Source organism: Aotus nancymaae, unplaced genomic scaffold (assembly GCF_030222135.1).
Source record: "Aotus nancymaae isolate 86718 unplaced genomic scaffold, 86718_ANA_hifiasm-v0.15.2.pri h1tg000007l, whole genome shotgun sequence".
In the NCBI taxonomy this organism is placed as follows: Eukaryota; Metazoa; Chordata; class Mammalia; order Primates; family Aotidae; genus Aotus; species Aotus nancymaae.
In genome coordinates, this window is record NW_026988418.1 from 51,617,277 (window position 1) to 51,867,010 (window position 249,734).

The 249,734-nt window shown below is 39.7% G+C and overlaps 5 protein-coding genes and 1 pseudogene across 12 annotated transcripts; 2 read left to right on the forward strand and 4 right to left on the reverse strand.

The window, feature by feature from the left end:
- Positions 1 to 2,254: 2,254 nt before the first annotated feature.
- GTF2B (general transcription factor IIB) lies at positions 2,255 to 58,078 on the reverse strand. Of its 3 annotated transcripts, none has more exons than XM_021666428.1 (7): positions 57,942 to 58,078; positions 34,125 to 34,231; positions 11,966 to 12,099; positions 7,861 to 8,007; positions 7,603 to 7,732; positions 5,809 to 6,090; positions 2,255 to 2,666 (listed from the first exon to the last, which is right to left on the reverse strand). In XM_021666428.1, the coding sequence occupies exons 1-7, from the start codon at positions 58,061 to 58,063 to the stop codon at positions 2,533 to 2,535; spliced, it is 1,056 nt and encodes a 351-aa protein (XP_021522103.1). In that variant the 5' UTR covers positions 58,064 to 58,078; the 3' UTR covers positions 2,255 to 2,532. The 3 variants fall into 3 exon arrangements, with proteins under 3 accessions (XP_021522103.1, XP_021522104.1, XP_021522105.1); XM_021666429.2 differs by lacking the exon at positions 57,942 to 58,078 and adding an exon at positions 38,576 to 38,649; XM_021666430.2 differs by lacking the exon at positions 57,942 to 58,078 and adding an exon at positions 38,024 to 38,222.
- On the forward strand, positions 41,856 to 46,379 carry LOC135273223 (uncharacterized; annotated as a pseudogene).
- Positions 58,079 to 75,697: 17,619 nt separating the features above from the next.
- Positions 75,698 to 143,506, reverse strand: KYAT3 (kynurenine aminotransferase 3). Of its 5 annotated transcripts, XM_012464808.2 has the most exons (16): positions 143,388 to 143,438; positions 135,865 to 135,942; positions 135,229 to 135,328; positions 127,086 to 127,205; positions 118,616 to 118,674; positions 117,895 to 118,039; positions 114,872 to 115,021; positions 112,057 to 112,143; positions 111,389 to 111,514; positions 111,173 to 111,293; positions 103,817 to 103,893; positions 101,496 to 101,585; positions 96,605 to 96,791; positions 88,912 to 88,985; positions 88,570 to 88,656; positions 75,698 to 76,159 (listed from the first exon to the last, which is right to left on the reverse strand). In XM_012464808.2, exons 4-16 carry the CDS (start codon positions 127,089 to 127,091, stop codon positions 76,097 to 76,099), a joined length of 1,272 nt encoding a protein of 423 aa, XP_012320231.2. In that variant the 5' UTR covers positions 127,092 to 127,205; positions 135,229 to 135,328; positions 135,865 to 135,942; positions 143,388 to 143,438; the 3' UTR covers positions 75,698 to 76,096. The 5 variants fall into 5 exon arrangements, with proteins under 5 accessions (XP_012320231.2, XP_012320228.2, XP_012320229.2 ...); XM_012464805.3 differs by lacking the exon at positions 127,086 to 127,205 and having other exon boundaries at positions 143,388 to 143,439; XM_064372597.1 differs by lacking the exons at positions 75,698 to 76,159; positions 127,086 to 127,205 and adding an exon at positions 78,313 to 78,603 and having other exon boundaries at positions 143,388 to 143,440.
- Positions 143,507 to 156,866: 13,360 nt separating this feature from the next.
- LOC105725672 (guanylate-binding protein 3) lies at positions 156,867 to 177,127 on the reverse strand. 2 transcript variants are annotated; one of them, XM_012464809.3, is made up of 11 exons: positions 176,918 to 177,127; positions 174,833 to 175,041; positions 172,302 to 172,429; positions 171,468 to 171,577; positions 171,005 to 171,207; positions 170,110 to 170,352; positions 168,664 to 168,944; positions 167,820 to 168,032; positions 166,607 to 166,709; positions 166,186 to 166,379; positions 156,867 to 165,091 (listed from the first exon to the last, which is right to left on the reverse strand). In XM_012464809.3, the coding sequence occupies exons 2-11, from the start codon at positions 175,020 to 175,022 to the stop codon at positions 164,963 to 164,965; spliced, it is 1,794 nt and encodes a 597-aa protein (XP_012320232.2). In that variant the 5' UTR covers positions 175,023 to 175,041; positions 176,918 to 177,127; the 3' UTR covers positions 156,867 to 164,962. The 2 variants fall into 2 exon arrangements, with proteins under 2 accessions (XP_012320232.2, XP_021522106.2); XM_021666431.2 differs by lacking the exons at positions 171,468 to 171,577; positions 172,302 to 172,429; positions 174,833 to 175,041; positions 176,918 to 177,127 and adding an exon at positions 171,329 to 171,450.
- Positions 177,016 to 178,373, forward strand: LOC105725675 (heterogeneous nuclear ribonucleoprotein A1-like). Its single transcript, XM_064372598.1, has one exon. The coding sequence runs from the start codon at positions 177,397 to 177,399 to the stop codon at positions 177,955 to 177,957; it is 561 nt and encodes a 186-aa protein (XP_064228668.1). The 5' UTR covers positions 177,016 to 177,396; the 3' UTR covers positions 177,958 to 178,373.
- Positions 178,374 to 199,507: 21,134 nt separating this feature from the next.
- LOC105725674 (guanylate-binding protein 1) lies at positions 199,508 to 226,865 on the reverse strand. The gene is made up of 11 exons (XM_012464810.2): positions 226,662 to 226,865; positions 218,341 to 218,549; positions 207,843 to 207,970; positions 206,964 to 207,073; positions 206,492 to 206,694; positions 205,624 to 205,866; positions 204,474 to 204,754; positions 203,634 to 203,846; positions 202,767 to 202,869; positions 202,336 to 202,529; positions 199,508 to 200,659 (listed from the first exon to the last, which is right to left on the reverse strand). Exons 2-11 carry the CDS (start codon positions 218,528 to 218,530, stop codon positions 200,543 to 200,545), a joined length of 1,782 nt encoding a protein of 593 aa, XP_012320233.2. The 5' UTR covers positions 218,531 to 218,549; positions 226,662 to 226,865; the 3' UTR covers positions 199,508 to 200,542.
- Positions 226,866 to 249,734: the final 22,869 nt, after the last annotated feature.

The following is a 249,734-nucleotide window of genomic DNA, read 5'->3' on the forward strand; positions in this document are numbered from 1 at the left end:
AAAGAAAAGAAAAGTAGCTGGGTGTGGTGTTGTGAACCTGTAGTCTTGGCTACTTGGGAAGCTGAGGAGGGAAAATAAGTTCAGCCTAAGTTTGAGGTTACGGTGAACTATGATCGTGCCACTGCACTCCAGCCTGGGTGACAAAGTGAGATGCTTTCTCTTGTAAGCACAGCAAGAAGCTGAAATGGAAAAAAAAAAAAAAAACTGAGAGGCTGACGCAGGAGAATCACTTGAAGCCAGGAGGCGGAGGTTGCAGTGAGCAGAGATGGTGCACTGCACTCCTGCCTGGGCGACAGAGTGAGACCTGGTCTCAAAAACATAACAAAAAAAACCCACCAAAATAATGGTTATTTCCGGGCAACTTATGGGTATCTTCATTATGTATTTTCCTAATTTTCTATAATGTGTAGGTACTGACCTTTGATAAGTGCAAAAATAACCTTTGATAACTGCAGCGTGGTCACTGAACCGGGACCTCTGTGGCTAGTCACTAGAACCTGGGGAGCGCTAGAAGGCAGCACTGTTCCTCTTAGTCCATACATGGAGATGTGTGGTGCTAGGGCTCAAAGACGGTGTCCAGAGGGAGATACAGACTGAAACTTCCTTCTTCCTAGATCTCACGCTGGGTGGGACAGGTTCTACCTGACTGGATGATGGTATTTTTTTCTGGTGTTCTCCCGCAGCTCTGAGCAATACTGGGTGAGTGCCCTGTGTTTTTTGCAAGGGAGAAATACCACTTGTTTTCATGGTACCAACACCCATTCCCGTTCCATGGTCAGCAGAATGGCAGTGGAGGTCTGCTCTTCTAAAGGAAAGTCCCTCTATGAGCCAGAGTCTGACCTTGCTCACCAGGCCACAACAGGAGACTGTCTTTCTAATCTGGTGCTAACCTCCTTTCAGATGTTTCAGAACCATGACATGTTTCCAGAGCAGTGAACTGTGGCAATGTCTAAATGGATTCAAGTCCCCTGTAAAAACTACCTATCAAAGAGCAAAATGTTGTTGGTCTTCTCTTACAATGAGTAGAAGTCAAACGGCCCTAAATCATCGTTTCTCAAAGAGTGAAACACAAAACATCTAACACATCACAATCATGTAAAGGGTGCTGGTTAAAAACAACTCCTGGACAATCCCAGGCCCATTTAAATCTTATTTAAAATGCTCTTTAAGCTAGGTGTGGTGGCTCACGCCTGTAATCTAAGCACTGTGGGAGACTGAGGAGGACGGACTTGAGGTCAGGAGTTCTAAACCAGCCTGGCCAACATGGTGAAACAGTCTCTACTAAAAATAGAAAAAAAAATTAGCTGGGTGTGGTAGTGCGTGCCTGTCTGTAATCCCAGCTACTCGTGAGGCTGAGGCAGGAGAATCCCTTGAACCCAGGAGGCGGAGGCTGAAGTGAGCGAGATCGTGCCACTGCACTCCAGCCTGGGCAAAAGAGTGAGACTATGTCTCAAAAACTAAGTAAATAAATAATAAATGAAATGCCCTTTAGCCTCTGAGCATACTAGTAAGCATAACAAAGAATAAAAAAAGAACCAGAGATATGCAGATTCTACAACATTAGATTTTAACATCCAGAAATTAGAATCTGTTGATCTGCTGCTACTATTAACTTACCAGCATCATCATCTCTGCTCAATAAGCTGAGAAAATCACATATTTAGAACATTTTAATCTCTCTCAATCTGGTACCTTTCAAGGTCCAAGATCATCACTTTTTGTTTAATAATATACATATTAATAAATCTCACATACACATCCTTTCAAACTGGAAACTAAATATGATGTTGATGTTAACAATGGTTCTCAAAAACTTTTGCTCTTTCCATGGATTTATTTAAAAAACTGTATATATTCACGCCTGTAATCCCAGCACTTTGGGAGGCCGAGGCGGGTGGATCACGAGGTCAAGATTGAGACCATCCTGGTCAACGTGGTGAAACCCCGTCTCTACTAAAAATACAAAAAAAATAGCTGGGCATGGTGGTGCGCGCCTGTAGTCCCAGCTACTCAGGAGGCTGAGGCAGAAAAATTGCTTGAATCCAGGAGGTGGAGGTTGCGGTGAGCCGAGATCGCGCCATTGCACTCCAACCTGGGTAACAAGAGCGAAACTCCGTCTCAAAAAAAAACAAACAAAAAAACTATATATAAGAAAAATAATGAAAATCGAGAACCTCTATTTTATTAGCTGCAATGATTTGCATTATTTGTAATTATGTATAAGTTACACGTAACATGTAATTATAACAAAAACTTTAGTTTGAAAAATGTTTTATTCAAGAATTACATAATTTCAAATATCTTCCAAAATACAGTTTCCTAGATTGCTACAAAAGAAATCTGATAAGAAATTTAAATCATTAAATATGTTTCACTACTATATACATACAGAATGCCAAGCAATAGTAGTCAGCCCTGGAATGCGTACCATGTCTTGTTCTTCCTCACGAAAGGCTCGACCAAGCATTTTGTATAGGCTATGTACAATAGGCAAAGTTCTGTATTCATGAATTTGACTTTAGCTGCCTCAATTTATAGCTGTGGTAGTTTGTCGACTGGGGTGTCAAATTTGAAGTCTGTAGGAAACAGATCTGGGGCTCGAGGATAGATAAGTCTGTAGGACTGTCTGATTGTAACATCAGCAACACCAGCAATATCTCCAATTTCTAAAAGACAAAAATCAAAACATTGTCATTTCCATCCTACCTCTTTTTACTACCCGATTGGTAATTTGTGAGATATGATAGTATACAGTGCCAAACTTAAAGACAAAACCAGAAGTGCTAATTTCTAAAAACTAATAATGGAAATACATACTAAAAGGTGGAAAGTGGGAGCTAAAGTTAGTAACAATAAAAATGATACTAGTAGTTACTACTTTACAGGACTGTCAGTGTTTTAAGGGTTTAACTAATATAAAACCTGAATAGTCTTCAGATCTTAGCACTAGGAGTGTTATATTATACTGGATATCATATTTAGAACTGCTCCTTTTTCTTTATAAATCTTTCTGAGGATTACAAAAGTACTCCACAAATACATCTTGTAAAGAAATTCACTTTGTATTTCTGTGTTTGAAAGCTCCCATGTAAAATCTCCCCTAGCTAACTTCTGTTAAGAGGTCCTTATTAAAAACAAAATGTGACACTATAAATATTGTTCTACAATCTTTTTTCTATGTAATACATCAGAGATCAACAGCTATTAAAGCATATGTAGATTTTTAGATTTTTTTCACTGATACAAGCACACACTTAAGCAAGTATTTCGAGCTCATATGAACATTTCTAGTCTGTTACAGAATCCTAACAGATCCACTTTCACCCTGTAAAGTCATTATCCCTTTTTTCCTTTCAAAGTCGTTAAAAGAAATAACAAAGGACTGCCACTACAATATCTGGTTAAGTATTATGAATGCTTTATTAAAATGGGTTTTTAAACATCATTTATTTATTTAGAGATGGAATCTCACTCTGTCACCCAGGCTGGAGTGTGATGGCAAGATCTTGGCTCACTACAACCTCTGCCTCCCGGGTTCAAGAAATTCTCCTGCCTCAGCCTCCTGAGTAGCTGGGATTATAGGCACCTGCCACTACACCCAGCAAATTTTTGTATTTTTAGTAGAGATGAGGTTTCACCGTGTTGCCCAGGCTGGTCTCAAACCCCTGACCTCAGGTGATCCACCCGCCTTGGCCTCCCAAAGTGCTGGGATTACAGATGTGAGCCACCCTGCCCAACTAAACATATTTTAATACAAACTCATTTTACCACCTTTGTTGATTCAAATCAGTGAGATTCTAGTGATTTTCACTGTGAATGCTTCCCATCACTGTGCAATTAGCTAATTTTAAATTTCCTTATCTCACTGCATTATTCTAGATCTAAATACCAATAAATGCCAACAATTTGACTGTCAATTGCCTGCTGTGCAGGGAAGAAAAGGACCTTAAATTTGAAGACATTTCATATAAAGCTAAAAAGCAGAAAGCACCAAGATTAATGTTTTCGTGTTGCTCATTAGAATAAACTTTACAACTAGGAATGTGCCTCAAGAACAAACTGCCTAGCTCCAACTTCTCAATTTTACTAAAGATTCAAAATTTCCTTAAAACACGAGTGAAGGCCAAAGAGAATGGATAATGGCTCATATAAATAACTAATGATTGGCTTCCTTTCTCTAATTATTCCTCTGTATCATTTATGACTTTTATCAACATATAGCCTAAGCTGAAGGCTGTTGTGAACAGGGTATTACAAAGTTATTGAGGCCAGCAATTCACTAACTCACTTTTTTGTTTTGAGACAAGAGTCTCTCTGTCTCCCAGGCTGAAGTACAGTGGTGGGATCTAGACTCACTGCAACCTCTGCCTCCCAGGTTCAAGAGATTCTGGTGTCTCAGCCTCCTACAGGTGTGCACCACTGTGCTTGGTTGATTTTTGTTTTTTAAGAGAGACGAGATTTTGCCATGTTGGCTAGGCTGGTCACTACACCTAGCTTGTGAATTTCTTTACATGCATTCACTCATGAATAATTTCTATAATCCTCCAAGATTTAGAAAGGAGTAGTCACTTCTAAATTTAAAAGGGAGTCATTGGGCCAGGCGTGGTGGCTTGTGCCTAAAATCCCAGCACATTGTGGGGGGGGGGGGGCGGGCAGGCGAATCACGAGGCCAGGAGTTTGAAACCAGCCTGGCCAACATGGTGAAACCCCATCTCTATTTTAAAAATCCCAAAATTAGCTGAGCATGGTGACACGTGCCTGCAGTCCCAGTTACTCAGGAAGTTGAGGCATGAGAACCAGAAAACTGAGGCACGAGAACAGCTTAAACCCAAGAGGTGAAGGTTGCAGTCAGCTGAGACTGTACTACTGCACTCCAGCCTGGGCAACAGAGCGAGACTGTTTAAAAAGAAAAAAAAAAAGGAAAAACAAAAAGAAATCCACTTAATACTTCTGGTGAAAGTTTTCCTACAACACTAAATTCAAACATGGTTTTAGAAGGCCGAACTACTTACATCTATTTATTTCAGAATTTGTATTAGGAAACTGTAAAATACTGTACAAGATGGAAAAAAAAAACCAGGCTTCACAGAATGTTAAAGGTTGATGGCCAACACATACTTTACAGTGTGTCTACCTGTAGGATTCCATGCCAAGCAGTGAGAAACAAAGCATGCCTCCCTGACCCCTAAGGTTTAAAAAGGTAAGTTTGGGGAGGAAATGAGTATTCAAAATGATCAGGAGTAATACATTTAGGGGACAAAAAAGAACTTGTAAAAATAAAAGATACACAAACTAAAGTTTTTTTTTTTTTACAGGTTTCTCTCTCTGAACATTTTATTTATGAGCTAGTTAAAAGCAAAACATATTTTCTTAACGTTTTGAGGCTGAGGAATGATGTCTTAAATGTGGGTTGTTTTTTTTTTGTTTGTTTGTTTTTTTGATACAGAGTCTTGCTGTCACCTAGACTGGAGTGCAATGGCACCATCTCGGCTCACTGAAACCTCTGCCTCTCAAGTTCAAGCAATTCTCCTGCCTCAGCCTCCCGAGTAGCTGGGCCTACAGGCTCATTTTGTAAGTTTAGTAGAGACGGGGGTTTCACCATATTGGTTGGTCAGGCTGGTCTCGAACTCCTGACCTCAGGTGATCCACCCACCGTGGCCTCACAAAGTGCTGGGATTACAGGTATGAGCTACCGTGCCCGGCCATTTGTGGGTTATTGATATTTACCTGCTTCACAGTTGAAATGGAAAAACAATCACATGCTGCAAAATTCAGTTTACTGCCACACTTCCTGATGACAAACCCTACCTTTCTGGGTCCTCTTTTCAGCTGATGCCTGTGAGGCCATGTAAATAGCTGCTGCTGCCACAGAGATGGGGCTCCTCCCGGGAACCAAGTCCAGTTCCACAGCTTTACGGGCTATATGTGTAGCTGCCATCTGCACTTGTTTAGGAAGACAAAGGTTGGAACAGAACCTGGACATAAAGTCCCCAGTTGTAATCAAATCCACGCTGGTTTCTAGCGCTTTCAAAATAAGTTTAAAACACCGACCAATTTCTTTCTTAGAAATTCGTGATACAGCACATATTTCTAAAAGAAAAAAAGTTTAAATATGTCAATTATTTAAGCCATATAGTTCATTTTAAAATCTACCATTTCTTATTATAAACATAATCTACATTCTAATTGTAAAACATTCAATCATGCCTTAAAGATGAAACCCTAATCCTCTCAGTGATACTTCCCACAGAGGTAACTGCAAATTTCTCAGTTAACTTTAATGTTCATCACACTTTGTTTTTGAGACAGTCTGTCGCCCAGGCTGGAGGGCAGTGGCATGATCTCGGCTCACTGCAACCTCCACCTCCCGGGCTCAAGTGATTCTTCTGCCTCAGCCTCCTGAGTAGCTGGGACTATAGGTGTGCACCACCACGCATGGCTGATTTTTGTATTTTTAGTAGAGATGAGGTTTCACCATTTTGGCCAGGCTTGCCTTGAACTCCTAACCTAAGGTGATCCACCTGCCTTGGCCTCCCAAAGTGCAGGGATTACAGATGCGAGCCACTGCGCCCAGCCTAATATTCTTCACTCTTTAAATTTAGGTCTTAATCTTTCAAAATATTAACGTCTCTAAAGATTAATTCACGCAAGTAAATTTCTTTAAAGAAAAATTCTTTGATATTTATATATTAATCTGTTGTAAGCAGTGTGTTATCAAGATGAAAGAAGCTAAAGAGTGTCTCTTAGGCAATACAATGTCATGTGTGCATGAAATCCCTGCGATTATGAGCTATGGCTCGATGAGAAAAAATATCTGACCATGTTATTCCCAGATGCAACCACCATACACTTTCTGAAAAAATTTAACAAAAGCCCTGTTGTATTTATAACAACAACAAAAAAGATGATCAAGGCCATCACCTCTTCACTTTTACATAAGAAAAGGTAAAAAATACTGACTGGATGAATGAAGGGTAAGTACAGTCTTCAGCTAAACTGAGCTTTGGGAGTGAAAGTCAGTGTGCAACACTGTGAACAACTGGTCACATGTTCACATGTAACTGCAAACTAGATGAAAAATACCAGTTCTTCCTAAGCCTCCAACTGAAGTGTAAAAGTGCAAACAATATATCTCAAGAGAAAAAACTTCACTGACATTTTTTTTTTTTTTTCCTGAGACGGATTGTTGCTCTGTCACCCAGGCTGCAGTGCAGTGGCACGATATCAGCTCACTGCAACCTCCGCCTTCCGGGTTCAAGCGATTCTTCTGCCTCAGCCTCCCAAGTAGCTGAGAGTAAAGGTATACACTACCACGCCTGTTAATTCCAGCACTTTGGGAGGCCAAGGCGGGCAGATCACCTGGTGTCAGGAGTTCGAGACCAATTATGGCCAACACGGCAAAACCCCGTCTCTACAAAAATTAGCTGGGCGTGATGGCAAGTGCCTGTAATCCGAGCTACTCAGGAGGCTGAGGCAGGAGAATTGCTTGAACCTGGGAGGCAGAGGTTGCAGTGAGCCAAGATTGCACCACTGCACTCCAGCCTGGGTGACAAAGCAAGACTCCATCTCAAAAAAAAAAAAAGAAAAAAGCTAAAAACTTACCTTTAAATGTCCTAGGAACCCCTTCTTGTCTACAGGCAATATAGAGACAAGCAGAAGCTATAGCATCGTTAGCTCTTCCCTTCAGGCTCTTCTGTTCATACACTTGCTTGAATAAATTATTCGTTCGATCCTTCAAAGCAGAGAAACTAAGTTTAACTCTATGCTATTTAATTAGTTGCAATATCAAAATTTCATGTGTTCGTTAAATTCTGCTAAGTCAATGCCAGAATGGCTTAAAGGAGGTAGACAAGAACTTACAACTATATTTCGAGGTAGATTGATTCTGTCTGCCATGGTAGTGATTTCTTTGAATGCATTCATCATTGCCCGATCAGAACTGCTCATTGTTCTCCGATTCTGGTATTTAGAATTCCCAAATTCATCAAAACTTGCAGCTCCTGTACCCTATAAAACAGTTTTGTAACTATGAAAAAAAATTTTGCGGAGCATGAATAATGGACAATTTCTATGAAAATAAAACTTACACGATCTGATTCTATATAGATTAGAAATCTGCACTGTGCATCCTGCCCATCCCTCAAGTAAAAAACGCATCAGGTTAGGGTATTTGAAAGAGGGTTTCTATCAAATACTTAAAGAACATGTAATTCTAAACAACTGTTAAAGAACATAGAATATGAGAAGCTTAAAGCATATAAATAAAAATATGACATGAAAACTTGGCAAAACAATGGAAAAACAGCCAATTTCACTTAAAAATATGATAAAAATATTAAATATTAGAAAACAGAATCTAATAGCATATTAAAAGGTAGTATATCATGATGAAGTGGAGACTGTTCCACAAGCTATTATCAGAAAATCAAATAACATAAAACATTATATTAATAGATCTAAGGAGAAAAATCATGATCATCTCCAAAGGTGCTAAAAAGGTAAGTGAACAAAATTCAAGTGCATCTTTGATAACTCATAGTACACCACAAATGAGTAATTCTTTACATTAGAAAACCCCTCTCCTCTGCCCAAAGCCAGTAATATAATTAATGGAGAAACATTACCAGCATCATCACCAAAATCACAAGACAAAGGCACCTCCTACTCCTACCATTTTGTAACACTGATTGGAAAAACTAGCCAATATTGTTAAGCAAGAGAAAAATCGAAGTACAAAACTGGAAAGGAGGTGATAAATTATTTGCAGATACTATCTTTATATATCTGGAATATGCAAGAAAATCACTAAAAAACAGCTGATGCTATAAATAATTCATTAGAGCAGCAAGGTCAAGATAAATAGAAATCAATACCCTTCAATATGTATAATCAACCAGTTAAAAGACAATGAAAGCAAGTATTTCAATTACAACAACAACAAAAATCTAGGAATAAACTTGAGAAACACGTTGAGATGTTCATGAAGAAAACTTTCAAACATCTCCTGAAGGCTACATAAGATATGTAAGGAAATGAAAAGGCATTATGATATGAGTTTTTGGACACAAGATTTCTCATGAAGAAGTCAATTTTCCCTATGTCAATCTGCAAATTAATCTGACCAAAAGCCTAGTGAAAATATTAAATATTAAAAAACAGGCCAAGTGTGGTAGTGCACGCCTGTGGTCTCAGCTACTCGGGAGGCTGAGGCAGGAGGGTCACTTAAGCCTGGGAGTTTGAGGCTGCAGTTAGCTATACCACTGCACTCTAGACGGGGTGACAAAAAGAAACCCTGCATCTAGACTGGGTGACAGAAAGAAACCCTGTCTCAAAAGAACAAAACAAATGGGCTGGGTACGGTGGCTCACGCCTGTAATCCCAACACTTTGGGAGGCTGGGGTGAGTGGATCACCTGTGGCCAGGAGTTCGAGACCAGCCTGATCAGCATGACAAAATCTCATCTCTACTAAAAATACAAAAATTAGCTGGGCATGGGGGCAGGCTCCTGTAATCCCAGCTGCTCGGGAGACTGAGGCAGGAGAATCACTTGAACCCGGGAGTGGACACTGCAGTGAACTGAGATCACGCCACTGCACTCCAGTCTGGGTGATAGAGCAAGACTTCATCTCAAAAAACAAACAAACAAAAAACCCCACAGAAAACAGAATCCAACAATGCATTGAAAGGTAGTATATATCAACCAAGTGGAAACTATTTCACAAATATATTATTAGAGAACCTAATAACATAAAACATCGTATTAACAGAGCTAAGGAAAATCAGATAAACTCCAAAGATACAAATAATGCAAGTGAACAAACCTAAACTTTTTGTTTTAAGAAATGAAACAAACTTAACTTTTAAATGGAAAAGACTAGTGAAGAAATGCTGAAAAAGAAGAGCAATGAGGGAAAACTAGAGTTAATAAATATTAAAACAGTGTGGTATGGCATTTGACTAACTGGACCAGGAAAAGACAAGACAGAAATCCAGAAATATTCCCAAGTACACATGGAAATGTATTATACAAACAATGTAGCAGCTTAAAAATATTTTTATCTTGGCCAGGTACGATGGCTCACGCCTGTAATCCCAGTACCTTGGGAGGCCGCAGTGGGCAGATCACTTGAGCCTAAGAATTTGGGACCAGCCTGGGCAACATGGCAAAACTCTGTCTCTAAAAAAACAACAAAAACTTAGCCAGATGACATGGCCCACGCCTATGATCCCAGCTACTCAGGAGGCTGACGTGGAAGGATTACCTAAGCCTGGGAGGCAGAGGTTGCAGTGAGCTGAGATCATGCTACTGCACTCCCACCTGGGCGACAGTGTTAGACCCTGTCTCAAAAACAAAATATGCAGGGTTCGGCATGGTAATTCCTGCCTGTAATCCCAGTGCTTCGGGAGCCTGAGGCGGGAGGATTGCTTAAGACCAACCTGGATGACAGAGAGAGATTCTGTCTTTACAAAAAAAATTTTTTTTTTGAGATGGAGTCTTGCTTTGTCACCCAGGCTGGAGTATAGTGGCATTATTTCGGTTCACTGCAACCTCTGCCTCCTGGGTTCAAGCGATTCTCCTGTCTTAGCCACCAGAGTAGCTGGAATTACAGGCGCCCACCACCACGCCCAGATATTTTTTTTTTTTGTATTTTTAGTGGTGATGGGGTTTCACCATATTGGCCAGGCTGGTCTTGAACTCCTGACCTCAAGTGATCTGCCAGCCTTGGCCTCCCAAAGCACTGGGATTACAATCATGAGCCACTGCACTCGGCCAAAAAAATTTAAAAAATCGAAACTAACCAAGTGTGGTGGTATGTGCGTGTAGTGCTAAGCTACTTGGGAGGCCAGGGCAGGAGGATCACTGGAGCCCAGTTGTTTGTGCCTGCAGTGAGCTTTGATTATGCCATTGTACTTACTCCAGCCTGCTGCCCAGACAAGTTTTCTTTTTCTTTTTTTAGATGGAGTCTCTCTCTGTCACCCAGGCTGGAGTGCAGTGGTGCGATCTCAGTTCATTGCAACCTCCACCTCTGGGGTTCAAACAATTCTCTGCCTCACCCTCCTGAATAGCCGGGATTACTGGCACCCACAACCACGCCCAGCTAATTTTTAGTAAAGACAGGGTTTCACCATCTTGGCCAGGCTGGTCTTGAACTCCTGACCTCGTGATCTACCCGCCTCAGCCTCCCAACGTGCTGGGATTACAGGAATGAGCCACCGTGCCTGGCCAGACAAGTTTTAAACAAGACTTGTTTGAAAAAGAAAAAAGAAAGGAGACCATGCAATAATACGTATGAAGTTATAAAACAGTATATACATCTTTGATTAGTTCTTAGTAATACTGTCACTACTGCTTCCAACTCGGATACCAGAGCAAGAGAGTCAGGCTGCCAAGGAAATTATGCTGCTGCCTTACATAATAATAGCAGCTACCACTTACTGAGCGCACAGTACATATTATAGAAATACTTCACATACATGCTCATGAAACCCTCAAAATCTCTGTAAGTACTCTTATACTCATTTTACAGATGAGAAATGTAAAAGTTTAGATAAGTCATAAACTCGCTAATATTAGAAAAGAGGCTACACTGACCTCCCATTTATCTTAGGTGGTACAGAGGGAAAAGAGAAGACATTCTTGATAATCAAAGAATATATCAATATTAACTTATGAAGATCACGCTATACTCATGTTTTGTGTGTATACAGAATGTGATTTATGAAAAAAGAGCCCGATACAAAGGCTCTCTAATTTTGATTTAATGATCTTCCCCACTTTAAAATGGAAGAAATACACAAGTTAGCCATCATTCACAATTATATTACTAGCAAATCTTATTAGATAAGTCCAGATTCTCCATTGGTGCAGTGACTGATACTGTTGCAAAGTCCCCAAACTCTCAGGTCACTCTGCAACTCTCAGGTCACTCTGCAATTGGTAATGCCTGCCAAATGGACTTATTACCTTGCCAATCATGGTAGACAAATCTCCATCACTCAGAAGAGGATTCTGAGAATCTCCAACTCGAGATGGATCTTTTGTTGCTTTGTCATTGCTGAAAGTTCTCCATTCAGATCCCACATCGATAACCCGGTCACCTAAGAATATACGCACACATCTGAATCATTTGTCAAGATAAGGTTTACTTTAACTACACTGTCCAATGCCCAACTAAGCCATTTTATTCCCAGGAAATCTCAACATGGACATCTAGACCTCAGCTTAAATTTCACATTTCAGACATTTGTCCTAAAGAAGTCCTTTAACTATTGTGCCGGTCCAATAATAATCCTCTTGAAACATTATGCTATGATATTCTAACTCTTGGAAGAAAAAGAATTAGTCAAAAGGAGCAAAGTATAGCTGTTCATATGTGATGCAAAGGTAGTAATAATGATTAAGAACCAAATTTTGCACAAAATTTGCAACAGGCATGGGAAAAAACATTTTTCAGAATGGTATTAATGCACATAATTTAATATTAAAAAGTCACTACGTTTTCATGGGAAATGCTTCACAGAAAATAAGCCTAAGCTTCTGTTCCAAAGTAACAATTTGATGAAAAATAAATTTGGTCAAATAATTTATAAAGAATAAACTTCAAGCCTAGAATCACTGAAAAGAAAGCCTGGTAGGCAAACTCTTCTCTTTAAGCAAAGAGGCAGCATCTAAGTATATCATGTCAGAAAAAGCAGAAACAAGTAAACCTTATTAATTACTGTTTTGGTGAGAAAGCTCAATGTCTGGCAATACCTTCAGAGAAGACAAAAGTTAACACTGAATACACACATGCTATTCATTGTGCCCTTTTGTAAATGTTCTCATTTAATCTTCACAGCCTTAGAAAGGTAGGTACCACTTTTATCGCCACTTTACAAATAAGATTAACTAGTCTAAGATCACACAGAACAGAAATGCACATCAGTCTGTTCTACACTGCAATTATAAAACGTGAGCTTTTTTAGTTCAGTGTGATGAAGCTGAACATAGGAACCAGACCATTTCATCTTTGTGTATACACAGCAAGCAGAAAGAAACTGCAGAAACCAGTTACTGCAGCAATTAGAAGTTACAGTATTAACAGTCAATTAATGTAATAGTCAAGAGTATAAACTCCGCCATTTGCTGCTGCTTAGCCTTGGAATATTACTTCATTTCTATGTCTTTATTACCTCAGCTTTAAAATTCTCCTTAACCTCATATTTTAAAGATTACAAAGTTTAAATAAGTTATTATAATGCCCATGTATAGTGCATGTAAAGTGCTTCAAAAGTAGTACTAAGTGCTCAATATTTGCTACTTACTGCTATGAGAATTAGAAAGATAGCAAATATTCTGAGTTCCTCCATTTTTGGTGGGGGTGATAAAGGAGAGAGGCATCAGTTTAAAACATTAATCTCCACAGAAGACTTCAAAAGTTTTTAAATGCTCTGTTGCAAGTATTTGATCAGGAGGACAGCAAAGAACAGAGAAAACAGAAGGAATTCCACCTAGACCATGCTAACTTTGTAATTTTCTACATGAAAATTAACATAAACAATTAGAGTATAGTGATCATATAATCTAATCTTAGTGACAGATTTAAGAAAAGGCCAGGCATGGTGGTTCATACCTGTAATTCTAGCACTTTGGGAGGCTGAGGAAGATCACTTGAGCCCAGGAGTTCAAGAACAGCCTGGGCAACATGGTGAAACCCTGTCTCTACAAAAAATATAAAAACAAATAAGCTGGGTGTAGTGTCATGTGCCTGTAGGGAGACTGAGGTGGGAGGACCACCTGAGCCCAGGAGGTTGAGGTTGCAGGGAACCGTGACTGCACCACTGTACTCTAGCATGGGTGAGTGAGACCCTTTCTAAAGTAAACAAATGCTCAACAGAATGATTCATTCCTGAAGGCTCTGACAAAATTTTTTTTTAATTTTTTTTTTTGAGACAGGGTCTCGCTCTGTCACCCAGGCTTGAGTACAGTGGCGCAATTTCAGCTCACTACAGCCTCTGCCTCCTAGGCTCAAGCAAGCAGCTACAGATGTGCACCACTGCCACCTGGCTAATTTTTGTATTTTTTGTAGAGATAGGGTTTTGCTATGCTGCCCAGGCTAGTCTTGAACCTCTAGGCTCAAGCGGATCCATTCACCTTGGCCTCCCCAAGTGCTGGGATTACAGGAGTGAGCCACCACACCCAACAGAAAAATGTTTTTTCTTTAAGCAGCTGCATCACCAGGGGAAAAGCAGATATCACTTGGACTACCATGTGTCCACATTACAAAGGGATTGAGATCAGAGGCAGAGTTCCCATCTGCCATTCCTGTATGCAGTAAGAACAGCCAAGGAAGGCAAAAGCAGGCGGTAAGTTAGAAGACAATTTTCATGTATGTCATTGAGCAGGTGGCCTGAAATAAGTGTTAGATGGACGTCATTACATGGATTTCTGTTTCCTCCTCCTCATAATAAACATCACTAAACTTAGAAAGCAATTCTAATTATACAGATTTTAAAAAGATACTTAAAAGTATAAATTGTCATTGTGCACTGAAACGTTACCATTGTGCAGTGAATATTATTCACCAACAAGCCCATGTCTCAAAGAGATCACACTAAAGAAATCAATTCTTCTTCCTTTTTAGAAGAGAATACTTGCTCACTAAAAAAAGGTATGTTAGAAAAAAATGACCTGCATTCTCAATACCCAGTGACGACCACTATAGTTTCATATATGGTCTGTGTTTTTCATGTGTATACGCCTATTTTGTATGTTTTCCTAAAATTTAAATTAGATATTATGTCTGTTTCATGACAAGCTCTTTTCACTAAATTCATCATAAACACCAACACAGTATTTTTAGACAAAATTTAGTCCCTTTAATAGCATCCAACAATTAAAGTGATACCATGGTGTTCCCATGCACTTATGTTTTCAAGAAGAGAAAAAAGAATCTAACTTTCCTATTTGACAAAATAAAAACACAAACATGCACAGAACAAAAACCACCAAAAATCACTGTGGCCTTCAAACCCAGCTAAAAAAAATCATCACATGTCATCATTAACTTGTAATATTTTTATTAACACAGATGAATGTATTAAGAGAACAGCATAAATGAAAAGACTGGAAGGGATGCTCAGATCTTTTAAGTCTATCTAGAAATCTAAAGATAAACCATTAGTTAGCAAAGATGCTTCATTTCATAGCATTTTCTGAAATACCTTACCATGAGTTACATTTTCTGTCTGCTTTATATTATTTTTAAAAAGACAAGATGGATTTGTTTTAAGGTAGTATAGCATAAATAGAAAACGCAGTACTGGGTGGTGATGTAATTTTTCCACATACGTAAGAATGATCTCAATGACTCAATGACTCATTCAAGAATCTGTGGTTTGTGCTAAGAACTGTTCCCTTTTTTAATATTTAACTACTCAAAAGAGCATTCATAAGGAATAAAGTTTCCAAAATAACTCAATTAGCATACCATGAAACTACAACTAGTCCAGCAGGTTAAGTGCATGAGTAATAAGAAACAGGGCAAGGCCATTCAGAAAAAAAATAGAATACATAAAGGATTTTCATTTGAGGAAAATCTAAATGGAGTAGTATTTTTACAAGCTGCTCTGGAAGAAAGTTGCAAGACAAAATTTTTTCAAGGGCTAGGTGGTACAAGACAGCTATGCCTGGGTATAACCAACCTTTGAAAAGAAAGAAGCGAGCCAATTAGAAAACACACAAGACTTAACATATCCTTTAATGTTCTAGAAACAGAGAAACGTATGAACTTCCACTAGTTTCCTTCTTTACCACACACTGATTTTTGTATAGTTAACACCAGATAGTCTATGTGAAGATTTATAGTATCAAAGAAAACTTAACACTACTATAATACATATATATGCACTATTCCTTCCTCCATCTATAGAGTGTGATCTTTAACATTTTTAATCAAGTTCCCCATCCAAAAAAGTAAATGCACCCAATATGTGTATTTATTTCACACATGTATAGCTCTCAATCCATATATTAAAGTGATGTCTAAAGAGTATTAACTAAAACATTTGACCGTATTCTGAAGAGAATACAAATTCTATCTCTTTATTTTTCAAGAAGAAACCGAGAGTAATTGTCAAAAATCATGCACCAGTTTAAAGTGGTTCAGTCACTTTGGCACCTATCTTATAATCTGGCAATTCCATTCTTAAATTGAGCTGGCCTTCTGTATCTGTGTATTCTGCATCCATGGATTCAACCAGCTGCAGACTGAAAACATTTGGGGAAAAAATGCCCCTGCACTGAACATGTACAGACATTTTTTTCTTGCTATTATTCCCTGACCAAAGGGTAACAACTGTTTACATAGCATTTACACTATGTAAGTAATCCAGAGATTATTTAAAGAATAGGGGAGGATGTGCATAGGTTATAGGCAAACATGATGTCATTTTATATAAGAGACTAGAGCATCGGCAAATTTTGGTATTTAAGGGAGGTCCTGGAACCAGTCCCCCACGGACACTGAGGGATGGAGTGAGTGTATATTTACCCATTAGAAACAACCCATCAACAGAAAAATGTGTGCAATGGAATATTCTTCAGTAAACAAACTACTGATATATGCAATAAATACATTTCAAAACTTTTTGAAAATTTTTTGAAATTATTTCAACCGAAAAATGTCAGTCACAAAAAAGTTCATACTGCATGATTTCATTCATATGAGGCTGAATAAAAGACAAAATAATCTGAGAACAGAAATCAGTTCAGTGGCTATTACTGAGTGGGAGTGATTGGCAAGTGACATAAATTGACTCTTTTTTTTTTTTTTTTGTTCTGAGACGGGGTCTCACTCTTTTCCCCAGGCTGGAGTACAGTGGCATGATACCGGCTCACTGCAATCTGCCTCCCAGGTTCAAGCAATTCTCCTGCCTCAGCCTCCTAAGTAGCTGGGATAACAGGCGCACGCCACCACATCCAGCTAATTTTTGTATTTTTAGTAGTGACAGCGTTTCACCATGTGGGCCAGGCTGGTCTTGAATTCCTGACCTTGTGATCTGGAACCACCTGGGCCTCCCAAAGTGCTGGGATTACAGGCGTGAGCCACTGTGCCTGGCCAAAATGACTTCTAAGGTGAAGGAAATGGTCTCTATATTAAGGTGTGGATTACACCAGTACATGCACCGTCAAAATTCAAACTGTATATTTTATTGTATGCAATTACAGCTCAATAAATTAAAAACTCATTCCCAGCTGAGCGCGATGGGTCATGCCTGTACTCTCAGCACTTTGGAGGCCGAGGCGGGTGGATCACCTGTGGTTAGGTGTTCGAGATCAGCATGACCTACATGGAGAAACCCTGTCTCTACTAAAAATATAAAAATTAGCTGAGTATGGTGGTGCATGCCTGTAATCCCAGCCACTCGGGAGGCTAAGGCAGGAGAATCCCTTGAATCTAGAAGGCAGAGACTGCAGTGAGCCGAGATCACGCCACTGCACTCCAGCCTGGGCAACAAGAGCAAAATTCCACCTCAAAAAAAAAAACTAATTCCCACCAATGTACTACTGATTTTGAATTAAATGACACCAAACCTATATATTATTTTGGGAATGATAGAACAATTCTTATCTTCTTTAACCAGGGAATACTCTTTCCTCAAGGTCTTCTTTTAGATTTCAAAGTAATATGTATGCCGTGCTTAAAACTAGACCTACATTTTTTCTCATGTTAAAAATCTCATTTTCTAACTACTAATTGCTATATTTTATATGCTTACATTCAGCCACTTTTAATAGACTATTAATTATTTTTATTTGACTATTCTAGATATAGAACCACATCAGTGGCAAAAAACATATTCTATTTCCAATGCTTAACTTTCATTTCTATTTTATATCTAAAGCACTAGTCAAAACTTTCAAAACAATGCTCTTGATTTTAAACTGAAACATTTCAACATTATGCATACAACTGAAAGTCTTAACAGCATTCTACTCTTAAGTACCTTAAATAGGAGTTAAGTGTTGAGTTTATTAAATGTCTGTCTTCTTACTAGACCACTGTGTTTCTTACATACTGTCTTCTTCTTTTTTTTTTTTTTTTTTTTTTGAGATGGAGTCTCACTCAGTCACCCAGGCTGGAATGCAATGGTGCGATCTTGGCTCACTGCAACCTCCACCTCCCAGGTTCAAGTGATTCTCCTGCCTTGGCCTCCTGCGTAGCTGGGATTACAGGCATGTGCCACCACGCCCAGCTAATTTTTGTATTTTTAGTAGAGACGGGGTTCCCCTATGTTGACCAGGCTGCTCTTGAACTTCTGGGCTTCATGTGATCTGCCTGCCTTCGCCTCCCAAAGTGCTAGGATTACAGGTGTGAGCCACCACCACGCCTGGCCCATACTGGCTTCTTATGTTGTAAAAAGGTAACCACAGTTGTTTGAGAGTTATTATTCTGTAATCCTTATGTGTTAGGATAAATCAAGTTATCCTGGAATAACAATTTTAAAAGCTCAGTGTCTTAAAATGAAGGTTTATTTCTTATTCACATTACATGTCTACAAAAGGATAGCAGGAAGCTTCTTACACCATCCTTATTCAAGATGACAGAATCTCTAGTGTTAGAGATTCTGAGATACGGTCAGTTACCATGGATAGGGGAATGGAATGTGGGAAATTAGACACAGACCTAATGGATTCTGACCAAAAGTGACACTAACATTTCCACTCACACGCCACTGGCCAAAGCCAGTCAAGTGATCAGTCAAGTGGTCATGTTTCACTTCAAAGGGGAGAAATACAATCATACTATATACCCTAAAGGAGAACCACAAATGCTAAGAGTCATTAGTGCCGTTTCAAGTGACAATTAGCAAAGGTAATTCAGTACTGTATTTTTGGAGATTTATGTATAAATCTATATAAAAGGTTCTTTTTATTTTTATTTTTTTGAGTTGGAGCTTCACTCTTGCTGCTGCCCAGGCTGGAGTGCAATGGCATAATCTCAGCTCACGACAACCTCCACCTCTGGGTTCAAGTGATTCTCCTAACTCAGCCTCCCGAGTAGCTGTGATTACCGGTGTCTGCCACCATGTCCAGCTAACTTTTTGTATTTTTAGTAGAGACGGTGTTTCACCTTGTTGACCAGGATGGTCTCGATCTCTTGACCTCGTGATCCACCCGCCTCGGCCTCCCAAAGTGCTGGGATTACAGGCGTGAGCCACCGCACCCAGCCCTGGTCTCGAACTTCTGATCTCAGGTGATCCACCCGCCTCAGCCTCCCAAAGTGCTGGGATCACAGGCGTGAGACACTGTGTCTGGCACAAAAGATTGTTCTATAACTTCCTTTTTGTACCAAATGACAAACTGAGGAATTAGAGATAATTTCATTGTATTTTGGCATTTGTCACAGAAGAGTAATCTGTCAATATGATTTTAGGTCCTTTAAAAGTAATCTTTTTAGGCCAGGTGTGGTGGTGGCTCACATCTGTAATCCCAGCACTTTGGGAGGCTGAGGTGGGCAGATCATCTGAGGTCGAAAGTTCGAGACCAGCCTGACCAACACAGTGAAACCCCGTTTCTACTAAAAATACAAAATTAGCCAGGCATGGTGGTGCATGCCTGTAAGCCCAGCTATTCGGGAGGCTGAGGCAGGAAAATCGCTTGAACCTGAGAGGTAGAGGTTGCAGTGAGCCAAGATCAGCCATTGTACTCCAGCCTGGACAACAAGAGCAAAACTCTGTCTAAAAAAAAAGAAAGAGAAAAAAAAAAAGTAACCTTTTTACTGGTTGGTTACTAGTCTCTATTAATATAATTTTTAAAATATTAAAAGGATGCAATCCCCAGCAGTGTGCACAATTCTTGATTTGTAGCCCTGAGCTCTTCTGCTAGGATGCAAAGTTATCTTCTATTTTATCTTTAATACTTTACCTTATTCACCTGGACTTCAAGTAGTACCACAATCGGTACTTTGCCTTACTAACTTAATGGATATCTTGTCTTCTTACACACTGTGTGTCTCACATTTGTTCTCTGCTTTACTGCTTCAGTTTTTTTAGAGTGTTAAGTCCGCATATTACTGCTTACCAGTTTTACTGTTTGTCTCCTTATGCTGTGTTACTTCTATCTGACATTTAATAGAAATATTCCATCATATTTCCATAATGGATGCTTTAGTTCATTGATCACATAAATCAAATGGTTTCTATAACTTTCTCTGAGTAAACTATGTTAGGAGCACAAGTTTCTGCTAAGTCCATAGGATCCCTGTTTTTTTTTTAATTATAGTTTACATTCATAAGCCTCATGTTGATTTTTAAGCTTATTCATCCTATAATAAAGAATTGTCAATCGAAGTCCAGAAAATCTTCCAACGTCTCTTCCACCAGTACTCTCCGTCTCTCTGGGCATCAGCACAGTCCCTAGCATACTAATAGATGATCCAAACAAGATAAACTTCCCAGGCTAGTATGACCCAAGCTCCTTCTATCTTTTTATAAGCCATCCTTATTATGGCTTGTATTTTGTAGCATGGGACATCTGTTGGTAACTTCCTTTACCATGTTTGCATTCTAGTCATTGGGAAGGAGAAAAAATTAAGGATACAGTTTTTCTTAGGGCAGGATCCAGAGCTGTACACATCTAATACTTACAAACCCACTGGTCAGAACTCAACCACATGGCATACCTAGCTATAAGGGAAACTGGGAAATATGGTCTAGATAAGCAGCCACATGCTCATGTAAAACTCAGGAACTCTCACTAATGGAAGAATGGGAAAATGGATTTTGGCAAATAACCAGCAGTCTCAGCTATAAGGAGTAACAGGATGGGGAAGAGGAGAAGTGAGAAAGAATGTCCAGAAAAATCAAGGTACTCTGCCTTATATTCTGAAGGAAACCACATACAAAGACAAATTAAACAGACATTTACCCTCTTTACCATGCAAGCAATTGCAAATCCAACCAAAGGTATTTCATAGTACAAAAATGTGAAAACCAGAAGGGCTTCGCATGCAGGGGAAATTGCAACACAACAAAAGCAGCCAGGAAGCGAATACTGAGGAGGGTCTCATTTTCTAGCCTGACCTAGACTCTTGAATGTTTTTGCTTCGTATTTTTTTACTGTAATTTAATAAAGCAATTTTAAATTCCTTTATTTAAATTTTGTTTTGTTTTTTGGAGGTGGAGTTTTGATCTGTCATCTAGGCTACAGTGCAGCGGCACAATCATAGTTCACTGCAGCCTCAAACTCCTGGGCTCAAGCCATTCTCCTAGCTACTTGGGGGAACTCAATCCAGGACTATAGGCTTGCACTACCACACACAGCTTTTTTTTTTTTTTTTTTTTTTTTTAAGAGACAGGGTCTCATCACATCGCCTAGTCTGATCTTGAACTCCTGGCCTCAAGTGATCCTCCTGCCTCAGCCTCCTAAGTTGTCAGGATTACAGCACAAGCTACCACCCCCAGTTCCTCATAAAGGAATTTTTTAAAAAGGGAACATGAAGAGAAATTTCCCAGAATTTCAATTTTTTCTGCTGCGTCCCAGAAACTAATCACTCTGGTATACAACCTGTAGTAGAGAATTCAGAAGTATAAGTATCAGAACAATATCCCCAAATTACTTGTCTTCATAGGCTAGAGCTAACACTCATTTAGTTTAAAACTATGAATGTTGTCAAATGTGCTGGCAAGTCAAAATTCAAGAATCTGAACATATTATTAAAGATGGACTAATTCTAAGAATCAAACATTTTTACATTTAAAGTAAAAAAAAAAAAAAAATCCAAGGTACTTTGGAAAACTATTTAAGTCAACATGCTGTAAACAGTAAGTCTAATTTTGACAATGAAATATATCATTAGCTTCCACACTTTCCTTGGTCATTTAATCCTTTCTACTATTCCTTCTCATGACATTTCAAATATCCTGATTTTTGGTCTAGGGTCACTATACATTCTTATTGAAATCTTGCATTAGACAATTTTGAAGAGAACTCTAACCAAGAGATACTTTACAGAGAAATAATATTAATAATATAGCAAGTCTCTAAATTGCCAGTCTCTAAATCACAGTTTATGTTGCCATAAATTGAGTAGGAATTCAAAATGAATTATCTCCTAGAAACAAAGCATACCAGAGTTTATTTCGCAGACCAGCCCATAACAGCCTACTTTGCCCCTGATGTTCAGATCCTAAAAAAACTGTTCAAGTTGACGGTGTAATTACTATTTGGTAAATAGTGAGGAAAATACATTATAAGTTCCATCTCTGGATATCTTATTACATCTCGATTTTCCTCAAATACACATAGGTCGATAGCAGCAGCAGCGTCTAAGTTGAAGAGCTGATGCACTTGTTGAAGGCATATCCTAAATTTGGTCACTCACATACTGCTACTGTTTAGACCTCTAGCCTATGGCATAGGTTTCTTGTTCCCTCTACTTGGAATAATTTTCTCTCCATAAATCCTTACTCATTCTTAAAAACTGTGCTTCACTCTAAATTCAACAGTACTATCTTCAGGAAGTCACCATACTTGGAAAAGCTGTAACATAGCTTTTACCACAGGATGCTGTATTAAGTTATTACCCTACTCTCTTTCACACTTCATCCAAAGAGTTGCCCCAGGGTTTGCTTACAGCATCTCATCTTTCTATCACTCTCAGTAACCAACCAGCACAGTGCTTAACAGAGACATATGGTAGAAAAGGTTTTTAAGCCCCACAGACCTGGATTTATGTGGCTTTGTCACTTATAAGATGGGAATCTTGAGCTAATTATCTAAGCACTCTGAGTCTCAGTTTCCTCTTCTGTAAAATGGAAACAAAGGAGCTCAAAGAGCAGTCTGCTACTCAAGTAGTTAATGAGTAATTTTCTAATGCTTAAGAGAAAGCTGCACCCAAATTAAAAGCTGTAAATTAGCATGAGGCAAAAAGGCTGTGTCTAAGGGCTTACAAGGGATGCCGAAGAAATAATTTGCAAGTGAATACAAATATGCTTACTTTAAAAACGTAAGTTAGCCATATTAAACTAAACCTGATTTTTCCCTTTAGGAAACATTGCTAATGCTAACCAAATGATGGTAACCCAGTAATCTTTAAAATACTATAATTGGAGCATTAAATATACCAGACCTGCAGCAATCACTCAAACATATGTTGCAACTGACATGCTATGAAGTGTGGCATCTCAGACTTAGAATCACCCTCTTTTTCTATAAGGTTTAAAAAAAAAACAAAAAAACAAGGGGGAGGCCAAATGCAGTGGCTCATGCCTGTAATTCTAGCACTCTGGGGAGTCTGAGGCAGGAGGATTGCTTGAGCCCAGGAGTTTGAGACAAGCCTGGGCAACACAGGGAGATGCCATCTCTACAAATATTAATAATTTTTTAAAAAAATTAGCTGGGCATGGTGATATGAGCTTGTGGCCCCATTTACTTGGGAAACTGAGGCAGGATACCTGAGCCTGGGAGGTCAAGGCTGCAGTGAGCCATAACTGTGCCACTGCACTCCAGCCTGGGCGACATAGCGAGACCCTGTCTCAAAAAAAAAAAAAAAGCGCTTGTATCTCCACAATACACATCAGTGAAATCTTATACTAAAAATGCATTATTTATTTTATACATTATTTCATTTGACTCAACAATTTTGAGATGTACAGTATCTGTCTTTTTTGGAGGAAAAAAATTTATTTTACAGACAAATTAAGGTTGAAGAAATTATGTAATTAGTAAAGCCAACCCTCAATTCTAGAGCCACTGACTTCTAGCTACACTAGGAGCAAAGGAGCCACACAATTATAAAATATATGCCCCACAGGAGTTTGCAGTCTAGGTGTGAAGACATGGAAAATATGAATAAAAAAATCTAAAAGTACAAAAAAATGTGGTAAATTGTAAAGTAAATAGTATAAATTTGTGTTCCTTAATATGTTACCAATGTATGACCTACATTAGACTTTCTGGGAATGGAACCTGGTATCTTTTTAAGCACATTCCCCAGCTGACTCTTAATGCACATTTATACATTCTTATTTCAGATTCGCTGATATAAACAATATCCAGAATGAGTTTAGTATGAGGGAGAGGTCAAAATGAACTCATTTCTCTCTTTCAAATATACCTAAACTATTTTCCAGTATTTTCCTTATATTGCTTTTATATACAATCAAAGAATTTAAATTGTACACAAAAAAGTGACTTTAACTAGAAACGATACTACTAGTTTCAAACAACTCCTCATTGTGAAATCCTAATTTATAGAAGTCATGATATACCAATTTTATGTTTTAGCAGCTATTATAGCAGGTTACTAACCTAACACTTTACTGATTGATGATAAAAAAAAATCAATTTATGGGCAACATGCAAGGTCAAATTTATCAACAAACCGATTATCTAAATATAGTAATACTGCCACCTAGTGTTCAACTTTTAAAACGACACAATTGTACTATTGGAACTTGCGGGAAAAAACCCACAAGAGTTCTATTAGAACAGCTGGACATGGTGGCTCATGCCTGCAATTCCAGCACTCTGGGAGGTGGAAACAGACAGGTCACTTGAGGTCAAGAGTTCGAAAACAGCCTGGCCAACATGGCAAAACCCTATCTCTACCAAAAATACAAAAATTAGCTGGGCATGGTGGTGGTCACTGTAAACCCACTACTCAGAAGGCTAAGCAGCAGGAGAATCGCTGGAAACTGGGAGAAGGCAGAGGTTGCAGTGAGCCAAGATAGCGCCACTGCACTCCAGCCTGGGCAACAAAGTGAGACTCAGTTTCAAACAAACAAACAAACAAAAAAAAATTGGCCCAGGTTGGGTGTGGACATTTTGGGAGGCCAAGGCAATTGTACTGCTTAAGGCCAGAAGCTCAAGACCAGCGTGGGCAACATGGCTAAACTGCGTTTCTACAAAAAATACAAAACTTAGTCAGGTGTGGTGATGTGTGCCTGCAGTCCCAGCTACTCAGGAGGCTACGGTGAGAGGATCACTTGAACCAGGGACATGGAGGTTGCAGTGTGCCAAGATGACACCACTGCACTCCAGCCTGGGCAAGAGAGTGAGACCTTGTCTCTAAAATAAAAAATAAAAATTGACCCTGTTTTAGAGTCACTACGAATATATTGAGGATCACTGCAAATCGTAACACTTCATATGTTTCAAATAAAAGTCTTGTAGTTCAAATAAAAGAGAACCAATTAAACAACTATCACATGTTGAATAAGATTAGAAATAGCATTAACTACAGCTATAAAAATTGGAAACAAGTTGTAGGTCAGACTAAATATTAGACAGCTATTTAAATACTGGAGGAAAATATTATCAAAAGACAGTAAAAGTGTGACAATTTGTATTTTCCAAAGATGGCAACATATATCCCATCCACATGTTCTTCTGCAATATGAACTTGTCAGCCTATTTCTCCATTTCCTTTGACTTAGGTGGGTCCTTTCATAGATACGATGAATAGAATACCGAAGTGATCAATCCTGTACCAGTTCTAGGCATCACCCTTACCTACCCATGTCTAGCTTCCACTTTGTCAGAACACTTGGTCTTGAGGTATTTCTCTTAGAAATCAACTACCATGCAGTATAAAATATGACTACTGTGAGACAACTACGGAGAAGCCCTGGAGGATGACAGATTCATGTGGGGAGGTCAAGAAGCACAGAGGAACCAGAAATGCAAGTAAAGAAGTTATCACAGAAGTAAATCCTACAGGTCCAGCCAAAGTCAACTGCCCAGATAAGTCCTTCCCAAATTACTGACTCAAAATCATGAGCACAAGAAATTGGTTTTTGTAAGCCACTAAGTTCTGAGGTAGTTTGTAATGTAACTGTAAATGAAAAAAAAATTAGTTCCTTAAGTATTATACTGCTTTAAGAAAAATAAAAAACACATACCCCTTATTTTGATATTGATGGTGGGTGGGTCTCAAGAAGATTGAGGTGACTGAGTGACAATGAGATAAATGTTATTAGAGGCAGGAGAAGAGGCAAAAGATATAAACTTGCAAGATAAATATGCTTTTGGTATTATGAATTATTTCATTAAAAAGGGAGACAGTGGCCAGACAAGGTGGCTCGTGCCTGTAATCCCAGCACTTTGGGAGGCCAAGGTGGGCAGATCACCTGAGGTTAGGAGTTTGACAGCAGCCCAGCCAACATGGTTAAACACCATGTCTACTAAAAACACAAAAAATTAGCCGGGTGTGGTGGCACATGCCTGTAGTTCCAGTTACTCAGGACGCTGAGGCACAAGAATTGCTTGAGCCCAGGAGTCAGAGGTTGCAGTGAGCCGAGATTGCGCTACTGCACTCCAGCCTGGGCAACAAAGTGAGGCTCCATCTCAACCAAAAAAAAAAAAGGTGACAGCAGTGATAGTAATTGGCTCTCTTAGTTGCTAACTCAGGTGAGGGGGTGACATATGGCTCTGAATATGAAAGTTGGGCTGTATCTATGCTTGAGTTTGCTACTAAGATGAATTAGTGATAATGGGCTGTCTGAATTGTCAAGCACAAATTAAACATTAATTAAATATAGGATTGTCTGGCTGGGCACAGTGACTCACCCCTGTAATCCCAGCACTTTGGGAAGTCAAGGCAAGTGGATCACCTGAGGTCAGGAGTCTGAGACCAGCTTGGTCAACATGGTGAAACCCCGTCTCTAATAAAAATACAAAAACTTAGCTGGGCGTGGTGGCATATGCCTATAAATCCCAACTACTCGGGAGGCTGAAGCAGGACAAACACTTGAACCCAGGAGGCGGAAGCTGCAGTGAGCCAAGATCATGCCACTGCACTCCAGCCTGGGCGACAGAAGCGAGACTCTGTCTCAAGAACAAACACAAAAACAAAAACAAAAAAAAAGGGAGGGGGGAGTTTCCAAAAACAATTCTGAAATGCTTATTGAATTAATACAGTTTAATCTACAAAGTTTCAGACAATGTAAAAAATTTTATATCAAGTATAATCAAATCATGTACACCAAGATCATTTATTAGGAAACACATGTCTGGATTAAAATTCTAATGAAAAACAATATTTTAAATTAAAAAAAGTCACAAGTGTTATCCCTTAGTGGGTTGTAGAATATTTGCCCAGCTTGATTTCTTCCCGCTTTTCTTAGTGTAAGAGGTAAAGGCTGAACTGAGCTGGCAATAAAGAGCAGATGCCTTTAAACCAGTGAGCTGATGCAAATTCAATTACATATACAGTCCATGTTACATAACATTTTGGCTTAAAATGGACCATACACACCATGGTGGTCCCTTAATATTATAATACCGTCTTTTTATTGTACCTTTGTATTTTACAACCCACTAAGAGATAACATTTTTGACTTTTATTTAAAATACTGTTTTTCATGAGAATTTGAATATGATGTTAAAAACAACATATCCTATTGTATCTTTTCTATGTTTAGATATTAAACACTGGAGACACTGCCTCTAGAGAGAGCTGAACACGTTCGCATATATGGCAGAATCTATGCACCCTCACAGAATCTGTATGACAACTCACAGAACAGGGATGAAAGGATACTACTAGCTTTCTTCCACTTTTCATAGGTAAACTGGGTAAGTTAATGCACCTGAGTACCTGTGGTAAGTGGGGCCTGGCACAGTGGCTCACATCTGTTATCCCAGTACTTTGAGAGGCTGAGGTGGGGAGCATCTCTTTGAAGCTGTAAGTTTGAGACCAGCCTGGCCAACATGGGGAAACTCCGTCTTTACTAAAATAACAAAATTTAACTGGGTGTGGTGGTACACAGCTTTAATCCTAGCTACTTGAGTGGCTGAGGCATGAGAGAATCACTTGAACCTGGGAGGTGAAAGTAGCAGTGAGCCAAGGCTGTGCCACTGCACTCCAGCCTGGGCAACAAAGTAAGATACTGTCTCAAAAAAAAAAACAGTAGTAGTAAGTGAAGGTACGATTGGTCAGACATGCCCTACGAAGCCTATGTTGAACAGGATGTTAAAAACAACACATACTAGAATATAAGTTTGGCCAGAAGCTCCAAAAGCCAGAATAAATACCAGGTATGCATATTTTTTTAAAGATACATACTAACCTCTGAGTTAAAATTGCCTACAGTATTCAGTACAATAACACTGTACAGGTTTGTAGCCTAGAAGCAATAGGCCATACTATGTAGCCTAGGTGTGTTGTATACTATACCGCCTAGGTTTTGTTAAGTACCATCTATGATGTTCATATGATGAAATCACCTAATCAAGTGACACATGATAATTCAATCTCAATTTACTATTGATACATGACAATAATATATACAAGTGTATATGTCATATATTAATTTATACTCAAGCAGTATCATGCTCAATTAAGGTTTTTCCAACTTAATTTGCTTGATGACAGTCTCAGCAAAACAGAACTTTGCTACTAGATTCTTCTACACCTGCCCCTGTTTGGTAATGGAATGGATTCTTCACTTACAGGACATATTACACTTTTAACCACAAACATCTGTGAATGAGCCCACCGTACATTTAAAAATAAGTGTTGCTTATATTTTAAATCAGAAGAATCAGTATCAAAAAGAAATACTGTCATTTATTACAGAAAGTTTTATTGGATATTTAAAATTTTTCAGACTTCAAGATTTAACATGGTGTTTGATACTGGTAAGTCAATAAAAGCAAAACAAAATTAACTTTCTTTGGTTTGATACAGCAGAAAAGTATAAGCAAAAATTAGAAATTCCAAGCACAAGAAAGCACACAATCCTTGTGAATTCTATCGTCCTTTTTTGATTGATTAATCTCACTTAACTGTCTTGCTGGTTAAAGTGGAAGTGAGGCTGGTGGGACTGCTGAAAATAGAACAGGGTATTTTTGCATTATTTAAAAATGAGGCGGGGCGCGGTGGCTCGTGCCTGTGATCCCAGCACTCTGGGAGGCCGAGGCAGGCAGATCACAAGGTCAGGAGATCGAGACCATCCTGGCTAACATGGTGAAACCCCATCTCTACTAAAAATACAAAAAATTAGCCAGGTGTGGTGGCATGTACCTGTAATCCCAGCTATTCAGGAGGCTAAGGCAGGAGAATCACTTGAACCTGGGAGGCAGAGGTTGCAGTGAGCCGAGATCATGCCACCACACTCCAGCCTGGGCTACAGAGTGAGACTCTGTCTCAAAAAAAAAAAAAAAAAAAGCAAGGTGCCATGGCTCACGCCTGTAAACCCAGAACTTTGGGAAGTTGAGGCAGGTGGATAACTAGAGGCCAGGAGTTTAAAACTAGCCTGGACAACATGGTGAAACCCTGTCTCTACTAAAAATACAAAAATTAGCTGGGCATGGTGGTGCATGCCTGTAATCCCAGCTACTCAGTAGGCTGAGGCACAAGAATCGCTTGAATAAGAGGCTGCAGTGAGTCAAGTGGTTGGATGCCACTGCACTCCAACCTGGGACAGAGCAAGACTGTCACTCCAAAAAAAAAAAAAAAAAGGCTACAGAGGGTAGGAGAGCTAAGAAGCTGAAATTATCTTCAATCTTATGTCTGTCTTACTTGTACACATTATCAGTTATCATTGTGGAAGAATTAGAAGGCTCTCATTTAACTAAAGCGTTAGCAAACATTTTCTGTGAAGAGTGACACAGCAAATATTTTAGGCTTTGTGAGTCAAGAGGTAAAATTAAGGATATTAAGTAGGTACTTATATAAAAGAAGAAAATATCCACTGTTTATTGTTGAAATGTAAACTATAATAATTAGGTTATTTACTGTAATACATGTCTACTGTTGAGAAGGATAAAATTCTCTTTTTTTGGAGATAACATTTCACTTAATTGGAGTTCAAAGTTACAAGTTCCCTATCATCAAAATGAATGACAAATGTTCACGTCAATGATGTGTTAACAAGATTGTATGTATTCCACTTTCTTTTCACATAAATAAGTACTGCCAAATACCGGTATTAGTCCATGAGTATATGATTTTAATTGAGCATATTTATTGCTTGGAAGGCATTTATAGAACTGTATTACATTCTTTTCCTGATAATTGCCTTTTACCATAATATTGTTACACTGCAGATTATTCACTACCAATTGAAGGTAAGATGCCAAGCCCCTTAACTGTACGGTGAAAACAAATTTTGAAATATGAAAATTTCCTTTGCATTTGCATCAAGTCTGAAAAACACTGCTGAAAATATAGCTTGAACCTGAAAAATATATCTGCTGCAAATCTATGTGGTAATGAATATCCTATCTTAACATCTGACAGCACTGGAAGTATATAAAGTATATAAAAGCAATCTGACATTATTTATGATTCAAATGTTAACTTGTTAAATTGACTTTACTGCAGTTTATGTTTCACAGAAAAGCAGTATTTTGCCTTGTAACTCTAAGATGAATTCATTAAGAAATATCAGCAAGTTTGCAGCAAAAGCTAATTTTCAAAACCATCCAGTATTCAACAGTAGTGGCTGAAGGCAGTACTGATTCAGAAAAATCTTACTCTTGGACCCTAAGTTCAGAAAATATCACAACAAAACTTTGCTCCTGCTAAGTCACCAAATTAGTGTTTCATAAGGCAAGTCACCCTAACAATATTTTGTTAGATATATTCAGCTTCTATTTCTTCTTATTATTTTTGAGATGGAGTCTTGCTCTGTCACCCAGGCTGGAGTGCAATGGTGTGATCTCAGCTCACTCCACCTCCCAGGTTCAAGCAATTCTCCTGCTTCAGCCTCCCACGTAGCTGGGATTACAGGTGCTCGTCACCATGCCCAGCTAATTTTTGTATTTTTAGTAGAGACAGGGTTTTGCCATGTTGGTCAGTCTGGTCTTGAACTCCTGACCTTAGGTGATCCACCTGCCTCGGCCCCTCAAAGTGCTGGGATTACAGACGTAAGCCACCGCGCCTGGCCTCAGCTTCTATTTCTAACAAAAAATGTCACAAAACTGGCCGAGCATGATAGCTCACACCTATAATCCCAGCATTTTGGAAGTCCAAGGCAAGAGGATCACTTGAGGCCAGACGAGCCTGGGCAACACTGTGAGAACCTATCTCTCCAAAAAAAAAAAAAAATCAGCCAGGGTCCTGCTTGAGCACAGGAGTTGAGGCTGCAGTGAGCCATGATCACACCATTGTACTCCAGCATGAGAAACAGAATGAAACTCTGTCTCAAAAAAAAAAAAAAAAAAGTCACAGAACTGATATTGATAGTTACATCCACAAGAGTGAATGAAGTTAACTGTCCACAATGACTAGTTCCCTAACACAAGGTAAAATTAAAATCTTCTCTAACAAAGTACTGCTGATGAATAATGTAATAAATATGATTTTTATACCTTCCATTTTCACAATCTGGGCAAATCTGTCCCACTAAGTCTTCTGCTCCACATACATTTTTATCCTTATCAGTTATAATGTATCTTAGCAGATTCTACTTCAGGTTACACTGAATTTGCACTTTTGCAACTGCTTTGAAACTATTTTCTCCTATAGCTGTTCCATGTAGACAACTCATTGAAGCTAGTTCTTCTGTCAAACTCAGCACTGACTTCTCGAATAAACAACTGAAGAGTACCAATAACATCAGTCTAATCATCAAGAGCCAAAGAAAAATACCTAAGATCATTTGCCTTGACTTTGAATTGACTACTGAAGTTGCTCCACTGTCCTCAACTCTTTGAGCAACTGTTCTTGCTGAGATGCTAACAGTCTTAAATAAATTATTTTTCTCTGGACACATTTCTTCAACTGTTGCAATCAAATATGAATTAATCATTGGTAAATGGCTTTCCTTGCTTGACCAAGAAATAAGCCACTTAGAAACTTACTTTAGTTGTGGCCTAATTTTCATTATTTTTGTGAAAAAACTCTGTTAAGATATTCTGTTTTACATTTTTTTCTGACTGTTGTTTTCCTGAGTTAGAAATATTGTGATGAGTGCTCAGTATGGTAATGTCCATGCTTACTGTGTACTCTTTTAACACAGCTATAGCATCATTGTGTAATAAGCACAGTGTTTTGCCATTTAATTCATAGCAAAATAATCCACATTCCACCATGCCTTAAAAGCTGATATTCAAAGTTAATTTTTCTTGTTTTGATGTGATGGATATGTAATGGTAATAAAAACTAATAAAATAGTGCACTATGGCAACATGTGGTGATCAACATGCTGCTGAGTTATAACTGCATCACTGCAATTAGTATGCTGAGCAGCAGAACAAAATGATGAGAGCAACACAGGTGGTTTCTGTTGCAAATACTACACTCTGTTGTAATGTGAAAAGAGCCATATACACTATGTAAACAAGTGAGTGTTGCTATATTCCAATAAAACTTTATAGATACCAGGCCAGGCGTGGTGGCTCACACCTGTAATCCCAGCACTTTGGGAGGCTGAGGCGAGTGGATCACCTGAGGTCAGGAGTTCAAGACCAGCCTGGCCAACATGCTGAAACCCCGTCTCTACTAAAGATACAAAAAGTTAGCCAGGTATGGTGGTGGGCACCTGTAATCCCAGCTACTTGGGAGGCTGAGGCAGGAGAATCACTTGAACCCGGAAGGCAGAGAGGTTGCAGTGAGCCAAGACTATGCCACTGCACTTCAGCCTGGGCAACAAGAGTGAAATTCTGAATCAAAAAATACAAAACAAAAACAACTCTATACATACTGAAATTTGTTTTTCACGTTTCCCAAAATATTATTTTTTTCAACGATTTAAAAGTGTGAAAGTCATAATTAGCACATAGGCCATCTAAAGACAGACGGTGGGTTGTACTTTGATGACCTCAGATTAAAATTTTAATATTATTACGAAAGGCAATAGAAGATAGGAATCTGCCTCCCATGCAGACAACGGAGCCAGACTTCTAGACTATCTCAACGTCAGTTTCCTGATCTGTAAAATGAAGATAATGTTAGTACTCACCTCACAGGTTTGTTATGAGGATAAACTGAGTGAATATGTAAATCATTTAGAATAATGCCTAGTATACAGTAAATGTATTAGCTATTAATATTCCTTACTCAGCAGAATACACTTGAAAGTGATTCTGGACTCCTATTAGCAACTCTATACTTTAAAACTACCACTGTAGGTTTGAGGCAAGCAGCCTTCTTGGATGAACATTACAGACAGCCTCCAAGTAAGACAGTATGCCACTACTAATGATTCTGTTCTACTGCCCACAATCCTTCTAGAATTTTCATTCTTAAGTAATTCAAACCACTAAATATTACCCCTATTCTCAGATGCTGCAAATCACCACAAGAATAGTTTTTGAACAGACCATCTTTATTCTAAAGTTCTGCTGCATCATCTAGATTAGTGAGCAAGCAGAAACAAAGGTGAAATTTTAAGAGGTATTTTTGGCAATAATTTTATATTAGACATTCATCAATAGATGATTTCATATAAAAGTTACAATAAATCTGTTTTGTTGTTGACTAAAAGCCTTTGGGTGAGACTCAAAAATCATGTTTATGTGCTTCCCAAAGTATTAAAAAGCCACAAAAGTTTGATTACATTTATTCATTATTTAATATGCATGAGTGTCAGCCCATCTCCCCAGTCTTCTACCAAATATTTCAGACTAAGGACTTAGGAAATTACTGGAGCCTTTTCATTTCTTCAGGATTAGCTCCCACCCCACATTATACATTTGGATATACAATAAAATATATCTCCAAATAATTTTACTTGTTTCTGTTTCCTAATTTTTTTTTTTTAAATAAACAAATTATTTGTCGGGGAAGAAAGTCAAAATGTGTTCATCAGATGACAGTTTGGAAACTATGCAAAATCGAAGTACCCTAAACAGTTTTTTTTTTTTTGAGGTGGCATCTCGCTCTGTCACCCACGCTGGAGTGCAATGGCGTGATCTTGGCTCACTGCAATCTCCACCTCCCAGGTTCAAGTGATTCTCCTGCCTCAGTCTCCCGAGTAGTTGGGATTACAGGCACCCACCACCATGCCCAGCTAATTTTTGTATTTTTAGTAGAGAAGGGGTTTCACCATGTTGGTCAGGCTGGTCTTGAACTCCTGACCTCAGGTGATTTGCCCGGCTCGGCCTCCCAAAGTGCTGCGATTACAGGCGTGAGCCACCACACTCGGCCTCCTAAACAGTAATTTTAATTAAAACCATAACAACCACTCACCTACAACCAAGCCGCATTCAGGACAGATCATATCACCAGCTCTGTAGTCCTCCACTAAAATTGCATCTGGATGGTTTGGACATGTGACTCTTGGAAGAGCATCCAAACTGAAAGAAAAAAGTTGTAATTTCACATCTTTCCAACCAACATATATCAAATTAATCTCCTGGGACAGGGGATCGGGGAGACAAAAATTTTGAGTACTTTTCCATACATAGGATTATAACACATGTAAGCTATATTTTCAAAGTAAACATCCCAGTTAGGTTACTTTTAATTCTAGCTAGTAATCGGCAAGTAGATTCCATCGGAATTTTTATTTTACAGGGGAAGGCTTTCAAAACATAAATAGAAAATAATTGTTTCTTCTCTTAATAAAAGGGCCACTAAGATTTTTTAACATGTTGATTAGTGTAGTAATGACTAGCTACCATGATAACCTGCAGAATTTACATTACCATCCAGTTTGTGCTCTTTGCCACTTATTTCTCTAGTCAGAGAACAATTTCTCTCTGTATTTTTCTACTTGTTAACTACCTTAGTAACAGATTTAAATAGTACACTGAACCCAATAAGTATATAAATGAAGGATGGTAGATGTTGCTCTGGTGAACTTAAGACTTGATGATTTCCTTTAGTCCAGAATTGAGTATTTTGTCATTCAAGAAATTGTTTCAAAAGGTACTTATTTATCTGTGATATTAATAATTAGCTCAATTTATCTTATCGTGAACAAAGCAGTTTGCAGAAGACACATTCATCTTAAATGATCTGACAGAATCAGCTGTAAAAGCAACAAACATTTGATCATTATTTCAGGGGGTATGACCTCACAATCATAAATGCTTGGCATCACTGCAAATAAGGCCCTTTAAAAATCATTTGAAGGGGCCGGGCACGGTGGCTCATGCCTGTAATCCCAGCACTTTGGGAGGCTGAGGTGGGCAGATCATGAGGTCAAGAGATCAAGACCATCCTGGTCAATATGGTGAAACCCTGTCTCTACTAAAAATACAAAAATTAGCTGGGCGTGGTGGTGCGCGCCTGTAGTCCCAGCTACTCGGGAGGCTGAGGCAGGAGAACTGCTTGAACCCAGGAGGTGGAGACTGTGGTGAGCCGAGGTCGCACCATTGCACTCCAGCCTGGGCAACAAGAGCGAAACTGTCTCAAAAAGAAAAAAAAATCATTTGAAATAATACAATAAATGGTTAAGTTATGGACATCAGATAAATCTAAAAGACAAAATCAACTGTTCTTATAGTATGTTAATAGTATTTGTGGTTTGGGGTAAAGTTTCTCATGCTAGCAAATACAATTCAGAATGTTAACTCTCAACTTAGAACGTGGTATCTATGGGAAAACTGATAAAATGATCCATATTCTCCCCCTAAACTTATCTAGTCAGCTTAACCAGAATATGTCTTGAATCTTTTCACGGGAAAACGAGATGAGTATTACTTTGTGTTTGTGCTTATTCCATAAATTCCTGTTAGGAAGGTATTTTAATAAATTATGACAACTAAAGTTAAAGTTGATATAAATTATGAAAAACTATGTTGAAATAAAGGAAAATGTTAGTAGAGTTAACAGTAATTACAAATTACTAAAAGAGGAAGCCATGAGAAACACAGTACCTAAGAACTGATATAATATCTCTGCACTATTAAAAAGTAGATAGAAAACTCTGTAGTTTATGTTAATGATATAGAAACATCTCAAAGATAAGAATAGTAAAGTAGAAAATCTATAGAAAACTGAAAAAGTATGAACTAGCTATACACAATAACACGGATGAACCTCAAAATGCTGACAGAAACTAGAGAGCAGAATAAAATGCCATTTATGCCAACTTTAAAGCAGCCAAAACAAATTTATGGTGTTAGAAATCAGGATGTGGTTTTCTCTGAGGAGGAGGAATGACTGAGGAGAGAGACTTTGCTAGTGTCTTAGCTACTGCTAGCAGTATCTGATTTCCTTACCTGAGTACTAGCTATATATATGTGCTCACTTTGTAACTGAGCTGCCTACTTTTAAAATCTGTGTGCTAACGTCATTAAAAAAAAAAAAAAAACGGTAAAAGCAAGGCAGTGAAGAGAGTTTAAATTAGGACACTTTTGGGGAGAAGAGCAGTTAGAACTATTTGTGTATGCTTTTTAAAGCATAAGTACTAGGAAAACACCAAGAAACTAGTAACTATGATCAGGGGAGACTTAGATGGCTGGGAGCCAAGAAACGAGGGAGACTGTTTTTCATGGTTTTAGTCTTTTGTGCTTTTGCTTTTGGACCATTTGTATGTGTTACCTATCAAGTAAAAGTATGCTAAATTAGTAAACTTTTAATCCAATTACCCACAATACAAAAGAGGAACCATATAAATCAGGTGGTGGACTTAGAAACAGAGAAAAACAATAGGGGAGGAATAGAGAAACAACCACCACTGAATTAAAATGAGACTACTAAAGTACCAGATAATCCCCAACCCCATTTACAGCTATCATTTATTGGGGATGCACTATATGACTGGTGTTATATATTATTGTCAATCTCCACAACAATCCTGCAAGAAAGGCACTATTTTCCATTTTAAAGATTATGCTCAGAGAATGATTTGCTGAAGTCATATTAAGTGGTGGAGCTTACATTTGAATGCACATTTGTACTCTTTGGTGAGGACACCAGCCAGTTTCATAGCCTAGTCAGTAGATCTTCCCGAGGGAAAAACATGCAAAAGGCAGAAATACATTTAGGCTAGGCACAGTGTCTCATGCCTGTTATTGCAGCACTTTGGTAGGCCAAGGCCAGAGGACTGCTTGAGCCCAGGAGTTTGAGACCAGCCTGGGCAACGTAATGAGGCCTTGTCTCTACAAAAATAAAAATTAATAAAATTTTAAAATAAAAAAATGAGCCAGGCACGGTGGTGTGCGCCTATAGTCCCAGCTACTCAGGAGGTTGAGGTGGGAGGATCACTTGAACTGGGGCAGTCACGGCTCCAGTGAGCCATGATTGTGCCACTTGCACTTCAGTCCAGGTGAAAGAGCAAGAGACTCCTCCAAAAAACGAAAAAGAAAAGAAAAATACATTTAACTTTCTTTGTTGTCACTGGTAGAAAAACTGGAACTGCAACAATACATTAATTGCAGATATCTAGAAAAAATTTCAGACTTAAAAAAAAAGCCATGATAGAATTTAAGTTGTATTTGAGTGATTTGAGGAAGCTAAAGTTTTCCATTTACCTACAAGGGTGCCTTACCTGACAGAACACCACACAGATAGAATGAGTATCCAATCAAAGAATCAAAATCAGCAAACAAGTGTGTCACTGGCTTTAAGGGTTCTAACCGAACAGTACATTAGCTAAAGCTGCCTCCCATCCCAAACTCTTTTTTTCTAACCACAAAAAAAAGTCTTGGCAGTTACCAGAAAAGGTTTAATTATTCTGTAAAAATGGCTTTCACTGTGAAACTAACCAATTCCACAGACGACGGCAGGGTCAGAAAAATAGTGCCAGAGTTCCGGAAGCTGTAGAATTAATTTGATACTTTCAATACAGCATTAGTTAATCAGAGGCCAAGTGCGGATAACAGGAAACAGGTATCTTAGACTCTACATTCTAACACTATCCTTGGAAAAGCCAACTTGGCATGACTCAGTTTACACTTATGCAAAAATACTAATATCTACCTCATAGTGGTAATAAGAGATATAATTAGGGTCTACAAGCATTTTTCAGGTCACAAGATTAAAGGCTGTTTCTGAGGATACTACATGCATTTCCTGTAGATATGAGTACATTGCATTCTTAAATATATACTACAGGGCGACTTCCCAGCACATATAACTAATTTTCTTAGACAAGATTTTCTTCAGAAGTACACAGGCAACGATATTTGTAAACAAACCCTTTAGCAAGGAACTAATCAACTCTTTCGATGGCTCTAGCTTCCACTTCCGAGGCCTGCTGCGATGGTAACCTGGTTCCATCCGGCTTACCAATGCTGACGTTCCCAACTCCCTAGCTGTCAGATCGATAGGGAACTAGAACTGTTTCCCGTCCCTTTGAAAAGGAGAAATTGTGGACCCTTGGATTGTTTGGATCGTAGATAAAAAAAAAAAAAACAGCGTAGGCGGGGAAAAAGAGAAAAGGAGATCGAAATATTCGGAAAAGACACGAAGGCAAGGGCTGGGGACACAGAAGCCCACCAGGACCCACAAAGGGTGGTGCCTACAGGAGAAGACACAGGACGCCGGGGCAATAACGTCGATAGCTGGGTGACCCCTGCGACACCCCGACAGTCCTGCTGTCTGGAAGTGCCTTTGTCCCGGCCGGTCGGTCAGTCCCGCCACTTCTCTCCCATATCCTTAGGCGCTCAGCCCGATGAGGCTGCCCGGAAACCGCCTAAAAGCCCGAGGAGCCGCCCCTTAGTTCGCCGGGCTCGGACAGACACACTAACCGGCTGGTAGACGCCATCTTCAAGGCCACTGCAGTGCCCGGAACAAGCCAAAACAGAACCGCCGAAAACAGGAAGCGAGTGTGGCGGAAAGACGCGCAGAGATGAGTCTTTATAGACAACCCACGCAGTCGTAACAGGGCGGGGCTACGGGTCGGGAGAAAGGCCAAGAACAGTGAGCGTCCTATACGTACGTGCTTCACGATTTCTTACGTTCTTATTCTGTTTCTGTATTTTGCTATGTTGTTAGGAGTGTCGAGGTAAGAAAAGTCTCATGGAAACCCTGCAAAGGGGCTACAACAGAGCTCCTCTCAATCTGACAGAGTTAAAACACGAAGAAAACCCTGGCTTCATAGAGATGCCAAAGCGTGCATCCCTAAAAGTCTAACCACACCTTCCTCTCCCACCTTCTCACCGCTACCACCCACCCCCTCAGCCACCCACCCCGCGTCAAGCGCTCCCATTTGAGCCAGTTCTCTCTCTCTTTTTTTTTTTTTTTCGGTCGCCGTTTTAACTGGCAGTTGGAGCTCTTGAGCCAGTTCTTAACGTGCCCCAAGGGTGATTCTTTCTAAGGAATATGGAATAAAAAAAGAAATTCACTTAGGTCATCCAGAACAGGTGTCTGTTCAGGCTCTGTCATCAGCTAGCATGTTGTCTTCTTAGGCACGTCCTTTACATAGGTTACTTAGGTTTATATAGGTTATAGTATCTTGCCTTGCATACCCTTTTAGAATTGGCAGATGAAACAAAACTATGTGAGAGCAATGTGCGTACGAGAGGCATGAAGCTATGGGCCGTGCTCTGATCATTTTGTTTTTTTCATGGCCTTTGCAAATTTGGCTGATAGCTAAGTATAGTAAACCTGGCAGAACATCTAGATACTGTAAAATATCCCTAGATTAATTAACCAAACTAACGTCAAAACAGTAATACTGCTACTAACAACAATAACACTGTTACTGGTGGAGGGTGTCCAGGTTCTTGGCGTTTTGAACAAAGAATTAGACAAAACGCACAAAGCAGGGAAAGAATGAAGCAATAAAGGCAGAAATTTATTGAAAACGAAAATACACTCCACAGGGTGGGAGTGAACAGAGTATACAGGCTCAAGAGTCCGTTTAGAATGTTTCTGGGGTTTAAATACCCTCTAGAGGTTTCCCATTAAGTTACTTGGTATAGTTAAATGAAGTAGTGGCGCCACAATCAGTCTGATTGGTTGTGGAAAGCAACCAATGAGAGGCTAAAGTGAAATTACAAAGTTACACTCCTATGCAAACTGCTTGAGCCCAGGAGTTGTGGCAGACAGAAAATTGAAAGTATCTCTGATTGGTTGCAGAAAGGAAGGAAGGAAGTATCTCTGATTGGTTGCAGAAGGGGGAAATTGAAACCCTAGAAAAAGGAGGCAGCACTACTGGTTAAATTAACTCCTGCTCCAGCTGAAGAGTCTCTTTCAATTTTCCATCTGCCACACAGAAAAAGTGTGCGTGTGGTGGGGGGAGTTGCAAAGGAAGTAGCCGCTGGTTCTTTTGTTACTCAGGTGTCGAAAGTTAGGGTTTTCCTTTTGATTTAGTTCTAGGAAATCAGTGTGAATCAGCCTTAGTCTCCCTGCCTCCAGACCCTATTCTGCCTCAACACTTTGCTGAAAACTATTCTTGAAAATATGGGGATTGGTAGAGAGAGAGAGTGCTTGGTGGTTTTCATGGGGTTGAGAACTTAGAAGATAGTGACTGCTTCCTTCATTTGGGGATAAGATTTAAATGTCATCGAGCACTCATTGTTTTCTTGAGAAGGTAGGAGATACTAGCTTCCTTAGAAAGAAAAGGGGGTGCTAGAGGCAGGATTTTAGGAACTGAAATGTAGGTGGGAACTAGGGAGCATGATTTCTTTTTCCTTTCCGCAACCCCGCCTTCTATTTTGTAATTCTGTAATTTAAAAAACTTGACTATACTCTTGTGGGTTTTTTTTTCCTCCCTCAATGTTTGGGAAAGTTTGAAAAATGCCAGCCCCTTTCAGCTGTGTCAAGTTGCAACCAGGAAAGAGCTTGGGAGTGCTGCACCTCAATCCAGTATTGGTTTCATGCTAAAGCGTCTTAGCCTGGTAGAAGAGGAGGAGTAAAACAACTGCGCATCTCTTGATGACCCAAACTATGGAACCTGCACCTAGTGGATTCATGGTGGGTATTTAGTAATGTTTGTTGAAGGGAGAGACTGAAACCTTAGAAAAGGGAGGCAGCGCTACTGGGTAAATTAACTCCTGCCTCACCTGAAGGTCTCTTATCTGTCATAAACTTGTAAGGATTTTTTTTTTTTTTGTATTAAAATAGAGTTTTGAGACTTGGATTGGCTCTCCTTGCTCCTCAAGCTTGCAGGCAGCCTATTGTGGGAACTTCTGATTGTGTAAGTTAATACTTAATAAACTCACATATATATATATACACACACACGCATATACATATATATATACATATATATGTATATATATTTAGTTCTGCTTTTAGGCAACCCTAATACAGAATTTGGTACAGGAGTGGTTCTAGAGGGACAGAATATTTAGGATGGAGTTCTTTTGTTGGTTTAGGGTTTCTGGAGTTGGATGCTTAATATGATTACACCAAAAAATGCTAAGGACTCTATTTCTGATATTGTGGAGAACACTGATAGTCCTTGGTGTGAACTGTTTAGAGAGTTACACAAAATAAATGCATTTGACACTCCTGATACACTGCTTGTGAGAGGCAAGGAGTTTAGTGACTTTATACATAATACCTTTGACCATATGTGGAGAACCAAGGAACATTATGAAACTGATTGGTTGTTTCTAAGTTCAGTGGACAACATGAAAAGAAAATGATGAACTCAGGAATTCTGTCTCCTGGCTTCAGAAGCTGATACTGAGCCTCAAATCAGCTAAGATTATCCTGAGTGACAGTCTTTGGTTCCATAGAGAAACAGCTGAAATTGTGGAAAAACAGACACAAGCTCTTATCATGTGAGTGGCTGACCTGCAATGAAAGGTGCATGCACAGCCTTGCCAGGTGTCTACTGTTAAAGTGCGGGCATTGACTGGAAAAGAATGGGACCCTGAAAGTTGGAATGGGGACATGTGGGAGGACCCTGATAAAGCTGGGGACGCTGAGTTTGTAAACGCTAATGAACCTTGTTAGCCAGAGGAAACAGCTTTTCCATCCCCAATAGTGACAACATTCCCTCCCCAACCCACGCTGCCATCAGCCTTTCTACCTTTGTCTGAGGAGATAAACCCTGCACTGCCTGAAGCCACAGTGATGGCCACCCCTGAGGAAGTTGCCAGGCAAAATAATGTTGATTCTCCTCAAGAGCCGCCCCCAACACCCCTGTTTGCTTCTAGAACTATAACTAGACTAAAGTCCTGGCAGGCCCCTAGAGGTGAGGTTCAGAGTGTGACCCCCAAGGAGTGTGACTGCTTGAGTTTTCTAATTTATATAAACAGAAATCTGAAGAACAGGCATGGAAATGGACATTAAGTGTATAAGATAATGGTGGAAGGAACATAGATTTGGATCAGGCTGAATTTATTGATTTGGGCTCACTAAGTAGGGACTCTACATTTAATGTTGCAGCTCAGGGACTTTAAAAAGGTTCTAATAGTTTATTTGCTTGGTTAGCTGAAATATGAATTGAAAGATGTGAGTGAGCTGGGAATGCCTGATCTCGCTTGGTTTAATGTAGAGGAAGGGATCCCAAGGCTTAGGGAGATTGGGATGGTGGAGTGGAATAGTCACTTTAGACCTACTCATCCTGCTGGGAGGGTCCAGAAGATATACCCTTGACCAGTGCTTTGCAAAATAGATTTGTGAGGGCAGCACCTGCATCTTTGAAGAGCCCTGTAATTGCTCTTCTCTGTATGTCAGATCTAACCTTGGGAACCACAGTTACACAACTGCAAAATTTAAATACGATGGAATAATTGGATCCCACGGTGGCAGGGACCAAGTGGTGGTACTCAACTGTCAAAGGCAAGGTGGCCATAGTTACCATAATGATAGCAGAGGCAAAGCAGCAATCACAATAGTCTGACTTGTGTAGAGCTCTGGCATTGGCTAATTAATCAGGGTATTCTTAGAAGTGAAATTGTTAGGAAGCCTACTGCATTCCTATTTAATTTATATAAGCAGAAAACTTCCAGGTAGAATGGACTGAAGACTAATTTGAATTGTAAAAACAGAGAATCATAGCCCCTCAATCAATTTCCAGACTTGAGGCAGTTTACAGACCCAGAACCCCCTGAATGAAGGGGAGTCCGGGTCCTCTTGAGGAAGGACCTCACTACATTACTGACAATTCATACAGTGAATCTTTTTCTCACCCTTCCCCAAGGAGACCTCCAGCCTTTTACCAGTGTAACTGGGTACTGGGGAAAGGGAAATGATCAGGCATTTCAAGGACTACCGGACACTGGCTCTGAGCTGACGTTGATTCCAGAGGGCCCAAAACATCATATGCGGTCCTCTGGTTAAAGTAGGGGCTTATAGAGGTCAGTTAATTAATGGAGTTTTAGCGCATGTCCGACTTATAGTGGGTCACCAGACTCATCCCATGGTCATTTCCCCAGTGCCAGAATGCATAACTGTCATAGTCATACTTAGCAGCTTGCAGAACCTTCGTGTTGGCTCCCTGACTGGTAGGGTGAGGGCTATGATGGTGGGAAAGGCCAAATGGAAGCCATTAGAGTTGCCTCTATATAGAAAAATAGTAAATCAAAAACAATACTGCATCCCTGGAGGGACTGAGGAGATTGGTGCCACCATCAAGAACTTGAAAGATGCAGGAGTGGTGATTCCCACCACATCCCCATTCACTCTCCCATTTGGCCTGTGCAGAAGACAGATGGATCTTGGAGAATGATAGTGGATTATCTTACGCTTAACCAAGTGGTGACTCCAATTGCAGCTGCTGTACCAGATGTGGTTTCATTGCTTGAGCAAATTCACACATCTCCTGGTACCTGGTATGCAGCCATTGACTTGGCAAATGCCTTTTTCTCCATTCCTGTCCGGAAGGTTCACCAGAAGCAATTTGCCTTCAGCTGGCAAGGTCAGGAATATACCTTTACTGTTCTACCTCAGGGGTGTATCAGCTCTCAGGCTTTGTGTCATAATCTTATTCGGAGATAACTTTATCACTTTTTGCTTCTGTGATATATCATACTAGTCCATTACATTGATGACATTATGCTGATTGAATCCAATGAGCAAGAAGTAGCAAACACACAGGACTTACTGGTGAGACATTTCGTGCCAGAAGATGGGAAATAAATCTGACTACAATTCAGGGGCCTTTTACCTCAGTAAAATTTCTGGGAGTCCAGTGGTGTGGGACCTATCGAAATATTCCTTCTAAGTTGAGGGATAATTTGCTGCATTTGGCCCCTCCTGCAACCAAGAAAGAGGCACAATGCTTAGGGAGCCTATTTTGATTTTGGAGGCAACACATTCCTTATTTGGGTGTGTTACTCCAGCCCATTTATTGAGTGACCTGAAAGGCTGCCAGTTTTGAGTGGGGTCCAGAACAGGAGAAGGCTCTGCAACAGGTCCAGGTTGCTGTGTAGGCTGCTCTGCCACTTGGGCCATATGACCCAGCAGATCCAGTGGTACTTGAGGTGTCAGTGGCAGATAGGGATGCTGTTTGGAGCCTTTGGCAGGCCCCCATAGGTCAATCACAGCAGAGGCCTCTAGGATTTTGGAGCAAGGTCCTGCCATCTTCTGCAGATGACTACTCTCCTTTTGAGAGACAGCTCTTGGCCTGTTAGTGGAAACTGAATGTTTGACTATGGGTCATCAAGTGACATGCATCCTGAACTGCCTATCATGAATTGAGTGCTTTCTGATCTATCCAGTTATAAAGTGGGTCATGCATAGCAACATTCTATCATCAAATGGAAGTGATACATATGCGATTGGGCTCGAGCAGGTCCTGAAAGCACAAGTAAGTTACATGAGGAAGTGGCCCAAATGCCCATGGTCTCCACTCTTACCCCCCTGCCTTCTCTTCCCCAGCCTGCACCAATGGTCTCATGGGCAGTTCCCTGTGATCAGTTGACAGAGGAAGAGGAGACTATGGCCTGGTTCACAGATGGTTCTGCATGATATACAGGTACCACCTGAAAGTGGACAGGTGCAGAACTATAGCCCCTTTCTAAGACATCCCTGAAGGACATCAGTGAAGGGAAATCTTCCCAGTGGGCAGAACTTCGAGCAGTGCACCTGGTTATGTACTTTACATGGAAGGAGAAATGGCCAGATGTGTGATTATATACTGATTCATGGGCTGTAGCCAATGGTTTGACTGGATGTCAGGGACTTGGAAAAACATGATTGGAAAATTGGTGACAAAGAAATTTGGGGAAGAGGTATGCAGATGGACTTCTCTAACAGGTCAAAAACTGTGAAGATATTTGTATCCCATGTGAGTGCTCACCATTGGGTGACCTCATCAGAGAAGGATATTAATAATCAGGTGGATAGGATGACCCATTCTGTGGATACCACTCAGCCTCTTTCTGAAGCCACCCCTGTCATTGCCCAATGGGCCCATTAACAAAGTGGCCATGGTGGCAGGGATGGAGGTTACGCATGGACTCAGCAACATGGACTTCAACTTACCAAAGCTGACCTGGCTACGGATACTGCTGAGTGCCCAATTTGCCATCAGCAGAGACCAACACTGAGCCCTTAATATGGCACCATTCCTTGGGGTGATCAGCCAGCTATTTGGTGGCAGGTAGATTATATTAGACCTCTTCCATCATAAAAAGTGCAGAGGTTTGTCCTCACTGGAACAAATACTCCTGATGTGGGTTTGCCTATCCTGCATGCAATGCTGTGCCAAGACTACCATTCGTGGACTCACAGAATATCCACCATTGTGATATTCATGACAGCATTGCCACTGACCAAGGCACTCACTTTATGGCTAAAGAAGTGTGGCAGTGAGCTTATATTCATGGAATTCACTGGCCTTACCTTTTTCCCCATGATCCTGAAGCAGCTGGATTGATAGAATGGGGGAATGGCCTTTTGAAGTCACAATTACAGTGCCAACTAGGTGACAAAACTTTGCAGGGCTGGAGCAAAGTTCTCAAGAAGGCCTTGTATGCTCTGAATCAGTGTCCAATATATGGTACTATTTCTCCTATAGCCACTATTCATGCATCCATGAATCAAGGGGTGGAAGTGGAAGTGGCACCACTCACCATCACCCCTAGTGATCCACTAGCAAAATTTTTGCTTCCTGTTCCCACGACATTGCGTTCTGCCTGCCTAGAGGTCTTAGTTCCAGAGGGAGGAATGCTGCCACCAGGAGACACAACAATTTCATTAAACTGGAAGTTAAAATTGCCACCTGGACACTCTGGGCTCCTCCTACCTTTAAGTCAACAGGCTAAAAAGAAAGTTAAAGTGTTGGCTGCGGTGATTGACCCGGACAATCAAGATTAAATCAATCTACTACAAAATGAAGGTAAGGAAGAGTATGCATGGAATATGGGACATCCATTAGGGCGTCTCTTAGTATTAACATGCCCTGTGATTAAGGTCAATGGGAAACTACAACAGCCCAGTCTAGGCAGGACTACAAATGGTCTAGAACCCTCCGGAATGAAGGTTTGGGTCACTCCACCAGGAAAGAAACCATAACCTGCTGAGGTGCTTGCTGAAGGCAAAGGAAATATTGAATGGGTAGTGGAAGAAGGTAGTCATCAAGACCAGCTACCACCATGTGCAGCAATGAGGACTATAACTGTCCTGAGTATCTCCTCCTTCTTTTGTTAAACAAGTTTGTGCATGTATACACTTGTACCAACAAAATATCCTCATTTTATTTCCTTTTCTTTTATCATGTGACATAAGAGTTATTGACTTCAGATAAGTATTTAAGTATTGTTAACTTTATGTAATAGTATTTGGGTTGGGGATTGGTGCATTTCTGGTTGTACAAAGGATAGGTGGATTATGTTAGGGGTAATTATGACCTTAGTAGTGCCTTTATTTGAAAATTATGTGTGATCTCAGGAGATGTGTATGGGTTCAGGTTGATAAGGGGTGGACTTGTGATGGTTAATACTGAGTGTCAACTTGATTGGATTGAAGGATGCAAATTATTGATCCTGGGTGTGTCTGTGAGAGTGTTGCCAAAGGAAATTAACATTTGAGTCAGTGGGCTGGGGAAGGCAGACCCACCCTTAATCCAGTGGGCACAATCTAATCAGCTGCCAGCAAATATAAAGCAGGCAGAAAAACCTGAAAAGGTGAGACTGGCCTAGCCTCCCAGCCTACATCTTTCTCCTGTGCTGGATGCTTCCTGTCCTAAACATGGGACTCAAAGTTCTTCAGTTTTGAGACTTGGATTGCTCTCCTTGCTCCTCAACCTTGCAGACAGCCTATTGTGGGGCCTTGTGATTGTGTAAGTTAATACTTACTAAGCTCTCCTTCATATGTGTGTGTGTGTGTGTGTGTGTATTTCCATTTCATATCTCCAATTAGTTCTGTCCCTCCAGGGAACCCTGACTAATACATCTGGTTTCCCAGTGTTAGTGGATTCTCTTCCAGGTGAGAATAAATCCAGATTTTCATTGGGAAAAGCCAGCAGTTTCTTCAAGTGCTGGGAAGTAGAATATACTCTTAAAACATTAATAACCTATAAATAGAAAATATTAACTGTTCTCTCTTTACAGATTTGGGGAAAAACATTGCTAGAAATTAATTCACCTCTTAATTCAATTTTCATCAAGCAATGTTTTTCTTTTAGACCTAAACTACTCTGATAAAAACAGCAAAACTCGTAAGTGGAGAGGGAGACCAGAAGGTGGGGATGACAAAAAACAAAGAAAAAACAAAGCAAAAAAACCCTAAAGGGTTCACATTAATAGCTTGTGACTTTCAAAATTAGTATCTTTTCCCAAAAAGATATCATTTTGCATTAAATATGTGACTTCACAAGTTTTACCACACTATTTAGTGGTGTTTTATCATATGTCCTGAAGTTAATATTTTCTACAAAACAACAACTTTCTCATTTTATAATAAAACATGGAAAATTTAGTGATAGATGAAAATATTATTTTCTGAAAATGTTTTCAAGTACACTTATTTTTTAATTTTTAATTTTTATTTTGTTTTTTAGACAGTCTTGCTGTTGCACAGCCTGGAGTGCAATGGTCAGCTCACTGCAACCCCTGCCTATTAGGTTCAAGTGATTCTCCTGCCTCAGCCTCCCCAGTAGCTGGAATTAAAGGCACCCACCACCATGCCCAGCTAATTTTTGTTTTTGTAGTAGAGACAGGGTTTCATAATGTTGGCCAGGCTGGTCTGGAACTCCTGACTTCAAGTGATTCAGCTGCCTTGGTCTCCCAAAGTGCTGGGATTATAGATGTGAGCCACCACACCCAGCCTCAAGTACACTTATTTTAGCCTAGATTAAGGTTTGTCTTTAAAGTCCTATTAGTCAAGTGCCCTGATGAGCTACTGGGGGAAAATGAGAAGGCAGAACATGTTCATATTAATGTGATTTGTTACTTTCTTAAAGACTGAATTTTAGCATTATGTTTTTATTGCTTCCATGAAAATTGCATACTAAAAGCCTTATTGTGTAAAATGAGTACCTCTTTGCAGATTATCTCATATTATTTGAATCTTAAAACTCTGAAAGTATTATAAAGTGTGGTCATGTGATGAGAAATTGCTTCTCTTATTATGGTCTTGCATTGCTCACAACATTATAAATTGATACAATCCTTTTCAGAAAGCAAGTTGGCAATACTCCAAAAATGATTCAGCTGTTAAAGCTTCATGAACCAGTAATTCCACTTCTGAGTACTGAAATAAGGAAATAATCTAAAATATGGAATGCTATGTTCATGAAAATGTCCATTGCAATATTATTTATAATAATATAAAATTGGAAGCAAGAAAAAAAAAGGAAGGTAAATGCTAAAAATAGAAAACTTAAAACTTTAGTTATAATATAAAATAGGAAGCAACTTTTATATTTGAAATAGGGGAATGATATACAGAAGGTTCCTAACATCTCAGTTCAATTTAGATGTTAAAACCAATCCATGTAACAAGGACATTTTTTTCTTTTTTTTTTCGAGATGGAGTGTTACTCTGTCACCCAGGATGGAGTGCAGTGGCATAATCTCTACTCACTGTAACCTCCACTTCTCAGGTTCAAGTGATTCTCCTGCCTCAGCCTCCTGAGCAACTGGGACTACAGGCATGCACCACCACACCTGGCTAATTTTTATATTTTTAGTAGAGATGGGGTTTCACCATATTAGCCAGGTTGGTCTCCTGACCTTGTGATCTGCCTACGTAGGCCTCCCAAAGTGCTGAGATTACAGGGCATGAGCCACTGCGCCCAGACACACACACACACACACACACACACACACACACACACACACACACAGTTTTAGAGGTGGTATTTGGTTCACCATAAAATACACAGGGGACTTTTACTGATTTTTTTCAAGTTAAAAAAAGGTTAACTTGAATGTACATTTGCTATTAAAACACACAATGGTTAGCCATCTTCCACTGAATTAAATGACTTTATTCTATGGTATTTGCATCAAATGCAGTATAAAAGCTGCATGAAAGTTCATGCTACTTTTTGCATACATCTGTTTTGTTTTGTTTTTGAGGTAGAGTCTTATTCACTCTGTTGCCCAGGCTGGAGTACAGTGATGTGTGATTTTGGCTTATTGCAGCCGCCATCTCCTGGGTTCAAGTGATGCTCCTTCCTCAGCCTCCTGAGTACCTGGGACTACACATGTGTGCCACCATGCCTGTTTAATTTTTGTATTTTTAGTAGTGTCAGGGTTTTACCATGTTGGTCAGGCTGGTCTCAAACCCCTGACCTCGAGGTGATCCACCTACCTTGGCCTCCCAAAGTGCTGGTATTACAGGCGTGACCCATTGCACCTGGCTGCATTCATCTGTTTAAATTCAGTATTTTGACTAACCAAACTACTTTCATACCACTCTCATCAACTGTTCACTTAAACATGTCTATGGGTTATTATGTTTATACTTTCAGTTATGTTAAATTGTAGTTGTAGTCTACATTGTTGTCGGTTTTGCAAATGAGGGGTTGGTTATATCTTTCTGCTCTCTTTGCTGTTATGTAGAAACCAATCCTTAAAAAAAAAAAATTTCCTGAAACCCAAGGTCAATAGCAGTTTGATTTTAAAATAGACATCCTGAAAATTCCCCACGAAGGTAGATGGTTCCACATCTAAATATCTAAAATAACTAGATATATTTGGTTCTTTCAAATTTTCATAAAATTTGTTTCAGAGTAATGTGATATGAGCCACACTTCAAGTTAATGAGAATTTAGTTTTGTCTTCTTTTCACATAACTAAATTAGGCCATGATAGCTCATAACTTTGAGTACTTTTATTTGCAACTCAAAAGTACTTGGACTTAATAACATGGAAATATGTTGGTTCACTTAATTTATTATGAGATAAGGAAAGAGAAAGATTATGTATCTTCTTAATATCTTTCATTGAGCATTGTAGACAGCTATTCCCATTTCCTGAAAAAAAAGAGTATGCCAGAAAACAGGACTGGGGCATCAGTGCTGTACCCATACAGCTAGTCCATTCAGTTCCCTGACCTTCCCATGCTCCTTCCCACATCAACACCTTGGCCAGAAGAAAGTGATGTTTACAGCTCTTGTGACACTATCTTGTTGCAATTGTGTAAGCAAGCACAGGGCCTGCCAGTATTTTTTTTTTTTTTTTGAGATGGAGTATCGCTCTGTTGTCAGGTTGGGGTGCAGTGGTGCCATCTTGGCTCACTGCAACCTCCTCCTCCTGGGTTCAAGCAATTCTCCTGCCTCAGCCTCCTGAGTACCTGGGACTACAGGCATGTGCCATCATGCCCAGCTAATTTTTGTATTTTTAGTAGAGATGGGGTTTCATCATGTTGGCCAGGATGGTCTCAATCTCATGACTTCATGACCCACCTGCCTCAGCCTCCCAAAGTTCTGAGATTATAGGTGTGAGCCACTGTGCCTGGCCAGGGACTGCTAGTATTTTTTTAAGCAAATATTTCTTAAACAAATATTTTATTTGGGGATATTTAAATTATTGAAACTTCCAAGCACAGAAAAAATTGTATTATTATTTTCATATGACCTAATATCTAATTTGCATTATTCAAATCTATGTTAAATGCATTCATATTGTACCCATGCATATTAATCTATTTATGCATTTTTGTCTTATTTATAAAAACAGATCACATTCAACAGTTTTTTTTTTTCAGGGAGCAGAGTGGGACCAAATTCTTTGACTAGATGCCATAATCTATTTTGTTACACCCCAATAATGGAGGAATTGGTTGTTTCCAGTGTTTTGGTATTTATTTATTTTTGAGATGGAGTTTCACTCTTGTTGCCCAGGCTGGAGTGCAGTGGTGTGATCTCGGCTCACTACAACCTCTACGTCCCGGGTTCAAGTGATTCTCCTGCCTCAGCCTCCTGACTAGCTGAGATTACAGGCACACGCCACCATGCCCGGCTAATTTTTGTACTTTTAGTAGAGATGGGGTTTCACCATGTTGGTCAGGTTACTCTCAAACTCCTGACCTCAGGGGATCCACCCAGCTCGGCCTCCTAAAGTGCTGTGATTTCAGGCATGAGCCACTGAACCAGGCCCAGTGTTTTGGTATTATAAACAATGCTGTTGTGAACATTCTTGTGAACATTTATATGTTCCAAGGGTAAATACCAGGAAATCAAAGGGCATATGCAGATAACATTTTGTTCAGTATTGTGAAATTGCCTGTCAGAGATGCACTAATTTACACTGTGGCCAGCATCATTCCTAAAAAAGTGCCCATTTTCCCATATTTGGGCAGCAGGGGCTGACTGAGACATCCACTCAATATCACTGTAGACCTAGAACCAAACCCTGATTAGAAATATCTGCTTACCAAACAAAAGGAAGAGGGATGTACCATTCCTGCCTTTTTGACTTTTTATTTATTCAATTAAAAATTTTGAACACTTCATTTATTTATATAAAACACTGTGAGAACATTGCTAAAGTGTATTTCAGTCCTCTCCTGTCATTTTATATGTTCCTTCTGTATTTTATTTTTCTCCTTTGCACTTAGTAACTGCTGTATCTTTAACTTATTTGCTAATAGAAATATAGAATACAGGAATATAGAATAATATTTTGCATTTATTTTTACATTATTAAAGTCATATGCTATGATATTATTTTGTAAGTTTTTCTTCCTCTTAATATTTCTTTGAGGTAGTTTCTTGGCTGTACAGAAAGTTCCTCCTCATTCATTTTAACTTCTACTTCGCCTGACATATTTTAGATGTACCTTCATATGATTACCCCTTCTCATATTAATATACATTTAGGATCATCTTTGGCTATTCCTGACTTTTAAGATAGCAAATTCCAAGCTTTTTTTGGTGTGCGTGTGTGTGCATATGGGTATGTATGTAGGCACAACATGGCTTAAATATGCCTCTATTGAATCTAGTTGTTTTGGAGCCCCATGAGCTAAGTGCAGTGTTGAGTCCTGTATCATAGCACTGGGCTTCAAGAGGTCACACAGAGTCCCATTTTATTGATTAGCTGAAGCCCTAAGCAAAGATGTGTTAGCAACCTGGCTTAAGTGACTCTGAGACATGCTAATTGTATTTGCAGTTTTAGGAGCAATGTTTGGCATTTCAGGAAAGTATTAATAAGTGAAAGACATTGGCCAAAAAGATACCCAAGGTTATAAACAAAACTAAGAAACAATAGCAATGATGGTATTTTAAGGGCCAACCTCAATGGGCAGGAATACATTCATTGAAGAAACATTTATTGAGTGGTCTACTACATGCCAGACTCTGGCCTGGGTACTGGAGATACAGCAGTGAAAAGAACGTAAAAATCCCTATCCTCATGAAATGTATATTAGGAAGGGACATGGACGATAAATTAAATGAGAAAAGCATATTGTGTGTTAGATGGTGATAAGTGCTAAGGAGAAAAATAAGGCAGGAAAAGGAAATGGAGAGAGCAAGGATTTACAGATGAGTTCCCCTGAAGTGATAATTAAGTTAAGATCTGAGGTAGTTAGGTGCATGCTGGTGGGAAAGCATTCCAGGCAGAGGGAACTGCAAGGGCAAAGGACTCAAGCTGGAGCATGCCTGGTATTCAGTGATTGGTTATTGGCCAATAAACATGATGTCATGAGCCTTTGAAATGACCACTTCCCAGCATGGAGCATGACACTACTGTTTCAATGGGATAAAGACATTCCAGAGAGAAGAATTTTTAAAAACTGAACAGTTTTCATGAGTTTTGTATTCTTTCTTGTATGTATGGGTGAGCAGAATACTTAAGAATAATTGTAAAACTGGTTTGATATTAAGTCATTTCTGGAATTTATACAGAAAATGGACTTACGATGTTTAGAAGGTATAGTACTGAGGCTTCAGCTAAAGTAGGATGTTTGTTTATATTTATTTATTTATTTATTTATTTATTTATTTGGAGACTAAGTCTCACTCTTTCACCCAGGCTGGAGTGTAGTGGCGCGATCTTGATTCACTGCAACCTCTGCCTCCTGGGTTCAAGCAATTCTCCTGCCTCAGCCTCCTGAGTAGCTGGGACTTCAGGCGCCTGCTGCCATGCCCAGCTAATGTTTTGTATTTTAGTAGGGAGAGGTTTCACCATGTTGTCCAGGCTGGTCTTGAACTCCTGAACTCAGGCAATCTGCCCGCCTCAGCCTCCCAAAGTGCTAGGATTACAGGCATGAGCTACTGCACCTGGTCGACTTCTTTTAACTTGTGATTTACCTTACCTTGACCTTTCACTCTTGTCATCATACTGTCATACCAGTAACTATAATCCTTTCACAATCTCAACTGTCTGCTGTTAGGAGCCCTCCTTCTTTATAGATACACCCATGCACATGTAAGGTTGCAAATGCATATTTGGAGTCAGTGTATATGTTGGCTCTTTTGTCTTTTGACAGTAATAATGCTCTAATTAAGGCTATTAGTTCTGTCCTTGGGGCTGATGTTTCTGTTGACAAACACTGGGCTTCTGCTACTGAGTTTAAGGTTACTACTGCATACCCAGCTCATCGGTTCCCTCCTGCTATGAAACTGCTCCCATTGGTGAAGTAGTCTACATCTGGGTCCTGGAGGGAGTGATCTGTGAGATCCTTTCGACTTGAGAACACTTCATCTATTGTTTCTATGCAGTCATGGAGTGGGGCTCCTGGTTCTATGGGAAGCAGGTTGGCTGGGTTGAGGGTCTTTATGGTTTCTAAAGTTATGCGAGAGTGCTCAAATAAGAGCCCTAGGTATCGAGTCATTCTTGGGTTTGGCAGCCAATGTTAGGACTGAGTGCGGCACTTGCACAGTTAAATGTTGCCCCAAGGTTAATTTACCTGCCTCCTTTACCAGCATGGCAGTGGCAATCAACGCTTTAAGATGCGGGGGGCATCCTCTTGCCACTACATCTAGCCATTTGGATAGATAGGCCACCAGGCGGTGCCAGGATCCTAGGACTTGCGTTAATACTCTGATGGCCATTCCCTTCCTCTCGTGAATGTACAAGAAGAAAGGTTTAGTCATATCTGGCAGTCCTAGAGCTGGGGCCTCAGTCAAGGCTTGCTTAACTTGTTTAAATGCTTTTCCCTATTCAGTTCTTCATAGGAAAGTTTCCTATTCCCCACCTTTTGTGGCTTCATATAAGGATTTCACTCTAAGTGAGAAGTTTGGAATCCAGTTGTGTCAGGACCCTGCTGCTCCTAAAAACTCTCTTACGTGACGCCTACAGGTTGGGGTTGTAAGGCTGCAGACAGCCTTTATCTGGGGCAACCCTCATCTTCGTTTCCCTTGACTTAGGTGAAATCCCAGGTAGCTGACTCTCCTTAGGCAGACTTGAGCTTTTCTCCTTGATACTTTATATCCTGCCTTCCATAGTAGGTGGAGTAAACTCTGTGTCCTTTGGTGACAGTCCTCTAGGGTTGGGGCTGCTAAAAGAAGATCGTCCACATACTGTAATAGGACTCATTCTTTGTTGAGAGGTGGGTTGTAAGCTTTAAGGTCTGTTGCTAATGCCTCTCCAAAGATTATGGGGGAGTTCTTAAACCCTTGTGGAAGTCTGGTCCAAGTTAGTTGAAAATTTCCCCACTGGAAGGAAAATAATGGTTAGCTAATTGGTGCCAGGTGGAGGCAGAAAAAGGCATCTTTTAAATCTAAGATAGTGAACTGGGCTGTGCTTGCTGGAATAAGGGTTATTAGTGTATAGGGATTTGGCACTACTGGATGAATAGTAACTGTAGCCCCATTCACGGCTCACAAATCTTGCACTGGTCTGTAATCATATACTCGTCCAGTAGGTGTCGGCTTCTGCACCAGTAGGAGTAGAGTGTTCCAGGGTGATTGACATGCCACTAGGATACCGTACTTTTGGAGTCTCTTTCTGTCTTCCTATATACCTCTAATGGCTTCTCGAAGCAAGGAGTATTGGTGAAGCTGGACGGGTGGCAACTGGTTTTAGTTCTACTACAACCAGGGTATGGTTTACAGCCAGCCCAGGCGGGTTATTTTCAGCTCAGACTTCTGGAAATTCATCTGTTAGTCTGACTAATGTGATTTCTTCCTCTGGGGTTAAGGGATGGTCTGGCTTCTGCCTTATCTTCATGTACAGCCTCTACTCTTCTGCCTGTGATACAGTTAGGGCCAGCACCATCGCTTTGGGCTGGGTAAAATCTAACGTCACATTCCCTTCTAGTCTAAAGGAGATTTGTGCCTGCAGTGTTTGGAGCCGGTCTCTTCCTAGCAAGGGGATTGGGCAATTAGGAAGGTATAAGAATTCATGCTGGACTTCCCATCCTCCAATAACACACCTCCTTGTCTGGCAAAAAGGCCTCTTTTCTGCCGTTCTGGTGGCTACAATTATAGTGGCACGTGTTTTTGTTAATGGTCCAATTGGTTAAGTTACTACTGAGTGCTCAGCACCTGTATCTACCATGAAATCTATTTCTTGGCCCCCTACCTCTATCCTGACCATAGGCTCCTGGGTGCCTAAAGAGATGGAACCCGGTCTGTCTCAGTCTTCATAACATTTGGCTTCCGCCAGACTGATTAGGTCGGCATCCTGCTCCTCTGGGGCATGGTGGTCTCCCTTTTGATTCTGTGCCTTTTTCTGGTTCTCATGACTGTCGCCTGCTTCCCTTTCTGGGCACTCAGTTTTCCAGTGTCCCCTCTTTTTGCACCATGCACACTGATCTTTCTCTGGCTTAGGCCGATTGTCAAAATCTTCCCAAGTTGAACTGCTCCCTTGCCCACAACCACGTTCACGCCCTCTCGTTGCATTTGCCCTGTCTGTAAGGGCTGCTGCTAGCAGATTGACCTTCGTTTTAAGCTTCCGATCTGCTTCCCTCCTACCTTCCCTTTTCAACTCCTTCTCTCAGTTAATGAACACTTTGTGGGCCGCTTGTATGAGCTGAGTGGCAGTCATGCCTTCAAACCCTTCTAATTTTTGAAGCTTCCTTCTAATGTCATTCTGTGCTTGACTAACAAATGCTACATTTACTTTGCATTGATTTCCTGCTGCCTCTGGGTCAAATGGGGTGTAGAGTTGGTATGCCTCACATAGCCTCTCAGAACTCACTTGGACTCTCATCTGTCTTTTGGCGAACTTCTGAAATTTTTCCCATATTCAGGGCCTTTTTCCCTCCTGCCTTTATTCCATTTAGGAGTGCCTCCCGAAATGCCAGTAGATGCTGCAACCCTTCTGCCTCACTGGGGTCCCACTGGGGATCTGTCACTGGGTAATGGTCCTCTGCGCATCATTGGGCATCAACTGTGCCTGCTTGGGTATTTCTCTCTAGATACTGGAGGTTTGCCTGGGTTACTCTGTGCTGCACCTCTGTGTTCAGCAGTGTCAATAGAAGTTCCTGGCAGTCTGCCCATGTTGGGTTGTGAGTTAGGAAAATAGACTGCATCAAATCAGTGATGGCTTGGGGTTTCTCTGTATAGAAGGGAGTGTGCTGCTTCCAATTTAGGTCAGTGGTGGAGAAGGGCTGATGGGTAAAGATCCTTTCTCTGCCTCTGACTTGACCCTCAGTGTCCTGGTACATTTGTGACCTAGTCTGTTGGAGGGGCATCTGTAAGGCTTGGGTACAACCAGACTGGAACTGGCTAGGGTAATTGTCCCTCTTCTTTTCCTTGGGCTGCACAAGTATGCCCTTTTGTTCCTCACCAAGGGCGTGCCACTTCTCTCTGAGCCTGATTCTCCTGCTGCTTGACCTTCACCTTGCCTCAGGTTAGCCAAAGATGGATATATTGGTATATAAGGGGGTGGAGATTCTCTATTTTGGAGGGGCTTGCAGGACCAGTTTTTTCCTTTCTTGATCTCCTTTCTCCACTTTCTGCATAGTAGGCATTGTGGTCTCCTTCTTTGCCTTTGGTTCTGCTCGAGCCACTAGTCTTACAATATGTTGCCTGACAAGGCTGTAGCCACTTAGGGCGTGTTTTAACCACATTTGATCGGGAATTAACGTATGGGTATTGATCAGGATGCCCAGGTGGTCCTCTGACCCCAGTTACTACACTATACACGTGGCCAACCACCTGCGATCTATTGTCCCTTCGGCCGGCCACCCAACATTGAAAGAAGGCCACTCTAGCTAGCAGAGTTCTTAATTTTTGAGGAATTAGTTTGACACCATAATCTGCTTCAAAACCTTTCTTAAAGTTATTCAGCATACACTCCAATGGAGTTGGTTTTGACATCTTTCCTCCCATCTCCTCCCTTACAATGCACAATCACTCAGCCTTTCCCTAACCATCTCTCAGATCTGAGTAGGAGGGGGTGTTTGAGGCTTCGCTCTAGCTAGGAGAGTACCTTAATCCGTTACAACTGCTGCAGTTGTAGGGCAGCTCCTGTCAGCCTTATGCAGGATGACCCCTGGCTGTGGCTGGCCCCACACTTTGCTCGAACTTGCAGCTCCCACACGTCACTCCCTGTGTTGGCTTCTCCCAGACCCCTCTCTTTCACACACTTTCACCTCCTCTGCCTCTTCCTCCATATGTTGGTGGGTATGTGAGTTTCCTCTGAGTTGACGAGCCACTCTTGCTTCCCCCAGCCCTGCGGGACTATTCATCACTCCCCAGGAGCTGTGCAGGTTCGGGTGAAGTATGTTTCATCTGGGTCGGTGAGCCGCTCTCGCTTCCCCCAGTCCCACTGGGTAGGACTACTAATCACCTCCCCAGAAGGTGACTGAAGCTCTGGACCTCCTTTTCTTTCTTTCCCTTCCTTTTCTCTTGAGCCCCAGATGTCTTACTGTGGTTCCTGAAGCACGCTGTTCCAAAGTCGTTCTGCAGCCCCTTCCGGGTTCCATGGCGCTGTCCGGGGAGGGCCCGGAACTCGGGAGAGCCGATCTCCTTCTTGGGAGAAGTCTCCCATGGGCACCCAGGGTCTCCAGTTTCCCTTGGCCCCGGGTCCCAGCCCCACAGGCAAATGAGACTGCAAGTCTGTGGTCTCCAATCTCAGATGAGCCCTCAGAAATGTAGTGGGATTCAGAGACTGGAGAGACCAGTGAGTTTGCAAAAAGATTTATTTTAAGTGCACACTGCCCCAGCTCGGATCACGTCCAAAATGGCTGAGCGACAGACAAAGGAGAACGGGCTTCTTTTACGTTCTTAAGGGCGTGAAAATACAAAGCAGGAAGTAGGTTTACACAAGTGGGCACAAAGGCAGTTAATCATTCTTGACACGTCTCATCTCGTGACATGTCTTACATCTTGAAAAACATGTTTGTAACTTAGCTTATCTGTGTGGTGTCCTTGCAGCTGCTCTGCCAGAAAAACAGGAACTTAACTTACCAGGAATGTTGAGAACAGATAAGGTTAATCTTCAGCAGAAGGAAGGAAGAGGAGGTTAATATTGCTCCTAAACTTGGGCCCCCAGGAGGGCCTTCTTACAGACAATTCTTTGCCTGCTTTAATCTCACATTATGTTGTTTTTATTAATTTTCTTTCCCCTCTTTGGTATAAGCGTTCCCCTTTTCCTGCATCCTCACCAACATCTGTTGTTTTCAGACATTTTTAATAATAGCCTTTCTGACTGGTGTAAGGTAGTATCTCATTATGGTTTTAATTTACATTTCTCCGATGATTAGTGACATTAAGCACTTTTTTACATTCCTCTTGGCCATTTGTACATCTTCTTTTGAAAAATGTCTGATCATATTCATTGCCCACTTTTTTTTTTCTTTGAGATGGAGTTTTACTCTTGTTGCCTAGGCTGGAGTGCAACGGCATGATCTTGGCTCACTGTAAACTCTGCCTCCTAGGTTCAAGCGATTCTCCTTCCGCAGCCTTCTAAGTAGCTGGGATTACAGGCACATGCCACCACACCTGGCTAATTTTGCATTTTTAGTAGAGACAGGGTTTCACCATATTGGCCAGGCTGGTCTCGAACTCCTGACCTCAGGTGATCTGCCTGCCTCAGATATTTTGGTTAATATAGCCTCCCAAAGTACTGAGATTACTGGAGTGAGCTACTGCACCTGGCCCAGAAGCACTTAAGTTTAATTAAGTTTCATTTCTCTATCTTTGTTATTGTTGTATTTACTTTTGAGGACTTGGTCATACATTCTTTGCATAGGTCATGTTCAGAAGAGTTTTTCCTTTTTTTTTTTTCAGATAGTGTCTTGTTTTGTTACCCAGGCTGGAGTGCAGTGGTGCAATCTTGGCTCACTGCAACTTCTGCCTCCTGGGTTCAAGTGACTCTCCTGCCTCAGCCTCCCAAGTAGCTGGGGTTACAGGCACCTGCCACCATGCCTGGCTAATTTTTGTATTTTTAATAGAGATGGGGTTTCACCATGTTGGTCAGGCTGGTCTCAAACTCCTGACCTCAGGTGATACGCCCACCTTGGCCTCCCAAAATGCTGGGATTACAGGCGTAAGCCACCGTGCCCAGCCTGAGATTTTCCTTTTTATAAAATTTTTAGTTTCAGGTCTTATGTTTAGGTCTTTAATCCAACTTGAGTTAATTTTTGTGTATGCTGAGAGACAGGGGTACAGTTTCATTCTTATGTGTATGGCTATCCAATTTTCCCCAGCACCATTTACTGAATAGAGTGTCATTTCCCCAGTGTATGTATTTTTTGACTTTGTAAAGGTCAGTTGGTTGTAGGTTTGTAGCTTTATTTCTGACTTCTCTAATCTGTTCCATTCATCTTTGTGTCTATTTTTATACCAACAAAATGCTGTTTTGGTTAATATAGCCTTGTAGTATAATTTGAAGTCAGATAATGTGATGCCTACCGCTTTGTTCTCTTTGCTTAGGATTGCTTTGGCTATTTTGGTAAATATTTTTTGGTTCCATATGAATTTTAGAATTTTTTTTCTAGTTTTGTGAAAAATCATGTTGGTAATTTGATAGGGATTTTATTAATCTATAGATTGCTTTGGGCAATATGGTAATTTTAATATCAATTCTTTCATTCTTTTTTTTTTTTTTAAGATGTAGTTTCACCATGTTGGTCAGGCTGGTCTTGAACTCCTGACCTCAGGTGATCCGCCCGCCTTGGCCTCCAAAGTGCTTGGATTATAGGTGTGAGCCACCACGCCCGGCCCTCAGTTCTTTCATTCTATGAGCATGGGATGCTTTTCTATTTGTACTGTGTGTGTGTGTGTGTGTGTGTGTGTGTGTGTGTGAGAGAGAGAGAGAGAGAGAGAGAGAGAGAGAGAGATGGAGTCTCTCCCTGTCACCCAGGCTGGAGTGCAGTGACACTATCTTGGCTCACTGCAACCTCCACCTCCTGAGTAGCAGGGACTACAGGCGTGCATCACCACACCCAGACAATTTTTCTATTTTTAGTAGAGACAGGGTTTCACCATGTTGGCCAGGCTGGTCTTGAGCTCCTGATCTCAAGTGATCCACCTGCCTTGGCCTCCTAAAGTGCTGGGATTATAGACATGAGCCACTGCGCCCAGCCGTAATATCTATATTTCTTTCATCCATGTTTTGTAGTTCTCCCTATAGAGATCTTCCCCGCCTTGGTAAACTGTATCTCTAGATATTTTATTTATTTATTTTTGTAGCTATTGTAAATAGGATTACCTTCTTGATTTAGTCCTTGGCTAGATTGTTATTGGTGTATAGAAATGCAACTGATTTCTGCATGTAAATTTTGTAGCCTGAAGCTTTACTGAATTTGTTTATCAAGTTAAGGGTTTTTTGGTGGACTCTTTAGGGTTTTCTAAATGTAGGGTCATATCAGGAAACAGGGATAATTTGATTTCCTCAGTCCCATTTTGGATGCCTTTTACTTTTTTATTCCTTTTGCCTGATTGCTCTAGCAAGGACTTCCAGTACTATGTTCAATAAAATTGCTGAAAGTGGGCATCCTTGTCTTGTTGCAGTTCTGAGAGGGAATGCTTTCAACTTTTCCAGATTAAATATAGTGTTGGCTGTGGGTTTGTTGTATATGGCCTTAATTTTGTTAAAGTATGTCTCTTCTATGCCTAGTTTATTTTTTATTATGAAGGGGTGTTGAATTTCACTGAATGGTTTTACTGCATCTTTGAGATAATTATATGGTTTTTGTCCTTAATTCTGTTTATGTTATATGTTTATTGATTTGCATATGTTGAGCCATCCTTGCATCCCTGGGAAAAATACTAGCTGATTATGGAATACTATCTTTTTAATGTGCTGTTCGATTTGGTTTTCTAGTATTTTGTTGAGGATTTGCTGAGGCTTTTCGTGTCCTCAGGAATATTGATCTGTTGTTTTCTTTCTCTATGTCCTTGTCTGGTTTTGGCATCAGGGTAATACTGGCCTTGTAGAATGAACTAGGGAGAATTCCCTTATCCTTAATTTTTTTGGGAATAGTTTCAGGAGGATTGGTGTTAGTTCCCTGTATGTTGGGTGGAATTTGGCTGGAAATCCATCTGGACCTGGACCTTTTTTTTTTTTAATTGGAAGATTTTAAATTACTCAATCTCACTACTCATTACTGACCGGTTCAAGAGTTATATTTCTTTTTGGTTCAGTCTTATGTGATTGTGTGTTTTCAGGAATTTATCCATATCCTCTAGGTCTTCTAGTTTGTGAGCATATGGTTGTCCAAAATAGTCTCTGATGATCTTTCATATTTCTTCGGTTTAAGTTTTGATGTCTCTTTTCTTATTTCTGATTGTGTTTATTTTGATCTTCTCTCTTCTTTTATTGGATAGTCTAGTAATGATTTATGAATTTGTTTATCTTTTCAAAGAAACAACTTTTCATTTTTTTGTCTCTCTTTCATTTAGTTCTTCTCTGATCTTTGTTATTTCTTTTCTTCTGCTAACTTTGGGTTTGGTTTGTTCTTGTTTTTCTAGTCCTTGAGGTGCGACATTAGGTTGTTAATTTATGGTCTTTCTACTTTTTTGGTGTAGGCATTTAATGCTATAAACTTCACTCTTAGCACTGCTTTTGCTGTATTACATAGGTTTTGGGAAGTTGTTATTTATTTTCACTCATAAAAAATTAATTTTTATCTTCAATTCTTTGTTGACCTAGTGATCCTTCAGGAATATGCTATTTAATTTCCGTGTATTTGCATAGTTTCTGAAGTTCTTCTTGGTATTGATTTCTAGCTTTATTCCTTGTGGTCTGAGAAGATATTTGATATACTTTGGACTTTTAAAAATTTGTTAAGATTTATTTTGAGAATGTTTAGTGTGCTGATAAAATATTGTGTGTTCTATAGTTGTTGGGTAGAATGTTCTGCAAATGTCTATTAAGTCCATTTGGTCTTAAGTTCAATTTAACCCCAATGTTTCTTTGTTAATTTTCTGTCTCAATGATCTGTTTGGTGCTGTGAGTGTGGTGTTAGAGTATTTCGCTGTTATTGTATTACTGCCTGTCTCTTTCTTTAGGTCTAGTAATATTTGTTTTGTGAATTTGGGTGCTCTGATATTGGGTGCAAATATACAAAGGATTGTTATGTAATGATGTTCTTTGCATTTTATAATGAAATTATGTTCTTTGCATTTTTTACTAGTTTTTATTAAATGCTTGTTTTATCTGATATAAGTATAGCTACTCCCATTTGCTTCTGGTTTCCATTCATGTAGAATATGTTTTTCCACTCCTTTACTTTCAGTCTGCATGTATCTTTACGGGTAAGTGAGTTGCTTGTAGGGAGCATATAGTTGGATCATGTTTTCAAAATCCTTTCTGTCAACCTATATCTTTTAAGTGTAACATTTGATTCATTTACATCCAAGGTTAATATTGATATGTGAGGCTTTGTTCCTGTCATATTGTTAACTGTTTTCAAGTTCTTTCATAAATGCTTTGTGGTTTTTTTCTTTTTCTCTTTTTGTCTTTGTGGTTTGATGAAATTCTTTTATATTGCCATTTCATTCCTTTTTCTTCCTCCTTTATGTGATTGTTCTATGAAACCTGTGAGTCTGATCTTTCAATGTATTTTCAAGTTCTAAATAACCTTTTGTTTCCATGTTTAAGACTGCTTTGAGCATTTTCTGTAGGGTTGGTGTAGTGGGAACAAAATCCCCCAGAATTTGCTTATCTGAGAATACTTTATTTCTTTATTTCTTCTTTTTTTGGCCTGCTTCTTCTTCTGAGACTTTATTTCTCCTTCATTTATGAAGCATATTTTTTTAGGATAAAAAATTCTTTGCCGATAGTCTTTTTGTTTCAGCACTTTGAAAATGCTATTCCATCCTCTTCAGGCTTATAAGATTTCTGCTGAAAAGTCCACTGTTAGGCTGATGGGATTTCCTATTTATAGATGACTAGGCACTTTTCTCATGCTAATTTTAAAATTATTTCTTTCACTTTTATTTTAGACATTCTGAATATAATATGCTGTGTTGCAGTTCTTTTTACAATATATTTGCCTGGCATTGACTGGCAATGTGAATATATCTGTATATCTGGATGTCTAACTCTTAATAGACTTGGGAAGATTTCATCAATTATTTCCTTAAATAGATTCTCTAAACTTTTAGATCTCTCTTCTCTTTGAGAATACTGACAATTCACAAGTTCAGTCTCCTTATGTAGTCCCACATGTCTTGAAGACTTTATTCATTATTTCTTATATATTTTTTCCCTTAGTTTTGTCTTTCTTTTCTTTTTTTGAAACAGGGTCTTACCTTGTTGCCCAGGCTGGAGTACAGTGGTGTGATCCTAGCTCACTGTAGCCAAGTTCTTAAATCCTTCCTTTTGCTTGGTCTAGTCTATCATTGAAGCTTTTGAATGTATTTTCTATTTCCTTCAATAAATTTTTTATTTCCAGTATTTTTTTTTTTTTTTTTTTTAACGGAGTCTTGCTCTGTCGCCAGGCTGGAGCGCAGTGGCGGAGTCTCAGCTCACTGCAACCTCTGCTTCCCGGGTTCAAGTGATTCTGCCTCAGCCTCCTGGGTAGTTGGGATTACAGGCATGCGCCAAACATCTGGCTAATTTTTGGACTTTTAGTAGAGACAGGGTTTCACCATGTTGGCCAGAATGATCTCCATCTCTTGACCTCATGATCCACCTGCCTCAGCCTCCCAAAGTGCTGGGATTACAGGCTTGAGCCACCGCACCCGGCTTTTTTTTTTTTCTTTGAGACAGGTCTCACTCAAATGCCCAGACTGGAGTGCAGTGGTGTGATCTTGATTCCCAAGACTCAAGTGATTCTCTCACCTCAGTGTCCTGAGTAGCTCGGCTACAGGCACACACTACCACTCCCAGCTAATTTTTGTATTTTTTGTAGGGGCAGGGTTTTATCAGGTTGCCTAGGCTGGTCTTGAACTCCTGGGCTCAAATGATCCATCCATCTCTGTCTCCTGAAGTGCTAGGATTACAGGCATGAGCCACTGTGCCTGGTACTCTGCTGTTTTTATTTAAAGGATATCTATCTCCTTGGTAAATTTCTCATTCATATTCTGAATCGTTTTTCACATTTCTTTGTGTAGTTTTTCAGGTTTCTCTTGCATCTCATTGAAGTTCTTTAAAATAAGTATTTTGAATTCTTTATCTGGCATTTCAAGGAATTCTTTTTGATTAGGATCTGTTGCTGGACAATTGTTGTGGTCCTTCGGTGATGTCATAGTTCTTTGCTTTTTTATGTTTCCTGTGTCCTTCCATTGATATCTGTGCATGTAGTGTAGCAGTTGCTTATTTGATGTTTTTTGAATTTGTTTTGCAGGAGATAATTATTTCCTGAAAGAATATATATGTTGTTGATTGAGTAAAATGCTCTGGCTTTGATTTTGGGTACCTGCAGTAATGTGATGTTTGTGTGACTTTTTAGGCAGTATACAGGGTCAGTGGTATCTGATTTCCTCAGTGACATAGGGTACAGTTATTAGTTTACGTTATAGTGAAGTTTAACTGGGGACTTGGACACCAACTGAACCAGTCTTTAGGCCTTAATGGTGGCAGCTATGGGGTAAGTGTGCCTGTTTTTAGGCCCCAGAACAGCTTACACTGGATTTTGGTGTTAGTGGGTCCTGATTCTTGGACTTCCAGGTGGCTTGCTTAGCAGCCAGTAGTGGGAGCAGTGGGCCAGTGTGTAGATGGGTTCTTAGGTGCCTGATCTGCTAGTTTGATGTGGGTGATGATGGTTGCAATGGTGGAACAATCCACTGGGAGCCAAGCAGTCCACACTGGTGTTGCAGAAAGCTGTGATGGGTTGGGCAGGCAAGTCCCCAGCCCTCATCTGCCTGTAGCAGGGTGGTGGGTATTATCCTAAGTGTGCTTAGGAGAGCTTGCTCTCCCCTGTCTCTTCCATGGCTCAGTGGCAGCTGCAGCTGCATCACCTTGAATTCACTGCAAGGGTAGAGTACACAGCCTGGTGTTAAACTCTCAAAATGGTGCCAGCTGTGGGCTGTGACCAGAGAAGGTGGGGCCCCTCTCAGGTGAGCAGCATGGCAAGAAGCTGTGGGGAGTGTGGTCTGCTTGAGTCTCAGTCCCACAGCAGCCCATAGTAGGGAGGTAGGTATTGTCCTGAGTGTGCATAGGAAAGCCTGGTTTCTTTGGCCTTCCCAGGCTGGGTGACAGTTGCTACGATGTCAACTCAAACTCAGTCTAAGAGCAAGGTGTGGCTTTGTATTAAACTCTCAAAATGGCACCTTGGGCTTGTGACCAGGAAGGGTGAGGTCCCTTCCAGGCAGGCAATGTGGGCAAAAAAAAATGGGGACTGAGGTCTACTTGCCTCACTCAGCCCATTGCAGGGCAGTGGGTATTGTCCTGGATATGTGTAGGTGAGCCTGGTTTCCCTGATTATTCTTGGCTGGATGTTGGCTACAGTCCCGTCGGCCTGAACTCAGCCTAAGTGGAGGGCATAGCCTGGTTTTAAACTCTGAAAATGGCACCTTGGGCCTGGGACCAGAGAGGATGGGGCACCTCTCAGTCAAGCAGCATAGGCAAGAAGCTATAGGGAGTGTGACTTTCTCTTGTTTCAGTCTTAGCAGCCTGCAGCAGGGAGGTAGGGACCCTCGTAGCAGTGTGTGGGAGCGCCTAGTCCCCGCTCTCCTTCCCTGGAGCAATGCAGTGGCAGCAACGGTGTCTGTAGATCCCCAGTATCTAGGCTCTCAAAAGGGCACCTAGCTGAGACTGCTGTAGGCTTGGACACCTGTGGGATTCCTTGTGGGTTTCCTTTCTGGAACAATGTCTCCTTGCAATTTTTAAGCAGCTTCATATATCTGGCCCAAGTCCCTAGTGGGTCAAGGGTTTCTCCCATAGCCAAGATTGTAAAAACCCATTTCAGAGCCCTGGGAGTTTCTTTCTTACCGTTTTCCCATGTCCAGAAGCCTCTTCTGACTCTCAGTCAGTCCCCAAGCTGGGCAAGCTGCCTCAAAGCCTCTCCTTACTTCTGGTGTTTCCAGTCTCCTCTCTGGTGAACCCTAGCATTCTCTCCTAGATGATCCGTTTGTAATGCATCTCCTTGCTGTTCCTCTCTGTGAGAAAGTGGATACTACCAGCATGTAGTCAGCCATCTTGATCTCCCTCTGGATGTTTATACTATTAATGGATAATTAGAGTTTGTAAAAAAAAAAAATGCTCAGATGGGATGAGTGTTTTCATGGTCAAAAGGAAAAAAAATATTTTATCTTCTTTTGGTTTTGAGACAGAGTGTCACTCTGTCACCCAAGCTGGAGTGCAGTGGCATGATCATGGCTCACTACAGCCTCGACCTCTCTGGGCTCAGGTAATCCTACCATTTCAGTCTCTCAAGTAGCTGGGACTACAGGTGTGCAACACCATGCCTGGCTAACTTCTGTATTTTTGTAGAGACAGAGTTTCACCATGTGGCCTAGGCTGGACTTGAACTCATGGACTCAGGTGATCTACCTGCCTCAACCTCCCAAAATGCTGGGATTATGGGCATGAGCCACTGCTCCCAGCCTTTATCTTCTTAACCATGAGATTGTTGTCATGAATGAAAGACTAAACATAAGAAACAAATTTTGTATCTAAATATAAAGGAAAGTAGCAAGTGTGTAATGTGATTAAGTTAATATTGATTAGAAAATCCAATTATTTCTATGGTTTATTCTGATATGTCCCAAGAGAGCTGTTTGTCAGCAGGTGAACTTCCTATTTAATTGGCATGATTGAATAATTAGATGTATTCTCAGAGCGGCAATAAAACAAAATTCTCATGTCTGAGTAACATGGTTGAGGTTTTTGTTTTATTGTTTTACTCTTGAATTTATCCAACTGAGACCAAGTAGACTTTGGTTAATCTGGGAATAATTTTTAATTTAATGTATTTTGTAAGTGTGTGGTTATGGAATTATTTTCATCGTAAGAATTATGGAAAAAATTTACAAACCTGATGAAAATTTGTGATAATGTATCTTTTTCTCATACGAAATCCTTCAAAGCCTCACTGTCTTTTTCCTGGGCTTCTACAGGAACCTTATCTTTGTGTTGCAGGACTTTTTCTTCAGGTCAACTTACCTTCAAGAAGAGAAATTTGATCTTTGTAACTGTATAATCTATATCAGCAATGCATTCATCTGTAAATGACAGAAAACCGTATTATAGTGGCTTAAACAAATAGGGGTTTATTTGTCTCATTCATTACAAGTGTGGGGGTAGGTACAGTGGCTTCAAATTTCTTCCAGGGTTCCAGCCTCTTTACGTCTTTCTGCTCTGCCATCCTTACCCTATAGACCTTCACCATCATGCTAGTTGTGGCATTAATGCAAGACGGCTGCTCTGCCTTCAGCCTTCGCTTCTACATTCCAGGCAGGAAGAGTGTAAAGGGTGAAAAGGACAAAAAGGATTAAAAATTCTCAAGAAGATTTTGCCTTTTTCCATAAAGGGAAGCCTTCCTTGAGCACTTTTGACTAGTTGCAAAGGAAGTGGAGAAATTAGGTACTTTGGTTATTTTAGCCTTAATAGTAGAAGTAGTCAAAGAAGAAGGTACATAATGAATAGTAGAAGTAGTCAAAGAAGAAGGCACATAATGTTGGTTTTTCAATAGCCAAACCATAGATTTTTTATCATATACCCTCTCTTCCATAAAAGATCTTCAAAAGCACTTTGGGAGGCCGAGGTGGGCGGATTGCAAGGTCAGGAGATCGAGACTATCCTGGCCAACATGGTAAAATCTTGTCTCCATTAAAAATATAAAAATTAGCTGGGCGTGGTGGCAGGTGCCTGTACTCCCAGCTACCTGGGAGGCTGCGGCAGGAGAATTGCTTGAACCCGGGAGGTGGAGGTTGCAGTGAACTGAGATGGTGCCACTGCATTCCAGCCTGGAGACAGAGCAGCAAGACTCCATCTCAAAAAAAGACAAGAAAAAAAAAAGATCTTCGAAAGTTCATCGTTGCTTGCAGTGTGAAGTCCATATCTCTTATTACTGAGTAGAATGATGTTGTTGTAGAATGACTTCTTACCTAACCTCAAGAATTTATGGACAACTTAACTTCATTTTTGCTAATGCACCTATATTAGTCAGGGTTCTCCAGAGAAATAGAACCAATAGGATATGTAGATGTATAGAAAAAGGCTTATTTTGGCTGGCCTGACTATGGAGACATGCAAGTCTAAAATCTGCAGAGTGGGCTGTCAGGCTGGAGACTCAAGAAGAGCCAACATTGCAGTTCAAGTCTGAAGGCCATCTGCTGATAGATTCTCTTTAGCTCAGGGGAAGTCAGCCTTTTGTTCTATTTAGACATTCAACTCACCGGGTGAGGCCCATCTAAATTATGAAGGGCAAACTGCCTTACTCAAAATCTACTGATTTAAATATTAATCTCATCTAAAAACATCCCCCTAGAAACATCCAGAATAATGTTTTATCATACAGCTACGCACTGTGGCCCAGCCAAGTTGACACAAAAAATTAACCATCACAGCACCTAAATTAAGCGTGCTTGAGGGCTGGGCATGGTGGCTTCTGCCTATAATCCTAACACTTTGGGAGGCTGAAGTGGGAAGATTACGTGAGCTCAGGAGGTCAAGACTGCAGTGAGCTCTAATTGCACCACTGTACTTTAGCCCGAGTGACAGAATGAGGCCCTCTCTCTCAAAAAAAAAAAAAAAAAAAAAAAAAATCACGCTTGAACACCAGGAAAGAATGACTGGGAAAGATGAGCCCAGAGGGGTAACAATATCATGCAGGGTAGGATAGGTCCTGATGAGGAGAGAGCAGCCCTTATATGAAGAGCGATAGAGATTAATAAAGGGTTTTAAAGCACTGCAGACAAGGGTTCCCAACCTCCAGGTGGCAGACTGGTACCAATTGGTGACCTGTTAGGAACTGGGCTGCACAGCAGGAGGTTAGCAACAGGCGAGTGAGCATTACTACCTGAGCTCTGCCTCCTTTCAGAGCAGTGGTGGCATTTGATTCTCATGAACCCTACTGTGAACTGTGCATGGGAGGGATCTGGGTTTCATGCTCCTTGTGAGACTCTAATGCCTGATGATCTGAGGTAGAACAGGTTCATCCCAAAACCATCCCCTCCATCCACGGAAAAATTGTTTTCCATAAAACCAGTCCCTGGTGCCACAAAGGCTGGGGACTGCTGACTTAAGATGTTTGCTCAGCCATTTCCCCCCATCTTTATTCTGACCCTTCTTCCAACCAATATAGTTTGTATGGAATTGACTTCAAATTGACTTAAGACATTTAGCAAACCTAATCCCATTGGCCACAGTGATTAGTTCAGGGAGGGGCCGATAAGACACAGTATGCCATTTGCTGGAGCTTCTGAGAAAGTGTCCTCTTTTGCTGTGCTTCTAGAGTGACTATGTAATGCTTAGAAACTGCTGCAGCCATGCTGCTATCACTAGGGGGGTAATCTGAAAGTATCACTGACACACAGAGAAGACAGAGCTGTGAGATGGAGCTTGGTGACAGATTCTCAGTCCTGTATCAAGCTGTAACTGAAACTCTTCTCTCCTAAATCTCCAGTCGAGACAGAAAATTACCTTTTACTAGATTTAAACCCATATAACTTAGGCTTTCTGTGCCTTGCAACATGAATATTCTTAATTAATATATGTCACCTAATCACATTTTCATTTTAGAAAGCTCATTTTGGTCTATAGGGATAATAGAATGCAAGGCATGAGGTAGGGAGACAAATCCCAGGGATATTAGGTCACACAAAAAATTTCCTTGGTTTACAAAGATGGCACACCTCCACTTCCAAGTTCTGGGCTCTTGCTGCTACAGGGTGGACTATGGCTGCCAGGAAGCCATCCCAGGCAGCCTGTCAGAGAACAGTATTTTGGACCTGCCAAAAGCCTTTATGTAAAGGATTATGTCCTACAGAGACCTAGCCAAGAGGCCTACAGCGAGGCTTTTAGTTCTGTGAAATTCCATTCTTTTCTTTGCTTTTCTGATGTGGATCCAGACACCAGTAGCCTAAATACTGAACAAAATGACTCTGGGACCACTGAGAACTTCTGATTTCATCTTTCTGTGAAAGGCCAATCAGAGACCAAAGAAGAGGGTAATGGACTTCAGAAATCTCTGGATAAATTCTATGAAATGTTTGGTCATCCAAAGCCAGCCTCTGGGAATCCACTCTCTGCCAGTGCCTGTCTCAGAAAACCCCTCAACTAAGTATACAGGAGTGGCCGGGCCCGGTGGCTCACGCCTGTAATCCCAGCACTTTGGGAGGTTGAGGCGGGTGGATCATCTGAGGTCAGGAGTTCAAGATCATCCTGGTCAACATGGTGAAACCCCATTTCTACTAAAAATACACAAATTAGCCGGGCAAGTTGGTGTGTGCCGGGAGGCTGTGGCAGGAGAGTCACTTGAACCCGGGAGGGGTAGGTTGCACTGAGCCAAGATCACACCATTACGCTCCAGCCTGGAAAACAAGAGCGAAACTTTGTCTCAAAAAAAAAAAAAAAAAAAAAAGAAAAGGCTCTCCTGGACTCTTTTTTTTTTTGAGACGAAGTTTCGCTCTTGTCCAGGCTGGAGCGTAATGGTGTGATCTTAGCTCACTGCAAGCTTCCCGTCCCAGGTTCAAGTGACTCTCCTGCCTCAGCCTCCCAAGTAGCTGGACTACTGGTGCATGCCACATGCCGGGCTAATTTTTTTTGTGTTTTTAGTAGAGATGGGGTTTCTCCATGTTGGCCAGGCTGGACTTGAACTCCCGACCTCAGGTGATCTGCCTGTCTTGGCCTCTCAAAGTTCTGGGATTACAGGTATGAGCCACGATGCCTGGCCTGCCGTCCATAGTTTTCAAATGTCCCAGGTCACATTTAACTTTGATGGCTGCTCGGTCTTGCAGAGGGACACTCACTTCTACACACTGGAGGAAAGAAGTATGTCTGTAGATGATGAAAAGCCAACCCAGAACTTTCAAAAGGTATTATTAATTTTCTCTTATGGCAGCATGCAATGAAAGACCCACAACTGGTGCCTGGTGGTGAGCAGGCGGTATTGGAACCATAGGTTGTGACCAGTACTGTTGACAGCCATCCAGATCCCCTAGAATCTCTTGCCAGCACTCTGTGCTCAATCTTAACTAAGTGATTTGTGGTTAAAGCTGTTACCCGTGACCTGATGTTGGAGCCAGTCTGCCCATATAGAAAGCCAGCAGGCTCTGGGAGTTTTATGTGCCTGTGGCCACTCCACCTCCCACTCCCCTTGGCTGAGGCCACTGACTGACAGGTTTAGGAGTCAAAAGCCCAGCTCCCTTCACAAGGAGGCACACACTCTGAGGCATAATTTATGCTCCATAGGTCCCTCCCCTGGCAGTCAGGCCAACACCAGGACTTCACATGAAATCACACCCTTGCTGAGCTTCATCCCTTTCCCCATCCACCTCCCATTCATTTATGGGTGTGTCTGTGAGCCTTTCCTTAATAAAATTCTTATGTCTGAAGAAAAATTCCTTCATTCAATATTGCACTATTAACCCACAGACCTCATATTTACAATCCATTCCCTCCTCCTCCCCAACTCAGGTCTCCTCATCACAGCTCAGTGAAAAAGATAATGATTTTCTCTTGAATCACCCAGACATGGAGTTTCCCATGGGCTAGTCTTAGGCCTGTTGGACCAAACTGTGGAAACCCTTACCCCAGGGTGCACACAGAAATTCCAGAAGCCCTGAGGTTGGGGTTGACATGTAAAACTTCAATGATCACAGCACTAGATTCTAGTATTGCAGAATACTGTCTACTGAGAGCTCTAGCTGATTATTTGAAGGCACTGTGAAGAAACCCTATGATAAGTGTTGATGAAATTCACTCGGGTTATTGTGTGTAGCTGTACTTCCTTAATTTTCATTGCTATATGATATTCCACTGTATGAATATACTCCCTAAATTAATTAATAGACTGTTGATGGATATTTTGGTTGTTTCCCGTTTCGAGTATTTATATACAATGCCGCAACAGACATTATTACTATTATTGTTTTGAGACAGGGTCTTGCTTTGTTTCCCAGGCTAGAGTGCAGTGGTGTGATTACAGCTCACTGCAGCCACCACCTCCTGGGTACAAGCAATCCTACCACCTCAGTCTCCCAAGTAGCTGGGACTACAGGAGCACACCAACATGACTAGATAATTTAAAATTTTTTTGTGTGGAAATTAGGTCTCACTGTGTTGCCCAGGCTGGTCTTGAACTCCTGGCCTTAAATTATCCTCCCGCCTCAGCATCCCAAAGTGCTGGGATTACAGGTGTGAGCCACGGCACCAGCTGGCATTTTACATATTTTAAAAAAATTGAACAATACCCTGATTCTTTGGATTAAGCCATCATCCTTATAATAGTCCTTGAGGTCCTATGCTACTTCTCTGATGTAATACCTACTACTCTCCCCCTTGGTTATTCCATCCAGTCATACCAGACTTTTAGTACTCATCAAACATGCCAGGCACCCTCCTGTCTTAGAATCACTGCACTGTCTATTCCTCCTGCTGGGGATGTTCTCCCCAGGATCTGCACAAGGCTGTCTCCCTCCCCTCCTTTAAATCTGCTTCCATGTCCCCTTCATGAGGCCTTTTCTGACCACACTATTTTAAATTTCAATTTGCTTCTGTAACAGTCATCCCCTTTCATCTTGCTCTACTTCTTTTCTTCATACAATTATGCACGCATTTATATACAATATATTTTATGATGTTTATGACTTAATCTCCCTCCCCTGGCTAGATGAAAAGCCCTAGAGGACAGGAATTTTTAATTTTTGTTCACTGATGTATACTAAGTGCCTACAAGAGTGCCTGACACATAGTAGGTGTTTGAGTGATACTTGTGAAAGGAAGGAGGAAAAGAGGGGAAAAGAGAAGGGAGGGAAAAAGCAGAGGAAGGAGGGAGGCAGAGAGGGAAGAAATGAAGATAGGAATGAAGAAAAGAAAAGGAATGGAGGGAGAAGGAGAGAAAGGCAAGACAGAAGGAATTTTGCCCTGAATGGGAAGAGATAGCAGGTTAGTACATAGATGCAATCAGTGAAAGAATTTTCTAAGATGGGAGAGATTTGGACATGTCCCACTTCTGAAGGGAGCCAGTAGAGACTGAAGGTCCAAGAGCTTAGACTGAGCCAATTCTGAGAGTGTGCGAGGAAACAAGATCCAGAGCATGGGTGGTAGAATTAGCCTTAGACAAGCTCAGGGAGGCAAAAACCTGCTTTAAACCCTGGTGGAAATTTTATCAAGTTCCTAGCAAGGGTGGACAGGCTAAACAGGTTCCATGGGGTTTCTATTGCTACCGTTATTGTTGGCTCTTTGGGCCCCGAGCTTCCTTCTAGACGGCTGGGCCTGGTAATTTTTAAACCAACAGTTCTCTTTACTTTACCGCCACCACTAACCTGTCAGCCTTGGACAGGTCAAAGATGAACGACCATTATAACTGGAGAGAAGGAAGGAGGACGATGATGCAGACAAGTCACACGATTAGTGGTACAATCCTAGTTGGAAGTGCTGGTTTGGTAGCTTGTTTTTTCATTTTATTTTTGACAGAGTGGGGTTGAAGTCATCTGGTATGATTTAATCATGCTACTGGTGGTGGGCTTTGAGGTGAGAATAGAGGTAACGTATTTTTGTTATTAAAAATAGGAGAATTGGCTGGGTGAGGTGGTTCGTGCCTGTAATTTCAGCACTTTGGGAGGCCGAGGCGGGCAGATCACTTGAGGCTGGGAGTTTGAGACCAGGCTGGTCAACGTGAAAACCTGTTTCTACTAAAAATACAAAAATTAGTCAGTTGTGGTGGCACACACTTGTAATCCCAGCTACTTGGATGGCTGAGGCATGAGAGTTGCTTGAACCTGGGAGGTGGAAGTTGCAGTGAGCTGAGATTGAGCCACTGTACCGCAGCCTTGGCAAGAGTGAGACTCCATCTCCAAACAAAACAAAATAAATATATAGGAGAATGATAGTAATTGCTGCTGTTGTAAAAGGTAGGGGAACATTGAATTATGTCTAGTTTATGTCAGTGACATGAATTCTGGTTGCTGGAGCCTGCCCAACTGTGCAATGTACAGCCCAGGCGCAGGCATGGAGCTCCAACCCCAGGGTTGAGTTCTTTCTTTTTGACAAGCTGAGATAGAACAATGGTGGAAATAATTCAAGGCAACAAAAGCAACTTGGCTGAAGTGATAGACAATGAAGTCAAGGTTAGATGAGGGAGTGAAGATTTAAGGGAACCGATAAAAATAAGATGGAGGATTCTACAAACTACAGCAGTAATGATCAAACTTTCATGTGTGTAAGTATCACCTGGAGGGGTAGATCCTGAAATTATTATTCATTAGGTCTGGGGTGATGACCAGAATCTCTGTCTTTGACAAGGATCCTAGTAGATTCTAAAGTAAGAAGATTGCAGACCAATTTTTTGTGAAATAGCAGATTGAAATGGTAGTAAGTTTAAAGAAGTGATTTTTTTTTTTTTTAAGAGTTTTACTCTGTTGCCAAGGCTGGAGTGCAGTGGCACAATGTTGGTTCACTGCAACCTCTGTCTCCCAGGTTTGAGCGATTCTCCTGCCTCAGCCTCCCAAGTGGCTGGGATTACCCGCATGCACCACCATGGCTGGCTAATTTTTTTGTATTTTTAGTAGAGATGGGGTTTCACCATGTTGGCCAGCCTGGTCTCGAACTCCTGACTTCAAAAAGTGATCCACCAGCCTTGGTCTCCCAAAGTGCTGAGATTACAGGCGTGAGGCACTGCGCCTGGCCAAGAAGTGATATTTGAAAAGAGCTGAGGAGAGGGAGGAGACAGAGGGGCAGACAGAGAGAAAAAAAGGGAGAACATGTGCACAAGACAGCAAGCATAAACTAGAAGAACAGAGATGATGAATTTGTGATCTCAAAAGGTGAAGGAGACTTGAATGATAAAAGCCTCAGGGAGTGACCAAGGCAGTGGGTGGATGAAGTCCAGTGGAGGTGAACATCACCAGAGGTGAGGAGGTCAAAGTACAGAAAGCCTGGCTAGTCCTTGTGGACCTTGAAGCCACTGCAAATAACAGCAGTACTTGGGGTATGAGGCAAAACCGTGAACAGAGTTCCAGGCCATTGGTGAATGAAGGGGAAGGTGGGTACACAAAACAAATACATGTGGTAGAGGCGTGGAACTGGTTAGGAGTTCTTACACAGTGGCAGAAGCATGAAACTGGCTAAAGTCAGATGAGTGTTTATTGTTTGCCAGGCTTTGCATACATTAGTCCATTTAATCCTCACAAACGACCTTCATATGAATCAGGTGCTGTTTTTATTCCCATTTTATAGTGATTGGATTGAGCTACACAGAGGTTAAACATCTCATAGTTCTTACCCACTATGTTATGCTGACTCTTATAAAATGATAGTGGAATATGTGTTAATACATTTCAACTGAAAAAAAAGGTCAGATCTCCTGAATATTGTTAGGAGTTGGGTTAACTGCTTTGGAAAAACAATGGAAATAGTTCAATTCCAGTTTTACTGAAATATCTTATAACATCCAGCAGGTGGCAGCACTAAGTAACAATTCCATCCCAGGTCCTCTAATAGAAACATTAATCCATTCTGCACATATCAAGACTTCTGGACACTCCATGCTTTGATGATTTCTTCAGCAGCATCCAGTGTGCTGTCTTTCTGTAAATTAATAAAATAATCATCATTATTACATATCAACATAAATTCAAGATGATGCAAAGATTTAAATAACATAACAAAGATTTAAGTGAATATCTGATCTCAAGTGAAGAAAAATTTTCAAAATGAAAAAGCAAAAGCAGAACCACAAAGAGGAAAACAGTTAACCAAATGAATTACAGAAACAGGTCAAAGAGTACAGAAGAGTTTACACCGAAAAATAACAGCTGTCTGCTCCACCCCTTCCTATGATTCCCTCCACCTTCCAAGATAACCTTCCTCTTATGGCAATTTCTGGTTTTAGTTCTAATTGCTACCACCAAAATCTAATAATATGTTTATGCTTCTTTTTCCTTATTTGTGAACTTCACATATTATCTCCTACATCTATGCTTTGCTCTGAACAAAAAAAAGTTCATTCACACTACTCTGTCCCTTGTTTTTAAGGTTTCACAGTTATAATTATTGAAAAATAGTTTATTTCTTGAATAGATGACTCACACATAGCATAAAATTAAACAGAAGGGTAAGCAGAGAAAATCCAGCCTCCTGTTCTTGGTCTTCTGTTTCTCTACTTTTTCTTTCTCGTCTCTCCCTACCAGAATGATTCAGTCTGAAAGCCAATAGGTGAGGCTGAGCAAAGTGGCTCTCCATGTATAGGGCTGGGAGCGCCTTGGCAATCCTAGTGCAGGACACTGAAGCCAGAGTGGAGTAAGCAGGGTGGCCAGCACGGGTGTCATGAGGTACTGATGCTGGCTGGAACAGGGTGTCAGCGTTATGAGTGGGGTAAGTGAGGCACCTGTATGGTAGGGTGGCCTCATGCAGGGTCCTGGAGCCTGGATGAGTTGAGGTAGGCATCTGGCATGGTGTCAGTGCCCAAGAGGGGTAAGGAGGGCTTCTGTATAGTAGGTGACAATGGTGGCCTGGTATGGGGTATTGGAGACCCAGATGGGGGCACTTCTCTAGGAGGATGACAGGACAGGTTGGCATGGATGATGAAGCTCAGGTGGGGTGAAGATGTAGTGCAGCACTTGGCACAAAATGTCAAAGCCTGAATGGGGAAAAGGGTATCTTCTCAGGGACTGGGAAGGTGGGGGGTGCACAGTGGCTTTGACAGATTGATCTCATATAGAAGTGCTGATTAAATTAGTAATTACGTGACTACTGGCCAAATCGGGGAAAACCTAAGTATCAAAATAAGTAATAATAATAATAATAAATCATAGCCCACTGTGCTATAAAATAAAAATCCAGAAGTCCACATTGATACATATAAATAAGTTAATAAATACATTGCTTAATGAGATATGGAATATTTTCATAGTACTTTACTACAAAATATTTACTATTTAACAAGAAAAAGTATAACTTTATAGTAGAAAAGACTGGCAAACACCACCTTAATCAAGTGGTTAAAGTTAACATCACCGGTAACAGGCATAATTGAAATCATGTGCCCACCTGATACAATGAAAAGAATAGAGTATCGTCACTTCTGTGGTTTCCAGCCAAAGTGTATAACCTCAATCTAAGCATGAGGAAACATCACACTTAAATTGAGGTACTTTCTTAAAAATAATTGGTCGATAATTTTCAAAAGTATCAGGATCATGAAAGTCAAAGAAAACTGAGAAACCATTCTAGCTTGAAGGAGACATGACAACTAAATGTGATGCATGAATCTAGCCTGAGTCATTTTATTAATGAATTGTTATAAAAAAGGACATTACTGGGACAATGACATTTAAACTGGATCTGAGGATTAGATGGAACATCAAGGTTAACTTCATGACTTTGAGGGCAATGTTGTGGTTTTGTAGGAGAATGTCTTGTTTGTGAAGAACACACAAGGAAGTATATGGGGGTGATAGGAGTAACATTAGTAATTAAGTTAATGACTTACTCTGAAATAGTTCGGAGAAAAGAAATTCTTGAAACTTTTAGTTGAGAGCATTTCCAACTATTTGTTTTAAAGTAAGTCAGCTTCTCACCTATCTACCTCAGCCACCCAGTTTTTCTCCCCAGAGGCAACACTGGGATTTCATTATATATTTTTTTTTCAGAGATATTTATCTATCTTTGTTTTTTAAATTATATATATATATAATAATAATTATTATTATTATTTATTTTTAACTTTTATTTTAGGTTCAGGGATACATGTGAAGGTTTGTTACATAGGTAGACTCATGTCACAGGGGTTTGTTGTACAGATTATTTCATCACCCAGGTATTGAGCACAGCACCCAATAGTTATCTTTTCTGGTCCTTTCCCTCCTCTCACACTCCACCCTCAAGGAAGCTCCAGTGTCTGCTCTTCCCTTCTTTGTATCCATGAGTTCTCATTATTTTTGGCTCACTTATAAGAGAGAACATGTGATATTTGGTTTTCTCTTCCTGTGTTAGTTTGCTAAGGATAATAGGCTCCGGCTCCAGCCATGTTCCTGCAAAAGACATGACTTCATTCTTTTTTTATGGCTGCATGGTATTCCACGGTGTATATATACCACATTTTCTTTATCCAATCTGTCACTGATAGGCTTTTAGATTGATGTGAATATAGCATCATTTATTCAAGCAACCCCCACTGGTGAATAATTTTGTTGTTTACAACATTTTGCTACCACCAAAATCTAATATATCTAATATTACAAACGATGCCTCAGTGAAAATCCTTGAACGCAAGTCATTCAAAATGTGCAAGTAAATCCATAGGAAAACACTTGTAGAATTGTTGGGTCAAAGGGCATGGGAATTCACAGCTGGATAGAAATTTTCAAATTAACTACCACAGCGATTTTACAAATTATCCTCCCACTCTCAATTTGTAAGAGTGTTTTATGAAACATTTTAGTTGTTTTGGTTGTTTCCAATCTAAGTGATAAAATTTTTTTGCAGTTCTGATTTTCATTTCTCTTATTATGAAATAGTAAGTTTGACAACGTTTATAGGTTTACTGAGCATCTTACCCATAATATGATAAAGTGGTATTTTTTGCATGAAATTTATTTACTTTTATCATTTTTATTTTGCTCTGAATTCAAACTGCTTTCTTTTGATTTCCATTTTCTTTTTTTTTTTTTTTTGTCATTCTTTTATTTTTAGCCTTTCTAAGAGGTGGAGTTAGGTGTGTCCACTTCCCCTAGTAACTACCAGCTACTGTTACACTATCTGCCAATATTAAATGTTGACGTAAGAGAGTCTGGGACCACACTGATCCTCTTCTCCTGCCCCACTGGAGGCCTTGATCTTATTGTCTAGCTGCCCAAAGGAATTGTCATTGAAGACCAATGTATCAAATGAGGTATATCTCGGTGTTAGTAATTGTGTGACAGTTTTTCCTGAGACAAGGCATTCCCTTTCCATCTCCAGCTATGTCTTTCTCTCTCTCTCGTAATGAAAGCATTCTCAAAATGAAGCTATAAAATTATTTCCAGGTTCCATTTGTTCTGTTCTTATTTTTTTCTCAGCAACTTTTCATACTTTATTTTTCCTCTGCGTCTATAATTTTCTAACATTTTAAACATTATTTGTTCCTTTTCACTTCCTTTTGCTCACTTATCTCCATCCTTGATGTCCTTACAGAAGTATTCAGTGTTCTTTGTGGTGTTTCTATTAATATTGTCACCATAATTTCTAATAGCCTTATTTTTTTCTTTTCAATTTCCTACCTGAACTCTGATAGCTCCCATTTGATCTTCTTATAGTATCTTACCCTATCTTCCCTGAACTCTTAAAATCTCTGCTTTAATTTCTCATTTTAAAGGTTTTACATTTGAAATAGCGCTAATTTTATTTGCTCTATGGCTACATTTTTTTTGGTGAATATTCTCTAACACTTGTTTTTCCTTGTACATTTCTCTTTTCCTTATAGTGTCTTTGTATAGATTCATAGTTGGCTTCTCTTTGATTATTATTACTATTACTGTTATTAGTTTTTGAGACAGAGTCTCACTCCATCACCCAGGCTGGAGTGCAGTGGAGCGATCTCAGCTCACTGCAACCTCTGTCTCCGAGGTTCAAGTGATTCTTGTGCCTCAGCCTCCTGAGTAACTGAGATTATAGGCATGTGCCACCACACCCAGCTCAATTTTTTGTATTTTTAGTAGAGATGGGGTTTCACCATGTTGGCCAGGCTGGTCTTGAACTGCTGACCTCAAGTGATCTTCCCGCCTCAGCCTCCCAAACTGTTGGGATTACAGGTGTGAGCCACTGTAGCTGGCCCCCCTCTTTGATTATTAATAATTTTTGATTGAATTCTCTTTGTAAGCTCCCACTGTCAAAGCATGTATTATTCCTATTGTTCTGGGTAATAAGCATGCTACCTGCTGGCTTTGTCTGTGATTTGAAGATAGATTTGCTGATTTGTTGTATAAGGGAGAAGCTGGGGCAGCACCAGAAAAGAGTAGAAATTCTGCTCGTCTCACAGTAAAAGTTAATACCGTTCATGTAGGGTTCAGTGAGTGGGAGCTCTTTTAGACCTCACTTTTTACCAAATAATTAAATTGGCTATCCCCAATTTAATACATCTCTTCTGCACTGCTTCAACACAGCTCTTAGCACAATGACAGGAGTAAATGAGGAACTCTATAGCCCAAGTAGTGTCTCCTTTCCACTGTGTCCCACATAGTTTCTGGATGACATGATTCTATGTCTTTGTCCTGTTTCCTCCATGATGCCAAATGGTCTAGAGAAGTTCCTGCTGCCAGTGCATCGACTGCTCCTATTGTTCTCAATAATGAGTATGCTGCCTGCTGGCTTTGTCTGTAATTTGAAGATGCAAAAGCAGGATCCTTAATAGGTATCTTCCCTCTGCCATTACCTTCCCTATTTAGCAACCTTTCCTCATACACTGGGGAATTTGTTTTCTATTCTCTTAGTTGTTTTTAAATAATTTTTAAAAAGAGACTAGGGAGCTGAGCACAGTGGCTCACGCCTGTAATCCCAGCATTTTGAGAGGTCGAGGCAGGTGGATCACCTGAGGTCAGGAGTTCCAGACCAGCTTGGCCAATATGGTGAAACCCTGTCTCTACTAAAAATACAAAAATTAGCCAGCGTGGTGGCACATGCCTGTAGTCCCAGCTACTTGGGAGGTTGAGGCAGGAGAACTGCTTGAACCCGGGAGACAGAGGCTGCAGTGAGCCGAGATCGCACCACTGCACTCCATCCAGCCTGGGTGACAAAAACAAAACTCTGTCTCAAACAAACAAACAAAAAACATTAGGGAAGGGGCTGCGTTTACCATTTTAAAACTGGAAGTCCTATGTTGTTTGTGTCTTCTGTTTTGTTTACAATTTCAAATAATATACCACTATTTCTCAATCCAGTATAAGATTAAAAATAACAGCATTACCCTTCTATAAAATTTCAGTTGAATGTTTACATTGTTAGGTTATTAATATTTATATTCTATTCTGAACAAATCTGGAATGGTCTATTGGTTGTCTCTAAAAATTAAAAACAGTGTTTTTGTTATTCTCACTAGGTTTAAAGATGAGTGAGTTGATAAGAGTGTCTTGATCTTAGTAAGACTATTTTCAGTAGCAACAAAATTTAAAAAACACCAGTAACACACTCAGAACCTTTTAAAAAAAGTAGAAGTTTGATGGTGATAAATCTCTCAGCTTTCATTTGTCAGGGATGTCTAATTCATTTTCACTTTTAAAGGTATTTTCCTAGATAGAGCATTCTAGGCTGGACTTTTTTTTTCATGTCAGTGCTCAGAAGATGTTATTTCATTGTATTCTGGTCTCCATTGTTTCTGATAAGTAGTTAGTTAACATTTCTACCTGTATGTGCTGGACTCTTGAGATCCTTGTGAGGGAAGGTATTCTCTTCTGGGGTCCCCAAGGGGTTGTAGTTTCAAAGGCAAGAACTTTTCAGTGTCATACCCCCACCCACGTCTCCATCCAGGATCTTAGAGGTCTTTGTTTAACTTTCACATGCACGGGGAAAAAATCAAAGGCCAATCACTCCAATAGAAGTTTAAAGGAACTCCTTTCATAAGACAGAAAATTTGAATGGGGTGGGAATTTCTCCCAGGTTAAAAGTCCCCTTCTCCCTCAGCCGAGGGAACTCCATATCTGGATCCCCTTCCATGATATTGTGGAAGCTGCTTTTCGTTCTCCTTTTTCTATCTCTCTGCCTAAATCACTTTCTGCAAAACTCTTTGGGGTCTGATATTTACTTAAATGAGCCACTGCGCCCAGTGGGGTCCTCCCTCCCATTTTCGGGTGAGGGACCAAGAGCTTGGAAGAACACCATCCCATCGGGGAGCAAGCTGAGCCTCCCCTGAACCCCAGAACCAGTCTCATCATTGGCGAGCCAGCCAGGAAGCAAGAAAGCATGTCAGAGTGGTGAGTGTGTTGGACCCCTCTCACTTGCAATCTGTCCTGTCGCTTTAAAGTAACACCGGGAGCCACATGCTGGGCCTTGGGAGCCACATGTTGGGCCTTGGGAGCCACATGTTGGGCCTTGGGAGCCACATGCTGGGCCTTGGGAGCCGCATGCTGGGCCTTGGGAGCAGGGTCCAGCAGGGCCTGGTGGGTGATCCAGGAACCAGCCTGTCTTTAGGTGGTGCGGGCCAGCCAGAGTTAAAGGCACAGCTTTTTTTCCAAACTGGCTTTCTCCTCCCGTCTCCCTCTTTCTCTCCCAGCTGCATCTCCGGGCAAAGTTCCCAGCGTGTGTCCCAGTCGTAAACTGAGCCTGCAGGGGTGGAGCAGGCAAGCACACAAGCACTCTCCTGGGGCCATTTGCTCACTGGCCTCCTGCCCTGGCCATAAACTGGGACCACAGGAACTGCAGTTTGCCCTGGGGGTGGGCCCGGGCTGTTAAAAGCCACAGTCACCGGAGCTCTGGATGGGAGCAAATCAGCGTGGAGGGGGAGAGGTATGGCCAGGCCCTGCATGGGACCAGGGAGTGCAGTGGCCTCGTGCACAGCCGGGCAAGCCTCTCTGTTATCCAACAGTTTGGAGGCAGCAGTGCAAAGAGGTGCCCAAACAGGGATGCATCTGCCTTTCAAACTCAGAGCAGCAAGCAGTTTTTTTTCTTTCGGAGCATTGTAAGGAGCCAGCGGCTGAAGCGAAAAACAGCCGCTGGCTGCAAGTCCTGCCCAGGTTTTCAGGCCCACTCCTGGGTTCAGATTTCAGGAAGGCAAACTTCTCCGTGGCGTCCAGGTGCGGCCAGGCTCCCCCTCCCCGCACTGCACTGCTGCAGGGTGCAGCATTTTCATTCAAGGGAGTCTTAAGGAAGCTCTCTGGTCTGCTTTTGGAAGGAATGACCTGTTAGAACAGTGGGCTAAGGTGTAGGGCTGGCAGCTGCAAGGTTGCTGATTCAAATCCCTGGTGGAAACAGTCTTGAATGGGGGAAGCTTTTGGGGAATCCAGAAGCTGAAGGCTATGGGACTTTGTGTTTTGTGTATAATTTGTCTTGCTTAGGACTGGCTCTCTGTATGGCAGAACTTCTCCATCTAGAAGATCATAGTTAAACTGGGTCCTAGCATTTTTCCATAATGGAAAATGGGGTTGGGGAGAAGGTCGGGGTCCTGAGGACATTGTTCCAGCCTCAGCCACGCGGCCCCACCCTCTTTAAATTGTGTGCTTTGAAGCCCTCCCTAGAAGTTTACCCTCCTAGGGCAGTTTTATCATCTGGGCTATATAAATTGGACTTTTGCCAGGGAATATTAGTACCCATCTCCCTAGCCTCACTGGCCTGGTTCAGGGATGTGCTGGCATGAACCACCCATCCCAGCAGCCCACATGTCTTTATAGTGGTCACTAAAGGCATGCAGACAGCGAGTGTGAGTACCCATGGCGCTGGTATCATGATTAATCCCAGCACATGGGAGGCCCAAAGAAGATCACACATCTTGGGGATATGGAAATTATGAGGTACTGACTGGGGGATGCCCCAGATCCAGCGCCTTGTCTGAGGGATGCCTCAGATTGCGCAACTGCAATTAATAATCAGGGATGCGGGCATCCCTTGTGTTTGATTTCAGATGGGTGCTACTATTCCCAAAATAAAGTCACCATTAAAATGTATCCTGGAGAACTGAGATCAATTTGACATACAATCTTTAAAGAAGCAGCTCATTTTTCTCTGCTGAACAGTGTGGCTGAAATACCCCCAGCCGAGTGGAAAAACCTGGCCTCCTAAGGGAAGTATAGATTATGACACTATTCTACAATTAGATGTGTTTTGTAAAAGCAAGGGTAAATGGTTTGAGGTCCCCTATGTGCAACTTTTCTTTTCTCTAAGGAATAAGCCTCAGCTCTGACAGGCCTGTTCCCATACCCTACTCAGCGCTCCTCAGGACTACCTCCACATTTGGGACTCCCTGTGGCTACTATCTCCACCAATGCCAAACAGGGCTCCTCAGCCCCTGTACCCCAACAGGAGCCAGGGAGGGCCGAGATGGCCAAGGTATCTCAGGCTACTAGGATGTCCAGACTCTGCCCACTATAGGCAGTAGGAAGAGAATTTGGCCTGACCAAGGTGCACACCCTCTTCTGACTTTCTGACTTAAAGCAAATTAAGGTGGACTTAGGAAAGTTTTCAGATGACCCAGACAAGTACATAGATATTCTGCAGGGCCTGGGTCAGTCCTTCGAATTAGACTGGAAACATATCATGCTATTGCTTAATCAAACTCTAACCAGCAATAAGAGAGAGGCTGCTCTAGCAGCAGCTCAAGAGTTTGGGGACACCTGGTACCTTAGTCAAGTATATGACCTAATGATAACCAGAGGAAAAGGATAGATTTCCTATAGGTAGACAGGCAGTCTCTAGCACGGACCCTTGTTGGGATTCTGATTCAGAACAGGGGGAGTGGAGCTGGAGGCATTTCTTAACCTTCATACTTGAGATATTAAGGCGAACTAGGAAGAAGCCCATGAACTATGCAATGTTATCCCCTATAACTCAGGGAAAGGAAGAAAACCCAACAGCTTTCCTTAAGCGATTGTGGGAGGCCTTAAGAAAGTATTCTCCCCGTCACCAGACTTCAATGAAGGTCAGTTAATACTAAAGGACAAGTTTATTACGCAGTCAGCAGCAGATATTAGGATGAAGCTCCAGAAGCTGACCTTGAGGCCAGAACAGAGTCTAGAATCATAACTAAACCTGGGAACCTCGTTGTTTTACAACAGAGACCAGGAGGAACAGGCTGAAAGGAACAGGAGAGACCAGAGAAAAGCCGCAGCCTTAGTCATGGCCTTCAGGCAGGCAGGCAGACCCAAGGGGCTCAAATGAGGGAACGGCTCAGGTTAGCACCAGTCTGGCAGAGCTTGCTACCAGTGTGGTTTGAAGGGATATTTTATAAGAAGTTGTCCCCAGAGGAATGGACCACCTTGTCCTTGTCTGCTGTGCCAAGGGGATCACTGGAAAGCACACTGTCCCTGGGGATGAAGGTTCTCAGGGCCTGAGGTGTCTAACCAGATGACCCAACTGCAGGAGTAAGGGTGCCCGGGGCAAGTGCCAGCATAAGCCATAACCTCACAGAGCCCCAGGCAAAGCTGACCATAGAGGGCCAGAAAGTTAATCTCCTCTTGGACACTGGCATGGCCTTCTCAGTATTACTCCTCTGTCCTGAACAGCTTTCCTCCAAGTCTATAACTGTCCAAGAAGTCCCAGGATGAACAGTCTCCCAATATTTCTCTCAGCTCCTAGGAGATGTTTTACGGACAGCCCTTTCTTACTAATCATCTTGTATTAGATGAGGAAACAGCAGATCTAATAAAAGATATAACCTCCTTGGCTAAGTCCCAACAGGCTCTTAAAACTTTACCTGAAGGACACCCTAGGGAAAAAGGGAAAGAGTTGTTCTGCCCTGGAGACTTGGTGCTTGTTAAATCTCTCCCCTCAGACTCTCCCTCTCTAGGCCCATCTTGGGAAGGATCATTCTTGGTTATTCTGTCTACCCTAACAGCAGTTAAGGTGGTGGGAATTAACTCATGGATTCATCACACTGGGCTGAAGCCTGGACACCTCCTGAAGAAAGTCATAGGCCCTCCACTCCGCAGCCTGATGTTCCAGGAGAGGACCCTTTGTACACCTGCGAGCCGTTAGAGGCTCTACATCTGCTCTTAAGACAAAATCCCCAGGAAAGTAATGACTCAAGAGTCTAATTTACATCCTGGCATTAACAGGACTATAACTCTTAACTTTGCTGTCTCTCAAACTCCAGTTGTTCCTTTCATAGTGGAAAACTTGGTGCTGGCATTAGAAAAGTTACTACCTCTATTCAGTTACTATAAGGTATCTCAAGAGTTAATTAATAACATAAAAATGTTGCTAATTCTCTTTGCAAAGGCAGCTCACTCTGCAAAACAGCTTAACTCTTTGGCTGCCATAGCTCTTCAAAGTAAAAGGGCCCTAAATCTGCTAACAGCAGAGAGAGAGGGAGCCTGTCTCTTTCTAGGAAGAAATGCTGCTACTTTGTAAACCAATTAAGTGTTGCTTTGAACAAAGTTAAAGAACTCAGGAATTAATGGAACACAGGGCTAAAGACCTTCAAGAAATAGTATCATGGATGGCCGTCCTGGCTGAATCCTCTTCTAGTCCTGTTTATAACCATTCTATATTTGTTGGCCTCTGAGTTTTTTATCTTTAACCTTCTTACCACATTCATTTCTTCTAGAACCGTAAGGTCATAAATAATCCTGCAACTGGAACCCTGGATGTCCTTGGCTTATGAGCTCTATTGTGGACCTCAGGATCAACCTGCAGCCCTGAAAGGCTCCCTTCTGGAGGAAACCTCAACTGCAGGGCCCCTTCTATGCCCCATTTCAGCAGGAAGTAGCTAAAGAGCGATCAACCCCCCATGTCCCAACAGCAGTTGGGCTTTCCTGTTCAGAGGGGAGACTGAGGGAATGTATACTCTTCCCGGCTCCCCAAGGGGGCATAGTTTCAAAGGCAGGAACTTCCCAACACCATACCCCCACCCACATCTCCACCCGGGATTTTAGAGGTCTTTAACTTTCACACACGTGGGAAAAAATCAAAGGTCAATCACTCCAGCAGAAGTTTAAAGGAATTCCTTTCATAGAACAGAAAGTTTGAATGAGGCAGGAATTTCTCCTACGTTAAAAGTCCCCTTCTCCCTCATCTGGTGGACTCCAAATCTGGATCCCCTTCCACGACATTGTGGAAGCTGCTTTTCTTTCTCCTTTTTCTCCCACTCTCTGCCTAAATAAATCACTTTCTGCAAAACTCTTTGGGGTCTGATATTTCCTTAAATGAGCCACCGCACCCAGTGGAGTCCTCCCTCCCATTCTTGGGTGAATGAGGGACAAAGAGCCTGGAAGAACACCATCCTATTGGGGAGTGAGCTGAGCCTCCCCCGCATCCTGGAACCTGGTCTCACTTGTACCATAAATTCCTGAGAAGTGAGTACCACAGGCATGTGCCAGCAAGCCTGGCTAATTAAATTTTTTTTTATATAGAGATAGGATCTCATTATATTTCACAGGATGGTCTTGAACTCCTGGACTCAAGCAGTCCTTCTGCCTTAGTTTCTCAATGTGTTAGGATTATAGACATGAGCCACTACACCTGACCTCTGGCTGCTTTTAGTATCTTATATTTGCCTTTTGTTTTTAGCATTTTATGATGTGCCTAGTTGTGCTTTTAAAATATTTATCCTGTTGTATTTCACTGACCTTTTTACACATAAGTTGCTTTTCACCAAATTTGGGAACATTTTGACTATTACTCCTTAAAATATGTTTTCTCTCATAGTGTCTCATTTTTTCTTGGTTCTCCAATGACACATATATTATCACTTGGTATTGTCTCATAAAGCTAAGGCTCTGTTCACTTTTTAAAAATATTTCTCTTTTTTTCAGATTGAATAATTTCTATAGCTCTGTATTCAAGTTAACCTCTTTTTTTTCTGATATCTTCAATACTCTGTTAAGCCCCATAAGTATCTTATAGCAGATATTATACATTTAAGTTTTTGAATTTCCATTTGGTTCCTTTTTAAATAGTTCAAATCTCTCTGTTCACTTATTATAACCATGTTTTCCTCTAATTTTTTAAACATGCTTAAAATGTTTGCTTTAAAGTCCTTGTCTGCTAATTTCTAGATCTGAGTCACCTTTAAGCCTATTTCTATTAACTTCTATTTTTCTTTACTACAGGTCATATTTTCTTGTGTTTTCCTACATCTAGTAATTTTTTACTGTATGCTGGAAATTGTCATATGACATGGTAAGGGGTCTGTATTATGTTGTCTTCCTTCAAAAAGGGTTGCATTTTGTTTTGGTAAGCAGTTAATTTTACAGCTGTAAGCCAAAATTTAAAAACTGCTTATGAAGCATATCATTTTTAGAAATAGAAGAAAATAGTGCTTTAAAAATTGAAATGAGGATACTATAAATGTGTTTTCAATAGAGCAGGGGACTTACTTTAATGAAGCAAAATCGCACAAACTTCTCAAACTGTGATTTAGTCTCTGAGTTACAGAATGCTGAAACAGGGATGGCTGATAGTTTCTGAAAAATAAATAGAAAAATATAATAAGAAAAGTATGTACACTTCAAATATTAATTTTGGGACTATAAATATTAGAGGCAACTAGATACTTTTAAATAGTCACAATAATTTCCAAAAAGAAAAATGCTTTTAAAAGTCACAAGTGGAGTATCATATAACATTACATTTGATCGATTTCAAAGCACACCAGCAGGTTTCCTTCATAAATTAACTATAAAATACAATACAATCTTGCAAAGGACAATAAACATTACCTTATGTTTAGTCATCCATTTCACAAATTTATAGTCATAAGGCTCATTATTCGTCATATCAGAGAGGTCTGGATCTGAAACCACAAAATTAGGTGGCCTGTGAATTTCATCTGATGCAACATGTATTTCACTTAAATTATATCAAGATTCAATATTTTCTCCTATTTTAATTAGCTTGGCTTAGAATTTCCTCAGAACATAGTCACAGAATACGCTGGAGTCTCACACTATATGGTATGGTGGGAAGTGAATTCACAGAGCTTTACTGATAGTATAAGGCAGTGCTCACAAATACATCAGGGTGCTTATACATGCAGCTTTCAGCACAGGAAGAGAGTAGAAAAGGTGAAGGGCAGAGGAGTGCTGTCTTTCCATTTAGAAATAAGATTCTATGATCATTACTAAGGAAATAAAAACTAAATTTATAGAATGTTCATCAGTAATGATTATATTTCCACATAGCCAATCATTAGACTACAAGTTCCACAAAAGTAAAGTGTCTGTTTTGTAACCTATTTTATCCCCGACCCCGAGGTCAGTGTCTAGCACATAAGTAACAAAATGCATATTTGTTGAATGAATAAATTCATATTATTCATTATTTATAAATACAGAATATCTCTTTAGATTTTCCAAATACTACCCTTATTTTTCATTTTTGCTTCCATATATTATATTGTTTTTTAAATTTGTGAAAAGTCAAATATATACTCCTGTTCTCTCTTGCCTCAATCTTGCTTTAAGGTCTGGGCAAGATATATCTCTGGCATTCAGTTTTAGCAATCTACATTTCATATTGTTTCAACATTATTAACTTGTACTCTTCAATATTTTTGAATGTCCTAAAGCAACTAATGTTGGTGGTTATTGTCATCAATGAAATTTTCTAATTTATTGTTCAAAACAAATTGGGATATATCTCTTCTTTCTTTTATTCATTAAATACTAGTGGTTCTTTTCAAATTAATCATGTAAAAGCTTTGACACTGAAAAAGTTTCACCTGTATTTTTAAAACAAAGTCTTAATATCCTTTTACCTGATATTTTAACCTCCATTCCCTCCTGTGTTTTAAGGAGAACATAAAATTTCCAGTAATAATGCTAACAACATACTGCAACTTATTGAACACTTACTATTGGTTAACCATGTTACATGATCATCTCATTTAGTTGTTACCACAATTCTGAGAGGTAATTATAATCCTCTGTTTACAGATAAGGAAGTTAAATTATTATTTTTATATACATTTATTATACTTCAGGTTATGGTGTACATGTGCAAAACATGCAAGATTGATTCATAGGTACATACATGGCAATGTGGTTTGCTACCTCCATCCCCCCATCACCTATATCTGACATTTATCCCCATTATCCCTTCCCTACCTCCCTACCCCCGCTGTCCCTCCCCTATTCACCCTCAACAGACCCCAGTGTGTGATGCTCCCCTCCCTGTGTCCATGTGTTCACATTGTCCAACACCCGCCTATGAGTGAGAACATGCGGTGTGTTTTTCTGTTCTTGTGTCAGTTTGCTGAGAATGATGGTTTCCAGATTCATCCATGTCCCTACATAGGACACGAACTCATCTTTTTTTATGGCTGCATAGTATTTCATGGCATATGTGTGCCACATTTTCCTTGTCCAGTCTATCATTGATGGGTGTTTGGGTTGGTTCCACGTCTTTGCCATTGTAAACAGTGCTGCAATGAACATACAGGTGCATGTGTCTTTATAGCAGAATGATTTATAATCCTTTGGATATATACCCAGTAATGGGACTGATGGGTTAAATGGAATTTATATTTCTAGGTCCTTGAGGAATCGCCACACTGTCTTCCACAATGGTTGAACTAATTTACACTCCCACCAACAGTGTAAAAGTGGTCCCACTTCTCCACATCCTCTCCAGGATCTGTTCTCTCCAGATTTTTAAAGGATTGTCACTCTAACTGGCATGAGATGGTATCTCAATGTGGTTTTGATTTGCATTCCTCTAATGACCAGTGATGATGAGCATTTTTTCATATGTTTGTTGGCCTCATATATGTCTTCTTTTGAAAAGTGTCTGTTCACGTCCTTGGCCCACTTCTGAATGGGTTTTTTTTTTTTTTTTTTTTTTTTTTTCTTGTAAATCTGTTTTACTTCTTTGTGGATTCTGGATGTTAGCCCTTTGTCAGATGCATAGATTGTAAAAATTTTTTCCCATTCTCTTGGTTGCCGGTTCACTCTAATGATTGTTTCTTTTGCTGTACAGAAGCTCTGGAGTTTAATTAGATCCCATTTGTCTATTTTGACTTTTGTTGCCAATGCTTTTGGTGTTTTAGTTATGAAGTCCTTGCCTATGCCTATGTCCTGAATGGTTTTGCCTAGGTTTTCTTCTAGGGTTTTTATGGTGTTAGGTCTTATGTTTAAGTCTTTAATCCATCTGGAGTTAATTTTAGTGTAAGGTGTCAGGAAGGGGTCCAGTTTCTGCTCTCTGCGTGTGGCTAGCCAGTTTTCCCAACACCATTTATTAAACAGGGAATCCTTTCCCCATTGCTTTGTCAGGTTTGTCAAAGATCAGATGGTTGTAGATATGTTGTGTTGCCTCCGACGCCTCTGTTCTGTTCCATTGGTCTTTATCTCTGTTTTGGTACCAGTACCATGCTGTTTTGATTACTGTAGCCTTGTAGTATAGTTTGAATTCAGGTAGTGTGACACCTCTAGCTTTGTTCTTTTTGCTTAGAATTGACTTGGCTATGCGGGCTCTCTTTTGGTTCCATATTTAGTTTAAGGTTTTTTTTCCAGTTCTGTGAAGAGGGACATAGGTAGCTTGATGGGGATAGCATTCCATGTATAAATTACTTTGGGCAGTATGGCCATTTTCATAATATTGATTCTTCCTAACCATGAGCATGGAGTGTTTTCCATCTGTTTGTGTCCTCTTTTATTTCCTTGAGCAGTGGTTTGTAGTTCTCCTTGATGAGGTCCTTTACATCCTTGGTTAGTTGTATTCCTAGGTATTTTATTCTCTTTGTGCAATTGTGAATGGCAGTTCATTCTTCATTGGCTCTCTTTAAGTCTGTTATTGGTGTATAGGAATGCTTGTGATTTCTGCACATTGATTTTACATCCTGAGACTTTGCTGAAGTTGCTTATCAGTTTCAGGAGATTTTGGGCTGAGATGATGGGGTCTTCTAAATATACAATCATGTTATCTGCAAATAGAGACAATTTGACTTCCTCCTTTCCTAATTGAATACCCTTTCTTTTTCTTCCCTGATTGCTCTGGCTAGAACTTCCAAAACTATATTGAATAGGAGTGGTGACAGACGGCATCCTTGTCTAGTGCTGGATTTCAAAGGGAGTGCTTCCAGTTTTTGCCTATTCAGTATGATATTGGCTGTGGGTTTGTCGTAATAGCTTTTATTATTTTGAGATACATTCTGTTGATACCTAGTTTATTGAGAGTTTTTAGCATAAAGGGCTGTTGAATTTTGTCGAGGGCCTTCTCTGCATCTGTTGACATAATCATGTGGTTTTTGTCTTTGGTTCTGTTTATGTGGTGGATTACATTTACAGACTTGTGTATGTTGAACCAGCCTTGCATCCCTGGGATGAAGCCTACTTGATCACGATGGATAAGCTTTTCGATGTGCTGTTGCTATCAGTTTGCCAGTATTTTATTGAAGATTTTTGCATCTATGTTCATCATGGATATTGATCTGAAGTTTTGTTTTTTTGTTGAGTCTCTGCTGGGTTTTGGTATTAGGATGATGTTGGTCTCATAAAATGATTTGGGAAGGAGTCCCTCTTTTGGGATTGTTCGGAATAGTTTCAGAAGGAGTGGTACCAACTCCTCTTTATATGTCTGCTAGAATTCGGCTGTGAACCCATCTGGACCTGGACTTTTTTTGGTTGGTAGGCTATTAATTGCTGCCTCAACTCCAGCCCTTGTAATTGGTCTATTCAGGGTTTCTACTTCTTCCTGGTTTAGGCTTGGGAGGGTGCAAGTGTCTAGGAATTTATCCATTTCTTCCAGGTTTACTGGTGTGTGTACAGAGTTGTTTGTAGTAATCTCTGATGGTAGTTTGTATTTCTGTGGAATTGGTGGTGATATCCCCTTTATTGTTTTTTAATGCATGTATTTGATTCTTTTCTTTTTCTTTTTTATTAATCTGGCTAGTGGTCTATTTTGTTGATCTTTTTAAAAAAGCCAGTTCCTGGATTTATTGATTTTTTGAAGGGATTTTTGTGTCTTTATCTCCTTCAGTTCTGCTCTGATCTTAGTTATTTCTTGTCTTATGCTGGCTTTTCAGTTTTTTTGATCTTGCTCCTCTAGCTCTTTCAATTTTGATGACAGGGTGTCAATTTTAGATCTTCCCTTGGTTCTCATTTGGGCATTTATTGCTATAAATTTTCCTCTAGACACTGCTTTAAATGTGTCCTAGAGATTCTGGTACATTGTGTCTTCATTATTGTTGGTTTTGAAGAACATGTTTATTTCTGCCTTCATTTGATTGTTTATCTAGTCAACATTCAAGGGCCAGTTGTTCAGTTTCCATGAAGTTGTGCAGTTCTGAGTTAGTTTCTTAATCCTGAGTTGTAATTTGATTGCATTGTGGTCTGAGAGACTGTTTGTTATGATTTCTGTTCTTTGCATTTGCTGAGGAGTGATTTACTTCCAATTATGTGGTCAATTTTAGAGTAGGTGTGATGTGGTGCTGAGAAGAATGTATATTCTGTGGATTTGCGGTGGAGAGTTCTGTAGATGTCTATTAGGTTTGCTTGGTCCAGGTCTGAGTTCAAGTCCTGGATATCCTTGTTAATTTTCTGTCTCGTTGATCTGTCTAATATTGACAGTGGAGTGTTAAAGTCTCCCACTATCATTGTGTGGGAGTCTAAGTCTCTTTGTAGGTCAATAAGAAATTGCTTTATGTATCTGGGTGCTCTGTATTGGGTGCATATATATTTAGGATTTGGGATTGTTAGCTCTTCTTGTTGTACTGATCCTTTTACCATTATTTAATGCCCTTCTTTGCCTCTTTTGATCTTTGTTGGTTTAAAGTCTATTTTATCAGAGACTAGGATTGCAACTTCTGCTTTTTTTTGCTCTCCATTTGCTTGGTAAATCTTCCTCCATCCCTTTATTTTAGGCCTATGTGTGTCCTTGCATATGAGATGGATTTTCTGGATACAGCACATGGATGGGTCTCGGTTCTTTATCCAGTTTTCCAGTCTGTGTCTTTTTGTTGGAGCATTTAGCCCATTTACATTTAAGGTTAATATTGTTATGTGTAATTTGATCCTGGCATTTTGATGCTAGCTGGTTGTTTTGCCTATTAGTTGACGCAGTTTCTTCATTTGTCGATGCTTTTTATCATTTGGTATGTTTTTGGAGTGGCTGGTACTGGTTGTTCCTTTCTGTGTTTAGTGTTCCTTTCAGGAGCTCTTGTAAGGCAGGCCTGGTGGTGACGAAATCATCTCCCAGCAATTTCTTGTTCGTAAAGGCTTTTATTTCTCCTTTGCTTATGAAGCTTAGTTTGGCTGGATATGAAATTCTAGGTTGAAAGTTCTTTTCTTTAAGGATGTTGAATATTGGCCCCCACTCTCTTCTGGCTTGTAGGGTTTCTGCTGAGAGATCTGCTGTGAGTCTGATGGGCTTCCCTTTGTGGGTAACCCAACCTTTCTCTCTGGCTGCCCTTAGCATTTTTTCCTTCATTTCAACCCTGGTGAATCTGATGATTATGTGCCTTGGGGTTGCTCTTCTTGAAGAATATCTTTGTGGTATTCTCTGTATTTCCTGGACTTGAATATTGGCCTGCCTTGCTAGGTTGGGGAAGTTCTCTTGGATAATATCCTGAAGTGTTTTCCAGCCTGGATTCATTCTCTCTGTCACATTCAGATACACTTATCAAACGTAGATTAAGTCTTTTCATGTAATCTCATATTTCTTGGAGGCTTTGTTCATTTCTTTTTACTTTTTCCTCTAATCTTGCCTTCTCATTTTATTTCATTGAGTTGATCTTCAATCTCTGATATCCTTTCTTCTGCTTGGTCGATTCAGCTATTGAAACTTGTGTATGCTTTGTGAAGTTCTTGTGTTGTGTTTTTCAGCTCCATTAAGTCATTTATATTCTTCTCTAAGCTTTGTTCCTTTGCTGGTGATCAGTTGTGATCCCTTGGAGGAGGAGAGGCATTCTGGTTTTGGGTGTTTCCATCCTTTTTGCACTGGTTTCTTCTCATCTTTGTGAATTTATCTACCTATGGTCTTTGTAGTTGGTGACTTTGAGTGGGCGTCCTTTTTGTTGATGATGAATTTATTTCTGTTTTTTAGTTTTCCTTCTAACAGTCAGGCCTCTCTGCTGCAGGACTGCTGGAGGTTCACTACAGATGCTGCTTGCCTAGGGATCACCTGTGGTGGCTGCAGAACACTAAGGGTTGCTGCCAGTTTCTTCTTCTGTTATCTTTGTCCCAGAAGGATACCTGCCAGATGTCAGCCTGAGCTCTCCTTTATGAGGTGACTCTTTGGATATATGGGGGCCAGGGAGCTGCTTGAGGAGATAGTCTGTCCCTTATAGGAGCTCAAGTGCTGAGGTATGAGTTTTGTTCTGTTCAGAGCTGCTGGGCAGATATGTTTAAGTCTACTGCAGCAGAACTCATAACTCCCTTTTTTCCCAGATGCTCTGTCCTGGGAAGGTGGGCTTTATTTAGAAGTTCCTGACATGCTGCTGCCTTTTTTCAGAGCTGGCCTGCCCAGCATGGAGGTAGCCTAGTCACAGTCTGCCAGCAGAGGCGTTGCTTAGCTGCCATGGGCTCTGCCCAGCTGTTGTGTGAACTTTGTTGCGGTTTTGTTTAGAGGTATAGTTAGAACTGCCTCAGTAATGGCAGTCTGCCTCAGTAATGGTGGACTGCCTCTGCGATGGCAGACTGCCTCCATAATGGCGGACTGCCATTACTTAGTTTACTTTTATTAATTTTTTTTTTTCAAAGAAATGTTAAGTTATATATGACACACTATCATGCTTCTAACTTTAGATTTGTATGGCATGTTGGAATTACATGTAACAACTTTAGGTAATATAAAAACCATTGCTTTTTGGAAACAGAACTATTTAGAATCTAGCTGTATGACTTCAGGCAAGTTATTCAAAACTTTCTAAATCTTCTTACTTGCAAAAATGGAGCTAATGTTTTCTTCAAAACACGTTTTGAAGGGTGTTCTAAGTACATGGCACAAAGTGAACCCTTAATAAATGTTATTCTCCCTCTATATTATTTCAGTACATTCTAAAATGGCAAATATTCCCTGATAGCTTCAAAATTTCTATATATCTTATTTTTCTAATGAAATAGTACTTTCTGGTTAAGTAAAAAGCAAACTAAAATTTTACTCAAATGAACACTGAGTATATATTATTTCACACACTTGTGTTTTTAAATTACACACCAGAACAGAGTGACAGCAAATCTTATGTTTAATAGATTAACTAGAACAACACTGACTCCATAACCATTTAACAACAGTCACATTTAAGGTAAAAGACCTAAAAGCAAAGATAATTATAGAAAATGTTGACATTGCAAAAATCCATCCTTCTCCACAGACAAGATGCTGCCATGGCTTTGATATCAATCTTTTCTCCATAATTCTGCTATAATTTCACACATAAATTTCCACATAGTTGAAATAATAAAAGCCTTTACAAACCTAGTGAAGACACATCAGTGATGATGAAGTATCCTCCATCAGGGACTATGGGTTTTAGGCCAACACTTTCAAGTAAATGTACCATCCGATCTCTTTTTACTTCTAACTCTTTTGGCAAAGAATTAAAGTAACATTCTGGGTCATCCATGCGCTTGATGTCAATCCAGAAAGCTTGAGCCAAGGCTTCCTGTTAGAATTAAAAAATATGAAAAGGAATATGGGAATGTTATTTATTGCTTAGTTTATTGGTATAATAAATAAAGATGACCTGAGTAAAATTATTGGCAAAGAAGTCACTCAGGAAATAACAGTTGAATTCCTGTGAACCTATATTAAACTCTACAAATTAATGGAGGAATCAGTTATACCTGAATGATTAAATCTCATGTGAAGAACTGAGAATGAGTTATGAAAATTCAAATGGAAAAAGAGCTGTTACATAAAGATGGCTTGCTTGGAAACAAAAAGACATTAAGACATTTTCTTAATGAGGTGAGTTGTAGAATGACTTGCTAAATCTAAGTCAGAAAAACAACCAGAGAGTAGTCAGCCTCTCACCATTACCTTTGGGGACAGAGTGGAAATGAAAGCTAATCCACTGTGTAAAGGAGAAATGTGTCTTTCTTATTCCCCATAGGTGTGCAAATCTTTGCTGGAATCATTCATTTGCCAGGAAGGTGGTCAAAGTGTAACAGGGGATAGAAATGAGTTTCTGGAACATCTACAGTAATTCCTCTACCTTTCTTCAAGAGCCAGGAAAGCAAACTGGGCCAAGGAAAAAGCCAATGTTTTAAGTGCAGTGGACTGAATGTTTGTGTTTGTTCCCATATTCATATATTAAAATCCTAAACCCCAAGGTGATGGTATTAGGAAGTGGGGCCTTTAGGAGGTGATTAGTGCAGAAGGGTAGAGTCCCCAGCAACAGGATTAGTGCCCTTACAAAGGAGGGCTAGCTTGCTCCTTCTGCCATGTAAGGACACAGCAAAAGGTACCATTCATGAAGAAGAAGGTCCTCACCAGACACCAAATCTCCTGGTGCCTTGATCTTGGACTATCAAGGCACCCCACCTCCCGAATGGTGAGAAATAAATTTCTGTTGTTTATAAGCCACCCAGTCCATTTGTTACTGCAGCCCAGACCAACTAAGACATTAAGGATCAGGCAGGTAAGAGAGACAGTGTGGCAAGAGATGAGACTGGAGACAGAGAGGGGCAAGAACACAGAGAAGACTTTATGCCAAAAGAATGCAGTAAAACAGAATTAGTAATAATTCTCCAGTACAACAAAAATCTTGGAAAATAAAGATTGCCTTAGCCTGGAAATCTGTGGTTTCCTGGAACTAAACATGGTTATCCTAGAACAAAACAGAGCACCTAGTTGAAAGGGAGAATCAGATGGTTCAGAAAAAGATGTATTCTTGGTTGTATCTTTTTTTTTTCTCTTGGCAACTTGTTCATTCACTATAGGAGATACTGCCTTGGAAAATTCCATGTGAAAGGAGACATAAACATCCATCCTAACTACAGCATCATCCTGGACTCCTTCCTTTTTCTCATACCCCATATGTAACCTATTGACAAATAATGTTGGCTTTACTTTCAAAATATATTCAGAGTCCAATCACTTTTTACTACTTCTACCATCCCCATCTTGGTTCAATCCAGTGGCCCTTCTCTCTTGGATAATTGCAACAGCTTTCTCACTCAGTGAAGCAGTCAGAGTCTGTAAAACAAGCCAGACCAAGTCACTCCTGAGCTCAAAACTCTCTGGTGACTTCCTATCTCATTCAGTCGTTACAGCGATGTGCATGGCCCAGCTCCATTGGACTCCCAGCTACCTGTCTGATCTTAGCTTTCCTACTCTTCTCCCTTGATCATTCCATTCCAGTCTTGTCGGGTCTGACCTGCAGACCCTGGTCCAGCAACAGATGAACAAATGCACTCAGACATGGATATCCAGTGAAAGTGTGGGCTTAGGGGTCCAGGCCACTCACAGACACCAAGGAGGGTGCTGTAAAGAGTCAGCAGCTGTGTCCTGTACCAGCTGGCACTGCAGGCATTTATTCCATATAGATTTAATGACAGAGGCTTTGAGTCAACACATTTGTGGAATGGTTAAAGGCCAGGTTCTGAGGCCTAAAGCAAACACCATTTGTGGGTAATAACATTGTTGTGGGTAAAATCATTGTCTACCCCCTGAGTAGAGAGCAGTCACGCACCCATGGGTGTTCAAAGGTTGGTCTTAGGACCACATGAGTAAACAAGCTCTTTAGATAAACTCCCTAACATTTCTTTGTACCAACCTCTGCCTAATTGCCTCTGGGTAAGAACTGCCGCCTTAGGCTCATTCCTTCCCGAGGCTTTTGCAAAAACCTCCTGGCCTTCCAAGAAGGTTTGCATCTATTTCTCTATAATTTTTCTCTTATAATTTCTCCCACCACCCTACACAGACTGAACCCCTACACAGTCTCTGTGCTGTTCTCTGATATAAACATGCTGGCAAGGCTGTCTACCACTGGGCCTTTCCACTTGCTGTTCTCTCTAGGTAACCATGTGGCTGCTTAATCTCCTTCAGTTAGTTATTCAAATGTTATCTTCCCAGGGAGGCTTTTAAAGATTACCCTATTTAATACTGTATATTCTCCCACTAGTGCTTTATATCCTTCCTCTTCCCTATTTTATCTTTCTTCTTCATATCTATCAATAGCTGACATATTTTAAAAATATTTATTTATTATTTGTATCCCATCAATTAGGTTGTAAGCTTCATGACGGCAGAAATTTTTGTCTGCTGTATCTCCAGTACTCAGTAAATATTTGTTGAAAATGAATGGATTTATTTTGAGAGGATGAAATTAATTTAACATATAATAAAACCAAATGTTAGAACTTTGCTTTATTGTGAGTTACTTTAGAGAATCACTAAAGAAAGAACTTTTAAATAAGATTTTTTTCTGATTCAGAAGGTATTTTTGACAGGAAGCAAAAAATCAAGTTTACTATAGCCAATACATTTTGCTCTTTTGCCCCCTTTTCCTTTGAGACAGAGTCTCATTCTGTTGCCCAGGCTGGAGTGCAGTGGCATGATCTTGGCTCACTGAAACTTCTACCACCTGAGTTCAAGCGATTCCCCTGCCTTAGCCTCCTGAGTAGCTGGGATTACAGGCACCCACCACCACGCCCAGCTGATTTTTATATTTTTAGTAGAGATGGGGTTTCACCATGTCAGGCAGGCTGGTCTCAAACTCCTGACCTCAGGTGATCTGCCCACCTCAGCCTCCCAAAGTGCTGGATTACAGGCGTGAGCTACCATGCCTGGCTCTTTTGCCCTTTAACTGCCTTCTAGAAAAATAATATTTTTTCGGGATTTTGATTATCCACATAATAATGGTAAATAAATCCCTATTTCCATAACAAATACATAAAATATTAAACAATATTTACATAGTTTTCTTTTTTTACTGTATGATTATTTTGGAAATCTTTTTTATCTCAGTACAGTAATTATAGTATTTCTCCATTTTATTTCTTGTTTCTTTTCTCTTCAGTAATTGGTAGACAGAATAATGGGTCCCAATGACATCTAGATCTTAAAACCCAGAACTTGTAAATATGTTACCTTGCATGGTGAAAGGAACTTTGCAGATGTGATTTGCATTTAGGATCTTCAGATGGAGAGATTATCCAGTGGGCCTAATGTTATCTCAAAGATGCTTATAAAGGAAAAAGGGAGGTAGGAGGGTTGAAGTCACAGGAGGAGTTATGTTGATGGAAGCAGAGGATGGATTAATGTGACTGTGAGCCAAGGAATGTAGGCAACCTCTAGAAGCTGGAAAAGGCATGGAACAGGGTCCCTCCTAGAGCCTTCAGAAGGAACACAGCAATGCCAGCACCTTGATTTTAGCCCTTTAAGACCCATTTCAGATTTCTGAGCTGAAGAACTACAGGCTTAATAAATTTGTGTTGTTTTAAGTCACTAAGTTTGTGGTAATTTGTTACAGCACCAGTAGGAAACCAATATGGTTATATAACATTTCAATGTTTGGATAGATCATGGTTTATGTAACCAATTGTCTGTAGATGATAACGAATTATCCTCAATCATCTGCAATGAATAGCCAGGTAAGTATGTAACTTCTTACATATGCAGAAAATAGCTTGATATGGTTTGTATCTGTGTCTTCATCCAAATCTCTTGTCCAATTGTAATCTTCAATGTTGGAGGTGGGGCCTGGTGGGAGGTGATTGGATCATGGGGGTGGTTTCTCATGAATGGTTTAGTACTGTCCCCTTGGTGCTGTTCTTGTGATACTGAGTTATTGTGAGATCTGGTTGTTTAAAAGTGTGTTGCACTTCCCCACTTCTCTCCCTCCTGCTTTAGCCATGTAAGACATGCCTACTTCCTCTTTGCCTTCTGCCATTGTTTTAAGTTTTCTGAGGCCTCTCCAAAAGCAGAAGCCACTATGCTTTCTGTACAGCCTGTAGAACCATGAACCAAGGAGACCCCTTTATAAATTACTAAGTCTCATGCATTTCTTTACCTGAGTGCAAGAATGGACTAAAACCCAGCTTTAGAGTAAATTCTTAGAAGATGAATTGCTTTCATAGGGCAAGCACATATGTAATTTTGCTTAGTTTTGTCATTGTCCTTCACAGAATCTGTAGCACTTTAGACTCCCGCGAGCAATGTTTAAACAGCTAAACTTGTATTAAGAAAAAAAAAACCCAAACCATCCTGAATATGTATCTGCTCCCCAAATTCCAAATTATATTAGAAGGCCCTGCAACAGAAGGATAGAAAGAGAAGAACCAAGTCAATTCAAATATGCAATATAAAAGTAATATCTTCACCAAAAGAGCATGCTTCTACCCTGTCTTACTATAACACTTACTTGTAAAGGAGTTGCGCAAGTATAAATCGTGTTTTGTTGAACTGTTTGTAAATGTTTTATCAAATGAGTCGGACCAATGGACCAGCCAAGCTGGGAAAGGAAAAGATAAAAGATTTCAAAAAATCGGATTATATATACCAAATCTGAGACAACAGTTTAAAATTAATGCAATTGTTAAATATATACAATCCTAAAATGTTGGCTGGGTGTGGTGGCTCACACCTGTAATCCCAGTACTTTGGGAGGCCAAGGCAGGTGGATCACTTGAGATTAGGAGTTCAAGACCAGCATGGTCAACATGGTGAAACACTGTCTCTACTAAAAATACAAAAAAATTAGCTGAATCCAGTGGTGGTGGGAGCCTGTAATCCCAGCTACTTGGGAAGCTGAGGCAGGAGAATCACTTCGCCCCAGGAGGCGGAGGTTGCAGTGAGCCAAGATGTACCACTGCACTCCAGCCTGGGCGACAGAGTAAGATCCATCCCCCACCCCCAAAAAAGTTTACACTATGAAAGTATTAGTACTTAGAATCATTTCAATGCTGTTCTGTTCATGGAATGGCTTCCAACGGGAGTCACTAAGCTCTGCCTTCATCACTAAGCTCTGCCTTTCAGAAGGTAAGCAGCCTGCAATCATTGTTAGCCTTTTCCTCTCTTCTAGCTTGCTAATTCTGATATTCTGGAAGATTAAAAACTGGTAATAAAGATTGTTTGAATTACAGATTAAAGTAACACTGAATGAGGGCCTAAGGGACGCATAATTAAAACTATATATATAGACTTCTGCAGGCCTAATTTTTGATGCCCTGCTTCTTTTTTTTTTTTTTGAGATGGAATTTTGCCCTTGTTGCCCAGGTGGAGTGCAATGGCCTGATCTCGGCTCACTGCAACCTCTGCCTCCAAGTACAAATGATTCTCCTGTCTCAGCCTCCCAAATAGCTCAGATTACAGGCATGCGCCACCATGCCTGGCTAATTTTTTTTTATTTAGTAGAGATGGGGTTTCACCATGTTAGTCAGGCTGGTCAAGAACTCCTGACCTCAGATGATCCACCTTCCTCGGCCTCCCAAAGTACTGGGATTACAGGTGTGCACCACTGTGCCTGGCTGGTTACCCATGTCCAGGAGAGGTGAGGCTGGAAGAGAATTGGGTTTTTTAACTGGATAAATTATTGTAACAAATAATACAGAGGTTAAGTGCATGAATCCTAGAGCCAGACTTTTTATTCTGGCTTGAATTTATTAGTGGGGTAGTCTCAGGCAAGTCACTTAACTTCTCTGTGCGTAAAATGAGGATACTAATCATACCCACCTTATAGTATGGTTATGAGAATGAAAGAAATTAGTATATGTAAAACATTTAGAACCTGGTATATAGCAAGTGCCAAAATATTAGCTACTATTATTTTTTCTCCTTTTATATTAATATGCAGCAATCTAAACACTTGTTTGCAAAGAAAAAGGTGTCATTAGTTGATTACTTATAATAGAAAAAAATGACCTAATTTTTCTTACTTTTAAAGAAATAATTAGGTCTCAAAAAGGATAAAACTCAACATGAAAGCCAAGTAAGTCAAAAGATAAGCAAAGATCACCAGGTATAAAAATCTATAAACTGAATATGTATACAATTATTCATTTATCTGTTTGCTTATTTATTTTATTATTTTGTTAAAGACAATCTTGCTCTCCCAGTGGCTGGAGTGTAGCTCACTGCAGCCTCAACTTCCTGGGCTCAAGTGATCCTCTCACATCAGCCTCCCAAGCAGCTGGGACTGCAGGCATGCACCACCATCCCTGGCTAATTTTTTAAAAATGTACTTGTAGAGACAGGGTCTCACTACGTAGCCAAGGTTGGTCTTGAACTCCTAGTCTTAAGTGATCCTCCTGCCTTAGTGCCCCAAAATGCTGGGATTATAGGCATGAGCCACCATGCCTGGCCAGCATTTAAAACACAAAGCACTACAAAAAATAATATACAGGCCTATTTTTTTTTTGAGATGGAGTCTTGCTCTGTTGCCCAAGCTGGAGTGCAGTGGTGCCATCTCAGCTCAGTGCAACCTCTACCTCTCAGGTTCAAGCAATCCTCCTGCCTCAGCCTCCTGAGTAGCTGGGATTACAGGCATGCACCACCATGCTTGGCTAATTTTTTTTGTATTTTTAGTAGAGACGGGGTTTCATCACATTGTTTAGGCTGGTCTCGAACTCCTAACCTTGTGATCTGCCCACCTTGGCCTCCCAAAGTGCTGGGATTACAGGCGTGAGCCACTGTGCCCAGCCATACAGGCCTATTTTTAAGCAATGAAATTCTTACACATCTTACCTTCCAGCCGGTTACACTGAAAGTCTTTCCAGCACTTCCTATCGTTATTGTTCTCTCCCACATACCTGGAAGAGTAGCTAAATAGTGGAAGAAAAAAGGTTAAATAATTGCTTTCCAATTAATCTACAGTTAGTATAATCTAAAAACATAACAAAGACACATAAATTCAATGAAAATAAATTTATTATAGTTTAGCCAGTCTAGTTATTTCTAGTTTTTTATTTTTAGATAATGTAACTTTAATGCAAAACACAGATGAAAAGGTTACAACACTGTAATGCTGTACCAAAATAATATGTAAATAGATTTAATAATTTTAAAATTAGTTCTGGTGCTGGAGTGTCAGGGGTGCCAGTAGGCAGTGTTCTGCTTCAAGTGGCAGCTGTCACAGGGGCTGTAGCATTCAGTGTTCAATGTTAGCAGTGGCTGCATGTTCAATATAATAATCCTGTGGCAGGGCTTAAGTTGTGATCCTGATTACTGTTCAGGCCTTTTTATCTTGCCTATTTTCTAAGTGTATTTCTCCAGGCTTCCTAGAGCAATGGCTCTTAAAATGTGATCTCACACCAGCAATATCAGCATCACTGGGCAACTTGTAAGAAAGGCAAATCATTGGACCTCATCCCAGACCTACGGAATCAGAAACTCTGGGGGTAGAACCCAGTAATTGTGTGCGCACCTGTGTGTGTGTTTTGCTAACAACTTTATTGGGTTATAAATCCCATATTATGTAATTCACCAATTTAAAGTATACCATTCAGTGATTTTTAGTATATCTATAGACCTGTGCAACTATCACCATAACCAATTTCAGAACATTTTTTTCACCCTAAAAGAAGCCCTGTACTTTTTAGCTATCACTCTTTAATATCCTCATGGCCACTGCCTGAATGAAGCTTATCAAACATACATTATTTTCTCCATAAGGAACATCACAGCCTTCTTACACTTAGGAATACTACACAGCACTTTAGCACTAGGCTTGGGGGCCATTTTAAACAGCAAAATCACCGTACAGAGAACAATTGCTTATAGTGTGAACTGAAACAGAAGCAAAATGTTTGATCTCAACTGGGAATGTGTGTAGGGTGACTCCAATCTTTAAATGAAGTGCTGTGAGTACTGATTTTGGGGTTACACATGTATTTTAGGGAGTAGGCAAATTTGCAAATGCAGAACTCAAGAATAATGTGAATTATCTATATAATGGTTTTCAAGTTGATTAACATCTTTAATAAAGATATTCATTCATTCATACATCAAATATTCATTAGCAACCACCAGGTGCTAGGGACTAAGCTAGGTCTAGAGGAAACAAAGATGAATAAGATGCAATTCTTCAAAAAATTTAATGTCTAGTGGGGACATGAGACACATAAAATGACAATTATAATTCAGTGTGATAAAAATGCTGTAATAGCAGGAGACATGGAGGGTGATGCAAGAATAGAAGAGGGTGTTGAGGGTGGCTTTCTGCAGCTAGTAATTCTTGAGCTGAGACTTAGAAGACCATATAGGCCATAGCCAGGCAGAGGGTAAGGAAGATAATTTTGGGCTAAGGCATGTAACAAAGGCCTGGAGGCCTGAAATGCAAATTTGTAAATTTTGCTAGACATTGGTTATAACTGGTAAATTACCATGCCATGACGCTTTGAGAGTGCCACCCACATTTTGGATTCCTCAGGTAATTTAGCTGTGAAGTTCTTTCCATGCAACCCACAAGTTTTCCCACTTGTTTTTCAGAAGTACAAGTGGGGGCCTTTTTACTGTTCTTAAGAGTGTTGGTACACACAAAGGGAAAATAAATGCTCATCTCTGGGACTCTAAGCTTGTGCTATCTTGAAGTAATCTGTTCATAAGCAAGTAAAGTACCTACTAAAATGTAAGGCAGCTACAGAAATTTCCAAAACAATGTATAAGTAATTTCAGTCTACCCTGAAATACCTACTAAATTTGTAACAGTAGGAAAAGTATATAATCAGAAAAGTTATAATTTTATTCTCTGTGGAATATAACAAAACCCAAAAAGATAAATGAGGGAAATATTTAGAATGTCCACTTGAAGAAGGAATATTTTAATACTTGATATAAATAGTTATATCCCTTCAAGTTTTGAGACATTTCTGGTCTTCCAAAGTACTCCAAAAGAACACTATGACACATGCCCCACTTTTCTATTTGACCAGAGAAAATCTAAACTTTGTATAATGCAGATTATCACTTCCTTTAAAGTAAAGGAATACCTCATATATTAAAGGACTACTGCTGAACTTCGCAAATTGATGTTATAGCCATTTTGCATCTTTAATGTAACGAAGACCACTGTATTTGATAGAATACCCAAGTTTTAATGCAAACAAATTGCACTTTCATTTTTTTGGTCTTATTTAAACTTTACGGGCTGTTGCAACTAAAAAAAAAAAATCTAAGTTTAAAATATACTTCTTGAATATCTTTAGTAAATACTGTTGCATATCTTTAGTAAATAATGTTATCAGTTACACTTTACCCTGAAGGGCTTACAGTGAGTAGATCTAAACAATAAATTTCAAGGTCATCTGAAGTGATCTTTTGGGATAAATACTGCTACACTGAGTTAATTACAATAAGAAAGTAATTGTTCATGTTAATCTGATTTTCCACTGGGAAACAGTACAATGACTTGAGAAAGAAGTCACTAACAAGATGGGCAATGGTGGACTCTGGTCACTAACAAGATGGGTAGTGGTGGACTCTGGTGCAATTTAACACATGATAACATTTTGCTGTATTAAGGTGCCACATTCTGCAAATCTCTGGCTGCTTTCTCTGTTTATATATATTCTCCTTGAGAAAATTCATTCTCTTCCATGTATTCAGCTACCATCAACATTTTGATGACTGCCAAAAATATATCCCATTATCTGATTCTGATCATCAGGCCTATAATTCTACTTGTCCCCAGATATATTTTATTCCTCTATGTCCCATAGATACCCAAACGCAGGAAGTTTAAAGCATGAGAAGCAGCAAGTCCCTTTGCTCAGCCCTTCCCTACAAATCTGCTTCTCTTCTCCACATTTACTCTGGTTAAAGTCCTCATCACTGCTGAGTAGTTCAGGATAGAGATCTTAGTATCACAGCTGCTTGCTTGCTTCCCACCTTCAAATGCTATACTCTATAGTTTCTAAATAGCCCCCATATTCCATCTCCAGTGCTCGGTCATCTGATTTGCTTAAGACTCTCCTCTGAGGCTGGCTCTTTGTTAAAAAAAAAAAAAATCTAGTAATGGAACCAATTCTCCTGTTTTGTTTCAGCTTTTGCAATAGTTTTCAAAGTAAGTTCACTGGCATTCTGGTTATCAAATTAATGTACAGAATTTTTAAAAATCAATTTTAAGTTTTTCTTCCAGACAATTTTCTTAAGCCTTTAGCAAATGCTACCACTTATCTGATAGTGGACACTCCAACAGTGAAACAAATGAGCATTTAGTAAATGCATGTTAATGGCAAAATCAGAAAACCTCAAATGTGTTTATTTCAACAGCTTTTTGTTATGGACAAGTATGAACAGAATTGTGATTTTTTATATTGGCTTCTAATTGTTGAATTTCTATTAGGAAAATTGCTACTATGTTCAGGATGGAATTCACCATATCACTATTTCATGATATGGAATACTGTGATTTCATGGTGATCTCTCACTAAAGTAAGTTTCAGAACCATTGACCTCCTCAACAAAGTTTATACTCTTTATCTCATATTCAAAGTCCTTTAGAATCACCCTACTTTGCCACTCTGATCTATGCCATTTACTACAATACACCCTCATAAATCAAACTGAGACTTGGTGTGATGGCTTATTCCTGTAATCAGAGCCCTTTGGGAGGCCAGAGTAAGAGTATCGTGTGAGTCCAGGAGTTTGAGAACAGTCCGAGCAACATAGTGAGATGCTATCTCTATAGAAATTAAAAATAAATTAAGAACTACAAACCACTGCTCAATGAAATGAGAGAGGACACAAACAGAGGGAAAAAAATCCCATGCTCATGGTTGGGAAGAATCAACATTGTGAAAATGGCCAAAGTAATTTATAGATTCAATGCTATCCCCATCAAGCTACCAATGACCTTCTTCACAGAACTGGAAACAATGACTTCAAACTTCATATGGAACCAAAAGAGAGCCCACATACCAAAATAATCCTAAGCAAAAAGAACAAAGCTGGAGGCATCATGCTGCCTGACTTCAAACTATACTACAAGGCCACAGTTATCAAAACAGCATGGTACTGGTACCAAAACAGAGACATAGACCAATGGAACAGAACAGAGGCCTCAGAAGCAACACCACACATCTACAATCATCTGATCTTTGACAAACCTGAGAAAAACAAGCAATGGGGAAAGGATTCTCTGTTTAATAAATGGTGTTGGGAAAACTGGCTAGCCATTTGCACAAAGCAGAAACTGGACCCCTTCCTGACACCTTACACTAAAATTAACTCCAGATGGAGTAAAGATCTAAACACAAGACCTAACACCATAAAAACCCTAGAAGAAAACCTAGGCAAAACCATTCAGAACACGGGCATAGGCAAGGACTTCATGGCTACAACACCAAAAGCAATGGCAACAAAAGCCAAAATGGACAAATGGGATCTAATTAAACTCCAGAGCTTCTGTACAGCAAAGGAAACAATCATTAGAGTGAACCAGCAACCAACAGAGTGGGAAAAAAATTTTTGCAATCTACCCATCTGACTAAGGGCTAATATCCAGAATCGACAAAGGGCTAATATCCAGAATCTACAAAGAACTAAAACAGATTTACAAGAAAAACATCAAACCCATTCAAAAGTGGGCAAAGGGTATGAACAGACACTTTACAAAATAAGACATCTATGAGGCCAACAAACATATGAAAAAATGCTCATCATCACTGGTCATTAGAGAAATGCAAATCAAAACCACATTGAGATAACATCTCACACTAGTTAGAATGGCAATCATTAAGAAATCTGGAGATAACAGATGCTGGAGAGGATATGGAGAAATAGGAACACTTTTACACTGTTGGTGGGAATGTAAATTAGTTCAACCATTGTGGAAGACAGTGTGGTGATTCCTCAAGGACCTAAAAATAGAAATACCATTTGACCCAGCAATTCCATTACTGGGTATATACCCAAAGAATTATAAATTATTCTATTACAAAGACACATGCACACATATGTTCATTGCGGCACTGTTTACAATAGCAAAGACCTGGAACCAACCCAAATGTCCATCATCAATAGACTGGATAAAGAAAATGTAGCACATATACACTATGGAATACTATGCAGCCATAAAAAATGATGAGTTCATATCCTTTGCAGGGACATGGATGAATCTGGAAACCATCATTCTCAGCAAACTGACATAAGAACAGAAAACCAAATACCATATGTTATCAGTCATAGGCAGGTGTTGAACAATTAGAACATGTGGACACAGGGAGGGGAGCATCACATACTGTGGTCAGTAGGGGCGGGTGTTGGGGAGAAACAGCTGGGTGGGGAGGGATAATGAGGGGAGAAATACCAGATATATGTGATGGGGGGATGAAGGCAGCAAACCACCTTGCCATGTATGTACCTATGCAACAATCCTGCATGATCTGCACGTGTACCCCAGAATCTAAATTAAAAATAAATAAATAAATAAATAAATAAGCCAGATGAGGTGGTGCACACTTGTAGTCATAGCCACTTGGGAGGCTGAGGCGGAAGGATTGCTTGAACCCAAAAGTTTGAGGTTACAGTGAGCTATGTGCCATTGTACTCCAACCTGGGTGAAAGAGCAAGACCCTGTCTCTTAAAAAAAATTTAAATAACTGAGCTTTCTTCTTTTTTTTTAAATTTTAATAATCATTTACCTTCCTTAAGTGTATCTTGATGTTTCATACCCCCTTGCCTAAGTACATGCTAGTTTAGCTTTTAGGAATTTAGTTTGTGTCTCTGTTTAGCTAATTCTCCATCTTTTGGCCACTCCTTTTTTTTATTTCCCTCAAACAGCTGCTTTCTCTTCCCATCTCTATAGCAATTTGTAATATACTATAGGAATAATTATGACACATGCAACAATGAACAATTTAATATATATAAGCATACTACATTTCTTATTTTAATTTTTCTTAAAAAAATTTAGCCAGGTATGGTGGTCTGTGCCTGTAGTCCCAGTTACTTGGGAGGCTGAGGTGGGAGGATTGCTTGAGTTCAGGAGATGGAGGCTGTAGTGAGCCAGTGGTGCCTGGGCTCAAGTGATCCTCCCACTTCAGTCTCCCAAGTAGCTGTGACCCCTGCATCTGGCAAATTTTTAAAATTTTTGTGTAGACATGGGGTTTCTCTGTTGCCCAGGCTGGTTCAGAACTTCTGGACTCAAGCAATCCACCTGCTTTTAGCCTCTCAAAGTGCTGGGATTATAGGTATGATCCACTGTACCTAGCCTAAATTTTAAAATTTACCTATTCCTGCCACATTTTTAAGTCATTCTTCCTTCAATCTTTTCATCTTTCCTCTTCATTTATTCAATAATTTCTTTCTAATTATCTATCACGTACAAGATTCTATGGAAAATGGGGATGCAGAAGAGACTAACACAAACAAAATCCCTACATTACTGCAGTTCAGAAGTAAGATCGATTCTGATATTTACTATAGAGGAAAAAACAAAACAAAATAGAAAAAGGACAAAGCAAATGCTGGAGGGAGAGGTGTAACTATCTTCAGTGTGATGGTCATGAAAACTGACATTGGGACAAAGGCCTGAAGGAGCTGAAGGACTGAGCCAGGTGGATTATTTGGAAAAGTATTTCCAGGCAAAGGAAAGGGAGGTGCAAAGACCCAAAGGTTGCAGCGCAGTTTGTAATCCTCTAGTTGACATGGTTTGAACTACCTCAGCAGACACTATGGCATTTGTGAGAGTCCAGTAGTAATTGCCGAATCTCAAGCAAGGGCCAAGCAGCATACCTTACTACCTCTCTATTTCTTTCTGTTGACTTGGCATTTTGGTAACTTGTTCAGCACAGACCATCTAGAACCTCTTCAGGTACAAGTAAACTCCCTGTGTCTTATGTACCAAGTAATTGCTGGATTTCTGCTAAGAAGCCAGGGATTTGGGCAAAAGAATGACTTCTCTGGTATTATAGCTTTACAGTATGATCCAAAATCTCTGACTCTTTGTCCTTTGAGTTATTCATCAATTCACTAAAGTATTGCTCATTCAAATACTATTTTTAAGTGTTATTTTAGAGTTGGTCTGGGATCCTTTCCAATCAGTTCTTCCATATGTGCCCAAACACATTTAGATTTGTGACTCTATATTATAGTCAGTACCTATTTTTAAGTGCTTATTTCCAGAATATACAAGCCATTCATAAACCTCATCACTGATGCAGAGTGTGTCATATTTGATGCAAAGGTCAGCAATTACTTGGAGTTCCTCTTTGTTATATACCTACACATAATAAAGGAAAGAACACAGCCAATTATTCAACATGTGAGAAAATGATAGGTCAGAAGACTGTATAAGGAGATAAGAGACTTGCTTACCTTGCCCAGTGGGTTATGTGGAGTATTTAGTATAATAGCTTTTGTTTTGGAATTAAATTTACTTTCCAGTTCTTGAGGATCTAATGTCCAGTCAGAACTAGACCATTTTTTTCCATCAACAGGTTTCTAAGCATGAAGAATGAAGATGTGATTTAATTGTCATGTTTACTGTCTTACAAATGAATAAACTAATAAGGAAAAAAAAATCAAAGAAAGTCATGGGAAAGGTAACTGGATAAATTACCAACAAATGCTTCCTTAGAGTAGGAACAAAAAAAAAGTAGAAAAAGACTAACAAATAAAATAAACAGAAATAACTAGGCTGTGGTTCTGCCTCGAGAGCCCAAAAAGACCTAAGTCTTATGCTCACACCTGTTAAATGGAAAAACAAGCCCTGTCAACATTAACTGCTGTTAATATTCTTTCACGGGAGCTAGCTATAACTATGGTTAACGTGTCTGATACTGTAAGGCTAGCTGAAGATTTTGTGGTTCTTTTTAGTGTATTACTTATTTTGAAAATATTTTAAAAAGACAACTAGACAAAGATATTCAGTAAATCTCTAAATGCAATCAAAGTAGTAACTTTATCAGTGACAAAGTAATTGGTATTTTCTAGACGTCTTAAGTCTTGAAACTTTGCCATATGACCCATACTGGCAAACTTACAGATCTCAAAGGAATAAAAACAGGTGTTGCTCCAGCCATTCTCACCATAGGCTCATAGCAGTCATAGAAAGGCACTATTATTATGACCTGCAATGAAAGCAAATAAGATCACAACCTATTAATTATTTATTCATGTTATTAATACTGTGTACTACTATGGGCTAGGCACTATACTATGTGTTGAGATCCAGGAGTAAAAAAGCCAGGCTTTGCCCTTGTGGAGCCAACATCTGAGGGGAAGAGACCTCGGAGATAAACCTTTCCAGGTAGTCTTGACTGGAGTCCTTGGTATCTTAGGGAGATCTATAAATAAGCATGCAGTGGGAGCATTTGAAATTACATATAAAATTTCTTATGCACACAGGTAGATTTACTGGGAGTGTGGGGCTATCATATTCTCAAAGGGATATTCCAGCCAAAACTATTAAGCATTTTTTCATGTTTCAAATTAGAAAATAAAATCTAGAATATGAGTGATATATAGGCAGTGACAGACAGCAGCCTATGTGGAAAGAGAACACTGTAATGTTCCCTGGTATAAAGTGCTAATTTAAAAGCATTATCCTGAGAGTAAAGATGTTTCTCTCTTCTCAAAAGCTCGGTTAGATTTTGTATTTTTAGTAGAGACGGTCTTGCCATGTTCGCCAGGTTGGTCTCCAACTTCTGACCTCAAGTGATCTGCCTGCCTTGGCCTCCCAAAGTGCTGGGATTACAGGCCTGAGCCACTGTACCCAGCCTCATCTGTGAAGTTCTCAGGGACTAAGATGACCTATCTTTGTAACTCTAGTGGGAAATATAATGCTCAATACAAAGTGAGAGCTCAATAAAGGAAAATAAATTGGAGAGGCAGGGCAGCAGGGTGGGAGGAATATACCTCCTACTCTTCGCCTTGGTTTCTTTACTTTTATGATGTGAACAATTCCTCACTCTCTTTTTTTGAGAGTATTTATTGATTCCTCACTATTTTAGGTGCCGGCAGTAAAGTTATAAAGTTCTCCTGGAACTTACATCCTACTGAGAAAGGCTTATAATGAATGGAGAAACAAATAAGGACATTATATAATTTCAGACAGTAATAAATGCTATAAAGAAACAATAAATAGGTCGGTATGATAGCAAGTGACATGTATGTGATTTCAAAATATTAGATAAGTTGACTAAGGAAGAAAGAATAGAGGAAAGAAGGCTAAGGGCTAAGCTTCAGGATACTCCAACAGAGTGGAGAGAAAGAAGCAACAAGGATTGACAACATCAAAGTATGAGGCAAAACTATGTTATAGGATTAAAGGAGATTATGTATATGAAACTGTGAACTTCCTTGACATGTTTCCTTAAATACCTTGTCCTGGCACGGTAGAGGGAATCAAAGATGTAAAAGAACAACATAACACAAAGCAGATAGCAGCATCTTTCATAAAAGTGGTATGATAAAGGGCTATGACAGTTCAAAGAGAGTTAACAATATAGATCAGGATAAATATTCATTCTTCAGACCCAGCTTAAGCAATGTCTCTCTGGAGCTTTCCAGACTTAGCAGAGATGCCTCTTCCTTTGGTCACTACCATAAATTACACATTCTCCGCTATTGGCTAACACACGATGTTCCTCTTAATCCATTTGCAAGTCTGTGTTTTCTACTAGACAGGGAACTCTTACTGCATAAGACCTATCTTTAAGAAATCTTCTCACAGTGCTTAGCATATACTGGATCCTCAGTATTTTCTGAATAAATGAAAGAGTCAAAAAATATTAAAGCAAGGGTACTGGAATTATAATGGAAAATAGGGGTAGAGATGACTGAGGTAGGTGCAAAAGTTGATCATAAATCACAGTACTAAATAGCAGAAATCATTTAACCTTCCTGTTATATTAACACATCCTTAGCCTGTCGCAGTGACTCATGCCTGTGATCCCAGCACTTTGGGAGGCTGAGGCAGGTGGATCACCTGAGGTCAGGAGTTCGAGACCAGCCTGGCCAACATCGCAAAATCCCTTCTCTACTAAAAATACAAAAATTAGCTGTGAATGGTGGTGGGCGCCTGTAATCCCAGCTACTCAGTAGTAGGCTAAGGCAGGAGAATCACTTGAACCCGTGAGGCAGAGGTTACAGTGAGCCAAGATGACTCCACTGCACTCCAGTCTGGGCAACAGAGGGGGACTCCATCTCAAAAACAAAACAAAACAAAACAAACAAACAAAAACAAAACAACAACAAAAAACCCCACCATCCTCACATGGGATAGCTTATGCAATTACTGGGCATAAAAACACGTCGATCAAAAACTTGTAGAGCAAGTTCAGATTAAAGGTTATTTTAGCAATGAAAACAAAAGATTCTTTTTCCCCAGCAGTGGTAGTCCCTTCCATCTGCCCTTATTTAAAAAGGCTATAAAAATAAGAATAAATTATATGCAACAAAATTGATGAATCTCACAGACACAAAAATAAATGAATGGATCCAGACCCAAGAGTATATACTGCATAATTGTATTCATATCAAGTAAAAGAGCAGTCAAAACAAACCTATGGTAATAGAAGACAGAAGAGTAGTTACCTCTGGGAGAATATAGACTAGGAAGAGGAACAAAGGAGCTTTCTGGGTACTGGAAATGTATTGTATCTTTATCTGGCTGTAGTTACACAGAAATTTATCCAGCTGTACATTTAAGATTTGTGAACTTTATGGTACATGCATTATACTTAAAACATAATTAAAAATAAAAAAAGAAAAGAGTATAATATAAGTAAAAGATTCAAAGGTGGGACAAATGATAGTTGATTGATATAGGTATTATGATAATGTTAATATACTTACTTCATCTCCCTCATCAATTAATGCTTGAATGGCATTAAAAAGAGATCCATATGCTCCTACTGTCACAAGGATTTCTTTATTTGAATCAATTTGCTTTTGATAAAGCTTTTCATACAGGTAGGACAGAGCTTTCACAAGTGATGGATGGCCCTGTTGGATTAAAAATAAGAACAAAACCTTGAATTTAAATATGGGACCTATTGTTTGAGGTAGTATGACTCTAAAATATAATAATTTTTAAAATTTGGATTTGATGTTTATAATTACCCAAAGAAAATTTACATTTTTTAATGGCAATAAATTTTTTAAAATTTCCTACATTTAGAGGATTCCCACACTAATGGTCATGGAGGCTTGCTAATGATTAAACCTTCTTACTAAATAAAGGGTTTGGGACTATATAATTTCAAAGTATTTGCTCTGAATAAAGATGAACTCAGTATTTTTTTACAGCAATTAAATTGTATTGAAAAGAGTTGATTTGTTTCCCAGTTAAAATAAGTAAAAAAACCCATACTAACTGTATACCCTCTCCTTGGCTCTTCCCGATTGCTGGAAAGAAGGTTATGCCAACCAATGGACTCAAGAGAGAGAACAAAAACAAATTCACCAAAGACATAAACTCCAGTGTTGATGTGATAGCAAATGTTAGGTGGAAGTGAGACACCACTCACACGGGTGGTCAAGAGAGCAGTGGTTATCCAAGGTACTACTTTCATAAGAGAAGCGAAGGGATTATGAAGGTACAGTCTGAGGCAAGTAGGGGGTCTGAAGACTCCTGAATTACCTCTCCCTCAGTTCTTCCAGGTTCTCTCCCCTTCCCTCCTTTTCTTTCTTCCTTTCCCTTTTCCCCTCCTTGTTTTATTTGGTATTTAAGTCAATATTTCTTGTTGTTTTCTGTCCAACATCTACCTCCCCCTTTTGCTTTTGCGGTACTACCCTGATTTTGTATCCCTTGAGAGTAAGTGTGCAAGTGCAGGTCATGTGCCTTTGTTTGAAAGCATCTTGGGCTCTGGAGCAATAAACTGAGTCCCTTTGAATTTTACTTTAATAGCAGGTCTAACAAATTCTAGCAAAAGGAGATCTGAAAAGCAATTATAAACACTATACACATTTCTTAGAATGATTGTGCTTTTAAAATTAAAATTTTAAATATGAAAATAATTTATGCTTCATTTAATAAGTAACACTAGGCAAAGATGTGTAAAAAAATTAGAATTATTTCTCAATATTATTTCATTCCCATCCCCCTGAGGTGACTAATGTCCACACTCTGGTGATAGTGCTGAAACTAAATTTATGAGACCATCATTACCCTGATACAAAACCCCCGATTAAAAGGTCAGACAAAACCATTAGGCATTTCTTTACATTTCAAAGTTACAAAAATTGTTGATCAATAAGTAAAAGTTTTTCATCTTGCTCCATTTTCTGGATGAGCGTGTGCAGAATTGGTATTATTAGGCTGGTGCAAAAGTAATAGTGTTTTTTTTTCATTAAAAGTAATGGTAGGCCAGTGCGGTGGCTCAAGCCTGTAATCCCAGCACTTTGGGAGGCCAAGGCAGGTGGATCATGAGGTCAGGAGTTCAAGACTAGTCTGGCCACATAGTGAAACCCCGTCTCTACTAAAAATACAAAAATTAGCCAGGTGTGGTGGCGGGCGCCTGTAGTCCCAGCTACTTCAGAGGCTGAGGCAGGAGAATTGCTTGAACCAGGGAGTCGGAGGTTACAGTAAGCGGAGATTGTGCCACTGAACTCCAGCCTGGGCAACACATAGAGACTCTGTAGCAAAAAAAAAAAAAAAAAAAAGTAGTGGCAAAACCGCAATTACTTTTGCCTAATAGTTCTTCCTTAAATGCATGATAGACTTCACCAGTAATTCACCGAGGTTTGCTTACAAGCAGACTTTAACTACAAATTCATTTTCTTTCACTGACATAGGGCTAGTTGCATTTTTCATTTCTCCTTGTGTCAGTTTTGGTAATTTGTATCTTTTAAATAATCTATTCATTTTATCCAAGTTGTCAATGAACTGACATAAAATTATTCATAACATCATCTTATTATTGCTTTCATGTCTGTATGATCAGTAATGATATTCCTTCTTTCATTTCTCATATGGTATTTTGAGTTTTCTCTTTTTCTTTTGATCAATCTAGCTAAAACTTTTACTTACTGATCTTTTCAAAGAACCAGCTTTTGGTGTCATTAATTTTCTCTATTGTTGGTTTATTTCTAGCCTTTCATTATTGATTTGTATAGGCCTGGGAGTGGGTTATGTTGAGTAGGTATGAAATGGGGGGTCTGTAGGGTGGGCCAGGGAGTGAGAGTCTGGAAGAGCAGGGATTCTCACCAGTGTCAAACCCTGTGACACAGGTAAGTTTCACTGCTTTTTCCCTGTGGGATTCCCAAAGCCAAGCCCTTCTATGGATTTTTGTAGTTAGATCACTATAAAAGACAAAAAACAGGCTTCCTCCTATACCATTCCCCTCTCTATTTCCCACAATATCATAAAAGGAAAAGACAAGTGGTCAGGCATATGATAATCGCATGGCTTTTGACACAACAGATACAAGTCTATAGTTCAAAGGTACATCTGATCTGGAAAACCTTTGGCTGTCATAGGCATTTCATTACAGAAGGATGGGAGTGAGCTGGGACAGGGAGGAAAAAGGTAACTAGTTGGATATAGAGTATATTAAATAAGGGGTTAGTGCTAAGGCTGCATGAATGTTGATGAGATAGAAAAGACATGTCTCAAGAGAATATTGTTCCTTACCTTGTTCACAGGATCCCATCTTGGAGCAACAGAAAAGTTAGGGCCAAAAGAAAGTGTAGAGGGGCTGGAAGTAGGGGAAGGCTCATCTCAGGACATACGGCAAGGGCAGGAGTTCCTGTGGTTGCTAGGATGGGACAGCTGGTCCCAGAAAGTCACTTACATATAAATGTAAAAAAAGCACACACACACACCCCCACCCCCCCAAAATAAAAGCTCATGCCCTATATGGTCCTGATATACTTACAAAGCCTCGTGTATACTGATTCAGGCTATCAATTGCTGCAATCTTTGATAATTCTTCTTTTACATATATAGGAGGGGATATATCTGGAAAGCCTTGGCCAAGATTCACAACAGAAGGGTCTGCAGCCAATTTGGTAAATTCAATCCTAAGATTGAAAAAAAAATCAATATTAATAAGTACTACAACTATAAAGTTTGCTTTTTACATCTTATAGGCTTATCACAAAACTGAAAAATAAGACCTAGTTTAGTCCTATAGGTTTAAAAAAAGTGAGTTTCCAACAAATATTTACCACCCACAAAAATGAGTTTACCAAATAGATTGATAGCTGAATTTATGAACCCTTACAAACTCAATTTCCTGCTAGCCACGTTTAAACCATATATATATTTTTTCTCAACAATGCCAGCTGCTGCTAAGTTCTCTTATCAACTATTAGAGAACAGAACTAATAAGAAAAGTTCCTGGACTGGAAGGTAAGTTCCATGAGGGCATCAACATTTGTCCTTTTCTCTGCCATATGTCCAGTGTCCACCATGTATGCTAAATGAACATTCAGTGTATGGATTGCTAACTTCCTTCCATTTTCATTTAATAGATGAATTAAATAAGCACATTTATTTATAGACTGTGGATGAGGCAAAAAAACCTCTCATCTAAAGATATAAAAATATGTAGGAAAACCTCACTAAATTATTATTGTTTGTTCTGAGATACTCACCACACATTTTTGTCAAGTCCTTCAATTCGTTTTGCGTTTGTGAATTTCAATGACATTTTCTGAAATATATAAATATTGAAAGGAATTCAATTGCTTTAGTCAAAATTTTAAAATGCCACTAAATCATGGGTCACTCTTCCTTTTCCCTACTGTTAACATTGTAAATAGTAGTCCTAAAAGATAAATCTTAGACTCCAACACAAAATTCTGAAGAGAAATTCATCTCCTACCTACTACCGAAGATATGGCTGCCTTGCCCAGGCTGGAATGCAGTGGTGCGATCCTGGGTCACTGCAGCCTCAACTGCCCAGCCTTAAGCAATCCTCCTGCCTCAGTCTCCTGAGTAGCTGGGATATAGGCATATCCCACTGTGCCCAGCTATTTTTGTTGTTGTTGTTGTTGTTTGTAGTATTTTTTATAGAGACAGGGTCTTGTGGTGTTGCCCAGGCTGGTCTCAAACTCTTGGCCTCATGTGATCTTCCTACCGTGGTCTCTCATTGGAATTACAGGTGTGAGCTACCATGCTTGGCTGTAAGAAGTGCTTTTTAAAATGAACTTTAGATGTTCATCTCACCTAAGGACAAAAAGTATCACCCTAGCCTAGAAAGCTAATCAGTCTGAAGGCTTGTAGTAGTAAAGAAAACAATAATAATGCAAAAAAAAAGTCAGTTAAAAAAAATCTTAAGCCACACTCTGAAGATCATTTTAGGTAAGATGTACTAAGAGTTTCACAATTAAGTTCCTTGTATGGCATACAGGAAAGACTCAACAAATGGTTTTAAAGCTACTCAGTAAGGGGTTCCATAATTATTGCTAACATTATTGAGTACTGAGCATGTACTAGGTACTGTTCTAAGTGCTTTACATCATTAACTCATTATTAACATATATTTACAAAAACCCTATGTAGTAGTTCTGTTACATAGTTAGCACTATGAGGTACAGAGGTACAGAGAGGTTAAGATCCCACAACTTTTCACATCTGCTCAAGTTTATAAAAGCTATTAACATTTAAACCCAAACAGGTTCAACTCAGGATCTGAACCCAGACAGTCTGACTCCAGAATCCATACTCAGAACTATTATGTAATTTTACACTGTCTTCTACGTAATAAGAACTTCTAAGCTAAGGCTATGGTAGAAAACTATGAGTTAATAATTAGCACATAGCATACAATTTTTTAGTTCTTCAGATTCTAAAATTAAGTTTTATACTATCTCTCAAAAGTATTGAATTAGCTTTGAGTTCATTGTTAACAAGCTGGTAGAAATAAAAAAATGATTGACAGCATTTTTGCAAAGAATTTTCTAATAGAATATTAATGTAATTTTAATTCAATCTGGGAAGAAGATAATGATAATGGTTATTAAATAGACCATTGTTCTCATTCTATTCTAAATAATGGGACCAAGAAAAATACTCTTTTCAGTCTCATATTTTTAATCTTTGAAACTCCAGTGAAGTAAATCACATGAAAATTCTCCAGAGGTTAAAACGCTTGCTGGAATAGCATTATAATTACCCATCTCAACATGATGCCATTCTAGAGACAACAACTGTAGAACTACCAAGTTCCAGCCCGATAGGTAGAAACATATATCTTAACAAATGCTCTTTTCTATCTCTAAAACAATGTCTAAAGCTTCATTCATTCAGTAGTGACCACAAACACAAAGGATGATTGGTACATGAAAGAGTATGATGTGTTGTAGACAATTTAGACACAAAGTCCAACTTTACTTAAAATTAATTAGATAATTGAGGTTGGAATGTACTTTCAGGTTTAACTTTCTTTAAAATTTGTTTCTAGACTGGCCTCTTCTCTCATTGTTCTTCCTGTTTCCTCTTCCCTCCCAATTCTATGCCACACCTATTCTAATGTTTCAAATAGTCCATGTTCTCTCTCATTTCAGTAGTTTTATGTGTGATCTTTCCTCTGCCCAAACACTCTTTCTATACCAATGTTTCTCAATGTCTTTTTTATCATTGCCTATCTAAGGAGGCTTCTTAGGCATTTTTCCTAGTCATCTCCCTTCCGCTCAATTAAATATTAAGAGGAATACGATTTTGTCATATAGAATTGAGCTTCGTTGGTGACAAAAGTGTGATATAGTTAAGATATATCTTGTCTGCCAAGCACCCATTTTCTTCTCCTGGGGGAGCTCATGTCTTTGCTGAGAATGTATGTTCTCTACTCAGTCCAATCCCTGGTTCCCACCACCCCATCCTTGTACTTGGCTAATTCCTACTCCACCTGGCATATGCACTTCTCAAATTCGACTTCATTCCCTCCCGAAAGCCTTCTTTGGTTCCACTAGTCAGGGTCAGGTGCTTCTCCTATGTGTTTTCATTAAATGCAGTACAGCAAATCATCACTTAAAAGTGTCATATAGGTTCTTGGAAACTGTAGCCTTAAACAAAATGATATAGAGCATGACCAATTTTACCATAGGCTAATTGAGATAAATAAGAGTTCAGTTCCTTCGGCATATTTCTGGTCACAAACACATTACTACACTTCTAAATAAAGACTGAAACACTTCTAATATGAAACATTGAAATAAATGTGAGCTATATATACATTTAAGAAAGACTAACAAAAAGTAAGATAATTATTTGCCCAATTATCCCAGTTCAGGATTGCAGTGGCTGGAACCTATCCTGAGAACCAACCCTGGACAGGATGCCATCCCATTGTGGGGTGCACTTGCACCCACCCATACTCACTCAGACTGGGACCATTTAGACACGCCAATTCACCTCATGGACACAGCTTTGGGATGTGGGAGGAAACTGGAGTGCCCAGAGAACACCCAGGCAGATATGAGAAGAATGTGCAAACTCCACATTGACAGTGGTCCTGGCCTGAAATCAATTGTTTTCCTTACCAACATTATAATGAAATGATGTGGAATGAAACATATTCAAGAATCTACTGTCCGTATCTTCCCTTAGACTGAAGCATAGCTTATTCACTGATGTCTGTCTACGTTAGTCAGGGTTCTCCAGAGAAATGGCACCAATAGAACGGGTGAGAGATTTATTTTAAGGAACTGGCTTATGTGTTTGTGGGGGTTGGCAAATCTGAAATCTGCAGAGCAGACTGGAGACTCAGGGAAGAACTGATGCTGCAGCTGGAGTCAGAAGAAATCCCTCTTCCTTGAGGACCTCAGTCTTTTCCTCTTAAGGTCTTCGACTGAATGAAGCCCACCCATATTATGGATGGTAACTGGCTTTACTGAAAGTCTACTGATTTAAATGTTGATCTCATCTAAAATATACCTTCACAGAAATATCTAGACTGGTGTTTGGCAAATATCTGGGTACGATGGCATAGCCAAGGTGACACCATCACAGTGTCCAATATATAGTTCTATGCCTAGCACACAGCAAGTTTTCAATAACTATCTGATGAATGAATTAAAAAATAAAACACCTCACTCACTTTACAGGGGTGAAGTTATGGTATCAGTTAGCTGTGTCAGTCAGCTAAAGTTAATTTATACTTCAGTGATAAATGACCCCCAAAGTCTTGGTCGCCGAAAATCATAAAGGTTTTCTTGTTCATACTGCATATCCACTAAGGTTCAGCTGCTGCCCTGGTCTGTGCCACTGTCATTCTGAGACATAGGCTGATGAAACAGCCTCCATCTGGAACACTGCCTGTTTGAAGGCAGAGGGAAAAACCTCTTAAAAAGTTCTGTTTGGATCCGCAGACATCACTTCTTTTCATATTTTATTGGGCAGAGCAATTTCATGGCTAAGCGTCATGTCAGTGGGGCAAGGAAATGTAACTGTCTAGCAGGGAAGAGCAGCAAATAATTGTGAAAAACAACGTGGTGGAAATGAAGTCTGGAGGTATAATAAGATACGTGGTTGTTACGGGTTGCACTGTGTCCCCGTTAGTTTCATATGTTGGAGTCCTGACTCCCAGTTCCTCAGAATGTAACCTTATGTGGATGTAGGGTTACTGCAGATAAAATTAGTTAAGATGAGGTCATTAGAGTAAACCCTAATCCAATATGACTGATGTTCTTATAAAAAGGGGAGATCTGGACATAGACACAGACACAGTGAGAACCCTGTGTGAAGATGAAGGCACAGACTAAGGTGATGCTCCTACCAGCCAAGGAATGCAGAGATTTCCAGGCAGTCACCAGAAGATAGTGGGGAGGTAGAGAATAATCTTCACAGCCCCCAGAAGGAACTGGCCCTGCTGACACTTATTTCAGACTTTTAGCCTCCCAAACGGTACGGGAATAAACTGTTGTTATTTAAGCCATCTAGTTTGTAGTACTTTGTTAAGGCAACCCGAAGGAACTAACACATTGGTGGAAGTTTACAAGACACTATACGATGTTCAAAGTCACTAAAATTCAGCAGTAGATCCAAGTGCTCACTGTCTAAGTAAGAACTACTTCCCAGAGCAGATCCAGTATCAGGTAATTAAAATAAACCTGGGGCTGGGCTCTGTGCCTCACGCCTGTAATCCCAGCACTTTAGGAGGCTGAGGCAGGAGGATCACCTGAGGTCAGGAGTTCAAGACCAGCCTGGCCAACATGGCAAAACCCTGTCTCTACCAAAAATACAAAAATTAGCCAAGTGTGATGGTGGGCGCCTATAATACCAGCTACTCAGGAGGCTGAGGCAGGAGAATTGCTTGAATCCGGGAGGTGGAGGTTGCAGTGAGCCAAGATCATGCCATCGCAATCCAGCCTGGGCAACAGAGTGAGACTTTGACTCAAAAAAAAAATAAAAAAAAAAAAAATAAAATAAAATAAATCTGGAATCCTATGGGGAATCCATAGGGCATGAGTCCCAGGCAAGTAAGGGAATGTCTATAAGGCTTGTATAATTCCTGGATCAGCTAACCCTGTGACATGACTTTGGCTACCAGGGTGATTAAAGGCCTGTACTTCTATATTATTAAGGCAAAACTACTAGGGAAATCCTAAGTAGCATCTTTAACCTCACTTTTGTTAACTTGAGGCTAAAACAATGAAGTTCTAGAAATTCACCACCAGGTGGCAATCTAGACAAAGATAAGGAAAAGATTGTCTTTAAAAGTTTGAACAGATGAAAAAATCTAGTACTATGTGTTGAACCCATGATCTTAAGACCCTAGTACAACAAAGTTTCAATTGGATATATTTTTAGGACTCTTTCCATAAGACCTGATGCAGGTGGGATGGAACAGGTACAGAAAAAGTTTTCCTAAATGATGGGCTGAAGCTGGGGGAATCGAGGCTGTGGATATCTGTGTAGTATGGGCTGTGAACCAGGTCTTCATCCAGAGATGCCAAGGTCACAGCCAAAAAATTTATATTAGTAACAATAATAATAAGTGCAAGCAATAATAATAAGTGCAAGAAAAGGCCAGAAATATAAAACACAAAGCTAATGGCTGGAGAGGTGAAAACAGAGAATCAGATTTGGGAAGCAGATGGATACCACACTTAAGGACCAGGAAAAGAGCAGAATTGAGTACCCCTTTCTTGAGGGACCTGGATGCTGGGGGGCCCATACTGTTACTGTCTTTTAGATGTACGAAGTAGGGTTTTATAGTTGCAATCCTGTGTCATTTAAAAAATATTTTTCATTGTCTCTTAACAGAGTACTGTATCTTAAGTATTTTATGAATTTCCTGAGTCACAAAAATTTCACTTTTAATTACAATGTATATTTTTGGTTGTTTTTGTATCATATTTTACTCATTCATTCCCCTATTGCTGGGCATTTGTTATTTCCAGTGTTTTGCAATACATTTTGGTGTTTCTATTGTGTATCTGCTATTTTTCCCTTCATTTTAAAGTTTGATGTAGGTGAATGCTCTATTGTAAAAAACTAATTATCACAAGAAAGACAATATCCTCAATATTTTAGTTATCTGGTTCTATCAAACTAAACTTATGAACTTTTGATTTACATTTATCAAAGCTTTACATTATATATACAGCACAGAGTTATGTGCTGCATAAACATGTTTTGGCCAATGACAGACTGCATATATGATGGTGGTCCCTTAAGACCATATGAAGCAGGCCGAGCATGGTGGCTCACACCTGTAATCCCAGCACTTTGGGAGGCCAAGTAGGGCAGATCACCCGAGGTCAGGAGTTAGAGACCAGACCGGCCAACATGGTGAAACTCCGTCTCTACTAAAAATACAAAAATCAGCCAGGTATGGTGGCAAGCGCCTATAGTCCCAGATACTCAGAAGGCTGAGGCAAGACAATCACTTGAACCCAGGAGGCAGAGGTTGCAGTGAGCCAGGATCATGCCACTGTACTCCAGCCTGGGCGACAGAGCGAGACTCAGTCTCAAAAAAAAAAAAAAAAAGACTATATGGAGCTAAAAATTCCTACTTGCCTAGTGGTGTCTAAACATTGTAGCATTGTGGGGCAATGCATTAGTCATGTGTCTGTGATGCTGGTATAAACAAACCTACTGCAGTGCCAGTCATATAAAAGTCTAGAACATACAATTATGTACAGTACATAGTACTTGATATTGATAACAAGCAACTGTGTTACTGGTTTATGTATTTACTATACCATACCTTTTATTGTTATTTTAGAGTGTACCCTTATTCAAAAACAAGTTGACTATAAAACAGCCACAGGCAGGTCCTTCAGGATATTATAGAAGAGGACATTGTTGTCATAGCAGATGACAGCTCCATGCATGTTATTGCCTGAAGACCTTCCAGTGGGACAAGATATGGGTGTAGAACACAGTGTTACTGATGATCCAGTTCACGGGTAGGCCTAGGCTAATGTATGTGTCTTGGTTTTTAACACAAAAAAAGTAAAAAAATGAAATAAAATTTCTAAAAATAGAAAAAAGCTTATAGAATAAGGACATAAAATACCTTAAAATAGTTTGTGTTAAGCTAAGTGTTATTATAAAAGAGTCAAAAATTAAACATTTAAAAAGTTTATAAGGTTTAAAAACGTTATGTATATTTATATTTATGTATATAATATATACATGTATGTATCATATATATGTTACGTATATTTTGATGTTCCAACCATCACAGTGATGACATTTAGTATTCATTCATTCCTTAGCACTTATCCCACTTCATAAGCATTTTTTTTGTTTAAATACAGATCTATCTTAAAAAGAAACTTCATTATGTTCCTTCCTAGCTTTTTTGCCTTTTTTTCCTGCCATAGAATTGTGTTGACTGCTCATGCTTCCATGAGATTTTGTTACTTCTCTGGGTGGAGTTGTCTTTTTTTTTTTTTGAGATAGGGTCTTGCTCTGTCACCCAGGCTGAAGTGCAGTGCCACCATCATAGCTCATTGCAGCCTCAACCTCCTGGCTAAAGCAATCTCCACTTCAGTCTCCCAAGTAGCTGGGATGACAGGCGTGTGCCAGTATGCCTTTTTTTTTTTTGAGACAGTCTTGCTCTGTTGCTCAGGCTGGAGTGCAGTGGTGCAATCATGGCTCACTGCAGCCTCCGCTGCCCAAGTTCAAGTTATCCTCCCACCTCAGCCTCCTGAGTAGTTGAGACTACAGGTGTGTGACACCACACTTGGCTAATTTTCTTCTTCTTCTTATTTTTTATTTTTTGATAGAGATAGAATCTTGCTATGTTGCCTAGCCTGGTCTCAAACTCCTGGGTTCAAGTGATCCTCCTGCCTTGGCCTTTCAAAGTGTTGGGATTACTGGTGTGAGCCTCCATGCCTGACCTTAATTTTTTTTTTTAAACATTCATTTGTAGAGAGGGTCTTGCTTTGCCCAGAACTCGAACTCCTGGCTTTACACCATCTTCTTGGCTTGGCCTCTCAAAGTTCTGGGATTATAGACATGAGCCACCACATCTGGTGGAGTTGTGATTTTTGCTAAAGGGCAGAGTACATGCTTCAGGTTGGATGGTGGGGAAGAGACCAGTGCATAAGATGCCTTTGAAGCTCCAAAGCTAATAGTAATCAGATCTCTTAGTAGCATGAGGCAAACTCAATCTTAAACAGTTTAGGTGAAAAGGGATAATTCATTAGAAAGCTCATGTTACCAAGGGAAAGGCAGAGGTGCAGCCAGGCTGAATGGTAACAGAAACCTTGACTATCACAGGGCTTTGCTTCATCTCCGTTTGTACCCACTCTCTCAGTTTGCATTTCTTTACTTGAGACTAAACAGAGTCACATCTCCCACCTTCACGACCACAGAAGGACTGAGAGATAAACACTCCAAAAATGTTAATGATTATTATTGCTTGACTTAAAAAAAACTGTAAAATCTATATATTATTCAGGGGGCTCAAATATCTCTTAAAAAGTTGCAGATTCTGAGCCATAGAATGAAAGAAAAGTATTTATGAACATGTATCTTACAAAGGACTTTAATAAAGAATATATAAACAATTTTTACAACTCAATCCAATTAAAAGTGGGAAAAGATTTGACAGCCACTTCACAGAAGATATAAAACTGGCCAAAAGGTACCTTAAAAGATGCTCACCAGCATTAGTCACCTGGGAAATGAACATAAAATCACAATGAGATACCACTAGATTCCCATCCGAATGGCCGAAAACTGAGTGTTGGCAGGAATGTTGGGCAGCTGGAAGTCTATATATCCCTGGTGGGAATATAAAAGGGTATAAATAAACCCTTTGGGAAACAGTTTAGCAGTTACTTAAATATTAAACATAAATCTGCCATGCAAGCCAACCATTCTACTCTTAGGTATTTACCCAAGAGATGTGAAAACCTATGTCTACGCAGTGGCTTGTATACAAATGTTCCTAACAGTTTTATTCACAGTAGTCCCAAACTGGAAACAATCCCAAGGTCCATCAACAGGTGAGCAGAAAAACAAGTAATGGCATAGTCACATAATGGGATACTACTCAGCAATAAGAGGAATGAGCTACTGATATACCACGAGCTGGTGAATTTCACATTCATTATGCGTGTGAAAGAAACCATAAACAAAAAAGTACATGCTACCCAATCCCATTTATATAAAATACTAAACAACAACACAAAGAAAACTAATATATGGCAACAAAGACAAATCAGCGGCATGAGGGATGGACTGCAAAGGAACTTGAGGAATCTTTTCGGGGCGATGGAAGTGTTCTGCATGTGGATGGTGACAGTGGCTTCACGGCATATACATCTGTCAAAATAATCATTGAGTTGTAATTCTAAATGGATACAGTTTACTGTAACTTGATAAAGCCATATTTAAAAACCTGCCGGAGTATTCTGAAATCGTGCCCTCTTTCTCCCTCTGGACCAAGCACCCCCTAAGCAAGCTGACTTTAACAAAATTAACTCATAGATTTTGGATGCCTTTTAATGACTCTCCATTCAAAAAACCAGGAAAATTACTTTCTTTTGCCACCAGATGGCAGAGGAAAACAACAGAATGTTCCTATAATGGTGGAAGAAATGAAAGCAAAACTCAAAAGTGGAAATGTAAAGCAGAGAAAGATGACTTGAAGATACATAGAGAAAAAATGCAATTATATTAGACTCAAAAGTGTGTATATTTAACACGAACCCTTTTCTGTAGCTTTTTCTTTTCTTTTGCAGACAGAGTCCCACACTGTCACCCAGGCTAGAGTGCAGTGGCGCAATCTTGGCTCACTGCAACCTCTGCCTCCCAGGCTCAAGCAATTCTTGTCCCTCAGCTACCTGAGTAGCTTGGGTTACAGGCATGCGCCATTACACCCGGCTAATTTTTGTTTTTTTAGTAGAGATGGGATTTTAGCATGTTGGCCATGCTGGTCTCGAACTCCTAGCCTCAAGTGATCCGCCTGCCTTGGCCTCCCAAAGAATTGGGATTATAAGGGTGAGCCACCATGGCTGGCCTTATCTGGAACTTTGAAGCAACATATATTTTGTTCTTTATTTTATTTTATTGTTTATTTATTTATTTTGAGACGGAGTCTCGCTCTGCCTCAGCCTGCCAAAGTGCTGGGATTACAGGCGTGAGCCACCGTGCCTGGCCTAGTTCTTTATTTTATAAAGAATTATTTGTGCCTGAATATGCTGTATCTATTCAACATCCATTGACTGAACAGATCTGTTGAGTGAAAGAGAAGCAATTTAGACTCCCTCTGAGAGATAATATAGCTGGGGAAAAAATCTGTACTTTGATAGAAAACTATACACTGGAGACTTCCAGATGCATAGTTTTCTATTGAAGTACAGTGCCACTATTTTCATGTGCCGCTGCATCGCTCTCTCCCGGGAAAGAACAGGTCCTGTTTCCTCCTGGCAGTGCATGCCCCGCCTGTGTTTGCCCTTCGAGCAGTGACCTTCCCTCCTAGTCTTTATTTATGGTTGTGCCCTTCCTTCTCCTCAGCCCAGAGTGTTCTGTGTGGGGGGTGTTGGGGGTTCACCTGAACACAGAGTGTATTTTCTTATTGAGTCATTGAACCTTCTGCTGTGTGTGTGTATATATAAAGTGCCAGTCTGCAAAAAAAAAAAAAAGAAAAAATGATAAAGGGGATATCACCATCAATCCCATAGAAATACAAACTATCATCAGAGAATTTTGTAAATACCTCTACACAAATAAACTACAAAATCTAGAAGAAATGGATACATTCCTGCACACATACACCCTCCCAAGTCTAAACCAGGAAGAAGTTGAATCCCTGAATAAACCAATAACAAGTTCTGAAATTAAGGCAGTAATTAATAGCCTACCAACCAAAAAAAGCACAGGACCAGATAGATTCACAGCTGAATTCTACCAGAGGTACAAAGGAGCTGGTACCATTCCTTCTGAATCTATTGCAAACAACAGAAAAAGAGAGACTCCTTCCTAACTCATTTCATGGGGCCAGCATCGTCCTGATACCAAAACATGGCAGAGACACAACAAAAAAAGAAAATTTCAGGCCAACATCCCTGATGAACATCAAAGCGAAAATCTTTAATACAATACTGGCAAACTGAATCCAGCAGCACATCAAAAAGCTTATTGACCACGATCAAGTTGGCTTCATCTGTGGGATGCACAGCTGGCTCAACATATGCAAATCAATAAACATAATCCGTCACATAAACAGAACCAATTACAAAAACCACGATTATCTCAATAGATGCATGCAGAAAAGGCCTTCAATAAAATTCATCAATGCTTCATGCTAAAAACTCTCAGGAAATTAGGTATTGATGGAACCTATCTTAAAATAGTAAGAGCTATTTGTGACAAACCCACAGCTAATATCATACTGAATGGGCAAAAGCTGGAAGTATTCCCTTTGAAAACCAGTGCAAGACAAGAATGCCCTCTCTCACAACTCCTATTCAACATAGTATTGGAAGTTCTGGCCAGGACAATCAGGCAAGAGAAAGAAATAAAGGGTATTCAGATAGAAAGAGAGGAAGTCAAATTGTCTCTGTTTGCAGATGACATGAATGTATATTTAGAAAACCTCATCATCTCAGCCCAAAATCTCCTTAAGCTGATAAGCAACTTCAGCAAAGTCTCAGGATATAAAATCAATATGCCAAAATCATAAGCATGCCTGTATACCAATAATAGACAAAAAGAGAGCCAAATCATGAATGAACTCCCATTCACAATTGCTACAAAGAGAATAAAATACCTAGGAATACAACTTACAAGGGATGTGAAGAACCTCTTAAGGGAGAACTACAAAGCACTGCTCAAGGAAATAAGAGAAGACACAAATGGAAAAACATTCCATGCTCATGGATAGGAAGAATCAATATCGTGAAAATGGCCATACCGCCCAAGGTAATTTATAGATTCAATGCTATCCTCATCAAGCTACCATTGACATTCTTCACAGAATTAGAAAAAAACCACTTTAAATTCATATGGAACCAAAAAGGAGCCCGTATAGCCAAGGCAATCCTAAGCAAAAAGAACAAAGCTGGAGGCATCATGTTACCTGATTTCAAACTATACTACAAGGCTATGGTAACCAAAACAGCATGGTACTGGTATCAAAACAGATATATAGACCAATGGAACAGAACAGATGCCTCAGAAATTACAGCACACATCTACAATCATCTGATCTTTGACAAACTGGACAAAAACAAGTAATGGAGAAAGGATTCCCTATTTAATAAATAGTGTTGGGAACACTGGTTAGCCATATGCAGAAAACTGAAACTGGACCCCTTTCTTACACTTTATGCAAAAATGAACTCAAGATAGATTAAAGACTTAAACGTAAGACCTAAAGTTATAAAAACTCTAGAAGAAAACCTAGGCAATACCATTCAGGACATAGGGATGGGCAAAGACTTCATGACTAAAACACCAAAAGCGATGTCAACAAAAGCCAAAATTGACAAATGGGATCTCATTAAACTAAAGAGCTTCTGCATAGCAAAAGAAACTATTAACAGAGTCAACAGGCAACTTACAGAATGGGAGAAAATTTTTGCAATCTAGCCATCCAACAGAGGACTAATATCCAGGATTTACAAAGAACTTAAATTTACAAAAGAAAAACAACCCCATCAAAAAGTGGGCAAAGGATATGAACAGATACTTCTCAAGAGAAGACATTTATGTGGCCAACAAACATGAAAAAAAGCTCATCATAACTGGTCATTAGAGAAATGCAAATCAAAACCACATGAAGATACCCTCTCACACCAGTTAGAATGGCAATCATTAAAAAGTCAGGAAACAGCAGGTGCTGGAGAGGATGTGAAGAAAAAGGAACATTTTTACACTGTTGGTGAAAGTGTAAATTACTTCAACCATTGTGGAAGACAGTATGGCGATTCCTCAAGGATCTAGAACCAGAAATACTATTTGATCCAACAATTCCATTACTGGGTATATACCCAAAGGATTATAAATCACTCTACTATAAAGACTCATGCACTCGTATATTTATTTGCTATTGTTCACAATAGCAAAGATTTGAAACCAACCCAAATGCCCATCAATGATAGTCTGAATAAAGAAAATGTGGCACATATATGCCATGGAATACTATGCAGCCATAAAAAAGGATGAGTTCATGCCCTTTGCAGGGACATGGATGAAGCTGAAAACCATCATTCTCAGCAAACTAACACAAGGACAGAAAAGCAAACACCACATGTTCTCACTCATAAGTGAGAGTTGAACAATGAGAACACATGGACACAGGGAGGGGAACATCACACACCATGGTCTGTCAGGGAGTGGGAGGCTAGGGGAGGGAAAGCATTAGGAAAAATGCCTAACGTAGATGATGGGTTGATAGGTGCAGCAAACCATCATAGCACATGCATACTTATGTAACAAACCTGCACGTATCCCAGAACTTAAAAGTATAATAAATAAAAATTTAAAAAAACCAAAAAAACAAAAAGAACTATGTACTGGTCACAGCACAGCCTTACAGCTGATATTTACAAGGCTAGAATATGTCCTTCAGTTATTCTATGCTTTTATAAATTGAAGCTAAGTGATAGGCATGCAAACTCCAATTCTAGTTTTGATTATCTTCCCTCTACCCTGTGGAAAAACAGTTTTGCCTTCATTTGCAATCCAGTTCCTTTACTACATATAAATTTGTGCTTATTGACTTTCCCTCTGTACTGGTTATCACTTCTGTCTGTTTCCCTCATAACACATGAGTAAAATAAAAGTCTTTAGCACATACTCTGTTTATATTTGTATGAGTCATGATTTAACCTTTTTCTGAAAATTATCTTTTTTTAACAGTTACTTTAAAGAAACAAGCTTACTGCAAACAAGGATTTCTCTAAATCCAAGAGCTGAGAACATATGTAAATACATGGCTGGAATGCCAGGAAATGGAGTCAGGTCAAGCCAAGAACAAAAAGCCTGATTTGTTCTCATAAAAAAATTGGTTTCAAGCCAAGACCTTGGAGGAGTAAGTGAAGGGAGGGTGTGAGTATTGTCCTCATGCATATCAATAGGCCTGGGCCCCTTCTGCCTGCCTATACTGTGTAATCTCAGCACCCCCAATCACAGCTATAATTAAATCGGAGTTGGACAGAATCAGGCTGAACCAATCAGGACAACTGGAAGTTTGGGTTTGAGACTGAGAAACAGGTTTCTGCTGGGCACTTGCACCAGGAAGATTGGCAAGTTTGAATCTGGACATGTCTGCGCTCAGTCTCTCACACACATGCCATGTTCTGTGCCAAAAATACACTTACATCCTAAGTATATTGATATTGTTCAAGGTTGTTTAATGCGAAGAGTTTTCAAGCCAGATCTTAGTTCAAAATTAAACATCAAAACTCCTACTGTGTGAAGTAGGCAGGTTACCTGACGTCTCTGAAATTCAGTTTCCTCATTTGTTAAGCAGGAAAATGAATACCTGCCCCATATAAGTGCTATGGCAATTAAATGAGGCAAAGCCGTAAGAGGAAAAACATAGTTCATGGCACACAATATATATACACTCCAAAACCAGTGCCCACTCAGAAAATAGAAGAGATCTCTCAGATACAAGTAGGATGAGTAACTTTGCAGTAAAGGAGGCAAAGATGTAGGGTATGGACTAAATATACAAAAGGTAATACTTTCACATCAAAAGAGAGGATTGGGCTGGATGTGGTGACTCATGCCTGTAACCTCAGCACTTTGGGAGGCTAATGAGGGTAGATCACTTGAGCCCAGCAGTTTGAGACTAGCCTGGCCAATACGGCGAAACCCCATCTTTACAAAAATACAAAAACTAGCTGGGAGTGGTGGCGGGTATCTGTAGTCCCAGCTATTCGGGAGGCTGAGGCAGGAGAATCGCTTGAACCCGGGAGGCAGAGGCTGTAGTGAGCCGAGATCACGCCACTCCAGCCTGGGCAACAAGAGGGAGACTGCTGGGGGCGGGGGGAGAGAGTTGATTTCTTTAAGGAAGGACAGACCTAAAGAAAAGGTTTTGTCCAGTGTTGCTTTTGTGCTTCTCTGGTGGACATTTAAATTTTAGAAGCCCTTTTAAAAAAATTAATAGACTATTTTTTACAGCAGTTTTAGGTTCAAGGCAAAATTGAACAGAAAGGGAGTTTCCACATACTCCCTTGACAACCCCTCTATCACATGCCACTCTTTGTTAGACTAATCTTCATTTCAGGTTTAGTCCTTCAGACTGAATTTTTTTTTTTGAGACGGAGTCTCACGCTGTCACTCAGGCTGGAGTGCAGTAGTGCAATCTCAACTCACTGCAACTTCTGCTTCCTATGCTCAAGTGATACTTCTGCCACAGCCTCCCTAGTAGCTGGGATCACAGGCGTCCACTACCACACCTGGCTAATTTTTGTATTTGTAGTAGAGATGGGGTTTCACCATGTTGGCTGGGCTGGTCTTAAACTCCTGACCTCAGGTGATCTGCCTGCCTCAGCCTTGCAAACTGCTGGGATTACAGGATTACAGGCGTGAGCTACCACACCCGGCTGAGATTGCAATTTGTAACCCCTCCCCTCCCCCTTCCCCTTTCCTTCTTCCCCTTCCCTTCTTTCCTTCTTTCCTTCCCTCCCTTCCCATCCCCTCCCTTCCCTTCCTCTTGTTAAACAGCAGTACACTTTTTCCCTCCCTTCCTCTCTCCCTCCCGGGAGACTGGAGAACAGTGGTGCAAACATGGCTCACTACAGCCTTGACTTCCTAGGCTCAGGTGATTCCCCCATCGCAGCCTCACAAGTAGCTGGGACTACAGGTGTGTACCCAGCTAATTTTTTGTATGTTTACTAGAGATGGGGTTTTGCTATATTGCCCAGGCTGGTCTTGAACTCCTGGTCTGAAGCAATCCACTGGCCGCAGCCTCCCAAAGTGTGAGCCACCATGCCCGCCTACATTTTTCTTTTAGCATTCAAAACATTCTTTAAAATTAGAGAAGTAGTAAGTAAAATATTTTTGTAAAAAAGCAAGTAATACAAGAAAGTACAGCACATCCTCCATTCTTATTCCCTTCCTTGAAGGTAACCTTCCCAGCAGGTTTTCAATGACATTAAGGATGATGTAGATGAAATGAACATTCTAAGTAGCTTTACAGGAAATTATATGGCTGGTTCTGACAAGTCTTTCTTGATTTAAACATCACTTTTGCAACACTGGCCGGTCTTTTTTTTCATTTGCCCATCAATAGGAAGAATATTTATCCCTTTATCCCTGTGTGACTATTTTAAATGCAAAGCCTCTGATGATGTGTAGACACTTTTCCAATGTAGTTAAAATGGTACAAACACTTTTGCAGTTACTGAAAAATTAAACATAAAGCTACGATGCAATCCAACCATTCCACTGCTAGGTATGGGGAGGATTTAGTGCTATCGCAAATAGTCCACAAGTTTGAATAATGCATTGCCAGTGGTTCTTGCCTGGTACAGACATCAGAATCACCTGGAAAGATTTTTCAAAATACATTCCAGATATACAGAATCAGAACAGCTCATGATGGGCCTGGCATACGCAGTCTAATAAAAGTTCCACAAAGGATGATTCTGCACACAAACACCCATTTAGTGCCTTGGCTTCATATGGTCACCTTGGGTAAGCACACCCACTCCCTTGGCTTTAGCCAACTTCTATGTTGGGAGAGGGCCTGAAGAAAGGTGGTCATGGTGGCATTAAAGTAGAGAGAGAGAATTCAAGACAGTTATGAATATGTACAATAACTTATCTGTAAGTAAGCAATACCTACAGCAGAAGTAGAGAATCCGAGGATTTTGGAAGAAGAAATTGTCTTCAAGAATTCTGCTCTCCCGCTAAGAAAGCAGAGGCTCCTCTGGGCCAAAAACATCCTACAAAATAAAAGAAAAATTGAGAAGAGGAATAAACATATGATAGGTACATCACTATCAGACACTTACAGCTAGCTGATATATCATAAGCTTACGTAAAATCCAAGTAAACATTTTTGATAAGTGAGCTTGCTTTCTTTCAAGTGTTCTTTCTATGATACAATCTCTCATCACTGGAAGCATTCTAATAAATGTATTCTTCCTTATATAAATTTATATTCACATCATTTTAAACTAGAGAGCTGTAAGAATATTCTTAATTCAAAGAATAAGGCTTTCAGTCAAGAGCATTAAATTTCAGTAAGTGAAAGTTCCATTTCTAAGAGCTATAAAATCCAGAGTATTTTAATCTAGGAACTACTCAAATTTCAGAATTCTCTGGATAACAGTCACTAGTAAAAGCACAATTTGTAACAGTAAATTAAAGTTGTTAGAAACAGGTTATTTAAAAAGTTGTTTGAAAAGATGAATGATAGCAGGTCCTTGATAAATATAAAGAACCTATGAGTGACTCTTAGGTTATGCTGAGGGGGTACCTCCTCCAAAAATTCCAGCAAGCCATTTTAGTAGATTCCAGAGGCATGATAGGCATACATTCTGAATTGCTTCTCTACCTGTAAGGAAATTGATATCCGTCATGGGTAAATGAAAGATCAAGGCAATGAAACTATTAAAATATTGCCACTTAGAAGTGGAAAGAAAACCCAGCTTTCTAAAAACATTTAGGCAAATAGAAATTTCTCTCAAGTCTACAGTATAAGGCTGCTGTATCAGTGGATGGCATTTCAGCTAAGTTATCAAATCTTAGAGAAAAAGACACTTAGTCTGTGGATTTAAAAGGGCCACTGAAGCTAGCTATAATCTAGCTTCAGGTTACCAAAATGTTAAGGTTTTTCACTTCAGCTGTGAAAAACCATATACTAGATGTTTATTAAAAAGTAGAATATAGGCCAGGCATGGTGGCTCATATCTGTAATCCCAGCATTTTGGGAGGCTGAGGTGGGTGGATCACTTAAGGCCAGGTGTTTGAGACCAGCTTGGCCAACATGGCAAAAACCTGTCTCTACAAAAAAAAAAACACAAAAAACAAAAAACAAAAACCCCGAGAAACATTAGCAGGATGTTGTGGCGCACACCTGCGAACCTAGCTACTCTGGGGGCTAAGGCAGGAGAATCGCTTGAACTGGAGGGTGGAGGTTGCAGTGAGCCAAGATGGTGCCACTGCACTCCATCTTGGGTGACAGGGTGAGACTGTCTCAAAAAAAAAAAAAAAAGAAAGAAAGAAAGAAAGAAAGAAAAAATGTAGAATATAGAATCCTGGCCAGTCACGGTGGCTCGGGCCTGTAATTCCAGCAATTTGGGAGGCCAAGGCAGGTGGATCACTTGAGCATAGGAGTTTGAGACCAGCCTGGCCAACATGGCCAAACCCCGTCTCTACAAAAAAATAAAAAGTTAGCCAGGTGTGGTGGTGGGCACCTAAAATTCCAGCTACTCAGGAGGCTGAGACAAGAGAACTCCTTGAACTCAGAAGGCAGAGGTTGCAGTTAGCTGAGATTGCACCACTGCACTCCAGCCTGGGTGACAGAGTGAAACTCTTGTCTCTGAAAAAAAAATCCTGCTCTTGTGTATAAAATCTCAGTTTAGATGACTGCAACTAAAAAGACCTTTCCTTGCCATGTAATCTATAACAGCCTCTCAGCCATTCTACATCACACCAGCCTATTACTTTATTATTAATTCTCTACAAAGTGTTTTCTGATTTGTCTGTTTGGCTGGTCATTTATTTACTGATTAAAGTAAATTATAAGCTCATGAGCAGGGACCTGGTATTTAAGTTCACCACTGTATCCTCTGGCATTACAGCAGGCACTTGATAATAACTGTTGAGTAACAAAATAGAACATAAAATCACATTATAAACTAATGATTTAAGTGGGCTATTTATGAGAAGAACTCTTTTATGAAATATTGATTCCTTTTGTAAAGTAAGTAGCTACCCTTTGTATTTTATGTCTTTTAAGTTTTCTTAAACCAAGACATGCTAACTTTTTAAAATAATTATTAAAGTTCTGGGGTACATGTTTGTTACATAGGTATACACGTGCCATGGTGGTTTGCTGCATCTGTCACTCCATCATCTACATTAAGTATTTCTCCTAATGCTATTCCATCCCTAGCCTGCCACCCCCTGCTATCCCTCCCCTAACCCCCCACTCCCTGACAGGCCCTGGTGTGTGATGTTCCCCTCCCTGTGTCCATGTGTTCTCATTGTTCAACACCCACTTATAAGAACATGCAGTGTTGGATTTTCTGTTCTTGTGCTAGTTTGCTGAGAATGATGGTTTCCAGCTTTATCCATGCCCCTGCAAAGGAAATGAACTCATCCTTTTCTCATGGCTGAAGTATTCCATGGTGTTTATGTGCCACATTTTCTTTAGTCTATCATTGACGGGTATTTGGGTTGGTGTCAAGTCTTTGCTATTGTGAACAGTGCTGCAATAAATATATGTGTGCCTGTGTCTTTGTAACAGAATGATTTATAATCCTTTGGGTATATACCCAGTAACGGGATTGCTGGGTCAAATGGTATTTCTAGTTATAGATCCTTGAGGAATCGCCACACTGTTTTCTACAATGGTTGAACTAATACTCTCAGCAACAGTGTAACAGTGTTCCTATTTCTCCACATCCTCTCCAGCATCTGTTGTCTCCTGATTTTTTAATGATTGCCATTCTAATTGGCATGAGATGGTATCTCAATGTGGTTTTGATTTGCATTTCTCTAATGACCAGTGATGATGAACTTTTTTCATGTTTGTTGGCTGTGTAAATGTCTTCTTTTGAGAAGTGTCTGTTCATATCCTTTGCCCACTTTTTTATGGGGTTGTTTTTTTCTTGCAAATTTGTTTAAGCTCTTTGTAGATTCTAGATATTAGCCCTTTGTCAGATGGGTAGATTGCCAAACATTTTTCCATTCTGTTGATTGCTGGTTCACTCTAATGATAGTTTCTTTTGCTGTGCAGAAGGTCTTTAGTTTAATTAGATCCCATCTGTTTATTTTGGCATTTGTTGCCATTGCTTTTGGTGTTTTAGTCATGAAGTCCTTGCTCAAAGACAGGCTAATTCTCATGGTACTAACTCCTGTGTTCAGGAAAGTAAGTAGTTACCCATTGTATTTTATGTCTTTCAATTTTAAGTTTTCTTAAATCAAGACATGCTTACTCTTGTGGTACTAATTCCTATGTTCTGGAATAAAATACTAACTCAATTAGACAGATGGGATAATTTTCAGGAAAAGTATTACAAAACAACAGGAACTATATTGAAGAATCATCATCACAAAGTTCTTTGACTTAGGACAATATTTTTTTTTCATCAAATAGATGTCCATTTATTTAAGTTCAGCGTGATTCTTCAGGTATTCGAGCAAAGTATAAACAAAATGCTTTCTTGTAAATGGACAAATGAGAGAAGAAACCTCTTTTAACTTCTTGAGATAAACAGGGGTGGGGGGTTGGAGGGGGCAGAATGGAGAGGAGGAGAAATTACTAAAAATCAGGATACCTGGATTCTAGTCCTCGTCTTGATATTTTAAAAAGGTGTGCACAGAGCTAGAGTTGTTTGTTACACTGGAATTGAGGACTTTAGAAATTTAGGATTATTTACAGGTCAAAGAAGAGGTGAGAAGAAAGCATGAAACTCCATGTCAAGGTTAGGTGTTGAAAGTAAACTAGAGCACGCCTGTTCAGAGTGGTGCCTGAGGTGATGCTGAGCCATGCAGTGGGGAGCTGCCTTAGGTGGTACTTAATTTAAAATATGTTTTTCTTCTATATTTTTTCTACTTTCAATCAATTTTTTTCCCTTTTCATCCGAGATCCATAATTCCATCAATTGTCCTCTTTCTGGTTCCCCTGATAGCTGACAACACTGTGATAACATTGTAACAGACAAAACCTCAGAGGCAGCAGGGTGTGGAGAAATGAGTTTACTAGTGTTATGGGTTAAATTGTATTTCCCCCACCCCAAAGAGCCAAAGAGGAAGTGCTAACCCCCACCCACTATTTCAGAATGTGACTTTATTTCAAAGTAGGGTTGTTGCAGATAAAATTAGGGTGAGATCATACTGTTATACTGGGGTGGGGTGGGCTGCTGATCCAATGATTGGGGTCCTTATAAGAAGAGAGCCACGGTAGGGTACGGTGGCTCACGCCTGTAATCTCAGCACCTTGGAGGCTGAGGCCAGTGGATCATGAGGTCAGGAGTTCAAGACCAGCCTGGCCAACATGGTGAAACTCCATCTCTACTGAAAATACACAAATTAGCCAGGCGTGGTGGCATGCACCTGTAGTCCCAGCTGCTTGGGAGGCTGAGGCAGGAGAATCGCTTGAACTCAGGAGGTGGAGGTTGCAACGAGCTGAGATGGCACCACTGCACTCTAGCCTGGGCGACAGAGCGAGACCCTGCCTCAAAAAAAAAAAAAAAAAAAAAAAAAGAGCCACATACAGACAGAGACACAAAGGAAGAACAATGTGTGATGATGAAGGAAGAGATTGGAGTTATGCAGCTGCAAGCCTAAGATGGCCAGCAAACCACCAGAAGCTAAGAAGAGGCAAGGAAGGATTCCCCAATAGATTTCAGAAAGAGTGTGGCCTTGCTGACATCTTGATTGTAAACGTCAAGCCACTAGAACTGTGAGAAAACAGAATTCTGTTGTTTTAAGCCACCCAGTTTGTAGAACGTGTTATAGCAGTCCCAGGAAAATAATATATCTAGTATCATATATTTAATAAATGGGGCCCAGATTTAAATTCAGGTTTCTTTGACTGCATGAAAATAAAATAAAATAAAATAAACCCCAACCCTGTAAGAACAATAGTAAAGAAAAATTAGAGCATGTAGTTAATAAGAAACTCAATAGAACTTCTACATAAAATGCTAACAAATCAAATCCAGTAGTATACAAGGAGGATAATACATCATGACCAAGGGGGGTTGGATTTATATAAGAAACCTATTAATGTGATTCACTACATTAAGAGATTAAAGCAGAATTCAATCTTAAAAAAAAAGTTTCTCTCTGAGGTCAAGTTACGAACTTTTGCTGGACCTTGGTTTCTCTATTTTTCACAATAGATGAATAAATAAGGTTTGAGTTAAAGCAAGCAGGTAGAGGGAACCCTCTAAGGACATAAAGATACAATGGAATTTGCTGATTATGGAGGAGCTGTCCCAAAAGACACAGTTGAAAATTTGTGTATTTTTAATAGAGACAGGGTTTCACCATGTAGGCCAGGCTGGTTTCAAACTCCTGGCCTCAAGCAATCTGCCCGCCTCCACCTCCAAAACTGCTGGGATTATAGGCGTGAGCCACTGCGACCAGCCCTATCCTTTCAATTTGCTTAATTATTCCAACTATCAGTATTCTTAATTATCATCAACATCTACAGGATGCTGCCCCTACTTTTTCCAATCAGTCCCTGTCTTCCTTTATTTCCCAGTGTGGACAGTTCCACCACTTCAATAATGCTCTTGACAATGCCTTAACCATTCTTGCCTGTCTTTTCACTTGTCTGTAAAACCCTATTCCTGGATGAACCCGACTACAGTGCCTGCTTTTCCTATGGCCCCTGCAGCTGTGGACTCCTGGAGAAAGTCCCACGGGATATTGCTTTCAACACAGGTTTGTGGTTATCAATCTCAAATTGACCCCCAAAACTCTGCCATACTTCTGCTTTATTTTGTAGGCAATACTTGTCTCCCATAATCCAAAATGATTATTTAAATTTTTCCCACACTCCTTTAAACTAACTCCCTCTACCTTCCTCCTCAGTCCAAGCAGATTGCACTCTCGACTTTCCCAAAGCTAAAAATTCCTTGTTTCTTCCTTCCCATTATAAAAAGGGAAATTAGCCACCTTCAAAAGCGTAGTCTTTTCTCCACGACTTAGATCTCATTCCCTCTACAGAGACCTTGCTCCACTGATTATTACCTCTTTTCTCCTGCATATTAAACTTGCCTTGTTTAAGTCTCTCCCAGTTAAAAAACATAAAAACAAACAAGCAAACAAAAAACACAAAAAATAAAACTCTTGACTCTACCATCTCCCTGTTGCTCATTTTACTAGCTGTCTCCTATTCCTAAATCTATGCTCCTCAACTCAGTGCAATCTGACTTTTGCACCCATTACTCCATAGTGGAAACTCTTGCTAAAGTCAGTTTTGACCTTTATATTGTTAAATCCAGTGGACATTTTGCAATTCTCACTTTCCTAGAGCTCTCTGCAGCTTTAGATACTGGTGGGCAAGCCCTCTCTCCCCTGAGAAACACCATATCCCTCTCATTTCCCTCCTACCTCTCCCACAATCCACCACTGAATGATGGAATTCCAAGACCTAGACTTAGGCTCTCTTTCCATCTAACCTATGACTCTCTCGCTAGGTAATCTCACTGTGGGAACATAGGTGAAACATAGGTGAAAAAATGGCTCCCAAGAAATCTAAGCAGGTTGACAAATGCAGATTCAGAACCTTTGAATCAAGCTATTTTTTTATCTGCATTTTATTAAGTAAACACATTTTGAGCAGCATTTTCTAATGCAATCAACACTGCATATATATATATATACACACACACACACATACATATTTTCACCAAATAAGTGAGATAAATATATTAAATTTAGATGTCATAGAAAAGTTGGAGAAAATAAATAAAAAGGTATATGGCTCTTAATTCTAAACAATATTTTCATTATATTTTTCTAGTTTCTCCCTAAAAACAATTTCTGTGAAGAAAACCAGGCAACTTATGAATCAAGATGATCTACGTAATCTAATTATAGCATATTATGCATAAAGTCCATATTCAAAAATGTACGATCAATAGAAATTACATTGTTCATTTATTATCAATGAGTTAGACTGTTTAAATGAAAATTCAGAACGTACGCTTGGCAGATTTGGGGTGGCCTGAAGCCGAGAAAGCTGGTGAAATTTTGGGGGCCGAATACAAGGCTAAAAGGCAGACAAGGCAGTCAAAATAAATCTTTAGAAGCTTAAAGCTCTAGACTTAAATCCAAATTATCCAATTTTACTTTACACATGGGGAGGAGAGGAAGAGATTTAATTTGACAAAGCCCAGAACATCTGGGTTAACTGGAAGTTCAAGCAAGATTAACACGAGGCAGAAGGAGCTACAGCTAATAATGCACCGCCCACACTGTTACGAGTCCAACCACGGGAAAGGTGATTTTCCTTTCATAATTCTACCTTGTTAGGTTGCTTCTAGAATGTTTATAAGTTTCACTGATACAACATAGGGCATCTAGGCAGTGAACAAAGTACTGGATGGGGGAGTACAGTGGAAGAATGAGCTTCAAAGCCACGTCTTTAGAACAAGAGCGGAAAGAATTAGCCAAAGTTGTTCAGCACATGATTTAAGGAGACACAAGCCTGAAACTGCTGGAAAGCTGTTCTGTGAAAATGGGATTCGTTTAACTATAAACCTCTCCAGAGGGGAGCATTGCGGCTGCCTGGGTGCATAGTAGGAATTTGGTTTTAGCACCCGAGGTCAGACTTGCTAAGGGCTGACCTGCAGCCCCAGTCCAGGTGGCCGCCGAGGAGCCACGCGCGTGGGAGGAGCGGAGGATTTCTGCGCCACTCGACTCCAAAAGCAACAGACTTGACTACTTTTCTTTTTTACCTACAGATGTTGGATTCCGCTAAGCTTCATTTATGAGGCAACCTGTCAGCCTTGGTTTCCTTTTGGATTTTTAAATTAAGAGTCTGGAAGTCACCCTCCCAGACTGCCTTCTAAAAGCCCAAACAGCGAACTCAAGAGTAAAAGCGGCAAGACGGTGGCCGGGGTCTCGGGGATCCCCCTTGGAGGCCAGCCACCTCGGCGCCTTTCCCTCAAACTGTTAATCCAGGGCCGACTCCCCGCAGTCGCCCCCGCAGGCGGCCCCGGCGGGGCTCCGGAAGAGCAGTCCGGCCTCCGTCCCCGAGCCCCGCACGCCGGGACGACCCTCGTCAGTCCGCACGGAAGCGCCCGCCCTACTCACCTACCAGGCGCGGGAAACTCGCCACTCCAGGCTCAAGTCCCGCCTGGGCTTGAGGGCCCGGCAGGGCGGGGTTCGGACGCGGGGGGCGGAGCCGGGACAGGGATTGACTCTGAGGTTTGCGCTCAGTGCGCGCTTTGGCGAAGGGGTCGGCCGGGATCTCTGGACAGGATGAGACTGGCTGAGGGGTGTTTTTTTTTTTGGGAGGGGAGGGGCGGGATTTCGGGGGTCCCGGGCTGGTGGGAACAAGGGGGCGGGGAGGGGGGCCGAGCCTGATGTGGCACGGGATTGGCTGTGGATTTGTGACTCAGGGCGCGCCTAGGCTGTGGGGCCCGCCGCGGTCGCAGACTGGATGGAAATGGAGCAGGGAGAGAGGTAGGCCGTGGGTTGGGCCTTAGGGAGGAAGGGGACAGGATGGAGGCGGGCCTGGACGTGGCCGGGGATTGGCTGTGGGTACGCATTGGCTGTGGAGTCCGCCGGGATCACGCGCAGGTTCTGGCAGGCGGCGGTGCGGGAATGCAGTTAGGCGGGCGGGACTTGCAAATGGATATGGAATTTAGGCCCAGGGCTCAAATTGGATGCATGCGGCTGATTGGGTTGGGGCAGGTTATAGGACGTGGACTTGTGTGCAAGAATGGGCAAGCTATGGGGCCGCTGGGCTTGTACAAGTGGAGGGGTCGGGTTAGAATAACTTTGCAAGGCGCCTAAGCGAGGGCAAGGCTAGAGAGTGTGAAAAGGGGTTCCTGGATGTATTTGTCATTTGAGATGGGGGTGAGGGGTTGGTTAAAAAGCGGAGAGGAACTTAGTTTCCTGGATATGCGTTTGTTCAGCAAACTAAGAATGAAAAGGACATGTGAGACTGAAGGGGGAAGAAAAATGACGCTTTATAAAGCAGAAAATAAAAATCTCTAGGAAAACAAAGAAGGAAACCACTGGTGACTTATTTGGGGAGGGCAGTGTCAGCGAAAGGAGAGTTTTTGTTAAAAATTGAGTTTTATGTTTGGATTGTCTTCCTCTTCTATTTTAAGAGGATGAGAGGCTAGAGGGAGTGGGAGAGCCGTTAGCATTGTTACTCGGTTCTAAAAAGGAACAAAAGTAATCTTTGATTAAAAGCATATACTCTTCAACTAGGTACAGGGAGGTTCAGAAGACGATTGGGTGCAGGGAGAAATTCTTGTGTACAGGTGAGGGCAAGCCTGGATGTGGCCAGGGATTGGCTATGGAGTGTGACTCAGGGCGCCCATTGGCTGTGGAGTCCGCCACGATTGGGACTCATACTACATCTTACCTAAAAGGAGGGAGGAAAAGTGCTAGGCTAAAGCTGTAATTGGTAAAGAAGCAACAATCATAGCTGGGGGAGGAGGATAGTTTGATATTTTTGTAGTTTGCACAGTGACCTTGTTTTTATCTGTGGTTAGGCAAAAATAGTGATCTTGTTTGTAATCTCACTTCATCATGATCACAGAATGACCTGGTATGATGTTAGTGTGTTGTGAGGTTATGTTTTCACAGGGCAACACCACAGTCAATTCCTAACAACGCTAAGGTTAAGTGTCAGTTCCGTTCCTGACACCAAGGACTATTTTTCTTTTTCTCATATTTACCAAATATTAATTGCAAGCATAGATACTGAGGCAACTGGGAAGAATGAGGTAGAGAAAACATGTGTCTTAAACCTTAAATTCTGGTAGGGAGAGACAAGCAATAGACAAGTAAGTATAAAAAATGATTTTAGAGGGTGATAAGTGCTACGAAAGAAGCAATAATAGGTGGAGATAGCTGCAGATTTAAATAGGAGGATCAGGAAGGCTTTTTTTAGGAGGTGACATTAGAACTTAGAATTGAATGATAAGGAAGCAGCCTGCAAAAATGTTTCTGGAAAGGGAAATAGCCGTTGAAAAGGCCCAGAATGTAGAAAAAAGCCCTGTAAGTGAGTCCTTGAAATTACTAGCTAATAGGTGTATTACACTTATATCTTCTGCTTATTTGTTTTCCGAATAAAAAAAAAATACATAGATTAGGCCTTTTCCCTTGCCTCATCTAAAGAACTAAAAATATTTTGAAATATAGCAGAGAGAAGGTGGTATAAGCCAAATTGCCTGGTTCAAATTCCACCTCTGCAATTTTCTAGCTGTGTTACCTTGAGCAAGTTATTTCATTTTTCTGTGCTTCAATTTCCTCAATTGTGAAATGTGAATAATAGAACCTTACTCAGAGTGTTATTGTAAGGATTAAACTATTTAATGAATCAATCAAACAACCAAGCCAAAACAAACAATACTTAGGACAGTGCTCAGTCCTTAGTAAGTACTATAACACAGGTCCTTACAAAAAAGGGAAAGAGGAACTTCAGGGTGGGCTGCTATTTATCCGTCAGTATTTGATATTCTCTTCTATTTAAAAAAAAAAAAATTTTTTTTTTCAGTCACAATCCCTTTTAAAATCTGTAGTAACAGAGTCCCCAAGTTTCAGCAAAGTACATGTGTGCATGGTATAAAGACTGCATTTCCACCCTCTGTTATGGCTGGGTTGGCTGTATGACCAAATCGTGGCCAATGGCATATAAGCGGAAGGTGTATGTGCAGCTGCCATGAAATGTCTTAAAGGAGTGATAGGCCCTTATTGTTCCCTTGGTTTGCATTTTCCCTGCCAGTTTGGGTGCAGGGTGCAGGTCTAAGATGGCTGCAGCCCTCTTGGACCACCATATGGGATCTACAAGTTCGAGATGATCTAGTGCAATAGAATGAGAGAGGAGGATCCTGAGCCCTGACATCATGGAGCTACCACCCCAGCTTTGGACCAACTATCTACATTTGCGGATAAAGAAATCAACTTCAATTTTGTTCAACTCTTTTACATTTGTTTCCTGAAATGTAGTCACAGTTTGCCTGTGATTGTTTCCTGACTATTCTAGTTTGATTCCCACAGGCGTTCCACTTTATTTTTACAAGGGTCTTCCAGGTAACAATAGAGGAGTGAGGGAGGAAAACAAGGTGGAAAATATCAGCAATGCCTCATTATCTGGAAATGCTGCTGAAGAGGTATCTGTGACTTCTAGGTATTAAGAGACAATGAGGCAAGACTACATTTTCCTTATCTTATAACCCTACAATGGTACTAAGAAGGACCTGCTCTAGGACAACTAACTTGTGGGTTTGTAAGTTCCTAAAGCATTTTCCACCTTATAATCCTGCTATAAAGAATTATGCTCAGTTTTCAGTCTCATGTATCTATTTTAAATGCAATATTTATGTGTGTATATTAGAATATTAATGTAAACTAAAGCTTCCTAACCAGATAATAATAGCTATACAAACATTAGTTCAAATATTTCAGACGGCTGATCAGGGTAAATATGTGTCTATTTATCTGTTTTCTGTCTATCCGCATACACGTTTGGCTGGATTGATAGCAACTTAACTGTTAGAATTTGTGATTTGACTCAGATAGTCTTTACAATCTTTCAAGTTTTAAAAAGGGAAAATGAATTTTGACTTTACAAATAAGTTTGGCAACAGAATATACATTCCTGTCATCTGTACACAGCACATACTCTAAGGTTGGCCATATGCTCAACCATAGTGCAATTCTCAACAAATAGAAAAAAAACTGAAATAATACCAGCCATGCTCTAGGACTACAGTACAATAAAATAGAAATACTGAGAGGATCTCTCAAAACCATATAATTACATGGAAATTAAGCAATCTGCTCCTGGATGACATTTCAGTAAACAATGAAATTAAGGTGGAAATCAAAAAAGTCTTTCAAACTAATGAAAACAAAGATACAACATATCAGAATGTCTGGGAACACAGTTAAAGCAGGGGTAAGAGGAAAGTTTATAGTCCTAAACAAATACATCAAGAAGTTAGAAAGATCTCAAATGAACAACCTACCATCATACTTAGAGGAACTAGAAAAATAAGAGCAAACCAACTCCAAAGCTAACAAAAGATAAATGACCAAAATTGAGCTGAACTGAATGAAATTGAGATGCAAAATCTGTACAAAAGATCAATAAAACCAAAACTTGTTTCTTTGGAAGAATAAATAAGATCGAAAGACTATTAGTTAGATTAATAAGGAAAAAGAAGATCCAAATAAACACAATCAGAAATGTCAAATGTGACATGGCTATTAATCTTACAGAAAAAAAAAACAAAAAGCAGACACTATTATGAACTCCTCTATGTGCACAAACTAGAAAGCCTAGGAGAAATGGGTAAATTCCCAGAAACATAACCTCTCAAGAATGAACCAGGAAGAAATTGAAATCCTGAACAGACCAATAATGGGCTCCAAATTGAATGAGTAATAAAAAGCCTACCAACCAGAAAAACCTGTGGACCAGATGGATTCACAGCTGAATTCTACCAGATGTTAAAGAAGAGCTATCAATAATCCTACTGAAATTATTCCAGAAAAATCAAGGAGGAGGGACTCCTTACTAACTCATGAGGTCAGCATCAATCTGATATCAAAACCTGGCAGAGACACAGCAAAAAAAAGAAAACATCAGGTCAACATCCCTGATGAATATAGACACAAAAATCCTCAGCAAAATTCTAACAAATCAAATCCAGCAGCACAGCAAAAAGCTAATCCAACATAATCAACAGGCTTTCTTTCTGGGATGCAAGGTGGGTTCAAAACATGCAAATTACACATCAAAATTACAATGAGATATTATCTCACCCCAGTTAAAATGGCTTACATCCAAAAGGCAGACAATAACAAATGCTGGCGAGAATGTGGAGAAAAAAGTCTCATACATTGTTGGTAGGAATGTAAATTAGTACAACTACTATGGGAATAGTTTGGAGGTTCCTGAAAAAACAACAACAACCAAAACCTAAAAACAACCACCGTATCATCCAGGAATCCCACTAGTGGGTATATACCCAAAAGAAAGGAAATCAATATATCAAAGGGATGTGTTAACCCCCATATTTATTCCAGCACTGTTCACAATGCTGGTCCAAAGTGAGTGCCACATGCTTCATGCCAGTTAGTTCACTAGAGCAATGTTAGGAATATAAATCAACACCAGCTTCTCTAAGTCTTTAAGGAAGGGATACTGATGAAATCCTTTGTGGGGAGCAGAGGGAGAAGATTCTATTATAAATAGTACAAGAATATAAATAATTATAAAACTCATGAAATAATATGATGTTGAATGACTAAATGGTAAACTTTCAGGGAGAAGCGTTCGGAATGGAGTTGGGATAATAAAGTGTATACAAGATGTTCATTCATTAAAAAAAATTATTTATTGTATGTATATGTGCCTGGCAATCTTTCTAGACTCTATTGATGCTGTAATGAACAAAAAAGACAAAGACCCTGCCCGCTGCACCTTATATTCTAGTAAGGAGGGTAGACAGGCAGTAAGTTTAAACAAACTCATCGGTAACATAAGGTAATGATAAAATATTGTGAGGGAAAATAAAAATTTTGGCCACTAGATGGTGCTCATAGCTTTCTTAATTTCTTTCACTTACCCAGTCCATTCAACTGGGTAGGGATGCTGACTGCATGATACTCTACTTAATTGGAGTCCGGTGCAGTGGCTCTTGACTGTAATCCCAGCACTCCAGGAAGCCAAAGTGGGAGGATCGCTTGTGCCCAGGAGTTCAAAATCAGCCTGGGCAACATAGCCAGGGCTCGTATCTTATTATTATTATTATTTTTTTAAAGTTGTGTTTGAGTCAAAGCGATAGGTTCTCCCTCTTCCTATCTCCTTTATCCTAATTTTGATTTTTTAAATTTGTTTTTTATTTTTTAGAGGCAGGGTCTAATTGCTGTGTTGCCCAGGCTGCAGTGCAGTGGTGGGAGCATAGCTCACAGCAGCCTCGAACTCCTGGGTTCAAGCAATCCTCCTGCCACAGCCTTCCAAAGTGCCGATATTACATGCGTGATCCACCGTGCCAGCTTCCTTAGAGATTTTCAAGGACAATTTTTTTTATAGAGGCAGGTCTTGCTATGTTGCCCAGGCTGGTTTAGACTTCCTGGCCTCATGCAGTCATTCCTCCTTAGCTTCTTGAGTAGCAGGGACTGCAAGCACACATTACCATGTCCGACTAGATTTCTCTTTCCCTTTCTTTTCCTTCCTTCCCTCCCTCCCTCCCTCCCTCTCTCCTTCCTTCCTTCCTTCCTACCTTCCTTCCTTCCTTCCTGCCTGCCTGCCTGCCTGCCTTCCTTATCTCTAATTGACTGGTAAGGTTAAATAGGGCTAAGACATACTAAAGAGCTGTGTGAACTATCTTGGTATAGGGGGATTAGATTACCTCCTTCCTAAATCATAGATATGCTCTCCCCTCAATTTCCTGGGTATTTAATTTTCTTTCATTTGTTTAATATATGTGTTCAGCATAGACTTTAAGCTCCTTAAGAGAGAAACCACAACCATGTTTCCTAATCCTTGGCAGAGTACCTTCTAGATAGCAAGTATCTTGAATGAAGTAATTCCTCTAGCCTAAGCAATTGTTGTTTTCTATGTAGTCTTACCTAACTTCCTAAAAGTTCTGTTTTAGAGTTAGATTGGGGGGAAAATCTATATAACAAGACCTGAGAGAGTGTTAAGGTTAGGCTTTGTTAACGATATTTTTAGAAAGATAGTCTTGAGCCTTCTTTTCTACTGTGGGAAGAAGGAACATTCTAAGAACTACAGGATGGTGGAATCTAAGGAGATACAAGAATTGTGATCCATCCTGACAGTCTCTTGGTCTTAGAGTGGTTTTTAGTATATAGATCCTGTTCATGCTTTGTTAGATTTATATCTATTTATTTCCTTTTTTTGGTATCTATTGTAAATAGTATCATTTAAAAAATTTTGGTCTCAAGTTGTTCTTTGCTTATATACAGAAACTGTTGAAGGTTGGTTTTTATTTTGACCTTGTATCCTTTGACTGTATTAAATTCATTTATTAGTTCTAAGAGTTTTATTGCAGATTACTTGGGATTTTGTACATAGGCAATCATGTTGCCTACAAAATAAGGACAGTTTTATTTTTTATTTTTTTATTTTTTTGAGATGGACTTTTGCTCTTGTTGCCCAGGCTGGAGTGCAATGGTACGATCTCAGCTCATTGCAACCTCTGCCTCCTGGGTTCAAGCAATTCTCCTGTCTCAGCCTCCCAAGTAGCTTGTAAGGTGCATGCCACCATGCCCAACTAATTTTTGTATTATTAGTAAAGATGGGGTTTCCTCACATTGGTCAGGCTGATCTTGAACTGCTGACCTCAGGTGATCCGCCCGCCTCGGCCTCCCAAAATTACAGGTGTGAGCCACTGTGCCCAGCCAGAACAGTTTTATTTTACCCCTTCTGATCTACATGCCTTTTGTATCCTTTTCTTGCCAAATTGTACTAATACTTCCAGTGTAACGTTGAATAGAAGTGGTGAAAGTGAATATTGTTGCATTGTTCCTGGATCTGAGGGGCAGAAGATTCAGTCTTTCATCAAGTATGATGTTAGCTATAGAGTTTTTGCAGATGCCCTTTATTAGTTTGAAGAAATTCATTTCCATTCATATTTGCTGAGTTTTCTTATGAATGACTGTCATATTTTATCAAGCTTTTTCTTTATTTATATAATCATGTGATTTGTTTCTCCTTCTTTAGACTTTTAGTGTGGTGAATTACACTAGTTGATTTTTGAACTGCTTTACATCCCCAGGATGAATCCCACTTGATTGGGGTGCATTTTTTTTTTATATTGCTGGTTTGATTTGCTAGTATTTTATTGAGGATTTTTGCATCTATGTTTATGAGTGATAATGGTCTGTAGTTTTCTTTTGTACTGTCTTTGTTTAATTTTGGTATCAGGATAATGCTGTGCTCATACTATGAATTGGGAAATGTTCCCTTTTATATTTTCTGAAAGAAATTATGAAGAATTGGTATTATTTAAAAACAATGCTTAGTAAGATTTGCCAGTCAAGAGGGGCCATCTGGTGTGGTGATTTGTTTTTCAGATTTTTAACTTTTTTACTGCATTTCAGTTTCTTTAGAAATTATATGACAGTTCAGGTTATCTATTTTATCTTGGGTATTAGTTGCTTGTTTGTGCTTTTTTCAGAAATTAGTCCATTTGTCTGAGTTGTAGAAGTTACACACATAGAGTTGTCAGAATATTGAAATGTTGATGTCTAGTTTTACTATTTAATGCATCAAAGATTAAAAGGATTTCTTAAATTTATGTTTAAAAATTTTTTTTGGTAGAATCGCTTTCTTTGACTTAGTTGATTCTTGAGCCTGGGCATTTGTAAGACTGATCGGACAGGTTTCACTGAGGGATTTCTGGTTTTTTGTCTGGATCTCAGTGTTTGTTGTGCTCCTCCCCTATAGATCAGAGGAGCTTATATTTCCTTTCACTGAACTCAGAGAAGGAAAACAAGCAACTTATTACTTAAACAAGAGAATATATACTTCTATAAACTGAAAATATTTTTGACACAGAAACACATACCACACAAGCCAGCAATTGTAGGCCTTAAGCTGTGGTAGCTTCAGCAAACAGGCAGGCAATGAATATTAAGGGAAACTGGAAGCACTTTGTCATATAGATCGTGAGAAGGCTACCCGGTCATTCCAAAAGGATTCCGGAGCCAACTTGATCAGGCTCCCAATGGCCAGTACTCTTGGTTGTAGATCCAGGAACAATGCAAGAAAAGCATAACATTGCATTGCCATTTTCTTTCATTGTTGCACCCAGTGACACTCTCAGACCTACTATGGCAGAAAGTCAGAGGAAGGGTGGAGCCAGGAATCTTTATACTTAATAAGGTGATTTTAATGCATAGCAGGATTGAGGAGTACTGGTGAAAGCAACATGCCTGCTTGGAGAGAGAGCTTTATTTGATTCCTGGAGATATTAAAGAAAAGCAGTAAATCAAAAGTCAGATGATATAAAATTGGGCCTGGACATTGATGCTACCAAACTAAGAAGGAAGTAACTTAATTTTCCTGAGTTTCAATTTTTTAAACAAATTTTAAATGGTTAATGAAGAAACCATTATTTGGTTTTGAAGACAGAGTGAAGTTTTTCTACTGTGAAGTTTCTTCAACAATAAAAATGTATTTATTTAATTCTTTGTAGCAATGCAACTTGAAAAAGAAAATATAAAGTATGTGTTAGTCCATTTTCATGCTGCTGATAAAGATATACCTGAGATTGGGAAGAAAAAGAGGTTTAATTGGACTTACAGTTCCACATCGCTGGGGAAGCCTCAGAATCATGGCAGGAAGTAAAAGGCACTTCTTACATGGCGGCAGCAAGAAAAAATAAAGACGATGCAAAAGCAAAAACCCCTGATAACAACCATCAGATCTCGTGAGATGTATTCACTATCACGAGAACAGTATGGGGGAAATTGCCCTCATGATTCAAATTGTCTCCCACTGGGCCCCTCCAACAACACATGGGAATTATGGGAGGATAATTAAAGATGAAATTTGGGTGGGGACACAGCCAAACCATATCAAAGCATATCTACAAAAACATACCATCTATATGTTGTAGTCTTTACTGGTCCCCTATGAAGTTTCAGTTCAGATGAAGAAATACTGCTTGGCAGCACCATGCACAACTACGAAAAGAGGCATTCCTATCTGATGGGAGAGGAGGGTGTTCACGATTTAAAAAAAGGCCCCAGAGCAATCAGGAAAGACAGTTATTAATGTGGATTGAATGTCATAACTGCTTTCCTGTTTTTTCTCATCATGTAATATTTATTTATTCATTTTTCCATAAGTTAATGGGGTACAGGTGGTATTTGGTTACACGAATAAGTTTTTTAGTGGTGATTTGTGAGATTTTGGTACACCCATCACCGGACCATTATACACTGCACCATATTTGCAGTCCTTTTCTCTTGTCCCCCTCACACTCTTCCCCCAGAATCCCCAAGGTCCATTATATCATTCTTATGCCTAGTATTCTTTTATAAATTTGGGAGCTCCAGTATTAGATGCATATATGTTTAGGATTGTGATATTTTCCTGTTGGTCAAGGCCTTTTACCATTATATAATGTCCCTCTTTGTCTCTTTTAACTACTGTTGCTTTAAAATTTGTTTTGTCTCATATAAGAATAGCTACCTCTGCTCACTTTGGTGTCCATTTGCATGAAATGCCTTTTTTCTCCCTTTACTTTAAGTTTATGTGAGTCCTTCTGTGTTAGGTGAGTCTCCTGAAGACAGTGGATGGTTGGTGAGTTCTTATCCATTCTGCAGTTCTGTATCTTTTAAGTGGAGCATTTAGGTGCTTTACATTCAATGTTAGTATTGAAATGTGAGGTATTGTTGCATTCATAGTGCTCTTTGTTGCCTGTGTACTTTGTTTTTTTTTTTTTTTTTTTAGCTTGTATTTTTGTTTTGTAGGTTCTATGTGATTTATCCTTTAAAGAGGTTCTGTTTTGATGTTTCCAGGATTCATTTAAAGATTTAGAGCTCCTGGCTGGGCACGGTGGCTCATGCCTATAATCCTAGCACTTTGGGAGGCCGAGGCAGGTGGATCATGAGGCCAAGAGATCGAGACCATCCTGGTCAACATGGTGAAACCCCGTCTCTACTAAAAATACAAAAATTAGCTGGGCATGGTGGTGCACACCTGTAGTCCCAGCTACTCGGGAGGCTGACTCAGGAGAATTGCTTGAATCCAGGAGGCAGAGGTTGCGGTGAGCTGAGATAGTGCCACTGCACTCCAGCCTGGGTAACAAGAGTGAAACTCCGTCTCAAAAAAAAAAAAAAAAAAAAAAAAATTTAGAGCTCCTTTTTAGCAGTTCTTATAGTAGTGGCTTGGTGATGGCAAATTCTCTTAGCATTTGTTTGTCTGAAAATGACTATCTTTCCTTCACATATGATGCTTAGTTTTGCTGGCTACAAAATTCTTGGCTGATAATTGTTTTGCTTGAGGAGGCCAAAGATAGGGCTCCAATCCCTTTTAGCTTATAGGGTTTCTGCTGAGAAATCTGCTGTTAATCTGATAGGTTTTCCTTTATAGGTTACCTGGTGCTTCTCTGTCACAGCTCTTAAGATTTTTTCCTTCGTCTTAACTTTGGATAACCTGATGACAATGTGCTGAGGTGAAGATATTTTTGTGATGAATTTCCCAGGTGTTCTTTGTGGTTTTTGTATTTGCATGTCTAGGTCTCTAGCGAGGTTGGGGACGTTTTCCTCAATTATTCCCCCAAATATGCTTTCTTAGCTTTTAGTATTCTCTTCTTTCCAAGGAACACTGATTATTCTTAGGTTTAGTCATTTAATATAATCCCAGACTTCTTGGAGACTGTTCATATTTTCTTATTTTTTATTCTTTGTTTCTGTTGGATTTGGGTTAATTCAAAGACCTTGTCTTCGAGTTGTGAATTTCTTCTGCTTGTTCAGTTTTATTGCTGAGACTTTTCAAAGCATTTTGTATTTCTAAAAGTGTGTCCAAAATTTCCTGAATTTTTGATTTTCTTTAAGCTACCTATTTTATTGAATATTTTTCCTTTCACTTATTGTATCATTTTTTGGATTTCCTTGCATTAGGCTTTGCCTTTCTCTGGTTGCTCCCCAATTAGCTTAGTAACTAACCTCCTGAAATCTTTTTCAGGTAAATTAGGGATTTCTACTCGGTTTGGATCCATTGCTGGTGAACTAGGGTGATTTTCTGGGGGTGTTGAAGGGCCTTGTTTTGTCATATTACCAGAGTGGTTTTTTCTGGTTTCTTCTCATTTGAATAGGCTCTGTCAGAGGGAAGGTCTAGGGCTGAAGGCTGTTGTTCAGAATTCTTTTGTCCCACAGGGTGTTCCCTTGATGTAGCACTCTCCCCCTTTTCCTATGGATGTGGCTTTCTGTGAGCCAAATTGCAGTGATTGTTGTCTCTCTTCTGAGTCTAGCCAGCCAGTGCATCTACCCAGCTCTGGGCTGGTACTAGGGGTTGTCTGCACAGAGTCCTGTGATGTGGACCATCTCAGCTGTGGATACCAGCACCTGTTCCAGTGCAGGTGGTAGAGGGTATAATGGACTCTGTGAGGGTCCTTGGACTTGGTGGTTTAATATTCTATTTTTGTGTTGGTTGGCCTCCTGCCAGGAGGTGGCACTTTCCAGAAAGCATCAGCTGTAGCAGTGTGAAGAGGAACTGGTGATCGGCAGGGCCCTAGAACTTGCAAGATTAAATGTCCTTTGTCTTCTGCTACCAGGGTGGATAGGGAAGGACCATCAGGTCGGGGCAAGGCTAGGTGTGTCTGAGCTCAGACTCTCCTTGGGTGGTCTTTTTGTGGCTGCTGTGGGCCATTGGAGTGCAATTTCCAGGTCACTGGAATTGTGTACCTAGGAAGATTATGGCTATCTTTGCTGAGTCATGCAGGTTGTTAGGGGTGTCGGGGAAGCTGGCAATCACAGGCATCACCCAGCTCCCACGCAAACTGTGCTGCCCCTCCCCCCACCAACAGCCCTGAGTCTGTTTCCAGGCAGAGGGCAAGAGGGGCTTGAAAATTTGCCTGAGGGTTTCTGCCTCCCAGCTGAGAAAGAAAAGGGCTTTAGTTCTTCACCCGCCTGTGAAGTCTGCATGCTGGATATGTGCCCTCCCCGAATTCTGGCCAGGAGGGTTCTCGCCCTTTTCAAATTGTTACAGAGTTTGGCTAGAGAATTTCTTCTTTCTGTGGAGTTTTACCCATTTCTCCTCTGGCTGACCTCCCAATGGATCCCTGTGGTGCCAGGCAGGAATGGGCTGCTGAGGACCCAGCAAGTTCACAGGGCCTTCCTACTGCTTCCTCTACCCCAGTATTTTACTCAGCTTCAGGTAAAGTTGGAAACTTCCCCAGCACACAGACCTTTAGCTTCTCCAGTGGAGACATGTGTCTGGGAGAGGAGGGTCTCCCTTTCCCACTTTTGTAGTTGGGGCACTTACAGTATTTGGGGGTCTAGTGGGTCCTGCAGGAGCAGTCCGCTTCCTTCAGAGGGTCTATGGGTTCTCTCAGGATTAATCGTGTAATATTTTGAAACACCATATAATTATTTCAAGATTCTAACATATACAGTCTAATCCTTATGATTCTTATAAATGTAAGTAAAATAAGGCAGGTATATAATATAACTTTGACCAATGTTTCTATAAAACAAAGATCTGCCAACTATAGTTTGTGTGGTCACCTGTTTCTGAAAATAAAGTGTTATTAGAATATAGCCCCATCCATTTACATATGTATTGTCTATGGCTGCATTTGGACTATATGCAGAGTTTAGTAGTTGAGACAGAGACTATGACCTGCAAAGCCATAAATAATCAGTATCTGGTATTTACAGAAAAGTTAGCCAACCATTCGTATAAAGACTCAAATCTTATTTTTTGGTGAAAAGCTTAAAAAAAAAAAAGGAAATGAAAAACCTAGTGAAACTTATTTTATTTCTAGTTCAAAACCAATCTTTAATTGCTGTAAGAAATGTCAACCACTTACCTAGGACTTTTGACAATTGGGATGAAGTCTATGTATGCTAAGTAATAACAAGAGAATTATTTTATTAGTCAAAAAAATTCCATATTCCCTTGGCAGGATTTCAAGTATGACCTTTAAGAATTAGGAAAAGACTAGCCTATGCTTTAGGATTAAAACAATCAAATAATTAAACTAGTTCCATTTTTCTAACATATTATCTATCATCAATTAAAGTGAATCATTGCAAATTATACATTACTAAAATTACACAGTGCAAAATTGTTATGTGATTATTTAATTCAGCGTCAATTGCCTAAAGGTCCAAAGTGTTCCATTAAAGTTATAATCTAGATGAATTGAACAAGAAAGAAAAGATTTCTTTGTTAGCCCATTTGTTGATGATTCAATTCCTATTCATGCTAATGATTTCTTCTACCTTCCTATGGAAAACATGAGATTCTAGGGATTGCTGGCAAGATGGACGAATAGGAAGAGCTCCGGTGTGCAGCTCCCAGCAAGAGTGACATAGAAGGCAGGTAATCTCTGAATTTCCAACTGAGGTACCTGGTTCATCTCATTGGGACTGTTGGACAGTGAGTGCAGCCCAAGGAGGGCAAGCCAAAGCAGGGTAGGGCATCGCCTCACCCAGGAAGCACAAGGGGCGGGAGAATTCCTTCTCCTAGCCAAGGGAAGCCATTAGGGACTGTTCCTGGCACTCTGGCCTAGATACTGTACTTTTCCCATGATCTTCACAATGTGCAGACCAGGATATTCCCTCTGGTGCCTACAACACCAGGGCCCTGGGTTTCCAGCACAAAACTGGGTGGCCATTTGGGAAGACACCAAGTTAGCTGCAGCAGTTTTTTTTTTTTTCATACCCCAGTGGTGCCTGGAATGCCAGCAAGACAGAACCATTCACTCCTCTGAAAAAGGGTACTGAAGCCAGGGAGCCAAGTGATCTGGCTTGGCAGGTACCATGCCCATGAAAACCAGCAAGCTAAGTTCCACTTGCTTGAAATTCTCACAGCCACCACAGCAGTCTGAGCTCAACCTGGGACGTTTTGAGCTCAATGTGGGGAGTAGTATGCATCATTGCTGAGGCTGGAGTAGGCAGTTTTAACCTTGCCTGTGTAAACAAAGTCACCAGGAAATTTGAACAGAGTGGAGCCAATGACAGCAGAGCAAGGCCTCTGTAGGCAGACTGTGTCACTAGACTCCCTTTTCACTGGGCAGGGCAACTCTGAAAAAAGGCAGCAACCCGTGAGGGACTTATAAATAAGGCCCTCACCTTCCTGGGACAGAGCACCTGGGAAAAGGGGCGGTTGTGGGTTAAACTTCAGCAGACCAAAATGTCCGTGCCCAGTAGCTCTGAAGAGAGCAGCAGATTTCCCAGTACAGCATTCGGGCTCTGATAAAGGTCAGACTGCCTCCTCAAGTGGCTCCCTGACCCCTGTGTATCCTGACTGGCAGGGGCTGACAGACACCTCATATAGGAGAGTTTTGGCTGGCATCTGGCTGGTACCCTCCTGGGATGAAGCTACCAGAGGAAGCTACCAGAGGAAGGAATAGGAGCAAACTTTGCTGTTATGCAGCCCCAGCTGGTGATTCCTAGGCAAGCAGGGTCTGGACCTCCAGCAAACTCCAGCAGAGCTGCAGCAGAGGGGCCTATTAGAAGGAAAAACTAACAAACAGAAAGAAATAGTTTTGACATCAACAGAAAGGGCATCTACTCAGCGACCCCATCCAAAGGTCACCAACTTCAAAGACCAAAGGTAGATAAATCCATGAAGATGGAAGAAACCAGAGAAAAAAGGCTGAAAATTCGAAAAACCAGAATGCCTCTTCTGATCCAAGGGATCACAACTCCTCACCAGCAAGGGAACAAAACTGAACAGAGAGTGAGTCTGATGAATTGACAGAAGCAGGCTTCAGAAGGTGGGTAATAACAAACTTCTCTGAGCTAAAGGAGCATGTTCTAACCCAATGCAAGGAAGCTAAGGACTTTGAAAAAAGGTTAGACAAAATGATTACTAGAATAACCAGTGTAGAGAAGAACATAAATGACCTGATGGAGCTGAAAAACACAGAACGAGAACTTTGTGAAGCATACACAATTTCAATAGCTGGATCAAGCAAAAGAAAGGATATCAGAGATCGAAGATCAATTCAATGAAGTAAAGCAAGAAGACAAGATTTGAGAAAAAAAGAGTGAAAAGAAATGAACGAAGCCTCCAAGAAATAGGGGATTATGTGAAAAGACTAAATCTACATTTGATCTGTATAGCTGAAAGTGATGGGAAGAATGAAACCAAGTTGGAAAACACTCTTCAGTACATTATCCAGGAGAACTTCCCCAACCTAGATAGGCAAACACTGAAATTCATGAAATACAGAGAACATCACAGAGATACTCCTTGAGAGGAGCAACCCCAAGACATATAATCGTCAGATTCACAAGGGTTGAAATGAAGAAAAAAATACTAAGTGCAGGCAGAGAGAAAGGTTGGGCTACCCACAAAGGGAAGCCCATCAGACTCACAGCAGGTCCCTTGGCAGAAACCCTACAAGACAGAAGAGAGTTGGGGCCAATATTCAACATTCTTAAAGAAAGAATTTTCAACCCAGAATTTCATATCCAGTCAAACTAAGCTTCATAAGGGAAGGAGAAAGAAAATCCTTTACAGACAAGCAACTGCTGAGAGAGTTTGTCACCACCAGGCTTGCCTTACCAGAGCTCCTGAAGGAAGGACTAAACATGGAAAGGAACAATCAGTACCAGCCCCTGCAAAAACATAACAAATTGTAAAGACCATTGACACTATGAAGAAACCGCATCAACTAACGGGCAAAACAACCAGCTAGCATCATAATGGCAAGATCAAATTCACACATAACAATATTTACCTTAAATAATGGGCTAAATGTCCCAATTAAAAGACACAGACTGGCAAATTCGATGAAGCGTCAAGACCCATCAGTGTGCTGTATTCAGGAGACCCATCTCACATGCAAAGACACACATAGGCTCAAAATAAAGGAATGGAGGAAGATTTACCAACAAATGGAAAGCAAAAAACAAACAAACAAACAAAAAACAGCAAGCATTGCATTCCTAGTCTCTCATAAGACAGACTTTAAGCCAACAAAGATCAAAAGAGACAAAGAAGGGCATTACATAATGGTAAAGGGATCAATGAAACAAAAAGATCGAACTATCCTGAATATATATGCACCCAACACAGGAGCACCCAGATTCATAAAGCAAGTTCTTAAGAGACCTACAAAGAGACTTAGACTCCCATATAATAATAATGGGAGACTTTAATATGCCACTGTCAATATTAGAGAGATCAATGAGACAGAAAATTAAAAAAGATAGTCAGGACTTGAACTGAGATCTGGAGCAAGTGGACCTAGTAGACATCTACAAAACTCTCCACCTCAAATCAACAGAATATACATTCTTCTTGGCATCACATCACAGTTATTCTAAAACTGACCACATAATTGGAAGTAAAACACTCCTCAGCAAATGCAAAAGAACAGAAATCATAACAAACAGTCTCTCAGACCACACTGCAATCAAATTAGAACTCAGGATTAAGAAACTCACTCAAAACTGCACAATTACATGGAAACTGAACAACCTGCTCCTGAATGACTACTGGATAAATAATGAAATAAAGGGAGAAATAATGATGTTCTTTGAAACCAATGAGAATGAAGACACAATGTACCAGAATCTCTGGGACACATTTAAAACAGTGAGCAGAGGGAAATTTATAGCACTAAGTGCCCACATGAGAAGCGAGGAAAGATCTAAAATCAATACCCTAATGTCATGAGTAAAAGAACTAGAGGAGCAAGAATCAACAAATTTAAAAGCTAGCAGAAGTCAAGAAATAACTAAGCTCAGAGCAGAACTGAGGGAGACAGAGACAGGAAAAACTCTTCAAAAAAATCAATGAATTCAGGAGCTGGTTTTTTGAAAAGATCAACAAAATATTAGCAAAACTAATAAAAAAGAAAAGAGAGAAGAATCAAATAGATGCAATAAAAAATGATAAAGGGGATATCACTGCTGATCCCACAGAAATACAAACTACCATTAGCGAATACTGTAACCACCTCTATATAAATAAACCAAAAAATCTAGAAGAATGGATAAATTCCTGGACACTTAACACCCTCCCATGACTAAACAAGGAAGAAGTCAAATGACTGAATAGAGCAATAACAAGGTCTGAAATTGAAGCAGCAATTAATAGCCTACCAACCAAAAAAAAAAAATCCAGGACCAGATGGGTTCACAGTCAAATTCTACCAGAGGTACAAAGAGGAGTTGGTACCATTCCTTCTGAAACTATTCCAAACAATACAAAAAGAGGGAATCCTCTTTAACTCATTTTATGAGACCAACATCATCCTGATACCAAAACCTGGCAGAGACACAACTAAAAAAGAAAATTTCAGGCCAACGTCCATGATGAACATCGATGCAAAAATCTTCAATAAAATACTGGCAACCGAATGCAACAGCACATCAAAAAGCTTATCCATTATGATCAAGTTGGCTTTATCCCTGGGATACAAGGCTGGTTCAATATAGGCAAATCTATAAATGTAATTCATCACATAAACAGAACCAAAGACAAAAACCACATGATTATCTCAATAGATGCAGAGAAGGCCTTTGACAAAATTCAACAGTGCTTTATGCTAAAAACTCTCAATAAACTAAGTATTGATGGAATGTATCTCAAAATAATAAGACTTATTTATGACAAATCCACAGCTAATATCATACTGAATGGGTGAAAGCTGGAAGCACTCCCTTTGAAAACCAGCACAAGACAAGGATGCCATCTCTCATCACTCCTATTCAACATAGTATTGGATGTTCTGGCAATCAAGCAAGAAAAAGAAATAAAGGGTATTCAATTAGGAAAAGGGGAAGTCAAATTGCCTCTATTTGCAGATGACATGATTGTGTATTTAGAAGACCCCATCGTCATAGCCCCAAATCTCCTTAAGCTGATAAGCAACTTCAGCAGTCTCAGGATATAAAATCAATGTGCAAAAATCACAAACATTCCTATACACCACTAACAGACAAACAGAGAGCCAAATCATGAGTGAACTCCCATTCGTAATTGCTACAAGGAGAATAAAATATCTGGGAATACAACTAACAAGGGATGTGAAGGACCTCTTCAAGGAGAACTATAAACCACTGCTCAAGGAAATAAGAGAGGACACAAACAGATGGAAAAACATTCCATGCTCATGGTTAGGAAGATTTAATATTGTGAAAATGGCCATACTGTCCAAAGTAATTTATAGATTCGATGCTATCTCCATTTAGTTTGTTCACAGAACTGGAAAAAAAACACCTTAAATTATATATGGAACCAAAAAAGCCCACACAGCCATTACAATTCTAAGTAAAAACAAACAAACAAACAAACAAAAAAACTGGAGGCATCATGCTACCTGACTTCAAACTATACTGCAAATCTACAGTAATCAAAACAGCATGGTACTGGTTCTGAAACAGAGATATAGAACAATGGAACAAAACAGAGGCCTGAGAAATAACACCACACATCTACAACAATCTGATCTTTGACAAACCTGACAAAAACAAGCAATGGGGAAAGGATCCCCTATTTAATAAATGGTGTTGGGAAAGCTGGCTAGACATATGCAGAAAGCTGGAACTGGATCCCTGTCTTACACCTTATGCAAAAATTAACTCCAGATGGATTAAAGATTTAAACATAAGACCTAACACCATAAAAACGCTAGAAGTAAACCTAGGTAATAGCATTCAGGACATAGGCATAGGCAAGGACTGCATGACTAAAATACTAAAAGCAATGGCAACAAAAGCCAAAATAGACAGATGGCATCCAATTAAACTAAAGAGCTTCTGCATAGCAAAAGAAACTCTCATTAAAGTGAACCAGCAACCAAGAGAATGGAAAAAATTTTGGCAATCTACCCATCTGACAAAGGGCTATTATTTAGAATCTACAAACAACTTAAACAAAATTGCAAGAAAAAAACAAACAGCCCCATCAAAAAGTGGGCAAATGATATGAACAGACACTTCTCAAAAGAAGACATTTACACAGCCAACAAACATATGAAAAAAACTCATCATCACTTGTCATTAGAGAAATGCAAATCAAAACCACATTGAGATACCATCTCATGCCAGTTAGAATGGCAATCATTAAAAAATCAGGAAACCTTGCCAGGCGCGGTGTCTCACGCCTGTAATCCCAGCACTTCAGGAGGCCAAGGCGGGCAGATCACAAGATCAGAAGTTTGAGACCAGTCTGGCAGCATGGTGAAACCCCATGTCTACTAAAAATACAAAATTCGCCAGGCATGGTGATGTGTGCCTTTAATCCTAGCTACTTGGTGGGTGGTGGTTGGGGGGGTTGAGGTAGGAGAATCACTGGAACCCAGGAGGCAAAGGTTGCAGTCAGCTGCACTCCAGCCTGGGCAACAGAACGAGACTCCATCTCAAAAAAAAAAAAAAAGAAAAGAAAAAATCAGGAGACAACAGATGCTGGAGAGGATGTGGAGAAATAGGAATGCTTTTACACTGTTGGTAGGAGTGTAAATTAGTTCAACCATTGTGGAAGACAGTGTGGCAATTCCTCAAGGATCTAGAAGTATAAATACCATTTGACCCAGCAATCCCATTACTGGTTATGTATATACCCAGGATTATAAATCATTCTATTACAAGGAAACATGCACACATATGTTTATTGCAGCACTGTTTATAATAGCAAAGACTTGGAACCAATTCAAATGCCCATCAATGATAGACTGGATAAAGAAAATGTGGCACATATACACCATGGAATACTATGCAGCCATAAAAAAGGATGAGTTCATGTCCTTTGCAGGGACATGGATGAAGCTGGAAACCATCATTCTCAGCAAACTGACACAAGAACAGAATACCAAGCACCACATGTTCTTACTCAAAGTGGGTGTTGAACAATGAGAACACATGGACACAGGAGGGGAGCATCACACACTGGGGCCTTTAAGGGGCTGGGGGGCTGGGGAGGGATAGCAGGGGGGTGAGGGGCTTGGGGTGGGATAACATTAGGAGAAATACCTAATGTAGATGATGGGGTGATGGATCCAGCAAACCACCATGGCAAGTGTATACCTATGTAACAAACCTGCACATTCTGCACGTGTACCACAGAACTTAAAGTATAATAATAATAATAAAGAGCAGAAATACAACATGAATATCCACTATCACCCTTTCTCTTTAAGGTTGTTTGGAAAGCTGAGCCCTAACGTGAGAAAAGTTCAAAGAGAGAGAGAGAGAAAGAGACAGACAGAGAGAGAGAGAGAGAGAGAGAGAGAGAGAGAGAGAAGAATTGAATAGAAAGGAACAAAATTCTTATTATTTGCCAAATGATACAACTGTCTACATAGAAAATTAATCTGTAAAACCTATCATAATTAGTAAAATTGTATAGCATGTTTGCTAAATAAGTTCAATTAACAAAAACCAATATTGTAATGTACTTGTAATGCAGTAAAATGTAAAGATGCCATTTACAATCATAATGAAAATATAATACTCAGGATGAAACCTAAACAAAAAAAAATTCTAGATCTCTGTATAAGGTGGTTTGCTTTAGCTTGAGATCCATCAGTGAGAATTATCCATGGACAATGTCCAGAAATCACATTATTTTTCATAGACCTTGTAGCCTTGATATAATGGAGAACTTTACACTGTCTTCCATAGGAAGCTGGGATGGTTGTTTCTGATATTGGGACCCATTGTGCACCTGTGCCCAAATATGTCTTAAGACTTTTACCTAAGACTTTCCTCAGTATCCAGTGGTCATCTGGAAGAATAAACTCCTGAGAGACAACAACTCATGACCTCTCCTCTGTTGATACAGAGGTAAATGCATCTTTGTTGCACAATTTACAATCTTTTTAAGGAAAAAACATGATTTTGATCATTGAACAGCATGTTCTTGTAAACTTTTAGTGTTATGATGCAAGATCTAATTATTATCAAATGTAGTGATACTTGTTCCAGATACTAAAATTGTTTCAGTTACGCCTTGGGTCAGGGTGACAGAAAAGCTCCATTGTTTAGATCTTTAGCTTATGGAACCCATATCTCTTGGTTTTTTTCCTCAGGGTCTTCTGTAGCTTTTGTATCTCATTTTGAAGTTGGGTGCTTTCACCTTGGCATCTCTCCTTCAGTAGTCGAGTCTGTTCCTAAAAAGAAACAAATGGAGGCTAAATAAGTGTACCATTAAGTAAATCTCTGTGAGCTATCTAGTTTCCACATGCATTGATTTATTTACTACTTAATTTTTTCTTGAAATTTTCTCTATCCTTGATTTTCATTATAGTGTTCCTTGGGCATTTGAGCTCCGTGATTGTTTCTCCTGGGGTTTCTACAGCCAAAGGAGTTGCAGCTTATGTCTTCTGCTCTATTGATGAAGGTCTTGCTTTTTTTCTTCTATTAATTATACAAAACCTTTGTGGGCAATCTTAATAATATATTTGACTTCACATCTTCCCTATGCATTATAGACTTTTTAATACACCTACCTACACACATATTATTGTATATACACGTAATACAGAAATAAGGTATTCTCAAAATATGATGTATATGAATCTTAGATCAGGAAATTTGATCTAAGTCTCTACTCTCTGGTGGCAGGGGTAGCAGAAGATGGATAAGGAAATCCCAGTGCCAGACTTACCATATAGAAATTCTGCACATAGCTCCCGACTCAACAGAAACTGTGAGTAGGGCACAGAAAACAGGCAAGTGTTAGACTGTCCTACAAGTGTGAGGGTTAGGGAGTCCTTCTACTCATAAAAGTTCTTTTAGAGCCAAAGTCATACTAGATGGGATAGAAAAAAATACTACTGTGGATTCCACTAAGTGCTGAAGCTGGGTCAGATATTTACTAGCTGTGTGACCCTATAAAAGTTATTTAATATTTTCTGAACATCTGTTTCCTCTCCTAAGTAATAGGGATAAAGTTCTTGCTTCATATGGTATTAAGCAAGAGATACAGATAAGGCATTTTTATGATGCCTAGCATATGACAGTCATGATAAATGGAAGGGCATACTAAAAAAGGACTGAATGTGACACCCTGCAAATAAACTTTTAGTGACCACATGTAGGTAGTGGCCAGTTCAGGTCAGACAGACAGAAATAAGAAAGTACAAGTAAGCAAGTAGAATCCTTCCCCTGGGCTTTATGTTCTCTCTGCCATAGTAAGTTTGTGATCAAGAAGAATAGAGAGAAAACAGAAAAACAGAAACTACAAGGTGATACAATTAGATACCTGAAGTTTACTAGTAAGGGTCCTCTCTTGCTCTTCCATCAACTCGGCCCTCTCCCTCTCCATCTTTTCAGTCAATTGCTTCACATGTTCCTGGTAACCCTTCTCTTTCTCTTCCATCATCTGCTGATGCTTTATTTGCATTTCCTCTACCATATTTGCTGAAACCTGTGCAGATTCAGCTTTCACACGTTCCGCTGTGGAGGAAAAAGAAGAAAAATTTGTGTGAGGTTATCTTGTTGTCTTATTCTTCCTTACACACTTACCCGCCATTGTTGCTGCTGACTGCATATGCTCTTCTCAGAGATGACCTCAGCAGGTAAGACACATCTTGCTTTAGTTTATGGAACTTAGGTTTATCCAGTCAAATTATTTAAAATTTGAAGAGCTTTAGGATAATCTGATCCTTTGACGCGCTCCTTACCTTCAATCTCCTTTTCCTTTTCTGTGAGAGTCTGATCTGTCTGTAGAATCGCATCAGTCATAGACTCCTTGGATTTCAAGTATGTCTGCAGAATCTCTTCAGCCTTAATTAGACCCAGAGAACACAGAGTGAGCAGTGGGAAATGGCTGTAAGCAGGTGTTACTGTTTGTCTGCTCACCATCTTTTCTTCTGGAATTCTTCCTCTTCGCCCCGGTGTATACAGTGGTCAAGATTCCCTATTGCAGGTGCAGATACATGCTCCAAGCTGGCCAATCAGATTACCTTACTTAGCAGAGTCTTATTTAAGAGGATGATATAGATACTGGGAAATAGGATTCCTTGTCCTTTTCAAACTGAGAGCTCTAAATGTGGTTCCATATGGCTGAACTTGCTGGAGAATGAAGTCCTCATTAACAGAGCAAATCAGAGTGACTCAGATAGAGGGAGGAAGAGAGGGAGAGAAGTGTGGGGATGCAGGGAGGACATCAGGCAAAGAGGCAAATCACCACATTATTTGAAATCTTGTATCCAGATGTCCTTTACATCCAGTTTGAAGCCTAAAATGATAAATTACCCTTTTTTTTTTTTTTTTAAAGCAACCATCATTGGGTTTCTGTCTCTTGGAACAGAAAAAATCCAGCTGTAACGATCATGATAACAGCTTGGTGGTTAATCTGATAATTGAGTTTATAACTCAATAGTTAATTAACTGCACTCTCTCTTTAATTAATTAATTAACGAATTTTTAAAAGACAGAGTGTGGCTCTGTTGCCCAGGCTGGAGTGCTGTGCAATCTTGGCTCACTGAACCTCTATCTACTGGGCTCAAGCAATTCTCCTGCCTCAGCCTTCTGAGTAGCTGGGACTACAGGCGTGCACCACAGTGCCTGCCTGAAACTTGTCTTACTAGAGACAGGTTTCACCATGTTGCCCAGGCTGGTCTTACACTCCTGAGCTCAAGTAATCTGCCCACCTCCATCTCCCAAAGTGTTAGGATTACAGGCTTTGAGCCACCATGCCTGCTGACTGCATTCTTTTTAATGAGCACTTGGGACATATCTGGTATAACAGCCTCTTTGCATATGTTATTAAATGAAAGTGTGAATGTTATGCAGACAGAAAAGCACATCTGTGTGCAATGAAGCTTGGTCACCTTGGTGTTTGCAGGAGGCAGGTCAGCAGCCTTCCATAAATGACAGATGAATCTTGGTTACCTGTATCCCCTTCCTTGGTTCCTCATGGTACTTTGTCTTCAGGTCTTGTAGCTTCTGAATAAAGAGACGATAGCCCCCTGGTTTAGAATAAATTCCCGCCTTCACTTCTTCTTCTAGAGGACTGAAAATGTCCTGAAGTAAAGCTGAGCAACGATCCGATGATGCTTTCCGATTCTGTTCACAAAAGACATCCCGCTTTTTGTCTAGCTGGGCCTTTAATGTAAAAACAGGAAGTAAAAAGAGTAACAGGAAAAGGATGCTGGCTTGACCTTAGAATTTCAGGAAAGACTTCTGAAAATAAAAAGTCAGTGACTCTGGAGAAACTGACAGTCTCCCTAGCAGGACCACACTCTTCCTCCTGACCCCACTTTCTACTGAAGTTGCTTTCTCCTTGGAGGTGGGTTTCAGGGTGGAGATTGATAGCTTTATGTCAACTGTTAGAGGAAAACTCTGCTTTTTCATATTGGGGTAATGATGTTACATGAAATAAATGTGGCTGAACAGAAGCCTGCTCAAGATAACTAGGATGAAAATTTTCTTTGCATTTGGCTAGAATATCAAATCAGTCTGAGAAGAGTGGGCAGGTAATTTGATTAGAAGCTTTGATTGTCAGTTACATGCATTTAATAAAGAAAAGAGCATTTATTGATAAGCAATGTTTTTAAACTTTGAATCTGAAGTAATAAAATTGTTTTTTTTCTGATTATCATGATTACCAAGAGCTAGCTGTCACCATTTTAAAATCTAGAATAACTATTTCTCTCAAAATAAATGCCAATTTCATTTCTTAGTAGTACTTTGCCTTCCCAAATCCAAATCCATGTAAATGTGACAGAAAAATTACCTCTAATTTCTTCTGAAACAGATGGTCCACATCCTTGAAAGAGTTCTTCATGAAGACTTCAATAGCCTCTCTCTCACTGGCCCTGTGCAGGTCCAGCAGCTCCTGGAGGGTTTCCGTGGGCAGCTGCACCTTCTGGCCCATCTGCTGGTCGTAGTGGGCAATGGCCTTTTGTACTGCGGCTGAGTTCTCTATCTGGGCCAAGGCCAGGACTGCATTCTCCATGCAGGGCAGATCCCCACTGCTGATGCCATTGACATAGGTCAGCACCAGGCTCTCTAGACCTGCATATGGAGAACAAATGATAATGTTTCTTGTACTAAAGAAAACTCCCTGTTCTGTGTTATTCTGAACATGTCAATCACCACCTATTTTTCTCACAGCATCAATGTCCTCATCATCACCTGGGAGCTTGCTGGAAATGCAGATTGTCAGCCTCTGCCCCAAATCTACTGAACTAGAGTTTTTTATCTGGGTAAGCTCCCCAGATGATATGTATGCATATCAACATTTGAGAATCCTTGTTCTAGATGGCATAGGCCTGTTGTAGTTGAATGTTTGCATCCATTTTAACCCCAAGCACCATCAGGAAAGGAAACTATAGCTATTTCACTTATGACTGTATCCTCAGCCTATTCATAGTAGTATTTGATCAATACTTATGGAACAAATGATACTCTCCTAATCAAAAGAAGTCCTCCATTTGGTTTATTTTATCATAGCATTGTCCAAGAAAACGTTCTGTAATCGTGGAAGTTTTCGGTATGTGCTATTCAGTATGCTAGGCACTAAGTCCATGTAGATATAAGCCTTTCAAATATAGCCATGTGAATTGACTTTAAAATTTTCCTTATTTTAATTAATTTACATTTACATTTAGATAGCCCCACTTGTCTAGTGGCCACTGTATTGTACAGTGCAGGCCCAGTTTACTGTGGCAATTTTAAGTAATAAAACATTTTTCCTTTGCTTTTTCTATCTTTTCCCACCAAGAAATTGACTAACAAAATCTATTAGAAATGTCGGTGCCATCTAGAATTTAACAGATGTAGCAATAGATTCGGATTTTTCAGTACTGAAACTAGGTGGAGTTATTTCATGCTCCTTTTGTTGTCTTCTTTTTTTTTCCTCTGTCACCCAGGCTGGAGTGCTGTGGCACGATCTTGTTTCACTGCAACCTCTGCCTCCTGTGTTCAAGCAATTCTCCTGCCTCAGCCCCTCAAGTAGCTGGGATTACAAGCAAGTGCCACCATGTCCGGCTAATTTTTTTTTTTGTATTTTTAGTGGTGACACAGTTTTGCCATGCTGGCTAGGCTGGTCTCGAACTCCTGGCCTCAAGTGATCCTCCCGCCTCGGCCTCCCAAAGTGCTGGGATTAGAGGCGTGAGCCACCATGACTGGCCATCCTTTAGTTTTAACAATGAGTGGAAGTACTAGGAAGAGGACTTACGAGGCCCGTTGACCTTGATACCTCCTGAAAGAGTTTTAGTTTTGGAATTGGTAAAGATGTAGGAAGAGAAGTCTGCTACTTGTCGCACAAAGTCGGGGTCCAGCTCTTCATCATGCAGTTTCTCGAGCTGGGCAAGCTTCTTGCCATTAACAGGTCGATCAAAGACAAAGCATTTCTTCTTTGGGAAGAACTTCTGGATACAGAGTCGGGGCAGATTAAAATTTTTATCTTTTTCACTGGTACCTAGAAAAACATAATAAAGAAATTTGCCCTGATATAAATTTTTCTGTAAAAGGTCAAGTAGTAAATATTTTAGGCTCTGCAGGCTAAGTGGTCTCTTTTCCAAGTACTCAACTCTGTTATTGGAGTGCATGACAACAGCTTTAGACAATATGTAAATGAATAGTCATAGCATTCTTCCCAAAAAATCTCATTTACAAATACAGCTGGCAGGCAAGATTGGCCATCATTTGTCTTAGGCTGCGGTTTTCCAACACTTGGACTAGTACACTGTTCATATTTAATCCATGTTCTTTAAATAAATATCTATTGTCCTTCATATTTTAGGCTAAATACAGAATCACAAACCCTACATACAGAGATAAAATTTACCTAAATTATAAAATAGGGAGAAATGAAAGAAAGATAAATCTATTTTAGAACATGGGAGAATATAATTAAAAATCTAATCTATTAATTCAGATATGCAGCAAGCATTAATTCCTTTTTTTTAAAAAAAGTCTGTGCTATTGCTAATAGCAAGCATTAATTCTTAAGAACAGCAAGCTAGAGATATAGAAAACTGTAAATGTAAGAAAACAATCAATAGTAAACTAAAAAATGATAATTTCTAGTGTTTTGTCATCCTCATTTATCAATGATACATCCCTGTTACCTTGCTTCAGCTTCAGGGAGTACTCCAGGTACTCATCTGCTGTGATGGGTTGTCCATGTACTTCCAAGTCCAGGGAGAAATCTCTCAGTGTCCACACAAAGTCTGGGAAGAAGCTCACAAAGTCAGCTGAATCCTCAATCTCATAGTCATTCTCACCAGGTGAGGATTTTGACTGGATTTGATCTGTGAGCTCTGTCACATAGCTGAGCAGCTAACTAAGGAAATGTGGCAAAATGAACAGGGACCTCATCCCATATTATTTCAACATATTCCCAAACCTTCCATTTTCCTTTGCTCTTAACCTGTCAAGTCTAAAGTGGATACATGGAATCTCTTCCCTGTACTTGCATTATTCTTTATGTTTTCTCCTTTTGAGCTTGATTGATGAGGATTCACAGGCAGCTTGCTTATGAATACTGGTGTCCCTCTGACCTCGGTGTTGTTCTGAGTCAGAAAAGGATACTGTAGTTGGTCCATGGCCTGCTGGTTGATGGTTCCCATGCTATTGTACACAAAGGTGCTGCTCAGGAGGATGGCCAGGGCGAAGATCCAGGAGTCGTTCTGGTTGTCACCCTAGAAGTCAATACACATTTGGGTCAGGAGCAAGTTTCATTGTCACAGTACTTTTCAGAGTAATAGTAGTAAAAGTATATCATAAGTTAGAGTTTTCTTTGAAGACTAATGACCTATGAAAAGAACCCAAATCCAAACAAAATGATTGTTATTTGGATATGGAATCTGTACAGGTTTTTTGATTAGCATTTTTTTGGCATACACTGATTCTCACTAGGTCCTCTTATGATCATTGGCAGATAATCTCAAAATAAACATTCAAGGTTGTTAGGCATTCTAAGGCTTGAAATACAATTTAAATTTGCTCAGGCTGCTGCATTATAAGTTCTCTGCAGGAGAAGACTCATGACATTGGATTTATTTGTGCTCCCTTATACATTGTGTTAACTCACGTAGCTTACAACCTGTAATTAGTAGAATACTGTCTGTTGACCACCATACTCTGCTAGGATTCTGTCATGAATATTTTTCTCACTTCTGGTTGCTAAATTTGGCCTTATGACATGTACACAGAAATGAAAAGACAAATTAGAGTCAAATACAAACTCTTTAAGAAAAAACAAAATATTCAGAGATAAAAGGTTTAATAAAATATTAAATATTTAAGAGATAAAATAAGAGATAAAAGAAAAAAATAAGAGATAAGAGATAAAAGATAAAATATCAGTACATAAAATATTCAGTGATGAGGGGCTTATTCCAGAATTGAATCATTGACCCTTACCTTCTTTATATCTCCCAGGCCCTCAGTGTCAAGCAGGACTAGGGTATGTCCTGGCTTCTTGGGGTGAGGCACACACCACATCCAGATTCCTTTGGTGTGAGATATCACTGTGGAGCCTAGAGAGAAGCCTGCAAAGGAGAGATGGGGTAAGAAGGGCTGGAGATTTAATAACAGGTGCTTCTGAAATTTGAGGCAAATGTAGCATCATAATTAATGTTGAGAGAGATAACTGAAACCACAATCAGTACTTACCTTACTTATAATCAGAAAAATAGGAAAATTTGAATATCCAATACATAAATGGATTCAGGACCTTGCATAATAAAAACAATCAACAAATTAGAAATAGAAAAAACTGAGGCAGGAGAATCACTTGAACCCAGGAGGTGGAGGTTGCAGTGAGCCGAGATCACACCCTCCAGCCTGCGCAACAAAGTGAGACTCCATCTCAAAAAAAAAAAAAAAGAAAGAAAAAGGAAATAGAAAAAAACAAAAACAAAACAAAAACAAAACTACCTCAACAAAATAAAGGACATATATGAAAAATCCACAGCCCACTTCACACTCAATGGTGAAGACTGAAAATTTTCCTCTAATGTTAGGAACAAGGAAAAGATGCCCACTTTTGCCACTTCTTTTCCACAAAGTACTAGAGGTCCTATACAGAGTAATTAGGTGAGAAAAGGAAACAGAAAGCATCTAAATTGGAAAGGAAGATGTAAGTTAACCTCTATTCATTGATGACGTGATCTATGCAGAAAACCTTAAATATTACACATAACTGTTAGAACTAATGAAAAGAATTCAGCAAAGTTGCAGCATACAAAATCAACATGCGAAAATCAGTTGTATCTCTATACAGTAGCAATGAGCAATCTGAAAAGGAAATTTTGAAAGTAATCCCACTTAACATAGCACCAAAAGGACAAACTACTTAAGAATCAACTTAACCATAGAGGGGAATGACTTGTATAATGAAAATTACAAAACATTTTTTTTTTTTTAGACAAAGTCTTACTCTGTTACCAGGCTGGACTGCAATCACTGCTCACTATAGCCTTAACCTCCCAGGCTCAAGCAATTCTCCCACTTCAGCCTCCCAAGTAGCTGAGGTTACAGGCATCTGCCACCAGGCCCGGCTAATTTTTGTATTTTTTGTAGAGATGGGCTTTCCTCATATTGTCCAGGTTTGTCTCAAATTCTTGAGCTCAAGTGATCTGCTTGCCTCAGCCTCCCAAAGTGCTGGGATTACAGATGTGAACCACTGTGCTTGGCCAAACCTGGCCGACAGAGTGAGACTCTCTCTCAAAAAAAAAAAAAAAAAAGAAAATAACAAATGTTGGTGAGTATGAAGAGAAATCAGAACCCTTGTGCATTTCTGTTGGGAATGTAAAGTGGTACAGTCATTGTGGAAAATGATATAGCAATTCCTTAAAAAATTTAATGGAATGACTGTATGAGCCAGCAATTCCACTTCTGGGTATATACCTGAAAGAAGTGAAAGCAAGGTCTTGAACAGATATTCAGGCACCCATGATCCTATCAGCATTATTTATAATAGCCAAGGTGTGGAAGCAAGCCAAGTGCCAATTGACAGGTGAACAGCTAAATTAGTATATACATACAATTACTCAGCCTTAAAAAGGAAGAATTTTGACACATGCTACCACACTGATGAACCTTAAAGACATTATATGAATTAAAATAAGCCAGTCACCAAAGGACAAATATTGAATTACTCCACTTGCATAACATTCCTAGGTTTATAGAAATGGAATGTAGAATTGTGGTAGGAGATGGGTGTAGGTGGGGCTTTTGTTTAATTGGCACAGAGTTTCTGTTAGGGAAGATTAAGAAGTTCTGGAAATACATGGTGGTGATAGTTGCACAACAATTTGAATTTAATTAATACCACAGAACTACATACTTAATAATGGTTACAAGGGTAAAAATTTATATTTATATATATATTAAAACACTAAAAGAGAATATCCAATACAGACTGAAATGTTTTTTCAATCTTAATGATCAGTGTAAATTTGTTGTTACTATGTGAACATAGGCAGGCGATCTCTTGAGCCCAGGAGTTTGAGACCAGCATGGGCAACATGGTGAAACCGTGTCTCTACAAAAAATACAAAAATTAGGTGGGTGTGCTGGCATGCACCTGCAGTCCTACCTACTCAGGAGGCTGAGGTGAGAGGATTACTTGAGCCCAGGAAGTCAAGGCTGCGGTGAACTGATATCTTGCCACTGCACGCCAGTCTGGGGCTGAGAGCAAGACCTTGTCTCAAGAAAAAAAAGAAAAGACTAGTCAAGTGCAGTCAGTAGTGAGAAGGGTGAGGGGAAAGAGTAGAACAAGGAGTTCAACTGTAACTGATGGTGAACAATCAATTGAAATAACTCACTACCTTCAGAGCAGCCATGAGCTGACTCCTAACCTCTAGAAGAGTGAAGATAAGGAGCCCAACTGGATGCTGACTTTGTGAGGGGAAAGAAGGGCTTGGTAGAGCTTTGCTGGTGTCACTCACCTTTGTTATTCCCAGCCAGCTTGTTCATCAGGTAGGATTTGCCTGTGCGGTAGAGGCCCACAATCGCCACCACCACCACAGGCTGTGTAATGGCAGACAGGATCTTCAGAGCTTCTGGATTCACCACCAGTCGCCCATTAGTGTTCTCAATAAGGCATATTGGACCTGTCTGGTGGATCTCTGATGCCATGTCCAGGGCGTTGTTTTGTCTGCAAAGGAAGAGATGGAATTCATTAGAATTTCCAGTCTTTTGCATTTAAGGGATAGAGTCACAAAACTCCCCAGGATGGCCAAAAGTTTTGTGTTTGTCAGTGAGAGAGATGAGGAGAAATCTGTATCATTTTTAAAAATTATGGAAGTATTGTCATCAACGTAAATATTGGTATGACAGTAACTTATCAACAGTCAACTACTCTTGTGATCTAGTACTTTCATTTAATTTATTGTGGAAAACCTTCCCTTGGATTCTTATTAAAAATTTTATACTAGATAATAAATGAAAGATAAAATAGGACTTAGATAATTTTTTTTACATCCTGGCTATATGTAAGAAATTCAATATTGATGTTTATTCATGAATTCCTATGGTGAATAAAGACCCCCATGAATAAATGTTTCATTGTTTGATATATGCCCTTAGGACAATTTCCAGGGATTTTTAAATGTGTTCCTTCCTCCATCTTCAACTGGTTATGCTTATTTCACTGCAATGAGGATCCACAAAGCTTCTCACAGTGCCATTCTGGAAGTGGAACCAATGTAACATACTTTTGCAAATTTTAGAGGACTACATAACCATGTGAAACACATGGCTAGGGACCTTTCCAAGGGCTTTGAAGGGGCATGTGCAAGAGAAGGGCCTCGAAACTTAAGCTTCATTAGTGTCACGATAAGGTAGCCTCTAACTCAGTGGGAGTATGAATGCAAAACTGTCAATACTGAATGTTGTCAAGAAACACACACACACATACACACACACACACACACACATACACACACACAGAGCAAAACAAAAAACAAACAAAAAAACTCATGAAATAAGAATTAAAAGACCAGGAGGCCCATAAAGAGAACTACATGGGAAGTTGTTAAAAGAAAATATATTTCCAGCAATACAGCTTTAGGTTTTCTGTTTTCTCCATTTTGTAGAGTAGGAGAAAGAGAAATAGGAAGAGAAGAAATAGAAGTGGGGAGGAGGAGAAGAAGGAGAAGGGACTGGAAAGGTGAGAGAGAGAGAGAGAGAGAGCATGCATGAGTGCACTCCAGTAAGTGCCAACAAATGAACTGTCAGACAAGGTGATGAGTGAGGCTAGTGTTTTGTCAAGAAATTCAGGGCAAGAGTTTCCAGAAGGTGGGATCCAAGTTGTCTGAGTGCATGGGAGAGGTTAAGGTAAGCAAAGATACTGGCTTTAATAGTGAAGCACTACAAGAGAATTCCATAGGAAAATTAGTCTACCTCTCTTAAAAAAAAAAAAAAAAAAAAAGGGAGAGGAAGCTCTTTAGTCTGGATTGTTTCTAGAGAAATAACCTGAAACAAAGTTCAAATGTGTAATAAAAAGTATGCTGTTTTCATGAGTCTTCCTCTTTCATGCTTGGTTTCACTTTCTTTCTTTGTCTTAACAGTGGCAGCGGGCTGCTTACTCTGCTTCTCATTTACTGCTCTTTCCTTCTCTTGAAAAGAATCTATTGGCAGCTCTTTCCATTTCCTGGCTGCTGTAGGAGCAGGATTCAGCAAGCTCCATCACTGACAATGGAATTGTAATCGTGTCCCTAGTCAACACAGACAATGTCAACAAAGAGAAAGACCATCCTAGTGCATTTCAAACTCTCAGTTCCTGTCTGCTGGTGCCTAATTCAACACAATCACTGTGGCACTTAGAGCCATGCCGCTCCTGATAGCACCAGAATTTCATCTGACCTGTATCCCATGTCAGGCTCAACTGGGGCCTAATTTGGTCCTGGTCATTTTTAAGGAAACTAACCGACCTTTATAAATTCCTTCCCAACCCTGCCACAATCTTACAGGCTCAATGTCCCTGGGCTGAGGTACTTCAGAACTGGAGAGGAAGCAGTTGGAGTTCTTACCTGTTCTTTTCTCTTCGGTCCAGGTAAAGTTGTTTCTGTCACTTCTTTTTTCTTTCACTGGATGGCTGGACTTTTATTTCACCCCTCCAGTGTTGTGTAGCTTTCTGGATTGTCCTCAGTGATCAAATAATTAGAAGGTAAGCCACCTTTGTAATGGCATCAGAGCCTAATGAAACTGAAAGTACTTCTTTCACAGCACTGACTCAATAACCACAAATACAATTTCTGGTCTCTGCTAGTAGGCGGGGTAATTATGAAGTTTGGAGATATGTTAGTCAGCTTGCTTCTTTCTGCTCTTGGATGCCACCAAAGAAGCATCGTTGAAGTCTCTCTTCTCCCTGTGGTCATATCTAAGTCAGAGTCTCCTTAACAGCCCGAATAGGGGAGAAAGCTCTTCATTGGAGGGTTGAGCTTTGAAACAATGGATGAAAGCCTGAGGTGCCATTTTGAGCAATGGGGAATGCTCATGGACTGTGGCAATGAGAGATCCAAACACCAAGCACTCCAGGGACTTTGGGTTTGTCACATATACCACTGTGGAGGAGGTGGATACAGCCATGAATGCAAAGCCACACAAGGTGGATGGAAGATTTGTGGAACCAAAGAGAGCTGTCTCAAGAGAAGATTCTCAAAGACCAGGTGCCCATGTAACTGTGAAAAAGATATTTATTGGCAGCATTAAAGAAGACATTGAAGAACATCACCTAAGAGATTATTTTGAACAGTATGGAAAAACTGAAGTGATTGAAATCATGACTGACCAAGGCAGTGGCAAGAAAAGGGGCTTTGCCTTTGTAACCTTTGATGACCATGAATCTTTGGATAAGATTGTCATTCAGAAATACTGTACTGTAAATGGCCACAACTGTGAAGTTAGGAAAGCCCTGTCAAAGCAGGAGATGGCTAGTGCTTCATCCAGCCAAAGAGGTCGAAGTGGTTCTGAAAACTTTGATGGTGGTTGTGGAGGTGGTTCAGGTGGGAATGACAACTTGTCATGGAGGAAACTTCAGTGGTCGTGGTGGCTTTGGTGGCAGTCATAGTGGTGGTGGTCTTATGGTGACAGTGGGGATGGCTATAATAGATTTGGTTATGAAGGAAGCAATTTTGGAGGTGGTGGAAGCTACAACAATTTTGGCAACTACAACCATCAGTCTTCAAATTTTGGACCCATGAAGGGAGGAAATTTTGGAGGCTGAAGCTGTGGCCCCTACGGTGGTGAAGGCCATACTTTGCCAAACTAGGAAACCAAGTTGGCTATGGAAGTTCCAGTAGCAGCAGTAGCTATGGCAGTGACAGAAGATTTTAATTAGGCAAAAAAGGTTAGCAGGAGAGGGGAGCCAGAGAATTGATAGGGAAGCTACAAGTAACAACAGATTTGTGAACCCAGCCAAGCACAGTGGTGGCAGGGCCTAGCTCCTACAAAGAAGATGTTTTAGACAAATACTCATGTGTATGGGCAAAAAACTTGAGGACTGTATTTGTGACTAATTGTATAACAGGTTATTTTAATTTCTGTTCTGTGAAAAGTGTAAAGCATTCCAACAAAGGGTTTTTTCTTTTTCTTTTTTTTAATTGCATTTTAGGTTTTGGGGTACATGTGAAAAACATGCAACGTTGTTGCATAGGTGCATACGTGGCAGTGTGATTTGCTGCCTTCCTCCCCTTCACCTATATCTGGCATTTCTCCCCATGCTATCCCTCCACAACTCCCCACCCCCCCACTGTCCCCCCGACTCCCCCCAAATAGACCCCAGTGTATAGTGCTCCCCTCCCTGTGCCCATGTGTTCTCATTGTTTAACACCTGCCTATGAGTGAGAACATGTGGTGTTTGATTTTGTGTTCTTGTGTCAGTTTGCTGAGAATGATGGTTTCCAGGTTCATCCATGTCCCTACAAAGGACGTGAACTCATCGTTTTTTATGGCTGCATAATATTCCATGGTGTGTATGTGCCACATTTTCCCTGTCCAGTCTATCATCGATGGGCATTTGGGTTGGTTCCAGGTCTTTGCTATTGTAAACTGTGCTGCAACGAACATTCGTGTGCATGTGTCCTTATAGTAGAATGATTTATAATCCTTTGGATATATACCCAGTAATGGGATTGGTAGGTCAACTGGAATTTCTATTTCTAGGTCCTTGAGGAATTGCCACACTGTTTTCCACAATGGTTGAACTAATTTACACTCCCACCAACAGTGTAAAAGTGTTCCTATTTCTCCACATCCTCTCCAGCATCTGTTGTCTCCAGATTTTTAAATGATCGCCATTCTAACTGGCGTGAGATGGTATCTCAATGTAGTTTTGGTTTGCATTTCTCTAATGACCAGTGATGATGAGCATTTTTTCTGTGCTTGTTGGCCTCATATATGTCTTCTTTTGTAAAGTACCTGTTCATATCCTTTGCCCATTTTTGAATGGGCTTGTTTGTTTTTTTCTTGTAAATCTGTTTTAGCTTGTTGTAAATTCTGGATATCAGCCCTTTGTTAGACAGGTAGGCTGCAAAAATTTTTTCCCATTCTGTTGGTTGCCGATTAACTCTATTGACTGTTTCTTTCGCTGTGCAGAAGCTGTGGAGTTTGATCAGGTCCCATTTGTCTATTTTGGCTTTTGTTGCCAATGCTTTTGGTGTTTTGGTCATAAAGTCCTTGCCTACGCCTATGTCCTGAATGGTTTTGCCTAGGTTTTCTTCTAGGGTTTTTATGGTGTTAGGTCTTATGTTTAAGTCTTTAATCCATCTGGAGTCAATTTTAGTGTAAGGTGTCAGGAAGGGGTCGAGTTTCTGCTTTCTGTATATGGCTAGCCAGTTTTCCCAACACCACTTATTGAACAGGGACTCCTTTCCCCATTGCTTGTTTTTATCAGGTTTGTCAAAGATCGGGTGGTTGTAGATATGTTGTGTCACCTCCGACGCCTCTGTTCTGTTCCATTGGTCTATATCTCTGTTTTGGTACCAGTACCATGCTGTTTTGATTACTGTAGGCTTGTAGTATAGTTTGATGTCTGGTAGTGTGATGCCTCCTGCTTTGTTCTTTTTGCTTAGAATTGACTTGGCTATGCGGGCTCTCTTTTGGTTCCATATGAAGTTTAAGGTGGTTTTTTCCAGTTCTGTGAAGAAGGTCATTGGCAGCTTGATGGGGATAGCGTTGAATCTGTGAATTACTTTGGGCAGTATGGCCATTTTCACGATATTGATTCTTCCTAACCATGAACATGGAATGTTTCTCCATCTGTTTGTGTCCTCTCTTATTTCATTGAGCAGTGGTTTGTAGTTCTCCTTGAACAGGTCCTTTACGTTCCTTGTTAGTTGTATTCCTAGGTATTTTATTCTCTTTGTAGCAATTGTGAATGGCAGTTCATTCTTGATTTGGCTCTCTTTAAGTCTGTTATTGGTGTATAGGAATGCTTGTTATTTTTGCACATTGATTTTGTATCCTGAGACTTTGCTGAAGTTGCTTATTAGTTTCAGGAGATTTTGGGCTGAGATGATGGGGTCTTCTAGATATACAATCATGTTGTCTGCAAATAGAGACAATTTGACTTCCTCCTTTCCTAATTGAATACCCTTTATTTCCTTTTCTTGCCTGATTGCTCTGGCTAGAACTTCCAGTACTATATTGAATAGGAGTGGTGAGAGAGGGCATCCTTGTCTAGTGCCAGATTTCAAAGGGAATGCTTCCAGTTTTTGCCCATTCAGTATGATATTGGCTGTTGGTTTGTCGTAAATAGCGTTTATTATTTTGAGATACGTTCCGTCGATACCTAGTTTATTGAGAGTTTTTAGCATAAAGATCTGTTGAATTTTGTCGAAGGCCTTCTCTGCGTCAATTGAGATAATCACGTGGTTTTTGTCTTTGGTTCTGTTTATGTGGTGAATTACATTTATAGACTTGCGTATATTGAACCAGCCTTGCATCCCTGGGATGAATCCTACTTGATCATGGTGGATAAGCTTTTTGATGTGCTGTTGCAATCAGCTTGCCAGTATTTTATTGAAGATTTCTGCATCTATGTTCATCATGGATATTGGCCTGTAGTTTTCTTTTCTTGCTGAGTCTCTGCCAGGTTTTGGTATCAGGATGATGTTGGTCTCATAAAATGATTTGGGAAGGATTCCCTCTTTTTGGATTATTTGGAATAGTTTCAGTAGGAATGGTATCAGTTCCTCTTTGTATGTCTGGTAGAATTTGGCTGTGAACCCATCTGGACCTGGGCTTTTTTTGGGTGGTAGGCTCTTAATTGCTGCCTCGACTTCAGACCTTGTTATTGGTCTATTCAGGGTTTCGACTTCTTCCTGGTTTAGGCTTGGGAGGAGGCAACTGTCCAGGAATTTATCCATTTCTTTCTGGTTTTCTAGTTTATGTGCATGGAGTTGCTTGTAATAATCTCTGATGATGGTTTGAATTTCTGTGGAATCTGTGGTGATATCCCCTTTATCATTTTTTATTGCATCTATTTGGTTATTCTCTCTTTTCTTTCTTATTAGTCTGGCTAGTGGTCTGTCTCTTTTGTTGATCTTTTCAAAAAACCAGCTCCTGGATTTATTGATTTTTTGTAGGGTTTTTCGTATCTCTATCTCCTTCAATTCTGCTTTGATCTTAGTTATTTCTTGTCTTCTGCTAGGTTTTGAATTTTTTTGATCTTGCTCCTCTAGCTCTTTCAATTTTGATGATAGGTTGTCAATTTTAGATCGCTCCTTTCTTCTCATGTGGGCACTTATTGCTATATATTTTCCTCTAGAGACTGCTTTAAATGTGTCCCAGAGATTCCGGTATGTGGTGTCTTCATTCTGGTTGGTTTTGAAGAACATCTTTATCTCTGCCTTCATTTCAATGTTTATCCAGTCAACATTCAGGAGAAAGTTGTTCATTTTCCATGAAGCTGTGCAGTTCTGGGTTGGTTTCTGAATTCTGAGTTCTAACTTGATTGCACTGTGGTCTGAGAGACTGTTTGTTATGGTTTCCGTTCTTTTGCATTTGCTGAGGAGTGATTTACTTCCAATTATGTGGTCAATTTTAGAGTAGGTGTGATGTGGTGCTGAGAAGAATGTATATTCTGTGGATTTAGGGTGGAGAGTTCTGTATATGTCTATTAGGTTTGCTTGTTCCAGGTGCGAGTTCAAGTCCTGGATATCCTTGTTAATTTTCTGTCTCATTGATCTGTCTAATATTGACAACGGTGTGTTGAAGTCTCCCACTATTATTGTGTGGGAGTCTAGGTCTCTTTGTAAGTCTTTAAGAACTTGCCTTATGTATCTGGGTGCTCCTGTATTGGGTGCATATATATTTTGGATCGTTAGCTCTTCTTGTTGCATTGATCCTTTTACCATTATGTAATGTCCTTCTTTGTCTCTTTTGATCTTTGTTGCTTTAAAGTCTATTTTATCAGAGATGAGAATTGCAACTCCTGCTTTTTTTTGCTCTCCATTTGCTTGGTAAATCTTCCTCCATCCCTTTATTTTGAGCCTTTGTGTAGCCTTGCATGTGAGGTGGGTTTCCTGGATACAGCACACTGATGGGTTTTGGCTTTTTATCCAATTTGCCAGTCTGTGTCTTTTGATTGGGGCATTTAGTCCGTTTACATTTAGGGTTAATATTGTTATGTGTGAGTTTGATCCTGTCATTTTGATGCTAGCTGGTTGTTTTTCCCATTGGTTGATGCAGATTCTTCATTGTGTTGATGCTCTTTACCATTTCATGTGTTTTTGAAGTGGCTGGTTCTGGTTGTTCTTTTCTATGTGTAGTTCCTCCTTCAGGAGCTCTTGTAAAGCCGGTCTGGTGGTGATGAACTCTCTGAGTACTTGCTTGTTCACAAAGGATTTTATTTATCCTTCACTTATGAAGCTTAGTTTGGCTGGATATGAAATTCTGGTTTGAAAGTTCTTTTCTTTAAGGATCTTGAATATCGGCCCCCTCTCTCTCCTGGCCTGTAGGGTTTCTGCTGAGAGATCTGCTGTGAGTCTGATGGGCTTCCCTTTGTGGGTAACCCAACCTTTCTCTCTGGCTGCCCTTAGTATTTTCTCCTTCATTTCAACCCTGGTGAATCTGATGATTATGTGCCTTGGGGTTGCTCTTCTTGAGGAATATCTTTGTGGTGTTCTCTGTATTTTCTGGACTTGAATATTGGCCTGCCTTGCTAGGTTGGGGAAGTTTTCCTGGATAATATCCTGAAGAGTATTTTCCAGCTTGGATTCATTCTCTTCATCACATTCAGGTACCCGATCAAACGTAGATTAGGTCTTTTCACATAGTCCCATATTTCTTGTTGACTTTGTTCATTCCTTTTTACTCTGTTTTCTCTAATCTTGCCTTCTCATTTTATTTCATTGAGTTGATCTTCTACCTCTTATATCCTTTCGTCTGCTTGGTCAATTCAGCTGTTGAAACTTGTGCATGCTTCGTGAAGTTCTCGTGTTGTGTTTTTCAGCTCCATCAATTCACTCATATTCCTCTCTAAGTTGTCCATTCTCGTTAGCTTTTCGTCAAGTCTTTTTTCAAGGTTCTTAGTTTCTTTGCATTGGGTTAGAACATGTTCTTTTAGCTCATGAAAGTTTCTTATTATCCACTTTCTGAAAGCTGATTCTGTCATTTCATCACCCTCATTCTCCATCCAGTCTTGTTCCCTTGCTGGTGGGGAGTTGTGCTCCCTTGTAGGAGGAGAAATGTTCTGATTTCGGGTGTTTTCATCCTTTTTGCACTGGTTTCTTCCCATCTTTTTCGGTTTATCCACCTATCAGCTTTGTAGTTGCTGTCTTTCTGATTTTGGTAATTTTCAGTCCACAGCAGCAGAACCCATAAACCCCCTTTTCTTCCCCCCAGGTGTTCTGTCCCAGGGAGTTAGGGCTTTATGATTTTCTGCTGTCTTGCTGTTGTTTTCCCTGCCCACAAGGTGGCAGCCTAATCACACTCAGCCTGCAGAGGCTTCATTGAGCTGCTGTGGGCTCCGCCCAGCTTCCTTGTGAACTTCCCTGCAGTCCTGTTTATATGGGTGTAGTTAGAACTGCTTCCACTATGTTGGCCTGCCCCTGTAGTGACGGAGTCTCTGTAGTGGCAGGTTGCCTTGGTTACGGCAAATTGTCCTGGGAACTGCAGAGTGTGTCCTAATGGAGGACGCCCCTCCTCCACAGAGCTGGACTGACCTGGGTTCAGTTGTGTTTCCCGTGGCGCTTTCTTTGCCCAGGAATCTCCTGGCTTGACTCCCTGTTTCAGCTCCCCTTGCTGGCTTACAGGGGACTCAGTCTCACTCACTCTGCAGAAGGAGCCGCTGCCCCCTGCCTCAGGGCGCAGGCCGAGTGGCCACGCCAGTCAAACCAATGGCACTGGTGACCCTTGGGGCTCTTCCGCCTGTGAATCTCCTGGTCTGTGGGCAGTAAAAATCCGCTGCCCTGTGAGCCGTTGCATCAGCTGAAGCTGCGGCTCTGAGATTCGTGGCGCGTTTTTGCCTGGGAATCTCCTGGCTTGACTCCCTGTTTCATCTCCCCTTGCTGGCTTACAGGGGACTCAGTCTCACTCACTCTGCAGAAGGAGCCGCTGCCCCCTGCCTCAGGGCACAGGCCGAGCAGCTGTGCCGGTCAAACCAACGGCCCTGGTGACCCGTGGTGCTCTTCCGCCTGTGAATCTCCTGGTCTGTGGGCAGTAAAAATCCGTCTGGAAATGCGGCATCCACTCACCCTCTGCGCTTTCTCTCGGAGCTGCAATCCCAAGTTCCTCCTAACCGGCCATCTTGGATCCTCCCCGATGACCATATATCCAACAAAGGGTTTTAATGTAATTTGTTTTGCACCCATGCTGTTGATTGCTAAATGTAATAGTCTGAATGTGATGCTGAATCAATGTCTTTTTTTTTTTTTAAATGAAGTTTCAAAGTTTTTTATTGGAAGAGATCTTAGAGACGATTTATTGTTTTAAAAACATGTCCCTTAGGTATTGAAAAAAAATGAAATGTATCTCAAGATTGGAGATCTGTTTGAGAATTGTAGAATGAGGAGGCATCACATTAATTTTTAGGTATAAGTTTCTATAACAAGAGATAATTCACAATGGAGCTGCCTATTCCTTTAGAGGTGCAGCAAGTGAGGAAAGGGCTTGTTTTACCCACTCATGAACACCTAGCCCCTGGCTCTTAATGGCCAGCACACAGTCACGAGGGGGCTCCATGAATTGTACTCGTGTTCCAGGCTCAGTGCTGAGTGCTTTACATGAATTAACTACTTAAATCGCATGACAAATATTTCCCTATGATCTTATAGAAACGAAGGCACAGGAAGACTTTATCAGTTGTCTAAACTCATAACACTATAACTAACCTGAACCCAGGGAGTTCCCAAACCCTCTTCTTGAACCACCTTACTATGCTGCTTGTTTGGTGAGTGAATAATTGTAAAATAATTATAAAAACAGTTAATTTATAGATGTCTGTCTTTTTAAATTTGCTATAACTTGATTTTTCATAAATTATTTTCTAAGAGTGTCATATGTTATGTGTCTATTTCATTCATGACTTCTTACATACAGAATAGGTGGTATTAGCTCTGTTTTATAGTAAAAACAAATTATAGCCCTTGTGAGCATTTATTTGTTAATTTATTTACACACATTAAAATTATATATTAGGTATATATGAAATGCAGATATATTGTTCTTTCTTACTCATATTTTATAAAATAATTTCATTCACACTCTTCCTATTCTTCCTGAACACTTTGGCTTCATCATTATTAAAACTACTTTAAAGTCTTTTTTTTAAATTTATTTTTTTGAGACAAAGTCTCACTCCGTTGCCCAGGATGGAGGCTGGAGTGCAGTGGCACCACCTTGGCTCACTGAAGCCTCCACCTCTCGGGTTTCAGCAATTCTCCTGCCTCAGCCTGTCAGGTAGCTGGGATTACAGGCACACCCCACCACATCCAGCTAGTTTTTGTATTTTTTAGTAGAGATGGGGTTTCACCATGTTGGCCAGGCTGGTCATTGATCTCAAATGATCCACCTAACTCAGCCTCCCAAAGTGCTGGGATTACAGGTGTGAGCCACCACGCCCAGTCAAAGTCTTTTAACTTATTTTTTTCAGAGTATATCATTGTTACTTTTGTCGTAATTGTTTTAACCATTTAAAATCTCTGCAAATTGTCCTAAAAACATGTATCACACAACAGAACATCTATTCAATAAGACCCCTACAACTATGGTAACAATAGCAAGAATCCATGGTATTTGTTCCACAACCTGCTTCTTCCTTATCTTCAATTTAGATTGTCAAATGTTCCACTGCAGGTGGGTATGGTCAAGAAGCCTGTGTTCCCTCTTCTTTCATCTTCCAGGCTGGGATAAAATACCTCATCAGGAGGGGCAGTCCATGAGCACTTCTCATTCCCTCCAACACCAACTTGTAGAAATTAAATTCCTGGTGAGTGTGACCAGAAGTTAAGGGCTCTCAACATCCCCCTAGCCCCACTCATAGAGTGAAAGGTCTAGCCCAGGCTTGTCAGCCTGAGAACACCTCCTCATCCCTTCACTGTGGTTCACTTGTAGGGTGGAGTTTCCATGCTGGGAGAGACAAGCAAAGAAGACCAGAGGCTCCCTGTCCAGTGGTAGGAGCCATGGCTCAGAGGTTTTGTCCAGGAAGAGAGGCAGTCCATAAAATCATAGTGCTTGAAAGTTATTCCCCAAGGTACCCACTTTGTGTGAAACAACATGGAGAAATTCAAGTGTAGAAACTTGAAGAAAAGTTACTGCTAGCTGATCTATTCTATGAGCAATACTAAAAGAAGATTTTCAAGGAGAAAACAAGTGACCTTTTCAAATGGTAATACAAATCCACCTGGACAAACAGTAAGGGAATTATGTAATTATAAAAGACAGCATAATTGTATATATTTACCTTCTCCTTGTAACTTATTTTAAAAACAATAAGTATTTTATTGTTTAAAAGAGTATGTATTTAATTGTATTTCAAGGCCAATAGCATATAGAAATGTATTATACTTAACAAGAATGACACAAAGAGAAAAGGTGGGAGCAAAGTAATATTGGAATAAAGAAACAATAGTAGATGTTAACTTGAACCTCTAGAAATAAAGAGAACTTATAACGAAGAAAGTAAAAATGAAAAGCTCTACAAATTTATACCTTTCCTCCTGCTTCCTTAAAAGGCATAAAATAATATAAGTTGATAATCATAACTTGATAATCAAGTGTATTATTGAGTTTGTAACATATTTAGATTTAATATATATAATAATAATAGCACCAAAAGAGGAAAGAGCCAGTAGTTATGGAGCTATTAGAGTAATAATTCAGTATCTCACAGAAATTAATTTAGCATAAATTTCAGGCGTCCTTTGGTAAATTATGTATATGATAATGTCTAGAACAGTTAATAAGAAAATAATGGGTCTCAAATCAATAACCTAGTCCTTTACCTTGAGACACTGGTGAAAAAACAAACTAAATCTGAAGCAAGCAGAAAGAAGAAAATGAAAAGTTTTGGAAAGTAACAGAGTGGAAACCAATGAAATAGAGAATAGAAGAAAAAAGTGGAAAAAGTCAATTAAATCAAAAGCTGTTTTTAGAAATGATCAACAAAGTTGACAAAGCTTTTAGTTAGACTGGCCAAAACAAAACAAAACAATTAAGAAAAGCAACAGAAGACTCAAATAACTAAAATCATGAATGAAACAGGAGGCATCACTACTGACTTTACAGAAATAAAAAGGATTATAAGGTAATACTATGAACAACAGTATGCCCACAAATTAAATTATACAAAATAGGCAAATTCCTAGAAAGACACAAGCTACCAAAACTATCTCATGAAGCAATAGATCATCTGAGTAAAAGTAACAAGTAAAGAGATTGAATTATGTATTTGTCTGTTTTCATGCTGCTATGAAAAAATACCTGAGACTGGGTAGTTTATAAAGAAAAGAGGTTTAATTGACTCAGAGTTCCACGTGGCTGAGGAGGCCTCAGGAAACTTACAATCATGGCATAAGGCACCTCTTCACAGGGTAGCAGGAGAGAGAATGAGAGCAGAGTGAATGGGGAAGCCCCTTATAAGGCCATCAGATCTCAAGAGAACTCACTATCATGAGAACAGTATGGAGGAAACTGCCCTGTGATTCAATTATCTCTACCTGGTCCTGCCCTTGACACATGGGAATTATTACAATTTAAGGTGAGATTTGGAGGGAGATGCAGAGCCAAACCATATCAATTATTAATCATAAAACTACCACAAGAAAAGCACATCCCCAAATGACTTCACTGGCTACTTCTTCCAAACAGCTAGAGAAGAATTCGTACACGTTTCTTACAAACGTGATCAAAAATAGAAGAGTACAATTTCCCATTCAGTTTGAAGTGGTATTAAAATGCTACCAAACCCAAAGACATCACAATTAAAGTGTATACCAATATGTCTTTTGAAGAAGAATGCAAACATCCTCAAGAAAATACTAGCAAACCAAATCCCAGAAACATATACCAAAACTTACGTTCATATGAAGTGGGATTTTTCCTGTGAAAGAAAGTATGGTTTAACATGTGAAAATCAATTAATGTGAAACACCATGTCCACAGAATGAAGGACAAAAACCATATAATCATCATAATAGACATGAGAAAAGCATTTGATAAAATTTGATACCCCTTCCTGATAAACATAGTCAACACACTGAGAACAGAAGGGAACTTTCTCAGCCTTATAATGTCCTATGAAGTTTTATTTTGATATAATTTTAGACTTACAGAAAAGTGGCAAAATAGTTCAAAGAGTTTTTGTACAATCTTTCCCCAAATGTTATTTTAAATTTATTTTCTTTCGTCTGAGCTATTCAAGAGTTAGTGACAGATATAATGGCTCTTTATTCCTAAATAATTTAGTGTGTATTTCTTAAAAAGAAATTATTTTACAGTGCCACAGTGTATTTGTGTAAAGCCTTTCTTAGGCTATACACTTTTTTTTTCTAGTTTTTTATTTCATTTTTTAAAAAATATTTCAACTCTCATTATAAGCTCAGGGATACATGTGTAGGATGTGTAGTTTTGTTATGTAAGTAAATGTGTGCCATGGTGGTTTGCTGCACAGATCACCCCATCACCTAGGCATTAAGCCCAGCATAACTTAGCTACTCCTCCTGATGCTCTCCCTCCTCCAAACCCCACCCCAACAGGCCTCAGTGTGTGTTGTTCCCCACCATGTGTCCATGTGTTCTCATTATTCAGCTCCCACTTATATGTGAGGACATGTGGTGTTTGTTTTTTGTTTCTGTGTTAGTTTGCTGAGGATAATGGCTTCCAAGTTCCAGTTCCATCCATGACCCTGCAAAGGACATGATCTCGTTCCTTTTTATGGCTGCATAGTTAACAGCTGAAATTCTGTATCGCCTTCTTGGAGGGAAAACATTATGTAACAGACTCTTTAGACCTGTCCTTGCAAGAGTAACATGGATATGTGTCTTTAAGAAGCAAATATTAATGGGTAATATCTGATTTTTCTATGCCTATCTACTTTATTGGGAAATGATAGAAGGTTGATTCAGGACTGGTGGAACCCTTTGATGTCATTCTTGAAGCTCTTTAAGGTGAGGAATTGGAGCACACTGTGTTGGGACTACTTACTTGTGCATTGTCCCTGAGGTAGTAAACATTATTCACAAATTTTAAAATGTTCACACCATTATGAGATCTTGATTAGTATATCCCAGAACTAAAAGTCTGCATATGGTGTTTGTTAGGAAATAATGCTTACAAGGACAGAGTTATTTACAAGCCATCGTTTTCCAACTGAATTAATATAGAAGGAACTCTTAAAATATGTTAAAGGCTCCATGGAGCATATGAAGTCTTGAGTTTCTTTTTAAGTCAATGTAAATATAATAAAAGCACTCACCAAAGTCATGAAGAACATTTGTTATCATTTTGAAAATAAATAGTGGCAATTATTGTATTTTAATTGAGGCTTGCTCTACCTGAGTTCATGATTGAAAGTGAGATTCCTGGAATAATGGATATTTCATAAGAATCATGAAACTACTAAATTTGATTCATTTTTACATGACTACTTGGAAAAAATGTCAAAATCAAAAAAAGACCAATGTGTCATCTGTATCCAGAATAGAGTAAGATGAATGAATCAAAACAAAAAAAATTAAAATATTTAGAAAAAAAAGCCAGACCCTCAAATACTGATTAGTATTGTAAGTTTTTCATGAACTCAGACCAATACTAATCAATTAACGATTACTATGAGTTGAAGGTATCATAGAAAACCCTGAAAGTTCATAAATGTTTTCATTTTTTTGCCATCTGAAAATAATCTTTCCATGAGAAAGTGGAATATGTATGTTCTGGATGTTTGCAACATTCTATTGACCAGTATTTGTGGACAGTAGTATAACTATATCATATGACAATACAGCTATCATGAAAAGTAAAGACAAAGGGTTGCATGCACTATTTATAAGTCATTTATAAGTAAGTAGACTGTGTTGTGTGGTACTCATCCCATTGACCTCTCTTATTTTTCTTTTTTAAATTTCAGTTTGTATCTTGTATTATGGAAATCATTCAGTTTTTCACTGGAGAATAAGCTGAGTTTCTTGAAGTTGTTGGATAATTCAGTTTCTTTCAAGTTAGGTTTCCTTTTTGTGTTAATCTTATAGAAGGAGTGCTTTAACCACACAGCTCAACTTAAAAAAAAAATACTCTAAATGGGATGACTGCTTGTGGCAATGACCAGGAGAGGAAAATCTGGAGTGGATGGTAGAGGAGGGAGATGATAAATATCAATTATGACCTTGAGACAAGTCGCAGAAGTGAAATCTGGGGCTGTTAACTCCTATGTGTTAAGTCCTTTATAGAATTGCAGCTGCTCACTAACATGAAGAATTGACAATGGATTGAGTTTAATGTAGGGCACAGTGATCAGAGTGGTATAGGGGTGAACTATATCAGCTGTGATGCACCGACCCATCCTCTCACACTCTCTTCTCATCCCAGTCGTGGCAGTGCTGGGCAGTTCAAAAGAGGCCAGGACTCATCTGTCTTATAATATGTTACATTGGGTAATATAAAACCCGTATCTGCATAAGAGAGTACAGGGTTTATGGCATTGGTATACTCACTCTGTAACCTGGCCCCCTGGGCCTCTCAAACATGCTGGGCATGTTCATGTCTTAGGCCTATATACCTGCTGTTCCTTTTGTTACTTATGCTGTTTCTCCAGATATCCAGGCGACCTCCCCTTACTACTTGATGTCTTTCCTGAAATGCCACCTAATCGATGCTATTTCTGATCCCCTGTGTCAAATTGCTATATTCTAAATTGCCAGCTCTTTCACTCCCTTGTCTCTGCTTCACTTTTCTGCATGAAAGTTGTGGTTATTTGATGTTCCATATGGTCTACAGTTTTGCTTATTACTTGCTAGGATGTTATATCCCTTGAAAGAGATATTTTTGTCTAACTGCTCAGTCTTCTCTAGCACCTCAAATCAGTGCCTGACACATAATGAGCCTTTAATAAGTATTTGTTAATTGAATAAGTCAAAACTGTGGAAGTGAACATGTTGGTTAAGCGTTATGCTCATTTTCAAGATTTTTGAGATACGTTATAGAATTTTCCTCTGGAAGTATTTGCAGTTCCTCCCACTCCTTCAAGTGTTTATCATGCCTTTCGCCTCCTTCCAACCAGGTGGAGTCGGGATTTTTAATCTTATCTCCACTAACAGGTATAAAATGACATCTTTTCTAAATAAGCAGTTTTAACATTTCAACTGAAAAAGAATATATATTTAGATAATTATTTTCACCACATTTCATCTCGTAGTATGTGGGCTTCCTTGAGCTGATGAAGCCTGAATTAGTGTTACAAGAAGTCAAATGGATTTGGTGTCTACTATGTGGTACTCACTGTGCTACAGTCTTTACAGGTGTTATCAGTTAACTCCATTTTTCAGTACATACTTATGATATAGGTCATATTATTTTCATTTTAAAGACCAGGAAATACAGTTTAAATATGTTGAGTGGCTTTTTTTTTTTTTTTTTTTTTTTGAGACAGAATCTAGCTCTGTCACCCAGGCTGGAGTGCAGTGGCACGATCCTGGTTCACTGCAACCTCCACCTCCCAGGTTCCAGCGATTCTCCTGCCTCAGCCTCCCAAGTAGCTGGGATTACAGACATATGCCACCATGCCTGGCTAATTTTTGTATTTTTAGTAGAGACTGGTTTTTACCACATTGACCAGGCTGGTCTCGAACTCCTGACCTCGTGACCTGCCTGCCTCAGCCTCCCAAAGTGATGGGGATTACAGGCGTGAGCCACCATGCCCGGCTGTTTAATGGCTTTTTAATACCAGTTTATTAGGATACATGGCTCTGACAGTTGATTGATTTGAGGTTTCTTCAAATGATGAATCAGTGTGTTAGGATCAAATTAGGTTCGTAGATGGTTCTATATTCTGCCAACGTGGACTGAAACTTTCTGGTGCTATATGTCTTTCCCTTTACTCTTTCTGACTGTAAGTCTGATTAGTACTCATAAATGAAAAGTCTCAGGCCCTCTTCCACTTTTTGTTGTGAGTGAAAGATTTCTGATATCAATTTAGAACAACTTGAAACTTTTTATTTTGAACACGTTAGATTGAAAGTGGAAGCAGAGACAAGCTCTTCATTTTCGGGAAATAGCCTAGATGTGAAGAAAACTGCTCTTTTCTGTTTATGACAATGAGTAGGGAACAGTTTTTGTGCACTTTGTTTTTACATGAGACTGCTTGAAAAATTTTCTAGGGGCTTTTTCTTTTAAATGGTGGGTAAAAGGAAGCAACATTTCCTCACTTTCCAGTTTACTTGCTTTGCAGTCTATGGAATCCTTATAACCTTTTAATAGATGGTCACAGATCAAATTAATTTATAATTTAGTATTATCATACAATACAATAATGTATTTATGTATGCTTAGTGTTTCAAAGATTGTCCCACATATTATCATCCCATGGACAGATGCTGAATTTCAGGTGTGGTATGATTTTATGATAAGCTGCTTTTTACATAAAGAACTCCAGCAGCATGTTCTAGGGTACACAGCAGCAGAGATGCATTGATGCAGCTTCGGTTACTTAGTCTCATACAGAATGGAGGCATGACCTGCAAGTTAGAAAACAACCATATGCATGTGTGTGAAAAGAGAGCAATGTTCTATGTGCACAGCTCTGGGCTGGATGCTACTAGACACAGCTACTGCCCTCAGTAGAACTTAACTCCAGTGGGTAAGAGTGACTTGCACCCAAATTATAAAATCAGAGGATTAGAGATAGGAAAAGAAGAGCACTGAACACCAAAATATGTACAAATTGGAACATTTAAAACTTTTACCCATGAGGAATTTACCCTGATGTCACTTATGTGAAGTGGATTAAATTTTAGTTTTCTAAAAAATGACCTGACAATAAAAACAGGCACATAGTACAGTAGAATGGAACAGAGAAATCAGAAATAAATCCAAATACTATAACCAAATTATTTTTGACAAGGAGAGAAAAACATACATTGAAGAAAGGAAATCCTCTTCATAAATGGTGCCAGGCAACTATAAAACTATTAATACTAGAGAAAAACATGGAGGAACACTTCAGGACATTGGTTTAGACAAATACTCTATGGGTAAGACTTCAACAGTGCACCCAACAAAAGCAAAAATAGACAAATGGAATTTTGATACTTAAGTGATTCTCCTGCCTTGGCCTCCCAAAGTGTTGGGATTGCAGATGTGAGCCACTGTGCTTGGCCCCATAATAAACTTGTTTCTAAGATCTACTTCTTTTCTGTTCTAGCAGAACGAGAGCCTGATCTTTTTTTTTTTTTTTTTTTTTTTTTTGAGATGGAGTTTCACTCTTGTTGCCCAGGCTGGAGTGCAATTGTGCAATCTCGGCTCACTGCAACCTCTGCCTCCTGGGTTCAAGCAATTCTCCTGCCTCAGCCTCCCTAGTAGCTGGAATTACAGGCATGTGCTGCCATGTCTGGCTAACTTTGTATTTTTAGTAGAGACGAGGTTTCTCCATGTTGTTCAGGCTGGTCTTGAACTCCTGACCTCAGGTGATCTGCCCGCCTCGGCCTCCCAAAGTGCTGGGATTGCAGGCATGAGCCACTGTGCCCAGTTGAGCCTGACTTTTTAAATTTTAAGTTCCAGGGTACATGTGTAGGATATGCAGGTTTGTTACACAAGTAAATGTGTGCCACGGTGGTTTGTTGCATCTATCACCCATCACCTAGGTATTAAACCCAGCATGCATTAGCTATTTTTCCTAATGAAGAGCCTAATTTTTAAAAATATAAACCCATAGTACCTAAACCTCAGATTCCTCAAAATACATAATTCAATTTAAGCTGCATGCCTTTGTTGTGTGTGTGTGTGTGTGTGTGTGTGTGTGTGATTTTGCTGCAGAGTTTCCAAACCAATGGTGTCTGTGCACTATTTGGAACTCTCACGGGTTTTATATACACTTTTTTTTTTTTTTTTTTTTTTTTGTTGTTGAGACAGTCTCATTCTGTCACCCAGGCTGGAGTGCAATGGTGAAATCTTGGCTCACTGCAACCTCCGCCTCCTGGGTTCAAGTGATTCTCCTGCCTCAGCCTCCCGAGTAGCTGGGATTACAAGTGCATGCCACCATGCCCAGCCAATTTTTTTTTTTTTTTTTGTATTTTTAGTAGAGACGCAGTTTCACTGTGTTAGCCAGATAGTCTTGATCTCCTGACCTTGTGATCTGCCCACCTCAGCCTTCTAAATTGCTGGGATTACCAGTGTGAGCCTCTGTGCCCCGCCCAGTTTCCTTTTTACTTGTAGCAGAATGGCTATTGGGGTGGCATATTATAAAAAGGAAAAAAAAAAGTTAAATGTATTAATATCTGATCCCAAAATTTCTGATAGAAGAGGAAATGTGTATGTTTATAAACAGATTTAAAATGCTGTTGAAACATAGCTGGGACTTCAAGAATTTAAGTGTCAGCAAAAACCTAAGCAAGAAAAAATGATCGTTAAATATCTTTGTTAAAGAAATTGTGTTTGTTTTGAAAAAGCAGGTAGTGAGTAGAGGGAAGAGGATAGAACATGGGAGAGGACAGATGGGAACTAGCAAGGTAGAGGTGGGCTGGGCTGCACTATTGTGGAGTGAAGGGCTTGTGGCTCCCTTCCAAGTTATGAGATCAAAGAAATCTTAGGGAACAACCTTTCTACACCCACATCTTTAACAAAATCTCCTGTGCTCAAATGTGCTTTTTCAGTTGTCTTACATTTGGGAGTGAGGGTTAGATGAGGCACTATGTCCAGCTCTATCTCAGATTAAACTGCCAACCCCAAACTGAGAGGCCTTCTTCACCATGATTGGAAAAAGTGTATCAGAAGGGATCAGTCAGTGACACAGCATGTTCTCAGCTCTCCCTGGAAAACCACCCAAATGTCATAGAAATGTAACAGAAATCTCTGCTTAACCTACTTTTTCTTTTGGGAGGGCATGCAGTTTAGCTATTTCAGTATTTTGTTTTGTTTCAATAGTTGATTTTAGCAGAGCAAATGAGTCCATCATGCATTAGCAAATAAAGTCAGCTGCAAAAGTGAATTCTCAGGAAGGGAATGGAGACACATGCTAGAATTCTTGTACTGTTCTAAGTTTGTTATTATGTCTCATGTGGAAGTCAGAATGTCCTGGAGACTCACTCCTGGTTTGGCTTTGAGATAAGCACTGGAAGATGAGCTAGAGATAAGGTGATGGCCAAAAATAGGGATGGTCTTAGAAAAATTGAAACGTTAAAAACAGCCTAAGTATTTTTTTTCTTTCTTTTTTTGAGACACGGTCTTGCTCTGTCGCCTAGGTTGAGTACAGTGGCATGGCATGACCTTGGCTCACTGCAGCCTCTGCCTCCTGGGCTCAATCATCCTACTATCTCAGCCTCCCAGGTTACTGGGACCACAGACACATGGCTAATTTTTGTATCTTTTGTAGAGATGGGGTTTTGGCATGTTGCCAAAGACAGTTTTGAACTTCTGGGCTCTAGTAATCCATCTCCTGTGGCCTCCCAAAGTGCTGGGATTACAGGCTTGAGCCACCATGCCCAGCCATCATCTGGTCCCTAGAAGAGACCAGAGTGCTGAGACCGGCTTGGTTATGGAGACCCCAACCCAGCATTGCTGAAGGAATTAAGAAACAAACACAAAGATACAGTGCAAAGTGGAATCAGTGGGCTAACAGCCTTCTGAGCTGAGATCCTTGAGCAGACGCTGACCCACGTATTTATTCTCTCTGAACAGGTGATTACTATCAACAAGCAAGTGTTCTGTGTTTTCTCGTAGAACAGAGATAAACTAGGCAGGCAGCTGGTGCCTGCTTACCACTGATCAAAAACAAACTAGAAAGTATTCTCCACAAGGGACCAATGGGGGCAGGATCACATGTCCCATGTTTAAAGAATTGGTTTAACTAGTGTATGTTATGCATACACTGTTCACTATTTTAGAATGCCCTGAGCAGTTTTCCGCTTGGGGGCCAGCTCAGTTTTCCTTGCTGTCATTCTCAGTAAACTATATAATCCATCACACACGTTAGGACTTGTCCCAACCCCGGATGAGCCAGAAGCACATAGCCTACCACTTCCATGCCTTGATGGATGCAATGTTGTCTGCCAACAAGTTTGAGCCAATCTTTCAAGATGCATTCTGAGTGGCTAACTGGGCCTACATTTAAAGTTGAGCCAAGGGGCCATTTGCTAATGAGGGGTCACCTACATGTTCTGAGTTCCCCCAAAACACATACCTTATTATTTGGGGGTTTTTCAGCTCACCTGCATCTCCCAGTCAGGGCTTAGCTGTATTGACCAATTAGAATTCAGCTGGGTTGACCAATTATAACTAAGTGAGTTTCAAGTTTCAATTCTCAATTGAATGAACAAACCTGACTGGGAACCTACGTGGGATCTTTGGCTAGAAAGCCTGAGCATTCTTTCTGTTCTCTGGAACAGATAATATTTAAGTTGCTAACATTTTGTGTATTTTCCTAAAACTGAACCAAACAACTCCTTCTGAAACATAACCCTGATATCAGGGAAGTCTCACAGCACAGCGCTAAACAATTTTATTCCTTTAACCAAGGCCTGTGGCCTAATCAGCAGGAAGTGCTAGAGTGCTTATCGCCCATTCTCCCTCAAGATTGAGAAAATGAACAACAACAACAAAAAGGGGATTTGAAACTGCAGAACCAGCCCAATGTGTTTCAAGTTTGTGAAATAAAGTAATGCATTGTTTTACTGTTGTCACGGACTCCTGGTTTCAAGTTATATTACCTGAGCATGCCCAGATTCACTCAGCATGCAACCACGGTGGAACCTAAGTGCTTGGACCAAGGAGCAGGGCTGAATTAAGCAGCAGACACTTTAGGGCTTAATCTGTGATCTGATCAGATCCAGCCCTGACATCACCTCATGGCATGAAGCAGTCAGATCACACCTCATTACCTTCTGTTTATAAAACCTGCCCCAACCCCCAGATCTGAGAGACAAATTTGAACATTTTTCCCATTTCTTTGATAGTTTACTAAAAATAAACCTTTCCCTTTACAAAACCCCTGTGTTTCCTTGTATGACTTTCCATTGCAATCATGCAAATGGCCTCAGTTGGGTTAGGTAGCGAACACTCCCAAGACTCAAAGAGCTGCAGCGCATCACTGTTTTGAGAGCCCAGCCACAACCAGACTGTATCCTGTTCTGGGGCCCGAAGGCCTTGCATCTCCACATCCCAGGACATGCCTGCTGACATGTCCTCATTTCCACCCAGAGGGCTGCAACTTTGTTCCATGTGCTGAATTCAGTGGTGCAGTAAGGAACAGGCAGTGCACCACACCAGGGAGGCTGCCCTCAGGACCAAGGGAGCCAAAACGCACACTCCTCAGTTTCTGAAAACCACTCGCCTGGGGCCACTGCCACTGACAGCAAACCTCTAAACCTTCCACACGAAGCAGGGCCACCAAGCATCTACATGTGCCTCCCTCCAGTGGTCCTGGGGCTGGCCTGTCCGGACACTGTTCTGTGTCCTGAGGACAGGCTCTCATATCACTCATCACCCAAGCATGCTTCCCGGGGCCTGGGGATCATGCTGCCTCAACTGTTACTGCGGCCGTATGCACGCAACATCAGGAAGTCTGACAACAGGCCCAGGTCACCTCCCACTGGCACCCAAGCATGCCATCCAGGGTCCTGGTGATTGTCCTGCCCTACTCACCATAGCCTGCACCCTTGCACACCATTGTAGGGCCTAAGGACAGGAAAACAACATGCCTCCCTAGAGAGAGAGCTTTATGGTACTCTGGCATATATTAGAGAAAAGTACTAAACCAAGTCAGATGGTTTGGAATGTGGTCTAAATATTAATGCTACCAAACTGCGGAGGAAGTAACTTAATTTTGCTGATTTTTCATTTTCTTTTACTTTATTGGTTAACAAAGAAACCATTATTTGCTTCTGTAATGTTTCTGTAAAGCAGAGTTCTGCAAACTATGGCTTATGGGTGCCGCCCTGTTATTGAAAATAAATATTGATGGGAACATAGCCACACCTGTTGGTTTGTGTATTTTCTGTGTCTGTGTTTGTACTACACGCACAGCTGAGTACTTGAGACAGAGACTGTAAAACCTGCGAAGTCATAAATCGTTACTAACTGGTATATTACAGAAAAGATTGCCAAGCATTGCTATAAAGACTAAAACCTTATTTTATGATAAAAAGAACTGCAAAAAATAAAACTTAATCAGAAATAAGAAGCCTAGTAAAATACATTGTATTTTCAGTTCAAAAATAATTAAGCAGAGTTATTCTTTTTTACTGTGAAGTTACTGCAACTCATAAAAATTTATTTTATTTATACCTTTGTAGGAATAGATCTTGGAAAAAAATATAAAGCATATCTATATGAACATTTCACCTAGTATTCTGTAGTCTCACCTGGTCTTTTGTGACGTTTCAGGTCAAGTGAAGCAGCAGTGCTCGGCAGCACCATGCTGTATTGTGAAAGGAGGCATTTGCCATCTGATTGGATCAGAGGTAGTTCAAGGTAATAAGAGGCCTCAAAGCAATTAGGAAAGACAGGATTATTAATGTGGATTTCATGGCATTAGCTGCTTCCCTGCCTTTTCCTTATTGTGTTATTTTGAAAAACCACAGTTTTTTCAAGATTCTAATATATATAATCTAATCCATATGATTTTTTAAGTGTGAGTAACACAAAAGGTATATAAAACTTTGACCGATGTTTTTGTAAAGCAGAGTTCTGCAAACTGTGGCTTATGCGTGCCACTTGTTATTGAAAATAAAAATTGATTGGAACATAGCCACACCTGTTGGTTTATGTATATTCTATGTCTGTGTTTGTACTACATGCAGAGCTGAGTACTTGAGATAGACATTGTATCACCTGCAAAGTCATAAATCGTTACTCTCTGGTATTTTACCACAAAGATTGCCAATCATTGCTATAAAGACTAAAACCTTATTTTCTGAAAAAAGAACTGCAAAAAAAGAAAACTTAATCAGAAATAAGAAGCCTAGTGAAATGCATTGTATTTTCAGTTCAAAAATAATTTTTAATTGCTATAAGAAACATCAACCACTTTCTGAGGACTTTTGGTACACGAGATAAAGTCTACATATACTAAGTTAACACAACAGCATTATTAAACATTCAAAAAAATCAAAAAGCATTCCACATTCTCTTGCGGGGAAACTCAGCAAAATTTCAAGTATGACTACAAAGAACTAGAAAAGAGTACCATAAGCTTTAGCATTCTAAATAATAAGTAATTGAATTAGTTCAGTTTTGTTACATATCATCTTTTAAAGTCAATCTTTGCAAATTATACATTGCTATAAATACAGTGCGTAATTGGCATTAAGTGACTTTGTTTAATCCAGTGTCAATTGTTTGATGGTCTCAAGTGTCCCCTTAAAGTTATAATCGGATGAACTGAACAAGAAGAAAGTTTTCCTCTTTAGACCATTTGTTTATCACTCATTTCCTACTCCTGCTCATGGTTTCTTCCATCTTCCTCTGGAGAACATAAAGAGATTCTAGATCTCTGTATAAGGTGGTTTGCTTTAGCTTGAAGTCATCAGTGAGGGCTATACATGGGCAATATCCAGAAATCACATTATTGCTCATAGACTGTAGCCTTGATATAATGGATAACTGTACATTGTCTTTACTAAGAAGCTAGGGTGGTTGTCCTTGATACTGGGACATTTTAGACTTGGCCAGACCAATGCCCAAATATTTCCCAAGACTTTTACCTATGACTCTGCTTAGTATCCATTTGTCTACTGCTGGTCATCTGGAAGAATAAAATTCTCCTGAATGTTACCAGCTCATGAAATTTCCTGAGTTGGTACAGAGGTAAATGAATCTTTATTGCATAATTTACAGTCATTTTTTTGGAAAAAACATGATTTTGATCATTTGCAAATTGTATATTGTTTTTGAAAACTTTTGGTGTTATGGTGCAAGATCTAATTATCATAAAATATAGTGATACTTGTTCCAAATTCTAAAATTGTTTCAATTGTGCCTTGGGTAGGGTGACAGGAAGGCTCTGGTGTTTAGCTTATGGTACATCTCCTTCTTGGTGGTCTCATTGCATTCTGGAGATTCCGTATCTCATTTTGCATTCTTCTGCTTTCATTTTCAAATCCCTCTTTTAGTAGTCGCTCTTGTTCCTAAAAAGGGACAAACAGAGGCTGAATAAAGTGTAGCATTAGGCAAATTGAAATATTCTAACTGGTTTCCACATTTAATGATTTATTTAATTTTCTCTTAAAATTTTCTCAAGCTTTAATTTTCATCATATTTTGCTTGGGCATCCAGGCTTAGTAATTTCTTCTCCTGGCAATCCTTTAGTTAAGAAATAGTTTCAGCTTATACATTTTGCTCTGTATGATTAACCTAAATTACCAGTCTTGATTTCCCACGCGCTTAATTGTATACAGCCTTGGAGGGTAATCTTGATCATATGTTTGGTTTCAACTCTTCTCTATGCATTATACATTCTTTTATATACCTACCTACACATATACCATTTGTCAGGTTCACGACAAATATTGAGATCAGGAGGGAGTGGGTGAATAAGCAGAAAGAACACTTGGTGGGGAGGGATGTAGGCAGGTGAATATGGTTTTATTCAGCGGCAGCTCTTATCAACAGCTTTCTCACACTAGCTGTCTACACTGTCTGCCCTGTCTCAGCTGCTTAGCCTGGCAGTGCTGCCACCCTTCCTCCACCACACACAGCTGTGCAGCTGGCTCTCCCTTGTCTTCAGGGTCAGCAGCTTAACTCTTCTCTCTCTCTAGGCACAAGTGACCTGAGCTGTGTCCTGGTTCTCCTCTGTCTGCGAAGACGGACAGTTTCGGCTTTCTCTTTGGGCGCCAGCACCTGCATAGTGTCACCAGGGCAATTATACCCTTTATAGACAATAGTGGCCAAGGGATGGCCTTTCCTATGTTATGGTTATGGTGGTGAGCTTCTCTATGTTATGTCTGCATGGCTATGATATCAAGTGGAGTTATACTCGCTGAGTCACTTAAGATGTAAACATCCTACCTCAGCCTATCTTTGACCAAAACACAGCCATGTTCCTTACACTATTATGTATATAACATACACAGAAATAAAGTATCCTCAAAATCCCATAAGGTATATGAATCATGGATTAGGAAATTTGATCTAAGCTGCCACACCTTGGTGTCACGGGTAGTAGAAGGTAGGGAAGAAATGCACATGCCAGACTGACCAGACTGAGTTTCTGCACATAACTCACAACTCAAAACAAACTGGGAGCAGGACATAAAAAATGGCTGGAATTCGTGGAGTATCACACAGGTGTGAGGGTTAGGAGATTTTCTGCTCATAAAAGTTTTCTTAAATCTAATTTCATACCAGGTGTCACAGAAAAAAATAATCATTATGGATTCCACTAAGTGATGAAGACAGCTCAGATATATTTACCGGCTGTGTGACCCCATTTATTTATTTATTTGTTCTTTTTGGAACCTTTGTTTCTTCTCCTAAGTAATAAGGATATAGTTCTTGCTTCATATGTTATTAAGAAAGAGATATGGATAAGATATTTTACTGATGCCTAGCAGATAATAGCTGCATTTAAATGAAGGATATACTGGTAAAGGACTCAATGTGACAGAACTGCAAATAAAAAACTTTTAGTGACCAGACTTGACAGTAGCCAATTCAGGCTGGACAGACAGGAATTGAAAAGTGCAAGTGAGCAAGCAGGGTCCTTCCTCTGGGCTTCATGTTCTCCCTGCCACACTAAGGTTGGGATCAGGGAGAATGGAGAGAAAACAGAAAACAGAAATCTCAAGGTGATGCAATTAGATACCTGAAGTTTAAGAGCAAGGGTCCTCTCTTGCTCTTGCAGCAACTGGGCCCTGTCCCTCTCCATCTTCTCAGTCAGTTGCTTCACGTGTTCCTGATAACTCCTCTCCTTCTGTTCCATCATTTGCTCATTCTTTCTTTGCATTTCCTCCAACATTTTTGCTGAAGCCTGTGCAGACTCAGCTTTCACACGTTCCACTGTGGAGGAAAAGGAAGAAGAAAAATTTGTGTGGGGTTATTTTGTTGCCTCATTCTTCCTTACACACTTACCTGTCATTGTTGTTGACTGCATATGCCCTACTTAGAGATGACCTCCACAAGTAAGACACATCTTTGTGGATCTTGCTCTAGTTAAAGGGTCCCATGTTTATTCAGTCAAGTTATTTAAATTTTTAGAGCTTTGGAGGCCATCTAATCTCTTAACTCTCTCCTCACCTTCAATCTCCTTTTCCTTTGCTGTGAGAGTCTGGTCTGTCTGTAGAATTGCATCAGTCATAGACTCCTTGGATTTCAAGTACATCTGCAGCATCTCTTCAGCCTTAGGATCCAGAGAACACAGAGTGAGTAGTGGGAAATGGCTTTAAGCAGGTGTTCCTGTTTGTCTTCCTGCCATCTTTCCTCTGGGAATTCTTTCTCTTGGCCCTGGTGTGCTTGGTGGTCAAATTCCCTGTCACAGTGACAGGCACATGTTCCTGGCAAGCTGATCAGAGCATCGCACTTAGCAGTCATTTTTAGTAGGCTAATATAGATACTGGGAAAAAGAGATTCTCTGTGCTGTTTAGATTAAGGGCTCTAAGTTTGGAACTGTTAATGCTGTGGTCTCATATGGGCTGAGTCTGCTCAGGAATGAAGCCATCATTAAGAAAGCAAATATCAGAGTGACTCAGAATGAGGGAGGGTAGGAGAGAGAAAACTGTGGAGATGGGGGAACACTGGAGAGAGAGACAGGTCATGATGTTATTGAAACCTTAGATCCACGTGTCCTGTAAAGCCAATTTGCAGCCTAAATCAATGAATTACTATTTTTTTTTAAGCAACCATCATTAGGTTTCTGTCTCTTGCAACAGAAAAAGCCCAGCTGTAATGATAATAACAGCTTGGTGCTTCATCTGACAATTGTATTTATAACTCAATGGTTAATTGACTGCACTCTTTGACAGGCACCTGCATATGTTGTTGAATAAAAGCATGAATGTTATGCAAAGAAAAAAGCATATCTGTGTGCAATGAGTCTTGGTCACCTTGGTGTTTGCAGGAGGCAGGTCATCAGCCTTCCATAAATGACAGATGAATCTTGGTTACCTGTATCCCCTTCCTTGGTTCCTCATGGTACTTTGTCTTCAGGTCTTGTAGCTTCTGAATAAAGAGACGATAGCCCCCTGGTTTAGAATAAATTCCCGCCTTCACTTCTTCTTCTAGAGGACTGAAAATGTCCTGAAGTAAAGCTGAGCAACGATCCGATGATGCTTTCCGATTCTGTTCACAAAAGTCATCCCGCTTTTTGTCTAGCTGGGCCTTTAATGTAAAAACAGGAAGTAAAAAGAGTAACAGGAAAAGGATGCTGGCTTGACCTTAGAATTTCAGGAAAGACTTCTGAAAATAAAAAGTCAGTGACTCTGGAGAAACTGACAGTCTCCCTAGCAGGACCACACTCTTCCTCCCGACCCCACTTTCTACTGAAGTTGCTTTCTCCTTGGAGGTGGGTTTCAGGGTGGAGATTGATAGCTTTATGTCAACTGTTAGAGGAAAACTCTGCTTTTTCATATTGGGGTAATGATGTTACATGAAATAAATGTGGCTGAACAGAAGCCTACTCAAGATAACTAGGATGAAAATTTTCTTTGCGTTTGGCTAGAATATCAAATCATTCTGGGAAGAGTGGGCAGGTAATTTGATTAGAAGCTCTGGTTGTCAGTTATATGAATTTAACTAAATGGAGACTATTCAGGAAAAAATGTTTTAAAACTTCGAGTCTGTAATAATACAATTGGTCCTTCTGATTGAAGTGATTATAAATCTGTTGTTTTTACCATTATGAAAGCTAGGAAGAATTACTTCTATCCAAATAAATACTCATTTTCTTTCCTTGTAGTACTTTGGCTTCCATGACCCTAAACCATATAAATTTGAGACAAAAATTACCGCTAATTCCTTTTGAAATAGATGGTCCACATCTTTGAAGGAACTCCTGATGAAGACTTCAATGGCCTCCCTCTCACTGGCCCTGTGTAGGTCCAGCAGCTCCTGGAGGGTTTCCGTGGGCAGCTGCACCTTCTGGCCCATCTGCTGGTCGTAGTGGGCAATGGCCTTTTGAACTGCGGCTGAGTTCTCTATCTGGGCCAAGGCCAGGACTGCGTTCTCCATGCAGGGCAGATCCCCACTGCTGATGGCACTGACGTAGGTCAGCACCAGGCTCTCTAGACCTGCATATGGAGAACAAATGATAATGTTTCTTGTAGCAAGGAAAATCTATATTCCATGTAATTCTGAGCATGTCAAATACCACCTATTTTCCTTACAGCATTAATGTCCTCAGCATCACCTCAAAGCTTGCTAGAAATACAGACTCTGAGACCCTGTCCAAGATCTATAGAATTAGACTTTTCTCTTTGGCAAGATCCTCAGAACATATATATACACATATGCATATCAACATTTGAGAGGTCTTGTACTAGACTACATAGGCTTGTGTTAATTGGATGTTTGCATCCATTTTTAACCCCAAGCAGCATTAGGACAGGAACCATATCTATTTCATTTATGTCTGTATCTTCACTCTATTCATAGTAAGCCTTTGATCAATATGTATGAAACAAATGATAATATTCCAATAAAAAGGAGTCCTCCCCTTCATTTATTTTATCATAATATTGTCCGAAAAAGCTTTCTGTAATGCTGGAAATGTTCTATTTGTGCTGCGTAGTACCCTAGCCACTAAGAACATGAAGATATGAGTCCTTGAAATACAGCCATGTGAACTGACTTTTAAAATTTCCGTATTTAAATTATTTACATTTATGTTTACATAGACACACTTGTCTAGGTGCTACTGTATTGCATAGTGCAGTTCCAGTTCACTAGGGCAATTTTAAGCAATAGAAATTTTTTTCCTTTGGCCTTTTTCCAGACTGGAAATTTGACTAACGATATATATTAGAAATGTTGGCGCTGTCTAGAATTTAATGCAAATACAGCAGTAGATTAGGATTTTTCAAAGTTGAAACTAGATGGAAGTTATTCTATGCTCCTCTAGTCTTAAACAATGAGTGGAAGTACTAGGAAGGGGACTTACGAGGCCCGTTGACCTTGATACCTCCTGAAAGAGTTTTAGTTTTGGAATTGGTAAAGATGTAGGAACAGAAGTCTGCTACTTGTTGCACAAAGTCGGGGTCCAGGTCTTTATCATGCAGTTTCTCGAGCTGTGTAAGATTTTTACGGTGAACAGGCCGATCAAAGACAAAACATTTCTTCTTTGGGAAGAACTTCCGGATACAGAGTCGGGGCAGATTAAAATTTTTATCTTTTTGACTGGTAACTAGAAAAACATAGAAAATCATAGAATTGTCTAGTATAAGTATTTCTGTAAAGGGCCAAATGGTAAATATTTTAGGCTCTTCAGGCTGGGTGGTCTCTTCCAAGTACTCAACTCGTTATTAGAGCATATGACAACAGCTTTAGACAATATGTAAATGAATGGGCATAGCATCATTCCAAGAAAACCTTATTTACAAAGACAGCTGGCAGGCAGGATTGGTCATGATTTGTCTTGGGCCGTAGTTTGCCAATGCTTGGACTAGCACACGGTTCATGTTTTAGTCTATGCTCTTTAAATAAATATCTATTTTACTCCATATTCTGTGGCTAAATATAACCTCTAAAACCCTAGGCAGGGAGATAAAATTAACCTAATCATAGTGTCATCACTTTACAATCATCTGTTGATGATCATTAGAAAGAACAAGAAACTTGTCCTGGAACAAGGACAAATGTAATTTAAAACAAAATCTATTATTTCAGATATTCAACAAGCATTAATTTCTAGGAATAGCCAGGTGGAGACATAGAAAACTGCTAATGTGGGAAAACTGCAATAGTAAACTCAAAAACGAGAATGTCTTGTGTTTGCTCATCCTCATTTATCAATTGAAGCTCTCCGTTACCTTGCTTCAGCTTTAGGGAGTACTCCAGGTACTCATCTGCTGTGATGGGTTGTCCATTTGCTTCCAAGTCCAGGGAGAAATCTCTCAGTGTCCACACAAAGTCTGGGAAGAAGCTCACAAAGTCAGCTGAATCCTCACCCTCATAGTCATTCTCATCAGGTGAGGATTTTGATCGGATTCGATTTGTGAGCTCTGTCACATAGCTGAGTAGCTAACTAAGGAAATGTTGCAAAATGAACAGGGACCTCATTCCCTATTAGCTCAACATATTCCCAAACCTTCCATTTTCCCTTGTTCTTAACCTAAGTGTCAAGTCTAAAGTGGATACATGGGATCTCTTCCCTGTACTTGCATTATTTTTTATGTTTTCTCCTTTTGAGCTTGATTCATTGGGATTCACAGCTAGGCAGCTGGTTTGTGAATACAAGTGTCCCTTCTGACCCTGGTGCTGTTCTGGTTCACCAAAGGATACTGCAGTTGGTCCATGGCCTGCTGGTTGATGGTTCCCATACTATTGTACACGAAGGTGCTGCTCAGGAGGACGGCCAGGGCAAAGATCCAGGAGTCATTCTGGTTGTCACCCTGGAAATCAAGTCACATTGGAGTCAGGAGCAAGTTTCATTGTCACAGTACTTTCCAGATTAGCAGTAGTAAAACTATGTTCATATGTTAGAGGTTTTTTGTTGTTTGTTTGTTTTTGTTTTTTTAACACTAATGACCTATTAAAGGAAGCCAATTACAAAAATTATTCTCAGTAGGATGTGGCTTTTGGGCAGTTTTTCTATGAGTGTTTTTGGGTTACAATGACTCTTACTAGGTCTTCTAATAATCATCAACAGATAATTGTAAAAATAAAATTCAATGTTTGGTGGGCATTTTAAGGCCTTAAGTACAATTTAAATGTAAACATTTCTCTTCTTTTTTCAATAACAAGATTCACATATAAGATTGATACTATTAGTTGCTATTTTATTGAATAATTAATATATACCTGAACCATATAATTTATCTTATTAAATATTCAAAATAATACTATGTGGCCAACATAGTTTTTTTTCATACAGTTTAAAGATTAGAATGCTGAAACTAAGTATGTCAATTTTCTCAGGCTACTGAACTAGTGACAGAATTTAAATTTATACACAAAATCATGAGGCTTTAGTCACCACATTCTTAACTAAAGTTCTCTCAAGATAAGACTCACGACACTGGGATTATTTGTGCTCCCTTATGCATCTGTGTTAACCCACACATATTACAGCCTGTAGTTAATAGCTAATAAACAATTAAACAGTGCATAAAATAATCAGAGAAGAGGGGCTCACTCCACAATTGAATCCTTGAGTCTTACCTTCTCTACGTCTCCCAGGCCCTCAGTGTCCAGCAGAACTAGGATGTGGTCAGGCTTCTTGGGATGGGACACACACCACATCCAGATTCCTTTAGTGTGAGACTGTACCGTGGAGCCCAGAGAGAAGCCTGCAAGGGAGAGAGATCAGAGATAGAGATTTAGTAACAGGCAGTTCTGGCAATTGAAGGAAAAGGTAGCGTATTCAAGGTCAAGAGAGAACAGAAAGAAGAATCAGTATTCACCTTACTTACAATCAAAGAAATAGGAAATTTGAATATCTAATGCAAGGAAAAATTCAGGAGGCTTTCATGATAAAAACAATCAGCAAAATAGGAATAGAAAGACAGTACCTCGACATAATAAAAGCCATATATTAAAAACCCACAGCTCATTTCCAATTAGTGATGAAGCATCATGGCTTTTCCTATCATATCAGGAACAAGAAAAGGATACCTACTTTTGCCAATTGTGTTCCAGAGAACACTGCAAGTCCTATCCAGAGTAATTAGACAGGAAAAGGATAAAGGAGGCATCCTAATTCTTAATGAAAAAGTAAAATTATCTCTGCTGATGATACTATCTAAATCTAATTTGTAGAAAACATTAAATATTCCACAAAAAACTATTAGAACCACTAAAAGAATTCATCAAAGTTGCAGCATGCAAAGTCAATACTGAGAAATCAGTTGCTAATGTATAAAAATAGAATTAGAACAGAAATTCTAATTTCCTTTCTGAAACAAAACAAAAGGAAATTTCAAAAACGATCTCCTTCAACAGCACTGAAAGAATAAACTACCTAAGAATAAACTTAACCAAGCAGGTGAAAGACTTGTAGAGTGAAAACTTCAAACACCCTTTAAAGAAATTATAGATGACACAAATTATTAGAAAGACATCCTGTGTTTATGGATTGGAAAACTTAATATTCTTAAGATGTCACACTACTACCCAAACTGATGTACAAGTTTGATGTAATTCTTACCATTTTCCAATTACTTTGCATAAATAGAAAAATCCACCAAACTTTCATATGAGATTTTCAGAGATCCCCTAATTATGAAAACAATGTGAAAAAGGAAAAGCAAAGTTGGAGTCTAACAGTTTCTGAGTTCTGAAACCTATTACAATACCATGTGAGTTACTGGTATAAAGACTGACATATAAACCAATGGAATAGAATAGAGAGCCCATAAATAAACTCTGACATATATGGTCAAATGATTTCCAATTCAGGTGTCAAGATCATTTAATGAAGAAAGGAGAATCTCTTTAACAAATGACATTATCTCCTTAAAAAAAGTTGGGCTGTTACCTTATAACTTAAAAATATGAACTCAAAATGGATCAAAAAACTGAATATTAGAGTGAAAACTATAAAAGTTGTAGAAGAAAAACAAGGGTAAAAGTTTTATAATATTGGATTTGGCAATGTTTTTTTTTGAATAAGAATCCAAAAGTATAGAAAACAAAAGAAAAAATAGATTAGTTGGGCTTCATAAAAATTAAACACTTTTGTGTATTAACAGACACTAGCAACAGAGTTAAAAAAGGCAACATATAGAATGTAAGAAAATATTTGCTAAACATGTATATGATAAGGGAGTGATATTTAGAAAATATAGAAAAAGTTTACAAAGCAACATAAATAAACAGTCAGATTAATAAATGAACAAAGGACTTGAATAGACATTTTCCCAAAGAAGATATACAAGTGGTCAATAAGCAAATGAAAAGATGCTCAATATCACTAGTCATTAGGGAAATGAAAACCAAAACCACAATAAGATACTATTTAACATCCATTTGTATGTCTACTATCAAAAAAACAAAACTGAAAATAAAAAAATGTTGGTGAGGATGTAGAGAAATTAGAACCCTTGTGCATTTCTGTTGGGAATGTAAAATGGTGCAGTCACTGTGGCAAATGGTATAGTGATACCTCAAAAAAACTGAACATGGAATGACTGCATGAGCCAGCAATTCCCCTTCTGGGTATCTTCCCAAAAGAAGGGAAAGCAGGGACTTGAACAGATATTCATACACCCATGTTCCTATTAGTATTATTTATAATAGACAAAAGGTGGAAGCAATCCAAGTGTCCATTGACAGATGAGCAGATAAACAAATTATTATACACATACAATTACTCAGCCTTAAAAAGGAAGTTTTGACACATGCTACCACACTGATGAACCTTGAAGACATATGAATTGAAATAATCCATTCATAAAGAACAAATACTGAATGATTCCACTTATGTGGGGCTTTTGTAGTGGTCAAATTCATACAGATAGAATGTAGAATGATGGCAGGCAACAAGTTGATGTGGAGTTTTTGTTTAATTAGTATAGAGTTTCTGTTAGGCAAGATGAAAAAGTTCTGGATATGGATAGAGGTGACAGTTGCATAACAATGTGAATTAGTGTGAATTTAATTAATGCCACAGAGCTGTATACTTAAAAATGGTTATTAGGGTAAATTTTATGTTTTTTTTACAACAATAAAAAAAAAATCCAATAGATACCGAAACATTTTTTTTTTTTTTTTTTTTTATTGCATTTTAGGTTTTGGGGTACATGTGAAGAACATGCAAGGTTGTTGCACAGGTGCACACCTGGCAGTGTGATTTGCTGCCTCCCTCCCCTTCACCTATATCTGGCATTTCTCCCCATGCTATCCCTCCCCAACTCCCCACCCCCCCCACTATCCCCCCTCCCCCCAACAGACCCCCGTGTATAGTGCTCCCCTCCCTGTGTCCATGTGTTCTCCTTGTTCAACACCCGCCTATGAGTGAGAACATGTGGTGTTTGATTTTGTGTTCTTGTGTCAGTTTGCTGAGAATGATGTTTTCCAGGTTCATCCATGTCCCTACGAAGGATGTGAACTCCTCCTTCCGAAACATTTTTTAAGCCTTATAAAGATCAGTGTAAACTTGCTGTTATTGCATAAAAATTATAATAAACAGGAGTTCCAAGATGGCCGGTTAGATGCAGCTCAGGATTGCAGCTCCGAGTGAAAGTGCAGGGGTGAGTGGACGCTGCATTTCCAGACGGATTTTTATTGCCCACAGACCAGGAGATTCCCAGGCGGAGGAGCCCCATGGGTGGCCAGGGTGGCTGTTTTGGCCGGCACGGCTGTTTTGCCTGAGCCCCAGCACAGTGGCTCCTGGTACAGAGTAAACAGGACTGTGTTCCCACTTAGCCAGCAAGGGGAGCTGAAACAGGGAACCAGACCAGGAGATTCCTGGGCAAAAAAGCGCCACGAATCTCAGAGCTGCGGTTTCAACTGGCGCAGTGTGTCGCTGCATGGGAAATCACACAGATCCCAGCACCTATTCAACAGGCGACCAGGACACCTGGGAGAGAGCAGACCGTTCAACTAAAAAACAAAAGGCTCTGAGACAGGGAGCCAGGAGATGAGGCCCGGCTGGTCCCACCCCCACAAAATCAAAAACAAAAACAAAAAAACAGCAATTGGAAACGCTCTGGGTTGAGAGTTTCACAGCAAGCACAGCTGAACCCGGGATGGTCCAGCTCTGTGGGGGAGGGGCATCTGCCATTACTGAGGCACTCCACCATTACAGAGCCAGTCCGCCATTCCTGAGGCAGCCTGCCATTGCTGAGGCAATCCGCTGTTGCCAAGACAACCCGCCACTACAGAGAGAGTCCATCATTACAGAGGTGGGCCAACATTGCGGAGGCAGATCTAACTACACCCATATAAACAGGACTGCAGGGAAGTTCACACGGCAGCTGGGTGGAGCCCACAGCAGCTCAGTGAAGCCTCTGCAGGCTCAGAGTGACTAGGCTGCCTCCTTGTGGGCAGGGCAGCCCTGAAGAAAAAAAAAAAAAAGGCAGCAGCACAGCGGAAACTCATAAAGCCCTAACTCCCTGGGACAGAACACCTGGGGGAAAAAAAGGAGTTTATGTGTAATCCCAGCACTTTGGGAGGCCGAGATGGGTGGATCACAAGGTCAAGAGATCGAGACCATCCTGGTCAACATGGTGAAACCCCGTCTCTACTAAAATACAAAAAATTAGCTGGGCATGGTGGCGCGTGCCTGTAATCCCAGCTACTCGGGAGGCTGAGGCAGGAGAATTCCTGAACCCAGGAGGCAGAGGTTGCGGTGAGCTGAGATCGCGCCATTGCACTCCAGCCTGGATAACAAGAGTGAAACTCCATCTCAAAAAAAAAAAAAAAAAAAAAAAAAGAGGTTTATGAGTTCTGCTGCTGCAGACTTAAATTTACCAGCCCAGCAGCTCTGAATGAACAACAGGGCTCACAGCTGAGCACCTGAGCTAATATAAAGGACAGACTGTCTCCTCAAGCAGCTCACTGACCCCTGTATATCCAGAGAGTCACCTCATAAAGGAGAGCTCAGACTGACATTTGGTAGGTATCCTTCAGGGACAAAGCAGAAGAAGAAACTGGTAGCAACCTTTAATGTTCAGCAGCTGCAGCAAGTGATCCCCAGGCAAGCAGAGCCTGGAGTGGACCTCAGCAGTCCTATAGCAGAGAGGCCAGACAGTTAAAAGGAAAACTAAGAAACAGAAATAACTTCGTCAACAACAAACAGGATGTCCACTCAGAGACCCAATCAGAAAGTCAACAACTACAAAGACGACAGGTGGATAAATCCACAAAGATGGGAAGAAACCAGTGCAAAAAGGATGAAAACACCCGAAACCAGAACACCTCTCCTCCTACAAGGGATCACAACTCCTCACCAGCAAGGGAACAAGACTGGGTGGAGAATGAGTGTGATGAAATGACAGAATCAGGTTTCAGAAGGTGGGTAATAAGAAACTTCCGTGAGCTAAAAGAACATGTTCTAACCCAATGCAAAGAAACTAAGAACCTTGAAACAAGATTTGACGAAATGCTAACGAGAATGGACAACTTAGAGAGGAATATAATTGAATTGACGGAGCTGAAAAACACAACAGGAGAACTTCGCGAAGCATGCACAAGTTTCAACAGCAGAATTGACCAAGCAGAAGAAACGATATCAGAGGTCGAAGATCAACTCAATGAAATAAAACGAGAAGGCAAGATTAGAGAAAACAGGGTAAAAAGGAATGAACAAAGTCAACAAGAAATATGGGACTATGTGAAGAGACCTAATCTATGTTTGATAGGTGTACCTGAATGTGACGAAGAGAATGAATCCAAGCTGGAAAATACTTTTCAGGATATTATCCAGGAAAACTTCCCCAACCTAGCAAGGCAGGCCAATATTCAAGTCCAGGAGAGAACACCACAAAGATATTCCTCAAGAAGAGCAACCCCAAGGCACATAATCATCAGATTCACCAGGGTTGAAATGAAGGAGAAAATACTAAGGGCAGCCAGAGAGAAAGGTCGGGTTACCCACAAAGGGAAGCCCATCAGACTCACAGCAGATCTCTCAGCAGACACCCTACAAGCCAGAAGAGAGTGAGGGCCGATATTCAACATCCTTAAAGAAAAGAACTTTCAACCCAGAATTTCATGTCCAGCCAAACTAAGCTTCATAAGTGAAGGAAAAATAAAATCCTTTGTGAACAAGCAAGTATTCAGAGATTTCATCACCACCAGGCCTGCTTTACAAGAGCTCCTGAAAGAGGGACTACACATAGAAAAGAACAACCAGTACCAGCCACTCCAAAAACACACCAAATGGTAAAGAGCATCAACACAATGAAGAATCTGCATTAACCAACGGGCAAAACAGCTGGCTAGCATCAAAATGGCAGTATCAAATTCACACACAACAATATTAACCCTAAACGTAAATGGACTAAATGCTCCAATCAAAAGACACAGACTGGCAAACTGGATAAAAAGCCAAAACCCATCAGTGTGCTGTATCCAGGAAACCCATCTCACATGCAAGGATACACAAAGGCTCAAAATAAAGGGATGGAGGAAAATTTACCAAGCAAATGGAGAGCAAAAAAAAAGCAGGGGTTGCAATTCTCATCTCTGATAAAATAGACTTTAAGCAACAAAGATCAAAAGAGACAAAGAAGGACATTACATAATAGTAAAAGGATCAATGCAACAAGAAGAGCTAACGATCCTAAATACATATGCACCTAATACAGGAGCACCCAGATACATAAGGCAAGTTCTTAATGACTTACAAAGAGACTTAGACTCCCACACAATAATAGTGGGAGACTTCAACACACCATTGTCAATATTAGACAGATCAACGAGACAGAAAATTAACAAGGATATCCAGGACTTGAACTCAGACCTGGAACAAGCAAACCTGATAGACATTTACAGAACTCTCCACCCCAAATCCACAGAATATACATTCTTCTCAGTACCACATCACACCTACTCTAAAATTGACCACATAATTGGAAGTAAATCACTCCTCAGCAAATGCAAAAGAATGGAAACCATAACAAACAGTCTCTCAGACCACAGTGCAATCAAGTTAGAACTCAGAATTCAGAAACCAACCTAGAACCGCTTCATGGAAACTGAACAACTTTCTCTTGAATGTTGACTGGATAAACAATGAAATGAAAGCAGAAATAAAGATGTTCTTCGAAACCAGTGAGAATGAAGACACCACATACCAGAATCTCTGGGACACATTTAAAGCAGTCTCTAGAGGAAAATATCTAGCAATAAGTGCCCACATGAGAAGCAAGGAGAGATCTAAAATTGACAACCTATCATCAAAATTGAAAGAGCTAGAGGAGCAAGATCAAAAAAACTCAAAACCTAGCAGAAGACAAGAAATAACTAAGATCAGAGCAGAACTGAAGGAGATAGAGACACAAAAAACCCTTCAAAAAATCAATAAATCCAGGAGCTGGTTTTTTGAAAAGATCAACAAAATAGACAGACCACTAGCCAGATTAATAAAAAAGAAAAGAGAGAATAACCAAATAGATGCAATAAAAATGATAAAGGGGATATCACCACAGATTCCACAGAAATTCAAACCATCATCACAGATTATTACAAGCAACTCCATGCACATAAACTAGAAAACCTGGAAGAAATGGATAAATTCCTGGACAGTTGCCTCCTCTCAAGCCTAAACCAGGAAGAAGTCAAAACCCTGAATAGACCAATAACAAGGTCTGAAGTCAAGGCAGCAATTAAGAGCCTACCACCCAAAAAAAGCCAAGGTCCAGATGAGTTCACAGCCGAATTCTACCAGACACACAAAGAGGAGCTGGTACCATTCCTTCTGAAATGATTCCAAATAATCCAAAAAGAGGAAATTCTTCCCAAATCATTTTATGAGACTAACATCATCCTGATACCAAAACCTGGCAGAGACTCAACAAGAAAAGAAAACTACAGACCAATATCTATGATGAGCATAGATGCAAAAATCTTCAATAAAATACTGGCAAGCCGATTGCAACAGCACATCAAAAAGCGTATCCACCATGATCAAGTAGAATTCATCCCGGGGATGCAAGGATGGTTCAACATACGCAAGTCTATAAATGTAATTCACCACATAAACAGAACCAAAGACAAAAACCACATGATTATCTCAATTGATGCAGAGAAGGCCTTCGACAAAATTCAACAGCGCTTTATGCTAAAAACCCTCAATAAACTAGGTATTGACGGAACGTATCTCAAAATAATAAAAGCTATTTATGACAAACCAACAGCCAATATCATACTGAATGGGCAAAAACTGGAAGCCTTCCCTTTGAAATCTGGCACTAGACAATGATGCCCTCTCTCACCACTCCTATTCAATATAGTACTGGAAGTTCTAGCCAGAGCAATCAGGCAAGAAAAAGAAATAAAGGGTATTCAATTAGGAAAGGAGGAAGTCAAATTGTTTCTATTTGCAGACAACATTATTGTATATCTAGAAGACCCCATTGTCTCAGCTCAAAATCTCCTGAAACCGATAAGCAACTTCAGCAAAGTCTCAGGATACAAAATCAATGTGCAAAAATCACAAGCATTCCTATACACCAATAACAGACTTAAAGAGAACCAAATCAAGAATGAACTGCCATTCAGAATTGCTACAAAGAGAATAAAATACCTAGGAATACAACTAACAAGGAACGTAAAGGATCTCTTCAAGGAGAACTACAAACCACTGCTCAACGAAATAAGAGAGGACACAAACAGATGGAGAAACATTCCATGTTCATGGTTAGGAAGAAACAATAACATGAAAATGGCCATACTGCCCAAAGTAATTTACAGATTCAACGCTATCCCCATCAAGCTACCAATGACCTTCTTCACAGAACTGGAAAAAACCACCTTAAACTTCATATGGAACCAAAAGAGAGCCCACATAGCCAAATCAATTCTAAGCAAAAAGAACAAAGCAGGAAGTATCACAATACTGGGCATCAAACTATACTACAAGCCTACAGTAATCAAAACAGCATGGTACTGGTATGAAAACAGAGATATAGACCAACGGAACAGAACAGAGGCCTCGGAGGCAGCACAACATATCTAGAACCATCCGATCTTTGACAAACCTGATAAAAACAAGCAATGGGGAAAGGATTCCTTGTTTAATAAGTGGTGTTGGGAAAACTGGCTAGCCACATGCAGAAAGCAGAAATTGGACCCCTTTGTGACACCTTACATGAAAATTAACTCCAGATGGATTAAAGACTTAAACATAAGACCTAAAACCATAAAAACCCTAGAAGAAAACCTAGGTAAAACCATTCAGGACATAGGCGTAGGCAAGGACTTCATGACCAAAACACCAAAAGCATTGGCAACAAAAGCCAAAATAGACAAATGAGACCTACTCAAACTCCACAGCTTCTGCATAGCAAAAGAAACAGTCATTAGAGTGAATCGGCAACCAACAGAATGGGAAAAAATTTTTGCAGCTTACCCATCTGACAAAGGGCTGATATCCAGAATTTACAATGAACTAAAACAGATTTACAAGAAAAAAAAAAAAAAAAAGCCCATTCAAAAGTAGGTGAAGGATATGAACAGATACTTTACAAAAGAAGACATACATGAGACCAACAAACATATGAGAAAATGCTCATCATCACTGGTCATTAGAGAAATGCAAATCAAAACTACATTGAGATACCATCTCACGCCAGTTAGAACGGCAATCATTAAAAAATCTGGAGACAACAGATGTTGGAGATGATGTGGAGAAATAGGAACACTTTTACACTGTTGGTGGGAGTGTAAATGAGTTCGACCATTGTGGAAGACAGTGTGGCGATTCCTCAAGGACCTAGAAATAGAAATGCCATTTGATCCAGCAATCCCATTACTGGGTATATATCCAAAGGATTATAAATCGTTCTACTATAAGGACACATGCACACGAATGTTCATTGTAGCACAGTTTACAATAGCAAAGACCTGGAACCAACCCAAATGCCCATCGATGATAGACTGGACAGGGAAAATGTGGCACATATACACCATGGAATATTATGCAGCCATCAAAAACGATGAGTCCGCGTCCTTTGTAGGGACATGGATGAACCTGGAAACCATCATTCTCAGCAAACTGACACAAGAACACAAAATCAAACACCGTGTGTTCTCACTCATAGATGGGTGTTGAACAATGAGAACACATGGGCACAGGGAGGGGAGCACTATACACTGGGGTCTGTTGGTGGGGACAGCATGGGGTGGGGAGTTGGGGAGAGATAGCATGGGGAGAAATGCCACATATAGGTGAAGGGGAGGAAGGCAGCAAATCACACTGCCACGTATGCACCTATGCAACAATCTTGCATGTTTTTCACATGTACCCCAAAACCTAAAATGCAATAAAAAAAAAGAAGTCTTTGAGAAAATAAGAATGCAAAATATTTCCTTAATAAGTATTATAAACCATGCGTGGTGGCTCACACCTGTAATCCCAGCACTTTGGAAGGCTGAGGTGGGTGGATCGTGATGTCAGGAGTTCAAGACCAGCCTGACCAACATGGTGAAACCCCAACTCTACAAAAAAAAAAACTGGACGTGGTGGCATGACCCCATAATCCCAGATACTTAGGAGGCTGAACCAAGAGAATTGCTTGAACTTGGGAGGCGGAGGTTGCAGTAGGCTAAGATCGCACCACTACACTCCAGCCTGGGTGACAGAGCAAGACTCCATCTCAAAAAAAAAAAGTGTTATATTGATTATATGTTTGAATAATATTTGAAAATATTGGTTAAATAAAAATATTTAAGGATTAAAACAAACAGAAAAAATTATAATAAATGCTATATTTTATTATAGTTATTATGTACATAAATTATTTTTATTATTGTCTTACTGTTTTTAGGAAAGGCATAATTTGTGCTTTTGAAAGGGAAACTAAGGTATCATGGGAATAATTAATGAATTGAATCTTATCCCCTAGGGCAGCATGAAGATAAGGAGCCTGACTCTGAATGGAAAGTTTGCTTTCAGTATTCATCCTCATCTCTAACTTTCCTCATATCCTTGTAATGGATGCTGACTGTGCAGGGGACAGAAGGGACTTGGCAGAGCTTTGCTGGTGTCACTCACCCTTTTTCTTCCCAGCCAGCTTGTTCATCAGGTAGGATTTGCCTGTGCGGTAGAGGCCCACAATCGCCACCACCACCACAGGCTGTGTAATTGCAGACAGGATCTTCAGAGCTTCTGGATTCGTCATCAGTCGCCCATTAGTGTTCTCAATGAGGCACATTGGGCCTGTCATATGAATCTCTGACTCCATGGCCGAGGTATTCCCTTGTCTGCAAGAAAAGAAGTGAAATAAATGAGAATTTTTAGTGTTTTGCAATTATAAGGGAGAAACATAAAATTCCCCAGGATGGCAAAAATTTTGTGTGTGACAGTGAGAGAGATGAGGCAAAATCTGTATCATTTGAGGAAGTTATGGAAGTATTATCAATGTAGCTCATTATAAAAAATGTTAGCATCACATTGACTTATCAACACTCAACTACTCTCACAACCCAAATATTTTATTCAATTTATTGTGGGAAACTTTCTTTTTGGATCCTTATTAAGTATTTACACTAGTCAATGGAAGATAGAATAGGATTTAGAGGATTTATTTTGCATCCTGGCTATATGTAAGAAATTCAATATAATTTACTTATTAATTCTTACAGTGAATAAATATCCAACACAGTGAATCAGTGTTCATAGTTTGATGTTTACCCTTAGAACAATTTTCAAAGATTTAAAAAATATGTTCTTCCTCCATCTTCAACTGGTTATGCTTATTTCACTGCAATGAGGATCCACAAAACTTCTCACAGTGACATTCTGAAAGTGGAAACATTGTAACATACTTTTTCAAATTTTATAAAACTGTAAATCCATGTGAACCACATGGCTAGGGAGTCACAATAAGGTAGCCTCTAACTCAGTGAGGGTATGAATGCAAAATTGCAAACACTGAATGTTTCCCCATAATTTATGAAATAAGGATTAAAGGATCAAGAGGCAGATAAAGAGATCTACCTAGAAAGTTGTTCAAATAGAATATATTTCCAGAGACACAGCTTTAGGATTTGTTTTGTTTTGTTTTCCATTTGGTAGAAGGAGTAGGAGAAAAAGCAATAGAAAGGGGAGGAATAGGTGGGAGGATTCAAGATGGCCAAATAGAGACAGCTCTGGTGCACAACACCCAGCAAGAGAGACAGAGAAAGTGAGAGATCTCCTAGCTCCAACCGAGGTACCAGGTCTATTTCAATGGGTCTGGTTGGATACCGAGCAAAGCCCAGGCAGAGCAGACCAAGGAAAGTACATCTGACTGGAGAATTGGGGACTCTCCCCTGGCACCCTGGTCCAGATATGATGCTTCCCCCAAAGCCTCAACAGTCCACAGAACAGGGGGTCTTTGCAGGTCAAGCACTGGAAATTACAAGCACAGAGTGCACAGAGTTGAATAATAACCCCCCGGTGCCATGGATTGTTGGCAAATGCATAAGCCCATAAGCTGGCCGGGAGAGCCTGCGGACTGAGATACCACCCCCTCCCCTCAGCCCGGAGAGAGAGGCAGCTGAAAGTGGGGAGACAGATGGTGCAGCTGGGCAGGTCCCTCCTCCACTAACCCCAGCATGCTGAAGCACTAAGGCCTTGGGGTTTTGCAGCCAGTGCCTCAGTCTGAGCTGAACCCTGAATGATCCAGCTTTGTGTAGGAAATGGCACCTGCCATTAAAGAGGCAGGCCTAGCCTTCATGTATAAACAAAAAACACAGGAAGCCTATGTAGCAACTGGACGGAGCCCTTGACAACCCAGCAGGCCTCCAGGTCAGTGGAAGGAGGGGCACCGGGCATTAAAGAGGTAGGCCTAACCTCCCAGTGTAAACAACAAAAAAAGACACAGGAAGTGTACATAGCAACTGGATGGAGTCCCTGGAAATCCAGTAGTGCCTGGTCAGGCAGATAAGTGACCTCATTAAGCAGCTCCCTGAGATCAAAGTTAGATAAATCCATAAAGATGGGAAGAAACCAGAGCAAAAAGGATGAAACCAGCAAAGACCAGAATGCGTCTTCTTCTTCAAGGGATCACAACTCCTCACCAAGAAGGGAACATAACACGACAGAGAACGAGTTTGATGAACTGACAGAAACAGGATCTGGAAGGTGGGTAATAACAAACTTCTCTGAGCTAAAGGAACACATTCTAACCCAATGCAAAGAAACTACAAACCTTGATAAAAGGTTTGACAAAATGCTAACCAGAATAACCAGCCTAGAGAAGAACATAAATGACTTGATGGAGCTGAAAAACACAGCACGAGAACTATGTGAAGCAAAAATAAATTTCAATAACCGAATCGATCATGCAGAAGAAAGGATATCAGACGTTGAAGATCAACTCAATGAAATAAAACGAGACGGCAAGACTAGAGAAAAAAGAGTAAAAAGAAATGAACAAAACCTCCAGGAAATATGGTATTATGTGAAAAGACCTAATCTACGCTTTATCAGTGTACTTGAATGTGACAGGGAGAATAAATCCAAGCTGGAACACATTTTCCAGGATATTATCCAGGAGAACTCCCCCAGCCTAGCAAGGCAGGCCAGCATTCAAATCCAAGAAATACAGAGAACTCCATAAAGATATTCCTCAAGAAGAGCAACCCCAAGGCACATAATCATCAGATTCACCAGGGTTGAAGTGAAGGAAAATGTTAAGGGCAGCCAGAGAGAAAGGTCAGGTCACCCACAAAGGAAAGCCCATCAGACTCACAGGAGGTCTCTCGGCAGAAACCCTACAAGCCAGAAGAGAGTGGAGGCCAATATTCAACATCCTTAAACAAAAGAACTTTCAATCCAGAATCTCATATCCAGCAAAACTAAGCTTAATAAGGGAAGGAGAAATAAAATTCTTTATGGACAAGCAGTTACTGAGAGATTTCATTACCATCAGAACAGCCTTACGAGAGCTCCTGAAAGAAACACTAAACACAGAAAGGAACAACAAGTATCAGCCACTGCAAAAACGTACCAATTGGCAAAGACCAATAATGCAATGAAGAAACCGAGTCAACTAACAGGCAAAAAAAGGGAGCCAGTAACAAAACGACAGGATAAAATTCACACATAACAATATTAATGTTGAATATAAATGGCCTAAATACCCCAGTCAAAAGACACAGACTGGCAAACTGGATAAAAAGTCAAGACCCATTGGTGTGCTGTATTCAGGAAACCCACCTCATGTGCAAAGACAGCATAGACTCAAAATAAAGGGATGGAAGAAGATTTACCAAGCAAATGGAGAGGAAAAAAAAAAAAGCAGGGGTTGCAATCCTAGTCTCTGATAAAATGGACTTCAAAGCAACAAAGATCAAAAGAGACAAAGAAGGGCATTACATAATGGTAAAAGAAACAATCCAACAAGAAGAGCTAACTATCCTAAATATATATGCACCCAACACAGGAGCACCCAGAAACATAAAGCAAGTTCTTAATGACCTACAAAGAGACTTAGACTCCCACATAATAATAGTGGAAGACTTCAACACTCCACTGTCAATATTAGATCAACAAGACAGGAAATTAACAAGGACATCCAGGACCTGAATGCAGATCTGGACCAAGTGGACCTAATAGACATCTACAAACACTTCACCCCAAATCCACAGAATGTACATTCTTCTCAGCACCACATCACACTTACTTTAAAATTGACCACATAATCGGAAGTAAATCACTCCTCAGCAGATGTGAAAGAATGGAAATGATAACGAACAGTCCATCAGATGATAGCACAATCAAATTAGAACTCAGAATTAAGAAACTCACTAAAAACCACACAACTACATGGAAACTGAACAAATTGCTTCTGAGTGTCGACAGGATAAACAATGAAATGAAGGCAGAAATAAAGATGTTCTTCGAAACCAACAAGAACAAAGACACAGTGTACCAGAATCTCTGGGACACATTTAAAGCAGTGTCTAGAGGAAAATTTATAGCCATAAATACCCACATGAGAAACAAGAAAATAACTAAAATTGACACCCTATCATCAAAATTGAAAGAGCTAGAGGAGCAAGATAAAAAAAAAACTCAAAGCTAGCAGAAGACAAGAAATAACTAAGATCAGAGCAGAACTGAAGGAGATAGAGACACAAAAACAACCCTTCAAAAAATCAATAAATCCAGGAGCTGGTTTTTTGAAAATATGGACAAAATAGACAGACTGCTAGCCAGACTATAAAAAAAGAAAAGAGAGAAGAATCATATAGATGCAATAAAAAATGATAAAGAATGGGAAAAAATCGGATATCACCACCGATTCCACAGAAATACAAACTACCATCAGAGATTACTACAAACAACTCTATGCACACAAACCAGTAAATCTGGAAGAAATGGATAATTCCTGGACACTTGCACTCTCCCAAGACTAAACCAGAAAGAAGTTGAATCCCTGAATAGACCAATAACAAGGGCTGAAGTTCAGGCAGCAATTAATAGCCTACCAACCAAAAAAAAGTCCAGGTCCAGATGGGTTCACAGCCGAATTCTACAAGACATACAAGGAGGAGCTGGTACCATTCCTTCTGAAACTATTGCAAACAGTACAAAAAGAGGGAATCCTCCCCAACTCATGTTATGAGACCAACATCATCCTGATATCAAAACCAGGCAGAGACTCAACTAAAAAAGAACACTTCAGGCCATTATCCATGATGAACATCAATGCAAAAATCTTCAATAAAATACTGAAAACCAAATGTAACAGCACATCAAAAATCTTATTTAACATGATCAAGGAGGCTTCATCCCAGGGATGCAAGACTGGTTCAACATATGCAAGTCTATAAATGTAATTCTTCACATAAACAGAACCAAAGACAAACACCACATGATTGTCTCAATAGATGCAGAGAAGACCTTTGACAAAATTCAACAGCCCTTCATGCTAAAAACTCTCAATAAATTAGGCATTGATGGAATGTATCATTAAATAATAAAAGCTATTTATGACAAACTCACAGCCAATATCATACTGAACCAGCAAAAAATGGAAGCATTCTTTTTGATATTAGGCACTGGAATGAGGATGCCCTCTCTCACCACTCCTATTCAATATAGTATTATTACTATATTTTCCAGAGCCATTAGGCAAGAAAGAGAAATAAAGGGTATTCAAATAGGAAAGAGGAAGTCAAATTGTCTCTATTTGCAGATGACACGATTGTCTATTTAGAAGACCCCATTGTCTCAGCCCCAAATCTCCTTAAACTGATAAGCAACTTCAGCAAAGTCTCAGGATACAAAATCAATTTGCAGAAATCACAAGCATTCCTATACACCAATAACAGACAGAGAGCCAAATCAAGAGTGAACTCCCATTCACAACTGCTACAAAGAGAATAAAATACCTAGGAATACAACTAACAAAGGATATAAAGGACCTCTTCGAGGAAAACTACAAACCATTGCTCGATGAAATAAGAGAGGACACAAACATATGGAAAAACATTCCATGCTCACGGTTAGGAAGAATTAACATCGTGAAAGTGGCCATACTGCCCAAAGTAATTTATAGATTCAATGCTATCCCTATCAGGCTACCAATGACCTTCTTCACAGAACTGGAAAAAACCACTTTAAACTTCATATGGAACCAAAGGAGAGGCTGCATAGCAAAAAGAACAAAGCTGGAGGCATCACGCTGCCTGAGTTCAAACTACACTACAAGGCTACAGTAATCAAAACAGCATGGTACTGGTATCAAAATAAAGATGTAGACCGATGGAACAGAACAGAGGCCTTGGAAGCAACACCACACATCTACAACCATCTGATCTTTGTTAAACCTGATGAAAAACAAACAATGGGGAAAGGATTCCCTGTTTAACAAATAGTGTTGGTAAAACTGGCTAGCAATGTGCAGAAAGCAGAAACTGGACCCCTTTCTGTCACCTTACATTAAAATTAACTCCAGATGGATTATAAATTTAAACATAAGACCTAATACCATGAAAACTCTAGAAGAAAACCTAGGCAAGTCCATCCAGGACATAGGCATAGGCAAGGACTTCATGACGAAAACACCAAAAGCAATGGCAACAAAAGCCTTAATAGACAATTGTGATCTAATTAAACTCCAGAGCTTCTGTACAGCAAAAGAAACAATCATTAGAGTGAACCAGTAACCAACAGAATGGGAAAAAATTGTTGCAATGTACCCATCTGACAAAGGGATAATATCAAGAATCTACAAAGAACTAAAGCAGATTTACAAGAAAAAAACAAACTCATTCAAAAGTGGGCAAAGGATATGAACAGACACTTCTCAAAAGAAAACATATATGAGGCCAACAAACATGTGAAAAAATGCTCATCATCACTGGTCATTAGAGAAATGCAAATGAAAACCACACTGAGATACCATCTCATGCCCGTTAGAATGGCACTCATTAAAAAATCTGGAGACAACAGATGCTGGAGAGGATGTGGAGAAATAGGAACACTTTTACACTGTTGGTGTGAGTACAAATTAGTTTAACCATTGTGGAAGACAGTGTGGTGATTCCTCAAGGATCAAGAAATAGAAATTCCATTTGGCCCAGTAATCCCATTACTGGGTATATACCCAAAGAATTATAAATCGTTCTACTAACCCCATCTCTACTAAAAATACAAAAAAAAATTAGCTGGGCATGGTGGTGCGCGCCTGTAATCCCAACTACTCAGGAGGCTGAGGCAGGAGAATTGCCTGAACCCAGGAGGCAGAGGTTGCGGTGAGCCGAGATTGCGCCATTGCACTCCAGCCTGGGTAACAAGAGTGAAACTCCATCTCAAAAAAAAAGACACATGCACACGTATGTTCATTGCGGCAGTGTTTACAGTAGCAAAGACCTGTAACCAACCCAAATGCCCATCAACAATAGACTGGACAAAGAAAATGTGGCACATATACACCATGGAATACAATGCAGCCATAAAAAATGATGAGTTCGTGTCCTTTGTAGGGGACATGGATGAATCTGGAAACCATAATTCTCAGCAAATTGACACAGAACAGGAAATCAAACACCACATGTTCTCACTGATAGGTGGGTGTTGAACAATGAGAACATGTGAACACAGAGCGGGGGCATCACACACTGGGGTCAGTTGGGGGCGCTAGGGGAGGGACAGCAGGGGGTGGGGAGTATGGGGAGGGATAACCTAGGGAGAAATGCCAAATATAGATGATGGAGGAATGGAGGCAGCAAACCACCTTGCCATATATGTATCTATGCAACAACCCTGCAAGATCTGCACATGTGCCCCAGAACCTAAAGTACAATTAAAAAAATAATAATAAAAAATAAAAGAAAGGGGAGGAATAGAAGGAGTGGAGAAGAGGAGGATAAGCAGTTAGGAAGGTTAGAGAGAGAGGTGTCAGACCAGAAGGTGATGAATGAGGCTAGTGTCCTAACAAGGAATTCAGGGGAAGACTTTCCAGAAGGCAGGATCAAAGTAGTCTGAGTGCATGGAGAGGTTATAGTAAGCAAAGATATTTTCTCTAGAGATGCATTACAGGAGAATTAAAGAGGAAACACTTTAGGCCCCACTGTCTACTAAAAGAAAACAAAATTGGAAGTGCTTTAGTGAAGTAGTGGGATTGAATTTCACTTCTAAGGGAGGGGGAATCAGTGGGCACTAAGAAATTAATGAGTCTTGAATATTACTAAAGAAAGTAATCCATTCTGAAACAAAGCTCAAAAGTGTAATAAAAAATATGCTGTTTTCATGAATCTTCCTCTTTCATGCTTGGTTTCAGTTTCTTTCTTTGTCTTTAACAGTGGCAGCGGGCTGCTTACTCTGCTTCTCATTTACTGCTCTTTCCTTCTCATGAAAAGAACCCATTTGTAGCTCTTTCCATTTCTTAGCCGCATAGGAGCAGGATTCAGCAAGCTCCATCACTGACAATGGAAATGTAATCCTGTCCCTAGTCAACACAGACAATGTCAACAAAGAGAAAGATTATTCTAGCACATTTCAAACTCTCAGTTTAACCCGTCTACTGGTGCCTAATTAAACACAAGCACTGTAGTGGCACTCAGAGCCATGCTGCTCCCCATAACACCAGGATTTCATCTGGGCTGTGTCCCACATCAGGCTCATCTGCAGCCTGATTTGTTCTGGTGATGTTCAAGAAAACAAACTGTGCACATACCCCAGAACTTAAAGTATAATAAAAAAAATTAATTAATTAAAAAAGAAAAAAAAAAATACAATTAAAAAAAAAAAAGAAAACAAACTGACCTTTACAAATTTCTTCTCATCCCTGCCACAACCTTATAGGCTCCATATCCCTGAGCTGAGAGCCTTTGGAGCTAGAGAGAAGCTGCTCGATGAAAAATAGTAAAAGTTCTTACCTGTTCTTTTTCTTCTTAGTTCACGAGGAGTGGTTTCTAGCACTTCTGTGTCTCTCACTGGATCCTTGGACTAGTATTTCACTGTTCCAGTGTTGTAAGGCGGGGCTTTCTTCAGGGATGAAAGATTTAGAAGTTAAGCAGCTTTGTAATAGATTTAGAGTAACATGAAACTGAAAGTACTTTGCTCAAGTCACGACTCCACAACCATAATGGAATTACTGGAATGTCCCAGTGGGAGGGTTTAATGATTGCTCAACCAGAAGCTTCAAAGTTTTTTTTTATTATTAGAAATCTTAGAGACCATGTGTTGCTTAACAAAATGTCCATTAGGTTTTGAATACAATGTAACGTGTCTCATGGACTGAGTCAGTTTGAGAATCCTAGAACGAGGAGGCATCATGTTAATTTTCAGATACAATTTCCTAAAATAATAGACACGCTCACAGTGGAGCTGCCTATTTTTTTTAACAGGTGAAGCAAATAAGGACAGGGCATGCTTTACACACTCATAAACACTTAGCTCCTGGCACTTAATGCCCAGCACAGTCAGTAGGGGGCTCCATGTGTTGTACTCATGTTCCAGGCTCAGTACTGACAGCTTTACATGAATCACACAAATGAAATTCATAACGAATATTTCCTCATGGTTTCACAGAAACCGAGCACAGAAAGACTTTATCTGTTGTCTAAAATCATAGCACTGTAACCAATCTGAACCCAAACATTCTTGATCCCATACCCTCTTCTGGAACCACTTCACTATGCAGCTTATTTGCTAAGTGAAAAATTGTGGAAATATTTTATTTATAGGTTTTTTATTTTTAAATTTATTGTAGTGTGATTTTATTTTTATAGATTGTTTTCTAAGAGCTGTTTGTGTTTTGTAACAACTTCTAACATACAGAATAAGTGGTATTATTTCTATTTTGCAGCAAAAACAAAAAAATACCAAAAAGTCTGAGTGAACATTTCATTTAAATATATAGATATATTTATAGTGACATGGTTTCATCTTATTGCTCAGGTTGGTCTTGAACTCTTTGCTTCAAATGATCCTACTGCCTCGGCCTCCCAAACTGCTGGGATTATAGGTGTGAGCCACCAGCCCCAAACTTGTGTGAGCATTTCTTACTTACACATTAAAATTATATATTAGATATATATAAAAATGCAGATATAGTGTATTTCTCATTTATATTTTATAAAATAATTTTATCTAAACTCTATCCTTCCTTAAGAAGATTTCAGCTCTAGTTCAGGAATGGCAGAATGAGAAAACCTGGCCTGTCACCCTCACTGTGGTTCACTCGTAGCATAGTTTTTTCACGTTGGGAGGGGCAAATGGAAAGGAGCAGAAGCTACCACCTCTGCTCAGTTGAAGGAGTCATGGCTCAGAGATACTTTCCAGAGAGAGACAGTTCATAAAATCAGAGCTCCAAAGCTTTTCCCACAGAAACTGACTTTATTTGAAACAGAGTGTGGGTGGTGGGGTGGGGGGACAGGGGGAGGGGAAGTTAAAGCCTAAAAACCTGAAGAAAATTTACTGCTAGATGCTTGACTTTACCAGAAATACTATTAATAAAAGAAGGCTTTCAAGCAGAAAGCAGGCGGCTCCAGATGGTAATACACATCCATATGGACAAAGAGCACCGTAAGATAATTATATAGTTGCAAAAGACAATATAAATGTATATTTCTTCTTATTTATCTTTTAAACTAATTTTTAAAAGACAGTTATATAAAACTGGTCTTGTGGCTCTTACCCAGGAACTGGCTCATGCAAGAGGAACTGCTCTTACCCAGGAACTGACTCATGCAAGAACTGACTCAATCAGTGCTCCCCACTTCCCAACCCCCTTCCCACCAAATTATCCTCAAAAACCCTCATACCCAAATTTTCAGGGAGACTGATTTGAGTAATAACTCAAATGTATATAATTGCATTTTAGTCTCTACTAAAAATACAAAAATTAGTCAGATGTAGTGGCGCATGCCTTTTGCAACTATGTTTCCCCAGATATCCGGGTGACTTCCCCCTTACTGCTTTGGGTGTTCCCTGAACTATCACTTCATTGATGCTAATTCTGATTCCATGAGGCAAATCGCTATACTCTAAATTGCCAGCTTGTTCTCTCCCTCCCTTATTCCTGCTTCACTTTTCTGCATGGAAGTTGTGGTCGTTGGACACTCTGTGTGTTTTATATTTTTGTTATTTCTTGCTAAAATGTAATGTCCCTAAATACAGATATTTTTGTCTCTCCCTAACTGTCCAATCTCTAGAAACTCAAATCAGTGCCTGACACATAATAAGCTTTCAGTAAGTATTTGTTGAGTTAATGAATAAAACTGGAAGTAAACATGTTGGTTAAAGGTTATGCTCTTTTTCAAGACCTTTGAGGCGTGTTTTAGAATTTGTCCCTGGAAGTATTTGCTGTTCCTTCCATACTTCAAAGTGCTTATTCCGCCTTTCACATCATCCCCAACAGGTGGAATCAGATGTTTTAATCATTGGTCAACTGACAGGTGGGAAAAGACATTTTTTTAAAATAGGCAATTTTTGGCCAGGTGCAGAGGCTCACGCCTGTAGCCTATCACCTTGGGAGGTTGAGGCAGGCAGATCGCCTGAGGTCAGGAGTTTGAGACCAGCCTGGTTAACATGGTGAAACCTTGTCTCTACTAAAAATACAAAAATTAGTCAGGTGTAGTGGCACATGCCTGTAGTCCCAGCTACTCGAGGCTGAGGCAGGAGAATCACTTGAACCCAGGAGGCAGAGGTCACAGTGAGCTGAGATCACACCACTGTTCTCCAGCCTGGGATACAGAGTGGAGACTCTGTCTAAAATAGAATAAAAGAAAATGCAAATTTTTGATTTCTATTTAAAAGGAACATATATTTATATGACTATTTTCACCACATTTTCATCTTGTACTATATGGGCTTATTTGAGGTGATGAAGCCTGAGTTAATGTTGTTATAAGAAGTAAAATGTAGCCTAGGCAACACAGCAAGACCTCATCTCTATAAAAAGTCCTCCTTACTTGGGAGGCTAGGTGAAAAGATTGCTTGAGCTCAGCAGTTCAAGGCTGCAGTGAGCTCTGATCATGCCACTGCACTTCAGCCTGGGCACCAGAGTGAGATACTGTCTCTAAGAAAAAGAAAAGCATCTTTAAAGAAGTAAAATGTTTTTGGTGTCTTCTATATGACAGGCTGGCAGGCATGGTGCTGGATTCTTTACAGATGTTATTGAATTTATTCTTCAGCACATATTATGATGCAAGCATTATTTTCTTCATTTCACAGAGCAGTAAATATAGTTTAAAAACATTTAATTGCTTTTTAATAACAGCTTATCAGGCCACAGGACCCTGACAGTTGGTTGATTTGAGGTTTCCTCAAATGATGAAGCATCATGTTAAAAGAATATCAAATTGAGTTTGTCTATGGCTCTTTATTCTGCCGAAGCAGATGGAAACATTCTGGTGCTGTATGTCTCTCCTGTTACTTTCTCTAACTTTGAAGTCTAATCAGTCCTCTGATAAATGGAAAGTCCCAGGCCCTCCATTTTTTGTTTTGAGTGTAGGATTTCTGATGTCAATTCAGGACAACTTGAAACTATTTTTATTTGGACACAATCAAATTGAAAGTGAAAGCAAGGACAAGCTCTTCATTTCTGGGAAATAGACTAGATGTTAAAAAGTCAGTTCCTTTCTGTTTAGTGTAACGTGTTGGGAACAGTTTCTGTGCCTTTCGTTTTTATGTCAGACTGCTGGAAAAATTTTCTAGAGAATTTTTCATTTAGATGGGGGGATGAAGAAGCATCCTTTCCTCACTTTTCAGTTCACTTGGTTTGCAGTTTGTGGAATCCTTCTAGTAGTCACAGATCAAATCAATTCACAATTTAGTATTATTACATGATACAATAATCAATGTATATATGCCTAGTGGTTTCAAAGATTGTCTTAATATTAGCATCCAATGAACAGACTGAATTTCAGGTGTGGAATGTTTTGATAATAAGTTTATTTTCACATAAAGAGCTTTATGGGGCCTGCCATAGAGTGCATAGCAAGAAGGATTCAGTGATTCAGCTGGGGTCACTGAGTCTCATACCAAATGGAAGCAAGACCTGCAAGTCAGAAAAACAATCAACCATATGCAAGTGTGTGTATAGAGAGCAAATATACTATATGCACTGTGCTGTACTAGGTGCTGATAAGTGTATGAAGATTAATTAGATGCAGCCACTGCCCTAAACTGGACTTACTTTAGTGGGTAAAACTGATTTGCATTCAAAGCATAAAATGTGCAAAATAACCAGCTAGCATCATAATGACAGGATCAAATTCACACATAACAATATTAACATTAAAAGTAAATGGGGTAAATGCCCCAATTAAAAGATACAGACTGGCAAACTGGATAAGAGTCAAGACCCATTGGTGTGCTGTATTCAGGAGACCCATCTCACATGCAAAGACACACATAGGCTCAAAATAAAGGGACACAGGAATATTTACCAAGCAAATGGAAAGCCAAAGAAAAAGCAGGGATTCAGGGATTGCAATCCTAGTCTGTGATAAAACAAACATAAAACCAACAAAGATCAGAAAAGACAAAGAAGGGCATTATATAATGGTAAAGGGATCAATGCAATGAGAAGAGCTAACTATCCTAAATATATATGCACCCAATACAGGAGCACCCAGATACATAAAACAAATTCTTAGAGACCTACAAAGAGACTTAGACCCCCACACAATAATAGTGGGAGACTTTAACAACCCACTATCAATATTAGACAAATCAACAAGAAAGAAAATTTTTTTTGTCATGTAAACTGATTTTTTTTTCTTTTTCTTTCTTTTTTTAAAAAAATTATTTATTATACTTTAAGTTCTGGGGTACATGTGCAGATCATGCGGGTTCGTTACATAGGTATACGTGTGCCATGGGGGTGGTTTGCTACATCCCTCGCCCCATCATCTACATTAGGTATTTCTTCTTATGTTATCCCTCCCCAATCTCCTGCCCCCTGCTATTCCTCCCCTACCCCCAGGCCCCAGTGTGTGATGTTCCCAGCCTTCCAACCCCCAGGCCCCGATGTGTGATGTTCCCCTCTCTGTGTCCATGTGTTCTCATTTTTTAACACCCACTTTTGAGTGAGAACATACGGTGTTTGGTTTTCTGTTCCTGGGTCAGTTTGCTGAGAATGATGGTTTCCAGTTTCATCCATGTCTCTGCAAAGCACATGAAGTCACCCTTTTTTATGGCTGCATAGTATACCTTGGTGTATAAGTGCCACATTTTCTTTATCCAGTCTATCATTGTTGGGCATTTGGGTTGGTTCCAAGTCTTTGCTATTGTAAACAGTGACGCCATAAACATATGTGTGCATGTGTCTTTATTGTAGAATGATTTATAATCCTTTGGGTATATACCCATTACTGGATATATACCCAGTAATGGATACAGCTGGGTCAAATGGTATTTCTGGTTCTAGATCCTTGAGGAATCTCCACACTGTCTTTCAAAATGGTTAAATTAATTTACACTCCCACCAACAGTGTAAAAGCCTTCCTATTTCTCCATATCCTCTCCAGCATCTGTTGTCTCCTGATATTTTTAATGATGGCCATTCTAACTGATGTGAGGTGATATCTCAATGTGGTTTTAATTTGCATTTTGTAATGACCAGTGATGATGAGCTTTTTTTTTCATATGTTTGTTGGCTGCATAAATGTCTTCTTTTGAAAAGTGTCTGTTTATACCCTTTGCCCACTTTCAAAAAATTTATTATTATTACTTTTATTATTATACTTTAAGTTCTGGGGTACATGTGCAGATCATGCAGGATTGTTACATAGGTGTATACATGCCATGGTGGTTTGCTGCATTCATCCCCCCATCATCTACATCAGATATTTCTCCTGTTATCCCTCCCCAATAACCCTACCCTCTGCTTTCCCTCCTCTATCCCCCTCACCCTACAACAGGCCCCAGTGTGTCACATTCCCCTCCCTGTGTCCATATGTTCTCTTGTTCAACACCCACTTATGAGAGAAGAACATGCGGTGCTTGATTTTCTGTTCTTGTGTCAGTTTGCTGAGCTTCATCCATGTCCTTGCAAAGGACATGAACTCATCCTTTTTTATGGCTGCATAGTATTCCACGGTTTATATGTGCCATATTTTCTTTATCCAGTCTATTATTGATGGGCATTTGGTTTGGTTCCAAGTCTTTGCTATTGTAAACACTGCCACAACAAACATACTTGTGTATATGTCTTTATAATAGAACAATTTATAATCCTTTGGGTATATGCCTAGTAATGGGATTGCTGGGTCAAATGGTATTTCTTTTTCTAGATCCTTGGGGAATCGCCACAGTGTCTTCCACACAATTGCTACAAAGAGAATAAAATACTTAGGAATACAACTAACAAGGGATGTGAAGGACCTCTTCAAGGAGAATGACAGACCACTGCTCAAGGAAATAAGAGAGGACACAAACAGATGGAAAAACATTCCATGCTCATGGTTAGAAAGAATCAATATCAGGAAAATGGCCATACTGCCCGAAGTAATTTATAGATTCAATGCTATCTCCATAAAGCTACCATTGACCTTCTTTACAGAACTGGAAAAAACCACCTTTGCCCACTTTTTGATTTTTTTTTTTCTTTTAAATTTGTTTAAGTTCTCTGTAGATTCTGGATATCAGCCCTTTGTCAGATGGATAGATTGCAAAATTTTTCCCCATTCTATTGGTTGCCAGTTCACTCTACTGATAGTTTCTTTTGCTGTGCAGAAGCTCTTAAGTTTAATTAGATTCCATTTGCCTATTTTGGCTTTTGTTGCCATTGCTTTTGGTGTTTTAGTCATGAAGTCCTTGCCCATGCCTATGTCCTGAATGGTTTTGCCTAGGTTTTCTTCTAGAGTTTTTTATGGTGTTAGGTTTCATGTTTAAATCTTTAGTCCACCTAGAGTTAATTTTTGTATAAGGTATAAGGAAGGGGTCCAGTTTCAGCATTCTGCATATGGCTAGCCAGTTTTCCCAACACCATTTATTAAATATGGAATCCTTTCCCAATTGCTTGTCTGTCAGGTTTGTCAAAGTTTGTAGTCATGTGGCATTCTAAGAAAGAAAATTAACAAGGATATTCAGGACTTGAAATCAGCTGTGGACCAAGCAGATCTAATAGATATTTACAGAACTCTCCATCCCAGATCAACAGAATATAAATTATTCTCAGCACCACATAGTACTTATTCTAAAATCAACCACATAATTGGAAGTAAAACACTCCTCAGCAATTGCAAAAGAATAGAAATCATAACAGTCTGTCATACCGCAGTGCAATTAAATTAGAACTCAGGATTAAGAAACTCATTCAAAACTGTACAACTACATGAAAATTTAACAACCTGCTCCTTAATTACTACTGAATAAATAATGAAATTAAGGCCAAAATAAAGAAGCTTTTGAAACCAGTGAGAATGAAGAAATAACATACAAGAATTTCTGGGTCACAGCAAAAGCAGTTTTAGGAGAGAAATTTATAGCACTAAATGCCCAAATTAGAAAGTGAGAAAGATCTAAAATCAACACCCTAACATCACAATTAAAAGAACTAGAGACACAAAAGCAAAAAAATTCCAAAGCTAGCAGAGGACAAGAAATAACTAAGATCAGAGCAGAATTGAAGGACATAGAGACTCAGAAAACCCTTCAAAAAAAATCAATGAATCCAGGAGCTGTTTTTTTTTAAAGTTAATAAATAGATAGACCACTAGTGAAACTAATAAAAAAGAAAAGAGAGAAGAATCAAATGGACACAATAAAAATGATAAAGGGAATATTACCACCAAACCCACAGAAATACAAACTACCATCAGAGAACATTATTAATACCTTTACACAAATAAACTAGAAAATCTGGAAGAAATAGATAAATTCCTGGACACATACACCCTCCCAAGACTAAACCAGGGAAGTCGAATTCTTGACAAGACCAATAATGAGTTCTGAAATTCAGGTAGTGATTCACAGCGTCCCAATCAAAAAAAGGCTAGAATCAGACAGATTCACAGTGGAATTCTACCAGAGGTACAAAGAGGAGCTGATTCCATTCCTTCTGAAACTATTCCAAACAATAGAATAAGAGAGACACCTCCCTAACTTATTTTACAGAGCCTGCATCATCCTGATTTCAAAACTTGGCAGAGTCACAACAAAAAAATGAAAAATTCAGGCCAATACCCCTGATGAACATAGATGTGAAAATCTTCAATAAGATACTGAAAAACCAAATCCAGAAGCACATCAAAAAGCTTACCCATAATGATCAAGTTGGCTTCATCTGTGGGATGCAAGGCTGGTTCAACATATGAAAATCAAGAAACATAATCCAGAGAGAGATCCAAGATGGCTGATCACTAGCAGCTCAGGCTCCTAGCTCCCAGTGAAAGCGCAGAGAACGAGAGGATGCCACACTTTCAGATGAATATTAGTTGCTCACGGACCAGGAGATTCCCAGCAGAGGAGCCCCACGTGTCACCAGGGCAACTCTTGTGGCCGGCGCGGCGGTTTTGCTGGTGCCTTAGCGCACCAGTTTTTGGTGCAGAGTCCGGAGATTCCCGGGCAGAAAAGCACCATCAATCTTAACACCGCTATTTTGGCCGGTGCAGTGGACTGCTCAGATTTCGGCGCTGGGAATCAACAAGTTGGACGTCTGCTCAGAGACCTAGTTAGAAAGTCAGTAATTACAAAGACAACAGACGGACAAATATATAATGAAGGGAAGAAATCAGCGTAAAAAGGCAGAGAATACTCAAAATCAGAATGCCTCTCCCTCTACAGGGGATCGCAATTCCTCATCAGTAATGGAACAAGGCTTAATAGATTATGAGTGTGTTCCAATAACAGAAGCAGGCTTCAAAACGTGGGTCATAAGAAACTTCTGTGAATTAAAAGAACTTGTTCTAACCCAATGCAAAGAAACTAAGAACCTTGAAAAAAGGTTTGACGAAATGTTAACGAGAATGGACAATTTAGAGAGGAATATAAGTGAATTGATGGAGCTGAAAAACACAACACGAGAACTTCACGAAGCATGCACAAGTTTAAACAGTCGAATTGATCAAGTAGAAGAAAGGACATCAGAAGTCGAGAACCAGCTCAGTGAAATGAAATAAGAAGACAAGATTGGAGAAAAAAGGATGAAAAGGAATGAGCAAAGTCTCCAGGAAATATGGGACTATGTGAAAAGACCTAATTTACGTTTGATAGGTGTACCTGAATGTGATGAAGAGAATGAATCCAAGTTGGAAAATACTCTTCAGGATATCATTCAGGAAAATTTTCCCAACCTGGAAAGGCAGGGTAATATTCAACTCCAGGTAATACAGAGAACACCACAAAGATATTCTTCAAGAAGACCAACCCCAAGGCACATAATTGCCAGATTTATTAGGGTTGAAATGAAGGAGAAAATACTAAGGGCAGCCAGAGAGAAAGGTCAGGTTACCCATAAAGGGAAACCTATCAGACTTACAGCAGATCTCTCAGCAGAAACCCTACAAGCCAGAAAAGAGTGGGGACCAATATTTAACATCCTTAAAGAAAAGAACTTTCAACCCAGAATTTCCTATCCAGCCAAACTAAGCTTTATAATCAAAGGAAAAATTAAATCCTTTGCGAACAAACAAGTACTTAGAGAGTTCACCACCACCAGGCCTGCTTTACAAGAGCTTCTGAAAGAAGCACTATACATATAAAGGAACAACCAATATCAGCCTTTCCAAAAATATATCAAAGAGAAAAGAACATTAACACAATGAAAAATTTACACTAACTAATGGGCAAAACAGCCAGCTAGCATCAAATGCTAGTATTAAAGTTATATATATTCTAATTGGATAAAAAGCCAAAACCCATTGCTATGCTGCATCCAGACCCATCTCACATGCAACGATTCACAAAGACTCAAAACAAAGAGAAGGAGGAAGATTTATCAACCAATCAGAGAGTAAAAATAAACAAATAAAAAGCAGTAGATGCAATTCTCGCCTCTGATAAAGTAGACTTTAAAGTAACAAAGAGCAAAAGAGGCAAAGAAGGACATTACATAATGGCAAAAGGATCAATGTAACAAGAAGAGCTAATGATTTTACAGATTAATGAGACAGAAAATTTACAAGGACATCCAGGACTTGAACTCAGACCTGGAACAAGTAAACTTAATAAACATTTATAGAACTCTCCACTTCAAATACATAAAGCATATATTACCACCTCACACCTATTCCGTAAGTGACTACATAATTGGAAGTAAATCACTCCTCAGTAATCGCATAGCATTTCATAGGTTTAAATGAAATATTGGTTGGCTGCTCGTTTGTTATTTTCTTCCCTTATTCCTTCCTGTTTACATCAAGTATAATTATTGGTATAAAAGAGGTTTTCAATACCCATTACTAAACTGCATTCTAGCCTGGGCAAGAAAGCAATACTCCCATTCTCTCTCTCTCTTTCTCTTCCTTTTTCCTCCTCTTCTTTATTCTTTTTCTTTCTTTCTTTCAAAAAAAAAAAAAAAAAGAAACATAATCCATCACATAAACAGAACCAATGACAAAAACCACATGATTATCTCAATCGATGCAACAAAGGCCTTCGATAAAATTCAACAGCACTTCATGCCAAAAACTCTCAATAAACTAGGTATTGAAGGAACATGTCTCAAAACAATAAAAGCATTTATGACAAACCTACAGCCAATATCACACTGAATGGGCAAAATCTGGAAGCATTCCCTTTGAAATTGGGCACTAGACAAGGATGCCCTCTCTCACCACTCCTATTCAATATAGTATTGAAATTTCTAGCCAAAGCAATTAGGCAAGAAAAAAAAAATAAAGCATATTCAATTAGGAAAAGAGGAAGTCAATTTGTCTCTATTTGCAGACGACATGATTGTATATTTAGAAGACCCTATCATCTCAGCCCAAAATCTCCTGAAACTGTAAACAACTTCGGCAAAGTCTCAGGATACAAAATCAATGTGCAGAAATCACAAGCATTTCTATACGCCAATAACAGACAAACAGAGAGCAAAATCAAGAATGAACTGCCATTCACAATTGCTACAAAGAGAATAAAATACCTAGGATTACAACTAACATAGGATGTAAAGGACCTCTTCAAGGAGAACTACAAAACACTGCTCAATGAAACCAAAAACCTTGAAAAAAGGTTAGATGAAATGCTAACTAGAATAACCAGCTTAGAGAAGAATATAAACAACTTGATGGAGTTGAAAAACACAGCACGAGAACTATGTGATGCATACACAAGTTTTAATAGCTGAATCTATCAAGCAGAAGAAAGGATATCAGAGATTAAAGATCAACTCAATGAAATAAAAAGAGAAGGCAAGATAAGAGAAAAAAGAGTGAAAAGAAATGAACAAAGCCTCCAAGAAATATGGGATTATGTGAAAAGGCATAATCTACGCCTGATTGGTGTACCTGAATATGATGGGGAGAATGAATCCAAGCTGGAAAACATGCTCCAGGATATTATCCAGGAGAACTTGCCAAGCCTAGCAAAGCAGTCCAACATTCAAATTAAAGAAATACAGATAACTCCACAAAGATATTCCTCAAGAAGAGCAACCCCAAAGCACATAATCATCAGTTTCACCAGGGTTGAAATGAAGGAGAAAATGCTAAGGGCAGCCAGAGAGAAAGGTCAGATCACCCACAGAGGGAAGCCAATTAGATTCACAGCAGATCTCTCGGCAGAAACCCTACAAGCCAGAATAGAGTGGGGGCCAATGTTCAACATCCTTAAACAAAAGAACTTTCAACCCAGAATCTCATATCCAGCCAAACTAAACTTTGTAAGTGAAGGAGAAATTAAATCTTTTACAGACAAGCAATTACTGAGAGATTTCATCACCACCAGACCTGCCCTACAAGAGCTCCTGAAAGAAACACTAAGCACAGAAAGAACAAGTACCAGTCACTGCAAAAGCAAAATACCAGCTTGCAAAGACAAAAATGCAATGAAGAAAATGAGTCAACTAACGGGAAAGAAAACCAGTCAGTAACAAAATGGCAGGATCAAATTCACACACAACAATATTAACATTGAATGTAAACAGCCTAAACGCCCCAATCAAAAGACGCAGACTGGCAAATGGGATAAGAAGTCAAGACCCATTTGTGTGCTGCATTCAGGAAACTCATCTCATATACAAAGAAACACACAGGCTCAAAATAAAGGGTTGGAAGTAGATTTACCAAGCAAATGGAGAAGAAAAAAAAGCAGAGGTTGCAGTCCTAATCTCTGATAAAATGGACTTCAAATCAACAAAGATCAAAAGAGAAAAAGAAGGACACTACATAATGGTAAAAGGATCAACCCAACAAGAAGAGCTAACTATCCTAAATATATACGCACCCAACACAGGAGCACCCAGATACATAAAGCAAGTTCTTAACATCCTAAAAGGAGATTTAGACTCCCATACAATAATAGTTGGAGACTTCAACACTCCACTGTCAATATTAGACAGATCAACGAGACAGAAAATTAACAAGGACATCCAGAACTTGAATGCAGTTCTGGACCAAGTGGACCTAATAGACATATACAGAGCACTCCACCCCAAATCCACAGAATATACATTCTTCTCAGCACCACACTGCACTTACTCTAAAATTGACCACATCATTGGGAAGGAAATCACCCCTCAGCAAATGCAAAAGAGCGGAAATCACAACAAACAGTCTATCAGACCACAGCACAATCAGACTAGAACTCAGGATTAAGAAACACACTCAAACCTGCACAACCACTTGGAAACTGAACAATTTGCTTCTGAGTGTTGACTAGATAAACAATGAAGTGAAGGCAGAAATAAAGATGTTCTTTGAAACCAGTCAGAATGAAGACACAATTTACCAGAATCTCTGGGACACCTTTAAAGCAGTGTCCAGAGGGAAATTTATAGCAATAAATGCCCACATGAGAAACAAGGAAAGATCTAAAATTGACACCCTATCATCAAAATTGAAAGAGCTGGAGGAGGAAGATTAAAAAAACTCAAAAGCTAGCAGAAGGCAAGAAATAACTAAGATCAGAGCAGAACTGAAGGAGATAGAGACACAAAGAATCCTTGAAAAAATCATTAAATCCAGAAGTTGTTTTTTGAAAAGATTAACAGAATAGAAAGACACCTGTACTCTACGAAGACTAAATCAGGAGGAAGTTGAAACCCTGAATAGACCAATAACAAGGGCTGAAGTTCAGGCAGCAATCAATAGCCTACCAACCAAAAAAAGTCTAGGTCCACATGGGTTCACAGCCAAATTCTACCAGACGTACAAAGAGGAGCTGGTTCCATTCCTTCTGAAACTATTCCAAACAATACAAAAGGAGGGAATCCTCCCTAACTCATTTTATGATTCCAACATCATCCTGATACCAAAACCAGGCAGAGACTCAACTAAAAAAGAAAGCTTCAGGCCAATATCCATGATGAACATCAATGCAAAAATCTTCAACAAAATACTAGCAAACAGATTGCAACAGCACATGAAAAAGCTTATCCATCACGATCAAGTAGGCTTCATCCTGGGGATGCAAGGCTGGTTCAACATACACAAATCCATAAACGTAATCCATCACATAAACGGAGCCAAAGACAAAACCACATGATTATCTCAATTGATGCAGAGAAGGCCTTTGACAAAATTCAACAGCCCATCATGCTAAAAACTCTCAATAAATTAGGTATCAATGGAAAGTATCATAAAATGAGAAAGCTATATATGACAAACCTACAGCCAATATCATACTGAACAGGCAGAAGCTGGAAGAATTCCCTTTGAAATCAGGCACTAGACAAGGATGCCCTCTCTCACCACTAGTATTCAATATAGTATTGGAAGTTCTAGCCAGAGCAATCAGGCAAGAAAAGGAAATAGAGGCTATTCAATCAGGAAAAGAGGAAGTCAAATTGTCTCTATTTGCAGATGACATGATTGTATAGCTAGAAGACCCCATCATCTCAGCCCAAAATCTTCTTAAACTGATAAGCAACTTCAGCAAAGTCTCAGGATACAAAATCAATATGCAGAAATTGCAAGCATTCCTGTATACCAATAACAGACAAACAGACAGCCAAATCAAGAGTGAACTCCCATTCACAATTGCTACAAAGAGAATAAAATACCTAGGAATACAACTAACAAAGGATGTAAAGGACCTCTTCCAGGAGAACTACAAAACACTGCTCAACGAAATAAGAGAGGACACAAACATATGGAAAAACATTCCATGCTCATGGTTAGGAAGAATTAACATCATGAAAATGGGCATACTGCCCAAAGTAATGTATAGATTCAACACTATCCCCATCAAGCTACCAATGACCTTCTTCACAGAACTGGAAAAAACCACTTTAAACTTCATATGCAGTAACAAGAGACCCTGCATAGCCAAGAGAATCCTAAGCAAAAAGAACAAAGCCAGAGGCAACACACTGCCAGACTTCAAACTATACTACAAGACTACAGTAATCAAAACGCTTGGTGCTGGTACCAAAACAGAGACATAACCCAATGGAACAGAACAGAGGTCCCAGAAGCAACACCACACATCTGCAACCATCTGATCTTTGACAAACCTGACAAAAACAAGAAATGGGGAAAGGACTCCATGTTTAATAAATAGTGTTGGGAAAACTGGCTAGCCATGTGCAGAAAGCAGAAACTGGACCCCTTCCTGTCACCTTTCACTAAAATTAACTCCAGATGGATTATAGATTTAAACATAAAACCAAACACCATGAAGACATTAGAAGAAAACATAGGTAAAACCATCTAGGACATAGGCATAGACAAGGACTTCATGACTAAAACACCAAAAGTAATGGCAATAAAAGCCAAGATAGACAAATGGGATCTAATTAAAATTCAGAGCTTCTGTGCAGCAAAAGAAACCATCATTAGAGTGAACCAGCAACCAACAGAATGGGAAAAAAATTTTGCAGTCTACCCATCTGACAAAGGGCTGATATCCAGAATCTACAAAGAACTAAAACAGATATACAAGGAAAAAAAACTCATTCAAAAGTGGGCAAAGGATATGAACAGACACTTTTCAAAAGATGACATATATGAGGCCAACAAACATATGAAAAAATGCTCATCATCACTAGTCATTAGAGAAATGCAAATCAAAACCACATTGAGATGCCATCTCACTCCAGTTAGAATGGCGATCATTAAAAAGTCTGGAGACAACAGATGCTGGAGAGGATGTGGAGAAATAGGAACACTTTTACACTGTTAGTGGGAGTGTAAAAATCAGTTCAACCACTGTGGAAGATAGTGTGGCGCTTCATCAAGGACCTAGAAATAGAAATTCCATTTGACCCAGCAATCCCATTACTGGGTGTATACCCAAAGGATTATAAATTATTCTGTTATAAAGACACATGCATACATATGTTCATAGTGGCACTGTTTACAGTAGCAAAGACCTGGAACCAACCCAAATGTCCATCAACAATAGACTGGACAAGGAAAATGTGGCACATATATACCATTGAGTAATATGCAGCTATAAAAAATGATGAGTTTGTGTCCTTTGTGGGGACATGGATGAATCTGGAAACCATAATTCTCAACAAACTGACACAAGAACAGAAAATCAAACACCGCATGTTCTCACTCATAGGTGGGTGTTGAACAATGAGAACACACAGACACAGGGAGGGGAGCATCACACACTGGGATCTGTTGTGGGGGGCAAGGGAGGGACAGCGGGGGGGAGGTCAGGGAAGGATAACATGGGGAGAAATGCCAGATGTGGGTGACGGGGGGATGGAGGCAGCAAACCACATTGCCATGTGTGTACCTATGCAACAACCCTGCATGATCTGCACATGTGCCCCAGAACCTAAAGTACAATTAAAAAAAAAATTCCAATGTCTTATTTCACAAAAATAGAAAAAAATCCTAAAATTTACATGGAGTTACCAGAAAATCCCAAATAGCCAAGGAAATCATGATCATAAGGAACAAAGCTGGAGGCATCACATTACCTGATTTCAAACTATGCTACAGAGCTATTTTTATTAACACAATATGGTATTGGAATAAATATGGACACTTTGCTCAATGGAACAGAATAGAGAACCCAGAAATGAACCCACCCATGTACAGTCAACTGATTTTCAACAAAGGTGATAAGAATACTTAGTTGAAAAAGAACAGTCTCTTCAATAAAGAGTGTAAAGAGTGTTGGAAAAGCTGAATATCCACATGCAGAGAAACGAAATTGGACCCTTATTTCACACCAAATAACAATGAACTTAAAAAAGGGTAAAGACTTAAATATAAAATCTGAAATTGAAAAGTGACTAGAAGAAAACATATGAGGCAAATGATATGACATTGATTAGAGTAATGATTTTTTAAAATTTGACCCACAAAATTCAGGCAACAAAAACAAAAATACACAAATAAGACTATATCAAACTAAATCTTCTATACATAAAGTGAAACAATTAACAGGGTAAACAGACAACCTATGGATTGGGAGAAAATATTTGGAATGCATATATCTGATAACAGCTTAGTACCCAAAACATATAAGACAGTCAAACAACTCAATAGCAAGAAAACAAATAACCCAATTTTGAAATTGGGCAAGGGACCTAAATAGATATTTCTCAAAGGAAGACATACATATGGCCAATAGATACATGAAATAATGCTCACCATCACTGATCATCAGAAAAATTGCAAATCAACACCACAATAAGATACCACCTCACATCTGTCAGAATGGCTATTACCAAAAAAAGACGAAAGAAAACAAATGTTGGTGATGATATGGAGAAAAGAGAACTCTGATACACTGTTGGTGGGAATGTAAATTAGTACAGCCATTATGAAGAACAATATGGATGTTTTTAAAAAAATCTAAAAATAGAATTACCATATAGTGCAGTAATTCCACTTTTGAGTCTATTTCTAAAAAAATTGAAATCAGTACATTGAAGAGATGTCTGTCTGCACTTCCATGTTCATTGCAGCATTTATTCACATTAGCCAAGTTGTGGAATCTACATAAGTGGCTATGAACAGATAGATAGATAAAGAAAATGTGGTATATATACACATGGAATATTATCTAGCCTTAAAAAGAAAACATTTCTGCCATTTGAGACAACATGGATGGAATTGGTGAAATAAGCCAAGCAAAGAATGACAAATACCACATGTTCTCACCTATACATGGACTTTAAAACAATTGAATTAATAAAAGTAGAGAGTAGAAGGGTGGTAACCAGAGTGTGAGGGTGGGAGAAATGGAGAGATGGTGATGAAAGGATACAAAGTCTAATTTAGACAGGAGAAATTAGGTTTTGTGTATGTGTTTTTTTTTTAATCTGTTGCATGGCATGGTGAGTATAGTCAATAATGGTATATTGCATTTTTCCATTGTGACAGTAGACAAACTTGCTAGGTGAGTAAATTTCAAATGTTCTCACCACAAAAATGATAAATATTTGAGGTGATGGATATGTTAATTAATTTAATTATTCTGTATTGTATTCATAAACATAACATTACTTAGCATTTTATAAATATATACAATTATATTTTGTCAATTTATGATAAGATCAAATTTTTTCAATTAAAAAATTTAAAGAACTTATTTTAATGTCAGATATGTTAATATATATTTTTTTTGTAATGGCTGGACAGTTTTTATTTGTATTGAAATGTTTTCTGGACCATCCATTTAGTCCCATTGTCTGCTGATTTTTATTATACTCAGTGCCACACTTTAAAATGATTATAATTTACGTTTTGTTGTATTATCTGGTACTATAATTTTTTCTAATACGTTATATTATGGTTTGGCTCTGTGTCCCCACCCAAATCTCATCTTGTAGCTCTCATAATTCCCATGTGTTGTGGGAGGGACCTAGTGGGAGATTACCGAATTGTGGGGGCAGGCCTTTCCCATGCTGTTCTTGTGACAGTAGACAGTAAATGGGTCTCATGGGATCCAATGGTGTTTTTTTTTTTTTTTTTTTTTGAGATGGAGTATCCTTCTTGTTGCCCAGACTAGAATGCAATGGCGCGATCTCAACTCACTGCAACATCTGCCTCCCAGGTTCAAGTGATTCTCCTACCTCAGCCTCCCAAGCAGCTGGGATAACAGGCATGCACCACCATGCCTGGCTAATTTTGTATTTTTAGTGGAGACAGGGTTTCACCATGTTGGTCAGCCTGGTCTTGAATTCCTGACCTCAGGTGATCCACCCACGTTGACATGGCGTGAGCCACCTTGCCCTGCCAGAGATCTGATGGTTTTAAAAACAGGAGTTGCCCTGCACAAGCATGTAGACATGTAGAGGTGGGGAATTTTTAGCACCTGTGAAATTTGAGAACATGCTTCTTCATGCATTGTATGTCTAATTAGCATTTTAAATCTCCTCTGCTGGATGTGATTTTTAGTATTAAAGGAGATTATAATGAGGAAAAACTCAGTGAAAGATTAGTGCTGGCGTCCATCTTGTCTTTAGCCAGCTGGATCTGGTCAGGTTCTTATCAGGAATGCCAGAGTCCCTCTTTAAGAACCTTAGGAGAAGTAATTCAAGAACATAAATGGTTAGGTTCTTTCTTATATGGTTAGGGATTCAGCTTGTTCAGCTGAGTTAGGAGCAGGGCAGCTTTCTGCTATGTGACTTGGGTCAGCTTGCTAAGAGAGGCAAGGAGGTAGGGGAGGGAATATGCCCGGACATATGAGGCCCATGGAGTCTTGGTTATTATGTCTCTTGTCTGCTGGGACTGAGACGCTTCCCTATACTGTCTCAATTGGAGTATAAATCCTTTCCAGTTGCAGGAAAACTCTGCTTTCTTATATGTACTCATATTACAATTTTAATTCTTTCGACTATCTTTCTAAATGACAATGACTTCACTAAAGATGACTCGGTCCTTCAGAAGCCACTCTGATGAACATTTGTCTTCAATAAAACTTCATTTAAGAGGCATCTTCAAAAAGAAAGAGGATAAAATTTCTCTGGCCCAATGGGTAGCCTTTGTTTTGGCTGATATGCAGAGGTCTCCAAATGCAATTCTCCAAATGCAAGTCAAAGGATTTACTTGCCTGCAGCTACCTCTCTGTGTTCAGCTCTCTCTATTCCCCCTCATATTTCTGATTTCTCTGCTTCAATACCTTCACATACTCCTTCTTCCTCTTACTCAGACCTCTAGCTTTTCCCAACAACTCTCCTGAAACCCCAAAATTCCAGGGACCTCTGAGACAGGTCACACTTGACAGTTTACTTTAAAAGTAAACAGGCTTCCAAATGTACTCATGTTGGGGAGGTCTTGTAATTCACGGTAACATCGAGTCCCTGAGTAAAAAATATTAACGTGAATTTTCAAAATTGTTTACTGATTAATGTATGACCTACTTTATTGAAAAGAACATTTATTTATTTCTGAATCATGAAGATTCATGATTGTCTGGCATGTAAACATTTTAGTCAGCATGTTGCAATCTGTAGCCAATGATTGTAATCTTTGTATTGTACCCTCCAATGAAAAAGGATAACTCTGGTATGAGGAGTTCTATTTCCTTCTTCTAAACTTTCCTATAAAAGCTTTTCAACTTGTAACAGACTCTGGAACACTCTCAACTTTCCAACTTGTAACAGACTGAAACACTCCAGATTGTCGATTTGTCTTCCAGGATTTATCCTCAATTTGTCTTTCCAAGAAACTGTTATGTAATTATTTGTCTCAGCCTTATATTGGTGGATACTTCTAAAGATTCTTTCTTCTCATGATCCAGGTATGAAGGGAATTACAAAGTTTAAATCTTGTAACCGAATTAAGCTGAATTAAGAACTCTAAATAAAAGATTTCCCTAAACTCTAAGATTGGCAAATATTCATAGAAGAATTTAGAATTCTTTTGGATGAACATGACCCAGGGTTTCCTGATTCTTATAGATGGAATGTTTTTGTTTCCCTGAACTCAACTGTTGAAGCCCTAACTTCCAGTGTGACAGTATTTGGAGATGGGCTCTTTGGGATGTAATTAGGGTTAAATTAACTTATGAGGGTGAGGACCTCCTGATGGAATTATTGACTTTATTAGAAGAAGAAATCTTTCTCTTCTTGTCTGTGAAAAAGCAAAGAGGAAAGACCAGGTGAGGACACAGTAAGTAGGCAGCCATCTGCAACCCAAAGAAAGAACACTTCCCACCCTCTAGAACTGTGAGAAAATAAATTTTTGTTGCTTAAACCACACAGTACGTGGCATTTTGTTATGACAGCCCAAGTGTTGCAGGACGTTTCCTTAGTTCAGCTGAAGACGGGGTTCTTGTCTGTCCCATGGCCATGAAAATCTAGGCTTGCAAATGGTTTGAAGGGAGAATAAAGCAGGGTTTTATTGGGTGAAAGGGAAAAAAGGGGGGATCTGCTAGAGCGCTTCCTGCCAGGCAGTTTGAATCTCAGTTTCCACCCAGGAAGAGAAGGGGCCAGGCTCAGGCTCCTCCCTACGGCAAAGGTCCTGAATTTCCCCAGGCTCCACCTCCGTGGGCAGGCTGATTGGAGTTTCTCCAGGGACCCCCTCCCACTAGCAGTCTCTGTCTCACTAGCAGTCTCACTAGCAGTGTAACACACTGACCTATGTGTGACCTATATCAACTTGTAGTCATGTTGGTTAAAATCCAAAATGCTAAATCCTGGATGACAAAAGCTGGTTTTATTTTCCTGGAAAGGGACCTGTAGAATCCTTCTTCCCACAGTAAATCTGAGGGTCAAAAAAAAAATTTTTTTTAAAGGCTACAGAGTAGGTTGAAGTCTCCTAAAAGCCAGACCTGAAACATTTCCAACAAAAATTAATTGGGCCATAATTCAGTCATGCAAACTGATGAAACTAAAGGAGATTTTCAGAATAGACTAGAAAATACCTTCCAACATTTGGAAGCTAAAGAAGATGTTGATGTAATAGCTACTCTTTCGTCTCATTTTGCCAATGGACTTAAGCCTGAAATTGAAGATCCAATTTAAAAACTAATTAGAATGGAAATAGCCCCCTTATCTGCAGTACAATACCTAGTATAGCATTTTGAAAGGGCTTTAGAACAAAAATGAAACAGGTTCTAAAATAAACTTGTAGCACTACTAATCCGACAGCTAGGTTACCCATTTTATAACAAGTGACTTGTTGACAAGGTCATGTTTGGATATTGTTAACAGGACACAGGAAAGAAGATTGTCCCATCTTACAAGAGACAAAGACAGAAAAATTCCTAATTCAGATCAATCGATGTTCTTACAAAAACCAGAAAAGGAAAAAGCAACCAATATTCTGCCTGATGCTGAACAATCACAGTGAATACAATACTAATATAGATGGTCAACTTCAACAATTCCTGGTAAATAAGGTTTCTACTCTTTCTACATTAAACCCTGCCATCTTTGCTCAACCTTTTCTGTGGAGTAAGCATATTACACAGGCGGTATTTCCAATACCCCACAGATTTTCCCTGTATCTCAGCCCTTAACTGTAACTATTGGGCATTGACTGCAAAAACATTCCTTTCTATCTTGTGACACCACCCCTGCAAATTTAATAGGAAGAGATTTACTTTGCAAATGAAACTCTAATACTTTTTTTGTTTGGTTTTTGTTTCTTTTTTTAATTTTTAAAGTTTTTAAAATTTTTTATTATATTATATAATATTTTTTGTTATATTATTATAATTTTTATTGTTCTGGGGTATATGTGCAGAATGTGCAGGTTTGTTACATAGGTATACGCATGCCATGGTGGTTTGTTGCATCCATCACCCCATCATCTACATCAGGTATATCTCCTAATGCTATCCCTCCCCTATCTCCCCACCCCATGCTATCCCTCCTCTAGCCCCCCCAACCCCCGACAGGCCTCAGTGTGTGATGTTCCCCTTCCTGTGTCCATGTGTTCTCATTGTTCAACACCAATTTATAAGTGAGAACAAACCTTATTTAATAAATAGTGTTGGGAAAACTGGCTAGCCATATGCAGAAAGCTGAAACTGGATCCCTTCCTTACATCTTATACAAAAATTAACTCCAGATGGATTAAAGATTTAAACATAAGACCTAACACCATAAAAACCCTAGAAGAAAACCTAGGCAATACCATTCAGGACATAGGCATGGGCAAGGACTTCATGACTAAAACACTGAAGGAACCACAATATTAAATGTGCTCCAAAGGGACTAGTTTTTAAGGTTGCAGAGAACACTTCTATTCATAATGTGTCTGCTCAAGATGCAAGTTTTGCCTTCTCCATTATATTTGATACATATCCCAGATAAGGATCTTGACATTATATCTGGCTAGATCTTTGTGTTTTTATTTCACCCCTACAATGTCCTGGAGCTTTCCAAGTTACCTTCTGAGAACAGATAATTAGAAGGAAAGAAAAAAAGCAACCTCTGTAACAGACTAGACTCACTGAACCTCAAAGTCCTGAGTGCAAAGCAGTGGATTAAAACTGTAAAGAATTTTCTGGGAGCTGTGCTAGTGTTTGCATTAACATCTTCAATTTTTATTTTTGGAAGAAATCTTAGATACCATTTGTTGTTTTTAAAAGCCCATCATATCATGTGAAATATCATCTTACTTATTTCAGGTTTGGGTGACATTTTGAAAAGCCAAGGATGAGGAGGCATCATATTGTTTTAAAGTCTAACTTCCTCAAATATTTGACACACTCACATTGGAACACGTTAGTCACTCAGAGATGCAGCAAGTGAAGTAAAGGACATGTCTTACATACTGGTGAGTATCTAGCACCAAACTAAGGATGAAGCCTTCCATATGTATTTTGCTTGAAAGAATGAAACTGGGAGTGGAGCATGAAGGTCAGAGACGGTTTTCTTATTAAAGATTTTTGAGATATATTAATAAATTTGCTTTCATTCCTTCACACCCACCCCCCACAGGTGGAATAAGGCTTTTTAATATTAACTGAAT

Coding starts and splice junctions, on each gene's coding strand:
- LOC105725672 (XM_012464809.3), bottom strand. CDS start 175,022: ATGGCATCAGAGATCCACCAGACAGGTCCAATATGCCTTATTGAGAAC. Junction 172,430..174,832: donor GCTGGCTGGGAATAACAAAG/GTGAGTGACACC, acceptor TCTCCTTTGCAG/GCTTCTCTCTAGGCTCCACA. Junction 170,353..171,004: donor CTCCCTGAAGCTGAAGCAAG/GTAACAGGGATG, acceptor ATGTTTTTCTAG/GTACCAGTGAAAAAGATAAA.
- LOC105725675 (XM_064372598.1), top strand. CDS start 177,397: ATGAGAGATCCAAACACCAAGCACTCCAGGGACTTTGGGTTTGTCACA.
- LOC105725674 (XM_012464810.2), bottom strand. CDS start 218,530: ATGGAGTCAGAGATTCATATGACAGGCCCAATGTGCCTCATTGAGAAC. Junction 205,867..206,491: donor CTCCCTAAAGCTGAAGCAAG/GTAACGGAGAGC, acceptor ATGTTTTTCTAG/TTACCAGTCAAAAAGATAAA. Junction 203,847..204,473: donor TATTTCAAAAGGAATTAGCG/GTAATTTTTGTC, acceptor TTTACATTAAAG/GCCCAGCTAGACAAAAAGCG.
- GTF2B (XM_021666428.1), bottom strand. CDS start 58,063: ATGGGAGACTTCTCCCAAGAAGGAGATCGGCTCTCCCGAGTTCCGGGC. Junction 7,733..7,860: donor ATCTACCTCGAAATATAGTT/GTAAGTTCTTGT, acceptor TCTGCTTTGAAG/GATCGAACGAATAATTTATT. Junction 2,667..5,808: donor TGAAAAGAGGACCCAGAAAG/GTAGGGTTTGTC, acceptor TTTGTCTTTTAG/AAATTGGAGATATTGCTGGT.
- KYAT3 (XM_012464805.3), bottom strand. CDS start 135,920: ATGCCTATCATGCCTCTGGAATCTACTAAAATGGCTTGCTGGAATTTT. Junction 103,894..111,172: donor AAATAAGCACTTAAAAATAG/GTACTGACTATA, acceptor TCCACTATTTAG/CTACTCTTCCAGGTATGTGG. Junction 88,657..88,911: donor AATGGATGACTAAACATAAG/GTAATGTTTATT, acceptor TTTATTTTTCAG/AAACTATCAGCCATCCCTGT.